This window comes from Netta rufina (genome assembly GCF_964035555.1).
Source record: "Netta rufina genome assembly, chromosome: 1".
Lineage (NCBI taxonomy): Eukaryota > Metazoa > Chordata > Aves > Anseriformes > Anatidae > Netta > Netta rufina.
In genome coordinates this window covers 29,785,449-30,073,806 of record NC_140123.1, presented here as the reverse complement: position 1 = coordinate 30,073,806, position 288,358 = coordinate 29,785,449, and the positions used below count along the sequence as shown (strand labels likewise).

The 288,358-nt window shown below is 40.0% G+C and overlaps 3 protein-coding genes across 4 annotated transcripts; 1 reads left to right on the top strand and 2 right to left on the bottom strand.

Annotated features, from left to right (window-relative positions):
* Positions 1-48,053: 48,053 nt before the first annotated feature.
* Positions 48,054-164,104, top strand: LRCH1 (leucine rich repeats and calponin homology domain containing 1; the record flags this gene model as incomplete). Its single annotated transcript, XM_084296715.1, has 20 exons — positions 48,054-48,339; positions 104,281-104,425; positions 108,526-108,652; positions 113,972-114,077; positions 114,651-114,787; positions 116,573-116,700; positions 117,475-117,559; positions 120,923-121,028; positions 122,496-122,608; positions 124,346-124,413; positions 125,437-125,523; positions 128,187-128,276; positions 128,390-128,426; positions 128,966-129,079; positions 130,371-130,418; positions 131,634-131,706; positions 142,285-142,394; positions 143,409-143,546; positions 144,256-144,333; positions 161,508-164,104. 20 exons carry the CDS (start codon positions 48,054-48,056, stop codon positions 161,619-161,621), a joined length of 2,190 nt encoding a protein of 729 aa, XP_084152841.1. The 3' UTR covers positions 161,622-164,104.
* Positions 164,105-166,311: 2,207 nt separating this feature from the next.
* ESD (esterase D) lies at positions 166,312-176,151 on the bottom strand. Of its 2 annotated transcripts, none has more exons than XM_084305986.1 (9): positions 176,020-176,151; positions 174,814-174,884; positions 173,790-173,878; positions 173,508-173,606; positions 171,238-171,362; positions 169,985-170,104; positions 168,925-169,023; positions 167,505-167,672; positions 166,312-166,534 (listed from the first exon to the last, which is right to left on the bottom strand). In XM_084305986.1, the coding sequence occupies exons 1-9, from the start codon at positions 176,116-176,118 to the stop codon at positions 166,454-166,456; spliced, it is 951 nt and encodes a 316-aa protein (XP_084162112.1). In that variant the 5' UTR covers positions 176,119-176,151; the 3' UTR covers positions 166,312-166,453. The 2 variants fall into 2 exon arrangements, with proteins under 2 accessions (XP_084162112.1, XP_084162113.1); XM_084305987.1 differs by lacking the exon at positions 176,020-176,151 and adding an exon at positions 175,652-175,671.
* A 12,385-nt stretch (positions 176,152-188,536) lies between these two features.
* Positions 188,537-211,378, bottom strand: HTR2A (5-hydroxytryptamine receptor 2A; the record flags this gene model as incomplete). The annotated part of the gene is made up of 3 exons (XM_084291708.1): positions 188,537-189,336; positions 206,902-207,102; positions 210,964-211,378. 3 exons carry the CDS (start codon positions 211,376-211,378, stop codon positions 188,537-188,539), a joined length of 1,416 nt encoding a protein of 471 aa, XP_084147834.1.
* Between the last annotated feature and the right edge of the window lie 76,980 nt (positions 211,379-288,358).

Genomic DNA, 288,358 nt, shown 5'->3' with positions numbered 1-288,358 from the left:
TACATCCTCAGCTCCTCAGCTGGGCGGGACAGATGTCCCTTTTGAAGCCAGTGATGCCACCTTCTGGGAAGGGAGGGAAGAAAGAGAGGGAGATGACCATGTTAGCCGCAGATGTGATGGGTTTAAGGCATCACAGAGTGGTTGGTTCTTATTTCATGCTCTGGTTGCTTTGGTGGGCACATGGGTGGCAATGCACGGTTGTGGGATCTGGCCCCACGCCATGTCTGTGCACCGACTTCCCAAAATTGGAGTTTCGAGTTAGAGAAAGGGGAAACATCTATGGAGAAATCCTCATACAGGCATCTTTGTTGACTGATAGGTTACTAAATAATGGCAAGTGCTCTTAATACCAGCAACTCCTTCAGAGCAGAGCCTTCAAATATTGGTCTCTGTCTGGTACTCAACTGAACAGTATTTTATTTGCTGTACTACTTTTCATACCTAATGTTTTACAAGGACAACTTCTATTTTGATCAAAAATGCTGGCTTCTGTCTTTTCAAAAAGTGTACATTGTATACTAATTTCCCCTGGAGTGATTACTGGAATTCAGATCCTGATCGTGCTTTTGTTATTGTTATATAGCCACCCGTGCCTGGTGAGCAGATGGACGAAGCTGTGCTGGGATGCTGGAAATTGCAGAGTAGACTCATATTGTGTTTTCCATGTTAAAATGCTGAAATACATACAACCGGAGTATAAACCCATCTTCCTCACATCGGATGGCAGAAGGAAAATCCTAAAGGCTTTGGCAAGTTCACGAAGGCAGCACACTATCAGCAGGGACTCCAGTGAAAGCTCTTTGGGTTATTCTCATGCCACAGGACAACAAACAGCCAGAGACAGCAGCAGCTTCCCCGTCAAAGAGGTTTTGCAGAGCTGGGGTTTGCTTTAGGAGTGCCCAGCAGAGGGAGGCAGAGCCCAACGCTACCGCACTGGTCCTTAACAGACGAGTGGAGCATCCCTGATGCGTGAACGAACAACTTCAGCTCCTCAAAGCCCGGCCAAAACCAAAGCCGTCTCCATCAGCTCCAGCATTTTGAGGTGAGTCCTTCTCCCTCAGAAGTAATCCATGTAAAGAAAGAGTGTGATAGAGCCGGGGCTGGTGATGCTCCGGCATGTCCCACAAAGCAGCCTGTCCTCCAAATACAGAGCAAGCCAAGTGGGCCAGGACCCTTGGGTCTGTTTATTTTTCCAAATCCAATAAGTGAAAAAGAGAGAGATGTTTGTGTAACCAGTGTTGACAGTCAGGATCATATCTAGACCATGTTGTCTCGTGCCAGCTTATTTCCTTACACAGAAAGATCTCTACGAAACCACTTCAGGACAATTGCATTCAAGCAGTGCAAGATAGGAGTAGGCAGACACAATACCTACACTTTCCAAAGCCTATTTCCACTTCAGAGAAGAGGAGGAGTTGTGAAGATGGACATTCAGTACTAACTTTGTCACATACTGCAAGGGTGAAAATACAAATCCCACAAGTAAGCAAAGGAATAATGAAGCATTGTGCTGATGTTGCTGGCAGGTATGAAATGACTGAGGTAAGCTGTTTCTCCTGCCTCCACCTGGCCTGGCACAGCTTGCTGGCGTCAGTGCTAGCTCTCAGTGAAAGCTGCCATTCACATTTACAGTTGGGATATTTGCAGAAAATGTGAATCCCTCCGCGTTCAGGCTGTGTAACTTACCAAAATGCATAGAAAATTGTGTTTCAGTCACAAAAAGCCTTATCAATACTGCATTTCAGGGGAAAATAGTTCAGGAAGAACTGAAATGGAATAAAGGAGAAATTGCAGAGGTAAATGCTTTTCTGAGCCAACAATAGCATAATCAAAAATCCTGTGAGATAAGGAGAGTATTTCCCTGCCTCATGGGGAGTTACAAGGACAAACTCAATATGTAATATTCATGTCTCCCATATCTGGTTCCTGCATTAAGCTCAAGGCTCAACAATGCACCTGGCTTCAGCAGAGAGATCTAGAATTCCTTATTTAGACTTATTTGCTCCATTTTACTATTAATGAAGAATAACAAGTACCTTGGAAGTGATAGCTAGGAGACATACGTGCAGGTGAGACACAAAGGCAAAGAAGAATCAATAGGAAACACTCATTGCACCCCCTTTCTCTCATGTAAGAATCCAGCTCAGGGTTACACAGCAAGTGCATCTGACAAAGTTGTTTCCAAAGGACCTTGTCTGAGTCACAGTGTCTCTCTGAGGAAGGTTGACTCACGGGAAAAGAAAAATAAAGCAAAAAAAAAAAGAAAAAAAAAAAAAGAAAAAAAGAAAAGAGCCAGATAAATAGATCCAGGTGGTGACTGAGGATGTTGTCTGACTAGCTGAAGAGTAAATATCCATTTTAACAAGTTAAATACAGCACCAAGGAAAGTCTGCTAATGTTTGTGTTAATGTTGCAGTCCCACTCAACAGGGCAAAGCAACCAAGCTCTGGGCCCTTGGCTGAAAAAAGGCTGAGGAAGTTTGGCTTCAGGTCAGTAATAATGTAAGGGCTGCTTACACACAACATCTCAGCCCCTCGCTTGGATTGGATGGGGATTTAGTAAAAATAGCCAACCCTCCTTATGGGAGCTGCAAGTAGAAATGCAATCTAAGTATCTGCACCAGGGCAGTGTCACTTAAATTCCTTGGGGTCAAAATAGTTAAAATCAGTATAAAAACCATGTGTGGAGCAGGCTGTGCTGTAGATCCAGCTTAGAAATTTGCCTTGGCTCAGACTCAGATGCAAAGGCAGTGGCTGCAATGACATTTTCAGGCAAATCAAAAAGTGCTCATCCTTTTTTTTTTTCCTTCTTTTTTTTCTTTTTTTGACAGAATCTGTGGAAATAAATCCATTAATCATTCTCAGAATCATGGAAAGTAGACAGGGAAGAAGACCGGTGCATTTATCTCTGTGTCTGTCTCATCTTCTATGACAAATTATACCCCAATGCTGCACTCTGAATATTTAATCCGATCTTTGTTGAATATAAGAAATCCAGGCTGTTCCTCATGGAAGGCACTGCATAATCCAGCACTATTTTACTGCTCGTATTTAATGTAAATTTTTCATTCTCTAATGTCACTTTATTGCCTCAAGTTATGCCTGTTTCCACTGCTGAGAAATAAAAAAAAAAACATCCTGAGCTTTCGTGGAATGGCATATATGTACACTTCCCATCTAGTGGCTAACATTTGGATGTTTCAGATGACATTTGTGAAAATGCTGATTTGTGTGAGGTACATACATTGGGATATGTTTGGCCTAGTTTCCGCAGGCTTTGCATTGCTGTAGGTCTCATTCATTCCAGCTGAAGCTGAGCAGTGAGAAGTCTTTGATCGCAGGGGAGCTGGGGAGGGCACGAGCAGTGGTGCCTTGGTGCACTGGGGTTTATGAGCCTGATTGAACCCAACCTATGTAATGTTGCACCAAGACACCCAAGCTCATTTCTCACAGAACTAGGCCTGGGTGCAATATGGTTAATCCTTGATCTGGATAAATCACCTAGGGATGCACAAGAGCTGAGCAATTCCAGTGATGGCTCCCAGCTAGATACATCCCTCTGTAGTTCGAGCTTGCTTTCAAACAAAAGCGTTCATCCTCACCAGTGCCTTCTGCACGACACACTATTCAGGCAAAACCTTCAGTGAGCCCCATGATCTTTCAGTTGTGACCTAAATGAACTGGGCTCTCCCTTCACTGGTCTGTCAAGCAGCTCCTGCCTCACCCTGCTCTTCCAGTCTACATCCCAACATCTGATATCAATCTTGGTTGAATACTTCTGAGCACGGTGTTATGTAGATGAGGTTTGGGAGAGAGCTGCTTCTCCTTCTTTGCCATTTCCATAGGCTGCCTTGCATATGGCAAAAGGTCTCATTAGCACCTCTGGGCACTGAAGCCTAAGATTGGCATAGTCAAAAGTGGGGTTCCCTTCCTTATGGATGCCATGACATAGAAGCCACCAGTGCTGAATAGCCATGGGTCTTCTTGTAGGGTCTCCTTCCAAAACACTAGCAGTCGTTATCCAATTATGGGCTCAATTTAGGTGCTTATTTCCCCTTACTGAACTTAATTTCACACTTGTGGGAATATTGATGAGGTAACTTTGTCCCTGCAGTCTTTATTTACCTGGGGAAAGCATAAAGAAATAACAGTCCGTAGTGCGTTATCTCACAGATTCAGCAGATGTCCAATGATGTCTCCATGCCTGGGCATAAATTCATACAGCTGCCTAATCAGGTGGTGTCCTGATTAGTTTTAATGACTCGTGGACATGAGAACAGCCAGGTTGTGTTGAACCTGATGGGACAGCGGGTCTGTACTTCAGTGAAACAGCTCCCCCTTCACTGAGCAATGCAACAGCCTGGGTGGCTGGGCTGTAAAGTGGATTATTGGAATAATTTAAGCAAAGGAATAAAGAAAAGGGTTATTTTTAAACCCAGATCAGTTAGCTGATCGTGTTTACAGTGCAGTCCCCAAACCAGCTGCCTCGGCACAGCCGGGGGGAGTGCAGCCTGCAGCACGTGGGGGGAATGGAGGGGTGGAAACAGAGAAGAGCAGTGTTTTTTGACCAGATTTATCACTGGCAGGGATGTCTGCTCTGCGCTGACACCTCTAATCTCTCTCCCCCTTACTGTGAATTTGGGGAGATTTCCCAAACAGCGCAGCACTACCAGCACCAGCCGTGGCTTTCCTTTGTGGATGAGGAGCATTTGGGAGGGCAGGGAGAGAAAGGTGACCTGAGCCACTGCATTCCTGTTATTCTCAGCTGTTGCAAAGCCCTTGAGGGGGCTGCAGAGGGGGAGGGAGGCAGCAGCTCGCAGCAGCTGAACACAAACTGTAGGAGAACCAGGTTTTTTGCGCCGATGATACTGAAGGAAGCCCAAGGGAGCTTGAACAAGACCTTAAAAGCCCTATCTGTTCTCTGCATCCCGTTCTGTGCTTGACACAATCTGATTTTAAATAAATAAATAAATTAAATAGGGATGAACAGGCCCAGAAAATCCTATGTTCACGTTCCTCAACTCCAGGAAAAGCAGCTCTGCTATAATTGCACCAAATGTTATTGCTCAGCCTGGCCTGGTCAGAGCAGGATGCTCTTGCAGCGCAGAAGTGAAACGACTGAACAGGGAATTACAAATGACAAGAGGATCAAGCTCTGTGCACTAAATCCTGAATGCCGACGCTAAACACATTTCTCCTTAAATGGCTCTCATCTGACTTTGCTGCCTGCAGGCACAGCTTTAAGTGGGAAATGAAGATATTAGGCAAAGTCGAGGATGCAACAACGAGCTTCTCTTTCATGTGAGTGAGAATCATGTGGTTAAGCCACTCTCCTAAGTCACCCTCTCAGTAATTAAGAAACATACTTAGCCCATAATGGAGACTTAATGGATTAAAGTGATGCCTTATTACACAGTCATTTGGCTGTATGCGGCAGCTTTCATCCCAAATGCTTCCAAATCTCTGGGCTCCGTCTTGTTGCTGTTGCAATCAGTGCTGGAATTGTGCCTGACTCTCCCTCAGCCCTGCAGAGTCCTCAGGCTGCCCAGCATCACTGAGAGGACATCCTTTTGGAGGCATCCTTGCTACTCCTGGCCCCATCAGGGCTCACTCCTCAATGAAGAGCGGTACTATCATGCCAGTCCTTTCCACAGGCAGCTTACCTGTTTTGCATTCATCTGCATAAACAGCTCTTGAAGTAGGGATTAAGCTAGTTTTCTGACCTCCTGGGTGGGTCCCTTAACCCTCGGGCTACAGCTATGCTCATTCTCCTATGCCCTCTGCTGCTGTCCCCTTCAAGATTTTAGTCTTTGCTGCAAAGCAGGACGGCTTCACAGGGCTAAGCAGAGTCTTCCCCCAGGCATGATGGGGAAAATACAGGTTTGAACACTGCTTCTGCTCCTGTTGAAAGGAGGTTGGGCTTCAAACTCCTTCCAAACTCTCTGCTTTCTTCTCCAAGGCCCATCATCCTATAGACGTTGCAGCAATGAGCATCACGGTGTCCAAAAGTCATTGTGGATCTCACTACCAGCTTGTGGGGGTTTTGGCATCCTCATCTTCCTCTCTGAGTTAATCCCCAAAGCACACAGTGACACAGGAGTCCATTTCAGCTGTTAGAGAATTGAACTGATTTCCACAGGACTTGAAAAAAATAGTTTAAAAATTCTGCACCATAATTTAGCTTCTTTATGAAGAAAAAGGAAGAAAAAGAACAAAGCAATTGAAATTTTTTTTAGGCAAAGAGATCTAGACGTTCCTACCTTGTCTGAAGCTGAGCAAGTCTGTACGAAAAAGATTTATTGTGTCATTGTCTTAAAAGAGACAGACATTATTGTTCTATATTTATAATTCTGTCTATATTTCAAATTCGTGTATAAATGATCTTTTTAAAGCTGTGGGTTAAGAAGTTTGGAATTCTGCAGTGTTCACAGAAGCCCTTCTGGAAATGAGAGTAAATTAATATTAATGGCTCATTTATCCTCTGTATTATCTACCCATTTGGAATGAGACTGAGCACAGAGACAAAGGAACTATGCACTAGGCAGTTACTCAGGACGTGCCGTGATCTTTCTTTCATTTTTCAAGTTAGCTCCAAGGGCCATGTGGTCCCATCAACATTTCTGAAGCAGAACAGAAGTGCTCTGACCATGGACCAAGGTCTTGTCCTGTTGAGAAGGATGTAGCACCCATAAGAATAAATCCATAATTTATTCATGGTCAAGCACAGATTTCAAATGCAATTTACTACCTGATCTGAAAGACTTACATGCAGCAGTTTGTCGTCATCAATTAAACTCTAAAGGCTTGTTGGGTCAGCAAGCCCCTATGCAGTGTAATAACCCTGTAAGAGCCAGAATATATTAATAACGGAGTTTAGTAAAGCAGAAACAGAGTAGGCAGGTGTCATTCTCGTATACTAATCTTCCAGCAAAGTTTTTAATCAGTTAATTTATGCATTATCAATTGAATCATTCAAAGTCTCAATAGACACACACATAGGGGCATACATTATGTCCTTGTCTGCCAGTTTAATGAATTGCCATCCCAAAAGCCTAGCTTTAAAATGTCTCATACTGCCTTAATAGAAGAAATATGATTTTTATAAAGGATTTGAAAGCAGCCCTATTAATTTTCTTTTTCTGTTATTTCTTCTTCAGCTTGTTTTTCCTAATGAATTCAAGAAATATCACACATCCAGGGAACAGGGTAATTCTAAACTTAACCAGATTGCTTTGGCTTGTTTGCTGCTGCTGTCATTCATGAAAAAAAAATGTTCTTTGATGCATGGACAGTGCCACTGAATTCAATGGAGCTAGTGATTTTGAGCAACATGATACTCCAGGGGAGTGTGGCAGACTTTACCAAGAAATTGTCTCCACTTGAGGACAGAGACAATGTCTAGCGAGACAGCACATACAGTCTCCATCTCAACTGGCAACTCCGGGCACCGCCGTAATACATATTAATAACAATTTCGTTGAAAGGTCTTATTGTAGTCTTTGATTTGCTTTGGCCCAGCCACATGAAAGGACATCCAAGTAAGAACAAAGACTCCAGGCCGTGGCCAGGGACGGAGTCAGCTAGTTAGGAGCATCCGGGGCCAAGAGTTGAGGGCCCCAGCAAAGCAGTCTGGCATCTGCAGGGCTTATGTAAAAAAAAAAGACTGTTGAAAATTGCAGAGAGAAGAGCCATGGAAATATTCAAGAACTTGAAAAAATACCTGAAAGAAGGCAAACAGGAGAGTCCTTTTTTTAACATCTCAAAAATAAAATTAAGAGACGACAGCATCATACTGCATAAGCACCTTGACTGAGAGAAAATGCAGGCCTCTTTTGGAGGGCAAGCCCTAACGGAAATAAATGGCTGTAATTTAGCTCATTTAAACCAACAATAAAGTTTAAAAATGAGGCAGGAATTTTTATGTGAGGGTCTTTTACCATTGCAGCAAGATGTGAAGGAAAGAGCTGGATGCCTCATCCCTGGGGTCTGGAAGTAAAGTCTAAAGTGTGATTGTTTTTTATTTTTATTTTTATTTTTTTGTCATTTGTGACTCCTAAACCATTCCAGGATTCCAAACATAAAGTTTTAAATAAACTCAAACAGGCGGGTCTCTTGTGTTTTAGTTACGTGCACTAAACCATAGATCTGTGAGTTATCTTGTGGTGCACACAAAGACCTTCCTAGAAACAAGAGCCTTCCTGACTAAAATTTCACTGACACTATGTTTTCATGAAAAAGTTAGACAAAATGGCATATAATGATTAAAAAATAAATAAAAAATAAAAGCTACTTAATTGAAAATTTCTCAGCAAGCTTTAATGAAAGAATCCTATCTCAACATCTTGTATTTTCAGTTGAGAAGCACAATGAAGCAGATTTTATCATAATTTATGTTTTGTGTGTGTTTTTTTTTTCTGCCACCATGAATGATTATTTATGGCCTAAATAACAACTTGATGTATCACAGTGCGTTTCTAAGCTATATTCAACAGCTTGCCTTTCCTAAGTTGGTTGAGTTGTTGATTTAAGTTTGAAGTTCCTGCTAATTCTCCAGTGACTGATTGTGGAATGTCAGCTGAAGTCCTCTGCTTTCCTTCTTGCAGAATTTAGATCAGGAAGAATAAGCAGTATTTTTATTACCTTTATGAGATATAAAATATATATATATATATATATATATATATATATAAATAATCACGCTCTTCAGAAAGAGAGGATAAAAGGCGTTTTCTAAGGGGCAGGAAGGTGATGAAGTTTATTGGAAGAGGTTTTCCTGGGTGACAAGCAGTGGAGGAACGTTGTTTCTCAGCAGCTGCAAGGGCAAGGCTGTGCAGTCCATACAGCTGGCAGGCGACTCAAATTGCAGTCATCCATCAGCTCGTTGTGGTTTCACAGACAGGCCTTTTCCCACATGACCCAACTGATCAGCCCTACTCTATAGCTTGTCTGAAGAGATAGAAAAGGGTTCCCACCAGCCCCTGACCTCTCAAGTCATGCAGGGGCCAAGCGCCAGTGACCATAGAACAGGGAGCCTAGAAAAAAATGTCCAACTGAAAATACTCAAGGAACCATAGGGAATAATCAGCTGGAGTGTGATGCTGTGAATAAAAAAGCTGATATGTGTATGGAGTACATACACTTAGGGCAATGTTGTGCAGGAGCAGGAGGCTGTTCTCCCTTGAGCTGTAGTCTTTTCCATACTTACCTTGGTCTATCAAGTAGAGGGTAAACTGGCTCTCATCTCCTAGAAAAAGTTCCAGTTTTGAGGAGCAACATGTCCCTAGTCGATTTTTTGATGCAGTGTTTGCATTTTAAGTGCTTGCACAGTGCATTTTAATCCAAGTCTCTTTGGAACAGGGCAGCTCCAGATACACCATCACAGGTCTTTGGATATGAAACAAGAACGGGTCCAGGGAACACCATGTCAGCCAGAAGAAGAGGTCAGAATGGCCCTAAATGCCATCATTGCTGGGTGTTGATAAACTATGGCCATAATGTCTCCTCCTGGACGTTTCTGGTATTTCTTTGGGGAAACAGCACAACCCCACCTTGTGCAGGCATCTTCCAAAACTCTCACCTCTGTGGTGGAGCCACCTCAGTCTGCATGGCTAGGAAAAGGCCACATATTCCTTTGTATGTTCCTGTGCACGTAGTGCCTTAGCATTATGTTATGATTCCAAAAGCATAACAAAAGGTTACAAATTATGCAGGCTAAAGAAAAAAAAAAAAAAAAAGAAGCAGAAGGAAATTTAAAATCATACTAGTTCTGCATAAATCACTTCAAATGATTTCAGTAGCTGGATAAACAAGATGAGGATGATGCCAGAAGCATAGTGTTGTTGTCCTCCCTGACTAAAGGGAGGCAACACATACATAATATGTGGTTTGATGGCTATAAATCATCAGACATAAATCACTTCTGGTGGGCTGCTCAGTGCAGAGCAGTCTTTCTGACAACGACGTTGATAAAGTTTATCTCCACATCAGGAAAACTCCCCAGGCAACCCCTCCACAGGTCTCTCTTTCATTCTGACAACAATTGAAAGAAAACAGTTCTCTTATTTTGCTCACTAAAGGAAGAGAGTCTGGGCTAAATCTTCTGTTCTGAGAATATTCATCGTATCTTCACAATTTAATGAACTAAAAATCTCTGGTTACCCTCAGTCCAGAGGATGATGCTGCAGGTTGGAGCCAGATGAAAAAGGTGAAGCTCCCAGCACCTCCAGCCATGTGTTGGGGCATCAACATATCTGGGTTATATCACCATATTCTTGGCAGTGCTCTCAAAAAGGCCATCACTGAACCAGAACCTGACAAAGGTGCTGCATGAGATAGCTGCACACCTAGATTATACCCATGTAAACATACCTCAAAAGAGCCCTAGGTTCCTGGGATGAGAAAAGTCCAGAAAAAACACTGGTTCCAAAACATTTCCTGCTTTCTGCAGGACAGGGACGTGTAGTGCATGTTTGTGGTGTGTGCTATGTGCAGGTACACTTGTGTGCAGGCAAATGGGGAGGGAGCAGGACCGGCCCTACTGGTGCTGGGGAGCTCAACTAGCTGGTGGGGACTCTTCCCTTTCTTCTAAGGACGGTGCCTCCACCAGAGCAAGCAGAGCATCTCCCACCTCCCGCTTCGGACTGCTTTGAGAGACTGGTCTGAGTGCAGGACAATGCTGCAGCCATATCGGTATCCAGGTTTTATACAACAATTTAGTGTATAGCCAAAGACCAGGTTCTCTTAACTAAGCAAGGTCACCTCATCAGCTCATATTTCTCCCCTGTTTTACAGTAGCTCCTGGAGCAATGATCAATTTAGTGCATGAAATTCCCGTATTTCTCACATTTATAGCTGTGTAATCAGTATCTATTCAAATAGCTCTCCTCAGGGCTTCTCCAGCCCTTTCACTGGATGAAATTTAAAACTGGATGACATGACTGATTGTAAAACCATTTCAGCTAGGGATGTTTATAATTTATGAGAGGTGCATATCTACAGACTTGTGTACATTTTGTGTCAGGCCTATAAGCAATGCGAATTATAACAGCATTAATGCATGGTCACAAGCAAGATGGTTGATGTACCAGGTTCACTTCCACAGAAAAGGCTGTGCAACTTGTCAGCAGTATCCTGATTAATTTAAGATTCTCATAGGACCTGAATTTCCTCTGCATTTTATTTCTCATTTTTTCTTAGGTATTTTACTGGTAGCTTGTGCTATTAGAGCTGGCATACCAGCGTTAGACTCATTTATATTTCCTTTGGTTTTCATAGCACCCTGGTTGGGTATATATTATACCATATGAGCAAAACTGAGACAAAACAGGGAGAAAACCACTTCCTAATGTAATAGAGTTACAGCAAGAAATATCACAGTTATAAATAGAATGAGAGGTGCCGGGGGGTGGGGTGGGTTATTGTATTTTTGAGATGTGGGCTTTTATTAGGTTTGCCCTCCGATAATTTAACCTGCCCAAGGCAAAGGTCATTAATAAACACACAGGCAGGCATTACCTATGAGGTGGGGGAATATTTTTCTGGCGCAGAACCAACATTGACACCAGGATGACAGATCTGTTTAATACCGTGCCCAAAGGGAGAACCAGTTTCTTTTGCTTTGACTCACTTCTGATGGGCTGATTTCAGCCTTCAGTTTGCATAGTCACAACTCTGCTGAAGGGAATGCAAATGCTTAAGTGTACCTTGAGGGACAGACCACAGATCATCAGCTCATCATGAAATGACCTGCTTAGATCACCTTGTCTGCCGAGCCATTCAGGACAGCCGAAAGAAGACACAGAGTCCTCTTCTCAAAGCCTTTCAGGGAGAACTGTCACTGTAATGAGAAATTGCTTTCCATTCTCCTTTATTTTCCCTCCAGCATCAATGGTTTGTGGCGTCTCCCCTACGGTCAGGTTACGTGTAATCCAACATTTCCTTGCTACTGCTGCTTTGGCTCTGAGCACAACTGATCTAGCTCAAAGCCAAGGGAGGTCTGAGCTCCTCCATGGTCCTGGGCAGCCTCCATGTGGCTAATCCCTTGCCCACAGTCCCAGGAAGGTAAAACACCTCTTGGTCAGCAAATCCTTTGCATGTAATCCTCTGGTGCTGATGAGCCAGAAATATCCCTGTTGATTTTCTTTTTTTTTTTTTTTCTTTTTGATGGGGGGAGCAATCCGTGATGTTGGCAGGTACTGAATCATGTTTCATCTCCATTTTTTTGCCCATCCCAGCCAAGCACCTGGTTTGCTCACAGAATGGACCCAGTTCTCCTTCTCCTTTCATTCATATCCCCCTCAGCTGCCACAGGTCTCACACCTCAAACCCTGGGGGTCCACCAAGCTCCCTCTCCAAGGGCAGCACACATTTAGCTGGAGGCACACATCTTCCCAGAGCCCACACGTCTGGCCAGTGGCACTTCCTTGTGGTGGTGTTTGCAGCCAGCAGAGCACACCCTGGCACCTCTGTGGGCAGCTGGGCGGCTGTGGACACCCCAGGAGAGCATCCAGCCAAGGAGAAAGCTCATTGCATCCACTGGACCTTGGCAGACGTTAACACTGGGTTACATCTTTTATAAAGACACAAATACAAAATGTATTATTATATATCTCAGTGTCTTTGTTGTTGGAGCCATATCACAAGGTGGGATTTGCCCCAGTTAAAGCCAGTCATACAAAAATAACCATGAAAGTTCCTTCTGTCATGTTATCCGGAGTACAGGATGAACATGAAACAGAAACTTATCATTTTTAATGTGGTGATGAAACAGCACAAGGAATGTGCTGAAAATGTAAAAAGTGAATACATTCAAATGATTTGAATTCTGACAAGGTGTCATCAGTAGCTTCTGATAACGCAAACGCTAACTTTTGAAGATGTCTCTCTGATTACAGACTAGCAGAAAAGAAAATGGTATTTTTTTTCTATCTGTTCCAGCCTCTCATATAGCATTATGCAGTGAAGTATATTACATTGACCAATTGATTTTAAAAGCTTTTTAACAAAATTTACAAAGACCTTTTCTTGGTTTCCAAGAGTTTTAGAAATGCAAGAGAGGTTCCATTTTGGCTAAATTTAGATATTTGACATATCAAAGTATGTTTCCACATGATGGTTATCTCCATATGGTTGTATTATAAAAAATATAAAATATTTTCTAGAGTAATAGAAATAGAACAAATAAACAAATAAAGAGATCCTTTATCTCATTGAACATTAGATAAAGATTTCTCATTTGCACTTTTAAATTCTTAAACAACCACAGATGTGGTTGACAGAAGGGTATTATCAGAAGTTTAGTGTTGTATTTCTTTCACAATGGGCCACAAGATTATGTTCTATGAAAACCTCAAAATTAAGAGCTTTATGACATATGTGCCGAAGTTAATTATGTCATGCATTTATTGAGAAGTAAGTCACGAGATATAAATGGCTCCTCTGTCATAAATATAGCTCTTATCTAAAACACTTACTAAAGAAAAAAAAGTGACTTTATTCACATAGCCAAGTACTCATCTTCACATTTTAATTTCAGCAAAGAGAAGTCCTTAGCCTAAGATGCTTTCTCTGAAAAAACATTGACTTTCAAGGCTTTGTAAATTCTCCTGTGTGGCTTCAGCCTGACGGAAAGCTGGATACAGCATATTTGCATAAGACTAATTGTACATCAGGAGACTCAGCACAGATGTTTGAACATGTTTCGGGAGTCTTGCAGTAGGAAATAGGCTGAATCCTGCCCCTATTGTGATCTCAGATGCTCATCAGATATTCTGATGCTCATTGTATTTTAGTTGGATATGGCCTCTTGCCATGGCCTTCCATACCCAAAAACGTCCTTCCTCCTGCAAGGCCCTAACCCTGCTCTTCTTGCATTTCTTTTGGCAAGGTGGAGAGGCTCAGGTTAGCTCAGCTCTGCTCTGTCCCATTCCTCCTTGTGAGAGGCCTAGATGTGGGTTTGCCCTGTTGCAAGCAGTGGGGTTAGTACAGTTTTGTGAGCCTGCAGCACCTCTCCTGCGAGCAGAGGCCGGGAGAGCTGGGACTGCTCAGCCTGGAGAAGAGGAGGCTCAGGGGGATCTCCCCCAGGGCTGGGAATCCCCGCAGGGAGGGGGCAAAGAGGCCGCAGCCAGGCTCTGTTCAGGGGTGCCCAGTGCCAGGCCAGGGGCAGTGGGCACCAAGGGGCAGGCAGGAGGCTCCCTCTGAGCACCAGGCAGCACTTCTGTGCTGGGCGGGCGGCTGAGCACTGGCCCAGGCTGCCCAGAGAGGCTGTGGGGGCTCCTCCTGGGAGTCCTGGGCACCCTGTGCTGGGGGGCACTGCTGGAGCAGGGCATGTGGACGGGGGCCTCCAGAGCTCCCTGCCAGCCTCAGCCATGCTGTCTCTCTGTGAAATATCACCACAGTCTCCCTCAGCCCCTGTACTTCCCAGCCACTGCCCCTTCTCCTTCTCCAGGAGCACTGCTTCAGCCGTAACTCCCTGCCCAGCCATGATGTTCACCCATCTCTTGCCTCTCCACCAGCACCTTTGCCAAATGGCACATTTCATCCTTAGCCCTTTGCTCAAAATCTCATTTCTATGAGATTGGTAGTTTCTCATCAGAAGGGTTTAAAGGAGAAGAAGAGTTGGGTGAATTTCTCTGGCAGGATGCAAGTGGCCCAAAGCCAGCAGATGCTGATGTGGGACCTCAGCCACCCCAAAGGCAGCTGGCCAAAAAGCAGCTCGCTTCCTATGCAGTGCTGCGTGCTGAGCTGCAGGAATTCAACTGCTTGCCACTGCCTGAACAAATCCCAAAATAAAAAGAGAAGCTGGGCTTTTTTAGTGTGCTTTTGCAAGTATAGGATGGCACTTGGTATGCAGTTGAGCTCTTTGCTATGTGTAGTTGGCTTCCTTGTGTGCGGGAAAATTTTTTCTCACAGAAAAAAAATAAAATAAAAGATATCAGTAAAATGCTATTTCTAAACAAAGCTTGGCAGGGGATTCAGGATAAGGTACAGTAGTGCTCTTAATCTTTTTTCCAAAAGAATGGATTTCAAATTAATGACCCCTGAAACACATTTATTGGCTCCACTGGAACAATAAAAGCCTTCCTTTGATTTCCATTAGCTGTGGGCAAGGGGCGGGTTGTGCAGCACAGGTTACTTCTGCCTTGCCACTTGAAAGACAATTCTGTGATTCACAGGGGAGTATTTACATGATTTTCCCGACTTAGAAAATACACTGTGGGCTGCAGGGACAGGAAGCAAGTATTGCAAATCTTTTAGCAGAGGCTGTGGCTTGTTGGCATTGCTACAGGCATAGGTCTGTCTACAGGCGAGGGCTGTGCTGCTTTCAGGATGACTTTGCCTTGCTGCTGACATGTGACTTGTCCAACCAAGCCAAAGCGTGATAAGACTTGCACCGTGATTTAGCAGCGCAGGAAGAGGGAAAACAATGACTGTTTTTTAGAGTGTCAGGAAAAGAAATCCTTTTTTTTTTTTTTTTTTAATTGTTTACCCAAGTAGCTCAAGCTTGGAAAAAAAAAAAAAAAGCTTGTTCTCAGTGTGAATTTTTCCTGTGGGTAATTAACTGGACATACATAAAACTGGGTCAGTGGTTCCCACCCTTTCCAACTCGTGTTTGCAGCTACTGGATGGCTGCCAAACTTTTCACCACCCCTCGTTACCTTGGAGCGGAAGAGCTGTGGCAAATCGGGCCCGTGCAGCCCTGTCACCTCCAGCAGCAGCCGCACAACAAACGCAGCCATCCCAGTGACCCTTTGGATGGTTTTGACTGATCTGAAGCTGCTGAGACGTGACTGAAAGCTTGGCCTCCAGTGTCTGTCAGAGTGATTTAAAAAATTAGATATTCAAAGCTATGAATGTTGAATGATGGGTGCTTACAGAACACAGCGAGGGGTTAGGACAAAACTTTGACGTCTCCTTTTGCTGACAGATTTTGTCTCTCAGTGACCTTGGCATGCACTGTTGAAGCACTGTGAGAATACTTCATGTCTCTGCAGTCCAGGGACATCTTGCTAATATTTCTCTGAACACAAAGAATAGGTTTTCTACCAATCACTGGCCATATGTGTTGCCAGCTGATGTTGTGATCATTCCTCTTAAAACTCTTTGGACTCATTGCACCCCGGGAAAGACAGGCACCATTCACAAAGAAATGAAGTTGGCCCAGCAACAGTGCACTTGCAAAAATAAGTCATTAGAGTATATGTCAACGCAAATATGTATGTATCTGTCTAATGAAGAGAAGTATCTATAGCTGGTAACAGCACTGAAGGATGTTAGTAGATATATCACAGCCTATACATCTGAACTTTGTAAAGATTCTCCCTGATAATAAATAAATAAATAAATAAATAAATAAATAAATAAATATTTCAGGGCAAAAAAGAATGCAATTTGGGAAACATAGTCCCACTCCACACCATTCTCCTGTGTGCTTTCTGTTCTGGCTCATCCAGTGAGGTCACCCAGCTAAGACCATCCACCCATACTGTATCTTCCACAACATGAAACAACCCTGTTAAGACAAAGAAAATTTTCCTTTTTACAACCTCCCTCATGCCTTTTTCCCAGCTCTGGCAGCCCACATAAGTTCACCTATAGAGGACCAGTCCCTTATCTTGTATGTGCCATTGGTTTCATCTACAGGGCAAAGTTGGATTCCTGTTGCTACCCAAATCAATGCATCACTCCCCAACCAGTATTGGGTTCATGGCTCTTCAGACAAATGCAGAGCTTCCTATTAACCTTTGAAGTGATGATCTGAAACATAATACTGGCAGCAAAAGACAGGATGTGGGAAACAACACCAAGGGCCACAGGCACCCTGCTCTTCTGTTCAACCAGTAGGTCACTTCCTATTAACAGCAGTTACCTCCTACATGCAAAGCCATAAATTGTACAACTCAGCAGCTGCCAAGTTGAGAAAGCCACCTCTGAATTTGGAATTTCAGTCTCCTGATAAGCCACCTATTGCTCTATGCCCCCCCCCCTTTTTTTTTTTCTTTCTTTCTCCCTAGCCCAGCTCATAAAAATAACGTCCTGGATGATCAAAGCTCTCCTCTGATCTGCAAGCCTTTTCCTTTGTCTTGAGGCATCAACCTCAAACACCTCCAGGACATCCACTAATGAGTCTGAAATTAGCCTGTCCTGTGCTGTGCTGAGCAGAGCTAGATGGACAAGAACAAGCAACCCTCCAGCCAGTCTGAACAGTAGCACGCTGGCCAGTTTTGCATTTGCCTTAACCACAGCAAAGACTCCCAGGTGTTGCAAGACATCTTGTCTCTGACCTGGCCTACCTGAAAGAGAACCGTTTGTCCCAGGATTTTATCAGCTGCCTTCACTTCAGTCCTGATGAAAATGGATTTCATCACATTTAATGGATTTAATCCAGAAATTGATTAAATTAATGGAAATTAGCAGCTCTTTGTCCAGCAAATCTTGGAGAACCCTAATTCATTAGGGCCAAAATCACCTCAGACTGTCTTGTCCAAGAGCAACCTTGATAGTAGTCATGCACAGATTTCTGCTAACCCTCAACTCATTCTGATGGAGAAAGCCTGGACTTACCTTAATTTTCTTTCCAACCTTAAATGTGGAGCTGTGCATGCCCCTGCAGACAGTACAGATGCTCTGGGAACGCTGTGTCTGCCTTAGCTACTCCTTTTGCTGTCCGGTCAGCATGGCACATGGATATATTAAAGATCTCTTTCTAGGAACCTGCCTGTCGTTGCCTGCTCAGGATAACTAAGATTTGTAGCTACCTGAATCTGAGCTCTCTTTTGCATATGGGTGCCTGCTGCTGAGCACACCGTGAGTGTGCATGCATGAGGTGTGAGGAAGCACACCAGGTTTTTCTGGCCTGCCCCCCTCGATGTGTTTTCTGGTTTGCCAAAAACTATGGGGCTGTGCTTGCAACCTGTCACCACCCCAGTGTCTCCCTGTGATAGCCTGAAGAAGCCACGGTGCTTACAGAGAACAGAACTGGGGAGATATCAAAGGTAAGAGAGCTGTTCTATAGAAATGGCTGGGTCAAGGGATGAAACTAAACAAAATGAGATTTTCACACTATTTAATGCCATATTTAATGCAGACTTTTAGCTGTGTAGAAGAAGGGATGCAGAGCTGTATGACTGATAAGTTCCCGAACTTGTAACCTTAAGGAGTTTGAGAATTTGAATATTAGGAAACAAAACTGAATCTCAGAGGTAAATAAGGACTAGGATTCTCTGTCTATTTATTTATTTATTTACTTACTTACTTACTTATTTTTGGTGCACAGACTAAAAAAAATGCCACCAGGGATCTTAGAGACTCGGAAACATCCCGAACTTTCATAAAGAAGTGAATAGCAGACAGATCCCATGCTACCTGTAGTTTCCAACAGATCAAGGTCAAGATGGTAAATGGGAAAGAGATGATCTAGGTCAGAGTGTATGTCAAAAGCTAAAGTCAAAGTCAAATACCACATCTTTTTGGTGCAGACACATACATACTGCAATGCACTGCAGAGAAGCAGCTGGACATTCAGAGTTAATATTAATTCACCAAATCTAGTGGGTCTCCAGCTCTCCATGTCTCCCTGTGTCCATGGTTTGCTCAGTACCAGTGAGTCGTGTTTCAAACACAATGATCTGTAGCATTCAGGCACAAAGATCTGTGGCATATCATCAGGCCTCTGCAACAAAATATTCTGTTTACTGATCAATTACTGACCCAGTGGGTATAGGTACAATTCTTCTAACAGCTCCCATTTAATGCTTAGAGAGGAAATTAACTTAAAATTGGAGATTCCTGAATCTGATGGATAAAAAAACATATGTCATGTAACACATACATATACACACATATATAAGCAGGTCCTATTTTGTTGGGTCATATATATAAGCACATATGTATATACATATATTTGTGTATATGTGTATGTGTGCATGGAGGAGTGTATACACATTTTTTCTGCTGATGCTGCTGGGTAGCAGCTGGTGAGTGAGCACGGGGTGGGATGCTGGAGAAGCAGAGCTGTGGGTTTGGTGGAGAGCCCTGCTAATGAATCCAGACCTCTCCTGGTTGGGCTCCAGCTATAAACACGAGTGATGGGTGAAAGCCCCATCTGTTTGATTTATCCTCCGAGGCGTGCCATGAGTTACAACATCTGAGTACACACACAGATGTCGCCATCGGAGCTGGGCTTCCCAGACATCCTTCCCAGCCTGTGGAGAGAAATGGGCACTGCGATGGCACAACTCCTGACCCGTCGTGGGATGGGATGACGCACTCCCTGAGAGCGTGTGGTTCTCTCCACTGAATAAAGAGGAAGCGAGGGTGACTAGCTCAAGCGGTGACTAGTTGCGTGTGCTTTGGATTTGTCTGCCTTTAATCAGATGGTGGAGAAGTCTGTGGTGGTGTCTGAACAGCCACGGGATTTCTGCAGAGACCTATCCTGAGAGAACAGCTGGAGCAGAGCATTATCCTTTGGGGGTGCACAACAGATGATTATGTCATGTTTGCGTGCACAGAGCCATCTCATTTTCACCAGAAAACAAGTGTTTGATATTTAATTCTATATTTAATTTTATTCTTCATTCGTATGCATAATCCACTGGTAGACAGGCTCTTCTAATCCTCTTGTCAGTCGGGATTTGTGGGGTTTATGTTCTCGGAGATGACATATCCTAGCAACACCAGAATTACACGGGCTGCAGCAAAACGGGAAAGCTGCAGGAATGTCTAAGATACACAGCTGCTCTCAGCAAAGTTTTAAAACAGCTCGGTGGTCCTGAGATGCATCCCAGCAGCAGCGGCATGAATCAAAGATGCTGTAGACCATTTCTCACAGTCACATTTTCCTATCAAAAAAAATCCCCTTTGATGTTATACAGGTTGGCAGAGGTGCCGTAAAACAGGTACGCAGGCAGCTCTCAAAGTCAGAGGGAGGGCATGTGAGGAGCTGACAGGGAGAGATGGCACCGTTTCTGTTTTTCTTAAGGCAAATAAATGCTTCACTCTCCCGTGCTGATACCCGGGGATCTCTTGGTATATGAGCTCACAGGGAAAGTTTGAATTCCAATAACAACATTTTTCTCCATTTTTTTACTTTGTCGGTTTTATATTGAAGCAGAATTATCTAAAAAGGGAAAACCAAGCTGAGCCCTGCTGCAAAAGCTGTATTTGATATGATGCAGCAGCAGGGGCAGCACTTTGATCTACAATATCCTTGGATTAGATTTTGCATATGTTCTGGTGTGATACTGAACAACATCTGTGAAGAATAATGTCCATAAAAGTTTCCTTATTTATAAACAAACAACAACAAAAACAAACAGGAAAAACAAACAAACAAACAACAACAACGAAAAGAAAACAAACAGAAGAAAAAGCTTCTTTCAAGCAATGCTGAACAACTGCTGTTGGACAGCAGCTCAGAGGGATGGACACCTTTTTCAGAGCTTTCTGAAAAAGGGGCCCTGTTTTACCTTTATCTCGTGAGCTTCTAGGAAAGGACAAACTTCCACCCTACCACAATCAGCTTAAAATCTCCTTTTCCACTTCAGCCCAAGCTCCTTTATCTCACCCATTTTGCAAGCAGACCACATACCTCAGCTACACCCTTTACTGCCAGCCCATTTTTAAAGAAAGGCAGGCAGAACTGCACACTTCCAGATGTGACTTTTGGGTCACTGCTCCTCTCCAGGAATCCCTCAAAGTATGTGCACCCCAGTCACAGTCCCCTGGTGCCTCTCTTCTTTTGCATATCACCAGCCCTCCTCATCCCCAGGGCTGTTTGAAGTTCATCAAATCACTATAGCCATTCTTCAGCATGCCATTAACTCCCAACCTTCAGTATTAATATAAATATATTAATACCATCATTTTTCTTGATATATATCATACTTGCAGTATTAAAAGACCACACTTACAGCACATATTCAGCACTTACAATATCATCCTGGTCAACAGTGTGTAAAAATAATTGATGTAATCCCTCTTAATTACTTGTTCCTTATCAGAAATCTTTATCGGTACTAAATTTAAGTTTCTTCAGCTTGCTTGTTGATCACCATCATCACACTATTTGGCATTTTGCCACTACTGGGAAGAGTCGATTCTTTTTTTAATTTTTAAAAGGGCTTTGAGCAATCTGGTGTAGGAAAGGATATCCCTGCCCATGGCAAGAGGGTGGACTGGATGATCTGTAAGGGTCCTTTCCAGCCCAAACAATTCTATGGTACTATGATTTTAAAGGCTGTTATATAATAAGTCTTGAAAATGCAAATCTATTCAGCCCTAGAGGCTCAGCAATCAGAAGGCAAACCGAAAGAACCTTCAATTTATTTAAAAACAAAACCAAAAAGCAAACAAAGGAAAATATTCCCTGGCTTTAAATCCAGCTTCCTGCTTCTCAAGGATCTGATATATATGGTTTGAAATCCTGAGCTTGATGATGTTGCTAAACTCAAAACGCTTCTCAAGAGTAGAAACCTTCTCATGCAGTCCTTCATTGAGACCCTGCCTGCTCCATGCTGTTTTCTTTTTTTTTCAGAATTGTCACAACTCCCTGCAAAAGCATCATGCTTTTCTCTTTTTGCTCATGCTTGCATTGCTTCTAACCTCCCATTTATTTTTATTTTTGCTTTTTCTTTCTTTCTTTCTTTCTTTCTTTCTTGCTTGCTTGCTTTTTTCAGATGTTTGCTTGGACTTTCCCCTTGTCCCTAGGATGTAGCTGCAAAGAAACGTCTGGTTGCAGAATTACGCTAAGGCAGCCCAAAAGGGAAGGGATGCTGCCAGCCTAGAGATCCCCAGGGAGATTTGTGGGACTGTGGGCAATCCCCAGCACCTTTACCAGCTTCTCCTTCCCCTACAGCCTGCTGCTGCTGCATCTGCTGCCTCCTTGTCTTCTTCAGCTGTTTGCGCTGTCACCTGCTCCATTGGCCCTTAGGGACGAGGTGGACAACCCCTCTTGGCCCCGTCAAGGTGCTGGAGGGGTGAGGTGCTGGGGAGAAGGGCATCGATGTCCTCCTGAAAGGCAGTGCTGGGGCAGATGCCCCTCTTTTGGTTATCAGGAGCATCCCATCTCCTGCACAACCTTGGTGGCCTTCCTGCTCCCCACCTCCTCTGTGTCACCTCTCCTCTTTTTAGCTGCCAACCTTTCATTTCCTACCCTTGCTTGATGACAGAGCTAAAAGCAAAGGCTTAGATGGACAGGAGCATAGACATAAGCAACCAACTCAACAGATCTCCTGTAAATATTTTCCTTAGCAAAGGGAGTGGCTTTGGCCATATCAAGGTCCTTTTCTGTAACCAGTCAAACAGCACGGGCAAAAAAAAATGTTCAGGGAGGTGGGAAGAGGCATGACAAGTTCTCCTGCCCTCAGTGCTCTGAGAATTATAATTTGATAGACTCTGAAAATAAGTGCTATGGCACTGCACTGGCTTTGGAAAGCTTTGGTTGCAAGTTTTACAGCAGTGTTCCTGCCGGCATAGGCTGATCACCAAAATGCTGCCTTCCTCGGATTTTCTGCTTTTCAAAGGAGGGTGAGAATGAGATTTGAGGACAAAGCCAGACCTGACTACTGATAACAGGGAAGTTGGCTTCTTAGCATGAGGTGTCCAGAGCTAAACACTTAAGAAAGCCAAGGCAAAAGTAGTGTTATGATAACAGTGTTTAAAAGCACATCCCTACCACTCCGAAGTCTAGTTCTAATAAATTTGAGCAGCAGTCAGCAGTAAGGGAGGCTGAGAATGCACATTCATCTTTTGTGTGAATGAGCCCACTGCTATTTCCACTTCAGTGCTTGAAAAACATCTGAATTACTCCCTGCTATATTCAGTGTGGTACCCTGGAGGTATTAAAAAGACATCTGATAAATGCCTCCATTGCCCATAATGGCAATGAAAAACATTTGAGCATCTCTACAATCATCCATCTGAGATGAACTGCTGTCCTCTTCAAAAGAGGGAGATTCAAAAGTAGCTGGTCATCCTCGTGGGTCTTACAGCCAGCTGGTAGGAAGACCAAGAGATCATTTTGATGCTGATTCTTCCCTATGTAAGAAGAGCTCCACCAGAGAAATCTGGGGAGAGGTGTCTGCTTTGTAGCCTGGAGATTTGATACTCATCAGACCAGGCTGATAAATCTCTTCCAAATTAGAAGCCCTCTTTCGGATGGGTACAAATTCCTCCCAATGATTTGGTTTGAATGGTGAATTTTCAGGGCTGTAAGTAAGTTGGCCCCTGGTCTTGGTAGCTGATAAAAAGACTCTTGCAGGCACTGAGGATAAGTTGGACTGTGGTCCATGGCACTGCTCGTGTGCCTTCAGCTGAGCCCCTCAGCTCTGCCTTGGGGTGCCAGCTCTGAACAGACCTACCTGTTTCATCCAGATATGGCAGATCTTGTATATTTGGGTAAGATTCTACCTCATTTGTATTGTGCTAGTTTTTCTTTCCAATGACTTTTCCTGAAAGGCAGGTTGTCATTTAGCTTCTGATGCCACACCAGGAGGAGCCTCAATTCACTGGCAGGAATTCTTCTGCCTGGGTATCAAGCAGAGTACTTTGAAATCTCTGGAATTCAGGTACCAGTCAACTAGATGGTTATTTTCTAACTAAAATGTTTAAAAGGAGCTAAAATATCATCTCTCTCTGCACTGCAGATCTATTTAATATTCCTCCCTTATCTGCAAGCAGAACTTCTACTGACATTAATTAGGACTTTACATGCAAAACCCAGTAAATAGCGGAGTTGTCAACACAAGCCAAAGAGGGATACAAAGAAATATCAAGCACAGGAGAAAAACCTTGCATGGTAGGTGCCCAAGATTGAGGGTCACCACTGAAAACATTTGGTGTGATCTTTCTGTGTTTCGCTTTCTTCCTGTGACTATGTTTAGAGCATTGTATGGATACATTCATTTAAATTCAATAGAAAGCCTGGTTCGTTCAGATATGATAGAGCACCATATAATAGCTGGTGAACATGTACAGAAAGCTTATCTTAATAGAAGGTCCCAACAGATGGCAGTTTTGAATGCATGCCTGGCACTCAAAGGAGCATCCCACGTGGTTTTGCTCGCGTCTTGACTCACGGTCTCGTCAAGCATGCACAGAGATGGGGAAAGATGTCAGGTCATGATAGCGTGCATCACGCACCCTACTGCACAACGGGGATGACTCTGTGTGTATAAATAGCAGGAAAACATGAATCCACTTGTGAGCGAATGAATCAGGAGCTCTGTGCAAGGCTGGGGGGGGGGGGGGAAGCATCCATGCTGTGTGCACCGTGGGGACTGCCTCTGGGATCCCTGAGCTGCACAGAAGAGCTTTTGAGGCACCGGTGGGTTCAGGGAGGCAGCTCTGAAATCACTGGCTGGGGAATGCTTCATCAGAAGCTGATAAATGCTAGGTGCATTAGCGGGGAGCACCAAAACTCCTCCTTTAAGTCAGTCCTGGCCTCCTCTCTAGTCCTGATCTGGACTAGTATTCCAGCCTGGCTATTCCAGCACTTCTTTTTGAAACACCATGTCCTTCCCTGAGACAGAGGAGTCGTGGTAATGCAGCTACGACTATTTGCAATGCACGCATCTCTCTGGGTGATTGAACAGGTCATTTTGTCCTCGTCCCTTTTGGTGGGGGATGACACCTGCAGAGCTGATCCTTTCAGACAAATGAGCAGTACTGTAGTCACAGCAGCCTGTCTCCGAGAAGAGACAATTGCCTGGAAGCCTTCCAGCTTCTTCTCCATCCCAGCAGCCTGCACAGCCCAAATCTGGTCAGGGAAGCAGGTTTTGCAACTATGGAGTTCTGGTGTTTTTGTGCAGGAAACCCCACGATTGCTAACAAGTTCATCCTGCTTTATTTGTGGTGAAAAAGAAAAAAAAATGAAAAAGAAGAAGAAGAAGAGAAAGCCAACAAATTTTTGTCTCCTTTGGTTTCATAAGACTGGTCCCATGCCCCCAGGGGTGAAGGAAGCACCTTTTTTTCTGGGATGGGAGGGCAGGTGGGAATGTTCTTCAGAGGGATGAACAGACTCAGGATTTCCCTAACCAGACCAGTCTGGTTCATCCCGGGCCAGATAGAGGTTTGCTTTGAAATGGGTTGGAAAGCTATGGAAAATTCCCATTTTCTAGAGGGAAAACACCCATTGGCTTCAGACAGAGTTTTGCTTAAACGTAGCCACGAGGATATGGTCCAAAGTAAACGAAAGCTGTATGCAAAAGGACTGCGTAGCAGCCAGAATGGCTTTCTCCTACCCTGCTGTAGACACAGCAGCTGCCCAGACCCATGGTTTGCCTGCTTATGTGACAGATCACGCTGGAGGATCTGCTGTGATCGTAGATAGTCGCGCTTCTGGTGGGAATGCAGCAAAACTGGAAGAGCCAGACCAAAACCAGCCAGTGCCTCCGGGGGGAGCATTGGGCAGGGGAGAGGTGGCTTGGGATAGGAGCAGGGAAGTGCCCTGATTTCGTTGCCTGCCCCAAGGGCAAACCTGGCCTCTGTGTTGCTGATATCTCAGCACTGAGCTGTGCAGGTGTTCGCTGTGATGAGGGACGGATGGGGTGCTCCAGCCCCTGGTGTCACCCCGCTGGACCCAGTGCCCTACCCAAATGGGATGGAGCACAGCCATGGGGCTGGGTCTCTTCGGTCACATCTCCCACCCTTCTCCATGGGATATCCATGGTGTCCAGCTGTGTACAGGCCCCACACCATCGCCTCGGTGAAGGATGTACCTCATGTTCTTACCATGATGAGCACTTGCCCCATATGCAAGTGGGGAAACCTTGAATCTCTGTCTACCTTGCTTGACAAGCTTAGAAAGACAGTGAAAGCTAGAGAGAGAGAAAAAAAATCTGGGACAAGACAGATGGCAGCGTATAAAATAAGATGATATGTGCCTTAGAAGTGTCTTATTTTCTCCTTTTCTTATAGAGGTGCCAATTCAGGTATAGACAGCTCTCTATGAGGGTCTCAAATTATGCAACAAGGATTTGTCCCAGGCCATTCCCATGCTCCCTGTCACAGAAGTGGATGTGGCCCTGGTCATGCACCAAAGACCCACCAAAAGCTTCTGCCTTGCCTTCAGAGGGGTCGTAGGCTTCTGGCTGCTGCTGTGTCCCTGCCATTGCTGGACAGATAGTTTGGTTGCTTGTACATTCACCCCCAATCCCTTTTCAGGTGAAGTGTGCTGGGCTTCAACAGGAAAGACGTATTTATTGTATTTTTTTTAAGTAAATGCAGCTTGTTTGGGCTGAATCATGTTAGGGAACAATGTCATGGGCAGCTCATCCATGTGCAGGGTGCCCCAGGCAGAGAAAGCAGGGGGAAAGTGCCATGGAGAGGGTGGTCACCAGTCTAATAAGGGACAATAAATCCACTTGGCCAGGTTTTAAGGAAAGTGGCATCTCTGTTATGTGTGGAGTGTAAGGTTGCCCCTCAATCTGCCACCAACGGCACTAGGAAGACTTAGAGGGACCTTCCTGCTCCAGGATGTCTTCAGCATGACCCAAATGCCCTGCTGCTGCTCAGGCACAGATACACATCTTCAGCCAGCCAAGGCAGCTTTGAAATTGCTGACATCCCCCTCCAGCACACATGGGGTCTGGCCAGTTTTTTCCAGCATTGCTGCTGTGGATTTGGATGACAAATTCTGCCAAAGGCCACCTTCAGACATCTGTGTCTCCTCTGGATCTGTCACTTAGGAGACAAATAATAGTAGGGAGTCTAGCATTTGGGTGCTGCTCTTATTGTCCAGTATTGGCCCAGTTTTCACTTCTCGTGTGCTTTCCAAGAAGCTGAAAATAAGTTTCTACAATGGCTTGCAAAGTCTAGGGACTTTCACCAAGCAAATCTTAATTTGTACTGGGCTAAGATTAGATAAGATTAGATCTGTGCTGTTTTGTCATTTATCAAATGTAAATAAAGCCCCAAATTCTCAAGCATTCTTAGCCCATATGCAGCTAACTGTAGGAAAAAAAAAAAAAAAAGGAAAGAAAAAAAAAAGGATTAGTGAAATTCAGGAATATTTTATGACAAAATAAGCCTGTCCCTAAGTAAAGCAGCCAAACACACAGGCGTTTTAAAGAATGGGTTGGACAATAGTGAGTTTTATCCTTTATGATCTAGCAATTCTTTGTACCTATTTGACAGTATCTCATTCTCATGTATCCCAGTGTGTTGCCAGTGGCCTCTAAATGTGCACACTTCAGTGATGGAGATTTTATGGATGCAGAAATCATCGCCAGCAATGCAGGCTGTCAGGAAGCCATTTCAGTGGGTGACCTGGGGTGTGACCTGGTGTAACCAGTTGACCCCTCTGTTAAAATCCAATTTATTTTAAATCGACAGTAATGTAAATTCATGGAGTCCAGTTAGTGAAATGAAGGAGAGAACTGAGCCCCTTAAGTATCGTACATCTAGGTAGTCCTTTCATCTGACAATAATATCATGGAGCAATCTCACTTTTTATATGTTTGTCAAGCAGATGAGAATATGTTCCCATAGCAGCCTGCAAAATTTAGGAATGCACTCTTGTATTTTCCAGATTATTTCTGATCTAGGTTCAGCTGCAGCTGAAGATGTTTTAACATGAACATATAATGATTTAATCAGCAAGTTAATGCACTTCAGCTTGTTGAATTAACTTGTGGTTGGCTGTAGGGGGGCAGGGCAAAGGGCAAGGAAAAGGAAAAATTACCTGCTGTACCACATCATTTTTCACCGAACCACAGCTTTAAACCAATATCTAGATACATTTTTTTAGCCATGCTTTCAATTCTGCTTCAAAAATGACTTTGAAAGAATGGATCAGGTTCACATGCAGCTTGAGAAAAGTTCAAGCTGTTTTTTGATAAATTAGCAGTTAAAGTTTCTCAGTTATGAGAATTTATTACTATGGAAAATATATAAGCTAATTTTTTATTTTTATGTATGCCAAGCGTACAGTGTAAGAAGGATCCTCTCTTTGGTAGCACCAGCACCTTACAAGGAACCACATTTGATTTCCCAGCTAATCAAAGAATTATAGAATCATAGAATGGTTTGATTAATGGTTAAAGATCTTCTAATTCCAGCCATGGGCAGAGACACCTCCCACCAGCCCAGGTTGCCCAAAGCCCCATCCAGCCTGGCCTTGAGCACCTCCAGGGATGGGGCATCCACAGCTCCTCTGGGCATGCATTGCCTGTGAGGGACATCTTACTGCTGGAAGTGGTCTCGGTGCTTGGAGATGGAAAAATCTTGAAGCCTGGTGAGAAATCTCCTAGCTGGAGATAGCCTGGCCTCCATGCATCACTACTAATCCTATCCAGCCCTGCTGGGCTTGCCACACGCATGAGGCAGAGACGGTAGAACCTTCTACCTAGAGCCTTCTGCCTAGAGAAGGTAGAGTAGGCAGCTGGTGGTAGCTCCATGTGTAACTGTAACCTCCTAAAGTTCAGATTGTTTCAACAAAGCAAAGCAACTTCTTTTCTTGTGTTATTTTCTGCATTATTTTGTTTGTTTGTTTTAAAACAACAGTGAACAAGACTCAAAAAGGCTTCATGACTTGTCTGGTCATCCTTACTGCAGGGGAGGTGATGCTTTCTCTGGCTGTTAGTGGGTGTTTACAGGGCAGTGGTCAGCTGGAAGCAAGTCCTTAGCCAAAATTCAGCAAGCTGAAACTTTCCTGACCAGTCATTCTTATCACAACAACAAAATGAAAAATGGTTGGAAAACAAACCAAACAAAAATCTAAGGAATAGGCACATTTGAGGCAATGGTTAGGAATACAAATCAGTTACAAAGGGTGAGAATGAAACACAGAAATAATTTCCGTATGGTACAAATGTGCACAGCAAACCTAGAATATTCAGAGGAAAGAATCAATGTTCCAGAAAACAACCTAAAGAAAACACAGTGCCATATGGAAATTTACAGCCAAGGCACCTAATCAATCTTACCTTTGTCCTTGTTGTGGGACTTGGCACTCCCCGTGCTTATGAATTATAAATGCAGCAATGTTTACTACGGAGCAATGCCTTTGGTCCAAGAAACATTAAACCAGTTGTTAATCAAAACAGACTGCTCCCCTCATTCTCTTCTGGAAATACAACGCTAAGTTAGGGCAGCTTTAACTGTGTATTTGGAGATGTTAATGCATTACAAAAATCATGATTAAAAACAAAACAAAACAAAAAACCATATTCTGCTGATAAAATAAATATGTTAGGGGGGCTACAAGGTTTTACACAGCAGTGTTCTGCATGGCATTGGCAGAGGAGGAGATGTTAAGCAAGTGTCAGCCTGCTAGCTCTTTGTTCTTCCCTGAACTCTTTTACTGTCTTTCTCCCCGCAGTCCAAACAAGCAGCCTGACTTCTACACCTTCAACAGAAACAAAACCAAGCAAAACAAACAAACCAAAGCAAAATTGCTTTAAAGTTCAGTCCATTTCCCTGCTTGGCTTACTGCACAGATAACTCTGGGGGCAGGCGGAACAAATAGGACTGCATGAGCTGTCACTGACACTGAGAGGAACTGCTCCTCAAGTGACTGCCAGAGTGATGGCTCCCTTCAGCACTGCAGCTAAAAGCAAACATCACAGGCTTTTATGGCTGCAAAATAATTGGAATTCCCCTGTCCCTTGGTGTTGCTTGTTGTGCCTTGCATTAAGTACAGAAGCAGATTGCAAGCAGATTGCAACCTGAGGGTTGAACAGCCTACCTTGCTGCTCTTCCTTCTAATGAGCTACGAAATGAGCATTGAGAGGAATAGTAGGCGAGGAATACCTGGGGAAAAACCTCATTTAAACTCCAGCCACCCTTAGTATTGCTAGAGCTTTGTAATAGTTGCTGTAAAGCTGAAGGCAGGCAGCACTCCTTCTCATGAGAAAATTTTCATAGAATCATGGAATAGTTTGGGTTGGGATAGACCTTAAAGCCCACCCAGTCCCACCCCCCTGCCATGGGCAGGGACACCTCCCACCAGCCCAGGTTGCCCAAAGCCCCATCCAGCCTGGCCTTAAGCACCTCCAGGGATGGGGCAGCCACAGCTTCTCTGGGCAGCCTGTGCCAGGGCCTCACCACCCTCTGAGGGAAGAACTTCCTCCTAACATCTAATCTAAATCTCTCTTCTGTCAGTTTAAAGCTATTCCTCCCTCTCCTGTCATTATAAGCCCAAGGAAAAAGTCGTTCTCTATCTTTTTTACAAGCCCCCTTTAAGTACTGAAAAGCTGCAATGAGGTCTCTCTGGAGCCTTCCCGGTAGATGACATCGGTCGGTCTTCCCTTGTCAGCTGGTGCAGTCACTGCGTTTTATTTGCTTCCCAGTCCCTTTAGTTCCTGTCTCCGGAGCTGCCCTGAGCACCCTAATCCCCAGAGGCTCAGAGGGCAAAGCATCCTGTTTTCCTCACAACACTCCAAAGGTGCTAAAACATCCATCTGTTGCCACGTGTTGGAGACCAGTGAGGTTGGTAAAAAGTGTGTAAGAAAGATAAAGATTTAGAAACCTACATACATTGCTGAAATCTAAGGAGGCAGAAGGATGTGAAATTGCCCCGTTCCTTTCTGGCAGTAGTGTGTGGCAAATTTTCCACCGATGCATTGTATTGTAGTGGAACCTTACCAACATTTCTACTTCATGACTAAGCCCTCAAGTTCCCCTTAAATTTATAATTTCCTTCCTTAAAGCTCTTTATTACTTTAACCTGATCCTGGTAGGGAGGTATTTTAATACTTTTATGTGCCTTGCATGTTTGCTAAGCTTAAGGTTTTGAAGGTCCATGAACTACTGAAACAATTTCTTCTGGGATTCTTTTAGCTTAATCTTTTTTTGTGCAAAATGGACATCATCACCAAAATAAAAGCAAGTTTATTGCTGTTTGGGGCCTTGAAAAATGTGCTGAGGAGTAATAAAAGCGATCCCTTTTCTGGCCTTTCCCCATCCTACAGGCTGCTATACAATAATAATAATAATAATAATAATAATAATAATAATAATAATAATAATAATAATAATAATAATAATAATAATAAAATTACATTCTTCATTACTAAGAGTTCTTGAACCACTGTTGTCTTCTGAATAGACAGGAGGATGGAAATGATGTTCTAGGTCTCAGAGCTGGAAGCAATACTGTTGATTCTGGCCAACAGCAGCACTGACATTATTTTTGCTATCTTTTTCTCGCTTGTGTCTTACCCACATTTCCACTTAGGGGAAAACAAAAACTGGGGTATTCTTCTCACAGCACCTCACAGTTCGTACTCAAAGGAAAATTTCATCAATAGTGATGTTTAAAGAATAGCCTAATCTGTCATATCTTATAACTTTGTAATTACACATTAAAAATATATAGATCCAAGCACTCAAAGGATGATAGGAGATGACTGCGTTTAAATTGCCAGTTTTCTGCCATTGTTTGCAAATTCAAGTGCATTCAGCTCTAACCCAGCATGTACATAACACAGCTTTTGCAAGATGCTGAACCTTGGAACATCTATTCCTGTTAGATCTTTCAAACTGCCTCACTGGAAACAAATGGGTTGTGAGTCATTTTCATTGAGAAATTAAATGCTGTGTTGCTGTCTCTGTTAAAAATTAACAAGAGATTATCAGTGCCCAGGCTCACGCCTCTATTGTTCCGAATCTATCTGTATTCATTATCTACATTGCTGATAAAAGGCCCAGACGGTGAAATCAAATATTATGGGAATGCAAATGTTGAACATTGTTTCCATGTGTTTTGGCAGTAATGACTCAGAGCTGAAATGCTATCTGTAGACGTCTGCCTGCTCGTATGTTATAAACTGTGCCCTGCCTGTGTTAAGTGCCCTGCTCAGCATTCAGCGTTCAGCCCATGGAGATCAGTGCTGCTCGGAAGCCTCTGGAGCTGCAGCAAGAAGGCAGCAAAAATGCAGTGGGGTTGCTATTGCAGGGAGGGATGCTATGGACTGCTGCATCCCTGTGTCGCTGGGCTGTCAGGTAGGGAGGGCACTGCCTGACACCAGGAGGTGTCTTGCAATCCTGATGAGCACTGGCCCTGCAAGAGCAAGGGTCTCTTTAGAGACTCAGTGAAACAAGCCACTGCTGAAGACTTGCTGCTGGTTTTTATTTTTCAAGCTGGAAACTTGCCATCAAAGTATACTTAACAATGACTTCACTAATAGCATGGTTGAATGGCTTCCTAAAAATAGTTTCTGTGGGACCTCTGAGGGTCTGGTCCATCCACCCTGCTCGGGCAGGGACACCTGGACAAATCTTTTTGAATTAGTCTTTGCTATTATACTTGAATGCCTCCCATTCAAGCTTAAATAGTCTAATTTTAAGTGTCAAAGTGCACTGAGATTAGTTGAACAGATTAGATCCTGAGCATAATTGCAGTACGATTTAGCTTTCAGCATCTCGCTACGACCTGCTTTTGGAGCACACGCCTGCACTGCGTTCGTTCAGAGCCATGCACGTAATGCAGATGCACTGGCCTGGCCCTGAATAGAAGTGTTGAACTGCTAAGAATAGCACAGATGCCTGCAGCCACCTGGCAATGGTAGCAGTTGGCCCAAGCCAAATGACTTCGGTCTGTAAGCAGGATCTGCAGCACCTACTGAGTGCCATAGTGGAGTCAGGCAGGGAAGAGTTTTCTCTCTTCTTGAAGGAGAGAAGTTACTTTCTAAAGTACCTCTATCAATAGAAGATGCTCATCAACCGAGGGCCTCCTCTCACCTGTGATGTGGGAGGAAGGGCTCAATTTCTTGCTTATGACTCGAGCACAGCAGAGTCATTGACTGTTGTTCCAAGCTGAGTCTTCACCCACTTTGGTCCAGCTGCTTGGAAGCACTTCAAACTGTAAATTTTCTTCTTGCCACACTCCTTTTTTTTTGCTTTCCCAAGGAAAAGTTTTTGGCTTTGACAAATCAACAGTCTTTCACAAGAAATTTCTCCTCAGACATTGCTGATGCTGACCACGCTCAGGCACTGTCAATGTGGAAATGCAGTGTCAGGGTGTCACCGGTCAGCACCAGGGTGGGACATCACAGAGCTGGGTTCTGCCACTTCAGGCAAGTCATTCCAGGACAAACTAAAGAAAACAGAGAAATGGTTGCCTAATCCCTGTTTAAGGCCTCTGATTGCAGTATCCTGGTCTAGTTCTTTCACGTTCCAGTCTGTAAAATCAGATTTCTCATCTTCGCTGGGTTGGTGTCAAGAGCTCAGATGTTACACTGTAAGGTAAAGGCAAAAAGATAGCTGTTAGGTAGGTAGGTATACGTACTTATATGTAGGGTATGTAAATATAGTAAGTAAAATCAGGACAAGAGGTACCTGATAGGTATTTTTCAGATTGTGGCTGCCTGAGAAGATGCTTCAGCTCTAACCCTGGGTTTGTATTTCATCTAGGAAGTAATTTTACAAGGAAGACACATCAACATGTACAGAATCTGATACTTTTGAATCTATAGTCTAGATCTATGTTTGCTGATGGCTCAGACCATGGAAGGAAACAGAGAGCCCTGACTGATACAGTGTTTGAAAACTACAACAAGCAGCAGAATCAACCTTTACTCCAGTCCAGAGTAAGACATAGTGGAAATATGACTGTGCACATGGACAAATATCCCTGAAACCTTTACAACTCCTTGCTTAGGAGACCAAGGTGCTTTGGACACCCAAGTAAGCTCATTGCTTACTGCTGGTATCTGATGTGTGGAGGAGACCCTTGCTGCAAGGCTGCTGCTTAGCAAGAGATTCTTGTTTTCCAGCTCTGATCAGAACAGCATATTGGCCATAACTAGGTGAGATCTCAGGTCTGTCTGGGTCACTGTCACATCTCCACCAATGTCTATCAGCACATGCCTAGGAGAGAGTGTATTCTCCCCGATAGTCTTCTGGCTATTTCCCATCAGAGACTTCCTGAGAGGGAAGGTCCTATACATTACATGCATAATAACCTTTTAAAAAAATAAATATATATTTCCTAGCCACGGATGGACTTTTTTTTCCAAGAGTTTATCCAGCCATTTTCAGAAAAACAACAACAAAAACACAGCAGGGCTTGATCAGTAACCCACTTTCATATTTTCATACTGAAAGAATCTGCTAAAAGTACCTGAAGAGTAACTGAGCTTCTAAGAGGAGAAAAGGTATAATGTGAATTTTCTTATTACTGTTGTTTAGGAGGGAAAGAAGGGGTCTGCAAATGGATAAAAAAAACATATAATAATAAAAGCAACAACAACAAAAAAGCTACTTGTGCTCAGCTTGCACAAAACAAGGCCAGAGCTGCAATTGACTGGTGCAATTCTCAACAGGCTGAAGGAGCCCAGCTCCTTCAGCACTTAAGAGAGCTGTATTGGTGCACATCTGTTGCGACTTAATGCTCTATTATTTAGTGATTACTGGAACATAGAAAGTGAGCTTCCCATCCTGTCTCTTCTCACTGCTGGATTTCTGTCCATCTGTGTAATTACTTTAATACAAGCCTTAGGGTACAATGCCTTGCCCGAGGTTGGTAATTTCTACAGGTTTCTCTTATAATTCCTTATTCCCTGTTTGCTCTTTTGGTTCATATCTTTATATTATTCTCATTGTTATTCATTTTCTTCTGTGCATTAAAATAGATTCTCAGTTACCATGGTGGGGAGTGATATATAGACCCAACTGAAAGGTAATGAGGTTTTACTTCCCTTAGCTTTTGGGTGCCTATTATCTTTTCTCAAAACATTTTTTTTAAAGAGTAAGTCTAATTTCATAACATCCTCTTTGTTATTAAAAAGCTGCTTCCAAAAACTCCTCAGCTTGTATTCATCCCAGCAGTTGTTTTGCATTTTATTGGTGCTGTTAGCTCTCATCAATTCCCCAGAGCTTTCAGTCAAAGGCCCCATGTAAAAGCAGTGGAAATTAGAAGTAAAACAAATCCTTTGCATACTTAAAAAAGATTTTATAGGAAATCTAAAAATAAAAAGATTTGTATTAATAGAAGCACTGTCTATTGTTGTTTGTCCAATGCTTTCCATGATGAGCTCCCGTTCTCCATTGCTTATAACTTTGCCAAAGTTATAACAAAAATTGTAACAATTGGGAATGAGAATTTCCCTGCTGGGCATCTGCTCATTTAGCTGAAATTTAAGTGCATAAATAAAACAGTTCAGGCACTTCCAAGAATGTGGCTAGGAAAAATGTATTGTTTTGATGGTGTTAATTTCTGTCTTTCATTTGGGAACTCTGGTTGGCCCCTGTGCTTTATAGGAGGACCATGAAACTTAACAATAGATGACTTTTGTGTATTTTGAATCTCCAGAAAAATGAACCCAAATATGGCCAAGTTGTAGACCTTTCAGGGGAAAAGAATGCAGTATGTACATGCTCTGTAGATCTCTGCTGCAGCTGTGAGCTAAATACCACAGGGAGCCTATCTGTGTGGACTGTGCAATTGCAACTCCAGGCCACCGTGGCCTCGAATCCCATCTTTCCTGGCCTCTCCATGCCCCTCTTTTTCTGGCCAGTGGTAGTGAGAAGGGAGAAGTTGCTTGGTTTAAGTATGGAAAAGTTAGGAGATCGTGCTTGTAGACACATGTGAGCCATCTGGGACAAGAATAAGGGAAGGGGAGAATGAGGGAAATGAGGGTTTGGGGGTGGGTGAGAAAATGCAAGAGGCTGGGGCTGGACAAAGGGACAGGAGTGGGAAAATATGAGGTTGGATAAGGGCTGAGAGCAGAAGAACTCAAATCTGAGGGCTGGGGAGGAAAATGTGTGCCTGCTCACATGGACCAAGAGAAATCCAAGAAAACTGTTCCCAGACTTAGTATAGTTCACAAATAGTTTTGACTCTTGGTCCTGAAAGGTTCCTGTCCTCTCCAGGACCACAGGGCCACTGAGAAGACAGCCATCTGCCAAACACTGCTGACGTCCTACAGACCTCTGTCATGTGGTGAGTCCATCACTTCCAAGTTGGTCCCAACCTTTGCCTGGGAAAGCAAAATTGGGGTCAGGGAAGCAGGATGCCCAAGGTTTTTAGAAAGAAAAAGTAGAGAAATAATTTCTCTACCCTCCTACCTCACCCCCCATAGCATTATTTTAGAAGAACACTGTTTTGTGCTGCAAAATCCAAAGGTAGGAACTTCTGGAGTTAATGTCCTCTGTGTGACTTTAATTTAGCCATTGGCTCAGGCACGATGCTATAGTCTCTGTTTATAAAAAAGGAATTAATGGCTACCCTGGAAAGCTTCGGCTGCCTGAGGGCTGAGGATCATGATCTGATTATGTTCAGTACAGGCAAGCACTACACACTGGACACCAATAGTACATGTATTGGTTGTCCTGAAAATTAATTTATTGAAACAGGCATAAATTACAAGAAAAGTGAGCAGGATGTAAAATGTAGGTAGAAAAGTGAAAATAAGTCTGTGAGTGTATTTCAGAGAATTTTATTTAGATGGAAAAAAAATCCAATTTCCTTCTTACTCAGGGAGGGACTGTTTGGCTAAACATTGACTCTGATTCAGTGGCAGAAGAAAATCAGTTGTTAGAAAGACAACATTTCCATATGATCAATAAAGATGAAAGAACCATTCATATAAGCAGGAAATTATTAAGTGTTGAAAATGGGTCAGTAAAGATTTCAGGGGAAAAAAAAAGCCTATAAATGATAGCTATGGATAATATGAAAACATTCAATTATTAGGAGCAATGACAATGTTTCAGCCTGATCACTGGAAACAGCAGGCAGAACTGGCATCGGTGATGCAAAACAGGCAGAAATATTTAAATATATACATAGATTTATTGAGAATGGAGCAGGATTTGCATTTGCCTCATAGGAGAAGAGTATAGAAATTTCAACACATCCACAATTAAAGGTGTTAAGAAAACACCTTGGTATTGGCAATAAATTCCATGAGACTGGAAGAATACCGAAAATGTGACAGAATCGGGATGCAACAATCCACTAATTATAGGCTTGTTAACCTGTCATCAGTTGTAGTCAAAATGACAGAAAAATGTCAGGGAGCTTCAAAGGAACTGACATCTACAAATATAATTATTACCCCTCAGTAGAGATTAATGAAAATGAATTCTTGTAAAGCAGGCCTGATTCCACTCTTGAGGAATTTGTATATCTAGCTTGTAAAAATGCTGCAATATATTTAGATTCGTTAAGACTTTTGACTTAATGGCGTTCTCTTAAAAACATGAGCACCAGCCAATTTGCAGAGTTTTTATTGCTGTGGAGTTTCAAATGTGAGGCACACCTGGTAATTAGCCCTTAAATATGCACTTGTCTTGCAATCAATCTTACTCACATATCTGGTTAGGTTTCTGTGCCTGACCAAAGTCTGTGTGTGTTTGTGAGGCATGGGTAATTTGGAGGTACTGTGAAGGAAACATGCAGTGTTGCTGACAATAAGCACCTAACATACATGCATATAAATAAAGAAATCCAACAGAGCTCAGGAAGGACGTTTTGTAAGTTATCTGTGCATTTTTCCCCCTTCCTGAATCCTGTTTTTAACAAACTGCAGTGCCTGAAAGCAGGCGTACTCTTGATGTCACCATCCACATACATCCCAAGGATGTTGTATGGGGGTGTAGAATTTTGCCTCATGCTAGTCAAACCTACCCAGGGGCTGGACCAAAGGCAGTGTGTGCTGACAGAGGTCTGGAACCATGTAATGTCACATAAGATGACGCCTGGACCATCTCAGGTGGACGATGTTCTTCTGGTGTCCACTGCCCATCCACCCCAGGCAGGTGCACTCCCAGAGATGTGGTCCTCTGGCTCAAGGGCAGAATGAAAGCTTGGAAAGCAAACAGCAGCCAGCGACTTTCTAAAGTGCTGGGAAGGGTTGAGAAGACCCCAAGTGGAAGCGAGCATTTCCTCACCTCCTCATTGCTGGCACAAAGGCAGGAAAACCCTGGAGATGTGTGGTCACGCACGTGAGCCACGTGCTCCCCACTCGGATGCCTGGAGACATCCTAAAGCCATCAGGAAGTAACCCAGAACCTCACCAGCCTGCACGTGTCATCTGCACACATTCCAGGACTGAAGAGGTAAAACATTGTGTAATGGCTTTTAAAAATAAGAACAAGAACACAGCTACAGAGGCTGTTATAGAAAGGAGCAGTAGGCACAACTCTGGTATCCTCTGCGTGCTAGGAAAACCTGGCTCCAGTGCAGAAGGACTTACCAGCCTGAAGGACAAATAAGTGGCCATAGATGAAAGGTGGGAGCAGCTTGCTGTTGGTCTTTATTGTATATAAACACAGAAAGGTGATTTATGACTTCAAAACAAAAACTTCTGAAATGGTTGGTGAAACCATGCCTCATTAATATCGACTTTAATTAAAGAGCGGGGAATCTCTTCTGAGCAGAAGGTATTTGCATTACAGTTGCAATCACTGTAACAATTTCCCAGCTTAATGTGTTGGAAAAATCAATTGTTTCTTTGCAAGCATGGAGAATGCAGGATGTTTGAAAAAAAAAAATCAGTAAAGCACTGATTATAATCTCTAATTTCTGCTGCCATTTTTTCCATTAAAATAATCCCCATCCCCTCCTGTCTGTCATGCAAGACCTTGAATGACTTCCCTGAGCAGCGTGTTGCTTCTTACTCCTTATCTTCTTCAGAGTACTAAGAACATTTGTTTCATTTTGTCTGCTGGCTGTCTTCATCCTCTCTAAACAGCTCTTTGGGCTCCTGTGAAACAGATATATGATATGCTCTTCCCATCTATGTACACAGATGAATTCAGGGAATGGTAGCAAGATCCCTAAAATTCCCCTTTTCTGAGGGATTTCTGCTTTTTCTCTTCCATTTATTAGAACAACTGAGGAGCAGCAACGTGCATTACTGCTTGGGTGTTTTAGTGATAATAGTGTTTTGGGGCTATGGGCAACACATGGTAAAAACATTTCTATTCTATCTGCTGCATGTCATGCAGGCAGTACAGGCTCTGTGTTTTACATATTAACAGAGAGGGATGGATCACAGGCTGGGGGATGGGTGGAAAATTGCTTTTCCTTCCCCTTCTCTCCACGTACGCTTCGCTAAGCCATGCTGTTTCAGTGTTCATCCCCTATTGTTAAAAATAGAGTGTGAGACATTAATTCGAAGGCACAAGGCGAGGTGGATGGCTCAAACAGAACTGGGTTGCAACAGGGAAGGACGTTTGGGTGGAGGTGTCCTTAAACAGATGGACCCTGAGAATATAATGCCCTTGGACGTGGATTCTGTGTAGAGGTGAGCACCCTCCAGCCCCACCAGCTTCTGCAGCAAGGCTGGGCTCATGGCACCTCCCGGGAGCCAAGCTATGGAGAGGAATTGGTCAGAGCACCACCCTCCATGGGTGCCTTATGGCCTCCATCACAAGCAGGTTGTGAAGCTCTGCAGCTTGCTGGATCATCTTTCTTTTTTCTTTTATTTTTATTTTTTTTTTTTTTCCATGCCAAAGAGCAGGCTGTATCTCCATCTGCCAGCAAGGGGAAGCTCTCCTGCTGGGTATGTGTTGCCCAGTCCCACGGTGTTTATCTGGAGAAAGAGGAGAAGATAAAGGAAGAAGTGCTGCCTGCCCAGCAAGAGCCTGAATTTACCCCACAAGAACAAATTTAGAGCTGCCTTTTGCAGTCAGTCTTACTAGAAGCACTGCATACTGTTTCCTCCCAAGACCAATCTAGTATTTCAGTTATGATCCTTGATATTATGCCTCTTCACTGTATGCACTGTAGTCAGCAATCGTGTAAGCCTGTGTGTATGAGAAATGATTCAGTACTTATAATGCAAGAGATTCTGCCCAGTAGATGCTGTTTTTTTGCACAGCGTAGTGCAACGAGGTCTTCATTTGATGGGGATTTCCAGCATTTTTATTGCTTCAATAAATATATGAGCAACTTCCCCTAGACAACAATCAGTCACCTTGGTTGCAACAAGCATCTCCTCTGGCAAAGGCTGAGACGGTGTCATGTTAGCAGGGTTTATCTGAGCATTTATCTGAGCATTTATCTGAGCACTGGCCCTGTGTGTGGCTCCCACCCAGCTCCACACGTGCCCAATCAGTCGTACCCAACACATGAGGTTTTGGAGCAGTGGAAACTTCCCAGCCCCATAGTGTGACTGCAAGACCCAGACGTCCCTGGATGCCTTGCAGGGATCCTGCTCACCACCTGGATGCTGCAAGCTGGTGACGTGCTGCCTGAAAGTACCTTCTGCTGCACGTGGAACAGCAAAGCAGGCCTCACCTCCTCTCCTCAGGTCCCCCCTCAGGGTATCCTCAGCACCCCAGCCCACCCCATGGTGGTCTCCAGAGATCTGCTTCACAAGCTGAGGATACAGACAGTGGGAGGCAAATTGCTGAGCAGCCAGTGGAGGTGGCATGGGGGCAGTATTTGGGATGAGAGGATGGGGTAGAGATGTGCAGCACATTTGTGGCAAGGTGCTGTGCTGGGGGGACGTCACACAAAGCAGGCACGGAGGGACTGAATGGCTGTTGGGCTGGGCAATAACCTTTCGATATTGTCCTGAGATCCTGGCCTCCTCTGGCAGATAAACACCGTGTCAACACAGAATGTGTTTGTGTTTCTGCCTTCACCTCCACTGGGCATGTCTAAAGTTAAGCAACTATTGACAGGATGGAGGTTTTGTTATGTGCTGAAAGAAAAGAAGACTGCTCTAAGCAAAGTGTATTCTCTAGCTAGCTGGGATAAAAATGCCTCTGAAATATTGCTTATATGCTTAATTGGTATAGGGTTATTATAGTTATTTTAGATGTGTTAGTGGCTTACGCCGAAACAAGCTGAGTCTTTGTTTTTCTCTCAAATAAACAAGCAGGTGTTATGTTTCTCTGTAGTTATGTGAAAATTATTGTTGTTGGGATGGTTGGTCTGAATTGCTCAATGTCTTGATCTTTATGGATGGGGTGAGGACATAAATTGCAGTTAAATTGGAAGCTTTGATCTTGATTCTTTCCTGCTTTTCCAAGAGCTGTCCCACAATACTTGCAAGATAGCAAACAGCAAACGTGGATTTAAGTTACTTTTGAGCACCCCAGGATGGGCAAGACACTATCAGCTCCTTTTATATCACATGTGAAGTAGAGAAGACTTGGAGGCTGGTCTTAGACATGCATTTTTTTTTAACACGTCATGAAGCTCATACTGCCATAAGCTCATACTTCTTGAAATGCATAATATAGTCAGGATCCTGTCCCTAGTCCAGCATTTTCCTTGGCTGTGTACCAAAGCAGCATTCCTTCATGGGCAAAAATCTGCTTCTCTGTAATACCTCACTTCCACGAAAAGTGATTGAAGCAGAGTGACTAAAACTGAGGGCCCATATGACTTGCCCTTCCACTAAAAGCTGCATGTTGGCATCCTTGCTGATATTTGGGGGTGTCAGGACATCCATGGAGGAGGTTATTCTTTGCTCTTTACTCTTTAGTAAAGGTCTTATTCTGCTGGTGCTGTTATTTTGCCTAACCTTTGCTGCACTGGCAATAGTGGCAGCTATGAGGGGGCAGCTAGCCCAATGGTTTTGGAAGTATGTTGGAAAGCAAGGATGTCCCTTAGGGGTGAAATACCTTCTGGATAAAGAGATGCTGGTGGTTGCAGAGATCTGTACTTGCGTGTGTAATCAAAGCATTAATGGCGATTAATGTGTTCTTGGGTACAACTCCCCATTCAGGAATTGCATGCACGCTTTTTTCCCCCCGCAGTGGCAGATATCTGAACACCCTCTTTGTAATTTTACCTTCCAACTTATTGTTGCCACTTGACTGGGTATCAGCAACATGGTTGGACTGAATGGGGGAAACACACAGACGCAGTGCTGGTAAACTAAAATTAGTTATTTGACTCAAGTCAGGTGAGTGGTTTGCAACCGCTGGGCTGATGCTGGTTCATGGCTCATACTGAGTTCCCAGGTGTCTTGAGAACATGTTTATACCAGTGAGGTGGTTTGTGTGGTTTGCAGGGAAAAGACTTGGGCTGATATTCTGGTAGAGTTGTTCTTTCATTTCTACTGCTGCTTTTGGCTTTTAAGGCTTCACTTCCCCCATATATATCACAACTGCTTTCCAGGCAGTCTTTGGTCTCAGTGTTTCTGCTGTTCTTAACAGGGACACGAAGCATTTTACCTGCTGCCTTTCCGACAACCATGAAGACGTCTCTTATAAAATCTCTGGCTTGTGTGCCCCAACACTTCCTAAGCTCTGCTGAGAAACTGGAGTTCATCTGCTTGATTGGCATCTTCCATCTCCTTGCATTTTCTGGATTTTACAAAAGACTGAGGACTCTGTATTTCTGTTTCAATTCCATGTCTCTGTGTTAATAGTCTGCTGTGGGTAGGAAATCAGGTTTGCATAGTTTTCTTGCAATAGACGTATAAACTGTGGTATTTCAACAGCATACACTGGAGGCATTGTGGGACTGCCAACAGTATCTTTCTGTGAATGCTGTCTCATTGTCTAGTGACAATAACTAATTGTCTCCTCTATTTTTATTAGAAGACACGTTATTCCTTACTCAGATGGTTTCTTCTCCTACCAGAAGCCCTTTCATGTTTTTGTGAAGGTGAACTCCTGCAAGCTGCTCCTTTCCCAGCTTAGGCATGTCTTTCTTTTATTGATTGTGGTACAACAAGCTACTGTCTCTGCCCATTTTGAGAGCAAGGTTCCCACCCTGCTTACAGTCCCATGAATCTCCACCGAATCTCTGCTGAAGTTGTGTTTCAGCAGTGGATTCAAGGTAAGCATGGACACGGTTACCTCTATCATACTGCATGTTTCAAGGTCATCTGGGATACTTGGAAGAAACTCTGCAAGTTTACAACTGCTAATAGTCTTTGAACTAAATTAATATTTCAGGTGTGGGCATGTTATTGTGTTGTCTTTAAACGTTTAGTCAGGACAAGTGTTTCAGGGATACCAAGACAGATTCATTCTGGTTTTATTTTACCCTTAGGTCTGTTTTCATGGCCTCTTAGCTGAGAGCTGAGCATTTGATCATGATCTCTCCCAGTTTCTGTCCTGGTGCATCCATGTCTGTATAGCAGCATCGCTACCACTGCCCTTATCTCCTGCCTCTTATTGATTTATTGTTCTCTCCCCCTGTTTTCTGAGCACTTTGACGCAGGTGCTATAGAGAGGGATTTATATGAAACGTCTCCTTATACTACCCCTTTGCTGCAAGGCAATAACAATCCATTGTCTGCTCTGGGTTGGCTGTTCACCTTGCTGGTGTGTCTGCTATGAACCATTTGCCTTAGGCATGCTGTAAGCAGGACCAGGAGTTTGTGCTTCAGTTGAAAGGAGTGATTTTTATCTGCACCACTTGAAGCTTCAGCCTGCATGCTTCTACTCTTGGGATCCAGCTCATCATTTTCTTTGTCCCGGTGCCATTACAATCATGCCATCAAGGACGTATAATGGGGCTTTTCTTAGCTGTGACTTCTTCGTCGCATATGAAACCGATGTAACCTTGCAAGTGGAGTGATGCCGGCTCTGCTTGTCTTGTGATGTTTGCGTGTCGCTTCTGCCTCTGCACACGACAGCCTGTCCACCCGGGAGGTTCACATGAAGAAGCCAATGTAGGAGCTACACCATGCTGAGGCCCCTACAGCTGTGTTAGAGCACATGGTGCGTGAGGTAGATGTCTGTACATGAAGTTACTGACACACACTACCTCATGAGACACCAGATCCCAGCATGTGAGCCTTTGCCCACCTCTCATCCTAACAAGCCATGTGGACCCTGTTGTTCCTTTCTGTCAATTTAGAGTCCTGGGCAGGAGAAGTTCACTCTGAGTTCCTACAGCTCATGGCCTTCCTCAGCTGTGGTACTTCCTGCTCATCTCTGACAGGATTTTTCCTGTCACAGCCACTATGTGTGACCTGAATAGCAGGTTGGTTACCTCCATAGTCATCTTCTTCTGCTACATGCATGAAGTCTTTCTTCTGCAGTCTTCCCTTCCTCTGTGACATTTGCTTGTGTTTGCTGAAAAGCACCCATTGATTTCTTTTTCTTCCAGAGGTAATTTTTAAGCTGCTCTCAGTCTCTTGGCTGGATCATGGAAGGCTCAGACAAGCACAAACACTGTCATATGGGTAACAGCAAGACCACATAGCTGGGGGCAAGGGATGGAGGGGCTGCCTACAGCGGCAGCTTGTACCCTGCAGCTTCACTGCTGCGTCAGGCTGTGCCCACGTTGTGATCCAACCGAAGTCAATGTGCAGAGTGTGACCTTGTACATAGACATCTGCATGAGAACAGGAAATCGGTGCTGCTGCAACTGATCTTTTCTTTTTCTGAAGCATTTCCAATTTCTGATCCTTTGTATCTATAGGAACAGACTGAGATCTGGCACAGCGCTCAGGCACAGAGAGTGAAGATGATACAGCTTCGGTGCTATATTATTTTCCCTGATAATCACAGAATTACAGAATGGCTTGGGTTGGAAGGTACCTCAAAGATCACGCAGTTCCAACGCCCCTGCCATAGGTAGGGATGCCACCCACTACATCAGGCTGGCCAAGGCCCCATCCAGCCTGGCCTTGAACACCTCCAGGGATGGGGCAGCCACAGCTTCTCTGAGCAACCTGTGTCAGGGCCTCACCACCCTCTAAGAGAAGAATTTCTTCCAAATATCTAATCTAAATCTTACCCTCTTTTAGTTTAAAGCCATTCCCCCTTGTCCTATCCCTACACCCCCTGACAAAGAGTCCTTCCCCAGCTTTCCTGTAGGCCTGCCTTTAGGCACTGGAAGGCTGCTGTAAGGTCTCCCCAGAGCCTTCACTTCTCCAGGCTGAGCAACCTCAACTCCCTCAGCTTGTCTTTGTAGGAGAGGTGCCTCAGTCCCCTGATCACCTTTTTGACCTTCTTTAATCCTGTCAGCCTGCAAACTGTTACTTCCAAGCTCTGACAGCACAGGTCATATCTGCACCGCTTCTCAGCAACTCAGGTAAAAAGGATTTTAAAACAAACTTGCTGCCCCATCACAGCTGTGTCCCCTTACATTGCTACAAGGGAGAACCTGGATCTTAAACCCTGCCAGACCGTGCAGCAGGGCAGCCCTATGTGCCACTATATCCTGCCTGTCCCCATGTCAGGTGTTTTAAGGGAGAACCCAGAATTAACAGGACAGCATGAAGACAATGCAGAGCAAAAAAACATGTTGTTTATAGCAAAATTGGCACCAGAATTCACTTTGTCATATCAGGAGTGGGGGAGGAAGGAGTGTGGTATCCCACCAGTGACTGAGCTTACCAAACCTCGCAGAAAGACAGGCCTGTTATCTGACTGTAAAGAGCTGATGCTGAAAGATGATTTCTGCAGATACACTGTCTGCCTGCTTAGCTCCATAGTACTAGTCACAATATTAAGTTTCATGTTGTTGGGGGATTTAATACATAGGAAATCTTGTGCAAGGCCATTTGCTGTGTCATAAAACCTACGACACTTCAGCCTTCTCTATGTGTAAAAGAATATAGTACTTATTCTATTAAAATATTACATTAAGAAAATCTATTACAGGGGAAGCCTAGCAGTTGCTCTTATTCACAGCTTACTCAACTCACACTATTTTTCATCAACACTTTTCTGTAAATCGCTGAGAAGATGTAGCTATTCGTCTGTTTCCTTATGCTTTCCAACAGGAACACAAATGAAGCTTTTTAAATCCTGAACATGCTGTGACTAGTGGAAATTTGTGGGGAACATTATCTTAATCAGCCACCACCAAGCTTTGCCAGAAGTAACATGATATCTGGACATACCTGTGACAGTGGTGGCTGTTGTGTTCCTTGGGGAAGATCTCTTCAGCTTGGGGCTGTTCTAAGGAACAGTGTCATGAATTTTTCTCTGGTGCACCCACGATTTTCTTGAACTGGTAGGAGACCGAATTTGTCATGCAGAAACCCAGCATCTCTGCATCACACCTGAAGAACCAGCAATCACAGATGTAAGGACAGTTTGGATTTGAGTTTAGCTTGGGGCCTATATTTTGTGTGCAGTTCAAAAGCACTTCCAGTAAAATAATCCCCTTCCTACCCATCTAACCTTACAGACCTTTCCTTAATGTGAGGCAACCCTCCTTAAAAATGCCGCTGCCTGCAACACTTCTGCTATGTATATAAAATTAAAACAAAAATATGCTGATACGAAGAGTTATATCTGAGCACTTCTCAGCTATAAAGAAGAAGCTTTTTATGGATATTTTGATGCTATTCAATCTACCTCTAGTACCCTTCTCTCTTTTAAGTTTCTTGTTGTGGCAGCTAAACTTGCAGAGCTCTTTTTTTATTATTATTATTTGTTTGTTTGTTTTTGTTTTGTTTTTCTAAAGGTGTTTCCCTGTGGCAATTCTGCCTTCCTTTGCCCTGTAGCACTTGGTGTTAAACTTCCTGGAGCCTGGGAAGCTTTAATTTAACATCAGCCATCGATCACAGCACAGGGGGACGGAGCAAAGCGTAATGGCCTGTAAAGTACAGGTCACACGTGGTGATATATGGGTCCCTTTTTAGCTTTGAGCTCTCTGAGTGGCGGGGAAGCATGAGGCCTCACGCTTTGGTTTGTCACTCCAAATCACCCCTCGAAGGGTCTCTCTGGGGCAAGCTGGGCTCCAGAGCCATGCACAGGTGTGAAGCAGTGCCTGCAGCAGCAGCAGGCTTCAGAAACTCCTTCTGCAGGGCAGGTGCTCCCCAGGGCCTGTGGAGTCCGGCGGCAAGAGTCACTGCAGCTTGTAATTTTCAAATGAAACGTGCTCCGCCTCAGCATATGCATGCTCGCCTCAGTGCCTGCACCATAGTTTCACCCCACTCCACTACAAGCTGCTGGTGCAGTTAGAGAGGGGATGCTGTTAGCTGCGATGGATGCCAGCAGAAGGGGACGAGCAGGTGGGGGGCTTCCTTTTAAAAGGGTGTTGTGGTTTAACCCGGCCGGCAGCTAAGCACCGCACAGCTGTTAGCTCACTATCCTGCCTCTCTCAGTGGGATGGGGGTGAGAACTGGGGAAAAAAAAGTGAAAGCTTGTGGGTTGAGATAAAGACAGTTTATTAGGTCGCAGAATAAAGGAAAATAATGATAGTAGTACTGCTACGAAGAATGTGTACAAAACAAGTGATGCACAATGCAATTGCTCACCACCCACTGACCAATGTCCAGCCTGTCCCTGAGTAGTAGTTGCCCACCCCAGCCAGCCACCCTATATTAACTGTTCAGCTCGATGCCACATGGCATGGGACATCCCTTTGGTCATTTTGGGTCAGTTGCCCTAGTTCTGTCCCCTCCCAGCTCCTGCTGCACCCCCAGCCTGCCCTCTGTGAGGACAGAGCGAGAAGCTGGAAAGTCCTTGGCTTGGTGTGAGCACTGCTCTGCAACAATTAAAACATCGGTATGTTATTGATATTATTCTCACCCTAAATCCCAAACACAGTGCTTTTAGGAGGAAAATTAACTCTATGCTAGCTGGAACCAAAGGGGGAAGGGGTGCTGTGTGAAAAAGCAAGGGAGGGCTCACCCGTACTTTTCCCCTGGTATGTTGCGTGTATGTGCAGCACGCTTGCACATGCATGTGCGGTGTATATGAACATGTCAGCACACTTGCATATGCAGATGGAGAACCATTAGGGTTGGACAAGCCCTTCAAGATCACCAGGTCCAACCATCCCCTACCACCAGTGTCACCACTAAACCACGTCCCCAAGCACCACGTCCAGCCTCTCCTTGAACACCCCCAGGGACGGTGACTCCACCACCTCCCTGGGCAACCTGTCCCAGTGCCTGACTGCTCTTTTTGAGAAAAAAGTCTCCTCTTTTTTTCCTCTTTTCCACCCCCCAACCACTTGCACCCCCCCGCGCACGCCCCTTGCCGCCCGCTGCAGGGCGGGGGTCCCGCCGCCAGGAGGCGCCGCCGCGCCCCGCCCCGCTCCCTGAGGGGAGCCGGAGCATGCGCACTGCGCCAAGCCCGCGCCCCTGCTCTTCCCCCCCCCCCCCCCCCGCGCTGCCGGGAGCGCTGCGAGCGGGCGGAGGAGGAGGAGGAGGAGGAGGAAGGGCCGTGAGGGAGGGACCCGCACGGAGCTCGGCGGCCCCTCGGCTACCCCCAGCGGCCGGGGGGAAGATGGCGACGCTGGGAGGCGAGCCGCAGCCTTTCCCCGCCGCCGCCTTGGCGGTTGGGGGCGGCATCGGTGGCGGTTGTGGCGGTTGCGGAGGTGGCGGCGGCGGTGGCGGGGCCGGGGCCGGGGGGGTGTCGCTGGCCCTGCAGGCGCCGCTGAGCCGCGGCCTGGAGCGGGCGCTGGAGGAGGCTGCGCACCGCGGGGGGCTGAGCCTGAGCGGCAGGAAGCTGAAGGAGTTCCCCCGCAGCGCCGCCGCGCTCAGCCACGACCTCAGCGACACGGTGCGGGCAGGTGAGGCCGGGCTGGGGGGGGCTGGGGGCGAGGGGGGGCACTGGGTGAGGTGGGGGGCGGCTCCGAGGTGAGGGGACCCTGTATGAGGTGGGGGAGACCCCTCTGAGGTGGGGGGACCCCTCTGACATGGGGGGACCCTATATGAGGTGAGGGGACCCTATATGAGGTGGGGAGACCTCTCCGAAGTGAGGGGACCCTGTATGAGGTGAGGGGACCCCTCTGAGATGGGAGGGCCCTATACGAGGTGGGGGGACCTTTCCGATGGGAGGGGACCCCTCTGAGATGGGGGGACCGTATATTAAGTGAGGGGACCCCTCTGCCGTGGGGGGACCCTATAGGAGCTAAGGGGACCCCTCTGCCATGGGGGGACCCCATATGAGGTGAGGGGATGCTATGTGAGGTGAGGGGACCCCTCTGACACAGGGGGAGCCTATATGAGGTGTGGGGGGCCCTGTATGAGGTGAAGGGACCCCTCTGACATGGGGGGACCCTATATGAAGCGGGGGGACCCCTCTGACATGGGGAGGCTGTGTATAAGGTGAGGGGACCACTCTGATGAGAGGTGACGCTGTAGGAGGTGAGGGGATCCCTCCAAGATGGGGGACCCTATATGAAGTGAGGGGACCCTGTATGAGGTGGGGGGACCCCTCTGAGGTGGAGGACCCTATAAGGTGAGGGGGAGTAATTAAAATCGTTGAGGATCCCCCCCTCCTGGCTGCCCCCCTGGGGAAGCTGAGGCGGGTCCCCGCTGTCCCACTCTGTCTGTTTGTCTGGTTTTTTATTAGTGTGCTCTGTCTGTTTGTTTTTTTATTATTATTATTATTTAGCTTTCTCCCAGCTCGGTGCTTGAGGTAGGTGTTTGCTCTCCCATCTGGCTGGAGGGCTGCAGCCGCCCCCCCCACACGCCCACCCCGCCTTTGTAAGGCAGAGCTGGTGGCTCCTCCATGCCTCTTCTGCCTCCCACCTCTCCTCAGCCTCCTCTCTGGGGCGAGGGCACCTCCTCCGTGCCTGTGCTGAGGCCACCACTGGATATGTTGCACAAGGAATGCGTGTGCAGGTTACATGAGATACAGGCTTGCTCCTTCGCCCTGCGTGTAGGTGGACCTGCCTGCCATGGAGGGGATTAAGCCCGTGTGTAACCACATTAGGACATGCTCATGTCGCTGGTTTTACGTGCTGCAGGTGGAGGGGTGTCTGCAGGAAATCTTTTGCTCTGCAGCTACCCTCAGGGAGCACGGTGCCTTTCATAAAGCCACAGGTCGATCCCGGTGTCTGTATCCTAATGTTCCTGCAGCCATATTTCCACCTCTGTATGCAGTGCTGTCTCAAGGATGGTGAGAAGTCCTTTTCTTCACGTGTGCTGGACATCTGCAGGCAGAGAAAACCATCGCTCCAGAGGTCTGCAGAGGGGACAGACCTCACAGCCCTGCGGGTGGGAGTGGTGAGGGGAAGCAAATCCACTTTGCATTCACCTTGCCCTCACTGCCTCCTTCCAGCATGGAAAAAGGCACGTTTGTTTCTCACCTGAAGGCTCATTCCCCTCAAAGAAGTGTCCCATCTGTTCTTCCACCCTGTCTGTGCAGGGGAGTGGAACCCAATTCCTTCTTTACATAGTGTCACTAGGAAGACTGGTGTATTTTTAAGGTCTTTACTGCCTCCACGTGCACTTTTGTGTCCCCAGTTGCCTGCTGCAGACGGTTGCGTTGTAGCAGCAGAGGAGCAGGCAAGTAGTTGCTTGTTCTTCTTGTCCCGCAGAGCAGCAGGTGCTGCACCTGTGTGCAGGCATGTGATAACATGCACCTACTTCTGCACGAGGATATTTCTGCTTTTCTGTCCGCAGAGACGCAGGTGCTTACTGCATACTTGCATCCAGCCCAGCTGTCGGGAGCAGAGTAACCTCCCTGGTGTGTAGTGGACTTCATATTGTTTGCTGGCTCCGTCGCTTGTTCTTGCCAAATGGATTTCACAGTGCTCTGTGAGAACAGCCTTATCAACAAAAGAGAAATAGGAAACCTGATAAATGAAACTCGCTAATCGGTAGCAGGATTTGCCACGCTAACGATTAACTCCGTGACAGATGTGCAGTGAAAGGGATAAGATGTGGTAATAGCGCTGTATGCAGCTAAAAGAATGACTTGCAGCTTGTCTCCCGAAGCAAGATGTCTTATCTCTGTTCTTTTTAAAACGGAGGTCTAATGAAGACATGCCATGATATGGGAAACCCAGACATTTAGGCATGTTTGATTTGAGCTAATACTGATCCAGGCCGTTGGTAAGCAAAGTTATGCACAGAAAATGAATCCTTTGGCAATGAATATGTTTGTATGTTGTGTAAGTACGTTCTGCAGGAGCTGTGTGGTGTTTGTATAGGTGGCACGTGCCTGTTACATATTTAGTATTAAGTTTCACGTTCTGGAGAAAAAAAACAGCCTTTGTCAGAGTTTTCACAAAGGCTGCCCAGTACAAAATACACGTAGAGTGGATTTTTCTTCCTCTCTTTGGTAGAAATGGCAGCGTGGAGCAGCCCATGCCTCGGTTCTCTGACAAGTGTCCTTTATTCATTCTCCCCACTTAGGAAAACCGTGTGCTAATCTATAGCTACTTGATAATTGTGTTTGTAAGATCATGTTGCAGCTGATTAATGGGAATTGCTTGCCTTGTGAGTGAAGCCCTACCTTGATATGTTTCTGAAAAAAAAATGGTGCTCCTTTTCACTTGTTACGTTGCGTAAGTAGAATATATAAACAGAAGAGGCGCTTGGCCTGAGCCCAGCTTTTCGAAACTCTCAGGACAAACTCTTGATGGGAATTTTCCCTCTGGCTTCCTCTCCATAAATGTGCATGATATAAAAACAGTGCTTTTGTGTGCTACTTGGCATGTGTCCTGGCAGCGAGTGACTTTTACTCTTGGATTTGATGTGCTGATATGTCTCTGAAACCTTGAAACTTTTTGATGTTTGGTTCAGGAGTAGCCTTTTTCTGTTAAAGCTTTTTTTTTTTTTTTCTTTTTTTTTTTTTTTTTTTTTTTTTGCTAAAGAGGGCTAATCTCACAGAAAAATACAGGCAATCCTTGATTCGGGGAAGACCAGCGTGGGGGATTGAGTTGAGAGATTTGTGGAGCAGGGGATTTCCAAGAAAATGAGACCATATCTGAATCTTGACAATGTTTTATAGAGCCTTAGATAAAGAATTAGATTGAGAAAAGGGTGGGATGCAGACTTCTGAAGTAAAATGTTATATATCTTGTTTTCTGCAAAAGTTCTGAGTTCTTTAAACAGGTCTGAGGAAGATAGAAGAGTTAAACTTGAAATTCTCTATTCATGCACTTTTTTCCCTGAAGTTGGAAGTCAGATTTCATAGAGCAATCGATAAATTTGCAGGAGGGATGTAACTTTCATAGTTGGGAGTGAATTACTTGACTTGTCTAGTTATCGTTTCAGTTATGCTCTATAGCAACAGCGGAGGCATAGCTGTACTTGTCACTTCTATTTATGCAATTCCTTGGAATGGCTTTTCTTTTGTGACTTTTCTTTGCAATGACTACATCTCGCTTATAAAGACACGATCCTACGAGCCTCCATGCAGCTTTCCAGCTCTTAAACATTTCTTCCTTGTTGTCTTTGAAAGGTTTGCTCCAGAGCCGAGTGACCCAGTCTGCTGAACTTTGAGGCAGTATCTTGCACACAGAAGGGAGTTTGTGTGGTGCGCAGTACTGTTAGAAGAGAATAAATCCTCTATGCAAAGTATCGGGAGTTTAGTCAGATGTTTTCAACCACATCAGCGTGGATGCGTTGCGAGAACCATTTCAAAAATAATAAATGCTATTCTTATCACTTTTATTACAGGCTGGGTTACGCAGAAGACAGTGGCACGGTAATCACATAGTTCTTAAGTAATAGCATGCAATTATATTCCTCAGAACCACAGGGAATGCTAGAAGCATGTTAGCTTATAAAAGAGGAAGAAAAAGCCCCAAAGCTGCTACTTAAATGTGCAGTCAGGGCTGCCTGTATCGCTTCAACCTCTCTTTGGAGGCTTTGGTTGTTGTTTTTTTTTTGTTTGTTTTGAAGGCAGATCCTCTGAACTTTTTCTCCTGAATACCTATTTTCATCTGTTTCGATTGCGTGGGTTAGGCCCATGGGGAAGCAGCATCCCTTGCTGCTGCTTGTGGTGAGATGGGAGAGAAGGTAGAGTTGTGGTGTTAGTTTGTGGGGCATTTTAGCTTGAATTTTGACATCTAAGCACTTCCTGTGGGATTTTTGGTGATATCTTCTGGTTCAGGTGAAACACACTTCTTATAGTTAGTTCTCCTTGCTAATGATAATAATAATAAAACAGGTTTTTTTTAGTTAGTTTAAAATAAACAGCTATGTATATTGCCCTAATTTATTCTTGCTGGTTTTCTTTGGCTCCTTTATTAAAGCGGTTCTTCCTCCACTTCTGGGGATTCTCCTGCATATAGCTGTAAATGCGCAGTTGCTTACTTGATTCCTTCCCATGCAAACAGCATTTATGTCACAGACACTGAGTAGTTTGTTGGTATTACTGCACAATTTCATAAAGCAATGCCAGATTATTCAGAATTTGGTTAGTATCTGGTCCCTGGGGGAGATTCGATAGGTCTCTTTCAAACTTTTAAGAGCTCTCTTTGATAGTTACTGCTCCCCCTCTGGAATTTATATTTGCATTATATTGCTTTTTGGTTTTGAATGGGGCTTCTTGAGAACCTTTCGTTTTGCTTATTTTATCCAAGCAATTTTATCTTGTCAATAACATCTTAAAATTAACCAGAGGGCTGGAAAAAAAGGCCTGTTTCTTCTTATATTCAACAGTCAGTCGTTTTCTACAAACTTCCTGTGTTTATTTGAAGATTTCTAACCTTATTCTCTTCTACACAAGTCATGTCTTAAGCGTATCATGACAAGGAAAAAGGAGGAAGTATGTTTGTTTATCCTCACAAGTGAATTGAATATTACCCCGCAGCCAAAATTTATGGGATGTAACTGTTTCTTGAGGTTACTGTATAACTTTTGTGTTATTGAGTCAAAAAAATGAATGAATGGACAGAACTTGGTGCTACTCTGAGGCCATTTGGTGCTTTTCTTCCCTCCCCAGGTCAGGGTAGGCCCTCGTGCTTTGGGGATCGTGCAAACATCAACGTGATTGACTCAGAGTCTATTAGTTCTTTTGCTGTATAGAGGCTAATGAATTGTGCTTTTGAAAGTACCTCTTTTGTCGGGAGATTTATACCCTCCTGGCTGAAATGCAGTCACTCTGCAGGTGCTGCTGGCGTTGGGCAGCACAAACTAAAGCCTCAGAGCAGCTTTTGTTGCTTGAAAACAAATTGGGAGTACTCAGCAGCCTGGTTACTCTTTCACAGTGTGGCTTGAGCAGATTAATGGCTTTCTACCATCAGCTTTGTGTGTGTGCTCATCTTCCACAGTGTGGTGATTTTTATTTTATTTTTGGCTGGCTCCCTTTGTGATCTGTGAAGCTCCAAGAGTTCAACAGCGAAGAGGAAGAGGTAGGAGAGATGACAGCTTAGAAATCATACAACAGGAGGGAGGGTGAAAGCTCTCTGACAACATTAAACTCAGCTGTTTATTGAACCTTTCTTTACTTTTAATGTTAACTTCCAATTTAAGGTGGTTGTTTGTTCAGACAGCCCTACCTAGAGCTGTCAAAGCCTGTTTGGCCTTGCCATGCTTGTAGATGGGTGAAAACTCATTGCTCTTGTGGAAATCCTGTCACTTCGTGTGTCCTTGGCCTGTCTGCCTTGGGAACGACTGACTCGGAGCTCCAGAAGTGCTGTTGTGGCAGTAAAGGTGCTGTAGGTTGCTTTTCACATGCTTTTAGCTGAAATAGCGTGTTGTTTAAGAGCCACTTGCGATCACAAGTCTTGTGGGAAGCAGAAGCCAAATATTCCTCTGTGGTTTGTGTCTCCTCTTCTTCCTTCCCTTGGTTTGTTTCTTTTGTGTTGTTGACACAAAAGACCTCTTGGTTTAGACATCTGTAAAACGGCAATGTCAGAGTGAATCCAAATACAATTACTACACCTAGGGTGTTGAAAATACTCAGGGCTTTAGTGAGGGGAAGAGACCAGGGGCAGGATGAGCTGCGACAAAGCAGAATGAATACCTGCTCCGCAGCGCTGTGGCTTGGAAGAGGAGTGCCAATGCAGTACAGGTTTGAACAAGAAAACGTGTAAAGAAGTTGTTATTCGAAGACAGAAGGTAAGGAATGGTGGAAAACGGGGGAAGGTTTATGGAGTACTGAGTGAAAATATATAAAGTGTTGGGAGTGAAATAATGGGCAGGATGGTAAGCAAGCAGGTCAGCTGTATGTTCTTAGTAAAATTGAAGAAAAACAAGTTTCTTGAGCAGTTACATTAATGATAACCCTAATTTTGTGAACAGAGAATTAGAAAAATGTGGAGGAAATGATTTGACTACCATATATGATGTTTGCAAGTCTTATGCTAGAAATAATAGTTTGATACCTTAAAGATTATCTGTTGAATTTTAAATTTGAGAAGCTTAGCATTCATTTACCTGCGGTACCACAGAATCATTAATGGTGGAAAAGCCCTCCAAGGTCATCTGGGCCAACCATCCCCCTACCACCAATGTTACCCACTAAACCGTGTCCCTAAGCACCACGTCCAGCCTTTCCTTGAACACCCCCAGAAGGGAAAGCTGGTGGCTTTTTTGCTGCTTACAGAGTTGTGAGAGCCACCAAGAATGCACCAAACTCGTGTTTTGTGCATCAGATTGACCGCTCTTGGCAGGGTGAGATGAGTGGGAATGAGGTGAGTGGCTGCCCCAGGCTACCAGCTATTTGCTCTGCCTGCCTTCTTCTTGCCTGCTCTGCTAGTAAATATCCTCTAGATTGTGAAAATTCCCAAATTGGTTAGAATACCTAATTCACAATTGAAATCAATATGTTTTAAATAGCTTAGGGCACTTCTGAAACCAGAGAGGTATCCTTATGTTCTAGTGAGATCAGAGTTATGAAAATTTTGTGCCCTCTATTGTTTTCCCACATGTAAAATGGAAAGAGCCAGAAATGTTATCACCACGCTCAGGGTGCAGATCAGTGGCAAAGCAGTGATGAGCGTTGTATGAGTTAAGCTTCTGGAGGAATAATTACATTCTGCTGAATTTGTGGGTAGATGCATCCCTGTGGAAAGAGTTCAGTTCTAAAATGCTAGCATTTCTCCCCACCCTTTTTCCCCCGGGGGTGTCTCGCTGGCCAGCTTGCTGGTTTATCCCTTTTTTTCCTTGTATGGTGCAGAACACCATAATATCTGTAAACCTCCTAACTATTTAAAAATAGAAATAACAATGACAGTCTCTCTTTCTTCTTTCCCAGTCCGTATGAGAAATACTTAAAAAATAAAAAAAAATAATAAAAAAGCAATGTATGAGTGAAGTGACAGTGGTGGCAGAGCCGAATGAGGGTTGGTTCTGCGTTTAATTTGGAGCCTGAGGTTTGCGCTCACTTTTGAAGCCGCATGAGATGTTTCATGTTCTGCTGAACTTGTGGGAATTCTGGCTCCCTTGGTTACAAGCTCGCTGCAAATTTTATGATGCGACTGTAAGGTGGCTCTTCGGGGTATGGTTAGGGAAGTAGCTGGAGGTTTTGGAGCTTTATCAGGAGCAGAATGACAGCAGAACAGCTGAGCATCCAGTCAAAGGACCTGTGCTGCTGAATGGATGAGGTGTTTTTGTTGGTTTTCTGTGGGTGATTTCAGTCTTTAGTGCAAGCTGCAGTAATTATAGTGTTGAGTTTGGAGTATGCAAACGTACACAGTTGGTTTTCCTTTTTTTATTTATTTAGAAATGCACTCTGTAGAGTGGACAGAATTATTTTTACTGACCAAACAGGAAGATGTCAGAAAATGCTTGTTGTCTGTCACCCTGTTTATCTTATTTTTCAACAGATTAATTTATTGAAATAGGCAAACTGGTTGCATATATCAATTAGGAATGTAGAGATAAATGTTTTGTCTCACTACAATTGTTTCTGTGCTTTTCTTGATAACCCTTTCCTTTTGAAATGGATATTGCCAACAACAAGGTAGATTTGAGACACCTGCTTTAAAAACAGAAGTTTGATTTTTTTTCTTCCTAAACTGCAGTGCTGTAAAATGCAAGACTGGTAATTGGTTTAAAATCCAGTTTTTGGATTAAACTATACAGACCAGAATTAGGGGTTTTCTACTAATACAGCCTCGTAAATCCTTTTTGGTAGGAGATGCTACTGGGTGGGACATTCATATGTGGTGGAAGATTCAAGGTAGATAACTTTCTGAACCAAAGAAACAAAATTTAGCCAAAAAAAAAATCTTAGAATTAAGTATTTAAATATGTCATACTCTGTTACAAGTAGCCACATCACTGCAAATGACAAAATTTCACTTTATCATTACGGCTATAGAGGCAGTTATTTAAAGTCTGCATCACTGGTTGTATTATTTGCAGCAGCAGCACTTCTTTGTAGCACTGCATTAGAGAAGGAAGAAGTAAAAAAAATAAAAAATCAGATGAGAAAAACCATTTCAACGTGAGGAGAAAAGCACGAGTGACAAGTTGGATCTGTTGGTGAACGGAAAGAAACAGGTTTGTAAGATGTGCGCAGAGATAGACTGGTAAGCACTGAAACTGATGGAGAAGTTGTGGAAAATGGGCAAGAAATTGGGTAGGAGAAGAAAATTGAATTGGAGATCAGTCCGATAAGGAAAGAAGTGGAGCACTTGGGTGCTTGGATGAGGCTTACTGGAAGTAAGGCAAGATACCAGAAGTATAAATATGGTGGTTTATTTATAGCCAGAACCTTGTCTCAGCATTTAAAGATAGGGAGATTGTTGCCATGGTAAGTAAAATTATTATTCAAGTGACTTTTTTTTTTTACTTTTGAACTTTTAACTATTTATAAATATCGTGATGGAAGGAATAGGGGGGTAAAATTATTTATACTTGCCGTGTAGTGCCCTTGCCATATATATATTTTTGAGAATGGTGAGGCCTAGCTGCTTTTTTCAGTTCACCCTTTTTAAGATGCAGCAAGTGTGGTAACAACAGTTCCGTGGGGAAGGAGGAAGAACCTAGCGTCATTTGTATGGTTGATAATTACAGAATATCGACTGGGATGGAGACTTTTGGGATGGGCTTCCTGGTCAAAGATGAAAGGAGCCTTCCGGGGCACGAGGGTTGCCCTGGGTGTTGAACAGAAACTTAAACCCAGGTTTCCCATGTTTGCTGGATATTGTGTTTATGGGGTTTATTTCTTTCTTTATTGAGTTCATCCCGGTTCAAGTAGTCTTTTTGCCTTCCACAGTGTACGGTGGTGTTTCCCTGCTCAGTAAGCGTCGCCTGCGATCCCCGTTCCAAGATTTCAGTTTGAGCCTGGCTGCGTGCCTGCTCTTCGCCTGTGTTCCATTTACCGGCTGGTTCAGATGGCCTGATACTAGGGGCTTGTGCTTGCTTCTCGCTCACACACGTTGTGTCACTTGGGTGTTTTACCAGAGGTGGTATTTTCCCCTCCTAAGTGTTTTTGCAGAAAGATAAATGACCAAGAATTTGTTTGCGGGGTCCATCTAAAATGTAGTTTCCATACTTTATCTTACTTTAAGACCTGTCAGAACCACCACTTTGTTTCTATACAACATCAACATACTTTATTATTGCTTGTAGTTCTTGATTATTATTTTTTAAATCCCTCATGAGCTAATTATGTAGTTTCCTAGTCAAAATACGCAGAAGCAAACAGAGCGCTTTACCCAATTGCGGCTGTGCTATAATGGACCTTTTCATTCATCACCTGAACATTCAAATTAGATGGAAAGCTGCAGTGTTCATTTGACAATGCTTTGTTTCAGCCATTATTTTTGGAGATGAGTCTGAGTCTGAAAAGGCTTAGTTTCTTTTGTACCTGTTCTTTTTTTTTCTCTTCTAGAAAAGACATATTTCTTCCACAACTTTGGAACCGTTCTCTTTTTTTTTTTCTTCTTTATATGCTTATTCAAATGCAACATGAAAAGCAAAGAAGATCTTGTGCTAGCTCTTCAGAGAAAATCCTTTGATGCGAGTGGTGTAGAGTAATGTTTCCAACCTTGACTTCATTTTGTTAAAATTTTAATGATGGAATTTAGAGACAAGACAGCTGCCCTTTTGGTATATTCCTTCATATCATGTATTGCAACTATTACTGGCACATTAAAGCGTGCTGAATGCAACTTTTTAACCAAGCAGGAACTTCTTAAGGGCGGACAAAGTATTTTGAATTTCTTGTATATTTATTAATTTAAAAGCCTTTTATGTGTTTCTATTGAGTGCTAATATAATGACTTGTAAGAGCTGATTGGTTTTCAGTTGGTCCTAGAGTAGACCTTGTTCTGTGTTTCTGTTAAAAATTACCTTGCAAACGTTGTTCTTCTCAATGAGGTATTTCCTTGTTCTATAAAGATACAGGTCAGCCCTGATTTTACAGATGGGAGAAAATGAGGAGCAGAAATGAGAAAGTTTAATCCAGAACTCAGAACAGATCGAGGACAAAACTGTAAAAAGAATCCAGCTTTGGTTCTCTGGCTCCTATTTTTACAACTCCATCAAGGCAGTGTAAAAACATCTGTAAGAATGGAAATGGAGGCATTTTAATTGAAGTTTTTGTCTGGAAGATGTTGGGGTAGTAGTAAAGATACAAACTTTTGAAGCTTTCGTTATGATCCTATGTCCTGGAGCAATTTTAAATTTATTAATGCCATGTAAAAATGAAGAGATCACTTTATAGTAGAGATCATTTTATACCTGTCACACAAGCATGACAGTATGGTTCGCGAATATTCAGTCTCTAAAAAGAAAAGTCATTATAGATTTGCTGTTAATTAAGAACCAGGTAATATGAAAGGGCATGAAGTTAAAATCAAATCACTCCTTTGGCAAGAAGCGCTGTAATCCCTCTGCCAGTTTTCATATCTTTGTATGTTTAGCTTCCTAGAGAACTGAAAAGGTTATTTTTGGCCTAGGGCCTGAGGCTAAAAATGGCTTCTGGAATCTTATAGCTCAGTTTGGCGTTGAGCAGTTTTGTGCGGTAGTGAAATAACTGCAGTAATTGGTAGCCTCGCTGAAGCATTTCAGTTATGCACTTAAATGTTAAGCTGTGGGAGAGGTGGCCACGTGATACTTCCAACATCTAGTTTATCAGGAAAATGGAAGTCGTGTTTGTCTCTGAAGCAATGGTAGTCTGAAAAAAAAAAAAAGAGAGGCTTTTCTACAAGTGGGTTTTAAAGAGGAGAAAGAATGAATATATGGTCTGGCCTCAGTGGGGAAAGGCTCTGAAATAAAGAAATAGATCAATTTCTGTGCAATTCTGGTGAGGATGGTGAAGCACGAGGGTTGCGTTTGAGACTGTATGTGTGGGGAGCAGGACAAGTCTTTGAAGTTGCCTCATGCTTCTATCCAGCACAGTAGGATTTAATTGGGAAAAAAAAAAAAACCACACCACCAAACAAACCAACCCTACCAATTTCTATATATGTACACGTGCATGCGTTACATGCACTATTCTGAATGTTTTCTGAAGGGTTTGGGTGATTACGTAGCTGGGATTTTTGAATAGTCAGGAGAACGCTGAGAGGCTAACTATTTAAATCTGAAAAACCTTACGTCAGTAAAAGCTCTGGAAGAGACTTCTGAAAAAGACTGGATATCGCTTCCCTCTGTTTCTCTCCCAAATCTGTTAGCTTTTTTTCCCCGAATTGTTTGTCTTGGAACAAGTGGAAGTAACGCGTGGTGCCGCATGAAATCAAAGCTGTTTTTATATAAGCAGAGCTCGGATAAAAATCCAGGCAGATTTATGTTTTGGGTGAAATCAGCGTGGAAAAAATTCTGCATGAGAAGCTGTGCTGCTCTAGACATAGCTTATAAACTTCATGCAGTTCCAGCATGTTACTGTGTGTGTGTATTAAATTAGATTTGAAAAATCTGTTTCATGCTCTACTTTATGCATGATAGTTTTATTTTATCATGTATGTCTAAATACATCATTGATGAATTTGATGAATGTACATTGATATGTACAGCACGAGGACAGGCAGATCAATGTATTTCTCCTTGTGTCACAACTTTTCACGCATCCTATTTGGCAGTTATTATGATTAAATTATTACATGAAGGATATATGAGTATAACCACTCCATCTTTACTGGGAAATAGTACAAGTAAGTCCACAGGAAACAGTTTTACAGAAAAAAAATGATCAGGAGCAATAAGCTATTAAGTTTTTTTGCCTTATCAATAGAGGATGCTTTCTTTTAAAGGAATTTCTCTAATGCTTCAATAACATTTAGCCTTTCCTGTCATTCTTTACCAGATGCATCTCACCTTATTTCATGCTGCTGTTTTTATTCTGGGAGTGTATTTGTTGAAGCATGGAGTAATTGATGCGTCTTAATACCAAAAGAGACTTTTATGTTGACCCAGTTTGACCCTCTGCCCAGTACTGACCATAAATTACCCTGAGTCTTCGTATCTAGACCAAAAATTCATTGCTCGTTTGCACTGTATCGATTTTCAAGTGTGCCAGTGATACTAACATGATTAATTGTGTTTCCTCTGGAAGTAAATAAAAGGAATGGCACATGCTAGTTTGTGTTGTAGCTTCAACTTCTGATCGTTTGATCTTTATGTTCTTTGTCTACTGGATGAGTTCACGTACTCTATCAGATAGAGATTCAGTCTTCCACAGTTGTTTAGAAATTAATTTTTAAGCATTTGTCTTCAATAAACTAGGAGCCTTCATTAATAAGGGGTTATGTAAACGAAGATGCTGCTGCAGCAGTCCACCTGGCTGCCTAGTTAAAGGTCACCCTTCTACCTAGGGCGAGGAAATGGTGATGACGATGGCTTTAAATTAACAGGACAGGCTATGACTTGGGGTGTTGAGGAGCTGGCACGTGCTTCTGCCTGCTGCCCCTGTTCTGTGGCAGGTAACCACCAGCCCAGGGGCAGAGGACACAGCTGAGGCTGTGTCACCACATTGCTGTGGTGAATGCTGCTGTGGCCTGCTGCTCCTAAACACGCAGACCTCTGGAGTGTGATTTCAGACCTCATGTTTTTGGGTTCTTTAACCTCTGTATTGTTTTTCAGTTAATTAACTCACCAGCTGGACGCAGCGATTAGCGAGGTATCAGCGGAGGTAATATATATTCAGCTTCTTTTCCAACATTTGCTGCTAAAGCATCCAAATTTCACAGTGGTCATTTGTACCGTAGAGTCAGTCAAGCTTGTGATAATCAGCGCTCCTAGCTTATGCTGACGCTTCCCAAGACTATGACTGCAGGCTTCGTTGTGCTTGAGGGTTTTCATCTGACAGGGTTACAGCGGAGCTTGTCCCTAACCCGCCCTGGGCTCCAGGTCCTAGGATGTCTTGAGCTTGGCCTTGTTTTCACTTACTGCACCATTAACATCTGTCACTGCAAATTTTGTCAACAATGATTTTGAGTTCTAGGGGGTAAAAGTTCAGGAAATCTTGAATGATATTGGTTTTAGGAAAAGATCTGAAAAAAAACAACAGATGATGCTATATCCTTAATGGCTTTCTTGAGGAAATCACTCAGTTTCTCTGAGTAGACATCAGATGAACGCTCCACAACCAGATCAAAATGACTGGTGTTCTGGTGTGAACAACTCAAAAAGGCTCTTGTGGTAGACAATATATTCTTATAAGACTATAGAACATGATTTGTTTCAGCGGTATACAAGCTTTAACTTCTGACAGTGATTTCTTAAATACATCCAAGTTTTTTTTTCTTTTAGCAATACTTTTATATCCTTACTTGAAATTAATGTGACATGACTGCAGACAGCACCATTAACTGGTTGCCACTGTAATTTGACTTGAACTCAGAATGATTTGTCATTTTTAAATCGTCGGGTAAGATAAATGAGACCATGACTGGTGTTAAGAAGACCTTAAAAAAATTAGTTTTTTGCTTAGAATTTGATGGAGCACCAGAGAACCGTTTAGAAGAACGCTTTAAATGAAATGCAAGAAAAGTTGCATTTTAATTAAATTAAGAATTCCTCCTTGAGTATCTCTTCTAGAACGCTGTTGCTTGACAATTTTGTTTATAGAAACAGGATGTTTTGGTTTTATGAAATGTGGATTTCTTGAGAACTCATTTTAAGAAAGTGTTTGTTTGCCTCCACCCTTGGAGGAATGCAGATGACATCAGATTTTTTTATGTACTGGTGCTACAGCCAGTAGTCCATAAAGACCAGGTTTAGAAGTGTCAGGGGCATAAAAGGAATTGAATGCGAAGCAGCCTTACTATTTAGGGTGAATTGGTGGTATTGGTGTTCGGGTGGTCATATTTAAGGCGGCGGAACCTTAGATAAAGGTCCAAAAAAGGTCTTAGAAAAAGCTCTAAAAATAAAGCCGGAGGATTAGGTCAGAAAGGGTTGAGGCCAAACAGAAAAGGATCCAGACATCAGTGTCAGAAAGGTGTCTTGGTGATGAAAGGTGCCTTGACTTCTTACAGCATGAACTTTGCATGAAATTGAGATGCCAGCGTTCAGTGGAGTGTGATAGCTGCGCTTAAATATTTTTCAGGTGTTTGAATCTTTATTTTTATGGAAGAAAAGGATGTTTGGGTGAACTGGAGGAAAGGAAAACGGAGATGGAAAGGGAGAAGGGGCTCATTTACTCCTTCCACACTTTAATGTAATTGTTCCAAATTTTAACTCTTGCAGTGCCTCAGCAGCTGTACTCCAAAGATTCCTACAAGGCCATGATCTACCCAGTGCTGCATAGAGAAACCACAATAAAATTTTGCCCGTGCCATACTAAGAGCATTCTCTTTCCTACTTTCCCCCCTATTCTCTCCCTTCTCATGCCTTGTGACCTTTATATGGGACTCTGCTGGCTTGGACCCCTCTAGGATTTCCTTTGAAATAAGTCCTAAGCACTGTATGCACTGCAGCGTGTTCGCTCCTTTGTTTTTCCAGTGGCCTAAAACATATCCCTTTGATTGCCCTTCTTGGATGGCAGTGCTGTGTTATTCACTTCTTTTGGTCTGTAGCTCTCATCCGGAGTTCTCTGGCACTTGGGATAGTTTTGGTTCGACTGGCATTTGATGCTAGTGGTAACTTTTCCCCGTGGAAACTTTTGGTTAAGATCTTATTGCGCTTCTTGAAACAGAAAGTTTGTAGATCAAAAGGCAAGTATCAGTTGAACTATACTCTGCTTACTAAAACCCTACAGGCTTATTCTAATGTTGTCTGAATTTCATGGGATTACAGGATAACTCGGATTAGAAGGGCCCCCTGGAGGTCATCTGGTCCAACCGCCTGTGCAACGCAGGGTCAAGTATGAACCTGTTCAACTTGGTTTTGCCAGCTGAAGCATATTTCATTTAGTTCAGGAATTCCCACGTATCATGAACTCCTTTTGCAAGTGCTTTTGGCACCTGCTGTTTCAGCCTCTTCTTCTCAAATCAAAGATTTTCTAATTATGCATCCTCAAATCCCTTTTTCTGCAGCTTCAAGATGAGGTTTTGAGCAGGGTAGCTGACCGCCGTACGTGTGGAACGTATTCCTCCTGCAGGGAATTCCTAACGTTTTTGTGGTGAAAGAGTACCTGAGGTGATTAAACTCTGTTTACAACCACTTGCTTTATATTTATGCAAAACTTTCGCTGACACCCTGTGTCCACTGACATATTTACCCGTAAACCTGCTTGCAGAGTCTTGCTCAAATTGTGTGTTGATGTAAATTCTGAGAGAGTTTGCATCCCCGTACCAAACGGGGAGACTCGTGATGCTGGGAAGGGCATGCTGGAGAAAGGGCTTAGTTTAAACATCTTGCAAGTGCTTTTGCAATGCTTTATAAACAGACTGCGGTGGTCTTAGTTATTTTAAGCCCTACTCCGTGTAGATTAGTGGTTCTGTATCTAAAAGATGTTTGTGAGGAACACGTAGTGCTCAAGACTCAAATGTTCAATGAGAATATTAGAACACGGGTTTGTTGTTTGGGTTGAGATAGCGTGGTTTTTGGTTCTTGTTCTGATAAAATAATATCTGTGTTTAAAATTACTAAACTATTGAAGTGTTATAGCTGTAAATGTTACATGTTATAACGCGTAATTTAAAATTAGAACATCCCAAAGACAATTAAATAATCCTTACTCACTTTGTGCCGGTAACAATTCTTTTGTCCTCTTCTTAGGAGAAGGTAATAGTACTTTTTATTTCTCTTAATTTCTTTTGGTAAGTGTTTTGGGGCTTTTTGTTGTTTAGGAAAAAGTGTGGGTAATAATAACCATAATAATTATTTGGATCAAATATGAGTGTAAGTTGGTCCTGACAGTGGAAGCAGGTGGTGATTAATTGTGTTTTAATGGAGTTTTTGTTTCTAGTGCTGGTTAATGCGTACCTTCAGAACTGAGTTTATAGGAGTCTTCCTTCACATCAACCTCTTTATTTTGAATATTACAAATTTGAGACCTAAGTCATTTAGTATGCTTGTACTCCATATTACTGTGCATCTTATGTAATAGGGGGTTGTGCAAAACCATATAATGGAACAATAATTTCACTGTTACAGATGCAAAACCTGTTTTTTTTTGGTAAGATTAAACATTGCTATTAAGGGAATTACTGCAGAGTTTCCCTGTGGAACATAAGGATAATGCATGAAGTGTGGTTAAAACTTTTCCCAGCGTTTTTACAAATTGAACAGATGTGCCTGGACTTCAACAGATTATTTTGCATGTGTAAACTAAGGACAGAAAAAAATCCATATAGCAGAGAGCACTCAGGCTGTCTCTTGCTTTTTACATCTGTCTGTCTTGCATCAGATGATGCGAGGTGATTGCACTTGAGATAATCAGTTTCCGCAGCAACTTTGTACTATTGTGTTTGGTGACAGTGTAATACTTGGGTGTTCTCTGTGCAGTTGTGGAAGTAATTGGGGCAGTAATTTAATAGTTTGAAACAATAGGATTAAGACTCCACTGAGATCTTAATTGCAAGGTATGAAAGTGCAGTATAGTTTCGTTGCATGTCTTACATTTACATCATCACTTCTGGCATCGCTGTGCATATGGAGTTGTCTTTATTTCTTCTTGTTTGGACAATTTGATGCCCAGCTGCAGGTCGGGTGAAAGCTAGGCATGACCAAAATCAGTGGCAAAATCCCAACTGACTGATGTATGTAGGATTTGCCCTCTTCTGAATTTCGAAAACAAATGATACCTCGTGGGACTTAACTTTTGATGACTTAGAAAACAAAAAAATGTTTCTCCTCGTGCATGAAGAAGCAGCTCTGTTAAGCATGTGGGGATTTGTTTCTTTTTTATAAGGCAGTGTTAACTTGAAGAACAGTACCAGATTTATTCAAGTCATGTCTTAGAAAGTAATTCTCACAAAGCTCACTTCTATTAATTGAGTTTTCTATTCTTAAATGTGGTTATCAAAATGCTTGTATGCCAAAATATTAGTGCAATGCATTACGTCAGGGAGAAGATGTGGAAAAGAAAACAGGCAGCAGCTGTGTTGGGAGGTAACAGGTACCCAAATAATGCATCCTATTAGCCCTCAGAGCTAGAAGTGGATGGGTACATGGGCAGAGGCTGTGTTGTGTGCTTTCTCTTGGCCTTTATGGCTAACAGGTTGGAAACAAGGAGCAACTGTAGCATGTGAAGTAACTGGCTAGAGTGTTGAACTGTTAGATTTTCGCTGTCTTAGCTGCACTGAAGGGTTTTGAATATGGATGTGATCAAATCTCCTTTATCTGTCCCTTGCAGTCTCCTCATAAATAGAGCAAGCCATCAGTTTTATCAAAAAAGCACAGCGAGGGTAGGTGTTTAGCTTATACCCTACTACAGTGTATTTCTACACTTCAGTAGCATGCTAGGTATTTTCCTTGGGGATTGCTCCATGCTCCTTAGTTTCTATTTAAAACATTTTTCAGTCAGTGTACCTGGCAGCAAATTAACTGGAGGAAGTCAGTGCTTAACTAACATCAACTGAAACAGTTTTAGGGACTTTCCAATGGACTTTCACTGAGGTAATCTGTTGTTTATAAAGGAAAAAAAAATACAACAAAACCAAGGCTTTGTCATCTTGGTCTCTCATGAAACTGCTGTGTAAACATTGAACTGCAGGTGCACCCTTAGCCAGTTTAATTGCAGTTTACTAATCTGGAGCATGATTTGTACTTGGTACAACATGAATCTGGTCTGCACGCTGTTTTAGGGGTTAACTCCGAATGGCACAGTGAATATATATGGCCTATGTAGTAGTTTTCAACTCCTCACAGAAGGACATTGCATCGCACACTTAAGTGCCTTCGTGTCTGTAACAGTTTAGTAATTTATGACCGTGTGGAAAAATCCTTTGCTACTTTGGTGTGCCTCATTTATAGGGAGAGAGCCAAACCACGTGTAATTGCCTCTCTGGTATCATTCAAGTGAATGGGGTAGATACGAATGGCTGGCTCACCAAAGACTTTGAGGAAAATTTAAGTTAAAGATCACTAATTTTTTATCCTTTATTGGATTTGTGTGTGTGTATATATATTTTATTTGAGTTTATACCTCTCTAAACCTTTGTAGGGGAGGTAGTTATTGTACATACATACTAGATAAAGCCACAGCTAAGCTATGAGAACTCATTTTCTTAACAGGCTGTTCCCTGGGGTAACTACTCATATAAAAACACATTTGTTTTTAGCTTCATCATTATATGCGGGCAAAATATTGCAAACTATACTGCCTATTGAAATTACTGCTTACCAGAGCTTTGTGCAAAGGAGTTGCTCAAACAAGGATGCTCTTGAATGAGGAACTGCCTCAGTCATTGTGCATTGTATTCTCTCGTTTGCAGGGGTGTGCAAGCACGTGTGCGTAGGCCTGTGAGAGGCTGGGGGCACATATGCACATTTCAGTCCTATGGGCTTAAAATTTGGATCCTTGTTTTCTTGGAGGTGGAAGGAAAAAAGGACTTTTTACATCTGTAATTAGAAGACTGGAGATCTGCCTCCTATGGGAGGTTTTCAGGATCAGTTTTAAGACCAAAATTATGATTTAGGCACAGTTTATTCAAAGCAGTTGTGTTTATATTTCATTCTGAACTCAGTTTTTTGCTAGTTGGAGTACATACTTACAGGAGCAGGTTATTTTTACAGTGATTTCCATGGCCACATTTTCACATAGCTACGTAACGATGTAGTATTACATATTTCGTTATGTATGTAAGTTATGTAGTAATCTTATTTGAAGTAGGTATCTGACTACTGATTTCAAATCCCTGATCTTTGTATTTACTGAAAAATACCAGGAGAGTAGGAGAGCCTCAAAAGTCTAACCTAATCTTTTAAATTGTTTGCATCCTTGTGCAATTATTCTTCTAAGTATATTTAGCTAAAATTCAGTTAAATATACGTAACCATAAATGTAGAAAAAAAGCAATACATAATTTAATGATATCTGTGGGTAGTCCCACGTATCTTTCAACGTTATGTGTATTCTTCCAAGATTGCTTGGAGTCAGAGCAGGAACCTGTCTCAAACCAAGAGCCGAGGTGTTTATGGCTGTCTTACTAGCAGTTTGCTGATTCCTCTGTGGTAATTATCGTAACATTTTGCCTTCCTTAAGCAAAGGAAGTGTCTTTGTATTTCAGCTATTTGATTGCGTTCTGTTCCTGTGTGTGATAGGGAATACTAAAGGAGATGTGTTTTCAGTAGATTTAATACTAGCTGAGTGTTTTTTAATGCACATATAAATACTACAATGAAAAATGCTGCATCTCCTTTGGGCTGTTGCTGTATCAATTGCATTCGTAAAAAATGAGTCCCCAGCCTCTGTCTCTTTTCTGTGTAGAAACCAAATGTTTTGCTCTTGAATTTCAGAGAATTAGTGTCACTTCATTACTTCATTCATGCAAGATTAATCCCTTATTCAAGATTTAAATCTACGAATCCTGTAGGCAAATTGCTTAGAAACTGAAGCAATTTGGTGATCCGATATATTTCTGTTTTTACAGAGGCAGTTCTCCCTCTTCTCCCAGCATTAGACTTTCAGGTAAATGTAGTGGATGAAATCACCACCGAAAGTTGAGTTATTATTGATCATCTTCGTTTGGATGGAATTGTTCCAGTTAAAGAAATTGTGTGCATCTATATTAGCACAATTGGTAAGAGGGAATCTCAAAAGCAAAAAATTGGTTCTGGAGATCAAGCTATAAAATCAAAGGGGTTTTATTTTGGACTCATTCTGAATCCAAAGAAGTGCCTGCCCTTTTTAGGAGCATATTTTCAAGTGTAGTTGCTTCTGAAAGCAACCCAGTTCATGTGCTCCCTGCTGTGCATTCGAGTATGGTAAGTTGGGATGGTAAGAAGACTTAATCTTTTGGATTCCTGAGCTGAACTAAAAATGCTGCTCTAGACACATTCAGTGGATTTTAAATGATCTGAATTTTTTTCTGGCAGTCTGTCAAGTAACATGAGGATGCCTATAAAACATGCTGTGTTCAAAATATCATGTCAAGCATGCAAAAAAATCACTTCCTATTCTGCTGAGCCAGGAAATGAGTATCTTTGTCACTGCTTGGAGGAAAGGAATGCCTAGCCTAATTCTGATTGTATATCGCACTTTGGTACCGAATCCTATGTTTTTAAAGCTGTGCTTAAGTGCCTGAGGTTTGGCCATTGTCCAAAATCAGTTTTAATAAATGGTAATTTGGGGTGGCTTCCTCACTTTGTACATGAATTCCTAAAGAGGTAATAAAAATGGGTTTGTCCAGTTCAAATAAAACTGACCTTTTCAAAGTTAACTTGGTAGGATAAGATAAATTAACGTTTGATTATTTAATAATATTCTAAAAATATTGTACTAGCTAGAACAGAGACTTTTTTAATTGGATGTAGGTAAAAAAAACCTGATGTCTTTATCAACTTCTTTAATGAAACAGTCATGCAAAATTAAACAACATTGTAATCACCTTTAGAAAAGGTAGAATTTGGAGCATAGCAATTGCTTTAAAAAGCTGGATAAGGGAGGGCTTTAGTTGTTTTGAGAAGTAACAAGTATGGGAAAATGGCAGTATTGGGGGACAAATTTTCTGCAAAAATTGAGTGAAAAGAGTATCTTGCATAAAAAATACCAAGCATACTTTTGATACAACAGTTCGGGAATAGGTGAATGTCTTAAATTTGGAAATTGTGTGGGGAGGCTTTGATTTTGCTAAGTTGTTACCCATTCATTTTGAAGTGATAGTTTATTTAAAAAAAAAAAAAAAAGTGACATTGAGGCTGCAGTAGTACAGCACTGTTTTCATATTAGTAAGCAGGAAGCGTCAGTGTGAATTCACTGCTGTTTTGTGAAGCAGGAAAAAAAAATAGCTTCAATTGAGTATGGGACATCTTTCCACCCTCACCACAATGCTTTAAAAACTGGATTGTTTATTTCCAAAAGAATATATAGGCGAAAAAAACTGCCTTTTAGGGGCTGTCCCTGTTTTTTTTTCAGTCTCTGTTTTTTAAATATTTAATTATAGGGCTAACGAAAATTAGGGTAGTGTAATGCTCACACAGGTATAACCCTAGCTTGAAGTCTCTTTATTCAGCTCTTATGTTTTGGAGCTGTAGGGGTGGAGACTTGCAATAGGCAGGTTATCTCTGGGGCTTGGTAGAACCAGGATATATGTAGACTGTACATATTGTTGTCCCACTCAAACTGCTTGCAAAATGTTGATTTTTCTGGAAGAATATTCTTTTTCCTTTATGACTGCTAAAAATCCAAGCAATAGCCAGAAACAACACCAAGCTCAGAGTGTTAAGCAGCTTTCCAAAGGAGAGCCAGACTGACTGATAGAGACTCTAGAACCAAAGCTGTTTAGTTAAGAACAGGACTTGGCCTATTTTCAGCCTTACTCATTTCAGATCATCTTCACAGATGCACGTAAAGGCAGAATGCAAACCTTGTGTAGGGGAGGTTTAAGTTCATCCAGGTAGAATTAAAAAGGTGTAGAAGAATGATGTTTTTATCAAAGTCACATGAGCAAATAGTAAAGATGTCAACTCTTTAGTTCTTTAAGAAAAGTTATATTTAATAGGAGCTCTACAGACTGCTGCCTAAATATGTATGCTGTGTTCAGAAAACTTGTGCTCTTTCTGGAGCGGCTGAAAAATGTCACACCTTGACCCTATGCAGGTTTATCACTGCTTGCATCACATCTGGCTTAAACAGCTAAGTAGGGATGCTTCTCTGTACAAGTCTAGAATTTCAGTTTTCCTTTATTGCAGTACAAAGCTGATGATTGTTGCAGGGCTTTGCAAGGCTTGCTTCTTTCAGCATTGCAACCGAACGTCCATCACAATAAGGCAGTGGAAAGCATGTTCAAGAGAAAGGTAGTAAGTAAGCAAATAATTTATTTAGAAGTGAAAGGCAGCTATCGATTTAAAGGTGAGAGGTGGTCCTGTGGGCCCACTGTGTTCCACAGACAAGGAACGTGGCACGAAACTGCGTATTTGTCAAAACTGTTGAGAGGTGTGCCTCTCTCAAAAAGAAAAGCCCTGTGAAGAATTGGTTCCAAAGACGATTCTCTCTACAGTGGTGGTTGATGAACATCCCTGAAAATGTTTCAAGACTCTGGCGTCAACTTCAAAAAAATCTGGAGCATGTTTTGCTGCAGTGGCTGGCTGTGGTCTGCTGTTGTCCCAGTGAGTGAACGTGCTTTGTGTAGTGATAAATGATAGCTGGGAGAGTTTTGTCTGGAATTCTAGGGATAATGTTTGTCCCTATTAGAATGTTCTTTTCCTCTTGGTCCCTAATTAATCACTAAGAATTAGTAAATACAGCTGAAAGTATGAAGACTACGGTTGTGCCTTAGCTGGAGCTAAGAGTTGAGGGAACCTTTCATTAATCACAGGAGTCATGTGTGGCCTGTTTATTTTTTTTCCCAGTAACAGAAGAGGATAACTTCAGCATTAATTTTTCAGAATTGTTTGCATAGGAGTAGGCAAGCGTGAGGGAACAGAGAAAACCGAGGAAGGCACATGGCTTGTGTGAGAGAAGCAGGAGGAAATGGAGAGGCCTAACAAAACCAGCGTGGCTTAAGCAAATGTGGCTTTTCAGCAGGGGAAAATGCATCGCCCTTTGGAAGTGGAGATAAGCAAACGAAACGGGTTGGTCTGGTATTGGGAATTTAAGAAACTCGCTGTCTGGGACTGCGAGATGGAGCACTGAGCTGTGATTAGTTTTTGAAATGTGTAAGTGATCGTATGTCACCAGAGTTTGTTAGTAAGCTTATGCAAGTTGAGTAATAACCATTTTTTTTTTAGTGTATTTATTTTTGAGGAGGCAAAGCTAGGTAAGTATGCAACACTTGAACTATATAAGATGTAGAAATTATATTTGGCTGATGATACTAATTAAGCATATAAAGCTGAGCAGATGATTCACCTAGGAGGTTTTGTTAGTGTGTGTTATGAGAGGTCTTTGCGTTTCTTGTGAAAGTGATTTCATTTCACTGTACGAAGAGAGGAATGTCTTGGTATCGCAACAATAGTTCTGTCTGTCTGGGCAAATTTTCTTTTTTACTCTTTATCTGAATGTTCTAGATGCCCAAAAATATACTTTGTTTGGATACCTGGTTTATGGTCAAGTTCTAAATTACCACACATAGGGTAGTTTTGCAATGCAGTGTATTTTTAAAATACATTTGGAAACACTTCTGATAGATTTTAGGGAATGGAAAGTGAGTTAAAAATCCCTTTTTTCTTGCTTTTTGATTGTGACTTCTGAGGAATTCTTCTGTGTCTTGGTAGCTGCTCAGTTTGCAAGGCTTTGAACAAAAGGAAGGTAGGAAAACAGTTTTGTAAGGGTTATGCTGAGGTTACGGCTGTGGCAGAGCTTGCGGTTTCCTTGTGGAATTGTTTGTGAAATGAATGTGAACGAAGATAGGACACTGGGAAAAGAGGAAAAAGCAAATAAAGGTCTACATTAAAAAAGGCAACAAAACCTTCAAACAACATAGCAAATGAGTATCCTGTGGCTGGCCATAATGAACAGAGTAACCACAGTACAGAGGCAGTTTCTGGACGATGTTGATAGCCAAGGCTAAAATAAACGCAGTTTTTCTGGCACGATTGTTGTGTGATATCTAAATTCTCAGTAGAACTGAGCCTTTTTTGTTATTGAATATAGTTGCTAGCATGCCAGCAAAGCAGAGATAAAAAACAAAACAAAACAAAAAAACCCAACATTTTGACTGATTAAATGATTGCCTACCCTTTGCTTGTAAAGAAAGCAATACAAACCATTTTTTAATTTTGAAATAAATGGTGAGTAAAATGTAATTACCTCAAAACATTTGGGGCTTATTTAAAAATAAGATTAAAATCATCTGTTCAAACTAATAGTGGAAAGTAAGTAAATGTTGTTTACTCCCTAACTTTGCATATAAGTATGGTCCACACTGTCACTGTGAATGTACCTGCAATAAAGTCTATGAATCCAAACTTTGCCAGTGTAGGCATATTTTCTGAATTTTAACTTTTCCTCCTAGGTTTTTTTAAGCACTGGGGCAATGTAATTCTTCAGTCTGCAGCAAAAAAAAAAACAAAAATAAACCAAGTGTCTTGGATTCCTCAGGCAGAAGCTGGTTTCCTGTCCTGTTGTTTGCAATAGTCTGCATCTATGGTAAAGACAGGGAGATTCTCTCTCTCTTTTTTTTCTCTCTCTTTTTCACCCCTTCCCTGCCACATTCAATAGTAATGCCGAGCAGTTGTTTCCTCCCCTGCCTCCTTTTATAGCCTTCCATTGAAGAAAATGTCATCTTAGAACAGACATCTGGGGCAAAACAGACAAATCGGTTTTCCCCTTGTTAATCTGGATTTGCTGGCTTGTTTATGTACTCGCTATGCATAATAGAACTGCACTTGAAGCAAATAATTAAATGGTTAGCATCTTTGAAAAACTAATTTGAAGTACTTTTGGCTGAAAAAAACAACTTTTGACCTCAGGAGCAGTCTTTTGTGTGCTGCAGGATGCCATGAAAAATACCTATCCTGAACTCCAAAAGTACAGAAGGATTTTATGAAAGGTAAATAATGCTGGTTGAATCTTGGCCTGAAAAAGCTTTTATTTTCTTCGCACAGCAGCTGTTGTATTAATTGTTCTAGAGAATGATAGCACCTGCCAGAAGCCACACAGAAATACCCTAATAATCAGTGCAGACAAAAACGTTAAAGAATTTAACTTTGTTTTAGATGATGTAATTTAACAATATATATAACTTGGGACTTCATCTTGATAGCAGGTATTTTTTTCTTTAAAACAGGGATGTTCAAGAGCTGTTTACTAGCTCTTGGTCTCGTACTTGTGGCATTAGCTTGAGTCATTAAAGATGTCATCTTAGTTCTTTATTCTGTCCCAGGCTCACCTTGTGGGCTTTGGTCAGTCACAGCTGCTGTGCTGTCCCTGGCTGTGAAATACGGAGTAGTAATTTTCACCAGGTAGAAGTATGACGAGATCAAGTGTGATAAAGGAGCATACAGCGATATCTCAAGACCCAGGAAAATGTCAGCAAGATGCAAGAACAAGTGCTGGAAGCAATAGGGAAGAATGGAAGAAAGGTTGGAACGAGAAGCTGAGGAAGGAAGGGCTGTGCTATATTGTGCGTAGCTTTGCCCCTCACCCCCAGCTGCTTTTATAGTTCATACTGAACTGATTTGCAGCTACGTTAATCTGTCATAAAATTTTTCTTCTTGCCTCTTATTTTTGATTGGTTGAGTGCAATATACTGAAATCTTATTTAATCATCTTTAAAGGCTTTTTATTAAAAAATAAAACTAAGTAATGTAATAGAAATGCTAAAGCATCTGTGAAATGGTAACTAAGCTGTCTCAAACCCTGTTGCTGTTTGAGACCATACCCATGAGGCTGCCTGACTAATGGCTGTTCAGATGGCAGATAGTGACCAGAGGAGCAGCAACAAGGTGAAGATCTGAACCCACGTAACCTGTCTGGATCAGCTGCTCCTAAAACCAGCAAAGGGGTTCGGTTAAGCCATTATCCCTGTTGCAGAACTTGCTGGGGTGATTCACTGGAAAAAACTCTCTGGAATCCAGGGTAAGCTGGGGAAGGGGAGCTAGAGTAAAGGCTCTTAGGGTGTATTATGGGGACAAAGCAGCAGAGCTGCTTGTGTGAGTGTTTGTAGCACTGCTGTCACCCTTGTACATTTATCTCTGGTGAGCTGCATGTCCTGCAGTGGGTGTCTCCATCCCTTTGGAGTTACCAATGCACCTTGCTGCTGGTGGGACTTGGAAGAGTTTTAGGGGGCAGCAGCTCATGCTGACCAGACCGGGAAAGGAGGGAATCCTTGGGTCCCCCATCAGCATGCCAGTTCAGGCTGTCCCTAAGAAATAACCTTTTTGCTTCCTCCTTATTGCTTCTTCTCCTGTGAGAGGCTGACTTCTTTTCGGTGCTAGATGTTACCCTCAGGTTTTTTTTCTGTATTGGGGTTGCACCCAACAACACAGAACAAATTTTTTCTGTTAGAGGCCCCGTAGGCAAAAACTGGTTGACACCCTCTACCCTGTTAGAAGTTGATAGGGGCTTTGGGTGACTGTCACCTCTGCTAGTTAGGCTGCTTTCACTTTGGGATTTCAATGCTTGCAGAATCCTAACAGCTTTCCCTCTATAACAGAGAATACACGCTTACTGATTGAAATGTATGTTACATCTTCTAGCACAAAAAGTATTAATTTTTTGCAGTCCTGTTTTTTTTTTTTTTTTTTTTTCCTTAAAATTACTCAGTAACAAAGCAAAAGTGGAAAGAAATGGGGAGAGGCTGTGTGATTTCTGGGTGCAAGCATGAGTAACTGTTGCAGAAATGATTTACATGTTGACAAGGGTTTGTATTAAACACAGCTAGATAAGTTGTAAGTTTTCTTCCATTCCTAGCCCTTATTGCCCAGCTGTTTCCAGAAGTGCTGTTAATATAAAAACATTTTTTAATGCAAGCTGCAGGAGATGAGCTTCCTTGCAATCCCTGTGCAGTTCTCCCCTTGCCATAAAGAGGCCAGCTTGTGAACTCAGCCATTCAAAGAAAGTGAGCTGCTATACGCTTGATTTATGAAACACCATATATGTCGGGAAAGAAAATCTACAGGATGCAATTGGATATGTTTTTTTTTTTTAAGGTTTTATAATTATTTTCAGCATTGTCCCTGAAGAATCCAGTTTCCTCTGAGGAGGAAATAGCAGTCATTGTTTCATATTCTTACGTTTATTTCATTGTAAACTCTTGTGAAAATATGAGAAATTCCTTGTGTGAGAGAAGCTGCCTCCAGAATACAGGCTGTGATTAGAGGTGATCTGAATTTCAGAAGGCGCTGGTGCTTATTATTTCTGATTTTATTTTGATAAAGCTTTTGTGGTTGATTAAGGTTGCGATTCGTTTTATTTAATGAAGACAGGCTGGAGTAGAGAGTGTCTGTAATGTGATTCTTATCTCGGAAGCCCAGGTGGTTTGTTTTTTTTCCTATTTATGTAAACTGGTATTCATGGAAAGCTGGTTCTCAGTTCCTCGATTACTTAGATCTTAGTCATCTATACCTTCGCTAGCTTCAAATACGATGCCCTCTTGTTTTCTGTTTACTTTGTTGACTGAGTGTTGGGTCAGCGTGCTCTAATGCAGGGAGATTAACTCGTAGTTCTCACTTCAAGATTCATTAAGTAACATTTTTTTGTGTAGGGTGATTGGGTAGTACGTGCGGAATCGGGTTGCTTCCTCTGGTTTTAGAGGCTGCCTTCCTAAACCAAGTGTTACAGAACATGGCCAAGCAATATTGCAAGGAACGTGAGTTTTACAAGCTCCAGTTATGACATAAAACATGGTTTGTTATGGCTTTGACATAGGCCATAAACATGGTCTATAAACGTTGCAGAAGTAGCTGACTGCCAAGATATATAACCTCTTCCTCGTACCTTGCTGATTTAAGGCAACTTCTTGTAACAGGGATGGCAAGCTTTACAGTAAAGCACAGATTTTCAAAGATCTTGTTTGGAAGCACTCGTGATTGATGGCCATGCTCTGTTTTGCATCTCAGGGAGGATCCTTTTGTAATCTTGAAGCAATTTTATTTATTTTTTAATAATAATGTCTTGTTGGTAGGATCAAGGAGGTTGAATTTTCCAGTGTTCCTGCAGTTCTGTGTGAGATGTAGCTTCACTGTTCAGGTATGTTGTTCCAGCAATAAGCATTTACAATCGGTTTGCCTTCCGTGCCTCCTCATTCCTGCACGAAGCAAAGGATGCTTTATCCAGTGCTAGAAATGAATTTGAAAGACTGAGACTGCAGGTTTTAAAAAAACAAGCACCAACAGGAAAAAAAAAAAAAAAACTTTCTTATGTAGCCTACTTTTTCTACAGTTTTAATATTTCTGTAGCATGACGGCTAACTGAAGTTGAGTAGTTCAATCACTTCAATCACTTTCTCTTAACTTGTTTTATAAAGAATGTGAACACTTACTAGCAGTTGAAGTCCTTATCTTCTAAGAAGACTAAATACATAAGCCATAGGATCAGCGATAAAGCAATAGATGCAGTGATTTTTACAGGCACTTGGAAAACAAACTTAATTCCAACCTGAGACTGAAGTCGGCCTTCTTGTAGTTACACGCTGAGCACGTAGTTCAGGAGTTTCACTCTTGGCTTATGGTTTTTGCTCTGGAGTTTCTCTTCTTATAGCAGGAACCTGAGCCCAAAGCTTGATCTCGTTTCTGACTGGTACTGACCACCCTTTTTGTAGCATTTCTTAGGTATAAAGCAGCCTGTACACTTCATTCCCCAATGGTAAGGTAGTGGGTTTTTACTCCAAAGACAGTGTTAAGTGTTCAGTTCAGGTAGGTGAGGGGATTCCATGTCAGCCCAAAGAATAGTTTCTGGCACTCTTCTCTTTGTTATAATAAGTTTAAAATAGATTTTTTTTTAAGGAAAGTTACAAAAAAAACCCTAAATTTTAGTTTTTAATGCATGCATGTTTGCTCTATGAACAAATACATGTATGTTGTGACTTATGGGTCTTGCATTTAGCAAAGAAGAGTAAAGGTCATGTAGTATTCAGGTCTATGGCAGTTACAGACTCTTTTAGTGTCAAAGGACAAGCTTTCAGAAGGGTGACTAGTTAGTTTTATGTAAACTGCTGTGCTAGAAAGAAAGATTTGTAGAAAGAAAACTCTATGGGAACATAAATCCAGCCCTTGGCTGATGGTAATTGCGTCAACCTAAACCATCGTGAATGTTTTGAATGAAGAGGCTGCTAGCAAAGTATTAAAGTATTTTAATAAATAAACAACCTTTTTCTTTACCATGCCAGCAAGTATTATTAAAAAACAAAAAAAAACAAACAGCAGTGCAAGGTTTCACAACACGAAGGGCATTACAGAAGCCTTCTACTTGATTGTTTGCTTTGAGTCATTGTGTGCTGCAGAGCTGCTGGATGTCTAATAGCATTTCTTGTCACTGAAACCTACACGGAGCTTTTGAATGGATGCCTGGAGCAGATAGTTCTGGGAGAAAGCACATCAGAGATCGCTAAATCTGCAGTCAGGGAGAAAACCTGGCAATTAGCCATTTTAATTGGGTTTTGTTTGTTTGTTTTTGAACCTGTGGTTTTTAAAGGGCAAGGTTTTACTTTCCAGGCTGATCCACGAATTCTCTCTCAACACCACACTCCTGTGCAAGGGCTCTGGAAGGGTCTTTTCTGGATCCACTTCAAAGCCAGTCATTACTTCTATTCTGAATGAAGTGCTGCATGTGTGTTTGCTCATAGCTTTTGCTTAACGGTATTCCAGGTTATTTTCTCAGGCTGCATTTGTGGATTTAGGCAAAATATGGTTTCTCATGTTGCCATTTCACTTCCAGAGATGACTTAGCCAGTTCTTTCTTTGTTACTCAAAGCTAGAGGTCTTTCCCCCCCCCCTTCTCTGTCTTCCTCTTAGCTTCAAAATGAGTTGAGATTGCAACTAAATTAATTTGCTTGAAGGGAATCAGTTACAGCATTTCATAACAAAATTACTTTTTCCTGATCCCTCTACATTCATTCAACTGCATGTTCTCTTGTGATTTCGGGGGGTAGATGGTTAACACTGAGGTGTTATATTTAGTCACCCAGATACTAGGTAATATTTTTTTTTTGCGGTTTGTTGGAATTGCAGCCAACAAACAAAATAATGTAGGCACATCAAAAGCACCATGTGTGCTGCTGCTTCAAAGGAAGATGTTGTTTGTTTTTATTCATGATGTTGTTGTGCCGCTTGAGGTGAAGACTGGAAGTTTTCCAGGCTCTTTTTTCCCATTAATGCTCCGTTTTGAGCTGGCGAAAGGAATTCTAGTCATACGGTACCACAGGTAAGTGGGGAGACTCAAATTATGCTTGTGCCTTCGTGAGCAAACATGTTTGAAAATAATTGGCTATTTTTAATGTGTTATTGCTTTTTATTTGGATTGTTTTCGAAGTCTACAATGCTGCAGTACCAGCAGTGCTTGAAGGTCCTATGTCAGATCTTCCAACATTTTTTTCATGATTGTAAAACAGACAAAAAAAAAAAAAAAAAAAATTTTGAAGAATGTACATTGTGGTGTTTTATCAGGAAAAACATAAGGATTCCCTAGAAAATGAACATGGCATGTAGTTTGTGTATCCTTAGTTAAGTATGCTGCTTGTATGATGAAATTCCTGAATAGTTTCATACAGCCGAACTGTGGCTGTAGTGATTACAAACCAGTACAAAGAAGCAAAAGCAAAGTCTGCTACAACTAAGGGAGTGTGGCTGTTAGTTTTATCTGTCTTTATCTCTCTTTTAGTGACCTATTGAGTTTGCCCAGATATTTGCAAAACACCACCAACGAGGCAGTTTGCTTTATGTTGGCATTTTGTGGCATACGATGTGTATATTGCATTTTTATTATCTCCAATATACTTTTAATGTCTTCAACATGTTTTCTTTATTGATTAGTTTGCAAAGACAATCAGTAATAGAAAGAGCAACCCTGCTGACCTCTGAAATGTCCGTTGTGGGTGTAAGTGTATCTGTTTAGTTGTACTCTGGTATTTTGATGAACGAGTAGCTCCGCTTTTCCTGCCAGAGCTATCCCTGTGTTATATTCCCCATGGCTTTGGAGTAGTCATATTGTTAACAAGTTATCTTTTTTTACTTCACAAAAACCAGAAACAACAGAAATCTGTTGACATAGTTGGAATTTCAGAGTCAGAACTTACTGGCACGAAAATATAAATTGTATTTAGCTAGAATATAAATTTTACTTTTGCATGTCCCAGAACTTTAAGGATTTGTTATAACTTGATCAAAACAAAGTTATAACCACTTTTTTTGTTAGAAATAAAAAAGAGATCATCTCCAGTTCATAAAGCATCTTAGAAACCACTGGCTTGCTTTTTTATGCTATGTAAATAGTACATTTCTACAGCTTACTACAGATTCTTTGTGTCTTTCCTCTCTCGTGGGGAGATTAAAAAGGGAATTTCTAAGGAACTGAAAAAAAAATAATCTGAAAGGATCTGAAAATCATCTCAGACTTCACAAAACTTATTTTAAAGACGTTTATTCCTTAGGGTAAGTAAACTCAGTCTGCAGGACTGTATTGCAGCGCATGATGGTTGTGAAGAGCCCCTTGTACAGTAAATCTTCGGGTTTTTGTTTCTGCTCTTCGGTGTTTATTCCTTCTCTATGGAGACTCCAGCATACTGTATCTTCTGGAGCTGGCAAATGCAATTCGTCTCCAACTTCAAAGCTGCAAACGGAAATCACTAATGAATTTGATACCTGTTTAATATTTGAGACGGTTATTTTTAACACTTTAAAACATGTTTGTGAATCTCTGCAGTACTATATAGATTATTTTTTTGGTCATTTACTCAGTTTTGTTTGTAGCTGTTAACTGAAGTTACTCTGCTGCAGTACAAGAATTCCACAACTTAATTACATTCCTCAGGAAATGAGATCTTATACTTGCAGTGAGGTCAAGTGCAAAAGAACTGGATCATGACTTTCATTAACTTCTTCTTTTACCTTGTACAAATCCTAGAATTCCATCACATTAAATGCTTCTTGTACAGTTACACTTGAACACAAAGGAATGCTTTTTTTTTGTTTTTTTGTTTTTTGTTCAGCGTGTGGGGGTTTTTGGTTTTTAAATAGTCCTGGGGTTGTTTGGTTTATGCCCTGACCAAGTTTGCAGTAAGCCAGTGGTACTAGCTGGAGGGCAAAGACAAGATTTTCAAAATTCAAGTTGTACTCCGACCTTAAAACATAAAATTCTGCATACGTGTTATAATGGATCATGCACCTAGATTTGATACCCTTCTTACAGATTTGCAAAATGCGATGATATGTTACAAAAAGCACGGTATATAATTTGGTGTAGTTTGTATTTCGTTTCTCTTAACTAATCACTTCAGGAATTACTTCACAATCTGAGTTTGTAAATTTAACAGCTCACTGTAGCTACTTAATTTTATCATTTCTTTCGTTTAATCAATCTAATGTAAAACTTGAAAGTACATCCTTCTGCCTTGAATGATTTAATTCCCACCATTCGGTCTTTGTGGTTGAAATTAAGGTATTGCATTTTCTTTTTCTGAAGGGATTGTGAAACAGCTGAGCTTGTAGGATTGTCATGTTCGAAGTACCAAGAGGGAACCCTGAGAATAACTCAGAAGGAGGTTGCGATGATAAAAGAGTCTCATACATTTAATTTTTCTCTATCAGAGAAATAATTAGCTTCTTGTTATCAGAGCATGGCCTTTGACTCTTACTTCTGTTTGTGGTATGGATCACATCATGCAAAGTGCAGAGTATTGATGCAGTAACAACAGGGTAACCTCCTATTTTTGTTCTTTGTGATTTAGATTTGTTTCTGTACAAGTAGTTATTTTTCCTCTCATGTTAATTATGGTGTAATTCTGAACTCTGGCTGTGCCTGCCAGACACTTCTGAGATGGGTGACTGGAGGAAGCTAAGCCTTGGGTGATGATCATGCACCATTTTTCTACATAATTGAACGTTTTTCATGGTTAATTTTCTTCTGCTGTTATGTCTGTAGAGAAGCTCTTCAGTGGAGAAGAGATTATGATTCAGGAGACCTCGAGTCATCTGGCTAGACTGAGGCTTTGTTTTCACAATTAAAGAAAAAAAATAGTAGCAGGAGTGGATTGGTTTGGATTTTTTTTTAACCATGGTAACTGCGTGTGGGCATCGCTGGCAAAACGGATCCAAATGAGGTATTTTGGCTGTGCTGAGGGAAACTTGCAGCTTGCTCAGGCAAGGCCTGTACGTCTCTCTGACACTGACCTCGTGTTCAGTTTCCCTAGAGGTAAAAATTCTTTTACCTTACTCAGCATGCAGAACAAACGGGAGAATTTGCAGCTGTAAAAGGAGATTGGAACTGACTTGTTAAAATGCAGTTTTTCACCGTGCCTGTTCCTTCACGTGTACCCACAAGCTGTTACTCCGCAGTGTTGAGCAAAGTCACACAGCTGTTGTCTAGTTAACAGCCATTTATTCTTTTTCGATCTGTTTTTAATTACAGTGCATGTGTGTGGGGCTTGTGATGATGCTGGATGTAGTGTCAGATCCTGTGAAAGCAGGCCTGTGTAAAATTTTAAGACTTAAATGATGGAGAGGCTCGTTTTCAGGGTGATTAACGAGGAAGGAATTTGGAGTTTGTGAAGGTGCTGAATGCCTCTTTAGGGTAATGCTCTTTGGTCTAAATCTCATTATAAGGTGTGTGTCTTGGATTAATTGGATGCAGCTGAATACGGGATCTTCTTGCAGGAAATTTGTGTTCAAAGAAGGGCTACGAAGCTGGTGAGGGGTCTGGAGAACAAGTTTTAAGAGGAACAGCTGAGGGAGCTGGGGTTGTTTAGCATGGAGAAGAGGAGGCTCCATGGAGACCTTATTGTGCTTACAGTTACCTTAAAGGAGGTTGTAGGGAAGTAGGGATTGGGCTCTTCTCCCAAGCACCAAGTAATAAGAAGACAAGGAGAATAGGCCTCAAGTTGCAACGAGGGAGCTTTAGGTTGGGTATTAGGAGAATTTCCTTACCAAAACGGGTATGTGGCATTGGAACAGGCTGCCCAGGGAAGTGGTGGAGTCCCCATCCCTGGAGGTCTTTAAAAGACGTTTAGATGTAGAGCTTAGGGATATGGTTTAGTGGGGACTGTTAGCGTTAGGTCAGAGGTTGGACTCGGTGATCTTGAGGTCTCTTCCAACCTAGACAATTCTGTGATTCTGTGATATTCAAAAACTCATGCTGTTGACTGTTGGCATGGAAAAACAGTTCACGCAGCTTAAACCAAAAAGAGCAACATATTGATTTATTAATGTGAAGTAATTGAGTGGCAAACAGAGAACCGTATGCTCGGGAGCAGTAGCAGTGACACAACAGGTAAACCAGAGTGCATTCATAAACACCTGCAGACATCTCAAAACTTTCAGTGACTAATCATGGACATTTCTAGTCCTCTTTCTACCTGCAGGTAAACCTACCCACTGGCACGCAAGCTCCGCAGGCAGTGTGGGTTACAAGGGGACTGAGCTCCCCTAATTGTGCACCCCACCTCTTGGAGATGTGCATGCTCCAGCTTTATACCAGGGCCCTGGTGATAAAGTAATAAAGCCCCCCTGCCCCAAGTCACAGACCTCGGTGGCCGAGCCCCAAATCCCCACGTGGCACGCTCAAACCACTGCTGCACTGCCTGGAGCGTGGCTTATCCCTCATCTGATGGGAGGCTGCAGGAATGTGACCATTTCTGCATCACGGTCAGGCTTCGACAGCTGCTCTGTTACCACGAGGAGGTTCCTCTTCTCTGTCACAAATATTCATGCTTCATTTATCCTTTTTTTCAATCTGACTCCTGCGTTTCAAAAGCCTTTTTGTAGCTACCCGCTTTGTTTGGTCCTTTTCAGGGCTGTCTTTGGGTTGGTAAAAGAAATTTGTATTTGGCACGTGGGAGGCTGCTTCTTGACTTGTTCAGTTTTGTTCAGTATAAAAGCAGCACATGTATCAATATAAAAGAAAGGAACGTGCTAAAATGAGCGAGTCTTGAGGGCTACCAGGATGTCTGGGAGGCTCGAGTCCATGACGGATGAGGGGAAACTGAGAGAAGGGCGTTTCAGCAGACTTAACGAGAGGGTGGGAGGGTTTTATTGTTGTCTACATCTACTTGATGGATACCAAGAGGACAGAGCCATGTTCTTTTTAGAGGTGAGCAGCAAGGGGGAAAGAAGATTGCAGCGGCTGAGAGCAGTTGGTTGTTGGACCAGGCAGCCCAGCGGTACTGCACATCTCCATCCTTGGCTGTGGCTCAGAGCTCTGGGCAACGTGACACGTAAGGTCACTCCAGAAGACCTTCCCAATCAAAATTAGTCAATTTTATGTAACACATGGATATGATAGATGCCCAATCCTGTCTTTGTATAAAATTATGCCACATTTAAGTGAGTCTGAAGAGGTCGTATTTTACCTAAGCCTGAAATTTACTTATTCATATACAAAATTTTATTCTAACTGTCTTCATTTGTGATGTATTGTCTTCCTACATCGCTTAGTGAACACTGCATGTTTTGTGAGTTAAAAAGCAACTCACATCTGGCTTAGAGATTTTTTTACCAGATTGATCAAGTTGCGTGCCAGGTATCCTTAATTTTATTCTATTAAACGATGTCTTCTGTCAATCTGCAATTAACTCCTTATATATGAAACTAAACATTATAGATACATAATGGGCACCGTTTTACCTAAAAAGGGATTTGGCAACAACTGAATTTAAATTTTCAGACCTTGTCACTAGGTGATGTTGCTGAAAACTGCTTCTGATTTTAATGCTTCAAGTTTTCACCAATCCATTTCCCTTGAAGAGCTGTTCAAAAATTCATCAGCCTTCACAGGGTTTGTTAGGTTGAGGTAAGGTTTTGCTTTTGTTACTTTTTGGTGAAAAAAATTGCTGATCAAGGAATCCTTTGTCAAGCCAATTTCATCTCTCCAGGTCATCGATTTCCTCAGACAGCAGAGCACTGTGTGACTAAATTATCATAACGTTTGAGCCAAAGGAGGAAGCAAGTAGCAATGACTTCTTTCGCTACAGTCTTCACAGGCAAGAGCTCCAGCCGCGTAGCCCAAGCCCTAGAAGGCAAAGGCAGGGACTGAGAGAATGAACTGCCCGCTGTAGGAGAAGATCAGGTTTGAGACCATCTAAGGAACCTGAAGGTGCTCAAGTCCGTGGGACCTGATGAGATACATCTGTGGGTCCTGAGGGAACTGGTGGATGTGGTTGCTAAGCCACCATCCATCATATTTGAGAAACCATGGCAGTCTGGGGAAGTTCCCACTGACTGGAAGAGGGAAAACATCACCCCCGTTTTTAAAAAGGGGAGCAAGGAGGACCCAGGGAACTACAGGCCAGTCAGTCTCACCTCTGTGCCTGGCAAGATCATGGAGCAGATCCTCCTAGAAACCCTGTTAAGGCACATGGAAAATAAGGAGGTGATTGGTGACAGCCAACATGGCTTCACTAGGGGCAAATTGTGTCTGACAAATCTGGTGGCCTCCTGCAATAGGGTTACAGCATTGAAGGATAGGGAAAGAGCAACTGATATCATCTATCTGGACTTGTGCAAGGCATTTAACAGTGTCCTGCACAATATCCTTGTGTCCAAATCAGAGAGAGATGGATTTAACAGACGGACCACTTGGTGGGTGAGGACTTGGCTGGATGGTCACGCTCAAAGAGTTGCAGTCAATGGCTCAATGCCCAGGTGGAGAATTGGTGACGAGTGGTGTTCCTCAGGGGCCAGTATTGGGACCAGCACTGTTTAACATCTTTGGTGACAGGGACAGTGGGATCGAGTGCACCCTCAGCATTTCCTGATGGCACCAAGCTGAGTGGTGTGGTCAACATGCTGGAGGGGAGGTGTCCCTGCCCATGGCAGGGGGCTTGGAAATACGTGATATTTGAGGTCCCTTCCAACCCAAACCATTCTATGAATAGTTACAGTTGAGCTCTTGTCACTTCTGCAGAACAGTGAATATGTGCAGTTAAATTGTTACAGTGAAATGTAGTTGTTGAGCATCAAATCCCAGATGTAATGAAATCAGCGTACTTTTCCATCTTTATAGGAGCTCAGACTTTCTTCTGTGAAATTTGTCAACGTTGTGCTTGAACACCAGTGTCCCTTGAAGCGTTAGATGCACGTTCGTCGTCTTTGTAGGTACAGTTGCTGGATTAATTGAATGAGGAAGTGTTAGTTTTTGCACAGAAGATAAAAGGAGAACCTTGGAGAAGGCACCTCAGCTGCTCACGCAGAGTTTCAGGCAGTGTAAATGCTTTTTTGGCTCAGCTTCCGTCCTATACTGGAATCCCATAAAGCTGGTATTTTTAGCATATATCTTCACCCACGGTCAGATGTTTTGAATAGAGGTCCTGTCAGAAAGTTGTTTTATTAGCACTTTTTATTATCTGTACTTCTTTATCAGGTGGAAAATAGGGTTCTGACTGGGATCTGCCTGCCGTGTGAGGTGGGGTAGGTGGGCCAGATTCCCTTCTTTTGGTATGGTTCTAGTTGTCTGCCTGTAAATAGAGACCTGTGTAACTTCTGGCATCCTGAACAGAGCACTGGGTGGTGGTTGTTATAGAAAGTGTTGTTCATGCACAACTCTGTGAGGTCTGCTGGAGAGCAGTGCCTCTGAACTTTTGTACGTTTCACATCTGCTATGTCAACCTCTAGATTTAAGGGTTTTTCAAAGAAGAGGTGGTTTTTTTCTTTGCAAAACACAGGTCTACGAGTTATTCATATAAACCTAACAGTTCTTGTATACGCAGATGCAACTTTTTTTATACTGTTGTGCCCCCAATGTTTTATTATATAATTAAATGAGCATATTGCTGGGATACGGAGAAGCTTTTTCCCAGTCTCTTTTTAGGAGACTGCATATATGCTCCATTCAAACTAAAAGCTATGATTACATTGACTGGCTCTAACCATTTGCCATTACAAGTCCTATTTCTTCTAATTTATCCATCATCTTAAAGTATCAAGCTGTCATGCACATAAAACTTACTATGTTAAGTCTTAAAGAACAATGTCATGGCATATTAAATGTCTGCTTTAATCTTAAATCATTATTTGAATTCAGAAGTGCTGTATACCAGGTTTGATGTGCAAATGCATAGCGAAATGGCAAAAATATGACTTGTGCACTGAAGGGGCAAGTAGTAGTTTTGCTTTCCACTGCTGTGCAGCTAAAGGACTATGGTAAGTAAACAAACTTTGGTCAGTAATCATAAGCTGCTTCTGTCACTTGGCAGTTTTAAGAAAGCCATTGCTCTGACTTCTTTTTTGTAGGTTTTGACTCAAAGCCTTTGTGTGAGCTTTTTATATCCTGATGAAAGAGAAGAGGTTGTACCAGTAACTGTTGCGTAGTCCAGTAGCCTGTTTCAGTAGCCCATAGCGTGTGCCTGGGAAAGAGGAGAGGCACAATTGTTTCCTATTCAGTTTGCTCACGCTCCCTTCCTTGCTTTCTGCTCTGGATCTTTAATTTACTTTTATGACTGTTGGGATCTTTCATTTGCTTTTATTACTGTTGAGCACTGTGCTGCTCTTTTATAGAGCTATTATAACCTCAAAATCCATATCCTCCAAAGTAATACACAGTTCAGAAGGGGTGTGGAGTGTTTTCCAACTTTGTTTACTGAATTCTTCTTTTCAGGTTACACTACAACCTTAAGAATACTGCAAGCCCTGTACTGCTCCCCATTTCTCTGGGAACTTCATATTCCACTCTTGCATACTGCATTGTTAGATGATTTTTCATCGCCATGCTTTAGAACCCCTCATTCAATCTGCTAAGTTAGATTCCCACCCACCTTGTGCATTTTCTTGTACTTGATTTGTCTTCCATTGTAGCAGGGGTTGCTCGGTGTCACAAGGTTGTTTGACAGCACTTAAATTGGCCTTTGCTTCTGCTTGTGAAGACAAAACATTATCAACTGTGTAGTTGTAATGCTTAATTAGGTCTTCATCTAGCAGATCACTATTTGTCTTAAAGAATGCAAATAGCATAACAACTTACCGAGACTGTATGTATATATAGGTGCAGTTGAACAGCTGCTTTTAAGTTCTCCTTTTGATCAGGGTGTAATTACTTTATGGCTTGTAAAAGAAATGTTAAAGCAGAGCTCATTTTGAATGATAAAAGCCTCTAAAGACTTTTCAATATGACGATGATAACTTTATTATACCTTCTCATTTAACTAATGTCTACTTTGTGTTTTTTCACTTTAGAGGAATAAAGCAGAAAGCCTGGTGACCTGCTCTTTACTGACTTACATACATCGCCTGCATACGTGTATGCACAAAATCCTCTTAACACTGTGAGCAGTTTCAAATAAGTGAATGTTGAGGCATTGCTAACTTTCCACTGTTGTGGAACTAAATTCACAGTGGATAAACAATTTTTTTCTTATTGAGTGGTAAAAGCCATTGCTGTGAATGATGTAGCTTGGAATTTCTCAGTTCTATTTTAGAATGAGCTAGAACAATAAGACAAAGCCATGTTACGTTCAGTTTCTTCTCATGTTTTGTAAACTTAAAATCTTAAACCTCTGCAGGATTTGTTAGATTTGTGATGCTTTTATTTCAGTACTGTATAGTATACTGATATAAGTTTCTACATTCCTGTATGGTCTCTGTAAAACTAACATTCATTTTAGGACTCTCAGTTCAAGCAGGTTAGATGGGTGGACACCTTTGATGCCAGTAGATCGAATTCATTCTCCGAGGATCAGTTGTAATAGGTACTGTGTCTGAACAACTTCACTCCTGCCAGCAAACATAAAGACACTGAAGTTTCTTTTCCATAGGGAATAAACAGTAGATAAGTTGTATTTATGAAGTTGCAAGTTTAGTGTAAAAAGTGTTGTATTTTGGATATACACAGTACACTTTATGAAGTGAACTTGTAGTGCTGTGGAAGCAATGGTATGAAAGTAGGGTGAAACTTTTGTTGCACCTAACATCCTCCTGAGTTCCAGATATCTTTTTGGTTAATAATTCACCCACATTGAATTGAAGCAGTGTCAGGAATTTCTGTCCTCTTGAGTAGTTGATTTGCCCTAAGTGTTTGCTTCAGATTATGTGCTTAAACAGCTGAGATAGCTCAGTTGTCTGTAAATACATGCATGTACAATATTACTAAGAATAGCATAGTTAACATTTTTCTTCCCTCACAAACTGACCCCTTTGAGCAGATTGCACAAGAAGTTCAGAAATGTTATAGCTGAAAGCTATGTATCACGACAGCCTTGTTTTCCTTCTCGTATATCAGCTACCGATTCCAATCTAGAGTGACCGAGGCACGTAGACTCCTCCAGATCTTGGTATGCTGCCTTCGTATGGGCGGTCCTTTCCATCAGGGTAGGGGCTAAGCTGTTTCTGGGGGCATGAAATCACATATTTGTGAAGTTTTACTGAAAACAAAATCTGAAGAAAAAATGAGGCTGAAATAATGTGTTTGAATTTTAGGCAACTTGCTTGGTCTTCAGGCGTAGATTAGTTTGCTAAGTCTAGGAACATGGTGACAAACTCTGTCACTCTACTGAAAATATTAAAAGTTCATTAAAGCAGTATTTTTAACATCCATCTTATCAGTAATAAAAATAATGCTCTCTCAGTAGAAGATAGGCCAGAAACTGTGTGTGAATTCAGTTAGATTTCATTCATGGTATTAATAACAGCTAGTGTGGTGGCTGGTAGAAAACAACAAGGGAACGAAGGGCTCTGGTTTAGCATATTTGGGAAGCTGCTGTGGCTGGGATAGCGCCGGGGTCACACAACCTCAGTCGAGAGGGTGCAGCCAAGGAACCCAGCCAAAGCAAACTGGAGAGAATTTGTGTGGAAATCTGGGTGAGCGGATGTCTGTGGACAGCGCAGCCAAATTTGAGAAGCCTTTTTTAATTCTCAAAGCGCCAAATCCTGGCGCTTTCTTTGCAACTTGTGCAAATGTGCTGGATTCTTAATTAGAATATTTCCTTACCTTTATCCTGCGAAAAGGCTAATCAAGATTACTGTCTAAAAATTTCAATAAGGGAGTATTTTTTCTCCTCCCTCGCGCTTAATGGGCTGTTGATCAAACCATTCATCTCAATACTGCGTGGGCTACCCCAACCTGTGGGATCCTTTTTGTGTTCATATTACTCAGCTAGTGATTTGGCTAACTCCTTAAGGAACTTCCTAGTTCACTGAGCTTGCCTGGGGGGTTAGTGAACTTTATAGTTCGTTAAACTTAGGACACCGGAAAAGTATTTTTATGATTTATAAGAAGTATACAAGTTCACAACACTTTCACAATTCAGGGCAAGATTAGTCATGGAAAAGTGAATGTTGGAGACCCGTGTCAAAGCAAATGTTATGTACAGTTCTTGGTTCAGCTGGATTTTCTTGGAAGTATTTAACACCTGAAAGCTTCCAGAAATACCTACGAGTTTATATTAAAGTGTGAAAATAAATATTGAAGGGATCTGCCAACCTTTCACCAGCAGCCTTTGCAAAACAGACCTTTATGTCTAGGAACTGTGGGCATTAGAGTTCACTTATCAGTTATGATTTTTTGCCTTTTTTTTTTAAATCAGGGTATGGTTTGATTAAAATATGTGAAAGATTGATAGAATTTGTAAAAGACACATGGTAGAACAGCTCCAATAGTGGTAATTCGTAGCTTTACTATTATCTATAATAACATACTATTATTGTTATAGTAATTTCTATTACTGTTATCCATAGTAATTCTTAAAAGGCACCTGGTAGTACTGCACAAGTCCACTTAAAGGTTTAAAATGAACTGCTGCTGTGCGATGAATGGAAGCTACGCGGTTTGTTGGCTGTCAAAAGAAGGCTCTCCTCATTTCTTACACCTTTTAACAACGGGGAGAAGGGAGGTTGCGTGGTGTGGTTTTGGGAGATGCTGCTCGGTGGCCAAGTTTCTGTAGGCTGCACTGAAAGTTGTTATGAATCGGTGCAAAACAGTCAGGACCAAAGAACAGCTGGAAATGACATGAGCACACCACATGCAAATAATTTGTCGATCTGTATACAGAGAATGCAGAAACAATTTTAAAAATGTAGACTGCTCCTGCTGGCAATAAATTCCCTTGTCTACAAGTAGAAGCGGCTTGAGGCAGCTCAGTGATAAGCGTTTTATCAGCTGCTTTATATTCCAGTGCCAGAAGAAAAGAAAAGAAATATATCTTAACAGACTTGAAATAGTTTTTTTCTGTTTAAGCAGTTTATTCATGCAATCATTCAAATGTATTTAATATTCCATGTGAAATAAGATTTAGTAAGCCTAAAATGTTAGTATGTTAGTGAGACTGATGCTTTGGAGAGGGTTTTTTTGACCCTATTTATTTATAAGCATAGTATATAAGCAAGGATTGAGATTCCCCCCCTTTATTTTCTCATTGTAGTCAGTGTAAAAGTATTGTAACAGTCATGTAATACTACAATTGAAGGTTATTTTTTATTAGAGAAAACCAAAGGACTTTGGGTGCATTTAGACCTACAGAAATGGCAAAATATAACGAAGTGATTTTAAAAAGATGAGCCTTTAATAACTGATTTTGTCTTAAACCATCAAGTATCTATTGCATCGGATGCATAAATTCTGAAATATGTTCGGTGATTTTTATTGCTGTTTATAGTAGAACCCCTTCTACAAATAAGGTATTGTTTTTACCAAAACGTACTTTGTTGTAAACTTTAATTGCTCAACAATTAACTCTAAAACAACCATAGTTGATGCTGTGATCCGAAGCTACCCTATTACTAACCCATAAGAAGAAAATACCACTTTCAGTTTTAAGGAGTTGTCTTCCTGCATTCAGAAGCTGAACGATAGAAGGTGATAGTGATTCTTATTTTCCTCTTCACTTTCTGTAGTGTGAAATTGTACAGGAGGATAAATTACTACGTACTCAAGTGGAAGAAAGCAGTTTGTATGCATTGCACACCTGAGGACGTTTGAAGTAGACCTGGACTTAATGGAGAAAGTGCTCCAGGTCTGCTGTCTTATCAGAAGATTATTTTTTTTCAGTGGCAAATGAAAAATGAAGCTATGCTTTTACAATGCTTTTATGCCCTTGGAAAAATCAAGACAAGTGAGTAAGTACTGGCTCCAGTGAGCATCCTGCTGTGAAGAAAAAGCAGCGTCAGGAGCCCAACTCCACATTCTCTTTGTTTCTATCAAAGGCAGTGATATCACAGATCTGCTGATGACTCCATAGGGTCATTCCTTGACTCCATAGGGTCTGCCTTGATCCATGGCCATGAAATTTTCTTTTTAATTGTTACATGCTGCTGGAGATCACTTGTTTGGTGCTTAGCTTCAATGAACAAGTTTTCCACTGCTTAGTGAGTGCTGTTATTCCCTTTTCCTACTTTGGTCATGGTCAAATGTGAATTGTTTGGCCCAGGCTGGCCTAGTTCTTCTGCTGCAGTCTCCATAGAGGCACACTCATCACATCAGAAGCCAAGGACTCCTTCCTCTGCAGTGCCTCCTGGCAGCTGTTTAGTTTATTTTTCCACCTCAGGAAAAATTGAATCGTGGGATGATAAATGAGCCTTCTCTGATGGAAGTTGTTGAGGTTATTTGCATGGTTTCTGTGGCATTGAGAAAGATGCAGGGTGAAATGGAAATCATGCCACATACCTGTGTGAGATGCTGACATTCCTAGCACTTGTCGTTTCATGTCAGAGGGTTGTCCCACAAGCACAGTGCCCACATACTTTAACAAAGTAAGCTTATTGTGTCCATACTTAATTCAAGAGTTTTTATGGTGTAAAAGAGGCTTAAGTAAACCTTGCAATTGAGCTAATAGAGTGACTTTGCTAGTGGAAAACGTAAAGAACTTTTCTCTGTTCGTGATTTAGAGATGTCTGATGTATCAGCAGGAGGGGCATGGGCAAGAGTGTCTTCAGACACTTCACAAAAAAAAGACCGAGGAAAACTCAGTAACAAACGGCAAGCAGCATGTGTTTCCAAGTAATCCACTGGTGAAATGGTCTGGCTGTTGGCTTCATTTACTAATTCATCATAATTCATTCCTTTCTCCTTGGAGTTATGGTTGAGGGCTGCAATGTTAGATACGCTAGCTATTGCTGTTGCTTGTTTCATGCACTAGCAAAAGCTTTGAATTTGCTGTTTCTCTTCTTTCCTTTTTCATTTTAACTTATTTCTGAGACAGAAGGCTACAGAAACAAAGTGTTTTCTAGCCAGTGTTGTGTTTCTGAAGCACTCTTCTTTGCCCTGCGAACTCAGGCTGAGAACACCAGTCTGGTATTCAGTGTCGGAAACATTCACTGCTCTGTGAAGAACGGTCCAGAAAAAAAAGGCAGATGAAGATTCAAAGCCATCGACTCTTAAGGCAGTAAGCAAAGTCTTTGAAAGTAATGACTTCATCAGTTTTAAACTTTAAAGCCTGTTATAGGAGTCTTTTAAAGATGGTCACAAGCCACCAGTATGACAAATCTTAAAAGTCTAATTTTATCCTGAGGCTGCATCAGAAGATGTATTTCAGCAGGGACTAGGAATTCTTAATAATGTTACACATGGCACTGGTGTAACACAATCCTCATGTAAAGGATTACGTCCTGTTCCTGTTCAAAGCAGATGAGCTTAGGCTGAAACAGGTGCAGAAGAGGTCTGCTTGGATGGTCAGGAGAACTGTAACGAGAGGAAACTGGAAGAATCTGGCTTGTTTAGTCTTGGGGAAGAATGACTGGGAGAAGGTATTATTCTCACAAATATACCAAGGGAGAAAAGACTGTGGGAGGATATTAAGAGGACAAGCTTGGTGTAAGAATTAGTGGGTATCAACTGATAACAAATACATTTTTACTGAGAGTTAAAGGATCGTGTGAACATGGGTTCTGAGCCAACTTTCCATCAAGGTAGCAAGGATAATAAAGCTGCTTTTGAGATGAATTGATTCTTTATTCAGGTGCTGCTGTTAATTATTGCAGAAAGTTGGTGTGATTTCAGCAGAAAACCCAGTGTTTTCCCTTTGAAAGATGGCAGGCATTCTGCATAATTGGTGAATTCAAGGTTGTTGGCAAGATCAGGTAGTATCTATTTGCTTAATTTACTTTGTAAGGGAGTCCTGTGGTATATCCTTAGTCTTGCATATTCATGTGGACAGTTACACAGAAAGAAAAACCTTGTATGCAAGGCACTGGAGAGAGCTACATGAGGATTTGGTATCTGCAGATGATTCTGGCAGAAGACTTCAGGTGTAATGTGTAGCACACTTTGATAGAATATACCTAAGTTTACTTAAATATATCTAATTCTGGCATTTTAAAAATTGTAAGATGCTTGCTTTGCAAACCTCAACTGACCTTTTAAAAAAGTTTTGCCAATCTTTTAACATCCATTTGTTAAAAAGGCATGGTGTATTGTAGGTATTTCTGTTCTCAGCCAGCAGTTAAAATTAGCTTTCTGTGAAATCCAATACTGTTGTATACAGATCCTAGATGGACTGCAGGTAATTTATAGCTCAGCAGTTGTGCAGGGTCTTGCACAGCGTATGGATCTGTTGTGATAACGTAGCCCCTTTTTGAGTAGCACCTCCAGTAGATCTGCAGGTGATGCTGCCAGAGGGCTCAGCACAAGCCACATGAGAAGCTTTTCATGTTAAAGCTGATTTTCTGCTATCTGGATCAATCTTGAATAAACAAATTTCAAAGGTGAGGCTTTTCATTAAGAAAGCATATGGAACACTGGGGGGTGTGTGGTAATGCCATCTCTTCAGGGAAACAATTGCTAGTTGAACACTTACCCTGTCTAGATAATCAGAGCCTTTTTTTCTTTTCAGAAACAAAATGTATTTAGAATTGCATATTTGCTGGTGTATCTCTTTAGGGTTCTTCCCAAAGGAACAAATTTCCTACCCAAATCATGGAAGAGGCAGGGGAAGAGAGCAAGCGAGCCAGAGCTGCCAAGTCTGTGCGTTCGTCAGTCACAAAGAGTTACATTATTGAGTTGAAAATACCCCATTTTGCAAGAAGTCCTAATTAAAATTCTAGCAGTTCTTGTGAACTCTTTAAACATTTATTTATTCATCTGTAGAGTGTAAAAAAAAAAAAAAGCTGAATTGGGAGTAAGTTAGGAATATTTTTGTTCTGCAGAAAAGAAATTGTAATCTGAGCAGAAGGCCGTGCAATTCTTGAATTAAAACCACAGTTGTCTCACTCGGTGCATCCTCTTCTTACTGGGCATGATGAGGTGACTTGACACTTAAATCCTGAAGCAGGAAAATGCATTTCCTAGCAGTGAGTGCCCTGATAGTAGTTATAATGTTGTCTGAAAGCTGACAAAATCTACTAAACCACCAGTGGATCGCTCTTACCTACCTTTATACTAACAAACTTATGGACTTATTGTTCAGTTAAAAAAAAAAAATACAGTTGCTAAATCAGCTATTTTGGGGCTTGCAGTTAAAAGTATTAGCTATTGAATCAGTTCTGGAGTGCATTAATGATGTGGAAATGGAGTTGACTCAAAATTGCAGACTTAGAGGTCAAGTCATCAATGGAAATTAGCCACTGTGGAATAGCAGTGCTAATATCATTAGGTCCAGCATCCCCGCTGGTGGGAAAAGTGCTGAAAATGAACATTTCAGCTCACAGTAATGATTTTAAAATGTATATGCTGGATAAAGAAACCAAACCCACAAGTCCTTAAAATATCTTTCACTTCCTACTGAAAAGGTTGAAAGTGAAGTCCCCAGACCTCCAAGTTGTGGTCATGAAGCTTTCAGTCAGATTCCTCTTTTCACAGAAGCTGACCTGGTTGTTTGACCAGGTTCGGAGTTTTTTGCAGGAAAGTTTTTATTTTATTTTATTTTTTATTTTTATTCTTGACCCCAGTTGTTTCACTGAAACATTATTGTTTTATTAGCATGAAGAAAGGAGAGGGAATAAAATGTTTTCTTGTGTAACAGCAGTGTGCACTGCAGTTCCTGGACTTTTTAAAGCTAGGGTGCACAGGCTCTACTTCTGTGATAACAAAGGGGAATAATGCTGTCCATCTGTGCTTCATGGGACTTATCCACCCACCTATAGGTTCTCCTTTTGGGCCTGAATAAACTATCTTTTGTAGCTTCTTCAGGGTTGAACCTCAAGTAGGTAGTTCCTTCTTTCTTGTTTTAATTGTTGATTGTGCGTGGGGGGAGAACTAACACTTTCCTGTCCCCTGCTTTATATACAGCCTGTTCGGTGCCAACCTTAACCTGTTGTAACCACGTTGAGAACGTTTCTTGTAGAAGCAAACAAGAAGATGCAAGGTGACACATCCATAAAAGCGAAGTGGAATAGTTGCCTCGTGTGTTTTAGAAGATGGTCTGTGATCCAACCCCCACAATTGAGATAAACCGGAAGGAAACGTGTTTTGTCCCTTCAAAATACCCATTGCCATGCAGTTGTTTCATACCAAGAGCACTGAGGTTTACCTGTGGCTGGAGACTGACCCATACACTGCTATTAATTCCTGCTGGTGTATTCCCACCTGTGTCCCCCAGCAAGTGTTGTGGCAAGTATGGGATTGGTTTTGCTTGCCTTTTACAGGCACTAAACTGTTTATAAGTAGTGTGTGTACCCATGCAGACTTCTTGCAGTCTGTGTATCTCATGTTAGATTACAGTTCCAGTGTAAACCATGACTTGTTAAAACAAGCAGAAGAAAGTTATCTGTCAAGCCCAACCCATACCCTGGCTGACAGACAGCACTGCTGCATGAGATGGGAGATAGGATTTTTGTTTTCTCCTAAATAGGCAAGGTTCTTCAGATTTTTATTTTATTTTTTTTTTTAAATTTAAGGAAAAATAGAAGGTTGCAAAACATCTTAAAAAGAATCATACAAACACTTCTATGGGATAGGTGTCTTGATACAAAACTTAGAGGTTTACAGTACTGGTGATTCCAGGTAGGTTATTTTTAGCTTGTTCTTTTTTTTTTTTTTTTTTTTTAAAGAGAGAGTGCTGATTTTGCTTTCAGTGCAAGAAGTCCTTTCTTTTTTCTTTTTTCTTTTTTTTTTTTTAATCTAGGAGTAGCCACCTCGTGTTGGTTATTTACTAGAATCTAATTTGTAGTTTGCTCCAGGATTTTCTTTCTCAGAATCTCAGTCTCTGGCAGTGTCTTCATAAATTCCTGGTTTGATTAGGTAGCTGAAGTATTTCTTAGCCGTTTCTTCCAGTTTTTCAAGTGTTGTACCTCCTGTCTAATAGCTGCTTAATTAGCTGATTGTTTAAGGATGTGCTAATAGTACAAATAAGCATTTATGGTACCAAACAGCTTTCTGTTGATAAATTGCTACAAAAATGATGATGTGCTGATTCAAACACCATTGCGGGGTGTATGTGAGTAATGTAGGTAAGGCAGATTAACCCTGGCATCTGTGGGAGATGTGCAGACAGAAGAGGAAGTGATTAGATGAGTAATGCTCTGCTTTCCCCGTTACTGTAAATTAACATCAGGTAGCTCTTCCATATCTTTGTCTACAAGCCTTTGATATACCCAAAGATCAAAGAACTTTTGTTCACTTGCCTGTTCGCAGCAAATTCTCTAACAGAATGTGACACGGTTCAAGTATAAAAATGAATTAAAAATAAACATATCTGTATTTTAGTCTGTCAGGTGTGGAAAATAATGGCCTTCATAGTGCAGGCAAGCGAATGGCTTCACAGAAATTGGGTATGGGCTCGCTTCTAGCAGGTGGGAAATGTGAGGAAAGCCCTCTTTGAATAGTCACAGGGGCAGATAATGTGTAGCATAAGTGGGACCCTCTTTTGCAGCATCAGGAAAAATAATGATAATAGCCATTAAAACTGAGAACGAAGTGAAATCCTGTTACATTTCATTCAGCTTGTTCTTTCTAGTAGTGTTATATGTGGGCTGGAGAAAGTTGTAGACTTCTAGGACAGATTTTTGCTGGTTTTGAGTGCATCATTGGGAATTTCCCAGTGGAAGGTGTTGGCTTACAAAGGAAGCAGATTTAAGAAAGGAGATCTCTGTGACTGAGATGACAGGTTTGTAATAGAAGGCACTAGAGTAAGTCCTTGCAGGGATCTGCTACCATTTTAGGGATGTGGTATTATAATATTTAATTAAATTCACATTTCTGTTTCAGATTTTTCTTCTCCAGTAGGTGGGATTAGTGGCTTGTCTGAAAGGAGTTGTGTGATTGCGTACACACACAATTTGCAGCTCTTTGAAGTTGATGGAAGCTGTGGTCATTGTTCTTCTTCCAGAAAAGAGCTTCAGAATCCAAGTTTTACACCTCTGTGAAGTCTAATGTTATCTGGAAGTCCCCGTACAACTGAAATATTTGGTAGATTACAGATGTTCAGATGGCTAGTGCATGATGCAAACACTTGAGTTTTGTTCTTCCAGTGCTCTCCATTCACCAACCTCCTTTAAAACAAATGAAGAAAGAGCAGGTTCTTCAAGCTTTTAAACTGAGCAAACATTCCTTGTTACTGCTACTGTGTCTGAGAAAACAGCTGAAATATTTAAGTCCAGCTGAGGCTAATTAGTACAATCATGGAATGATAAATCCATTGATGCTTCTCAGGGCTGGCTGTTTATTAAGGAGTGTGAAAATTAATGGCTTGCATCCTCTCCGGTGCGGAAGGCGTGGGAGAAGGAGGAATGCTTCATGGCCCAGGAACTGAGTTTCATACCATGTTATTAAAGGTCATTCTGTTGACGGAAGGTGTTTGCTGGCTGGCATTTTTTCTCTCTTGAGGTACGGGTGTTTGGGTCCCAAATGTGTTAACACCTTCACAGGGATCCGCAGGAAGGACCCAGTGGTTATGGAACACAGGAACCATATTTTTTTTGCCAATCTTAACCCTAAACTGTTGTCCTAATGATGAAGAAATACCAGATAAAGCAGAAACGTAAATGCTTTATGTTGCTGCCTAAAGCCAGGTGTGCTGGGCAGTACGGTAAGTACGATAATGAGGCAGACTGCTGTAACCTCCTCTTTCTTCGTCCTGGCTTGTGATGCTCTACTGAGGGCATCTCTTACAGAAAATTTTCCTTTGCCTCCTTTGAATTGGAGCGTGCCACAGCACTAACAATGAGAATATGCTTCAACACACCTGTCAGCAAGTTATTGCTACCCTTTTTCTCTCCCCTTCCCTCACCCCTGAAGTTTTTGCTCAGGTTTAGCTTCTGGGAGAGCTGTTGGATTGTTTCAGGGCAGTCAGCGTGCTACCTGAAAAGAATTGTAGGATTGCACTTGGCTTACATTTGCTCTACTGGGTGGTTACAGGGCACAGTGGTAAAGCAAGCCCTATATTCCCTAATGGTGTGGCGGATGAAATACAGTGGAGTGGCAGGTGAGGGTCTCTGAGGAGGAATGATTGAGTTTGTAAGCATCGTCTTTGTTGAGTCTATCATCTGACGTTAATTGAGAGACATTTTAAGGCTGCTCTTGCCTTAAATAGGCCAAGTGCAGCTACTGCTGTAACTACAGAGAGCTCGCAGATACCTCAGGTTGTTGCATCGACTGAAGGAAGCTTGAAGGAAACGCTTCAACGTGACTATTTCAGAAGGGTTGGTTTTGTTGTGTGTGTTTTTTCTCAACCTCCTTAGTATTTGTGTTTGTTTCTTCGACCTCCATTGTATTTGTTTCCTGCAGTTGTGACAAACTCATTTGTTACACTCTGAAAACCCTTGCGAGAAATAATAGGTCCACAGAAACGTCAGGGGCTTGTAAGGCTTTGCATAGGTGTCTTCCTATTTCTGCCCTTTTCATTCCTTATCGATGGTCTCGAGAAACCCTGCTACAGGGTGTTTGCCAAGTCTGAGATCAGGACTCCCTCTTGTGGTACCAGCTCTGCCAGGCTCACAATGTGGTTCTTTCTCAGTGTTGGTTTCCTTCGCTCCTGTTCCTACTGCCTCTAAAAGCCTTGATTTAGGGCCTCGTTGGTGACTGGCGGATGTATGATTATATTACAATTGCTACATTTAGTACGTACTAAATTGAGTTCATTGTGATCAAAGATAACACTGATAAAGTAGAGCTGCGTGTTTTGTATCCCTACAGTTAGCTCTTGAATTTGCCCATGTATTTTAATGTTATGTCAAGATGTGGAATAGGGAATAATTGCAGAACTCATCCACACAGCTGCCAAGAAGAAACACTTGATATATTAAATCTTAGCAATAGTAAGGAAAGTTGATACAAAAGCACATCAATGTTCACTTTGGTTTTGCTTTAAGGGGCATTCTCTGTCTTCTCTTATTTCTTCTTCTGTCTGCTAAATAACTTGAGCAAACACGTCTCTTAGTTAAGAAATGCCATGCGCTCATTGTGCTGTAATTATCACGAACAAACCAGAATGCATTAGGCAGCAGAGGTCTCCGCTCCCACTTTGTTGTGAGTGTGGCATCACTGGCAGTGGGAGTTGCTGGCTGCACGTCCAGGACATTATTCATCAATGCTCTCTGCCAGATAGAGTCAAGTAAGTGGGACAAGGTGTGCTGCTCTGCTGAGTAACAGCAAGTTGTAGGGCATCTGTTAGAGGTATACTGCATTTTGTTAGTTGTGAAAACACTAACATAAATATATATGACTTTGGGACAACCATTTAGGTGGAGGAAAAAAGGAGTAAAAACTAGAAGGAAGCAATTGCTTGCTACAAAGCATTGGCTATTTGATTCTGAGGGGCAGAGAAGACCACTTGCCTTCTCTGCTAAGGCAAGTATACTTGGGATGCAGAGCTGCTGAAGGTCTGAAGTGCTTTTAAATACTTATTTCAGAAGTCGGTTGAGGTACAGTACCATCAGTTTGTGGCTTCAATTATCAGCTAGCTAATGTGGAAACACAGGCCTCCTAAAAGCCAGATAAAAATATGGGTGACAGCATAATTCCATACAGCTGTGTCATATGTCATGAAATGAGAGTTGAACTTACTGGTTTTCTAGGCTCTCACAGAGAATTGCCTGAATTCTTTGTCAGGTCCAATTCAGACCTCTCATGTGAATACCTTGAATGGTAATTTAGTACAAATGCAAATACCTTCTTCAAAGTAATTATTGGTTTTTCTTCTGCAAATGCTAAAGATTACAAAAATAGGAACTTGGTGGGCCACAGTAAGTTTGTTTCGGTGACTTTTTACCATGCAATTTCTTGATTTGCAAACTTGTTTCTAATAGAGAGATTTCTTCTGTTTCACATGTGTGCATATATATATTTTCCTGTTCAATTGATATACTCTTAAGTCCAACTTCTGCCTTTTGTAGGCTTATTTTTATAAATGTAGATTTATGAGTTTCTCTATAACCCGATTTTTTAAAATAAACTGCATTTATTAAAATTCTTAGCAAAGATTTGTGCATGTGTAGTGCATATGCATATTCATTTAATGAACTACAGGTCTTAAATTTTTAATTTGGTTAGCTTGTCTGTGAATAGTCTAAAAATTTTACTTAATAACTGGAAGGTAGGAAGGAAAGTGGGAGGGTTTTTGAAACCTTACTGAAAGAAATGTAATGGTACAACTTCTGGTGTTAGCCTGGCTACTTGGTGAATGCAGTTTGGTTTCTGCAGTGGCAGTGTGGTTTATGCTCGGTATGTATGCTCTGTATGTATGGTTGGTTTAAATGCTGTTTGGGGTGTTGGTAATCAGCTTGTAGACTGCCATCACAACAGTGGTAGGCAGCAGTGGGATTTCATTGTGGCAGGCGTTTTTGGAGCTGCAGGAATTGGAAAGGTTTGTCCTGAGGATGGATCAGTCATCGCTGCCCAGCAGTATGCCATGCCAGGTACCCAAACACTGCTCAGAGCCTGCTGCTGGTAGGAAATTTCTGCTTTTGTTGTTCACTCCCTGCTAAGGAAGCTCTTGTTTTGGGTAGCTCCTGTCCAGCTTCCAACATAGTAATGCTCTTGTACAAAAACAGTGCCATTGCTCCAGAATTGTGCTGATTCTTCAAAAGATCGGGCTTCCATCTCATATTTTTCTAAGCTGGCTTGCTTACTTTGCATTCCGTTCTTTATTTTGGAGTTTTAACGAACTTGTTCTTGGCAGTATAAAATGGGATTAAGCCAGATTCAGTCTGAAATGCCTTTGTGGCATAAATAATGAATGAATAGTGTATTCCATTTAAAACACAGAAAGCTTGCTCTGGTGCCCTCCCCGCCACCGGGATGTTTGCTTGTGTTCGTGCTGCCTGCTTCACAACAGAATTACAGGAAACAGTTACCTCAGGTTAAGCTCATATATAGTTCCTTAGTAACCCTAAAATGGTGTTTCTGCCGTAATGGATTTGTTTCTTTGTTAGATCTCCTATGTATTAAAGGCGATAATCAATCAGTTAAAAGGCTAAACTCTATCAAACCCTACCTCTCTATTCCTTTCTATTTCTGTAACAAAGTTAGTCTCTGCAGTAACTTCATTATTTTTAATTGCCCTGAGGCACTATTTTTCAAATTAATGATTTAACAAATGTTTTATTCTAGAACTTAAATATCAGAATATGCACAAAGTGTATGTACAGGTTGTCAGGTGCAGTAATGAAACAAGGTACAAAAGTACTTTGGTATAAGTAATATCAAAATAATTATGTAACTTTCAGAGGTTTCTGTATGTGTTTGCATATATGAGGTACAGTATGAAGCTGATATGCAGACTGTTCTCCTTACTGTTGAGTTTTTAAGGCATGCACTTTTCATTACAGATTTTTTAGAGGCATCTGAAAGCTGCTAGGCTTTCTTTACAGCTGCATCATGTTTGGAGGTTTACATTCATTCTGTGATTGAATAAAAGCCATCCTTTCTTTTGTCCTCTTTTTTTTTTTTTTTTTTTTTTTTTTTTTTTTTTTTTTTTTGCCCTTCATCCATTTGATCAGGAAAGTCTGTTTTTTGGCCAAAAAAAAAAAATCATTTAAAAAATAATGGTATCATACTCATTCCATTCCTGTACCCTATTTCTCAGAGATGGTCAGATTTGGTATTTGATACATCTTAAATAAAAATAAAATTAATTATGTTAGCAAACCTCTGCTTTTTAAGTTACACTGTATAAAATAAAACACACAGTTTTGATTCTTCTGCTTTATGTGGATAGAACTTCTTAACATTATTTAGGAAGCAGCAGTAGATATAACTGTTGAAATGATCGTAATCTTTGATAACTAGACAATAATAAATAATTGACTTCCATTGTTGGAAGTTAATTGAATTCCTTTGTTGTATACATGTTGTGTCCAATAACCCTCTGTCCTGAGGGTAACAGGGAGGATTTTCTGTTATCATCCGTGGCTTCTTTGTTTTGTCCTTCTTCAGATTACCATAACTAAAGCCCTTGAGAACTGGGGATAACAATAAAAACAATTAAAGAAAGAAAAGATAGTATTAAAATAGCAAGAAATGATTTTAGATCATTGAGCTTGTGATGCCTCTTAGAGACACGGGCTGGATTTCGTTGCCGTTCCGCTCCTCTGAGGTACTGGAATTTTCCACAGCTAAGTGGCATGTGGTGGCATGGTCCCTTTTACTCCGTGTGAAGGTCAACGAGAGCAGGCCTAAAGCTGGGGTCCAAGTGATAGATAGCCTGCTGTCCTAACAGCGTGGGGAGTAGCAACATTTCTGTTTTAACCAAACTGTGTGTGTGTGTCACTGTGGAAGGAGCAGATCAAGGCCCAGGGGTCACTCTCCACCTGCCGCCCAGGCCCACGGAGAGGCCTAGGGCTGAGTTTCGGTTCCCTCTTCCCAACCTTCCTGCCCCTTCCCCACTGCGTGAGGAAATGAGAGAGGTGATGCTGGGATGTCACCGCAGAAGCTCCTTTTAAAAAAAAAAAGGGGAAGGTTTTTTTTCAAGTTGAATTGTGGAATCTCAAGGTGAATAATTTTGGCTAAGGTGCCCAGTTCAACCACGTTGCCATCTGAGTCAGCAGGGCTGCACTCCCTTAGTTCCCTCCTTGGCCATTGCTGTCATCCTGGTCAGGTTTGGAATAGAGACCAGCTTTGTGGTGGCAGCAATGAAATGGAGCAAGGTGGAGGCTGACAAGGGGAATTGAGAGTGCTGAAGTTCAGCTTGCATTGCAGGAGACAGGAACAAAACCAAAAATGATAAAAACCTTCCTACTGGTGATGCTTTTGAGCTCAAGCCATGCCTCTATGCAGCAAGCTGAGCCTGACATGGCAAAGAAAGTTAAGATCTTCAGGTTTTTGACAATTTTTTCACAAAAGCAAAACCACTTCATGATCCTATAGGGAGAGGTCAGATCATTGGCACTATGGAAATATATCCACTGAACTTTGGTTGGTTTTCCCATCTTGCAGTCTACGACAGTCAGCTTCAGATAAGTATTGTAGGATCAGGGAGGAGGCTTAACCAGCAGCAGCAAAGATGTGAAATCATCAAGTTGCATTTTCCTCATATCCTTTCTCTCAAACACCTGCCAAACTCCTTTAAAAAGAAACTAGAGATACAGTTGTTTTTTGCTTTTATCTAAATGCTATCATTTGCACATAACTATCTGTATTGGTCTTGAGATATATGAGCTTCACTTGGTTGTGGATTCAGGTATTTTCTCAGTGTATTGAGGCCTGCAAGTAATTATTTTTTATTAGACCGAATAACTTTTAATTGAATTTTTGCTTTTTATACAGTCTGTTCCATTTTCTTCATTTTAAAAGTTAAGATTAGTTTTATTTTGTATAATAAAGCACTGGCTTAACTTGCTGTCTGACTGTAGGATTACATTTATTCACTTTTTTTAATAATTACAGTTTGTTCAAAGTAGTATTTCTGATGGTTCAAAAAAAGTATCTTCTCTTTCTCTCTTTATAGATCTATCCAAGAACAGATTAACGGAGGTTCCTACGGAGTTGTGCCATTTTGTGTCACTGGAAACACTAAATCTATACCACAATTGTATTAAAGTTATACCAGATGCAATAGTGAACTTACAAATGCTAACTTACTTAAATTTGAGGTAAGTTTAAATTTACCATATTTTTTTTTTTTTATTTGCAAATGCGTAAAGACTTGTTTGTCGGCACTTTGTGTTCCTGGAACAATTGACTACATTTTTCATTTTATTGCAAGCAGTAATGCAAAAATTCATTGCCTGTAGATATAGTTCCATATGAAGGCAATGTAAAATCTAAAACTAATTATTTAAGGAATGACAGAGTAACATTAATCCCTTTCTTTCCCTTATTCTAGCAAATTGAGAATGCTAATCGTATCAGCATGGTCAGATTCTTTTCATTCCCTTCTGATGATAAATTTTTTAAAGTTTGGTATGTGTTTTTTTTGTAGTTAGAGAGATGGAGGGACAGAGGATCAATATTTTCCTCATGGGGAATAGAGAGGAAAATCATGATTTTATTACTTATGTCCTCTTATTATGGAAGATACATAATTACTGCCTTTTTTTTAGGAAGAAGGGACAAAGAATTAAGCACCTTTGTTTCTTTTCTGGGAAAGCTGTGTGTGGATGCTAATCCATATTGAGGATTTCTATTGCTTTAAATGCAGTTGAATGCATTATTTTATTTTGAGAGAGGACATGTCAGCACTTTCTCAGCTGGGACAAGGTGTGGAGGTTTGCTTGTAGTTGGATATGTGAAAATTGTAATAGTAAAGATATTACTGTCTTTGAGAATGAGGTTGAACAAGGGGGCAAAGTGGTTCGTGTGCTTTTAAATCCAAGGTATGAAGGCTTGGTCTTCAGTCTTGTAAACACTGAGCATATTTCTCAAGCCCTCCTGTGTTACTGCTGTACTGCAGTTTTGGCTACCATGGAACACTAATTTTGATTTAAAAAACTGAAATAGAATAATGTGTCCTGAGTATTTGCACACATGTAAACAATATGGCACATGTAATTTTGAAGTGGTATTACAGTTGGATACAAAAAAAAAAAAATTAAGACTGGATGAAATCAAGTTTGCTTAAGTCATCTTGGTAAACATGGGAATTAGAGTGAATTTACTCAGTGTATTAATGGAATTTATGTAAAGTGCCACAAATCCAGAATACTTGGAATTGCTATTGTGTATCGCAGTAAATTAGACAACCTAAACAAATGGAAAGTTTTCAAGTTTTACTAGGTAGTTTCTCTCTGCTTAAAATCTCCTTAAATAGTTTTCTTTTGGACACGGCCTTCCCATATATTAGGAAGGCTGACAGTAAGCAGTCTGTAGAAGAGAGAACAATATCCTTGACTTTCTAACCATGTTGCTTCTTGGCAAGAAAACATGATGAATTTAAAATGGATATTTTTATGTGGCACCAGGAGAATATGTATGTTAAATAGAATTAGGAAGTGATGCCAAGAGATGTGTATAGGTTTGGGACCTTGGTGGATACAATTTATGTTTTATTTAAGGGAATTCCTTTTAAACAAATATGACAATTTATTACACACATACACTGGTTATGTGCTTTTCCTTATCTCTCAGTGGATTGCTTCTGAGCTGTGTAAAACTTAAAAAGTAAAAAAAATTGTTATTTTTGTGTGTTTTACCTACTGGGTAGATACATTTGCAGATTCTGGATGTTCTCAATTTGACTTCAGTAGACCTTAAAAATAACTTCTACTCACATTTTGTTATTTTCTTGTGGTGCCAAATCTGCTGTTCAGTGTAACCTTTTCAGATTTTAAGCTTCCTAAAATAAGTAAAAGTAAGTAGTAAAATAAATGTTAGAACAATACCTTCTGGCTAAGGCATTCAGACTTCTGCAGAAAAGACAGAATAAGGCAATGCATATATTATTTTCTTGAGTTACAGGTTTCACAGATCTGATAGTCTGCTTAGGATTCTGGGGAACTCAAAGATTTTGGACAGGGGAAAGGCTTGTGCATTAATATACATTAATTCCATTCCTTGTACAGCCTTCATGGATGAAACAAGGCTTCAATCCGTGTTTAGTTCCACATTTCTGAAATAATGATGTTGTCTTCCTTTTTATATTAACATAACTTTAAGAGAGGCTGGAGGATGTAATCTCTACTGTCTCTTGTCCCATCACCTTGTATGGTACGTTGTGCAGCAGTAACACTTGTAATCTATTTTCACAGATCAGTGATGCGTATTTGTTCTTCGGAGTCTTAGCAGTCATGCAGAAGCTAACTAAAATCGTTGTGAACAGGACACTGCTTTACTGTTCATTGTTTTCTAATGGGTTGATACCCGTAAAAAAAGAAGTTACATTCTATTAAAACTATCAAATTTTCTAGGAGAGGTGGTAGTTAATATGTTATTCTGTTGAGCATAATCAAGTTTCTTCTATCAGTTGACTCACAAATCACAAGTTAATGTTTATAATCATGCAGCATTTGTCATTTTAAGTTCAAGCTTCTTGAGTAATTGTTATTAGAATGAGAGCCTAAATCTCTGGAAAGTTTTTTACCAAAATTTACTTTCCCTTGTGATTCCTCTTCATGAAAATACTATTTATTTATTTATTTATTTTTCAGAAATAAAGTCTGAAATGGCTCATGTTGGAGAGTCATTTATAAATGTTGTATCAATTTTAGAAAAAAGTAAGATTCAGAGATAAAATGGTTCAATGCAAGTCTTGAAAGGAAGTCAACCATTGATGGTTCTAATTTTTTTTGTTGAATTTACCTTATTTTTGCTGAATTTACCTGGGATAATATGATAATATATCTTACGTTGTATTTCCAACAAGAATCATCTTATTCTCTTCTTAACAAATAAATAAATAAACCCTCTGGAAACCTTGGAGGAAGGGAAGTCTTCAAAGGGTCTTGAAGCATATGTTCAAACCTCATATTACAGTAGAAGTGTTAGTAACAAGAATGAATGGGTTAGCCCACTGAGAAGTTTGAGTGTTTAGAAAACATAGAAAACTAAGAAATTATCTGACATTTGTCTAGTCATTTGAAGGATCTGCTGCCTTGCAATCTTATAGTCTAAATGTTGAAATATTTTTGAAACTGATTCCATGTTTATGCTGGTGGTCTTGAGAAATGGTATAAAAGCTTAAATCAAGATAGATTTTTGGATTGTGTCCAAAAAAAGGGTAGCAGCAGACTATAATTGCCACGTAGGCAATTGCTTTAAGAAAAAGGAGGGAAAGAAAGACTGTCTGGATGTGCTGGAAGACAGCTCTTGTTTGTTCAGGAAAGCCTCTGACTGAAAGGTTTGGGCTGATCCTCTTTTGTTGGCCCTACTTCAAGGTGAGAAGTGTATGACATGGTAACTAATACCTTCTCATAGAGATTAGATCCTATGCTCTCCTACAAAAGTCTTATTTTTGCTTGTGACTTAATCGTCTTTAGGATGTAATCATTTGAAACGTTGGCCTCTGAGGTTAGCAGATACCATTTTTAGTTCTATAGGATTGATGCAATATACCATTTGTTTCTTTTTTTCAAATGATAAAGGAAAATATTTTTCAAGGATGTGACTTACAGGTTGAGTCAAAGGACTTTTTGCTTACACTTTTAACACTTAAATGGACTTTCTTTGAGATACAGAAGACATTTATTGTTCTTTGATATACACACCAGCAAAACTAGAAATAAATTTGTCCCTGATATACTGAAAAGCTTAAGATGAGTAAGGTAATCAGAGTATAGTGATATGTAACAGCATATTTTATAAATAGAATTAAATTGAATTGGTGCCTCTCTGCCTTCCCTCACTCAGGAGGGGGATGGGGATAATGTTATGGCTTATATTCATTAACCAATGCACAGGAAATGGACGAGGAGCAAAAAGGGTGCACATTTTTTTCCTCCAGGTTTTGGTTCCTGAGTAAGATAAATTTTCATTGCTAAGTTTGGGATGTCTGGGATGGGGGAGTAGCAACATTTTACGATGTTATTAAACTGTTATAAGATGTTTTTTCCAGAGTGATACTATTCTGCAATACTGTTCTAGTCAGTAATTCAAATATTTTTTGTGTTTTCATAATGATTGCAATTCTAAAATTTGCATTTTATCTGCATTAAATATGACCCATCAAAATGAAGGGGTTTTACAACTCTGTCTTCATGTGAGTAAGAATATTACTGGTGTTCTTAATGGTTGTTTTTCTTTCTTTGTTTTGTTGCAGTCGAAATCAGCTTTCTTCTTTGCCAGCTTGCCTGTGTGGTCTTCCTCTAAAAGTCTTAATTGCAAGTAACAATAAGCTAGGTTCCCTTCCAGAAGAGATAGGTCAGCTAAAACAGTTAATGGAACTGGTATGTTACTGATTTTGTTGATTTTTATTTGTATTTAACTAGAAAGAGTAAAATTCTATTTGGAAAGATATTTGAACAGATACATTATACTATAATGCCAGTTAAATTCTGAATTTCTCAAGTCTATTGAGTAGTAACACAATAAAAGTTTCCTTTATGGTCTTCAGGACCCTTCAGAGCAACACCACTGCCCTTGTTCATTTAAAACTCAGCTTCTAAGTTTTTCTTTGCCAGTTGTACTCACCACGTGCACTGGCTCCTTGTTTTGCTGTCTCAAGTTTCTCTTTTTGGCATCAGTCTCTGCAAAGCTCTCTGCTCCTCTTATACCACCCCGCCTCCTGCTTCCTTTCTCTCTTGCAGTGCTATCTGCTTACCACATTGCATTCCGCTAATGATACTGATCTTATCGGTCTGTTTTCATTTTATTTCACTATTTTTGTCATGCAACCTTGTTTTCCTGGAAAACCTGTCTAAACAAAATGATTATATTCCTCTTGTTTTTCAAAGCTGTCCAACAACTACGGTCTCTGAGTGCAGTATTTAATCCCTAATATATGTTGTCCAATAACTAAGAATCAGAAAATGCAGAAATTATTTGGTACCTTAACTTAAATTTTATGTAACTGCATATTGTTTCTAAAAGTTTGTATGTGGAAATTGTGAAAGCTTCCCTTTCTCCCCTTTCTCTTCCTCTTTTGTATATTGTTAGCCTTCCTGAGGCTCTGAACTCCCTATGGCATGTGTTGTGCCTTCTGGTTGTTTCTGTTCACCTTGACCTTTTAAGATAAAAATTGGCAAACTACTGTTTGATACTGCCAATTTATGCAGAGTAAAACAGTGGTGTGTGAACTTTTTCTTAACTGCTATCATCTCCATTGGTTGCATTTATTTTGCACGTCTTCTAGGTATCTGAAAGTGCTTGTATATCATATTGACATCTTTATAAGAATAATTTCTAAATTCTGTTACAGAAGTTGAGTTGGCCTTGCTTGGGGCCCCAGTGCCACTATGGGTTCCCCGTATATGAAGTGACAACTTTAGGGCTTGTTTTTTTCTTGTATTTGTCTTGTACAGTGCCTTGTGTTTCAGGCTTATACTATTAATTGTAAGTAAACTTAGAGTAAATTGGTTTAGTGGAGGGAAGCAATTACATTTTATTTTCTGGGTTGTACCTGAGCTAAACACTGCCAGGTTTGTGGTGGTGGTGTTTTTTAATAACTTATCAAGTAGTTTAAAATATCTTTTTGTTATGGGTTTAATTATATGACTGAGATGGTTTTGATTGAATTACCTTCCAAAACGTGTTAGGTTGTAGCTTAAAACTGGTTCAGTAAGAGATTATAGCTTCACTTTTATGTGTAATTAAAGCTGAATAGCACTAACGTGCATCCTAATTTTGGGGATTCGGTGGCTGAATAGAATTGTTAGAACTTGAAGAAAGTCTGAATCTAGCTCTCTGTGATTAGAAGAAATAAAATACATGAATAACTATTTTTTTTAAGTAGGCATGCATCTATTCTGATGACCTGGTTACTGAGGTTGATGCTACCATGAGTACTTCATGTATTTCTAGTGAAATAAGTTGTGTTACTTAGCTGGAAATGACTAAACTGCCATGCAGCAAATAGTGGTAGGATTGAGAGCCTGTATCTGTATTGGCATATGTAAGATGATGCAATTTATACAATAAGGTGATCATTGTTCAAGAGCTAATAAGGAAAAAGATGACAAAAATAAAAAGGATTAAGTCATGCTGCAGTTGTTGCACGAAACATTCAGCTGTGTGAGAGCAATGCCAGCCTGAACAGCATGTGGCTTCCAAGCGACACAGCCAGCCAGCCCTTTGGCAGGGCATGCTCTTGTTTGTTTTGGGACGTACACAGCACTGGTGCAAACCTGGCCCAAGGGATCAATCCTGAGTGGTGGCAGACACCAACTGGTTGCATTCAGTTCTTGTGTTACTAGGACTTTGGCAAGCACCCTCAGATTTTCAGTGTTTTCCAGCTTTTCACAGGCTACTTGCAGTAAAATCTGAGTGTATGTAGCAAATGGATGTTTTTATTGCTGTTATTTAACTTTTTGAAACGGATTTTACCTCTGTGGCCTCTCTAGAATGACAAAAACATAGTTCGCTGCAGATTAGGTGAGATATTTCCAGCTAATTCTGCTTCCTTTCTTCTCTTCTTTTTTATTGCATGTTTATACATAGATAAATGTCACAATCATAACATAGAATGACTTACATATTACATGCAGTAAATTTTTATGTATTCTTTTAAATTTTAGTCTTAGGTTCTGCTATGTAGTCAGAGAGTTGTCTTAGAAGCATTAAAATAATGTATGAATTATTCCCCCTCCAGGATATAGTCAAAGTATTTAGAAAATTTGGTTGGGAAACTCATTTACAGCTGCATAACTTGATCATACTTCTACTGTCAGTCAGGAGGATGACTTCAAAATCGGTGTGAAGATACTCTGATACTTACTTTCCATCAAAGAAAGTACTTGGGTAGGGATAGCTCTACGATCGCACCTGAAGCTGTAAGATGTGCAGTAAAGCTCTGCTCTCCTTCCTGTTGGGCAGCATTGCCCTTCTGCACTCTCAGGGGAAGAGCTTTCTCCATCTCTGGAATGCTCCTTTCTGATGTTGGAAGCTTTCAAATCCATCTGCTGGGATTTAGGTCCTTTACCCTGTTCATCAAATCTGGGCCAGCAGCCTGGCCAAGTGGGACGTGCTGCCTTCTGTTTTCTAAAAGGATCCATGTAACATTTTTAACATTCAGTGTGACGTTGTATTTCACAAACTCTGGCGGAATCCACATACTTATTAGAAATAACAGGAGCCTCAAATTTTAAAATGGGTGCAAGGAGGAAGTTTACTCTGATTCAGAAAGTTTGGATAAAATCCCCTATGTCAATAATGTTACAGTGGAGTTAGGTTACTGTATGTGTTTTTCCACTTATATTAGTCTGAATTTTATGATTGTTTAAACTTCACTACAAACAAAGGAAAAATGAAGATCTGGATTTGTTTTCACACCATTGAGCTACATGCCACAGAAACTAATGTTAAATTTCCCTAAGCCTTACATTTTTTTTAATTGTGAGAAATTGTCCGTGTTGTTATGGCAGGAAATAACCAATGAGGACAACACAGCATTCATGCAAGAAGTCTGGCCTTAGCTAATGCTAGCCCCTAGGACCTGAGTAGGTGTTTGAACTTCATTTCAACTGCCTGCAGATGTCCGTGAAGTGAAGTTTCAATTTGCTGGATGTCATGTTGCTCTAAAGGGTTATTAGCCTGAAAATCATAGGCATTTGACTTTGATAGCGTGGCTTCCATTACTGCCAAAGTAATTGGAAAGTTTAAGATAAACACTGTCTCTGTCACATACACACTCACAAAGTCTACTAAGCATAACTGGAAATAATGTTATAGGTCTTTGTTTTCCACAGCTATTCAAAGTAGTACAAAAAAAAGTTGGATTGAAGTGTTATTAGGATCAAGGCTACAACTGTCTCTAGAGCCCTTGTGACTACTGACATGCTGTCATAAGAGATCAGTCACATTGTGGATGTTTTGAGAGATTATAAAAGGACTAGGGTACACTTCCAGACATTTCTTTTGAACTTCGTTTAAAACTGTCTCTTTCCTTGACTTGTTCTGATGTACGTGCAGAAGTGTACTTGATCTAGAGTTTCTCTGCCACAAGGTGACTTCAAATTTAAGTTCTTTGCTCTAAAAAGTACGTATCTAATTATAAACTCATTTAAAGCCTGTAAATTGAAAACAGGACAGTAAAGCTTTAAAAATAAATGATCTGGGAACAGTGCAATTAACAGTGCCGTACTTTGTGACAATTTGGGCAAAAGAAGCACTCATTAAGTGGTATTTTTAAATTCCTTGTCTAAAAGCTAAAATAATTTCCTGACTCTGTTTTGACAAGGGAGGGAAGTTTTGGCAGCACTGAGATTCTGTTACGAGAAGAAACATGTCTGATAAAAAGAGCAGCATTGCCAGATCAGATTTTGCTACTACTGTTGTTTTTTTAACTAGTTTTTAGGATTGCAGGTAGAGAGTTAATGTCATGCTTATGACTAGCGTTAAAGCAGCTGTCTTCAAAGAGATGGCTCAATTCTGACTGACTGAAAAATTGTGTAGCTGAAGAGCTCCCAGGTACTGTATAAATCCCATCATCTGAAACAGTCAAGAGTAGGAGCAAAGAGTCTAGCCTGTTCAGGAAAATTTGGCATTGCCTCACTTAGCTGTCCTCCTAGGAAGCTCTGCTTCCCTTTTTAATGCAGAAATGGAAGCAGAACTGGGACATGGCTCGCATTTACAGGTTACAGGCACATAAGGAGAGGTTTCAATGTCATTTTGATTTCACATTGAATGTAGACAGTTTGGCAGTAGAAGCAGTAGCTAATATGTGAAATCTCTCTTGTTTTAGACTGACTTAATCCAAGAAGTTGTGGGTTTTTAGTACACATTTGTAGCATTTTCAGGTTTTCAGTAGCGTTAAAGTATAATATTATGAGTAGTGTTAATGTGTAGAAACTGTTCCCTTGAAATAATGTTCAGTTGTTTAGCAATACTCACTACTTTGGGCTCAACTCAACTTTACAGCAGTTATTCCTTTAGAAAAGCTGAAATAACTGTCGGTTGCCACCTCATCCAGATTGTTAAACCCCCTTAATTTAGCTGTGACCTGTTTAGAGTCTGTCTAGGTTCTTAAGGGAGTAGCTTTTACAAGAAAATGTTGAATATCTGTATAATACCAAGTAAGACCTGTCCTATTTCATTATGTCCTCCTATTCGATGTGGTAATTGAGTATATGTCTTTTCTGACCAGCATTACTGAAGGTCATTGCTGTTTTCTTTAATTTTGCTTTAATAGTCTATCTAGAAGAACAAGAACCTTAAAAAAAATAATAATTAATAAAATCAGAGCCATACAGTAGCAATTTTACACTTCATCCAAACACTTTTGGTTGTATAATCATGGTAGTAAGTTATCGATATAAGCAAAAGTTAGAAACAAAAAGGTAGGACATTTTAAGCTAATAATTTTTACAGAAGTTAAATTCACTTTAAAAATTAACTCCTCTAAACAGATATTTACTCTAGGCTTTGAATAAAGTGTAAAGATTTTTCTCATTCATCTAGTTTTGCACTGGAAAGGCAGGAGCATGGAAGGTTGCGAGTTTTCAGGTTAATAAAATGTTAAAATGGTAATAACACATTAGCTACAATTTCCTGTAAGTATTATTTAACACTTTGGGGCCGAAAGTTCATTATTTCTGTTACTGTTGCTGTAGGATGTCAGCTGTAATGAAATCACAGCTTTGCCACAGCAGATAGGCCAGCTGAAATCTTTAAAAGAACTGAATGTCAGAAGAAATTACCTCGAAGTTTTACCACCAGGTAAAAAAAAAATAAATAATAATCCCAACGCCTTTGCAGTAATTCTTTTTATTAGTATTTTGAAAGTATCTTTAATAAGTTAAGTAATAGTAGCAAATAGTAATTACCTTGTGTTTGAATTTATTCCATTTGAGTTTGCTGTGTCTCTGTAGCCTATAGCATTAAGTAGTACTTAGTGTGTGACTTTGTTAATGAATTATCTTCAAAATTTTAGCTACTGTAACTTGCACAAATTCTTACCTGTGAATGCAGTATGGTAATTGTCATCTGCGTTAAGATAAATAAATAAATAAAATCAAAATTTTTAAAAGTTATTGTCACCTGTATATCAATAACACCCTTTTCCATTCCCAGGATAGAATGGAGTAAATACTAGTCATGTTCCTGTCTGAGTTTGTATTTTTAAAAAAGGGAAAAGAGGATGCTATACACTGCCTTTTATTATGAGAGGCATATTCCTTTTTTTCTGAGATTGAAGAAAAAAAAAAAAAAGCTTTATTCAGAAATATTTTACTATTTTATGGCAAAAATAAGTACAGATATAACACCTTTTGTCTTCTTTGTTGCTTTTAGAACTAGTGCAGCTTCCCTTGGTAAAGTTCGACTTTTCTTGCAATAAAGTGCTTGTGATTCCCATCTGTTTTAGAAAGATGGTGCAGTTACAAGTATTACTGCTTGACAACAATCCTTTGCAGTCTCCACCAGCACAAGTAAGTAACATCATTTAAACTGTGCCTTAATATTGGGTGGATGATAACTTACAGCCTATAAAATGCAACTTTCTGTAATAGCGGACATCTGAACTTGTCAGCACAGACATTCGTTGTGGATATATAAACAAGACAAAGCATCATGAGCGTGTGCACCATTGAAACCAATGTCACTCTAGAATATTTCCATTCTACGTATGAATAAAGCTACATATTTATTTTTGTCATTCCTGTCTCCATATGAAACCTAATGTGTGTATAACTTTGGAAAAGAGAGTTGTTGGGAAACTTCCTGGCTTAATTATAAAGTAATAGAATGTTCCAAGTCGGAAAGGATCCACAAGGATCATCAGTCGAACTCCTGGCTCCACAAAGGACCACCTAAAAATTAAAGGACATCTGGGAGCATTGTCCTAATGGTTCTTAAACTCTGGCAAGCTCGGTGCCATGACCACTGTCCTGGGGAGCTTGACCACCCTCTGGGTGCAGACCCTTTCCCTAACCCCCAGCCTGACCCTCCCCTGTCCCAGCTCCATGCCGTTCCCTCGGGTCCTGTCGCTGTCCCCAGAGAGCAGAGCTCAGCGCCTGCCCCTCCGCTCCCCTCGTGAGGGAGCTGCAGGCCGCCATGAGGCCTCCCCTCAGCCTGCTCTGCTCGGGGCTGAGCAAACCCAGGGACCTCAGCCGCTCCTTTGGGCACTGGTAGCTTTATGCTATGACTGGGACCTCTCCAGATTCCAAAGACTGTTGAAAATTGAGAGAGGTCTCACAATGACATTAGTGGGTTCTTTGAGGGACCCTGTGATGAATCCCATTGGGCCCCATAGACTTACATACATCCAGCTGGAGTAGCAAATCCTGCACAAGTTCAGAGTTGACTGGGACTTTGTTTCCCCAGTCATGGTCGTCCAACTCAAGGCTCCAGTTCTTTCTGTTAATAAGAGGCTAGTTCTAGAAGTTCTGTTGCAATTTACTATACATTCAGGCAGCCTAGAACACAATCCACATGAAGTTTATTTTACTTTATATTATAACTGTACAGAACGTCATACACGGGGAGATTAGACTCCTGTTCTGAATATAGGCCATGCTGAGAAATAATAAATAAATGAAACATCTGCTTACTGCTTCAGGACAGCTTTGCTGTTGACTTGCTGAACCCTAGATTCATCATACTGTATCTACTACAAGATGATCAACAGCTGTGGAAATACTTGAGAGTTTTTACTACACTGGAGAAATGCTTTTCATTAACTACAAATGGCAGTGCAGTTAGTAAGCTCAAAACATACGAAGGAAATTCCGGCAAGCATGTGGGTTAAAGAGTACGGAAAGAGGGGGAAAAAAAAAAAAAAGCAAAAGCCAGTGAAATGCATCATAAACATTAATGAGCAATTGTAGAAGCAATGTGACAAAGTGTAAAGAACATGCTTGTTAATTAAATGTCACTATTGACTAATTTTGGAAAATAATTACTCACTTTGCAGTTAGTAATAGACTGAAATATATTTTATTAATCATAATCCTTTTGGAGCGGAAAGCAAATTTGGATCTTTTAAAGTAGAATAAATTTTTGTTGTTTTCTGTATTACTCCCAGAGTATTTATGCTAGTGATCTCAAATCATTATTTGTCTAATTGAAGTAGCTCTTAATTCTTAAAATAAATAATCTGTTTTCCTTTCCATTATGATTATATGAGTTAGTTTTCAGAGATTTTCACTACATGAAATTTGAAATACATTTTTCTTTTATTCTAGTTACAAACCTATTTTTTTCCTGTCCAACAGATTTGTACAAAGGGTAAGGTGCATATATTCAAATATCTGACTGTACAGGCCTGCCAGATTAAAACAGCAGACTCTCTGTATCTTAATGCCATGGAACAGCCACATTTGCCACAACCTGTGGAAGAGAGGTACGAATAAAAATCTTGCTTCATTTTTCATGTAATATTTATGATCTTGGAACAAAGTGAAAAATATTTTTCATCATATTCAACTGAATGCTGTTCTTTTTTTAAATTGCTGTGTCAATCTCAAATCAGTGTTACAATTTTCAGGATTGTAATTGAGTAGGAAATAGAGCGTATACAGATATATGCTTTTATTTATATATATAAAAATAATAGTTAGCTGATGAGTACTGTGTCTAATTGGGTACTTTAAAATGAGTAAAGGTCATATTAGGCAATTAAAAAAAAAAACAAGATAGCAATTGCAATTATTGTAGTCATTTTGTTCAAATATTAAATTTCAATGTCTATTTTAAAGACTCAAAAGGAGGTTTCTGTGTTAATAATTACTCCAAGCCCCAGGGAGTTAACAGCTCGTTTTAATGCATTAGTGGTTACCTTTAAATTAGTTGACTCTTGTTTGAGTTCAACTAGTTTAGTTTTTCAATCACATGGCTTAATGACTTCAGTCAAAATCCTATACTTAATAATTACGCATTTTTGTCTAGTAACCTATAGGACAGATTATTTCTGTTGTTTTCATTAATCCTTAAGCTAACCAAACAGTCTATCTGATCTACTTGGAGCATACTGCAGATGTGTAGTTAGCAATCATACCGAGTTATTTATTCACTGGCATTGATAGTGGAGGGAATTTTGCTTTAATTCAAAACAGGACAGAATTCTAACCATGCATGCTGTTACAGTCTTCTATTGATTTTTTTTGTTCACATCTAGCATTGATGACATCTACCCAAGTAAAAAGGACTCAGATTCAGGTGTTGGTAGTGATAATGGCGATAAACGTTTGTCAGCAACAGAGGTAAATTGCTTGAATTTTGTCTACCTCCCTTCCCCTAACCCCCTTATTTTTTTTATAGGGCAACCATGTGAATGCAACTTCAGGTATCAAAACTGTGCAACCACACTCTTGGCAGTCATTTATTAGTGAGAAATTCATAAAACAAAGATAAAAGGAGTCTGGGATTTTTTTTTTCTGGTTTAGTCTATGATGATGTTTAATCTAGAGATGCCAGTGAGATACTTGATAGTAAATGGCCAACAACCTACCAGTAGTGAAAATTTAGTATGGTTTTCAGACAGTTTAGATAATAACTTAAAGAACAAGGTCCAAAACAGAATACACATTTGTTTTTTCCAATAAACTAATTGTTATATTATACGTCTAGTTCCTTTTCACTTGTTTTTTTTGTTTGTTTGTTTGTTTTTTCTTTGATTTGTGAATCTTGTCTGTTTGGAATTAACAGGAGTTCAGTGTGCCTGGTCCCAATGTGTTCTGTGGTGTCATGGATATGGCAGTTCAATGGAGAGTAAGAACGTTAGGAACTTGCAGATTAGTGTGTTTACATGCTCTGGCAGACAGGCAGTGCTGGAAATATGCCTTCAGAATTTTTCTTGAGCTATGTTGTATGACTGGGCAAAGAAAAAGACAGCTTTCTGAGAGTAGTGTGCTACTAAGCAGTTACAGCTGCATTTCCTAGACTTTTTTTGAGGCTACGCTCAGTCAAACAGGGTGCTTAATCATAGAAAGGTCCCTTCTTGGGTACTCAAATAAGCAATTAAAGTTGAATTTTATTAATAATATTTTTTTTTCCCCAGGAGAGTGGCGGAGTTGCCATCCCTGGACATATGTAAGAGATATGTGGATATGGCACTAAGGGATAGAGTTAGCGGTGGTGTTATGTGGATGGTTGGACTTGCTGATCTTAAGGGTCTTTTCCAACTTAAACGATTCTATGAAATAACGATAAATAAGTAAATAACTTTAATATATTTCAGTGATGATATTTCTGAAATGTACAAATGAAAGGACCTAATGGGAAATACTCAGATATTCACACTAAAATATTAACAGAAAGAAAATGGACTTCCTACTTAAAATAATTTTGCATTGGTTCTTTGCTTGTTTCTGTCTTCCTTTGAGGAAAAGAGTCTGTTGCTTTTGAAACTAATGTATAAAGAATCGAGCTTAGATGCTGAATTTGTATTTACTACAAAAGCAAATCGAAAATTAATCCACTTACACTGTGGTCTTTTGAATACAGAATCACTTATAAACACAATGGTTGCCAATCATTTGGGCAGGCTTTTTACTTAATTGTAAGAGTGTGCAGCCCATTCAATGAGGCTTGCAAACTGTTTTGCCATTCTTACGCTTCCTGAAGTTGTTAGCTTGTTAATGAAACTTGTTCCAGAACTTCCTCTTCAGCTATAAATAACACCTTTACAAAATAGATTGTCTTTCTTGTAGTCAAAATGTAGCAATTGGCATGCTGCAGAAAAAAAAATATTTTAGAGATAACTGGACTAAACCAGTACATATTTATAGGACAAAGACTTTTTATATGGGATCTGTTTACTCATTCCATCTCTGCCTGTCAACTGCTCTGCTGTTAAGGAGAAGATTGATGCTAGTATCAGTAATCCCAAATATGCTTGGTAATAAATTCACTACTCACTTTTCCTTCTGAGACAAACTTTAATAAATCTGCTACATATGAGAATTGTGGAAGAAATATTAGTAATGACAGAAACATCCATACCAAACAATAGATAAACATTAAATAATCACGCTTTTATGAGTTGTTGAACACATTTTTAGAGGTTTTCTATAAATGCATCAAATATATCAAACCAAGCTCCGCTTTAGTCTGAAAGCTAATTGCTGTTGAGTTTCAGCTCTTTTACAGAATACTGCCAGGAGGTCATTTTGCATTTGTGCAATGTGAAAAGGGAAACTTAAATGAAGTGCTTGTTTGATTGAAAACCAATCTGTTGGTTTTTTTTTTTTTTCAGAAGCTCGCTAATTAGGTTTGGATACATACACGTGAGAGGGAATACTTGATGAAATTAAGTCAATTAGTCTGGCTTGTTGATAGGGTCAATTCTTCAGAGCTGTAGTCTTGGGCAGTTGGAGTGAAAGACATATTGCTGTAAAATTGATCGCATCAGCTTGAAGACAAATTCTGCTTGAAGAGAGCACACTCCCACGTACCTCATCTTTTAGGAACAGAGAGTAGCAGATTCACTTTCTACCTTCCTTTGATTTTATTTTTTCCTCAGTTAAAATTCATTAGAACAGGAACTTGGTCAAGATCCAGATGGTGTCCCTGCTGCATTACCCATAAGAGAGATGCTGTAGTACCAGCAAGACTCTGTAGGAAAACTCATTTCAGAATGCATCATCCAAATTGCGGTGGAAAAATATTAGGTTTTTGAAATGAAAGTTGGACTCTTCAGCCTGTGCTTTTGATTCTTTATATCCTTTGTCTCTTTCTTTTGCTAGCTGAATAAAGGTAAAACTGGATGTAGGAAGTGAGATACAGTATTTCCCTATGAAGGAGGAATGAGGACTTTTGTATGTTGCTTTGGATAGTTTCTGTTTGGTAGCATACTGACAGGAAGCACCTGGAACATGAATTGCAGAGTGCGGTAGGCTATGGACCCTGGAAGTCCTGTTTAGGTCGAGGGATTATGTTACGGGATTGATAATTTTTTTATTTGTAAATTGAATTTCCTGTGGCTTACTGCTTTTTATTTATTTATTTATTTTTGCACCAACATTCCAAAATTTTTTCTAAAAGTTGTTGCTGTTTACTCTGCCTAGCCAAAGCAAACAAACAAAAAAACTTGCCTGTTTTTAGTATTCAAAACTTTTAATAATACATGTATAATAATATTCTACTGTAATATTTTTGAAACAATCGTTGTGAAATTAACAAAACATAAAACTTTTGATCTAGAATAACTGAACTTACTACTTAAATGTCAAGTAAGATTAAGATAAAGGAGGCCTGGATGGAAAGACAAAAAAAACTGTGATATGAGGCTTAGCTTCTTTTTGGTGGCTACATGGAGCCCCTTTTTCAGCTGTCCAGGAAAGAAATGCAGAAAGGCAGCAACATTGTCACTGCTAAGAGAGGGCTGGTGAAGTTAGTAATGTAGTAAAAGAGACAGAAGAATTGTGCTGCTTGGCAAGCCTACTGTGAGGATGTGTTCTGCATGACAGCAGCTTCTTACATCAGGACTTGATCATGTTAGGTGCACTGGTATCCTCTCCAATACTAGCTTTTTTACTCTACAGTGTGTTCATTATTATATATCTAACTTTTTTTTCTAGTCTTTGATTTGAACTGAAACCAATGTTTCTTTTATTCCTTCTTAGCCATCTGATGAAGACACCATCAGCTTTAATGTTCCAATGTCTGACATTGTGGAAGAAGATCAGGTTATAAAGGAAGATCCGGGTCACCACGCGAACTCAAGAAAAGGTTGGAATGTGAAAAAAGTAGAAGTTAAAAATATACATTTTTTTCATAATTTTACATATAAGGCTGTAAATCAAGTTTGCAAAAAAACGTGGCCCAAGAGGTATCAGTCAGTCTTCAAGAAGGCTACAAATGTCACCTTTAAATTAGATACTTTGTCTTTGCTACTCTTTTTCCTTGGAACGTTCAGTGTTCTATTTTGCACTGGATAAATGCCTTAAATTGTTTTTCTTATACTGCTATCAAACAGCAAGTATTTTCGTTATTAATTTTTTTCGAATAAATGCCTACCTATCTCGAAGGCTTCAAGCATACCTATGAAGTCATTTAAAACAGAAGAAAGTGCTACTTTAATAGTTTTAACTACACTGAGTCAAGATCCTTATAGTAGCAGTTTTGTAGCAGTTTCCATGAACTTGTTTCACCTTTCTCAAGAGTTATTAAGTTGTAGTTCTGAGTGGGGGAAGAAGAATGAGAGACAGCTTAAACCACGGTTCTCAATCAGTAATACCAACAAATAGCTTTTGTCAAATGCTAGTTCAGATTCTGAATTAGCTACATGTAAAAGTAGAGTCCATTTCAGATGGCTGTACTTAATGCATGTACATATAAAGCTTTATTCATCAAAGCCGGCATTACATTCTGGAAAGAAATAAGCATCTCTTCAAGTGCTGACAGTGTAATTTTATCTAAATATTGTTAGTTACACCTTTATCAGCGTACAGGTATCATTAATAAACAGTGTTTCTCTAAGGTCCACACATACCAATAAAAAACTGCAAGGTAATGTCAAGGAGTTGTACATGGAAACCATGTAAGCAGGAGATGAGTCTTTCACACTAGTGTTAAGTACTAGATTAAATGTACTCCAGTTCAGATTCTCATCAGAATGTAGTAGAACAATGAGTGGGATAGTAAGGGTATCATATCCTATGGTGTTTATCAGTGCATCAGAGGGTAAATTATGGGATCAGACTGCCTCAATCAGAGGAGAAAATTATTATTGCCACGTACTTCAGGAAACAGTATATATAAGCAAGACATTCATGTTGTTTGGAAGGCTCTGATTTTTTTTTTTTGAGTTCTGCTGATAGTTTGTGTTACAGCACTCAAAGTTGCATAAAAAACCTGCTTGTCACTGGCTGAGATATGCGACTATTGTAAAATCTGTAGCTTTCCCACTGAGTTCTTGTACTGGCAAGGCATTTTGTGTAACTCAAAACTTAGACACCATCAGTGCCTGTTGTGAGCTGATCTATGACTGTATGAGCCAAGGATATTGATTTATTACAGCTTTGGAATGAATTGGCATTGATCCCTAGAATGCAAAAGTCATAACTAGTTTGAGGTTTTTAATATGGTTTGAATTTAAACTTTAATTGTTTCTGAACTCTATAATCTGTATTCTTATGAGTAACAAATTTCAGCTGAACCAGAAATCCTTCTATCTTCTGTTATTGTTGTTTTTAGTGGAATTCCATCAGGGATCTTCTCACTTGATTGTCAACGATAAGTCAAGAGAAACAGGAAACCAGTTTGATGAATCGGATGCTCTTACTACAGAATTTATGAGTTACATTAAGGCAAGTTTGTGATCAATTTTAGATGGGGGAAGTATTTTCATGGCTTTCATAACTATAGAACAAGCAGGAATAACAAACCATAGACATCTTAATAAATAATATACCACAATATTCATTGTCATAAAAGATGCAGAACGCAAAAGTAAATAGATAAATTTAAAATGATGATAATTAATCTAGTAAGTTATTATACCCATAACTCTTTTCTACTTTGCGACTTTCCTTTAGCTTGTGGCTAAGGCTTTAGGAAAACTGTGGTTCAGTAAAAGAGAGGTTACAATATTGAAAGGTGGTATGACAGTATTGCTAGAGTAAGCACTTTAATTTATTTGTGTTTTGTTATCTTCTTAACATTATGGCAGTTGAGATCAGCAGTTGGTGACAGGTAGCTCATCCGTTCTGTGCTGAGGATTTTGAACTGGGGGTATTTACCTTCTGCTGCAGATCTCCGACTCTGTTGTATTCTCTGGTTTATACTTTGTCATCTACTAACATGTATTTTGGGACATCTAAAATTGAAATTCTGGTTAACCAAACCATACATTGACTCAGTACCACTTGCCGTGCCAAAAGAGGGCTTAGGTTTGGAAGATTTTGTGGTTTTCAAATATTCAACCTAATTGGTATGGCTTTATCTTATCTGTATAATTATGCCCAGAAACTGAGGTTTGCCTTCTAGAACAAGTGCTGTTTTTTTTTAACCTCGTGATTTATGCCCTTATGGGAAAAATCAAATACTTCATTTCTGTAATAATTAAAAAGGATGAAAAGAATGTCTTCATTCTACTGGGGGTTGTTATTGTGAAATGTGCCATCCCTGGGGAATGTTAGAGAAGCTGCTACACTCCTCAGTGGCACATCTGGCAGAATTGGATAGTGTTTACTGGTGGTACAGGGTGATGCGACGTCTGTGCCAAACCCGTGACACGAAGAGGGTAGGCTTCTGTTTTATGCTGTTCATTCTCTACCAGTATAAATGCACGTCCACTCAGAGAGCTTCTGTTTGTAGCGGCAGCTAAATTACTTCAGTGTTCTGCCCATCCAAAACAAAGAAAAGAAATTCGCAAAATACCAAATGGAAGCATAAGTGAGGGATTCAAATATTCTAATAAGTAGCAGTTCATAATTACAGGTAGGACAGTGGGAGCTCTGATTTATACCTACACCGAACCCAAAATAACTGGCCAGCTGATATGAATTGTTGCATGCAGTTTTGTTTCTATTTTGTTTTCTGGTTTTGTTTTTTTTTTTTAAAATCAGAGCTGTTAAAAATGGTGAAATAGGGATCCTGTTAATAGTTATGAATGAAACACAGAATTGTTACTGTTTCCATATTTGGAATTTCCTTGGTCTGTAAACAAATCTGGCTGTTTGAAGAGAGCAAGTTAAGATTACAGTAAAGGTCATGCTTAACTGAAGCATTGTTTGCATACACCAGAAAGGCACAAATGAAATCTGGGACATAGAATAAAGAATTCTCGTGCTACTTGACTTTCTTTTTAAAGTTAAAGGAAGTTGAGGGATGTTGGCCTCAATAAAATCTGATTGTTGAATAGAAGATCAAGTAATTAGTGTCTGAAAAGGGGGTAGAGTGAGGAGTGGAGCAAAAGTGTTGGATTGCTTCAACAAGCCACCCTAAACTGTTAAATAAAATAGGTCAGTGCTGAGTCTGAAAGGAAAATTTATCTGCCTACTTAATTGCAAAGTTCAGATCTTAATCACTTTGTCTGCGTACAGAGCAGAGCAGCGGAGTGCGATGAATTATTGAGAATAGAAGAGGATGCACAATGGCAAACAGAGGAAATGTGAGTATTTTTGTGTGTGTCTATAAGTAATTAATTGTATTGTTTCATTAGATGACCAAAACTGGTCTTTCCTTCTCGGTTAATAATTTTGTGGAGTTGGAAGCGTGACAGAAGCACAGCCTTGCACTCTCTATAGGTGCTTGGTGTTTTATACATTATTGATAAACAAAGTGGATCTTATCTTGCAACTAATCTGTAGGCACTAATAAAGCTGTGTTGTGTTTTTAACCTATGTAGAGGCCAAGTTTTTTAATTAAGTATTTTGATATTTAGTCTGCTTACGGCATCGCTTTTGTTCTTGTTTTAGGAAAAAAAAAAAAAGATTTTATCAAAACTTATAAAATCTAAGATTAATGCAAATGAAAAAAAAATTTGAAAATCTATCAGTCTCTTTCCGCATTGTCATAATTTTAACCTTGAAGCAACCATTAATTCATAAGCATTAATTCAAGAGCAGTGAACATCAGTCAGTGACAAGAATGCATAAGAAAGGATGATTTAGCAGAACAGTGTGCTGCGAAGTTCTCACTAAGCAGAACAGTAGAGTCCTGTGTGATTAAAAACAAATATTCGAAGGAGGGAAAAATAAGCACTTTCTAAAATAGCCTTGTTGGCAGAACTAATGGGTGATTGATTGGTTTCTAAGCTCCAGAAAGCATCGCAGATCTTGAAAAGCAAAAGAAAGCATGCTGTCTATTAAAAGAATCACTGTTTTTAGTAACAATATATGTGATGAAAGTGATTACTAAGAGTCAAATATTAGTAAATAAATTTTCAGCTTTAGAAGTCAGTCTACTTAACTGAGATGCAAAAGTTTTAGTTTACCACATTTGTTTACCTATGTATGTATTGGATTGGGGAGTTTTGTTAAAGGCAGAGTGCTGGTGAATTTTTTTCTGAAGACACTCCATAAATTTAGCACTTTGTGTGCACAGAGGCTGTTCCCCCGTGCCCTTAGTACTTGCTGTATCCTTGATAACTGCTGTTTTACCTCGTTTTGGATGTTTTTGTTTTCTATTATAGAATAAATTTATCAGAAGAACAAACTATTGATATAGCAATGATAGAACAACTAAGAGAAGCAGTAGATTTATTACAAGATCCCAACAGGTATGCTTAAAATAGCTGGTGTCTTAATGTCATGTATTTAAAATAGCTTTTGGAGTTCTTTTTAAACTGATAATTTAAATTCTCCAGAGTTACCAACTGTTTTGTTAGCATACTAATAATTTTCTGGAGGCACATAGTTAAGGCAACTTGCATTCTCTCTTGTGTATGTACAGTATTTCTAGTATGTTAATAAGGATTTCAGGTATAAAAATAAAATAAATTTAGAGGTGGAGAGACAGCTATTAATCTCACTCTGTACACTACTGTGATTTTTCTGAAATTTCCTGTAGGATAGTCAAATTTCTTTTTGGGGCTGTAAACTATCCTCTACTCTTGCTTGATGTATTTATTATGTAGGGCTTGTAGAAGGTTTTGTGGCCCAGCTTTGCCCTGCATTAGTAGGACATATAAAAAGGGTGCCTGAACTAGTGATGGAGTTCCTTTAGTCTCCTTCTGAAGCTGAAATGAGAAAAAAGAAGAGGCAGCTAGAGAAGATTTAGGATTCCCCTTGACTGTAGAAGGCAAAGTTGTTTCTAATTCTTTATGCATGTTCTAGGTGCCTAAAGCCAGGTGAAATGACCCTGGGTCTGCGAATAAACAAAAAGAATAAGTATTTAAAAGAAACAAAAAAAAAATGCTTGTCTAGCTTAAAAGGACAGTTGAGGTTGTAGATAGCTCTGTCCGTATGCTTGCTATTGCTTTTCTGTGTGTAATCCCTTCCAAAAACTGATTGAACTCATTTTAAAAACCAAGAAACTAATTCTTATTCATTACCTATATAAGGTAGCTGTTTTAGAGCTTAGTTTCTCTGAAAATTAGACAACTCCTTATCTTTTCCAGTCTAAAATATCCTTGTTTTTCCTTCCTCCCTTGGCCAGTTTACTGTGTCCATTTGTTCTTACAACTACTCTGTTCTTTAGTTTAAAAGCTTACTTTGATGTTGCTTTTTTCACTTAACATAACGTTTCTGCTTTTTTAGGACAAAATTTCACTCCTGTTTAGTATTTCATGAGAAGGAATTACCTGGCATTATTTTGAATCATGCAGAGAATATTTGAATTCTTGAATTGTATGCTAAATACTTGATTTACGAGTATTTTCTTCTTAATTAAAAATAAAAAAATAAAAATTAGGAATTTTTTTTTAATTCCAGTGGTTTCAGTGAGAAAGTATTTCTTTGCTTCTGTACCTCATCTGAGGCTTATTACTTTGTGGGAGAAGAGCTGCTGTTAAAATGGAAGAAGTGACATTCAAAACTTCCAGTTCTTAGCCTTGTAAAACTTGTCACTTTGTTTATCAAATATTGCGTGATACTTCCTACATCTTTAGTTTCTCTTACCAAATTACAGAGAGCAATAAAATACAGAAAATTCATCCCTCAGTTTCTCCGTGCTTGTTCAGATGTGCTTTCAGGGGCACGATAGTATATATGAAATGTGGCATTTAAAGATGACTTTTAAAGATGTCATGTATGTATTTATTTTTCTGTGCCAGGTGCTAAGCAGGCCACTCACGTGTCTGTTTGTTGTGTGTTAACAAACAGACTTGTCCAGCATGACACACCTGGGTGCCTAGTATTTACCAAATAAAGCTGTTGACTTTCCATTCTTTGGGCCACAGGTTCCTCATCATTGCTTGCACAATTACTGGATGATATGGCAGTTTTATATAATAAATATGTTATATAAAGCTGTGTGATGAAAATTTTGTTTGTCATGCTGAGTAGTATTGTTATCTTCATCCAAATCCACAAAGGAGTATAAATGTTTGCATTGCTCTGTAACTTAAGATGCACAGAAGCTTTCACATGCTTTTAACTTAAGCCTACAGCATGGCAAAATTTTTAACTTTCCCCAGAGAAGTTTCCGTCGTGCATCAGTATAATCATCTAATCAGGATAAATTTAATTTAAATAAGTGACTTTAGCTGGAATTATCCTCGTCTGACACTGAAAGCCATTTAGGATTTACAAAGAAGAGTCTACAGGGGCTGAAGCAGCAGGTGATGCTGAAGCATACTTAGCATGCACTGACTAGAGCACCATATAGAACATATCTTCTAGAGCTATTTTCAATAACAAATATGACTATTTAACTTGTTAAATAAATAAATAAATGTCCATTTATTGTGCTGCTAATGGTCTGCAGAGTTTCATGTCTGCCTATCTTTTGTGTACATTAGCAGTAATTCAGGAAAGGAAAAGCATTTCAGACTCAGTCTTCAATATTTTTAGATGCTTCCTTCGCTCCCTTTTCTGTATTCACTTCTTTCTTCTGATTTGTTGGCTATTGGGAGTTTATTGTTGTGCTGCTTTATTTTCATGCTCTGTAAATTAAATGTGAATATCTTTAGTAGGGTTGTGGATTCTGTTCAGACACAGGGTGCTAGAGGTTGGGTGTAGACATCTTCGGTATTACGTGTAGTAGCATGGTTGTTGGTAGTAAACAGGTCCTTTTGTTTTGATACAAGCTATTGCTCAGGATATTCTGCAGATGTTAATGTTGCTTTGACCAAAGTGGTGATCTCTTTTAAGAAAGAAAATTGATTGGGTTAATACCATGACTAAAAATATTTAATATATTCATTTGTTTGAAATGAAATACATAACAGAGTGGTTACCAAAACTGTATCCCACTGCAATGTTTTTATTTCAAACCTTACAGATTAAACATGGATATTTCAGAGAGCAGTGATGTGAATCTGTATCCCATGGAACCAGCAACAGCTTTAGAATTTCAGGAGTCCACAGTAAAGTGTGTTTATCTACCTTTTTTTTGTAGAAAAAATATTGCATTTGTTAGATTCATCATATTTAAGTTTCTACAAAATAAATTACATATTTGCATTTGTTTATCTTTATACATAGCGGTCAAATGCAGATGGAGATGTCTTCCCTTGGTCAGGTACGTTAATGAGCATATTATTACAAAATACTTGGGGGTGAGGCAGGAAATGAGCCAGCGTCAACTATTAACCTACCAAGTAGGTAAAGGAAAACTGTACTAGGATAGAGGACGCAACTAATTTTTTAAGCTATTTTTGTGGAATTTTATGTATATGTAAACACTCTTTTTCTGTATTCATCATCTGCTTTTGCATACCATTTTTTCCTTTTTTACCTTCTGTGCAGCTTTTCTGTGTGCAGAATGAGTCATCTTTCATGGGCCATTTCTTTCATGTATTCTGTTGGCCATGAGAATAAATTACTATTGTACACAACTTAGTTAAGTGGACTCTTTCTATGTTTGAAGTGAATTAGTTTTAGATTTACAAAATTATCTACCTGTTAGCAGTGGACCTGCAAGTAGATTGTCTCTTTATAGTTCACTTTTCATCACAGTGTTTGTAAGAAATACTTCTGAGGTAATGTTATAGCAAAACAAAAAAATAATACACAATTCTGTTTCTAGTGATTCACAGTCTAAAGTAATTTATCTTGCAGAAAGAAAATGCTGAAGAGGAATTAGAATTTCAGAGGAGGAGGGAATTAATAATGGAGAAAGCCAAGAGTGAAGTGAGAACATGTGAACAGGGTGAAAAATGGCCATTGAGTCAGGTATGTAGGTGTCTAGATACAACAAATATGGAAACATTTGGAATGGAACGGGTCATTTCATTGGTGTATGGAATGTCAGACCCTTTAGTTTAGGCCCTTTGGGATTTGTTTTTGTTGTTGTTGTGTTTGTTTTTTTCCCTAGATTGAGTCTCAAGGTTTGACTGTACATGGGATGTTAAGTAAGACCTATGTCTCAGGAAAAAGGCTGATATAATGAAACGGATGTCTTCCAGTAAATATTACAGTAGTTGTATTTCCCCTGCCAAAAATAAGTCTCATCAAAGTTAGATCTTCAATAAAGTAAACCATCTGGTTCCTCTTCCCCTTCACCCCAAATACCCCAGTTCTTGTAGTACTTTAATAAACTGCTGAATTCTTGTTCCCAGCAGTATATTTAAGGCAAAACTGGCTGGGACCAGGTTGGTAAGATTTATTTCTGTTTATTCTAGCTAGTGCAGTGGCTGAGGTAATATTATGAAAAAAGTCAGTAGCTGGGGATTTTATTTTTCAAGTTAAAGAGGTGGCCAGGGAAGGTCATGTTGCAAAATGGGAGTGAAATCTTCTTTCCCATCTTGCTAACTTTTTGAAAATTCTGAGCATTGTGATCAAGTGTTTCAAGTTCTGTCTTTGATTTTGGTTTCCATTTTTATCTTGATTAAAAAAGTTTGCCTTAATGAAGGGGTTTTGAATTGATATAATTTTATTTTATTTATTTATTTTTTTACCTATGCCAGTGTTGTTTCCGCTGACCGAGTTACGACTAATACAGAATTAATTTAATTATTTTATTTCATAGTTATTTACATGATTTCCATGTTTCCAGTTTTAACTGTAGCAAAAGTGGTAACAAAAGGTATGTTACATTGCAATTATGAAATAAGTTGCTTGAAGAATGCTTCCCTCTTCAAATCTGTATTTAAAATATCTATTCACATATTAAACTTTGTGATGATTTAATTACAAAATCTGCAAAACAAAATTAGCTATTACCTTTGAACCAACAAAGATTCAAATCTTATAAATTTGCTTATGAATCAGTTAGATAAGAAAAAATTGTGCAAATAATTTCCACAAGAAAATTTTGAAGTAATATCTTCAGTGTTCCTCTAGTAGTAAAAATACATATTCACTAAAATTCTTTCAGTAGAGTGCTGAAAACCAAAAAATGTAAAGGTGAAAAGTATTAATATCAATGAGTATCTGACTGTCAAAAGTAAAGTACCCTGTGGTGGTATATGACTAATACAATTTCTGAAATGATCTTTTTCGTTCTTTCTTTCCAAACATGCAGAATGATCTAATTGTTTGGAATACAAGTGGCCAAACCTCTCACAATGAGGTAAGATGTTAGTGCCATTTGTTTGTCTTTTGTATATAGATGATCATTTAGCTCTTTTTAAAAAAAACTTTCTGCATGAATGATTCATAGACTAAATAAAACATGTAATTGAACTTCACAGAAAATATGAGCTTATGAGTAGTTGCTTTGGAAATTATTTAGCCTGTTTCATTTATTCTTGTCCTTATATGGGTTTACTAGAATATAAATAACATTTTCTGGTAAGTTTGTTTCTGAGTTACATAGCTTAGTACAAAACATTTAATCTTAGATCATTCTCCTTTTCTTTTAAAGTTGTCTTTGCTTCACAAGGATTTCCACTGATTACAAGGGATTTTTTTTGCACAGTTGTATGTCACATCCTTGATTAGTTTTTCAAGAAGCAGCTAATTTCATTGATCCTTTTGCCATCACAGTGCAAATTTCAGCAGAAGGTCCAAAAGGGAGACTGTAGGGAACTCTTTATGGAGATTATTTTTATTCATATTTTCTGTGCAGGTACGGGATTTCTTCCTGTATGTTGCACTAAGTATCAGCAGCTCACAAACTCATGAGTACCCAGCCTTGGTGATGGGACTCTTATAGTTCCTCCCAGAGGAATCATTTTGTAAATAGGATTCACACTCTGGAGTTTGGTTATAGGACTCTTCCTGTGTTTCTATTGATAGTATCATGGTTATACCTCACCATTCTCTCTATGCTCCAGTCTATTCTTCGTGCTGCGACTGTTAGCCTAGTTCAGTGTCAAGGGTGATCCTGCTCTGAGGTATATGATTAACTTCCTACTTTCTGCATTTTAGGCAGAATGCAGTGTCCAAGGGAAAGTAGTTTCATTGAATTTATTACCATTCTATGTAAGAAATATCTTAGGGGAAAAAAATGGCCTTTATTTTGTTCTCATAAATGTACTGTGCCACAAAAAGTATGATTGGGACCAAGTAATTTTGTGGGAGAAAACAAAAATAATCATACTTGTTTGTAGCTAGGGGCGGTATCTTGCTGTCTTTGGTCAGAAACTTAAGCTTCTCTTCCAGGAAAAAAAATAAAATTGAATAAATATGGGAGGTTGTTGCATGTTCAATGCTATTTTGGGATCTGATTGTGGTGAAGTAGTTGTAGTGTGCTGTATTTGTAACTTTTGTATTTTATTCAGTCAGTTGTGCTGTGATATTCTGGATTTATTCTTATTTGGATTTGTGTTCTTGAATTACACAGAACAAGGATAAAAGTCCAACAATGTCTCCCACTGCAAACAACGCAATCCCTTTTGGCCTGAAGCCACGATCAGGTAATGTAGGAAAGAAAATCAGCCATACAATTTGTGTGTTTTTTTTTTTTTTTGTGTTATGGATGTTTGTACTTTTTTTTAACCTTCAGAAGGCAATGATGAAACATTCTGTACAATAGTTTAAGGAGTAGAACATTTTAAGGTCATAGGTTTGACTTTAGATTAACATTATAACAGCTATACATTTGATATATTTTACATTCAGAAAACATGTATGTATTTCTTATCCAGAAAACAGTTACTGCTCTGAAAACTGCTTACTGCAGTGAGTTTCTCAGTAGTTATACTTGTGTAAGATTAAGGTTTACTGGAAGATTAGATGCTTACTTCAGTCAGGAGCTGAGTTTCATGAATTTGTAATGTATTAAATCTCCATAACCCTCAATCCTTTAAATATGCAGCAGTTCATTTAAAAAAAAAAAAAAAAAGAAAGAAAGAAAAGGTGGAGAGACAAACTGAACTGTTAACATATTTGAGGACTTGGGTAACCACTTCCTTTAAAAGCAGGATAAGCCACAGGTAAACTTATTTTTAGCTTCTGTGTGCTGAGGTAGTCAGTAGTGATTTTCAATATTGTTAAGTCATCTCACATAATCTCTAAAGAATAACCTTTTTTAATATGCTTTAGTATCTGAAAACTGTAATTCTGGTTTCTCACATTCACCACAAATGCTTTTATTCAAATGCTGGTAAACCACAACAAGCTTCTGGCTTCCATAACAAAATATCTTGGCAATAATGGCAGCAGTTTCATATTTGAATGTATTTTAAGAAATTGTACCCATAGATTTTCTGAAAAAAAAATTAAGAAGTGGTGTTATTTCACCAACCTTGTTCCATGAAGAAGACATTTTAAATTTCCTGTTTCATGACATACAAATGTGACATCTGTTTCCTTGAATTTCATAGTTGGTTGGACTTCTAAACTCTGCCTTTATTCTTTCATGGTCCTGATGCTTTAGGAATGTTTTCTCTTAACATGTAAAAAATGAGTTAAATGATGAACAAATATGTCCTTCTAGGACTTGGGGGAAAAAAAGAAAGAGTAATATCGTTCAGTCCAGCGACATCGTTAAGATAACACTACTGGGAGAAAGACATGCAAAGACAAATGGTCCCACACCGTGTTGCTGCTTTCATAGGAGGTAGCCTGTGTTCTGTTCAGTTAAATCCGCTTCTAGGAGATGGAAGCAACATTGTAGAAGAAAGTACAAGACTGTGACTTCGGATTCAAGTGTTAGTTTAACACATATGTCCTAATCTCGGTGTATCAGTATACAAAGGTGTCCTCTACTTGATGACTGTGATACATAATCGAAGAAAAAATGCTTTCTGAAATAGCCTAGTGAATCTTTTTAGACAACTTCTAGGACTGGACTTACAGGGGTTGCAGTCTCTTGCAACATTCCTACAAGTGTAGTGATGGAAGACCCAGATGATCACAACTCCTCCAGTTCTTCCCCCGTGTCTTTTGAAGCTATATGTAACTTCATTAAATACTAAAGCCAGTTGGTTTTATGCTCTGCACCAATACAAATTTGTATATTTGCATTGCTTTGAGTATGCCAATGCTATGAAGCTGTTTGGTCACAGCTATGAGTTACAGAAAACTTGGTCATCTAAATTGAATTTTCCTTGCCATATTATGCACTACAGAATCACCAAATGAGAGCCATTACTGGACAATTTTTCACTTCATTGCATGCAGTTTCTGTCATGTTACCGCAGATTTATACTGTGGTAAAACAGGTGAATTTGGCAATAGCAAAACTTTCCAACATCAGATAAAGCAGCAGTAAGTTAGCTCTGTAGCACAATGGGACAAAGCATTGCTGTAGAGTAGGGAGACCTCATGTTGTTTCCTCCCACCCTCCTGCTGTAGAATTGCTGTAAAAGTAGTATTTAAATTCGTTTCGCTAACACTTCTGGAAAAAATTACAGATAATAGCTCAAAATACTGGCATATTCATGAATCCTGAACATCTGTCCTCTTAAAGTTGGCTAGCCTGCCATGATTCTCTCGTTCCTTCCCTGTCTTTCAGTTTTGTGAGAGTTTCAACCACTTTATCACTGTCTGAATTTGTGCTCGTTAATTATATACTGCTGTACTGCCCTAAAGCTGAGCTGTACTAGAGCTCCAGCAGTTCTGTGATCCAGGAAAGTTTTTCAGCTCAGTCTGTAATTTATTTTGCTAGCTTTTTCATTTAAGTTCTTCATGGCCTTAGGGAAAACTTTAGAACTCATTGGAAATGATTTTTAGCTATTTACTTCATTAAGGCTTTTACTTGAATTACTTGCTCCTATAAATCTTTTAAACCTGAGGGCAAGATAGATTTTAAAAAATTCTGTGTACATCATGTTCTGTGGGGAAAAATGGCAAATGGTCAATGAAAATATATGCAAGCATACCTTTCTGAAATTGGAGAGTTTATTTTCACAACATTTATTTTCATCTATTTTAAATGGATGTTGTTTTCTGTTTGATATTTTTTTTTACCCTCACTGTTTCATAATGACATGTCTTTTGGAAAGGTGAAAGTAAACCATACCAGGCTCCTGGTTAATGAGCCTAGTTTTTTGAAGTGCATGCACAAATAGAAGTGCTTCCAAAGGATAAACCACAGTAGCTTAAACGTCTGTGTTAGTATTTTCTATATCAGTATATACTGGTATGTGTTCAGGACTGAAGGCCCTTTTATTCTTTCATTTTAAAATGAAGATAAAACATTGGAAAACTCATCTGATGGCTGTCTGGGTATCCAAAGAAAATGTTTTGAAAGGTAATGAATGTGTTTGACTTCTTGACAAATTCTTTTCAAGGATCAGTTGTTTACACAGAAGGTAAAAAGAGATTTTTTTTCCCAATTATTTCCTCTTTTAAAATATTTTATAGAGTATGGCTTCTCAAATAAATATTCAATTTAAAACCTTAAAATTACTGTTGAAAGGAACCAATAATTATAAGTTTACTTAGAACCACAGTTTTGCTCTTGGGATGTGCTTTGGCACTTGGAAAGGGAATCGCTCAAAACAGATAATATATGTAAATCTGTTACACTTGATTCATGAAGTAATTACAACTGGTATCATTCAACATTTTAGAAACAAAGCATTGCAAAGTTCTTGCCATAATCCTTAAAATGAGATAAGAACATCAACTAATACATCTTGCAGCATTCAAAAATATTTTATGCTTTTGTTCTGTGCTGCTTTGACTGCGTTATAGTTTCTGCTGAACAAAGTGGCAGCAACCCAGACAAAAAATAGTAATTGTACCTTTAGAGGATAAAAGAAGCACTGACATAACTTCAAACGACAATGCAGTTTGTAATGGGACGTGAAAAGTTGTTCCCTTGTTTACTTAGCATAATCTTACATGTGAATCCAAATTCTTCATTTTCATAATCTGTAGAGGATTTACAGCACGACGTTGGTGTATGTGGACATGCTTGCCTCGCTGTCCTTCAGTGTTGTTGGAGCACACAGTGATTATTAGAACTTGACAGCGTTTTTCCCTCTTTCAAGGGTTAGTTACTGCTTTTCTAATCTCCGAATATTTATTTGTTCTACTTGTTTTCTCCCCAAGAAGACCAACTGGATTATCTGTGTACTTTGGAAAATCATGCGGATCCTAATTGCCAGTGTAATTAAAGACTGCTTATTATTTTCCATAAATCAGTGTTCTGTTACCCCATGTTGAATTCTTCTCCGAGTTTAGGTTATGCTGACTCAGTTTTGGCTGACCCATTGTCCCAGTAGCGAGAAGCAGTAAACAGGCTTTGAAAAAAGGGATATCTAAGGAGAGAGAGCTCTTGAACCCTTGAATGTGAAAGAAAGTTTAAGGTGAAGTTTTACACAATGTTGTCTGAATTACCATATTTTTTTTAGTACAGATTCCAGAGTCATGGGGGAATGTGAAAGTCTATGCGATGAAGTTTCTTATTATTAGTTTGGAATGGTATAAAATGGGAATTTCCTTTACTTAAAGTAGTAGGTAGTATTCAGAGCAGAAGTAGTTCATTCTCCTAAAACTAAACTGGAGATTATAATGTTGTGTATGTGATTGTAGATAAAAATGTGGAAAACCAAGAAGCAAGGGAAGAGCTCGTTTTGATGGCAGAAATGGTAAAGAACTGAGATCAGGTACAGGAAAAACTCATTAAAGAGTGACATTATTGTTAAGACTAGGGAAGGAGGGATTTAAATTCTGTGATGAAAAGGAAGAAACCAGTGGAAAGCTTTGAAAAGATGGATGGCGTGCTAAAAATAAACAGAGGAGATGTTTTAAGGGTGTCAGTTTCCATTTCAGAGATGCTGAAGAATGGAGATTTGGAGAGAGACAAGTGTGGAGTAGATGTGATGGGGAAGGAATAGAAATGTCCAGTGAAGGATTTGAGGAACAAATAAGAGGGTGCAGAATGGATGGAAAATAGAGGCTATATTGCTGTGCAAGTTAGCTCCATAGTGAGTATCAACTCATTTTATCAACAAACACACCAGGGTGGCCATGACCATGGCATGCTTTTACAGTTGTCTGGTGAACAGGGTCTCCAGATTTACAGCATCTGTGGACATGCGATGTATTTTATTCTCTAGGGAGCCCAGCTGGATCATTACTGAATTTGTGCTTGTTGTAATGCTACAGAGCAGGTTTGTCAAGGCTTGTGGCAAAGACTCAAGATCATCTTTTGGCAGTGTCACATCTCTGTTCCTCGTCCTTAGAAAGTCTGCCAAGGTTGGTGAGGACCAGAACTTCCCTAGGATGGGGGTGGGCCCATTGTAGATTTGAACTTACTGTTGTGGGAGTTGGCAAGAAATGTAAGCAGTGCAGCATAAGCTATTAAGTGATTAAACCAAAAGGAAAACATGTCTAGTACATGTGCTTACAGGGCGTGTTTCAACAGAATAAGAATTATAGGGATAATAGATTTGTGACCTAGCAACATTAACTGGGAAGTTATTGTAATAATATTTTCATATGGATATACACATTATGTTTGGGGGGTGTAGTGTTCTTATGACAGTTGCAAAAATAACTCAATTCCTCTCCAAACTTTTTCCTGTAATTGCTGAAACTTCACAGCAGATGGATATATTTACCTTCTGATTCACAAAGTCAAGTTTTTCATCAGGCTCTAACATAAAATCTATGGGTACTTTTTCTTAAAACTTGGTTGTAAACAATTTGTTTAAAGTGCTATGGTTACAATGCTTCTGTTAAGCTTAACAGCTTTAACTGCACATGCAATGTATAGTTTGCAAGTACTAACATATAACTTTTCGCTCTTTTTATTCTGCACCATCTTTCATTCTTTTCTTCCAAAAAAAAAAAAAATGCATTTTATATTGATCACCTTTGAATTGCATCTTCATCATTGCCATAAAACCCTAATGCCATATATGAAATGCTGCTGCCCGCCCTTTTCCCCCACCCCGGTCCTTGCACCACTGTGTTTGGACTGGCTGTCACTCCCCTCCAGCAGACCCATCCCTCAGTCTTCCTCCTATCTCCTTCAACACACTGACACAGGCACAAACATGGGACAACTTTAGCTACAGTATACCATCTGAAGGAGACAGTGACAATGGTAGGTGTTCCATGCATAATTTACTTGATTTTATGTTTTCAAAAACCGCAATATGTGGAAAATGTCCCAAGTGGCTAAGGATGAAAGAAAGTACTCGTAAGGGAATGTTTATAAGACCAAATGCCTCAAAGGATGCATGTTAATTTTCTGCACAATATGTAGTATCAAAAGCAACTGAGTAGAGTGCCACTGTTTGCAAGTCTGGCAAAACACCTTTTCTCGTGATACCCACTCCCAGAGCTATTTCCAGCATAGCTTTATTTATTTCTTTTACTTTCAGGGGTTTATATAAAGTTGGACATAAACAAAAATTTTGCTGCTGTCTTTTCGGCATTTTTATTCACAAATTTTTTAGATAGCGACTCTTAAATTATCCAGCTCCAGTTATTGAAGGTGTGTAACTAACTTACTTAAAGAGGAATCCATGATGAAGCAAAGCTGGAAGAATCAGATAAGCAAAAATAGTGCTTTCTGTTCAAACTGTTAGCAAGCTGTCAAACTTCTCTGTTCATACTGAAGGCCATACATTAGTGGATGTTGGTTTTGCTTCTTTTGTTTTTCTCCAAAGTGTTACTGTACGTTGAGTCAGATGCAAAGTTGATCTTGTGTGGGCTAACAAGGTCTTACACTGCATTAATATTTCAACATCAGATTGCATCGGAGTGAAGAAACAGAACCTAAATGAAAAACCATTTACAAATCTTTGTTAAATAGAGGTATCGTTTAAAAGTAGGGTGATCTTCCAGCTGCCTTAAATTAGAAGAGTGCTTGTTGGAAGGCAAGGAAACTGTCAAAAGCATTAGACTGAAGCCAAGCCCACAAATCTTGAATGATAAATGCCAACATTTAGTTTAGAATACTTATGTTCTTATTTCAGTTCACTACTTGACAATACTTGCTATTGCCACTGTTTCCTTGACTGTAAAGTCCTAGCAGCATATATAAGGAACCTGCTTTTTAAAGTAATTTGCAATGAAACACAAGTAGGATGGAAAAATGAATCTTGTTGCCACGATGGTATGAAGTTATCTTGACATATCGCCAATGACAACTCTAACAGCTAAAGGCAAGCTACAAGTACTTCTGACAATGCAGGGTCTGTTTGTGTTTTAGGTCAAAATAAATAAATCATTGGGTAGGTTACTCTGCCTGCAATACTGGTATATTCCAGACAAAAAGCAATTAGTGTATTGTTTATTCTTTTTTGTTTGTTTTGGAAAGGCATATCTTTTCTGACAGCAGTAGTCTGTTGGCAGTTGAGAAAAATGGGACTCACATAGTTGATTTTATTGGACTTGATGTTGTGTATTTCTGATAGTGAGAATTTTATAAAGGCAGCTCAGTAAAACATAATTATTAGGAAGATAAGGCTTCTGCAGACCCTTTCCTGTTAAACAGGAAGAGAAGTGTAGCACTTCCTACATATATATAATGAATGTTCCAAGTAATAACATATCGAAATTGGGAGCATCTTATTTCAAGAATGTGGTAAAATCCAAGTTTTTTTTTTTTTTTTTTTGCCAGTTTTGAGAAGCTGGTTACAGTGTCCTGATAGTCTTTCAGATTTCTCACCAACATCTTCAAACTGTACTTGCTGCAAGAGAATATTTTTCATTATTTTATTCAACATTGTACATAATGAAACCATATTCAGGAATTTAGCATTTGTTCTTTGACTTCTATGCAGTACAGATACCAATAAGGATTGTAACTAAAAGAGTAGTTCATTAATGTTTGGTGACTAAAATAATTTTGGTGACCTCGGGTAGAACCCTAGGAGTCCAACTGGCTGTACACCATGGCCATCAGATGGACATTGGATGTGTTTGAATTTATCAGTTAAGTGTATATGATAGTAAATTGATTTTTTTAAGCAGTTTAACACTGTTGCAGCCAACTTTCTTGAAAATTACTACTACCTATAATTAACTTGCACTGATTTAAATGCAAAATAGATTCCGCTTTGCAGTCCTTTGAGACTTATGTAGAGTACAGTGGTGGTCATTCAGACTTGAGCCTGATTTAAGATATATAGCCAGAAGCTAATATTATCTTTCCCTTTATACAATGTTGTGTCCTGTTTCTTTAGCACTGTGCCTCTGCTTTCATCACTTCTGAAGTGGTGCAAGTCTTGGAGTTAAACTAAAACATTCCCACATTAACAAACAATTTCTTTCAGTGTATATAGGAAACAATTATAAAAGACTTTTATTATTTCATTGCTATTTTTTGCAACCTTTTAAATAAGTTTTCTTAGTAGAAATCTTGTCTCACTGAAAATTTTCACAAGGAAATTTGTCTGTTATGGTAATGTGTAGACTACATAGAATCACAGTGTCCTGAGTTGGAAGGGACCCACAAGGATCATCGAGTCCAACTCCTGTGTCCCCAAAGGACCACCCAAAAAATCAGTCTATGTGTCTGAGAGCATTGTCCAAAAGCTTCTTGAACCCCGGCAGGCTCAGTGCCGTGACCAACACATACTATGTGCTTATTAATAATTAACCGTTGAGCTTATTGAGTCTTGTAAAATACATAAATTTATTGGAACAACACTAATTTAATAACCTTGGTTGACCATGGATTCAGAAAGCAGAAATTCTACTACTATCTGACAGGGAAAAACAGACCTTCAGGCCTGTGTGTGTGAGATGCGGGCTCCCCTTGCTGGAAAATGTGTGTAATGCAGAGAAGCAAGCAATATTTCAGGCTGCCAAGATACCCTGGTTTAGAAAACTTTTCTTTAAACTTCAGTATGTAGCTGGAACTTGCAGTAACCAGTACTTCTGAGATTTGTGTGTGTTTATATACATTAGTTAACCTTACTTTATTTTTGTTTAACTTTTTAATTTTTGCAACTTTTAATTGCAGTTTCCTACTGCCTTGAGATTAGCCTTCCTGCTGCTGCTTAGTCGAATGTCTGTTTCATTTAGGAATAGGATCAAATAACTAATGTTGCCATTTACTTTTCATTAATAGAGTCTGAAACCTGAAGGAACTATATTTGGGACATTTATACTGACTTAGCAAAGGCCTAAACAAAGACAGCTAAGGCCAAGCTGAATGAAGGCCCTGATAATATTCCATGATACTTGCAAAATTGAACATAATTATGAAATAATGCTTTCAAAGAGAATTATCTTTGAAATGTTGCTGCTAAAGCTACGGTGGCATTTAAATACCATTTGAATAGGGTATTACTCTTTGAGGATTAAAACTATGTCTGTGTGAGTCAAGTAGTGAAAGGAATCAAGTTTGGTAACCCAGGCCATAATTTATGGTATTGTATTGTTTATTGTGCCTTGGGTGAGTAACCTAAAGGTATGTCAGGAGCTGAGCTCCATCTTTACTGTGTAAGTAAGCAATAATTGCTTCCTGCTCGCTGAGCTGCCTTAGGTAGTGTCTTTCTCCCTCCCTTTGACCAGAGAAGGAGCTTAGATTATTACTATTATTTATTATTTCTTCTATTGAAGCTTTGTTTTGTTTATGTTGAGTTGTGGATGCTAGAGAGTGCACTTTTGCCTGTTAGCCCTGTACTGATCTGGGAGCTTCATTAACATCTTAGTTTGTCAGAATGTAGATGAAATTTCCTTCTACCAAGACTTCAATTTCTTATTTTCCTATGTATTATAAGGACTGATTTTGACAATTCAGCCTATTAGCTGCATTGTGACCTAAACAAAAATGATTGGGATGCCACAATTTTTAATGGGACGTCAGAATTACTCTGATTACACCAGTCTGCACCTACCATACACTGAAAGTAATTCATCATTTACTTCTGTAGTTGGAGTAAAAGTTTGATTTGCCCTTTAGGAAATAAAAGGCTGTTCTTTTCCATTATGTTACCTATTGACACTAAGATTATCCTCTTTCCTTTGGCAATATTAGCAAGCAGTCATCTCAGCTGTGACTACTACTCAAAGATGTAGAGAAGCCAGCTGCTGAATTTGAGATAAGAGTCTGGATTGATACCTACTGTCTGCAACAAATTTAGGCAACCCCAAAAAAACCCAAGGCTGCTTCATAGCCTGTAACAAATTTCTGTAACCAGGCTGCTGTATTTAGTGGGCTGCTCCTTTCTAACGTTAGATGAGCAGGAGAGTAATACGAATATTTTGCTGCCTTAAATAAATAAAATTGAGATGGAGCTGGTTAAAACCAGAGGTTTCTACGCTTAATACTTCCCGCTCCCCTGGTTCATACTTAAGAGTGTCCTGTTGCATTCAGAAGGAGAGATGCAGGAAAATAATAACACAAAATCGTCTCTCTTAAGCACTGTCATTGGCCATAATAATCAGGTTGGCCCTTAATTTGTCTGAGTGGTGACAGTTTCATTTTGTGAAATAACAACCAAGCATACATCGTGCTCTTTAGAGCCATTCAAAACAGTCAATGATCACAAAATAAGAAAGTGTACGGGTGTGTATATATACAATGATCTCATGTAATTATTCCAAGGAATTGTACGTTAAAATGCACACATACTGAATGGCTGTAATGTTCAGTTTCTAGAAATCAAACCCATATTTTTGCTTGTCTGGTAGGGTTTTCTTGTTTGTTTGTTTTTGTTTGTTTTAATTTTTTTTTAGTGTAACCTTATCTAGTAAGCAGTTATCCTGCCTAAGAAGATGCTTGTCACGTGTTAGAGCATCTTGTAGGAGAGGGTTCTCCTTCAAAGAATAAGAGATGCTCCTTGCCATGTTAGGAAGTTTTCTATAGACCAGAATCTCCAAGACACGGTGCAGGTGCTTAATCATCTGACAGACGTTGCCTGTCACAATATGGATTTAGTCCAAAAAAACAAACAAAAAAAAAATCCACTCCATTGATGGTACATGGTGCTGTTCAGAGCTGTCCTCCTGACAAAAGAGAAATTTTCTAATGTTTTTTGCTGGAGATGGTGCCTCAAGATTTTTCTTAATTTGAAAATGAATACGTCAAGCTGTTTATTTTTTAAAACTAAAACCTGTCTTTTTAAAAATCACAGTGTTCTTAAGACCTCAAAGAAATTTGGAATCAATAGACCCGCAATTTACAATTCGAAGGAAAATGGAGCAGATGAGAGAAGAGAGGGAGCTTGTGGAACAGCTGCGTGAGGTATGTGTGTGTTGGTAGAATTGTGCTAATAGAACATATATTTTATGTGTTCGTTGGGAAAGTTGCAGAAATAAGATATTTTAAAATGTTAAATGAGACAGCATTACTTCTCTGAATTGTGTTGGTGAAACTTACCCTGAAGTGCCTTAACCCAGTCAGGTGTTTGTACTTCAGAAAAGGTCTTTTGAATGGGAAATAACAATGAGAGTTTCTGGCGTGACATATGGTTAAATGGCATGCCCTGCACTGGTGGAATTAATAGTTCATGTAATTTCAGCAGAAAGGATGAAGTGATTATCTCTGAGTGTTAGAATTTAAGAGTTGTCTGTAAGTGTACTGTTGGAGTGTTTTTAAAATGGAAGCACAATTTAAGGAATTCATCATATGTAACAATCTTACTATAGTTTTTTGTTTTTAAAATTCTTAAATATTTTCAAAGTATTTGTAATATCAAATTCTTTTCAATGAGACTTCTGGTTTATTTAAGAGATTTTTTGGGTATGTGTTATAGCAGAATGTTTTGCTTTGTTGCCTGTCTTTTTTAATCACTCTAGTGCTTCATAAGGAGTTTTTAGACTCCTAGGGAATGATTGCCTTTTACTCGTTGTCATTGATGGAAACCATATAATTCTGTTTGAAAGTACTGCTGATAAAATTTGGATAAGTAGAAAACTTGGGGGAATAGTGAAAGAAAGGAGCCACATGTAGTGCAATCACATGATTATATGCACATATGTTTTTATGTGCTTGTGCACAAAAATAAATGCATATTATGACAGCAGCATTTGAAGTGTTGCCTACCTTTAAAGGAATGTATGTAATTCTGTGACCAGCATGGGAGGAGGATGGATTGATTTGTAGTTTTTAAGGAATTAGTTATATGAGAAGTGGGTTTCTTGGTAAACCAAAACTGCATGCAGATCTAACACCATGGGAGGAGAAGATGAGGATATACATGCCTTTTTTCCTTCTTTTGTTTTTGTGTTGAAGCATGTATGTGTTCTTCATTTGCAGAACATTGAAACAAGACTAAAGATTTGTTTGCCTGAAGACTTGGGGTCTGCTCTGATGGATGGCGTAGTTCTCTGCCATTTAGTAAATCACGTTCGACCTCGTTCGGTAGCAAGTATTCATGTACCTTCACCAGCAGTAGTAAGTTGAATGTTTCTTCTTGTCTTCATTGCTTGTTTTTGTGGGAGCAGAATAGATGAGGACTTGGGGGTATTGAAAAAGGGGAAAAAAAAAAAAAAGAAAAACAACAAACAAACAAAAAAAAACCACCTAGTTTAATGCCGTATTGCCCTTCTTTCACATCTTGCATTGAGCAAGTAAAATAATGTTTTTCCAATATACTTTTTACTAACGTGTTTCCATAAGTATTGGGTGGATAGTCCTTAGTGAGACAAATTCTAAAAGTATTTGAAATTCTACTCTAACAAATTTATTCTTCAGACATGGAAAATTATGTATAGCTATTATATATTTGTGAGTACTTAAAACATGAAAAAATGTAAAAAGCTCTATCACAGTTAAATCTGTCCCCCTTGTTGTAGGTTGAAATGCATCATCAGTTTACTTGCTGTTCAGAGAAACGTCTTCTGTCACAGAACATGATGTTTTAGAACCTGACAAGCTGAATAAATGTGTGAATGATTAGACATCTAAATGTGTTGATGGCTTTAATAACTAAGTAAAAGCACAAGGCATCCACAATTTATGTACTCAGATTATATTTATATGCACTATGTTTTTAGAATGCTGGAAAAAACAAAACAAAACAAAAACACAATAGATTAACTTACTGACTGAATGAATTTCTTGACTTATTTTACCATGGTCTATTTTTTTCTTGTTTTTACAGCCTAAACTTAGCATGGCCAAATGCAGGAGAAATGTTGAAAACTTTCTGGATGCATGTAGAAAACTGGGGATACCAGAGGTAATTTAATTAAATTGCCATTTCCAGATGATCAAAAATGCAAAGCACGTGAATTAATTTAGAGTTTAAGGATAACCTTATGAAATAGCAGTTTTCAGCAATAAAGACATATTACTTACTTCCATTTTTGTTTAATTATATGATTTAATGCTACTTTAGTGCGTTTAAGTAGTTGATGTCATAGCACTTAAGAATTGCTTATTTTGTCTTAAATTAGTAATTCAGTGTTATCCCCAGTACCACCTTATGTTTGAACTGGAAAATGACTAAGGAACGTGGTAATTAGGTAATAATAATGTAGTTAGGCAGAAATTTGCTCATTTTTCCATATACACCTATAATTGCATTTTTACATATTGTTTTTAGAAGATGGACTTCATTCTTTTTAATTGATTTTCCTTTTTTACCATATTAAGTACTCAGTAGTATGTATTTAAAAAGGAGCTAACAGCTCACTCATATCATGTACTGAAACACTTCAGCAGTGATGTGAAGAAATCCCTTCTGTGTGTTAAGGATGGAATGTTTCTACGAGTAAGGTTGTTCAATAGATAGTGTTTTAGACATTGAAAGTAGGGAAATTTGCAGTGCATGGTGTTTTCTGCTTTTCACTTAAGTATGGTAGTATTCATTGTGTAACCTATTCTGAAATTGAGAAGGAAAATGTCTTAAGTAATGAATTCTGGGGTTTCCTTGGGAATATTTCAAAGATTCTCTTACGGTCTAGAGGTATGTGTTAAGAAAATGTTCATTTAAAATATCTGACCCTGAAAATAAGGGAAAAGTGTTATACAAGGTGATCTTAACCCGAAAACATGAAAATTGCATGATGTATTTTCTCTGATGTGTGCATATGACAGTAGGATTAAGACTGAATGCATTTTGGTCCGTATTTCAATAATGCCGCAACAAAAGGACATTTTGATGTTTTCCTTCCTCCCTTGTCACCCCTTCGGGAACAGATGGTAATGTAAAGATGTCATGTTGAGAAAGAATTACAGTTTTATTTGTTTTATCTATATTTTAGTACTTAATTTGGAGAACAGCAGAAGTAATGGTTCATTTTTGCTATTTGTAGGAATTTTGAGGGGGGACTTTATCTTACAACTCCAATGGATGGTTCATAATATATATAACCGAGAATTCAGTGTTATTTGCTGGGCCTCTAAGCTGTAACGGTTGATTTAGTTGCTGTAATTAAATAATTCCAATATAATAAATTACCTAATTTTGGTAGAATTTCACTTCAAGGAAGATCAAAAAGAAAATCAAACTCTCAGTGCTACAGGCTTAAAGACAAAGTAGTTACGGAGTGTTAAGCTGTCTAGTGATGCATTATAACTTATTCAGTGAGTTAGAATACAAATCGTTTTTTTTTCTGGATGTAGCCAGTTGGGAAAGAAAAAGGTGAGAGTTGTTGTTTTTAAGAGCTTTTTCAGAAACAGAATAAAACAGAAAAAATTTAGAAATCCTTGCAGTGCCATTTTACAGAAGGGTAAGCTAAGCCTTTACGCTATTTTATTATTATTATTTGATTTCTATAAAGAAACTTTCTGAAAAATGCCTCTGTTTTTTTGTCAATAGGGATTTTTATATATTTGTTGCTCCTAACACTTGCGTTAAAATTAATGTAGAATTTTTGATGATTTTTTTTGTGTGTTCTATTGAAGTGTTTTTGTTGCAGAGAGGGCACGGAGCCCTAAGGAAAGGGTCAAATCTTACCAATCTCTTTTGTAAACTAACCATGCTCATGAATCTGAAGAAGCACCAACTTCTCTTGAGGGGAAAGCTCCTTAAGTATCAAATGAACTGCTTGAAATTGTAAATTTATGATGGGTCTGTTGCGTAGCAAAGATCTGTTGTGTAGCAGAACTAGGTGGTAGATGGTGGAATGCTTCTGCATGTTGGAGGGAAGGGTATGAGGAATACAAAATTGCATGACAGCTAGCTGTCAGTTCCTTTATATATATATATATATATATATATATATATATATATATATATATATATATATATATATATAAAAGACCACTGCAGATGTGTTCTCTCTGCTTCAGGTTGTACAATACCCAATCTTTGGACAATCCCAGAAGATGAATCAGTGAATTGTTTCACTTTTTAAACAAGCATCTTACATATAGTGATAGGTCCCACTTATGGAACCAGAAATACTCCCCCTTTTTTTAATACTTGTGTTTTCTTTTAATTTACAAGAAATAACTTGAAAAAACAACTGGACGTTTTGTTTTTTTAAGGATTTAAAATTGTCACAGCTCTGTTTTGGTTTGTTCTCAGTTACTTATGGAATAGAGTACACACAGGTTTAGAACAATACACTGTCAAGGATAGGAACAGAAAATACAGAAGGAAAAGAAAACAGCAATAGTAATTACTGTGCTGTGCATGGTCTCTTGCTTCTGTGGTTTTCAGCATTCAATTTTTATGTCAAAATTGCTTTCCCCTGAATGATCCTGGCAAACTTTCTGCAAGTGTAGAAAAATGCAGTAGGCATCCATATCCAAGTGGGTCATGATGAGCCTCGGCATTTGGCATCTTGACCAAAATCACAAATGCAAAATGACCCCATGTGTAGATGATTGTGGGATGACTTGTGCCAACTGACATGAAAGGCATTACCTACCAGATGAGACTTTTGGTACAGTGGGTGGTGTGTTGAAATCACTTTGTTAGTGCCCATATAATCATTCTGGTCATACGTGGAAGGGATGATTTAAGGGTCTGGCTCTCACTCCTTAGTAAGAAACTAAGTAGGAAGGCTCATACCACACCAGTCAGCTATGAAAAGGGACAATAGCAATAGGACAAGCAGCAGGTGCCCAGTTTTGCCACTAACTTTGCCCGTAGGGCCTTTTTTATTCCAAGGTTATCAGATCTTTGTAAATAATCATTTTTGTAGACAGAACTTTCTTGCTTGATATGAGAAAGTAATGGTGGCAGATAAGCATCTGAAAGCCTGAAGATTCAAATGTATCATGCAGTACCCCTCAGAGACACCAAGGTACAACCTTTGTTACTTAAAGTACAAACTAAAACTTTAAAATAAAACTTTATAAATAAAGCACTGCAAACTAAAAATTGTCAAATTCCCAGATCTCCTCTGTAATAACTATAACAAACTCCTGAGTTTTGACTGATACAGATTACATAAACAAGTGACAGTAGATGTGTGGTAAGTAGGAGTGCCTGTCCCACTGCATTTTTCAAATTGACATGCAGTATGTGATGGTGCCATTCACAGGAATGGTTTGTTAATGTCACGTGAACCCAGTACTGACACTGACATTGCTTACCGAGACGATCTGTGTTGCACCTCCCCTCTCACACTTTCTGATTTAAGAAATAAAGCTATTTTGGGCTTCATTCATCTTTGCATGGTTGCAAGTGTGGTCTCTGAAATGTTAAATGCCCCAGTTCTAAGGTAGTTTTATTCTTCTTAATGGCACCTCATCTCAGAGTTATTGATAGTGATCAGAATAATCTGAATTACTATCACATGAGTATATATGTAAAATTATGAAAATATTTTGTCTCTATTTGAAAGAACACTGCTTTATGTCATTAAAGAAAAATATTCATACACATTTTTCATTATGAGAAGAAATTCTCACCTAATCGTTCATACATATTTTGAAAACACAGCTATTTTTGTCTGTCACACTGGAATCAATACTCATATTAGCAAAGAAGTAGACTTTTCCATTTTAACCTAAGCATCAATAATATAATTTAGCATTAGCTTTCCTTCCTTATAGCTGTTATTCTTGATAAACCATATTACAGGGAACTTTCAATAATGTTAACAAATGTTCATGTCAATGTTTGTCAGTCCAAAAGCAGATGTTACCTTTTAACAAAGGCACAAATCAATTTTTATGATCTGCAGTTCACATTAGTGTAGTATCTTAACAGCGTAGACATTTGAGATTCTTTTGGCCCTTTATGGTGCCACTTCGGGCCAACGAAATTAAATGGAAGAGTTGCTTTTAAGAAAGGGAAAGTTAGGCTTTCCTACATATACACACCTTATGAATCTTCATATGGCTCAGGACAAAAAATAGGCATAAGTTATCATGATTAATACTACAATGGTAATTTCTGGCAATAAAAGATAGCGATAAAAAAATCCTTCACAGCCAGGTGTCAGGGTAAGTTTACTGAGCTCTTGGGTTCAAGTATGTCAGTGGTGGTGCAGCAGGGTTTAGTGTGGCATGCAGCTGTTTCTCAGGTAGGAATGAGAGAATTCTGCCACGTTTTTCAAGTTTTCAGGCAGCTACCTGGACTGCACATACTGAACAGAAAGGAGTGATATAAGAAATGAGTTTTTTGATCTAAAATCATCATATGAAGACTCAAGTTGCGAAAGACTTAGCTGTGACCATTTGTGGGACTTCAGAATCTTGCAAACAGAGTTATTACTGCATATGACCTCCTCTGAAAACTAATTTCACTGTGTTGCTATTTCAGCAACACCTCAACATGAGTGGGATTTGTGTTAGTATAGGAGTTGCTAATTAAGTAAAACAAATGGGGAAAAAACAGGGTTTTTGTATGCTAAAAACGGCAGAAAAAAAGTAAAGGAATCACCCAAAGTGGAGTGTCAAGTGCTTTATTTTCTACCCACATATAAGTAGTTCAACTGGTAGTTGCGTTTCTCAGCTCACTGCAAGGTATGTTTTCATTGCCGCTTATGCTCATTTTCTGAATGATTCACATAATCAGTTACTTTTCCATAGTTTTCATCATGAGACATCCATGAAGGTACAGTAAGTTTTATCAGGTATGACTCCTTTCTCCACCTGTTCGTTCTGTGCTTGGTAATGTACACTGTTTGCCCCACAGTACAGATTTAAGTGGTTCCAGAATTTAAATCCTAATTCTGAGGTTCCTTTCGTTTGTGTTTTGAGTACAGTGCGTATGCACTACAGACTTCGTTCTTCCACCCAGTTCTGCAAACTTATCCTTGACCTTTTATTTTTTTTAGGGTCAAAATCATAGAGAGTTGGTTTCGAAATGTGCTTATCTGTTTTCACAGTCACTGCAGGGGCATGCTGAGCGAGGGTGGGATGTGCATACAAACAGCTGGTTATGCTTTTGTTGTTCCACATGGCTTTCTTACTGTTTTTATTCTACGTGCATGACTTTGGTAGCTGTATCATATCAGCATCTTGGGCTTGACAAGTCAGTCCTTAAATGTAATGATTAAGTAATATGGTTTTCTTTTTTGCTTCTTATAATTTTAGTCTCCTATAAATGAGAAAGGCTGTGCTTGAGGTGGGTGGGTGGTTGCTCATTTGTTTGTCTTTGGGGGTTGCACTGAAGTAAATGTCACGTACTATTTCACCACTTCATGATGTCATATTTTAGTTTGGTATTTTCATTTCACAGCATCTGTAAAAATTACGGTAACTTCTAGAGTTACGTCACAGAAGTTTAAAATGCATCAATATAAACGTTTTACTTAAGGTGAGAAAGTAACAGCAAATTATCAACTGGTGCAGAACATACAAAAGTAAGCAAAAATCATCAGAAATTTCTCAGGCTTCCTCAGATGTCATTGAATTTCACTGAAGCACAGCATGGCAATTCTCACAGGAAGTTTCTTCAGCATGTGTTGGCTGGTTTTGTATGCTTTCACATCTCCTGTATACTTGTTAGTGTGTTACTCTCTGGTTAGCAAGTTCTTTGGTCTTAAAAAAAAAAAAAAAAAAAAAAAAAAGTCGTGTTTGAGAGTTTCTGATTTTTTTTTTATTTTATTTTTTACAAAAATTTGAGTTTGGAGTTTCTTACATATTTCTTTTGGGATATAATGTGGCAAGTATGAAGTGAGTATTGTATGTCGTTTTAAAATGAATGCAGCATTTATGGGGTATATTAGTGTCTTAGCACTACTACTTATTAGTGTCTAAGCACTACAAGAGTAGTGCTTAGTGAGAAACTGTAGTCACCGGATAGTTTGTTAGCTCTGAAACTAGTTTCTTTGGTAAGCAACTTATGGATATAGATGTTCTTGAAGGCACTGCTAATCTTGTCCTACTTTTAAACAAGATCGGCATGTTTTGTTCTGCCTGTGAGTTTTCATCCTTTATTTAAAAAAAAAATAAAAAAGCCTACTACAGTTGCCTTGGCAATTAAATAGCACTAGAATTTGGGGTCGGAAAAATCCTACAAAATTACTGTAAACATGCCAGTCTTGTTACTGGGCAAGGTGTTTTTCCTATTCCACATATCCGCTGGTCTAAGAAACAAGATGAAAATTGTGCAGCTTTTAGCTCTTGGTTAAAGCTAGAACCAGGTATAGAAAACAACTACAACAAAAAGTCATTGTTATTGTAAATGACGGTTCTGATTTCCAGTTTCACTAGCCAATTCTCAGGATAGAAAAGCCTTTTCGATATTTTAAAGGTTAATTTATTTCAAACTGGACATGGAAACTTCACGGTAACAGAAAACAGGCATCTGAATTAGAATGTCTTCATTTATTGAGTGTGCTGTCAGTTCATTAAGCAAGTGAAACTGAAAAGCTATGTCAGAAACACAATATTCCTATGAAAGTCTCTTTCCTAATTTGTGTAATTTTATTTCATAAGTGTGGACCTTTGATAGTAAGGCCTCATTTGCAATGTGAAATGGTATAATCTTTCAGATTGCTGCATTTTGGAAGAACAAGTTGTTGCATGGGTCAAATATAACATTAAATATTGGGGGGGGGACATATTAGTGCTGTTACTGCATATATTAAGCTTCGTTTTGTATAGCCAGCATGACTTAGTACATGCAGTCATTGGTACTTTCCAAAAAGAGTATACAAATCTAACCTGTTAATATTTTCTTAAAATGCTAATTATGGAATTAAGTGTATAATTTAAGCTTAGAAACTGTACTTAAGTAAATGATAGTCAGCCACTGACGTTCTCAGTTTCTATCCCAGGGTATCATTTAAAGTGATATTTGAATAAAGGTTCTAGGTTATGTGTTGTGTTAGAGAATTTTACATACTTCTGTTAGCTCGTTTAAGTACTCTTTCCTGAGACTTCGTATTTTCTGCTGCTTGTACTTTTTAACAGCTTTCTAACCCACTGTTTGCTATTATATAAATTAGATTTTAGAGTTGGTTCAACTAAAGCACTTTAAGTCCAGAGGAATAAAGGTGTGCAGATCCCATTAGAATAAGTGGATCACGTGCATCTCCTCACCCTTGTGAATCTGGACATAATTTGGAAGGATTTGAAGGGCTGAGCTCTTCTAACTTAATATTCTGATGTTGTATGATAGCTTCGGTATTGAGGGGAAATCAAAGAAAGCTGGGGTGCCTACTGACAAAGGCAATACTAGGACAAAACTATTCCTACGTGTTTATGCTAGAATATTGTGATAATTTATCAATATCTTTCTATTTTTGTATTTTTAATTTTTTGCACTGTTTTTTTCTGTTCTAATGGCTGCCCTTCGGGATAGGCTGACCTCTGCTCTCCGTATGACATCCTGCAGTCGGATATTCGTCACATTCGAAAGACTGTTGACACTCTGCTCGCCCTCGGGGAGAAAACCCCACAATCAACTTCTACCTTTCGCTCCTGGGATCTAATAGGCTTTTGTCTTTTCCACATACTTTTTGTAGTCTTGATGTTTATAACTTATCACTGGAATGTGCTAACAGCATAACCTGTTCGCATGTGCACACACACTTTCTGCTTTGTCTCTGACAAATTACAGGTACTTAATTTCCTTCCTTTGTCTTACACTTCTCCCTTTCCCCTCGCTTCCCTTCACTGTAATATCTTTATTAATCTCTTGAAATAGGGGAGAGAGGGAGTAGCATCTTGAACTGCTCCGAAGGCAAATCCAGGCTCTTCTCCCCATCTCCAGCTCTAGTTTAAGAACTTACATACCTCTTTATTTATAGTTTGTTTTTGTGTATGTTGCCTGGACTACACATTGAACGTGTTAAAGCAGTGAAGCTACTCTTATCCCACTTTTGGGTGTAGCCCAGATGTATATCACAAGCTAAATAGAAAAGAACCTTTCTGTGAAAAGGCAACAATGCCTTTGTGAAAGGAATTCACAAGAATTTTTGAAAACCCACGAAGGCTACAGATACTGAAGTAGTAAGGTGGCAGCTCCACAGCAGATAGTATTTTCTGAGTTGCTGCCAGTTATCTCAACATGCGTTGTGTTGAGAGCACTCAGCAGCAATTTGAAAGATAGTTCTCTATTCCAACCCTTTAGTTTAACAAGAGTACTGTATTTTTAAAGATGGTTGATCATCTCTACTGTTCTGATTAAATTCCATACTGGAGTAGTTGTATTTTCCTACTTAAATTTTGTTTTCCTCCAGATTCCATGGAATAATCTTCTGTCTCACAAAGCAGTGTTTAACTGCCTTAAAACACTTGAAGGTGACTGTAAATTAGTACTGTGTATGAGGAACACCTAATATGCGAGGGACTTGAAAATATTTTGGGGTGAAGATCGTGAAAGACAGTGTGATACAATGAGATAGTTTGAGGATAAACTGTTAGATTCCTGTATCTGCCATTCTTGTGTGTGACATCAAGCAAGTCATGTCACTATCTTGTCTCTGTTTCATCACCTGTGACTATGCGGGTAATGTTTGTTTGTGTATCAAATGTAGTAAAGAAAATGTAGCAAGGAAAATTGATTGTCTAAGAAGACCTTCGTTTTTCTGTCTTAGGAAGTATTAAAAAAATAGGTTAGACAAACATTAGTCAGGAAGCCTTTTGGCATGTTTGAACAGTCCATGGTTAGAGCACTGGGCTGAATGACCTCCACTTCCCTTCCAGTTCTGCTTTCTGTTAATTTATTAGTAAAACCTGAAAAAGATGAAATTTGGTTTTACTCGGTATCAACATAAAACATACAAATGAAAAGCAATTATAGGCATGTTGAGACTTGAAAACTCTAAAACCTCAAGTATAGACCCATATTTCCTGTCGTTAGGTGCTATTGATGAGATTCGTAGTTCAGCATTAAGCTAGCTAACCAAAGCATCTCAGTCTTGTGGCTGTGAAATAAGTATCTTAATCTCTCACTGGCTGGTTTATCCAAAAGTTGCCAACTGACTTTTAGAAGAAAATTAGCATAAGAGCTTGTACGTTACTGATGATTCTGGTAATATGGTTATGATTTAGTGCTATACTATTAATATCCCCATTTCATATATACTTGTAAAAGAAATGTATTAAAAAGCTTCTAAATGCAGTTCTATTTCCAGATTCCATGACATAGATATATATTTGTGTGTGTATGCTTGAGTGTACATATATGTATAAAGGATGACATGTATAATTAGGTATTTTAAGATAGAAAAGTTACTTTCAGACAACAGGTTGAACTAATTTTCTGAAGGTTTTAGTCTTTAGCAGCTTCCAGTGCATATTTATAACAATTCTATTGTAAAGACTGACTTTTCTGACTTGGTGTGAGTTCAGGCAATGCTTCTAGGTTCCTAATCCATGAGGGAACTCTCCTAGTTATTTGGGTGCATAGCTATGGACCTGTGCTCTCATCCTGCACAGGTCTGTCTTCTGTGTGCCTAGCTGCAGTGATTCCAATAGCAGACACTTGCTTAGAGTCTGAGCTTAATGTTTAAGATCCCACTTTCAGAGGGTCCTGGTCTTGATTTTGGTTGTCTTGTTTTAAAAACCTTGCTTTTCAAACGAAACTGAAGGTGGCATAAAGTTTGAATCACTTCAGAGTCTATTAATCTATGACTATTTACAATCCAATGTATGTATTTGAGACAAAAGCGATGTCTTCTGCAGGGCTGGGATTTTATTGGTAGCCAGGTCTCCTGTTAATGCTTTGTGTTGTGTAAGTACCAATCCATGTGTCTAAATATTTCTTAACGTCTTTTGAACTTAGAAAATCAAGTGGCAAAAGTTATTGCTACCATCCTGTAGTTCCTATCTGTGTCATTGTCTGATATTGTGTGTGATTGTTCTCAGTATCCCATAGCTTTGGGAGGGAGGTAAGAAAAGTAATAGGTCAGACTTGCAGAGGTGTGCCAGTGAAGGCCAGCTGCACGTATCCCCACGACACTGATGTATGATTCTCACACTGTTGTGATGTTCTAACTTTACCTACGTTTACAATACAAACATCTTCTTTTATTACATAGAGTACATTTTCTCAATATTCTCAACCTTAACAACATACAGCAATTAAAGTGCAACTTTACAAGAACTTTTTCGGAGTCACGGACTTAAAGCCATCTTGAACCAGACAGGAAGGTGACCGTATTTGCTTCATGACACACGCAGCTTTACTGTACATGAAGCTCACCCATTTTCTGTATTTTTTGTATTTTTTCTGGTCATAACAGTTCCAAATATGCATAAATCTTACAGGGAAAGAGATATTAGAATACACACATTTCCGTAAGTGTAGTAATGTTTCTCAAAATATATTTTAAAACAGTACAGATGTGAAAACTACCTGGTTTCTCCTCCTAAAAGCCAGTAATTAATTCTCCTGCTAAATGGGGAGGTAGAAACTAAAACAGGTATGTAGCTAATTAATCTACTCATATGGGTTCTTTGATAAATTCAGAGTCCTATTTCTGTGCTATCATTCCTGTAGTATTAATACTCAAGAAACTACCAATTCTGTTGGCTGTTTTTTTCTTCACCTCTTAGATCCCAATATTGAGACCCTGTTATAGAGCTGGTACTTACCACTTACAATCAGTCACGTGATTAAATTGATGATTTAGGGTTTTAAAACCATCTGTATTGTTCCCTGCCACATTCATTTATTGATAACAGAAATTACATTTGCTCCCCCATGTGCTTCCCCATTCATTTTTTCCCCACTGCGGTGCCAGGATGGTCATCGGAAATTTTCAAACGGATTTCTTCATACATTGGTCTGCTCAGATGTACTTTATGTACTTCACCCTTTATATTGATTGCTTTTGGATCCTGTGGAGGTAATCACATCCATACTGCAATAAAGTAATAAATACAAACTGTAATGGATTAATTTAATATGCATTCAGGTAAAAAAAACTGCTTGCACTGGATTACAGCTAATATTTTGATATGAGGATTTGGCCTTAGTGCAGTGTAGTAGCTGTTCAAATGCCTTTTTCTTCAAGTACATACTAACAAGCTTTTACAGCTGCAAACCCTTTATGGATCCCATTGCATTCCTAATAAGCTTACTGAAAGGCTACAGTTACCATGAATGGGATCATATTAGACCTTAGCAAATACATATTCAGTCCAGTCTTGTACTCCATAGCCACAAATAAGTTTTCTAATTATTGCCACTCTGTTTTTCACAGAAAGAGCTGCTATTGGCATTTTACTTATATTACTACAAAAAAAAATAAAATAACAAAAGCACTCATGTATGTAGGTTTACAAACAGTTTAGAGTGGGTTTTCTGTTTTGTTTTAGTTTTTTATTGCCATTTCCTTCACGTCCAGCACACAAGCTGCATAAAGCAATAAGCAGAAAGCAATACGAAAATACTTTCAGGTAATGACCCATTCTATGTGGATGATGCCAAACATTATCATTCCTTCATTTAGTCTCAGAATTTAATGTATATGGTTATGGTAGAGCTGATATTTCCCTGTAAGTACGCATTTTCTCTTACTGTTTAATGTGTGTCTGTCTTTAGTAAGTTCATAGAGCTTTCCATTCCCTCCAGTTTCAGGTGGTTGTTTTCTTACCATGTTAGGATGAAACTGGCAAAATAAGTGGTCTGCCTTAAAGCTGTATGGCTCAAGGCCAGCATCTGTAAACTGGGTACAAAGCCATCATCTGCAAATGCAGTTTTGTAAATATTTGTAATTTATTGCATGTTCAGAAGATGCACATATTTAGATCTCTCTCTAGCTATAATTCAAAATACAGAATTGCAGCTGCAGTACTGAAGTTCTGGGTTGTTGGGATTTGTTCTGTTTTTTCCTTTTTCTAATCTGATCACAAGTGTATGCTTCAACGAAACATACGAATCTTTCCTTTGGAAATTAAAAGAAAAAATGGATTAAATATACCTATGGCCTGAATCACTTTTTGATCTGGTCTTTTCTGTTGTATTTCAAATGGTAATTTCAGGGTATTTGGGCATGTATGGATATCAGCAATGATAGTTGTTACAGAAAATGTATTTAAAAAGATACGATTTCACATTCCCTCAGATATGTGAAAAAGAAAATGTTTGCTCTATTTTTTCAGCTCTTTGGAAAGAAAGCTTTGCCTTGACCTTGCAAAAATTTAAGGCTTGTGTATTTAATATGTTTGCTTAAACATAGGACCCTGACATTTCTTTTACTGAGTGTCCATTTCAGAATATTTGGCCTCAAACTTTAAAAAATGAGCATAGCATGGACTTCTTTTCAATTTGTACTTAAACAAATTCATTTCTCTGTTTTGCTAACAGATGTAGTTGGGCACTGATGTTACTGTGATGTAGTCATTTCACCACTTGCCCATGTGATATAATGGCAACAATTTCTTTGGTAACGAACTGCTGTGTCTGAATTGTCAAGCTGTTTGCCTTGGCATAATCCAATTCAAACAGTTGCTTGACTCTGAAGGCATCTGATCTTAAAGAAAATGGATGTGTGTGTGTCAGGTGTCACATATCCTTGTGGGATTGGTGTCCTTGCGTATTCCTGTTCTTAATTTTACACCACCTAAATCAGAAGTTTTGTCCCAGGATTAGAAAACTGCTTTGGCGAGTGCACACACTTGTGTTATGTTTGCAGGTGTGCCTGTTGTGCCGTCTTTTTGTGTTGCTTTGTGACTCAGCCTCCTGGCTGCTGCCTCCCTTTTCTGCTTGGGTGATCTGATGTGGTTGTGTGTCTGTCCTGTGGTGTCCCCCCGTCCATCCACCCCCCCCCATAAAGCCAAAGAGGCTCGTTCTTTTGCTTCGTGGGAGTTTGCAAATGTCTTTGTCTATTCAAAATGGATGTATGCCTGTAGAAAGTGGTTTGCCTGCAACAAATAATTGTTTCTCTGCGTTTCTAGGAAAAATTGCACTAAGCATTTAGGTCTTGGTTTTACAGTAGACAGAGAAGAGAATGGTCTGACAACCTTTTCCTCTGCGATGGTTTCTAGACTGGGGGTTAGCAGCCGATTCTCCTGTCTTTCTGGGCTTTGTTCAGTGATGGTTTCAACAGGGGTGCGTTTAGAGAGGTGATTCATATTCGGTATTGAAGAGTTATGGGTTTGATGCTACTGTGGAATGGACAGAAATCTTTACAAAGGTAGGGAGAAGTGGGTGAAGAGACATCTAAAAACCTTGGAGACATGGGTGAGTTCTTCTCTTGGTCACATGAATTTTCTTAAAATTTGGCATTTTGAAATAAGTTCTGAAGTCTTGGTGGTTTTCACCTTCACAGCTCTAATGGCAGTGGTTTCCACTGGGTTGAAGGCAGCTGTTGTGGTGGGGAAGAACAGAGCAAAGCACAGAAAATGAATGGACTGCCCTGCTGGGACAGGGGCTGAGCACAAGGTCTGAGACAACTGGGATCATGACCCAGCATAACTGCTATGCAGAAGGCTGAGTTTGGTTATCAAGTTGATTTTTCTTATTTTGAGTTAAATGTATTACTCTAAACCTGGGATTTGAAAAATACATGAGGCAGAGTTGGTGCGAGCTGTTTGCAGAGCTTTTGAAGGTAGTGGGTAGGGCTTGGACAAGAGGATCAATGCATGACACTTCTAAGATGTACATCTTAGTAGTAGCTGGTAAAGGTCTCCTTGGCAGGTTTGGAAAGTTCATCGTAGCCACACATTTAAGGGCAGAATGATAAAATAGTAACCAAACTTCTCCTCAATAAGAAAAGGCTGTCAGTTGTACGTCTTTCAAGAACTAATGACGAATGATGCACAAGATAAAAAGTAATGGGAAACTTCTGACTCCTAGAGCACTGCTGTTTGCAGACCTCTTCAAATAGCCTCCCTGTTTGAGGATGTCTTGTAAATATGGCAGGGAGAGGGAGGTTGTCTTAGAGAAATGGGATTTCTGTAGGGTATTTAGAAGAGTTAGGTAATGCATTCTCTGTAAAAGCTGAAAAGTTTATGCTGGGTAGTTTTGTTGTTTTGTTTTTAATATGAATTCCTTTTCATGCTTTTAGTTAAAATGTGCTTATAAATAATTGCAAGACAAGAAGTCTGTTCTGGCAAGAAAGAGTTGACAGATAAAAGAATAGTTCTTTGAATGCGGGAAGGTGCCACAAAAATGGCAAGTTTAGAATTTTATTTTTTAAGGAAACATCCTGAACTGTGTTTTTGCAGAAAATAATAGAAAAAAAAATAGAATATTTTCAAACATAAATACCTTGCAAGGTAGGTTGCTTTGGAGATTGAATCCAAAAACCTATCCCTGTCCTTCAGCCTTGTGACATTAGCAGTTTGGGTATTGGATTCAGCAGGCATAAATATTTGATGCCTTTTGTCTGAAGTGGAAAACTAATGAAATACTGGTGTGTGTGCCACCAAATCTGACATTCAGAGCCTAGTTTGTTTGCAAGGGTGCTTAAAAAGAGTAAAAGAGTGGAGAGCATTTCACTTGAAATGTCATTCGTATTCTCAACAAATATTTTTTGAAAATTATCAGAATCAGAGTATCTTAAATTTTTATAAGAACTTTTTTTTTTTGATGGGCAAAATACTTTTAGTACAATCATACGGTTGAACTAGAAATATTTTTTGCCTTTTATTTGATTTTCACCATCTCTGCCTTCTTCTGTGGTTACACTTTTAGTTAGGTATCACTTTAGGAGCTTGCATCAGAGAAACGTTATCTTATAAGGAACTATATAAAGATTTTTTGTAGTTTATACAGTTTTATAAGATACCTTTTATTCCCCTGGAAGAAGGTAAGGAGAACTTCCTCTGAGAGTTTTCAGGTCTGCAGTCTCTCAGTCACAGAACAGTGAGTAAGAGTCAGTGCAGAATCAGTGTCTTAAATTAAATGACTAATTTGGGGTAGATTTGAACAGGAATCTGGGTGTCACTATATGAAATATAACTATTTGAAGGTTATCTGTCTGTAATGGTTTCTTGGGTGTGCATGTGCAGAAGGAACCCACAGTATTTGTTTGGTATTTGGGGCTAATACCCATAAAGTCACAGAATGGTTGGAGTTGGAAGGGACCTCAAAGCCCACCCGGTCCCAGCCCCCTGCCATGGGCAGGGACACCTCCCACCAGCCCAGGTTGCCCAAAGCCCCATCCAGCCTGGCCTTGAGCACCTCCAGGGATGGGGCAGCCACAGCTTCTCCGGACAGCCTGTGCCAGGGCCTCACCACCCTGAGGGAAGAATTTCCTCCTAACAGCTGATCTAAATCTCCCCTCTTTTAGTTTAAATCCATTCCCCCTTGTCCTCTCACTCCACTCTCTGACACAGTCCCTCCCCAGCTCTCCTGTAGGCCCCCTTCAGGCACCAGAAGGCTGCTATGAGGTCTCCCCAGAGCCTTCTCTAGGCTGAACAACCCCAACTCCCTCAGCCTGTCTTCATAGGAGAGGTGCTCCAGCCCCCCAGTCATCTTTATGGCCTTCCTCTGGACTTGCTCTGACAGCCCCACGTCCTTTTTGGGCCCCAGAGCTGAAGGCAGCACTCCAGGTGGGGTCTCACAAGAGCAGAGCAGAGGGAGAGAATCACCTCCCTCACCCTGCTGGCCACACTGCTTTTGGTGTAGCCCAGGATACAATGAACCCATGAACATTAGTATATATACACATACATATACAGAAACATTTTAAATAGTGATTATAATATTCATATCTTATGCTTATCTTTTATAATTTAGCAGTACCAGATGCCATAGTTGTGGAAAAAAGGTTTGCTCTCACTTTTCAGGTTCTGTAGTTAACAGAAATTGTACAATTTCTCTTAAGTAGGCTAACTTCAGGTGTTTAACAGTCTTGGGCTGCAATAAATCTCCCTCAAACTAAACATGAAACCTTCTTGATGATGGTTTTATTAGCAATTTCCATAGACTTTGGAATTTGTCCTGTTAGAGACTATTTAATGCTGTTGTTGATGGATCTCCCTTTGGGATTTTGATGTGTTCAAAGTCCAGAACCAACCAGTACCACTTCACCATTAAAGGGAGGGAGCAGCCTGAGTGAGAGATGATGAACTGCTGTGGGCTGGGGCCATGGCAGCAGGTGATCAGTTTTCATCACCCCAGAGAGGCATCAGTTGGATGCCTCACACGTTGCTTTTAGGCCAACAACAACAACAAAATCATTACCTGACTCTGCTGATGGTCATATAGAGAGGCTTAGGGAAAGAACAGGAGGTTAGATCACTTACATGGTGCTTTTTCAAACTTAAAGCAACTTGACATAGAGTTTAGGGACTTTATGAGCCAGATGTTGTATCTACATGTTTGTGTTTAATGGCATTTGATTTTTTTCATCCATCCATGTATTTGTCATCCCATTTACACTTCTGGCTTCCATGTTGTGCCAGTGAGTCTCCCAGTTGCAATTATGGTTTGTGATGTAGACATTTACTTATTCTAAGCCTGGTGCCTGACTTCATAATCTCACCTATTTGGTTAAGATGAATCCAGCTGTGTTAACTTTCTTAAAGACGGAGCTAATTGTGACACAAGGCTACGTCTCTAAGGAAGGCTTTCTGTAATGATTCACTGTGGGATTCTGTGTTGCCTGTTGGAGAAGCAGTATTTGTTATCTGACTGCCTTCTGATAAACAGCTAGTAGCTTTCATCCTGGCCTTGAGTGCTGTGTCCTAATGGTAAATAAAGTCAATTCCTGGATATTTCAGACTAAGCATACTCAGAACCAACTGCTTCATCCAGTGAACGCGCACCATTACGCACACTTCTCTGTAAATGCTAAGGGGTGACTTCCACGGTGCGTATCCTGGGACCAAGACCTCCCCTTCTCGAGCTCAGTGGTAGAACTTTTTCTGGCTGATTAAAGAACAGCCTTCTGCCATGTGAGGCCTAGAACATGACCAGATCTCGTGCTAATTCGTAGATAAAATGAGAGCAAAACGAGATATTTCCTGTCAAAATCACGGGAAAAGCTTTCAAACTGCAAACAGCAAATGGTTCCTACTTGTTGGGTGTTTGCGTGAAGTGACACTTTGCAATCAGTACTCAATAACCTAATCTCTGCTCCTTTGTTTGTCTTTTTCTAGGAGAAGCTCTGCCTACCACATCACATCCTAGAAGAAAAGGGCTTGGTAAAAGTGAGCATAACAGTTCAAGCCTTGCTAGATGTAACCACAGTGAAACAAGCTTTATTCACATGAAACTGTCCCTGCTGTTACCAGCTCCACTGTGCCATCAAAGAACGAAATCACTGCCCATCTTTTCAAACTGCATTGACAAAACAGTGCTCCGAGAGTATTCTTAGACTTCTGATTTTGAAATAATCCTTGAGACTGTACACGTGCGTCGAACTTCAAACCTGAAACTAAACAGAAACATTTTATAGAGCAAATTGGCGCTTCACTGCTTTTATAGTTCACTTTGTACAGTACTTAAACAGCCACCTCTCTGCCACTTATCAATGTGTGGAGTACACAGCTGTCTTGCAGCAAGATACCTTCGTATTATTAAACTAAGAATCAGTGTAATCATTTCTGGGGGGAGGGAGAGTAAATCCGACTTCTACCATGTTAGGTTTTTCTGCAGTTGCTTCAGGCTATTGCCTTTTAAAAATATCCAGACATAAAATATTTATATAAATATTATTTATTAGTGAGTTGTTATTCATCCTTTGGATGCAAAATGTAAATTAGGAAACTGTATTTTATTACTGCTTTTTTGTGGTTAAACACTTTATTTTAATATAAATATTTAGTTATTTTTTATTCAACTTGGTGTGCAGTAGCTCTAGATCTCCATAAATTGTATTTTCTAATATGTAAGATAAAAGAAAAAAAACAATCAAAATAGGTGCTTTTATTAAAAGAACAGCTAGCTGGAATGGCATTCTTTATTTTTCAATTAGTGGAACATTGGTAAAAAGTTTGTCTGCATTCCGTTCCGTTTCCTACATTCCAGTAGCACTTCTCCCCCAGTAGGCTCAATTGGCTGAAACCGAGAGCACACCCATTTTACTTGTATATAGATGTTTAGAGGGAAAAAAAAAAAAAAAAGGAAAGACATAAACTTGAAAAAGAAATGTGAACAAATATTTTTGATCGCTTATTTTACTATGCACAAGACATTTAGGATCATGTGTCTTGAAATATGATTTTTGCACTGTAACTTCTTGTAAAGACTACAGCACTACAGAACGAGTAACGAGAAATAGCACAAGGACGTTAACAAGGTTTACCAGGTAGCCAAAAAAAAAAACAACCAACCTTCAATAAATCTGTCGATAGGAGATAAAATTGCCAAAGGCAGTCTGAAAGACGTGATCTTCCAGATGCAAGCTGCTGGGTACAGTGCTTCTCCGTGTGGTCATCGGCACGGCCAAGTCCTGTAGCTTCCCAGTGAGTTAAGCACAATGTTCTGTAGGATCTGACCTCTAATCCCACATCAGCAATAGGAAATAAGGTTCTTTTTCTTACTACTAAAAATTTTGGAAGAGTTTTCTTAAAAGCATAACTTATCGTTGAAACATCGCATGTTGTAGATCTAAAAGTTCCAGCGCGGTGATTGTCACGGCACCTGGAGCATCCATTTTTCTTTGGTCTGAAAAGCTAAAAGATGTAATTTGAGCAAGCAGGACAGGGAAGCTGCACGTGATGAAAAGGCTAGCTGGTAGGGGGTCACTGTTGCATATAAGCAAGTAGTTTGAAAGGCATTAATGGCAAAAATGAGGCAATGTGGTGGGAGAATTAAACAGCAAGAGGATGTGGAGCAAACCAGTGTATAAAGACTTTTTGGAAGAAAGAGCGATGCGGACTTGTCACTACTGCGTGTGTAGGCAAAGTTACACGCATGTTCACACACTGCATTTAAAAACACCACTATTTCCATAGCAGATTTGTAGTCTTTAATACAGTATTTGGATGCAGACTATGCATTTTAACACCACAAATTGCCAATTTCCTCATCTGTAGTGAGAGTAACACGTTGGGAGGAGAAAAGTGGGCTTGCAGACAGTGAGATGTGGAAGAGCCAGTCACTTCAACCAAAGCAAAGCGTTTCTTTTTTTGGAGGGAACATTGACTTAAATTATAATTTTGATTGGCAGCTAGCATATTGTTTCCTATAAAAATGTACTGTGCACTTTAACACTAAATTAAAAATGTATTTTAATATTTTACAGAGCTGCACAAATATCTGTTTTGTCAAAAAGCACGCGCAATGTAAAGAAAGTAAGTTTTCAAGTTAGAGTTTATCAAATTTTAAAAAGCATTCAAAGATGGAGTATAAAAATAGGATTATTAATTTCTGCATCTTGAGGGATAAAATGCAGGTTTCCTGAGTATTTTTTTACAATGTATATATTGCAACATGAAGCTTTGTAATTATTATTTTGACAAATCTTGGTTTTTCATAATTAAAATTTTGTTTTTCTCCTGATAGTGTCTTTCGGTATTTGCTTAAAGTTGGCTGTAAATAGCTCTGAATATTTTGTAATACAGCTTTTTTTTTTTTTTTTTAAATGCAGTCTTAACCTGTACGGCTAAAGAGAGAGAATCTTCATGGCTCTTTGTACACTATTTACATGTGCAATAAAACATGCATGGCAAATCTATAATACCATAAGCAGTGAACATAATGTATATAGGAAATCTTTACTGTAGTTACAATTAAACTCTATTATTTGTAGAAACTATTTAATGACTTCCCCGTCATTGACAGTTTATTGTACAAGAGATGGTCCTTGGAGAGCTTAACCTTGTGAGTGGTGGATGAGGCGTTGGGGATGGAGAAGATGATTGTATGACCCAAACACAGCAATTTTACAGCTGAACTAAGAATTAGGATCCGCTGAGTAACTGTCAGGTTGTCTGTTCAGTGTTTTTGTCAGCTAGGAAAGCTGCTGGGGTTCTTCTTTAATCCAGGCCCCTGGTTTTATGTACTCAAAGATGAACGGGGGGGCCCAGCAGGGCTGTTTTCTCCAGTCCCTATGCTTACAAAGGGGCTTGCTGCATGCGTTTCCTTCACAGATTCAAATCCCTGCTTCAGGCTCTGGAGAGAGGAATTAAAATTCCTGCAGGTGAGCTTCCTCTGAGGCTTTGCTGTCTGTGTTGCCTAAAATCTCCTGTCATTTAGTGAACAGCAGCAGGGGGCTGAAGTGCCCTGGGTTCCACAGCTCAGCTGGGGGCGAAGGAAGACTTCTATTCTAGTGAAGCCAAGAAATAACACAGTAACCCTTTCTGACCTGAAGCTAGATGAGTGTGACAGGAGGAGCCAAAGCACTTTGCCTGTCTGTAGAAATGGGCAGTGGAGACTGCTGCTCGAAGGCTAAAGTGTATGGCCATTTCTTTCCCATGCAGGTTTCTGAAGTCACATAAATACAGATTTTGCTGGCTTCTTATCTTCTAAGGAAATGTATTTGCCTTAGCAAGATGATTTTATGGCTGTAGTTGTTGGTCAGGACAGCCCAACTGCTGCATCAGACTCAGCATAATTGAGGTGGGCAGGGGCTTCCAGAGCTCCTCTGAGGCTCTGCTCACCTGTAGGGAGCTGCACATCTGACAGCATGCAGCTGCTGGTAGTGCCCAGTTGAGGTCCGAGCCTTGCCAACGCTGCATTTTGCAGTCTCATACAACTTCTCATCAAGTTGGGGGTGAGACCAGGTGCCTATAATCACCCACACAGATGATTCAAGTACCCGAAGTCTTCTCAGGGGTTTGCTCTGTCCTGGACTTGCAGTCTGTGGACAAGGGTGGATTTGATGTCCCTTCCTTGTCAGCCTGCTACTGTCCCCAAAGTCAGGACAGCTTCTATAAAACCTTGAGGTTGTTGACATCTGCAGCAAGTGCCTGGGGACCTGCACGAGAGCCCTGCTGACACTCACCTGAATCTCCTCCCATTCACAAGCCCGGCAACTGAGGGCCACTTGCAAAGAGGAAAGCAGCAGAGCATGGAAATGCAAAGTTTTATCACAAAAACAGTGCTGAGTAGTGGCGTTGAAAAGTATTTTCAGCTCCAAAATTGTAGCTGTCCTGTTGTTTGGAGAAGCCAACATTGCAGTTGATCTCCTGGAGGACTGTAGTCTAAGAGCAGAGGTAAAAAACCTCCCCCCACCTATCCACAGAAAAATGGGAGACTTAGAATGACACCATAAAAACGTATCAGGTACAAAAGAGGGCCTTTTTTCCTCTCATGCAGGGCAACCTGTTTCCTACCATTAACCCAGCAGCTCTAAAACAACAGTTTAAAGCACTTAAATTACAGGGTTAAACCTGCTTTTTAATCGCCTCTAATGTAAGATGCAGGTGCCTGTACTCCTTAGGGAATGAGAAAATGGCACAACCCTTTCCCTTAAACACAATAAAAGTCTCAGAGGACTGAGGACTGCACGTTACAAGTGGGCTCAGCTTGACCATTGGAAGAGCACAGCTGACGAGTGGAGAAAAAACACCTCCTTTAATACAGGCTGCTTCCTTCACTTGCTTTTTAGAAGTCTTTTCTTTATGAAATACTCTACAGATTATTAGTCGGATATGAATAATGCACAGAACAGTAAACCACAGTGCACAGCAACCTCCTCTATCCTCCACCAGATCTTGTCCTTGGAATATACTGAAAGAGGCCAAGGAAAAACACACCAAATGCTTCAGATTAAGTAACTTGACTGGTTGTGGTGCTTCCTTTAGCACTCTGACAAACTGAACGCTGAGGAGGCACACTTTTATTCATAGCCTTTGGATATTTGTGCAACAAACAGCCATGAGGGCCCAAGTACATACCCGCATTCCTATTCTGAAACTCACCTGCTGATTTTCACATTGACCTAGAACACATGGTACTGAGCGAGTTTTCAAAGCTTGCAAGAAAATTCAAAATACTTCCTCTAAAACACACACATCAAATCAAGTGAGGCTTTATTGCATTATCAGTACAATCAGAAGAGCTCCGTTTTACAGATGCTGCTTCAGCAAATGATTTCTGTTGTGTTCACCTGTACCTCAGGATTCACATCAGCAGATGACACTTCCATCCACGTAGTTCAGGCATTAAGGTATTTTGCGTGGTGCTTGATGTGGTCGTTGATAAACGTAGAAATGAAAAAATAGCTGTGATCGTAACCCTAGAATAGAACAGCAGAAAAGAGATCAGCAAACATACATAGTTGATGATAAAGCAATCGTGCTACACTCTCTTCTAGGGAAATTAGTATCTTAGGTTTTAATAAATCAAAACCACCTGCCTTATATATAAAAACTGTAAAGCATTCCTAACAGGCTGAGCATGGGAAGGTGAACAATAAATGTACCTTCACCTGCCCTAATTGGGGTATGTGAGTTAGAGTTGGGTAACAGCAAGGGTCAGCTGCAGGGCAGGATACAATCAGAGTAGTTCCCCTCACTGGCATTGCCCTACTGGTAAAATATAAGGTATAAGAACACAGCCCAAGTCTGAGTTAATGCTCCAGCACTATGTTAAAATGATAAAGAAACCTCTGAACTGTTCCAGTTTGTCAGCACTCACTGTATCTTGTGGCACAGGGCTGTATAAAAGCCCTTGGGATAGATCAGTGAAGACATAACCGGGCCCCTCACTGGGTCTGGCCTGACGTTGCCACTTGCTTACAAAGACCCCGGTGCCCTCAGTGTGGCACTATTCTGTGTCACTGCACTGCAGGAAATGCTATCCTTCCATCCAGGTCTTAAAGTGAATCTAAGATTTCAAGCAATTCCACAACTTTCCTGATTTCCACAGACACAGGCAAGCTAAACCACAAAGCTCCGCACTGAACATGATGAGGATACAGCACAGATAAGGAATCCTGCAAAAACACAACTTTTGTATTGCTTTACAGTGTCTGTGATACTGGTTAAAAATCTCAAGTGCTGCTGCTTCAGCCTACCACTGGCTGAAGATGATCAGATCGGTTCGTTGAAAGTAGAATCCTGACCCCACCTAGCGGTAAAACGCAGCTGGGCCTCACGGATATCCCACTCCTTGACAGCCGAGGTACAGCAAAACCTAACTTCTTTGACCACGTGCTACATACAGCCAAAAATCACCAAGCACCAAGCCTGCCGGTGCAGACTTGCCTGCTGCAGCCTGAAGACCACTGGGATTTTCCTCTCGGTGCAGGCGGCAATGAAGTTGTCCGGCAGGAGCTGGCCCGCTGACAGGAACTGGTCGTCTTTGCCTTGGTCGATCAGGATGTCCAGGCGAGAATCTGGATAGGACTTCACAAGTTGTGTAGCATCGTATGCCTGCAGAAATAAAAGAGAGACAACGTTCAATTCTGTGTGTTAGACTGGGTCAAGTTTGCTGACTGCAAGAAAAGAATCAGGACATCACGCTGAACTTTGGAAGAACGATCAGGCTCTCATGCACTTCTCTATAACTAGAGGTTGGAGGAAGAAAAAAAAAAAAGAACAATTCTGCTTAATGACAAAAGAGGAATTTGGGTATAAATCAAAAGTTAGGAAACTAGCAAATACAGTATGCAAAAAATAAGGAGAAAACATCTGTTTTGTTTCAATCAACCACTCTAGTCCAGAACAAGTGTTTTTTACATCAGTAACAATGCTGAAAAAAATATATGTAAATATCTCTGTTCCACACTTGAAAAGCAGCCAGCTGGTGGATTCATACATCACGAATTTTCCCCGTAGACACAGACTCACCTGAGCGCTGTGGCTATGGCATAGAACAACCCTTGCACATACTACACGGTGATTTTAGGCAGAAATACAGAGATGAGTGGTTGCATATCTGTGTCAAAGGCATGCCTGAGTCTATTCCTGATGCCTGCTGTTCATATACCGGACTGGGTTTGCAGAGGAGCTTCAAAGTGAATTAAGGAGCCAGAAAACACACTTCTAGCAAAATAAATCCATTCTGCTAAATTTAAGGAAGTTTAATTGTCAATTTTAAAATATATAAACTATTTAATTAACAGCCAGTGCTCTTTATTCCTGTAGTATTTATTTCAGGCCTGAATATCTTCCCTAGAGATACTTTAATCCAATTTACAAGGGATTTATCTGCAGCTTGGGTTTATATATAAGGAAACTGGAATACCGGGTCAGAGTGATCCTTCTAACTTAAATCTAGGAATACAGCACAAAGTTTCTGCTGCAACTAAAAATACTGAAGGTATTTCAGTAATACCTTTTTTTCTTTTAAATCTTTTAAAATTCTCACTGCTTCCATGCATTACAGAAAGTCTCAAACTGCCCATACTTCTTCTAAGCCCACATTTTAAGATCTTCATAAAACAAGGAAGAATTTAGTCAATTTGATGAGAGCCTCCTATTTCATTACATTTGTTATAAGCACCATCAGGTAATAAATAGCAAGACAGACCCGCCAGACGTGTGCAATGCTTATCCATGCTTTGGAGAGCAGTAAAAGAGAAATACCAGCTCAGGAGCACCCCAGAGTTTTGTTCCATCCTCCTGCTGCCTTTACAGCTCACTCACTGATGCATTTTAAAGGCCTGTGAGTTCCAACACCTACCTCCCATTTGCTTGCATCTGATCCCAGATATCCGCCAAGGGCTTTCTTCCCCCACTGACACTGAATAGGGTTGCAGATAGGAGCAAAAGCCGACACAGACTGTTGAGAAAGAAAGTGCAAAATAAAACAACACGTGAGTTAAGAAAAGTGATTTCTGATAACCAAGAAGCAAACCAAAAACCTTTTCAAAAGCTGTTTGAAGCTACTGCCAGAAACCAGGACTGCCACCAATCCTCTGAGCTAGGTGTCCTAACCACTGTACTACTTCCCTTGTTTCTTTTTTTTGTTCTCCTTGGCCTGCTTTCCTTTTTGCACAAGCCAAGCTTCAAAAGGGCGGGCTAGATGTCCCATTGCTATATTTGCTGGGAGATGTTGGTTTGATCCATCCATTCCAGCATGCTTATGTTCAAGTGGAATGAAAATGAATGCCCCTTTAGACACCTTGAACACTCCAAACCCCAACCTCTAAGAAAGCTGACATGCAAACATCAGATAGAAAGAAAAAGGGGAAAGGGGTCCAGATTGTATTTTGTGGGGAATCCCAGTGCTTGTAGTTAAAGTTGCTGTCAGCTGGAGTTCATAGACTCTGCAGTAAGTTTCAAGCAAACACACAAATAGTGGCAGCAAATAGGTTTGCTGGTAATAAAAGCTCCAAAACAAACAAGACAAGATTTTAGAAGGTATAGCAAATGACACAATCCGATTTCTAGACAATATTACCAGTGTGTATTAACCCCAGACCTAAAAGGAGCCCACTTATATTTAACAGTTAAATTGGAAGAACTTCATCTTCAAGAAGAAATTGAACTTAGCTTTTAAAATTTGCATTTTTTTTAATTTTTTTTTTTTTTAATTTCACTAATGTCAAATACTCACACATTCCAGAGTAGTGTTTCTGGCAATCTTCCTTATTCTAATAATAAGTTATCAATGAACTACAACTAAAACTATGCATGTATTTAACACTGTAACAGAACTTGCTATCAGGTTTTCTTTCTTCACGTGTATAGAAGTCTGTATAAGCCTTAGTATACTGCATATAAGCTGGACTATATCTTACTTTGTACTTTCCAGGGTTCTTCAGAGCAAGAATAAGAGCTCCATGGCCTCCCATAGAATGCCCAAAAATAGACATCCGTTCAGGATCAGTAGGGAAATTGGCATTGATTAGTTTAGGCAACTGTAAAGGAAGAGTGGAATAAAAACATTAAAGCAACTTTAGTGCGTTTAGACAAAGTAGTATACAAATAATTAACACTTTTTTACTCAGGCAAGGGGGAATTTTTTTAACCTACAAGAGGGGAGATTTAGATTAGCTGTTAGGAGGAAATTCTTCCCTCAGAGGGTGGTGAGGCCCTGGCACAGGCTGCCCAGAGAAGCTGTGGCTGCCCCATCCCTGGAGGTGCTCAAGGCCAGGCTGGATGGGGCTTTGGGCAACCTGGGCTGGTGGGAGGTGTCCCTGCCCATGGCAGGGGGGTGGGACTGGGTGGGCTTTAAGGTCCCTTCCAATCCGAGCTGTTCTATGAAACCAAAGGCACATCTTTGGTTCTAGCCTGACATTTGTGATCATGACCAGAAGGCAATTTGAACAGGACTGCAAAAAACAAAGAAAACATCTCATCTAACAGTAAGCAATTCAAAATATCTCTGCAGAAATTTATCATAGCCCAGTAACACAGATTTATCATAGCCCAGTAACACCGTCTTCTTTTAGTAGATCCATACATATGTACGTGCTCCCATAAATGACCAGAAAGGCAAGTTGGTCTTAAAAAAAAAAAAAATTAAAAAAAAAAAAAATTTGCACCATTATTGGCATCCCCCCAAGACAGACAGTGGAAGAAGTCCAAGTGAGCAACACAACTGAAGCACTGGTGCAGTGAAATGCAGGGGGTTGCTTCAGAATCAGCAGCGCAGAGATTTTATAAGAACTGAGATTGCACAACTAACAAATCAGGATTAGAAGCGCATGCCAATCCTGTGACATCTCCGGCAGGAAAGCAGACTCAAGGAGTTTCTGCTTACTCCCAGTTAGGTGTTACCACCTCTGTGCTGTTCTCTCCCTCTTCACTTTTACCACAGTAACTGTTTGGGAAGGAAGGGCCTGAAAACTTGGTAAATTCAGTCACTGAAATAATCAAGAATTGAAAAGAAATAATAAATCCATTAAAAGAAAAAAAAAAAAGACTAAAAAAGAAAAAGAGGAAAGCAGGAAACAACAGTCACTTATAGGCTATCAAGATCACCTTAAACAAGCTTAAGTGCTTGGAACGAAGAGCATTCCTTCTTCAGCTTACCCAGCAACAAAGTTACCTCATCCTTGACGTAGGAGTACATCCTATAGTTTGTTTTCCAAGGTTCTTCGGTGGCATCCACATAAAAACCAGCACCGGTGCCAAAATCCCAGCTTTCTTCTTCTCCTTCAATATTGCAGCCGCCTGCCATGAAAATTGGTTCTGTAGTTACCACATCGTCTCTACTAGATGCTCAGAACCGGAGAAACTATTGTTCAAGTTAGACACTCTGGGCATTAGTTGCTCAATCCCATGTCTCTAACCCTCCAACCTGCAGCACAGCTCAGATTTCCTTTCATTAATACCAAGTTTTCAAGTGTTATTTCAGTAAGGCTTTCAAAACACCACTTAGACGTTACCAACAGATGTAGCAAAGCTCTAACTTGTTTCGGTATCCCCTCATAAATAAGCACAGCACACAAAGCTCTCTTACACTAAGCCTGTAAAGCTTCCTCCAATTTACCCAGGGACTTCTTAAAAATTTTTAATCTTTGCTTGGTGTGATCAGTTTATCTCAGCTATTAGACTTCATCCTGTCACGTACAGGAAACTGTGAAAAACAGAAACAGTGGAAAATTTTGTTTCCCTTAGAAAAACAGAACTACCTGTCACCAGAGCAGCTTATGTGCTTCAAACAGCATCTGGTACAGCTCCACTTCTTCAGATTCCACAGCACTGACTGTCCCTGCCTTTTTTTAAGTATGTAACTGTACTTTTTCCACAGTTCATTTCATTGCTCCCACCTGTAACTCGCCATAAAACTTCTGTAATTTCTCCTCTGAATAACTGCAGGGTTGTATCCTCTTTTCCAAGGCTACACTTCCAAAGTAAATTTGCAAATCTCTTCTGTGAAAGTCGATGCAACCCATCCCTTACTCTCCCTTTGATTAGCCTGTGATTTACAAGCTTCTTTTTCAGAAGAGAATGTAATTTTTCAAGCTCTGATAGGAAATAATGGCCTTCCTTTTTCTAAAATGTTCCTAGTTTTAGCAACCCGAAATTAAATTGGTTTTCTAACCCACACGTAAATTGACCATCCCCGTCAATTTGTGCAGAACTACCTGCCACTTTGTCACAATATGAAATCGGATTTTTGCAAGGATCAAAGTTGAGTTTGCTCCAGTGACGTGCCCTTGAGCACTCACTGGTTTTGTAACCTAAAGAGTCCAGCAGTCAGAGGGAGTTGGGAGTGCTCACACAACATGTTGGATACAAAATTCTCTTATGTTCAGACCCTCAGAGATGAACAAAGAGTCAGAAAGTCCTACTGGGCAATGAAGGCAACACTGATTTTTCTTAGAAAGAAACTTACGGGAAATTCTGGAAAAAAACTCGAAAAGGAAAACAAACACACAAAACACACAACTGTTCAGTAAACCTGGAAAACAAATCTCTACAAAGGAGGAAAGGTAAATTCTGCCAGAGCCTGACAGAGAAGCTGTAACTACAGGTGTGTCAAGTTTTCATACTAGAAGATTTTTTTTTTGACCTGACACAACTTCAAAGCCTAGGTATGAGAACCGTCCTCTGGAAAGAACATTACTTCATTCCCCTATTACCTGCATTCACATCTGATGTGCTAAAGCTTAGGAAATGTACAAAGGTGGCACTGTCCTCACACAGCAGCACTGATGAGACTTCAGCAGAACCCAGCAAATACTGAACGTTGTACACTGAATCCGCCAAAATTACTGTATTTCTCGTAGATCCACCATTTTCAGGCTTCTCCTATCACACAGAAGCTCAGCCTTGCAAAATAACAAGGCATCATCTTAAAACAGTATTAAAGAAACTCTATTGCACTTGCAAGGGGAAAGCGTTGTGGTTTGCTTTAAACTTTAAGTACCACAACACTCCGGAGACATGGATTTAATAGGCTTCAGGAGACTGTATAGAATCAAAAGTAAACATTATAGCTTTCTGACAACAGAGTTCTCAAGAGCTTTTTCTAAGCCTCAACAAGCCATAAAGTGCAAGCATTTCTGGTAACACGCTTCTTGTTTTCCCTTTTTTCCCTCTCCTCATTCACACTGAATTCAATGGCCCCTTTGTTCTAGCTGTAGTAACCGAAACAATAAAAGAGTTTCAAATGCCAGACCTTTACTAGCCTGTTATTAAGAATACAGATGATATAATCCAGCAAACGATATAGAGGCAAGGTCAAATTCTGACTCGGGTGGGCAATACACTTTGTAGCGAACTGCAGCACTCCATTCTTGGAGAATAAAGACAGTGTACTTCACTATAACAACTGAAGTATCTTCAGTCATATTTTCTGTTAAAACTTACGTGGGCTGGTGTCTGGTGCAACTACAATAAGGCCATGTTCAGCTGCAGCTTGCTGAAAACCAGCTTTTGTTATAAAGTTCTGTTCTGTACAAGTTAACCCTAGAAGAAAGAAAAATATGGTCCATTACATACTGTCCACAGCGTTCCTGTTTCCAAAACCTTTCTGACAGAAAAGGTTTTGAAAAATAATTTATCTATTCTATTTCAATGAACATGCAGGCCACAGTAGCCTTAACATGCTTAAGACTCTCTTTTTAAATTCCTAAAATTCATGTTACTTACCTGAGAGCCAATACAGCACAGGACACTTCCCAGTTTCTGCTTTTGGAGGCAAGTAGATTCCGAATTTCATTTTGCATTTTAGCTCTGTACTGTATCAATAAAACACTCCTTGTTATCAGCGCTACTTAATTAACAAGTTCCATAGCATTAAAAAAAAGAAAGCAGAATCAATGCATTTCATTCAAAAACAGGTTTACTCAGTGAATTATAACAACTAACGTTAAATTAAGTGAAATTCAGTTTAAAAGTCAGCCTTAGCCACTTGAATTGGCAACAGTTAACCTTCCCACCTTGTTTGGAAGGCATCAAAACCACAGGCTTACAAATAAGCCATATTTTGCAGTGTTGCTAACACAGAACAGCTTGATAATAGAATTCTGAACCCCAGAAATATTTAACTTGAGCCTTGCATATTACACTGGAAAGTAACTTTTACTGAAGAACATACCACGAGTTACAGAACATGCTACAGAGCATGCTCCACCAAGAGAGAAGTGTTTTCAGTGTGCTACATCTACAGACTGAATGCCCAATTTATGCTAAAGCCTCAGATTGTCATTAAAAGCTCATCTAAAAATAATGGCTTTTCCTTTTGATTATAAATTTAAAAATGAATTCCTATCTGTTCACCTTCATCAGACAACTGGAGCACATCTATTGTCTCTCTCTAATCATGACATTTTGTCAGAGTACATAAAATCAAAATATACAGTAGAGTGAACCGAACTTTGTACAGACTGACTTTGTATTACAAGCAGGAAAACCCAAAGCAATGGGGCCCTCGTCTTTAAAGGTGAAAATGCTGGCTTCCCATCTCAGGTCTGCAGCACTAAGCATACTGAACATGTTAAACATTAACACAGAAATATAAGAACACAGCCAAAACAGTAGAAAGCAACATTCCTCATTGAAATATGGATAACAGTGAGAAAACATTTTCCTGCAGGCTAAGAATACTGACATAAATGATACCAAGGATTCACTGCCCCAAAATAAACATTCAGATTGTTTTTGTAGTGTTTACCTGTCATGTTCAAACACCTTCTGGAAACCCTCGAAGCATTTATTGCTAGAAACCTGTTTCAGAGCCATGGTCTGTTAAAAACAGAAGAGCAAGTTAAATTCGAAAAAAAAAACACTCCACGAGTAAGTTACAGGAACAGAAAAGATGAAACCAACTTTAATCATTTTTAATACCACAGGCTGTCAGAACACTCTTGCAAACACTTTCTGATCTTCCATTAACTTTCTGCTGCCCTACATTAGCATCAGTTTTATTGCTGTCTTGCAGGAGAGCTCTATAGTAGCTAAGGATGAAGTCAGAACACAGAATAAAACTTAAATTCAGGGCTTGGAAATACAGAAGACGGGGAAGAGTGGAGAGGGAGAGTCGAACTCTTGAGCACAGCACTCTCCAAACTTCCCTGCTTTCTTACAGACCTGCATCCTCAATTCCTTTACCTCTGCAGTAATTTCAGCTTTCTCTTTGCATACCAACGCTACTATGAAACAAGAAATAGAAACCGCGGCGTGTTGTGGTTAGCCTGGAGCCACACACGCTGAGTGGCCTGCTACCCGCCTGATGAACATGCAGGAGAAAACCTGCCCTGCCTTTGCTTTGCTGGGTGTCAGTACCCAGCCGCTAATTGTAATTATCACAGCACTGAGGGCTGCGATCATCTTTAATTAAACTGCGCTGCTCCAAAAGCCTGGGGGAGAACAGAAGTGGCCACAAAAGTAGACACTGTGAGTTTCATTGCCAGGCAGCTGGTTGCTAAAGGGGTAAAGGGTCGGCAGTGCCACAAACCAACCCCAATGTCAAACCAGGTAATTGTCCAAAATAAAACCACCCTGTCCCTCACCCTGGTGCACTCCTGTGATGCGTGAGGGGCAGAAAGCCGTCCCTTAGGGCTTGTTTACGCTCCTTTACCACCCCGAGGGGCTGGTGTCGGGCAGGGACCCCACAGAGGAGGCCGCCCCAGCACCTTGGGCCGCTTAGGGGCTCGGATTTTAATTTCTGGGCGGAATTTCCCCACAGCCGCTGTATTTAAGCGCTCTCCTTCACCTTCCTTTCCACCCTCCCGCCCCTCAGCCCGGGCCTGAAGGCCCGCCCGTGCCCCACCACCACCCCGCGGGGGGAAGTGGGGAGCCCCCGGCCAAGCCGTGCTGCTCACCCCGAGCCTCCAGCCCCCAGCCCGGCTGCCTGCACCCCTCCACCCCTCTCCCTTACCTCGGAGGAGCGGTGGGGCCTGGCTGCGGAACGAGCGGGGGAAGAGGCGGCACCGGGCGGGCGCCACCTCCCCTCAGCCCCGCCTGCGGGGCCCGCCATGGCGGCCGACCGCCATGGTGCTCGCAAGGGGGTGTCCCCGTCATGGCCTCGGGGCGGTGTGCTCCGCAGGGAGGAATCTCCTCCACCCTTCGTCGCTGTTTAGTTTCGATTCTAAAGCTGAGGAGAAAACCTCTTAGGAACCTCCTCTGCTGCCCTGTTGAGGAGAAAACTTGTTACAAACCTCCCCAGCTTCCCTCTACTTTGAGGAGAAAGCCTCTTACAATTCTCCTCGGCTTCCCTGTATTTTGAGGAGAAAACCTTTTAGGAACCTCCCCAGCTTCCCTATACTTTGAATATAGGGAGAGCTCAAATGTGCTTGAGGCAGCAGCCAGCAGAGCCGCAGGGAGAAGGTGCTCCATGGTGGTGGCTGCCATTTTGCACCCCAGCAGGGGCTGCGGGGTTTGGGCACGGTGAAGCCCAAACTTTTGATGCCCTTGGTGTAGGCATCTTCTTCTGGAGGGACCTGCTGGAGGAGCAGGGCATCCCAACTGTCCTGTCTCTTCAGGCCCTTCTCCAGCTCGGCCAGGAGGGGAGCATCTACATGTGACTCTGGTGTGTTCGTGCCCCAGTGTTTCAGGGACCTACCCGCGTCTCTGCTGGACTTGAAGGTCTTGAACTCTAAAATGTCAATCCAGAGACTCTGATAATGCTGAAATACTCAAAACAAGTATTTCTGTTAGCACTACTTTCACTCATCCACCAAGACCTTTCTAGTTTAAGTAGTTTTTGTCGTGACACCTCTGTTGGGAGATCACAATATAAATAAATAAATAAAAAGTATTTGGAAGTACTTTTATCCTGTTCCTATCCCAAATTCTTCTCACTTCCTGCTGTTAATATTTTTTAACTTGCGATTAAGCATGCCCATCAGATGCCAAAAAATGTCCTCTGCAAAGCACTCTCCCTCTTTTTAGCTTTCTAGCATGTACTTTATTAGAAGCAACTATTTTTGCCCATAACATTTTGCAGTCTGATTATCTGTTACTTTGTTGATGTGACAATAATTCTTTTCTATTTATAATCCCTCGTTCTAGCGATGCACAATAACGCCAGCTTTGTCCTCCCATTACTTTTTACTCTTCTCCAGCAGAGCTGATAGATCCATTTGTAATGCAGCTGTTGGATCTTGGACCTTGGCTACCAATGCTGCATTCCAGACTGCCTTTCCTATCCTGTCCCCGTACATTGACATATCTCATACAAATAGTTTGTGTCTGAGCTATTTAAACCTTCTTCTCTCGGTTTTTCTTTCGCAAGCCAGGTTCAACAGCCCTTAAGCAAACTGATGTTTCTTCACTAGCATTTCTAAAACACTCCCCAGGTCATTTCTTCCATCTGTATCTGTGTGTATTTTGTTATTTTCTTAATGTCCTAGTCTCATTAGCAAGATATTGTCCAGTTAGTTTGTTATTTGATCCAAACTTTAGCCAGGCTATTTTCTCTCTCATATATATAGTCAGCTGTCCTTCAACACATCTCATTTTGCATGGTATCTGCAGTTGTTTTTAGCTATTTCTCTCTTGGCAGTATAAAACCTGCCTATCTCAGCACTGATGCTGAGATTTTTATTTCCTATCCAAATCTCTTAGATAACCCCTGTTCAGTTTGTTCCCGTCTCACAGTGACGTTCAGAAGGATCCAGCTCACAGCCCACTCATGAGTTTCCTTGCCTTCCCCACATCTCCATGACATCAAGATATAATTATTATTTTGTATGTCTTTTCAGTCAAAAATGACAAAATAAGTGCCTAGGTCAATAACGTGAGGGTTCTGTTGCAGCCCCTCCAGAGAGATGTTTTCATGGCATACAGCTGAGTGTGTGTTGTGTATAAGAACATGGGAAGTGGAAAACACACCAGGATAGTGTTGTAAACAGTTGCCAAGCTGGTTCAATCTCTTCCTTGCTTTTTGTTTATATCTTTTCAGTATCTTAGATTATGCACATTTTTTAACCTCAATGCCATTTCTGAATCCTTTAAGACAGCATCTGCAGCTGTCACCCGTGAATTCATTTTGGTTTCATTCTGCCTTTCACTTCAGACTATCTATAAATAAAAGATATGAAATGGGCTTCCTGTCCCTCATCATTAAAAGGCATTTCTTTATATGTTGCAACATGGCAAACAGTAGAAACGAGGATATTAAAAAGAAAAGAATGACAGAAATTGACTTTGCAAATTCTCGTAGCTTATGTACTCTTGCTTTATTACTTTATAATTGTATTCCAAGCACAACACATACTTCTCCAACACACTTGCTGTATGTTCCCCCTACAGACAGTACTTTCAATCATGTTACTACTGATCTAATCCAGTAGGGAGATATGATTTCATGTAGTCTACCTAGCATTTATTTTGGCATGTTTAAGGATGGCTTTATCAGAAAGTTAGAAAGATTTTTGCTTTTTCACATTTTCAGTATCATTTTTGTACTTGGCAAAACCTGCCATTACCTTCATCCCAATCAAACAGATTTGCAGTAAAGACTCCAGCAAGAAACTTCCACATTGTAGGCAAGCAATCTGTACGTCTTAAGCTCATCGTACCAAATTCTTCCTGACTCATTGTCTTTTCAGTAAACACAGTCCTTCCCCCTGCCGTGCACTTGGGTGCATGCTTTTCCAGTGGTTTGGTAGTGGCAGATTGAATGAAGAATGTTAGTTGCTCACTCGTTTTCCCTAATAGCTATGAGTCCCATCTCCTGCTAGTGCTTCTCAATCCTATTTATTTATTTATTTATTTATGTTGGCATATGGTTTAATTTTCACTTTGGTTGTTCAGACCACTGCATTCACACTTCACTGCCTGCTTTGCCAGGAGATCATTTGTATGCAGTTCTTTACTGTAAACAACTTTTCCAATGTTATTTTCAATCAAAAATGACTGAAATATATGCATAGGAAAAGTAACGTGAGGGCTGTGTTTCATCCCTACATAGAGCTGTTTGCATGCCCTAAATAGGGCAATTTCTTATAGCAGTTGTCCATAATTTTGTAATTTGTTGTTGTAACGCCATACTTTTCTAAAACATATTAAACCATTATCTTATTGGCAATTTTGAAGCTGACATGGCTGTTAATATTCCTCAGTGTATTTCAAGCTGATTGTACTGACATGATCTGCTTCAAGACTTCAGCTTTTCAAGGGAGAAGCCATACACAGGGAGGAGGAAAATTTGCCTGCTGCTTCATTATTATTGATTTCTTTTTCAATTTGGCCTTGTTTATCACATCCATTTATCTTTTTTTTTTTTCTTTTCTTTTTTTTTTTTTCTTTTTTTAGATGGAAGTTAGATTTTTCAAAGTTTATTTCTTTTTATTTCCTTCCTTACTGTCAAGATTTCAGCTTGGTGTAACTTGTGATATCATTTAACTGCTATCCCTTCAAGGCAGTTCTTTATTTCCTCCATGACTTGCCTAAGGTGCTTCTCCACCAAAGCCCATGGCAGAGGCTGGGAACTAGACACCCTCACTTATTTTATCCACCTGCATTAAGTATTTTTCTTACTTGCTCCATTTCTTGCTTGCATGGTTTCCTTTTTGTTCATTAGAAACTTAGTGAATCATATGAGTCCATAGTTTTTTTGTATCACTGTAATGCAAGTTACAGTGCTGTCAATGCTGTCTCCTCTTTATGTTCTACACAAGATTTCTCATTCAATAGGAAAGACATAATCGGTCTTTACTAAGAACCTGATTTGATTAACCATATTGGCAAATGGAGAAGTTTCCCTGAACAGTTTTTCTTAATTTTTCATCAAGTTACACAATCCCTTCTGTGTCCGGAGATGATGTCTAAATCAGCAATTGTCTGTGTCACTGTGATATCTGTATAGCTCCCCTGGCTTCTCTTTTAGTTTGGCCGTGTTTTGTACTGGTGTTTCTGCAGTACTGCACTGGTGAGCTGCAATGCCCTCAAATAGCTCTGAAGCGCTATGAGGCTGGGCATGTTCACGAATACTTTTGGCTACAGGAAATACGTACACAGAAGACTTGCAGTTGCAGAAATAAACCGTTGGTGATAAAAAGCTAGAAAAAAATAGTGGTTTTATTTGTTGCTTGTTTAGTTTTTAAATCTTTGGGTGTGGAGTGAATAAAGCACTGAAAACTTCTCTAGAGAAAAAAAAAAAAGAACTAGCATGCTTGTTATATTACAGGAGTACAGTAAGAAATATTATTTTTTTTTTTCATTAATTTGGTAAAATGCAAAAGTAAGGATGTGTTTGTATTGGGTTTATGTGGCAAGGGCCTGGTAGCAGGGGGCTGCAGGGGTGGCCTCTGTGAGCAGAGCCCAGCAGCTGCCCCATGTCAGATCAGAGCCAGCTCCAGATGGCTCCAAAGGGACCTGCTGCTGGCCAGAGCTGAGCCAGGGAGCAACACTGGGTGGGCCTCTGGGAGAGCAGAGTGAAGGAAGAGAAACAGAAAACCTGCTGTGCAACAGCAGCTGGGAGAGAGGAGTGAGAAGCAGCCCTGCAGCCCCCAGGCAGTGCAGCAGGAGGGCAGGAGGTGCTCCAGGCAGGCAGCAGCAGTTCCCCTGCGGCCTGTGGAGAGGCCCCTGGTGGAGCAGGCTGTCCCCCTGCAGCCCATGGGTCCCACATGGAGCAGATCTCCACGCTGCAGCCTGAGGAGGAGCCCACGCAGGAGCAGGGGGCTGGGGGTGCCAGAACACCATGGGAGGGACCCCACGGGGAGCAGGGGCAGAGAGGGACCGTGAAGGAGCAGCAGAGATGAAGCATCAGGGACTGACCACAGCCCCCATTGCCCATTCCCCTGCACTGCTCAAGGGGAGGATGTGGAAGAGACTGGATGGAGGGAAGGTGTTTTTAGTTTGCTTTTAGCTTCTCACTGCTCTAGTCTGTTAGTAATAAGCATTAAATTACATTAATCTTTCTATGCTGCATTTGTTTTGAATGTGACAATAATTGGTTGGTGATCTCCCTGTCCTTATCCTTACCCTTGAGCCTTTTCCATCATATTTTCTCCCTCCTTTCCTGTGATGAGGGAGAGTGAGAGAGCAGTTGTGGTGGAGTTCAGCTGCTCAGCAGGGTAAAACCACCACAATATTACAAATGATACCAAATCCAGTGAGGTATATATATCTGATAATTCTGATAAAAAGTATTTTTTTTCTTAATGCTATACAATTAAGAAAATGAAGCAGACTTTTCTTACTTTTTTTTTTTTTCCTTTTTTTTTGGAGGGGGTTGGGGAATTGACTATATATTCATATTACATCTTTTGTTTCTGTTTCTTTCTAGTACTGATTAATTTCGAACTCATGAAGAGTGTGCTTGTGAATTTTTTCTGCTTACAGGTTTAAATTTGTTATCTTGGATTTACTGAGCCTTTAAAGCTGGTATTTTGGATTCAAGTATCCAAGTAAAAATTGATGTTTAATCTAAAGAAAGATACAGTCTCACACAAGACCTGACAGAGATTGTCAAAGCACAAATTTGAATTCCATTTTAGCCAATAAATAATTCAGTAGAACATTAGGGCTTTCCTCATTTTGGGTGCCCCAAGGAGAAGTGGAGACATAAATGGTATTTGTTTTGACTCATGGGAGTCTTTCCCCAGAAGATAAGCATTTCTTTAGGTTTAGGGAATGAGTTAAAATCAGCAACACCAGCTGGCTGTCCTAGGGTTTCTTGATCCCTATATAAGCCGTGAGGTACAGTTAGTACAATGAACTTTCTTTCTTGGTCTTGGGGTGCAGTTCAGGCCACAGACTTTAAATCATTTGACAAACTGAGGATCAAAATAGTAGAAAGAATCTTTGAGTTGAGTATCATAAATTCTTCTTGTGAGAAGTAATTCTGTTGCTTATAATGATGTAAGATGGAGAGTCGAGTAAATTATGGTGAATTGCTTCTGCTCTCTATTTTAAAGATTATTTTGAAGAGTGTGGCTTTTGAAAAATGCTGAGGAAAAAGCAATATTTCAACTTACTCAGCAGCAAAGACTTTACAAAATGAGCTGTTCGTAAAGTTGTTTTGGAACTCAACAGCCGTCATTTTAACTACTGTTTTCTTTGCCTCCATTTTGTGTGGCCCTTGTGTGGTTGTATGAACATAATTTTTATTACTGGGTTCCTGGGAGCACTGAAGAAGTGCATAAGGATTTTCAGACTGTAAATCTTTTTTGTCATTACAGAATACATTTCCTATTGCAGGAAAAATAAAAGCAAACTCAGGAAATACTAGTATTTGTGTTGTCAGTGAACCGTGACTTAAGAACTTGCAAATTGATTCCTTGAGGTCTTTTAGATCAATCACAAATGCACTTGCACAAATACTTGTGGAAGAGCAGGAACAGAAAGATGAGGAACTGTTTAATTAAATTCATACCCAGATCACTTTTTCAGTTTGAAATCTAACACAAGAGCAGCTGTAGTTGTATAGACCAAAAGTCCATTCAGCCCACCACCCCATGCATTTGGCAAGGAGGTCCAGGAGATGCTCGCATCTAGCACTCTGAGACCCCTGCAGTATTCTGGCTAGATATATCTTTAATCTCTACGTTAAGGAGCCCGTCTTGGATTTCTCTTTCATGAATTTCCACAATCCTTGAAGAGTCCTAATCAATTTGGGTATTTATCTGAATGGCAGCAATCTTGTAATTTTGATTGTCCTTGTTGCTCTTTGTACTCTTTAAAGTAATACAAAAATACTTTTTAACCACTGCTGATCATTTTTTGCATGGTTCCATAACACAAAAATCTCATTCCCATGTGGCAACGGTCAGTTTAGATAGTATATATCATAAACTCATATCATAAAATCATAAAACTGATTTTTCCCTATTAAGTTTTAATAAACTTAAGGTGATGCACCTTCGAATTTCATCTGCCATTTTCAGGGCCATCACAGAATGTCATGAGGTCTTTGCACGGTCTTTGCAATCAGTTCTCCACTGTGTATGCTGCCACTTTTGTATGTTTTTTCTAGATTTTTACAGTTGTGTAAGATACCACAGGCACCATACAGGCCCCTGTAGGACTCCCTGGTGTCTTACCTCAATGGTGAAGACTGACTATTTAAGACCTTTTGATGAGGGACCATGTTGATGCACATATGGGATGACTCCCTTCAGAGAATACATCCATAGGTTGGCTTATGCCCTTTACGTAGTCTCCATATGCTTTTCTCTTTTACTTCATTATCCTTTTGCTAACAGTTTTATTAGAGGCAAATCTGAAATGTGACTGTAAGGAAGTCTGCTAATATAGGATCATACCCAAGTATCCTCACTGTAAACACTGATTTTTATTTTTATTTTTAAAATTTTTCTGCTAAATTATTGAGTTCTTTTAGTGAAAGATCCCAGGTTTCCATTCACACCCAGGGTAGCAAAGTACTCATAATTAAAATATATTACCTTACCCATTTTAAATAAAACCTGAACAAGTCAAGCATTTGAAAAATCGTAATGCTTGGCTATAATGAACTTGAATTTTTCTCTGCAACCACCTAAAATTCTTTGTTTTAATTAGTATTTAATTTTCCATTCTGATAAATTTGCCCATTAAAATGTACAACTGTAACTATCACACATTTTGCCCAGCTTGGTACTGGTTACACAGCAAAATAATCGAAGCAATTTAGATGCAGTTACTCCCAATTCATATCCAGCAATGGCTAAGACAGGTAACTTTACACATATAAAATGACACACTGATTTTGAATAAGACTATTGACTTTGTCAGATTTTCTTTACCCTAAAAATTAGCTTCAAACCAACTGAAAAATTATAACTTACATGTGGTTAAACAGCTTTGAACATAATTTTGGTTTGCAGAACCATTGTTAGAACCATTTTCAGTGTAAGATAACATGGTATGTCTTTGATTAAAATACAGATAGCAAAATCGAACATCATATGATTTAATCAAGGAACTTCATTATATAAAATTTCCAAACATCCTTTTGCCGTATTTCAGCTAGCCTCAGAAGATGATGCTGTAAACCTGTAGACCAAATATCTTCTTTTCCAAATATCTCCTTTGCTTTTAGGGCTTGGAGTGCCAGATGGATAAGCAAGATTTGCTCTCTTTCAATGGTCAGTGAAAAGTATGCCAGAACAGGTGAATCTAGAAAGGAGTTTTCCTACTAACATGAGCAATTATGCTGTCCTGGAGCCTATGTCCAGTGATTTAGTACTGCAGAGGTTAAATTGAGTGGTAATGTGCCAGGGATTTCACTCTGTGTTGCCTCACAGGTTTGTAGCTAAAATAACATTTACCTTTACTAGGTAATTTCTGAAAAAGTTGCCTTTGAATACGCTCCTCTACACATTTTAAAGCTTGATGAAACTTTAAGACTACGTTTAGGTTTGTCAGGGCTTCTTATTAACAGCCCTACTACTCTAATACGTGTTGCAGCTGCAAAGAAGAGCATGTATGTTACAAGATCAGTTTGGAGGAATACATTTGTTTTGGGATTAGGATGGAAAAAAATCGAATTAGGAAGTAAAAAAATCCATTTTGAGTTCTTGTTAGAATACTCTCAATGAAAGGAAACAAATACCAATAGATGGCACTGTGGTTCTGTGACGCAGGTGTTACTTGTGTCTGTGTAAAATGTTTTGTTGCTATTTATTTATGATGCTTGTTAATTTTATTCTTATAGTGTGACTTTTTAGGAAAATTAATGTACTTGGCTTATACTATTGCAAGTACGTTGTTTCTGGGACTGAAATGTTTTAAGCTGTATGTATTAGTCCAAAGAGTATAAAACTTTCCATGAGAACTGCTGTCTTAGGAAAAAATGATTGCAACAGCTCCTTGTGGACCGCAGTCTTCTGAGATAAATGGTTAAATTCTGCAACACAGTCTTTCTCTTTGTTGGTTGAGCAAGATCTTTAACATGACTTTAGCTTTCAGCAGACATACTGTGGGTCTGTAACGGGGAAATTAAACCAAGCCAAAATTACTACTTAAGACAAACCTCCAGTTTATAAAACAACTGATAGTATTTGAGCATTTTAATCTGCTTTACTAGCAGTGGGATCTGACAAAACAATAAAGCGTTAGAACACCGTTTTACATTAACATTTACAAAATACAGCAAACATTTTTTTTTTTCTCTATGTATTTACATAAGCAAACATACAGGTATTCAAAATAGAATGCATCTCACCTTTTGGCAATAATTACATAAGTACAGTGCATGATAGGCTGAATGGGGTTGATATAGAGGATTTTTTTTTTTACCCTGAAGTTTATAAATATGCACACCAGCTTAGGAGATACATGGTGAGCTTTATGTCTTTGGACATTTTCAGATGCAGTCTTAACAGTAATAAAATGTAGATCTACTTGAAAAGTTGTCGATTAAAACATTTCTCAGACGAAGCGGTTCGTTCGGAGGCGGATAGGACAGACTGACTCATCATGCTTTTCCTGTAGGGCAGGAGAAGGCCCTAACCTCTGAGCTAGTCCGTGTGAATGTTTTCCTTTATTTGCCTGGAAGTTTTCAAAAGTTTTCATTCCAGTCTGATGCATAATGAAAACACTCACTTTTATTTTTTTGCAAGATGGAGTTGTTGCCTGAAGCTGGTCGTGTTAAACTGTAGTGTTCATCCCTACCATAGGTCCAGTGCTATAAATTCTGGTTGAAACCAGCTGAATTTTGTCATCTGTCAGCAGTGTAACAACTCTGTTAATTGCTATCTACTGATTAGACCTCCCGCAGACCTGGCACGGTGAGTATTACGTATTCAGACACTGACTCTGTCATCCTCACTAAGGCAAACCATACAAAAATCTATTAAAATTTTGGTGCAAGGTGGCAGAATCAGGCCTCGCAAAACTGTCAAAGGTGTTCATAAGGAGCTGGAGATATAAGTTTTCATTTGCTATGCATGCTTTGCTTATGTTTCTTGGGCAAGAGCTGCTGCTTACTCAGTAACACCACCTGAGTGACCACAGTACTAAAATCTCAGGCATCATCCCTGCTTCTAACCAAAGAAAATAAAAATAAATGTTAGGTTAGTTCCAGCTGTCGACTGAAGAAATGCTGCCCAGTCTCTTAGCCCCAAAATATAGGTTTTATTTTAATAAGCAGGAAGGATTTTAATGTTCAGAGTCATCTTCTAATGAAACATCAAGCGAGTAATTGAAACCCTTTCTGTTTGTAATGAAACATTCCCCGTCAGTATTTGCAACCTGAGCAATTTGACATTGTGGGAGAGGAACAGAAGGTGAAACGAGAGAGAAACGGGAGGCTGATTTGTTCTGCCACGTGGGTGAAATGCAGGCAGTAAGCAGAGAGCATAGGCAGTGGATGGTAAATGTTCGGTAACAGCTCAGTAAGTGCAGCCGAGTGAAGGAGATGGTGCTGCACAGCAACCAGACCCTCAGGAATTTCTGGAAAAACTGAGCTTTGGAAAAGTGCAGGGTGCCCATATGCGTCTGAAGGTGTGCAGGCCAGCTCTGCTGCCTGGCACAGATGGACAGTGGGACTGGGACTGTCTCTCCTTTCTGCTTGTTTCTTTTGCAAGGACAGGGATGCGTCAAGGTGGGAATGAATGGCATGAAAGGTGGCAACTCCTTCCACTTTTGGAAGCACCTGTGTTTCCTTTCCCCCGACTGCCCCCAAATACAGCAGATTTAGCAGTCTCAGTGGCAATTGGTAAAAGAACAATAAAAGGGGTTGCTTGGAAAACAGCCAAATAACCAGCCAAGTTCTAAGTCTTTTTCTACCACAAAATTAAGTATTTTAACCTAAAGGTCTTCCTCTTCCAGTCAAATACCCCAGCTGGTTGGCTAGAATCAGATTTATTTTTCTCTCTCCCTTTCTAGTAGATATTTAATTGTCCTGTGAAAACTGAGCAGCTTCAAGAGAAGGAGTTACTAAATGATGAAGGCATTGGAGTTTGGCTTCTGAACAGTTTTTTTTCTAAAGGGACAGGATCTGAAACTCAGATGCATCCTACTTCTCTTCATTATGGCTGAAAAATTAATGTAAGGAATAGAATGCTTGGATTTAAGTTTTGCAGATGGATGCAACATTTGTATCTCTGCTCTCCAGCACGGTCCCACTCGCTTCAGTTAAATTGTCTATGATGGCCGAAAGGAAAAGTTTCATGACTAGGCATTTGTTCAGATGATGTGTTTGATATTCTCTGTGTAATGTTTTTTCTGCCCTTGGAGCTATGCAGGTAAAATATGGTGCTGTTTATAAGTCCTGTTATTTTCAAGTGGGCCCAATTTGCCCAAACATATTTCATTAAGGCTGAGTCCTAATAGTGCAAGCTACCTACCGTTCCTGAGCAATCTACCATAACAGCAAAACACCAAAACAGGGAAAACAATTTTGAACAAGTAACAGTTCTTAAATAATCCTGACTCTACAAGCACTAAAACAAAACCAGAAGGACACCTTCATAACGGCCTTATTAACCAAAGAGAAATGGTGAGAGAGACTCTGCTGAAACCTTTTACTGAAGGATTTGTTCGTGTAAAACTTCCACTGATAAGTGGAAGTCAGGCTCTTCTGGAATCAAACAGAGGCATAGAATCATTCTTGAAATTATTTAGCAATGTAATGCCTCATTTTCCACTCTTTTCTCCCTTCACTTCGCTGTCAACACCAGTGGGACGGAGCAGAGAATCACGTCCAATAATTACTTTTGAAAAAATTACTTTCAAGTTTTAAATAGAACATATGAAACTTTTAGAATGGAAATAAAGTGCCAGACAAGAAATAAAGATTAAGAATGGTGGTAGAAACAAAGGATCATTCAAGTATAATTTACTTCTGAAGATTGCTAATTTGAACTATAGAGCAAATGGCAGGAAAGTCCAGTAACGTATCAGAATGGTCACTCGGAAGAAAAAATAGCCATAAAAACACCATTACCAAAATTTCCATATAATTCATCTATACAGGTTTTAATAGATTTTTCTTTAATGCTTTAAAATTTATCTTAAATATATATTAGTAAATTAACCATCATTTTATTTAAAATTCCGTAAAGTGCTCATTCAGTTAATGATAACAAAATTCCATTGCAGCAAGGCGAACTAGCTGGAACCTACTCTGCGAGGAAATCAAAGGACAGCTTAGCTTTCACTTGCAAAGAGAAAAGAAATGCGTACATTTCTTCACAGCCCATGTTAGAATACCAGAAATTGCATTTTTTTTCTTTAAGAAATATATCCTTTAGAATATTAAAAAAATAAGTTTAATAAAGCCTGTGCTTAAAACAGCCAAAGTACTGTATGAAAAAAAATTGCACATTGGGTACCATTTCAACCCTGCTTTTCGTCAACAGGATAATACGAGGTGTATGTGATGCTATTGGAGAGTCTCTCGAGCAGGGCTGATTTTCCTACGCTATCAGAGCTCCTCACGGCGTGGTGAAATTTTCAGCGTACTCTTGGTGGTTGCCATGGCATCTGCCGATGGGCTGGCAGAGTCACACGCCGCTAACCTTTTCGTTCCCTGGACTGATGCTTCCCTTTGAGGTACCGTCCACGTGATGTATTCCTATCGTGACCATTGAATAATCCTTAGTCACCATTTTGGCCTCTTTTTTCAGGCTCTTCATCTGCGCCAGCTGGAGCTGGCTGGAGTTGTACGCCAGCGCTGGGATAGTGTTCACTAAAATCAGCTGGAAAGGTTTCTTCTCCTCCTTGTAGCGACACTGAATGTAACGAGAGAAAGCTGAGCGGTAGGTCTTATTGAACAACGTATACACGAGTGGGTTGACAGCCGAAGAAAGGTAGCCAATCCAGACAAATACGTTCAGCAGTCCACCGACGACTTCTTCGTTGCATGACGCCTTGCAAATTACGGCCATCACATTGGTGATGAAAAAGGGGCACCACATCACAACGAACAGAAAGAAGACAATGCCAAGGACCTTGGAAGCCTTCTGCTCGTTGCTGATGGATTGCATGGTTCTCCTCCCAGAAGTCCCCACGTCCCTGTTCAAAGAGCGCTGAAAGAGTTTCTCTGAAGAAAGGGAACTCTGAGGGAGGAAACTAAATGAAGCAAACTTGGTCTTTGGGCCAATGTCATTCACACATAACATGGCTTCTTTCTGCAGTGACTTGATAGTTAAAAAGTAAGTGACCACCATGATAGTTAGAGGGATGAAGAATGCCACAAAAGAGCCTACTAGGACAAAATTTTCATCCGCCAGAAGGCAGCTGCCTTTCTTAAACACTTTGGAGTCATCTTGTAGTCCAAAGACAGGTACAGGCATGGAGATACCTGAAGGTGGATTAGAAAAAGAGAAGGTTAAACATGATAAGAAAAAATACTGCTTCCAGTCTCTAAGAAAAAATAAACAAAACACTCTGAACTGTACAGAGTTCATTTCTCAAAGAATTACCAGTTACAGGACATAAATGAACATTAACAGATAGAGCCACGATTGACAGGCATCCCAAAGCAAATTGAATTTACACAGGGGAGGGAAAAATACACTGTTTTATGTTTCAGCAGCAGTAGGATACTAATCCCCTTATGCCATTTTTACTGGGGCCACACTAAGAAACCATGTGGTGTGAAATGTTGGTCTTGCACATGTTGAGTTTGATGAAGTGAGCTGTGGTTTGTGCAACACAGTTGTTCTTTCCCAGCAAAGAAGGGCAAGGTGAAGAGCAGCACTGGCATTACACAGGATTCTGCTCTAATCTCAATTCCCTCTTTCCAAAAATCCTCAGCCACAGGTGAGATACAGTTGCTTCCATCAAAGGGTCACATAATACCTGGCAGCAACAAAAGGGTATCTTCTTCTGCTCTTGGATCTTGCAATGATCCCTACGCTTGGCCCTTGCTCCTGCCACCCTGGCAAAGGCTTTTATCAACTGTGATCAAGGTGTGTTATCTCATCTTTCTTTTCTGGGGTGGCTGTCAAGAGTGGTCCTGGGCTGTTTCTTGTAAGAGGATTAAAGGTGTTCTCAGTACTGGTTTCAGACTAGGCTGTGAAATACTGATTTTAGGAAAGAAGATAAATTATTTAGCAAGTCTGAGAGTAATCGTCCATTGGGTCTTTTTCTGCTCTTCCTGTAGTCTCCACACAGTCGACACAGTCTAAATGCTAAAAAAACTTCCCATGGCAACAGCTGGAGGAAAGAAGGGGACAAATTAAGCACTGAGAGACACTGATACGAGACAGCCTGAGATGCAGCTCACCATCCAGGACTGCAAAGGTCCCTTTTTGGTACTGCCAGCCCTACATGCTGCCCTCCCAAAGCACAGCTCAAAGGCAACGGCAGCAGTGCAAATCTTATCATCTCCTGGAGAATGTGCTATGTCCTTGCTCTGTCATGAACAGCAAAGCCAGGTGATAACGTCCATCCTTCTTGGACTGCTCCTCCTGATTCAAGCCCACTCAGCCATTTCCCTAGGGACTTCTGCAAATGCTGCTTAGTGCCTGTGTGAAGTCAAACAGCTGCTGATTTTTGCTCGTTTGCATTGTTTGTTGGTTTGTTTGTTGGTTTGCTTGTTTGGTTTAAATTTCTCTCCTCTCCTCCCCCCAGATGGATGCTGTCTCTGCAAGAGAGGCAGTATTCAGACAGCAAAAAGGACAATGTTCTGTGAAGACAGCAAAAGTGGAGTTGTGAAGCAGTAACACAGCCCTGCTTAGACAAAAGCTGCTGTGAATCTGACTCCTATGCAAAGTTAGCATCACCTGGGAGCCTCACTCCCCTTTGTATCTTCAAAGAGAATGGATGCTGTGTTTGGCTTCTGGGGAAGAAAATGAATCAGAGTAGAATTTCCTATGACGTGACTGACACGACAGAAGGATGCTGTGCCCTACCTTAACCCCTGTGTGTCCAAGGTTGTCCTTCCTGGTTTACAGATGAGTCCTGACACTCAGCCTCCTGCCACCAGCACTTTAATGGCACTCAGTCTCTACCTCCCTTTCATTCCCTTCCCTTCTTCTCACTGTGGTGCTTAGATGGGGAACCCTTTGAAAATGCAAGCTTTCACTTCATTTCATGCTTGTCCAGTGCCTAACAGAGCGCCAGTCCAAGAAGAAGGCCCTGAAGTCCAGGCACAGTGCAAAATAATAATTATAGTAGTAATATTAAGCTATTATTCTCTTCAAATTTTCTCTTCATTCTTTTGGTGCTCCTGGAGCTTCTACAAGGCTCTTTCTTTTTCTAACAACACTGTGGCTTATTTTATCTGCACAGCTTTGAACTGAGTCATGGCAGTGCCTTGGGCCAATTTACAACACCACCCTCCTTATCTGCCCAGGGCAGAGGGTGATGGAGAGCCTGTGGTATTGCCCTTTCTATTTCTGTTCCAAGACTGCACGAGCCTACAAACTGGAGCTTTGGCCATGAGAAGCCAGCGTGTGAGATGCAAACTCATACAGTGTGGGACAGCTCCTGGCTTGAGCTGTCAGAAACCTCCAGCAGCTCCAGGAAGGGTCCTGCCTGGAAAAGCCCAGCTCAGTCTGGTTGAAGGCACTGAGGAAGAGGTCACCTGCAGGAGCCTCATTGCCTGAATAATTCAAGGTGATGAACACTTCCGAGGGTCTGAGGAAAGTTTTGAATCTCTCTTTTTTTTCTTTTTTTTTTTTTTTTTTTGATGAGTTGAAGGGATACCGAAGGCACTAAGTGCCTGCCAGCACCTCATTTCAGCCTCATGGAAATGCAGTGCAAGTCAGAGCAACACCACAGGTTTTCCGTCCGCTTCTGCCCGGTATAGATAACAGCAGGGCTGTTTTTTCATTTCATTCAAGGACCTAATGTGAGCTGCAGAGATAAAGTAAACAATGGTATTGACAGACTAAAAAGATGCCTTTTGTTACTACCGACCGTACAGTTCAGCCGCATCAAGAGTCATGGGAGGAGAGTCAGCATCACCAGAAAGAGGAAAATTTTAGTGTAATTGCAAGCTTTTTCAAGGGAAAGGCCAAAGTCAGTTACAACTCCTCACCAGAAACACAAGGGCAGCAATTTTCCATCTGCTTTGTTTTGTTGTGAACATGTTCTGAAGAACTGGCATCTCACATCCACATTTCTGGCTTTGAAATGTGACTGAATGGAAATGAGCTTCAGCTTGTAAGCTGGAGTTTTCACATCTCCTTGTGATTCCTTCAAGTGCAAAAGTGCTGCTCACAGCAGAGCTGCAGCAGTCACTCCTAGTCCTGTATGTTTTTATTTTTTCTGAATGACCGTTCAAGGCTTCCTTCTCCTACAGCCACAGGGAGCTGGTCCCTATAAAATCTGAAAGTACCAGATTTGGAGTCACCATCCCTGGAAGACTTCAAAAGACGTTTAGATGTAGAGCTTAGGGATATGGTTTAGTGGGGACTGTTAGCGTTAGGTCAGAGGTTGGACTCGATGATCTTGAGGTCTCTTCCAACCTAGAAATTCTGTGATTCTGTGATTCTGTGATTCTGTATCACACAGTTTGGTAGCAGAGAACATTGACAGCTGTAACCTCCTTTTTGTGTACATCCCAGTTCAGCTGATGTAAGGGATCCCACAGTTCATACTGTGGCATGGAATAAGTTAACTTCCAGCCCAAATCTACCTTTTCACATCTCTACAGAGACTAAACTTATTGTTCCTCATCCCAAAGGAGCAGAATTTGTCTCTCTTCAATGGTTAGCTTCTGGCCTCTGTAGCATGAAAATGGCAAATGTGTCCCAACGAGGACACAGGGACAAAATTCGAAAGCAGTCAGGCTTAAAATGTAAATATAGAAATTTCCCTGTCCAAACCAGGCTTCTACTCTGATGGGATTTTTAGGAGGCATTGTGCAAGGCCATGAATGTCAGCCACATAACAATGACGTTTGGACAAGATCAAACTCATACTGTAGGCAGAATTATTAAAAGGTCCTGGTCTAAGCTGTATTCATGTGTTCATTGATATGTGAAAAATGCATGCTGATATACCAGTTAACCTCTTGATAAAATCACAGAGCTGATAAAGTTATGTTCAAATTACTGTACCCAGGTACCCCATCCTGGCATAGAACCATAGAATCATTAAGGTTGGAAAAGCCCTCCAAGACCATCTGGTCCAACCATCCCCTACCACCAGTGTCACCACTAAACCATGTCCCCAAGCACCACGTCCAGCCTCTCCTTGAACACCCCCAGGGACGGTGACTCCACCACCTCCCTGGGCAACCCGTCCCAGTGCTTGACTGCTCTTTCTGAGCAGAAATGTCTCCTCATTGCCAACCTGAACCTCCCCTGGCACAGCTTCAGGCCATTCCCTCTGGTCCTGTCACTGGTTACCTGTGAGAAGAGGCCGACACCCAGCTCCCCACCCCTTCCTTTCAGGTAGCTGCAGAGAGCAATGAGGTCTCCCCTGAGCCTCCTCTTCCCCAGCCCAAACCCCCCCAGCTCCCTCAGCCGCTCCTCACAGGCCTTGTGCTCCAGGCCCCTCACCAGCTTTGTAGCCCTGCTCTGGACATGCTCCAGGGCCTCAATGTCCTTCTTGTAGTGAGGGGCCCAAAGCTGAACACACAGTCTTCCAGAGAAAGAGCCTGAGTCAACAGACCAGCACTTCCTAAAGGGCCCCATGTTCAGGCTTCAAAGAGACAAGAGAAGGGGAGACAAAGCTAGGCTCCATAATTCCTGTCAGCCATGGCAGCAAGCATCATCTTGCTGATCCAGATGCAGGACCAAGGTGCTGGGTCTACAGGGAAGGCCCCAGAGCCCCACACACACCCAAGCAACCAGCCAAGGATTTGTATGGTTTCACTGGAAATCCCCATACTCCTTAAGAGTGTCAGCCCCAGCAGCCTGTGTCACTCAACAAACAGCTGGCATGGCCCAACAGTTAGCTTTTATTAGGCTTTATAGCAACTGACTGAATTAATTCTTTAAAGAGGATTGTTCTATTTCTCCTTGATTCAGATATGTACTTTGCTGCTGTTTATACAGTCCATGCTTTCTATCTCCCTGCTTTTGGTGACTGTGCCTGTTTAAGAAGACACAGACTGTGCAAGTGTATTCAAACTACTAGAGAGGACCAAGCAGGAAGAGTTATTGCAGCACAGCTCTTCCACACCCCACGTCCCTGGCTCCCACTACCTCAAGATTAGTCTGGAAAAAGTCTTGATATGCTCTGTGTGCTTTTTTATGCTTTGTCTTACTCTGTGTCCAAATCAAATTGAGCTGAGGCACAAGGAAGCTCTTGGCCCTGATTGGGAGCATCCACTGAAGCACTAGAAGTACATTAGCTACCTCATTTCCAGTTGGTATTCCCATTTATACCAGAACATTTTCCCTTGTGGACAAACCCTAAATATTATGTTCCTCCAGTATAAGGTGATTTATTCACATAGCTTGATTTATACACAGGTGGCTGTTTCAAACTCTATAGACTTTAATAAACCACAAAACAGAACCCAAACAATAAAGATGAGTAATAAATCCTGCGTTAAACCTCAACCATTTGGGCACAACTTCAGGGTGACAAAAGGCTCTTAAAAACACCAAAGGTTAAGAAGTAAAGCAATGGCATCCTTCATGCTGTTCTCTCAAAAATCCTGGTAAAACTGACAGAGGTTGATTTAGTGATACATGCTGCTGGCTTGCAAATCTTCAGATATACACAGCAGCCATAAAACCAATTTAACTGGACAGGTAAACTGGGTTTGTAGCTGCCTTGAGCTGCTGAGATTATCAATGATTCAAAGCCAGAATTTACAACATGCCCTGAAGACTGACAAACTGGGGATATTTCGGATGTAGAGAAGGAAGGGGAATGAACCTATAAAGTCAAGATTCCTTCCATCAACTCTCCTTCAACTGTCACATGTTTTCAGCCCATATACACCAATTTAAATTGATTTTAATATAAATGAGCATTACCATGCACCTAAATAAATGTGCATGGGTTAGGAAATCCCTTTTAGAAATGCCATTACAGTTTCTTGACAAAACTCAGCACCTTTGTTCACCTTTGCATGAAAAAGAAACAAAATCTTCCTGCCTCAAATTTTAGCAGTAGCATCGATTCTGACATAGTCAGGTTATGGGCCAAATCCTGGGCCACTGCACAGAGATGTGCTAATAATTTTATTACTGCCCAGATTTTGCCCGATAGCAAAGTTGTGCAGTTTGCTGATGGGTAGCAATGCAGAAGCAGAAATTTCCACCAGGGGAAAGCATATGTTGAAAAGCACTGGGTGGTTTGGGAATCACCATTGGAGGCTCCATCTAGTCAGCATGAATGTTAGGAAAAAACTCTGAGCTTTGCTGTCAGCAGCTCTGAAAATCTTTCAGAAAGCATATTATTTAGCCTAGTAGGTGATATATTCAATTCTTTTTACATGAGAAAATTATTGTAAATGATCATTTACAATAATATAATGATGGAGCTGGTCTATTTCACTTTTGAAAAATAGAATCAGAAAAGTCTCAGTGTCCCCCTGATATATTTGTCGTTGATATGAAGCCTGTTTCTTACAAGTGCAGAGATTTGCCTGTCCAAGTTAATTTGCAAGACTGTGGTAATAATTTAAAAAGAAACAAATCAGAATCAGTTGGGCATTGTAGAGAGGACAGAGCAAGAAATGAAGGACGTCTGCACCTTGTTTGACCCAACTGATTAGAAATCCAGGGCTCCTGGGTTGGCTTATTTATGAGAAGAAACTGCTGATGGAGTTGCTTATTGCTTTGGTATAATCCTGTTCACTTACAAAATGTGCATGCAGTCCTATTTCCTGGGTGCAACAGTTTCCTTGCTCTCATACCCAAGTGCCACTCTGTCTATATACACTTCAAATCCCCTTTCTTAGCTATGAAGCAGGACTTATTTATCACAATTCTGTGTCCTTCAGGTCCAGTCTTTCCTACTTCCTTGCCAAATTTTCTAATCCTTCTCAGTATCTGATGAAAAGATGCTAATTTTTACACTGCAATTTCCAGTAGAGTCTCTCCACCAGTACACTTGTTGCTTTTCATCTAGTGATGTTATCTTTGGTTTGGGAAGAGGCTTCTGCCAAGGTGCGTATTGGCTCCTGACAGCTATCCCAGATCAAGGGAAGTTGTTATCCTCCTGTGTAATACGATTACCCAGTCACCAAGGGCACTAACAGAGGCATCTAAAGTCTACACTTGTCAAACAGCTAGAAAGAAAGGAAGATTTATAAATGCCCTAAAGAAATTTAATTTGATAAAAGATTTAGGGATTGTGGATTTTGGATCATACCATGTATGCAGCGAGGAGCAATGGTGAATGGACCCCAGTGGTTTCAGCTGAATAAGCTGAAATAGTGAGCCTTGCTATTGCAACCAAACCCAGCTTAGTGCCAGCACAAGCTGGTCTGCAAGGGCTGCCTTCACCTTCTGCTCACTCAGATGGACAGAAAGGGGGTCTCAAAGGAGAAAGAAATTGCTGGAGAAACCTGTGCTGTTCTTAACTAAATAAGGAACTGCCTAGTAGATAAATTTTTGTACAGTATGGCTAAGGAACAAAACAATGTGGAGCACATGCAGGATTCTTCCTCGGATCTCCCAGAAATTTGACGGATCTTCCTGTTACCATGCTGGGCTAGACCTCAGAGTCTGGTTCTGAATATCTGAATTATGTTAAGCTTGGAGAAAGTTGTCAAAGACCCCAGCCCTAGACTCATTGAATGTGTCAACTTTTAGATAAAAAGTAAATGTCATTGCCTTCTGTAGATTACTGTGCACAGGGTGCCCAGGATGTTGTCCAGGCGCCTTGTGCCACTCTCCCAGGAGGAGACCCCACAGCCTCTCTAGAGTTTGTCAATACAATTTATATTTTCCTATGGGTCTTGTGAGGTCTCCTGGGAGCCCTTCGCCTGCCCCTTGCCCTGGTCCCCATCCCGGCTCTCCCTGCTGGGACAGTGGCATTGCATTTCAAGCGAGGTTGGCAGGACACGTGGCCCTATGTGCCAGCCTTTCTGCATGGACTCCAGCTTTCTCTGTACATCTGCCTGTGCTTTAATCCCTGCCTCCAACTAGGGGAGGCCTGCCAGGAAGGAGAGAGGACTCTGTGTCACATTACACGGTGCCTAGAGGAAATTGTAAAGGTTTCTAATGCAACAACAGCAAACTTTTAAGACCTCCCACCCTGCAATTTATCTGCAATATTATTTACTCTTAACAATTTATTGGTGAGATTGCAACTATCCCTGAATCTGGAAGGAGTGGAGAGTAAGGAGGTGCCTGGCTAAGCATGGACAGAGGACAGGGGAAGGCTCGCCTGGGGGTGGCTAGTCAAGCAGCCTCTGAGCCCAAGGTAGCCAGATGGCATCTGCAGTCCTGCTGTCAGCTGGGATCCGGGAGGGAGCTGGCCTTAATATTCTCCTCTGGGGGACTCAGGCTGTGTAACCACTTCATCTGTGATGATTAGAAATGATTGGAAGTGACTGACCTTATGATAAAGAGATGAATGTTTCGTCTGAAGAATTTCGAGATGTGCCATCGGTCTCCAGCCTAGCTCTCTGCAGAGGGGCAAAGTGCTCCACACTCTTACTTAAAGCTCGTTGATGGACAAACCTGTTGCTGCTGCTGCTCAGGAAAATGCATGAGAGCAGGTCAAACATTCTTTTCCCTTTCTGTGTACACAGCTGGTGTTTAAATCACATTAGTGTTTCTAAGTTCCCTGTAGCAATGGCTTAACTTCTACTTGAAAGAAGTAAGAAATTTATAGTTTTTGCTTGCTTGGTGAATGTTGCTGTCTGAAAAGCAAAAGAACCTGTAGGCGGGATCAATCCCCACCACCTGTGATACTCCTCTTGCTTAGCAAATCACCTTTTTGTTTTCCATGATAGGTGGCTTCCTGCAACATTCATTGTTCAGGCCCCCAGGAGAATAGGTCTGGGCATAATCGTGCTTCAACATTGAAAAAAACAAACCACCACAATACATTTTTATCAGGACCTCCTCAGATCACAAGTTATCAGTCTGCCTTTTTAGCTGTGAAGCTCCTGAGGGTTCCTCAGGGCTAACTTATTATACTACATGCTAAGTACACGGTAACGCTTCATAAAAAAGCAATAGTAGCAATAAGCGAGAAATTATGGACAGATCTTTGATATTCCACCATCATAAGCAACTAATGCGATGGCTCCTGGAGCAGTTTAAGTGACAAGATCCTCTGCTATCCCAGTTTTTACACTTCTGGGCTTTTAATTATTACTTTAGATGATTTGTTAGATGCTGGTAATTTACTTAACTCTGGCATAATCCTCCACTGGACTGAACAGAGATTTCTGCTGGTATCTCTCTGAGATTTCTCCAGCACTGCTGTTTGATCTTGTGTAGTTTAACACAGCATTGAAGGTAATCGTCAGATATGTTTTTTTAGCATTTTATTTTCTTTAGCTACACTTTTGCCCTGAGACAGACAACCATCCCTGTACCTCTTCTGGACTTTCTGGTCCAGAAAGTCAAGGCTTAGGCTGAGACACATTATTTTTGCTGCCTGCTGCCTCCTTAGGGCCATGGTCTGCACCTCATGACCCCAGTTCTAGCTGCATTTTTTAGTCTAGATCCCACTTGTACCCAGATCTTTATTTTTTGTAGTTGCTTGCAGAGGCTTCTCATCAAGCAAATAGTCAGCTTCTTATTAGATATACAAGGAAGTTGCACTAGTGGATGGTTATTGGGGTAGATGTCCCACCATGATGTATAATTTGCAAAAACAAAAGCAAACTAATAATAATAATAATAATAATAATAATAATAATAATAATAATAATAATAATAATAATAAAAACAGGATGTAAAGCAATTTACCAACAGGTACTGGTCTGAACATAATGATTCAGGATACTCTGCTGTATGCTTTGCTGCCCACCTGGTGGATAATGCCCTTCACACAGATTGAATTGGTCTTTTGTCAGATCAGGCAGTGCCCTTTTCACATCTGGAAGATGTCAGAGTTAAAGAGCAGAAGGAAAAGCAATAGATGGTATCTGCCCATATTTCCCATCTACGGGCTGCAGTGTAGGAGATACGCAAAGATTGCTAGGCTTATCTTTCTGCTAAACATCACAAATCATTGTAACCTTGACAATGTAAAAAAAAACAAGAATACATGAACTACCTTTGCAACTAAAAATAGTTACTCTGCTTGCTGGAGTAGCCTCCTCATGTCGTGCAGTAGTATGAAAACCAGGGCTTGTTTTACCATGGGAGCGCTCAACCCCAAACTTTGGGGCACACAGCTGTAAGGATGAAGTTATGCTGCTCACTCTGTGAACCTGAGACCTAAAAACACACAATATTTTTCTCAGGAGTCTCATGGTTCAGCTCAACCTGAGTCTGTGGGGTCTCCTCCTGGGATAGTGACACAAGGCACCTGGATGGGGTCCTGGGCACCCTGCTCTGGGGGACCCTGCTGGAGCGGGGCTTGGGGATAGGGACCTATAACAGGTTCCTTCCAGCCTCTGCCATGCTGTGGTTCTGTGATTTTGTCATCCTAGCAATAGCTGTCCACTTGATATTTCAAAGCTTGGGTCAAATACAAAATTGTAATGAGAGTATTGTTCTGCCCAAAGGAAAGAAGTCTTCCCAGTGGGTGAGATTTCCTTGCAAGAGAAATACAGGGCTGAACACTGTGACGTGCACAGCTCCAACTGTGATCAGCCAGAAAAGAGAGACTTTATTGCAGTGTCTCCACCTGCTTTCAGAAAGTCATAGGAGCTCGGCAGGCTGTTTTCCACTGGTGACTCTGGAGGACAGAGGAAAAATCAGCTGACAGGTACTACTAAATTTTGTTGCAGGTAATTAGCAATATGTTGTTTCAGCTCTGACAAACCCCGTGACTTTTATTAGCTGGGCTTCTGCTTAGGAATGGTGCCAACGACATGGGCAGGGAAACGCATGAGGGAAGTTAATTGCAGCCCAAGTGTGCCGTAGTTTGCAATGCTCATGCTAATTGGGGCAAATGTATGGGTTTCATTTTAAAGCAGAATCCTGTGATACATTTATCTTTCCTAACATTATAAAACGCAAAATCTGGCTTTAACGAATTCTAGTTCTTTAAAACACATAAACGAAGCTGTGAGATTGCTCTGTGCAATTTTAAAAGGGCTTCAAGTTTCTTTTTCACGATATTTTTTCTTTACGCAACACAGTACTACTTCAACAACACTATTTTTAATTTATAAGGTGATTAAATGCAATTACAGTGTACAAATGACAGAGCTTATAAATCCCAACATGACTCCTTGTGCACTTCTTTCCCGTTCATTTATACTGCATGTGGTTTCTGCTGTGCAGAAGTCCCTGTTCCTCTGATTAGAGATGCTCAACTAATTTCTTGGTCAATATAGGAACCCCTTTTGGCATTATGCTGTTGTAGAGATCCACTAGATCTACCAGATCTACCAGAGAGGTCTGTGTACAAATCCTTTCTACACTTTGCAACACCTTACATAGCACTTTTTGGAGAAATGTTGGCCTGGTGGTGGGACCAAGACTTCCCTCTCCAGTGGGGAAATACATCCTGGATTCTTGTGTGTGTTGCACATTGTCCTGGGTACACAACTGGCCAAAAATACAGCCTTTCAAAGACAGAGGAATAACTTATAATAGGCACTGTACTGTTACTGCCCTTTTTTTCTTAAAACATTCCAATTACTCTGAAATGTCCTGCAAAAGAGAGACTGGCTGATTATAGGGCTTATTCATTCAAAGGGACTTGATAATAGGACCAGCCTAGTCCAATTGAACTTAATGTTTCTTTTGCCAGTAGCTTCAGTGAGAAGAGCACAGTCCTTATGGTCTTCTAAGCAAAGACAAGTTAAAGAAATAAAGAAAAGGACAATGAACAAATTATGTCATCAGTACCTTGATCAACCTTCCACATAGCTATGATATTAAAAATACAGCTTGATTGTGTAAAAACTTGCCCTTAAAATAAAACCAAGCAGAAAGAAAAGACACACATTAATGGTGTGACCATTCATTCCTTTTTTTTTTTTTTGCCTGTGAAGCAGAATGTTTCTTGCAAAGGAGAAGCATATAAAATGAGTGCATATGACAATTTCATGGGAAAAGAAAGCCTTCATCTTGTCCTGACAATCAGGTAACTACACAAAGAAAATGGTAAATATGTATGTGATAATAATTACATATATTACATCTCTATTTGACAATACATATGTACTGGTAGAATATATTCTCTCCCATTTAGAAATCTGCCAGGTCACACATGTCTCTGCTTCAGAAATTTGGCCCTATGGATCTTTATGATGTTTCTTTATCTCTGTGTTTCCAGATTTGGAGAATATAGACATCAGCTCAATGAGATTCAATGGCATGGAGTTCAACAAGGAAAATGCTGGGTGTTGCAGCTGAGACGGGGTAGTGCTGGACACAGGCACAGCAGCTGGGGAGCGTTGCTCAGCCTGCAATGTCCTGAGGAGAGGAAGTGCAGGGGGAGGCACTGGGCTCTGCCCCAGGAACCCATGGTAGGACACATGGGAACTGCACAGAGCTGTGCCAGGGGAGGCTCAGACTGGACATTAGGAAACATTTCTTTATTGTGAGGGCAGTCAGACACTGGGATAGGCTTCCCGGAGAGGTGGCTGGTGCCCCATGCCCATCAGTGTTCAAAAAGCATTTGGTCAATGCATCAATAACATGCTTTAACTTTTGCTTAGCCCTGAAATGCTCAGGCAGCTAAGTTAGATGATCTTTGAAGCTCCTTTCCAATTGGACTATTCTATTCTATTCTATTCTATTCTATTCTATTCTATTCTATTCTATTCTATTCTATTCTATTCTATTCTATTCTATTCTATTCCCATTGATTTAAGCTTTTTTGTAAATTTTATTTTCAAAAAGGTGAAATATAGGGTTAGTAACACCTCCTCGTCAGCTACTGAAAAAAAAGATACAGAAGCTCAAAATGCAAGTTTTTTTTAACCTACACACTCATAAGAGGGAGATAACTGGTAAACTGTTGCTCTGATGGGTGAGATATGTTCGCTCTCTGGAAGGACCAAATCAAGCAAAGGATTCTGTTACACATGTACAGTAAAGACAGCAATAATTTATATCAATAAGGAAAGTAAATATGATATTTACGTGTCTTTTTCAGAAACATTATGTCTCATAACCAGAATGCATGTGCTAGTCAACTTGGAAGTGTGCATCACAGCACTTCGTATTAGCGTCTCTCAGACAACTTGCACATGAAATGTTCATTTATTTATTAGTTGTCATGGCTGGTCATTAGGATGGCAATGAACTCCCTACTGGCACAACTGTTGCTGACTGCTGAACTTCATATATCATGTGTCTATAAAGCAATACAATAAAGGTCCTGTATTTGTGAGATGGTGATGAAGCTCTAATGCTGTGTTTACAAGATTTTGTGCAATCACCCTTCACTATCATTAATTTAATTTTCTCCATGTGTTGTGTCACCGTTTTTGATGTTTATGGTAAAGACTGTAGTGTAGCAGATATTTTAAGGTTAGCTTCAGGGCTTCCGAATTTAGGTGCTCACCTTTGAATCTTTATTAGTGGAGTTTAATGTTGTGGTAATTATTTGTAATTTAGGCAAGTATATTCCATGTAATATCAAGTAGCCTTTTCCTATGCTAAACCACCCTTAAATGAGACATGAATGAACTGGCAAATTAAAAGAAAGCCATTAGGAAGAAATGGAGGATGTGGTGGAGCCAGAAGAGGGATTCCCAGCCTGCAACCCCTTGGCTATCTGTGCCTTCTGAAAACAGTAAAGGGACTTTCAAGTGAAGGCTGTCCTTGTCCTAAGTGCTCAGTGAGCTGAAGGAAGCCAAAGCTGTCGACAAACCACAATCCTGAGATGCTGGTAGCTATGCTCTGCAAATCCCAGCTGCTTCCCTGGCCCTTCGTACTCTCCAGGACAGCTAGAAGTCATGCAGACAAACTGCAGGCTGCCTGAGAAAGAAGTGTAAAGCCTCTGTGTCAGCTTAAAGCCAAAATATCAGAGGGCCGAGTTGCCCTGGACCTCTTTTATACACCTGGAGGTAACTTTTTGCACCCTGTGGTTTGGAGAATGTTGCTTCATATGCAGCACGATTTTGGTGGTTTTGCAACCTCAAAAGCAATGGCAAAGTTATGGAGAGTTTTGTTATGGGGAATATTTCACCAGCTTTGTCCAGCTCCAGTTTATACCTTTTTTTTTTTTTTTCCTGCCTGAAAAGTACTGAATAAATCCAAGTTGTTAGTGACTGGGGAGAGCAGAGACTGCCTGAAGGCAGCGAGCAGATGTGTAGGCTGAGTGAGAAATGATAAGCAAAGAGAAAACTCAGACTAAGAGGATTTGAGCTTCATCAAACTTCACCATTAGCAGAGGAACAGAGAGAAAGAAGGACTGAGGGATGATATATATATATAGGGGCTTAACATTCATGACTTTAACTCTTTTATGTGGCCCTTTCAAGGATTTTTAAAGGAGAGAATGCTGATTTTTGGCCTCTTGCAGAGCAGTACGTTTCCTAGGCCCACTTAGATGTGTGTTACCTGCATTTTTCAGCATAGGCTCTATTCGCAAATCTATAGATCCCAGCTAAACACTATTGAACACATTTTGGTCTAATTTTTTCAAGGAAGGGAAAATGCTGGGGCTTTTTACACCTGTTCTCACTAATGACCTCTGTGCTTTAAAACAAATGGAATAATTTTCAGGGTCTAATGGGCTTTTGCCTTCAACAGCTACAAATAATCTAATTATCTAGCCACTCTGGGTACTGGATGATTTAAGAATTAAAGACATGATTAGAATCTGTTACAGTAATTATAATCCATTTTAAGCCAATTGCCTGTGGCATTACATGGTCTAGTGAAAGAAAGGCTGCTGGCTAAATGCTCTTCTTCCACTAAATGCAAAAACAAATGTTAGTAAATTTTTTTTTTTTTTTTACAAAGAAAATCAAGATTGCAGAAGTCAAGTAAATCACATAACCTGTCATTTTTTATGCTTTTTTTTTTTTTTTTTGAATTAGTTCCCACATCACTGAAGCTAACAGAAGAAGACCACCGATTGACTGGTCCTGAAGACTAACAGCATGGTAGGACTTACTAAGTTGGGAACTGAGAACAAGGCAGAAACATTATGAAACAAGATGAATTATGGTTTGTCCATGTCTTCAATATTATGGTCTGGCCACCTGTGTCTCAAAGAGGATGCAGAAGTACTAGAAGAGATTCAGAGAGGTTCACAGGGCACCAGCTGCAAATTTCAGGAGCAAAGGGCAGCCAAAGGGTATCTGGACTGAGGCTGGAGAACAAAACCCCGAGAAGCTCCCATCTTTGTGAAATTGTCACTGAAATCACAGCCCCACTGTGCACTGGGGAAAGCATGCTGTGCCTGGCACTGGCTGTGCCTGTGCTAGCTGGACCCATGTGAAGGTGCAAAGAGTTAAGTAATTTATAGCACTGCCACTCCAAGTAGCCCTGAGAGCCTGCAGATCGGTAAATGATACCTAGAGCACCTCATTCTTCAGAAACCATTTCCTATTAGCAAATGATGTGTGAAGCACCTCATTCTTCAGAAACTATTTCCTATCCATTCTGAGTTGGACTAGGGTGGACCAGGACAGAGTCACGGACCGACTGACATTAGATTGCACAGGAGACCTGGCATCTAGCAAGTTTGCTCATAACACCAGCATTTTTCTTTACTTTATTTAGCAATGTGCCATGGTGCAATCTCAGTACAGATTTCCAATGGGCAGCTCAGGAGCTCCGTTATAACTTTTTTGCACACCTGCACACCTCAATCTCCTTTTTTTTTTTTTTGAGTTCTTTTGCATTTATTTAAGCCACATGCTGTGTTGATATGTGAATGAGATAGAGTTTTCTGTCAGTCCAACTATCTTTCTAACATCCCCCATTGCCTTACGCATGTCCTTATCCCATCACAGTAAAACTGACTCCGTCCTCCTCATTCATGCCACACTTGTGTGTTTTCCAGTAAAGCCAGGAGTTGCAATTTTCAGATTTATATAAATAGGGACTGTGTTGCTGTCACTTGCCACAGTGATAACAAATAAAATCTGTGTTTTAGCTGATCACTGTTAGAGGAAAATCCTCTAGAGAGCAGAAAAGTTGTTTTAAAGTGGTAAGTTTTTACCAGCTATTACTGCAAAAAATGTTCCTAACTTTTGAAATTAAATATCAATATATCAAAGAACGAAACCCGCCTACTAGAGTACATGAACCATATTCTAGACAACAGGGCCTAAATTATAGATTATTCTGAATTCGCTTTAATAGTGATCTAGTTCAGACACTCTGATAGCAAGTCACTGTCTGAAAAAAAGATGCTGAGGTACGTGGAGCACTAGTTTGCTCATTCTGATCCTTCTGTGAATTTATTAGTGTTTAAAAAGCACAGTAGTTTCACACACTAAGAACAAGCAGCACACACAAATACAAACACAGTACAGATACACTTAATGAATACTTTTCTTTTTTTATGTTATAGAGAGAATGCTTATGCTTAGCGGTGTCCAAGATTGGAAGAAAATGAATGTAGAAATTAATGTGTTTTCTAGTGGAATGGTAAAAAAGGGGCTGCAGGGATAGAAGGTATCATTCATCTTAGCTAAATGAAGACATCTACATCTGAGTGAGTAGCTCTAGGCTTGTGCTAGACACCTACATCTGATCGGCTGGACACACCACATCCAGAACCACGTGTGGTGCTGTTGGACCTTGCCAGGTCTGTGGTACTTTGGATGATGCAGAACTGCCCTCTCGTTGAGAGAGGGCTCTTGCTATCTCTTGCTGTGCTGCAGAAGATGCAGCTACTTTAGGCCATAAATATCCTGGAGTGTTTTTTTCTGACAGGGCTGAAGGGAGGCCAGGAGACAATTCAGAGCAGCAGGCAGGTGGCAGTGTTAGGCATTATCTCCTTTCCTGGTAATGGATTACAGTTACCACTTGCACTAATTTATATTAGTCAGGGAAGTGGCTAATTACGTTTGATTGCTGGCAACATTCCTCTATTCCAGAGCAAGGGAGTGAATTTTTCCTGCTTCTGAATAAGCGAGCTGCCAGTGCTCAGAGAGCTCTACAGAAATGGATGAGCCGAAAGGGAGTTGTGCTTTCAGCCTGCTTGAGAGCCTCTGTTCAACTTGCAGACAAAATGCCCCGACACCCTGATGGCAGCAGACACCAAACCCTTTCCATCTCCCACGCCTTGAAGCAGCTCTGGACCCGGGGCGCTGCTACCATGTAAAGGAGCAAGTGACACTGCCACGTCTGGTTTCAAGTCTCTGGGTTATAGCAGTGCAAAGAGAGATTCATCTGGTGAGTCATTCAGGGCACATATTTAAGGCTGCAACTCTGGACTTTCCTGTGGGAAACATCTCTGGTTTATGGGGTATGCAGAGCAGTAATGCCTCCTGATCGGGATGGTGTAAATATCCCACCCTGTGAACCAAGAAAACCAGAAAAGATCTGCCCATATGAAAAAACTCTGAGCAAATTACCCTAATGAGAAGCTGGGAACAATTGATTTACGTAAAACAGGGAAACCTTCTTGTAAGTCAAGATTGTATTTTTCTTTTCAGATGTTAGGATAGCGATGGATAATCAATATGGGAAATAAACACATCCTTAAAGCAAACCTGAACTCAGTAGACCTATTGCTGATGTGCATTCTTCCTGTGACAGTGCTGCTCAGCTTCTCCTCCTTTTCCCGTTGTCATTGTTGATTGTCTATTGCTTAATTACTACATTACAGCACTTCTTTCACTGTGGCAAGCAAAATATTTCAGGCAGAGAATACAGTTTTAGTCTGCAATATATATGTCAAATCCTCTCAAAAGCTTGAAATCTGCAATTGCATGCTGAGATATTTCCTCACTTACCAACTGATATGGTCCAAACAACGATTATTTTTGCAAAAGCTTTCGTTCTTGAGTTAAACCGGCTGTGGTGGATGGGGTTTCGAATAGCAATGTAGCGGTCCAGCGAGATGGCACAGAGGTGCATGATGGAGGCAGTGGAGAAAAGCACATCCAAGTAGATCCAAATGGCACAGAGCTTCGTAGGTAGAGGCCACATGTATCCTGCACAAAAGAAAGTTGACATCAGCTACGAACGTGACATATTCGTGGTTTTTGTTGTGATGCATTTGTCTTACTGCATATATACTTCTAAGAAGAGCTGGTAGTGAGTAATGCCTTCAGTAGAAGCTGCCTGACAAAATTTCTGTTTTAAGAAACCATTTTTTTTCCCCCAAGCTACATGCTGGGTATGTATTTTTCTTTTTAATTCTATATGGGTAATGCTTGGTGTTGTAATTAACCATTTCTGGCAGCAACTGTGTGGAAAGAGAAATAATTTTGTCACTCTAAGTGTGGAATTTCTGAATTTTCTTGTAAGATTTTTCTTTGGTGTTGTTAATGTATTATTAACACCTGCTGATCTGCAACGCCTAAATTCTGAAACTGAAACTTCAGGTTTAGTAGCAGCTAGCGAAGCATATGTGTTTAGTCGCATATCAGTGATATTCGTATCACCTATCTTTAGATACCTTCCACATATTTAATAAGGAGGGCATTCCCTATATCATCAATGAACATGATAGGCTCCCTCAGAGAGAGCAATCCCAAGTAAGTGCATTAGTGTTTACCAATATCCAGTCTAGATCTTCTCTGTTGCAAATTAAGCCTTTCTTTTAGCTTGTTCTTTCCAATGGCAATGAAGAATAATTGATTACTGTCCTTTCTGAAAGCTATTGGAAGATGGCTATCGTGTCTTGTCTAGCCTTTTCTTTTTCTCCTCCAGACAAAGCAAAGCCAATTCCTTTATCTTTTGCTTGCAGATGATGTTTTCAGAACTTTTGTGCTTCTTGTTTCTCTGCCCTGGAATCTATTTAATTTATCTTGCTTATACTGCAGTGACCAACACTGGACTCTGTGGTGTTGCAAAGACCTTCTGACTGCTAAGTGAAATGCAAGATTGCTTCACAGGTCTTGCAGGGAATGTCCTGACTTATGCAACCTGGAATGATGAGGGTGTTTTGTATTAAAAAAAGGATGCTATTGATGCACACTTAGCTTATGATTCATTTTGACAGCCAGATCTCGTTCAATATTCCTGAAGTCTGGACTAATTTCCCCAGCAGTAGTTGGTTTGTTATCTTTTTCCTAAGCGGATATCTTTGCATTTATCCTCAGTGAATTTCATTTGTTCATTTTAGACTTTCTCTTCAGGGGTCCAGATCATTGTTGATGATTCTGATCCCGTCCCTCTGAGTGCTTGTAACCTCTCCCAGCTTGGGACTTTTGGAAAACCATGCAAGCTCATACTCTGCTCAAATAGTTAAGAACAGTATTGAGCAGACCCAGGATAAGCAGAGCCCTGCAGGACTCTCATTCAAAGGTCCCTCTAATCCTGCAGGGAACCACTAATAACTCTTCTTGGGGCAAGTTCTGCAATTAACCTTGCCCATATCTTGTGGTGATTTAATTCTGAGCATATTACTCGAGCTGCCCATAACAGTTCTGCATGGGGCAATGCCAAAGCTGGTGTTGTGAGAATATGTTAGTGTTTCAGGGAGTGCCTGGCTCATTTGGAGATACATGTACAGCCTAAATTGCAATAGTAGGAACAAAGGCAAAGGAGCTAGGTCTGCCCCTAATTAAATGTAGTCTCTGTAAGCACTGAGACCTATTTCCTGATGCTCTTGGACTACTGTAATATGACTGGCACTGACAAGCTGCATGGTATTTATGGATATGTTTTATCTTTTTCTTGGTTTTTAAAAGGGGAATCCAGTCTCTGGACTGTCTCAAGTGAGGGGTGTCTTTCTGGATTATGTCTTCCAAGCAGCCTCTCTCTGCCAGGCAAGGCCAGTTTACACAGGGAAAAGGCATAAACTACTTCTGCACTTGACACCATGCATCTGTTCTCTGTGGGAACACATTTGCCATACCCTCCTAGACCTCTTGTCCTTACTCTACCTGAATGGGGAAGGGAAAAACACCACCCTTCAGATAAACCACCTTGGAGACTACAGGAGCACAAAATAGGAAGGTAGACGAGAGGAGCTAACAATAGATGTAAGGAAGGGTGTAGATAACATCCTCCAGGCTGGCCCAAGGACATGGTAATGGCGTGTGGGATGGGGCACCTTTTCCTTGTGCTGTGCTCCGGTCACTGTCTAATGCAACCCTCCACATATCCAGGGGAGAACAAGAACAAACAACAAAACCAACAGCGACAAAAACATGGCTCCAATTTAAAGTTTGGTTAGGGAGGAAAAGGTCCAAGGATTTGTGTGGTTCATGAGTCCCCTTGCAAAAGTCCTCTGTTCAGACTCGGGACTATCAGTATGGGTGGCATAGAGTTGTCTAGGTTGGAAAAGACCTTCAAGATCATCAACCTCACACCATGCACCCATCACTAAATCATGTCCCTAGGCACCATGTCCACACATTTCTCAAATACCTCCGGGGATGGGGACCCCACCACTTCCCTGGGCAGCCCCTTCCGATGCTTGACCTCCCTCTCCATGAAGAAATTCTTCCCGATGCGCTGTCTGAACCTCCTCATGCACAACTTAAGGCATTTCCTCGCATCCTATCGCTTGTCACCATGCGATGACACTGGGCTGATGCTGCCGGGGCGCTCCCCCCGCGCCACCTCCGGGGGGTGGCGGAGCTTTGTGCCCGAGAATCCGGCGGTTCCCCCTCGAAAACCCCCCTCAGCCCTTCGGGTTTCGCTCCTCTCCTTCCTCGGCAGCAGAGCCCGGCCAGCAGGAGTCCCTGTTGCTTGTCTCAGGGAAGCAGGCAGGGTTTTTGTTCAGCTCAGGCACCGGACGGTTTCTGCCCAGCTTTACACCGTCTCCTCCACCACTGAGGTAATTTCACCGTTAATACGATAAATCACAACACTGCACCCTCACCTATGCCCAACACCGTTTTGGGGTGCAATCTGTGTAAAAAACGCTGAAATCGGTTTTTTTGGATGAAACCTCTCATAAGTTACAGGCTCACACTCAAGAGCTATACTCCCGAAATTGTGCAGCAAGAGAAATCTTCGCAAACAGCCTCACTTTCCTCCTGACATTGTCTGGCTTCTCCTTCAGCTGCAGCCACTCAGTTGTGGCACTGGAAAATGCATTTCTCAAAGTTTAGGGGTGATAACAGCCTGGCAGTATTTGTACCGAATGCACAGGCTGCTGCTTTTTCCTACGTGAGCTGTGCTGCAAATAATTTTGGTGAAAAAGAGAAGAAAGGTCTGCTATTAATCACCTACACGGGTATGAACTGTGAGTCATAATCCACTTAATTCTTAAATAACTTCTCTTAAGAAATCATAGCCGATATTTAGCTTTGCTTCTGTAAATGTTACTAAAAAATAGGCAGAATTAACTCCCATCCATTTTTTTTAACTCCCACAATATTTATTGCAGCCTTTGCCAGCAAGTGGAGGTCTGAGCAGGATGTTGGTGTTAAGAGAATTATTAGAGTTTGAATTACTTCATTAAAAAAAAATTAAAGGGGTTGCCAACTTTTAATCTAAAGGTAGTCATTACTGCTTCTGTGCATATTTGCAGAGCAAAGTAACTGGCAGGACCATAAATACTCATCAGAAAAACTGGAAATTATAAGCCATGGGGAAAAATGAAAGAATAAGGAGAACAAAACATCTTCATACACATTTTGAGACAATTCCATTAGCAAATTAGTAGTAAATTAATGATCTGGGCTGAGTTTAAAATGTCTATAACTAGATATATAAAGTGGGGAAAGGCATTTCACCTATTCTTACATCCTTTAACCATTTACACATATTTCACCTTGCATGGAGTAACTGCAATTTCTTTGTGCTAAGAGACTGAAATAAGAACAACAACAACTTGTGCATGCAATGTTTAAAGCTTCTCTATACATGCAGCAGATTACATGGCTAATACTCACCGTACAGTATGGTTAACATTGACACAGGCATGACAAGAAAACCCAGCAGCATATCAGCTATTGCAAGTGACATTAGAAAATAGTTAGTGGCATTCTGCAGCTTTTTCTCCAGTGACACAGCCATGATGACAAGAATATTCCCAGCAATGGTTAAAACAATCACTATCACTGTCAGCAAAGCTGGCCAGTTTTTCTGTGAAAGCTGAAACAGGGAAGGGTAGCATGGTGGACTCATATTACTTTCACACGAAAGATTAGTTAGGTTTTCAGAGTCCGCAGTCAAGTTAAAGAGATGTGATATATTAATCTCTCCGGGTCCGTAAACGTTTCTGTAGAGTCTTCTCTCATGATTTATTTGTATTAAGGAGTTTGCAGTTGGGTTCACAGAGCTCTCCTCATCACAAAGAATATCCATTGCTAAGTCCAAAACCGGTGAGATAAATAGTGAAAAATAGGAAATTATCACCCTTTGTCACCATCAGGCTTTATATTCCTCAGATGTCCATGTCAGAAGTTGATGGAGCACAATCTTTTGTCGACTGCATTTTTGCCAGTAGCATGATGTAGAAAAACATACCAGAATTACTCCGAATGCTGAAATGTTTTGTTTTCTGTTCCATAGGAAGTCTAGCGTTGGCACACATCGAAAATCCAGCTGAACAGCAAAGCCAAACTGGAGGCTAGAGACTGTGGACTTGAGGCTTGAGAGAGCAAAAATGTTGTAGAAATAAAAGAGAAAAAAAACTTTTGCAACCACTAGGACTCCCCTCTGGAGCTACATCTTATTGCTATTGGTAACTGTAATCACACAATTTTAAACACAGCAGTATTAAAATAGCTTGCCATACAAAACAGCAGAGCTCTTGCTTCCCTATTAAGAAAGTTGATTAAAGATTCCATCCAGCATCTTTCTCTTGAAATAATTAGATATGCTCTTATTTATAGTACATCTTCCATAATATGGCTGATAGTCTCTGACTTCTGTTGTATTTCAGTATCATGTTCAGGCTGGTATCAGAGATCCCACATTCTGCTCCGCGTTGGTTTTTGTAGCTAATTGTACCTTTTGGCCCAGCCTGGCTTCAAAATGGAAATTAAACAACTGGATATTATGACTTAAAAAAAAAATAAAAATAAAAAAATAAGGAAGACTTACATTGCACTTCAGAGCCCATGCTCAAACTGCGTTTAGGTTCGCTTTGTACCCTGTTTGACCGTATCCTTCACTGTATTTAGCCAGTTTGGGGTCCTTTTTCTTCAGCGTCCTCCGAAATGGTGGTGTTTGGAATAGGGTCTTGTGTTTTGTTGTTGTTGTTGTTATTGTTGTTGGTTTTTTTTACTTCTAAACTGCACACTTGAGTGAAGCTAGTTCCCGTGCTGCGAGGCTTGCTCTTTTCTTCTGAGAGATAGGCTGCTTGCTGGCTCTTTCCTTGTGCATTTCCCCCGCCCCAGGGCAAGCTATATTTAAAATAATAATAATATCAGAGCCCTTCACAAAGTGACACAAAAGAAAGCACACACACACACACGAGCAAAAGCAGCCTGCACGGAGGAATTACTGATTTCCACAGGAACGGAATTTCTTGCTCACTGCCTTGTTCGGTTTGTCAGACCTCCCACTATCCGGATGTCATAAACTGCAAGGTAGCAACGGCAGGGGAGGGCAGACCAAACAGGGTCTTTTTCTGGTAAGCCAGCAGCATTTTCTTTGCGTGTTGTGGAGGTCCTAGGCTTGGGTCTTTTTCAGCGCACACTTCCCATTTGCGGAGGGTTGCAAACACAGCTGCACGCAATTACAGTGTTTTACAGGATGCAGGCTTAAAAGAGACGAAATCTAAGGCTCGCAGTGGTAGTTACTGGTGAAAAAATATAAGTGTGAAGCTTTTTCCATGTAGAGAGGAAATCATGCCATCCTTAAAAGGAAGAAATAATGATCAATCCCTGCAGTTTTAACTCCGAGTCTGTGTTGGCACATTAATCAAACTGGCAGCAGATATTTATAAAAATTTTGAAGTCACCCTGATGTCACTCCCATTTGTCAGGAGGTGGATGCTACAGTTAACCCCAGCAGCCTGTCCCAGAGAGGTGTCCCAAAGGAAGCAGTTCAGTAAGGCAAAACCGTAAACAGCAGAGAGGGAGACAAAACACACGCACATACACACCCAGCTTCCTCTGCTGCCAGAACATGAACGAAGAAGTAGGCAGCTCTTAAATTTTCCACACAATACAAAAGCTTCTCCCAAATTCACCGAGACTTACCATTGCCCAAAATTGAGCTGAGGGGTTCAGTGTGTGCTCCCATAGCCCAGCTCTACATGCAGCATCCCTAACCCCGCTGAGGATCACAGGAGGCTGCAAGCATATGGAGACTTACTGCAGCTCAGCTGGCATGTGCTGATCTTTTCAGGGGTCAAAACTTTATTAAAGGAAGTCTTTCCTTATCTATGAGGCATTTTTACAGTAAAGCCGTCCGTAGTGAAATTGTTCCATGGAAGGTTTTGCTACCAGCTATGCCCTGGCTAGCAGCTATCATAGCAGGACAGAGCAGCCAGGAGGCAGCTCCTACACAGTAATCAGAAATGAATCATCTCAGCACTGAAGTTTTCCAGCCCCATAGCTGAGCCCAGGAGACTTCCAGCTAAGAAAAGCTGATAAAAAAAGGCTGATAATGCTGAGTTTAGCAATAAATGTTTCAGCCCTGGCAGTGCCTTCTGAGAGCCTGAAGAAGCCCTTTACTTCCCTCCTTCAACATGATAACCAAATTGAGTTACCACATTCACCAAGTGAATTCAGCACCTCTGCTCGAGAGGGTTTGGCAGCTGTCCCCAAGAAGATGCCCTCAGTGTGAGAGTGCAGACCTGCTGTACGTGTTGTACTTGATTACTGTTGAAAATCACTACTGCAAAAATGGATGCAAGACCCCCAGGCTAGTGCTAGGTATAATCCTTTGTAAGGAGATCAGGAGTCCTGTTATTTTCTTAGATGGCTCCTTCCAAAGCTCAAATGACCTTTTAACATAACAGCCATGGGTGGGAGATACTTTCTGTCAGGTCAGTACTAAATTGTGGATCAGAGGCTGGTTATGCCAGCAAAGCCCAGGTAGATCTGTGCACCTTTCTCCCTCTCCAAGACTGGGAGGGAGATTTAGGACCTGGTCTTCCACTTTCTTGCATTAATACACTAAGAAATAGGCTGTGTGTAACAGGTTTGTGAACCCTGAATTCACATCTGCAGCTCCCTGTAGGCCTGAAGTGTAGAAAGAGGCAGAACTTTGTCACCCTCCCGTTCTATCCACACCGAAGTTCCATCCCTGGAAGTCTTTAAAAGACGTTTAGACGTAGAGCTTAGGGATATGGTTTAGTGGGGATTGTTAGCATTAGGTAGAGGTTGGACTCAATGATCTTGAGATCTCTTCCAACCTAGAAATTCTGTGATTCTGTGAGTAGTTTCATCTCCCCCTTTCCTGTGGTGAAGTGGCTCACTCAGATACTTCCTCCTTCCTTGGCTCTGCAGTCTTATTCAGGAATGTGGCGCTACTCTGGGCATTAGGAATATAGAAAGTAAGTGTGAACAAGCTGAATGTTGCTATGCCTAAGACCTGTGCAGATACAGTCATAAGCTCTTCAGGTAGGTGCTGCATCATCTCCTTTGGCTGTAGACAGACACATCACCATACCATCTGAGTGCCTTCTGAATGCTCTTCCATCCCACTTGTCAGATGCGAAACTGAGGCACAGTCAGATGAAATGCCCTTCCTTGCATGTGAAGTATGGATGAGCCAGAAAATGCTTTTGTATAGTCCAGTATGTTGAAAACAATGTCCTACATTGTCCTACAATGATCCTACAATGTCCCTAGCAAAGGATGTTGGAAGTGCTATTGAGCAGAAGTATATTGTATTATTTACCTCAGAACCTGTATTTACTACATCCCCCCCCAACCTGAAAGTGGCTTCTCTTCCATGTGGTATCATTATATGTGTCAAGCGATAAAAAAGCATCCAACCTTTTTGTGCTGAATCCAGTGAAAGGAGGGGACCTAGGCTTCCACTGTTGTGTGCTCTTGTCTCCTTGCAGAATTGAGCGTGTGCTCTGTATTGAAACAACAGTGAAACACAACGCTTGTATTATTTGCAATGTCTAACGCCATTGTTGATTGTTGTTTTTCCTAAAAGCGAATAGTTCTGGAAAACTGTGGGTCCTGTGACTTTCCATTTTTTAAACAAGCAAACTTGCACTCTGATAGCAACAGAGCCTCACACACTGTGACCTGCAGTCCCAGGCTGTGTGTCTGCGTCAAAAACAAAGACAGCTGCAGTCTGTCCAAATTAAGCAAAATCTTAGGTTAAAACGGTGATAATATGCCCTGAAGCTAGACATAGAGCATTATTCAGAAACAAAGCTGGCACTGGAACATACAGCTTTCTACTTTCTGGAAGACACCAGTGTATCAACGTATCCCTCCTCTGCAGCCTAGTACTGCTTGGAAATATTGTAGAACATTTATGTGTCCACTTGGGCAGGGTTTTTATGATTGGTGTGGTGCACATTACTGCTTTTCAATAACTTCATCTGATAGAGGAAAAGTAAAGCAAACAAGTTTTAAACAGCTGTAAAACAGCTCATTTACATAACTCAAACCTAGTGTTCTCGAGATAATTCCAGGCCTCTGAGTGTGTCCTTGCCTTCCTTGATGTTTTGAGTGTATTGTGTAATCAGTAAATGTATAAACTACTGAGGTTAATTGTTCACTCTGACATCTAAAAGTCAGGCAAGGGGAAAGTGAATAATTTTTGTTGTGGTTGAACCTGCTGTTATTTGGTACCTCTGTTTACATTTTCCAGGGTTTGCTGGAGCGGTTCATACTGTGGTGCCTGGAGATGTGAATCAGAGCCTAGTTATTACAAAGCAGAACAAATAACTAAACAGCGCTGCTCTCTTTTTGTCTTACACTCCGTAGCTGAACACATTCTGGATCTTTTGACCTTCTCGACCCATGTTGTTGCAGTGGGGTCAGAACAAGTTGTCATGACCTTTCCAAAAACTACACCCAATCAGCAACCCTCATCTTTTCTGTCCACAGGTGAAGATCCCAGGCAAATCGAGTGCTGTGGCACCAGCATCCCCTCTTTATGGGCTACAAGTTCTGAGGGCTGAAAACCTGTGGTGTGTAAGATGGTTGTTTGCTGTGGGGGTCTCTGTTGTAAAATTTTTTGTCCGTATTGACTTGGTCTGGAGTACTTGTGATGACCACACTTTTGAATAAGAACCAGATATCAGAAGTTATAATTACTATGCAATCTGTAGTTAACAAATATATATATAAAATATATACAAAAATAACAAACTTTCTAAACTTTCATGTCTATGCCCTCACACAATCATTATCAGTCACTATTCAGTCCTAAGTGGAGCTGTGGTTTATCTCTTACTTTTAAATCCTCACTGTCTCATGCATCCAAGGATTTTGGATGGATGTACAGTGTTCCTAGTGATTTGTAGCATGCCCTCTTTTCTCACTGCACGTTATTCTTTCAGGATCTCCAAGCTACTCTGCATATTTACAGATCCAACAGGGAGGTAAATGTGAGAGAGAAACTGCAACACTTCACAGCACATCTTTTATCTGTCCAAAGATTTGCACTGGGATCAGTATCATTGCACCTGATGCCACTTCTAGGCTGATGTGATTTCAGCGGAGCTTAATGAAGTTGCCGTGTTATAAAACTGATGTAATGATTTGGGGGCTGGAAATCACAGCTGAAAAAAAAAAACAATCTCTCTTGTGAAATATTGACTATTTAAATATTTTTTTCCCTATCAAATCTTTTTCACAGGAGGAAAAGTTCTGAAGAAGTTCACCTTGGAAGTATCCAAACATTTTTACTTCAGTATTTTTGAACTAAATGTAGCATTTTAATATTGTTGAATTAAAAATGTTTTCTTGTGAGCCAGCTAACTGGCTGTGATGCAAATTGTCTTATTCCCTTATTCTCCTGGACAATTTATATCCACCATAACAGCAAGCCCAAAGGCAGTTTCACGTTGAACTGAGTCGAAATCAAATATTCTTGTTCAGTTAAAAAATAAAGTGAAACATTTGATTTGGGTTAAGTCAATGTAGTGGAGGAAATATTTTGTTTTGATTTTCCCAAAGGAAACCTGAATGCTGTGGCCAAAATTAACTTTTTCTTGCATAAAATATTGATCCTGTGGAAACAATTTTCCACTAGAGACCACATATCTGGGAAGTGTCCATTAAGCTGTTGTGCTGAAGTAATGAATGGACCCCAATGCTTTAAGGATGAACTCTGCAGCCTTATTTAAGGAAACCCCTATAAAAATCTGTGGTTTGTTTTAGTAAGACCTGAAGGTTTGGGTCCTTCATGTCTTTCTCTCGGGAGTAAATATTAACTCTTTATACATCTGACAAGAACTTTGATATGATCAGAGGTGTCTGCAGACATTTGGTTTACTAAAACATGTTTGGCTTTGGAGATTCCCATTTCAGCATTGCTGGGAAGAAGCTGAAAGGTTGGTTTGTTCTGAGTCAATGTTATGCTGTGTTCTGAACACCTGATTTGTAAATTGGGCATTTCCTCTACAGGTAAAAATGTATTTCATCCAGACAAACATCACTGCAAATCCTTTGGCATACAGTTCTATACTTCAGTATTAGTACCAAAATATATTCCTATTTTTTCCCCTCAATTTAAACTGCCAAGCAATAGCAAGCATTTTCCATTGGATTTACTTCAGTCTACTTCTCAAAGATGCACTGTCTTCTCCTTCTGCCCCAAATTAACACTGGTCATCATCCAAAGCCTGAATCATCTCAGCTGTTATCCAGCGAAATAACATCTTTCTAATGGGGCGATCAAAAGCATACACCATATTGCAAAGGTGACATTGGGGAAACTTTGAGTCAAGCCAGTATCATATTTGGGGAGTCTTGCATGACTGTTAAAGGGCATCTTATCACTTTTGCAGGTGATAGGTGCCGCAAAAATTGGGTGCACTTCGCCCTTCCCCCTGTATTTAACTTCCAACACTTTGTTAAAGCTGACAAACTTGTGGTGTTTTTTGTTTGTTTGTTTGTGTTTTCTTCTATTCTTTATTCTTTGTTGATGCTTACTTGTAATTTTATATCCTACAATATTTGAATTAAACTGTTTTTCACCCTCAAGGTCAGTATGGTACTACAAAAGGAAAACAAAAACTCTTTCAATTTTTTCTATGTGTGTGTTCCAGGCACTGATTTGTCCATAATTCTTTGTGTTTGTTTTTGTGTTTTGTTTTCTATTTTTTTCCCTTTTGTCTTGTTTTTCGGGTAGAACATAATCAGAAAAGCAAGTCTAAACTGAAGCCATGAGGACCATGCTACATTTCTACTTGGACATTGATGGATGGAGAACTATTTAAAAGAAAGAAAATCAATCTGGAATCCAAAGAGGTGGGTCACCTCTGTGGGTTACCAGCGTTATGTGGCAGGTCCTAACCCAAATGTGTTTGTTCTTCCCATATCCCCAAAAGCTGGTGGATCAAAGGCTTCATCAGCATAAGGCAGAGATTTCCAGAGACCTGTGAAAGAGAAGGGGACCTGCTAGATCAGCATGAGATAAGACTACAAATATTCTTTCTTAGCATGACCTTCTTTCTCTTTAAGTGTGGCAGAACCAAACAGCTGCAGCTCTGAAGTAATATTCTTTAATATAATATATATACGTTATATATATATAGCTGCTATTTGTTACAGATGTCTATTAAAACTAGCAGGTGACTGCTGTTGTGTCTTCTCTCTCTTACGCCTGGGATTGCACATTTTCCAACTTGTTCAGTTACAAAATGTAATTTATAACCATCACGGTGGAAAACATTATGCAGCACACAAATTAGCATCAGTATGAATGTCTGTTATTGGATGACTGTTATATTTCTAGAAATATGCAGTTATACTCGTTCCTCCTTGGCAAACATAAGATTTTTGCTATCATGTTTTGTTTAATTATATTTGACTGATTGGAACAGCCTTAATTACACAATAGTTCTGTAATGCACAGTCCCCAGCAGGTCTTATTTTGTGAGGAACTAGTCAAAGGTGTTGACTTTTGGCAAACACAGTCCAGCATTAAATCAAGGTCATTTGGGCAATACTGACTGGCAAGAAGGTGCAGACTTGTAACAGAGAGAAACATTTGGCTGATTGACTCCTTAAATATCGGTCATGATATTGTGACCATGGCTTGTCAATGGCGTAAGAATTTTAGGCTGGAATCCAGTCAGTTTGTTTAAGATTGATATCCACCCAACTGTAGGTGCATAGAAAGCAGTTGTTTTAGTGCAAAGTCAATTAAGTCTCTCCACTGAGACAGTCAGTGAAAAATATATGCAAAATATATTTTAAAAATTGTGTTACCTCTAAGTTTATAAATATTTTTAACATGTAGATGCAGCAGGGTCTGAACTAGTCGACTCAGCTCAACTGACTGAGCCGAGTCTTTGCTGCTTACTCCCAATGTTTTAAATGTTGTACTTCTTGCAGACTGATTTTACTATCATTTAAGGTGTTCCAGAGAAAATGTATCATTCTTTTTTCTTAGTGGTGCAATCAGTTCCTAACTTCTTTTTGGGCAGTTTGTGAGCCAGTAAGTTCAGAGTCCATAAAATTCTGCTGTGAAAGTCCTGGGGAGATCACAAAAAATTTGCAATTTGATTTGTAAAAGAAGCTATTATTATTTACCCAGCTCAATAGTCACGGCATTATCTGTGCTCTAGTTCCTGAATTCCTCTGGAATTCAAATGCACTTCTTTAGAACACTTAAGGCAATCAAAACTATTTATTTAAAGCACCAAGTCACTTAGGAAATAAGTGGAATACTACTGAAAGCGAAAATATTTTCTAGTGGGGTTTGATATCTCTGTAAACATTTTGGCTTTCATTTTCTTCCCACTCATTTTTTCAGTCCACCAAGGACCCAAAAAATCACATTTTCTACCAATTTCCACCAAGTACTGTAAGTCAGAAGACAAGTGGAGAACCTGATCACTTTATGTAGTACAATTTATACCCTCTCACTCTCTAATATATGGGTGAACATCACTGTTTTGTGGAGTCCAATAAAAGCCTATTCTGTTATATTCTTTTAGGAAAATCCATGCTGTTGGCAAAGCAAGGGCCCATGCCTGTTCTCCAGACACGTGGGGCACCTCCACGTCTTACATACCAATACCATGTAAACATGGGCTACAGCTGAGCATCAGAGCTGTGCTGGGCAGGCTTGGGAATCCTTGAGGGCACTTCTGATCTGAATGTTAAATTAACTTTATTGCAATATCACTTTCAAATGAACCGAGCCTGATGTCTCTCTCTTACAGGAATATGCCTTCTTAATGATGCTTCCTTGAAAGCTGTTGATGAGAGGCAGGAATAAGGGAACAGTCATTACCATTAAGAGTATTAGATTGTTGAATAGTGAAAGTCATTGACTTTCTTCCAACTGCATGGTTTTATAAAGTCAATTAGTAGAATATAGGGCACAAAAGCTTTCTCTGGTACACACAATGAGTCACTGGACTAATGCATAGGTCATCCCCGTGCACACCACTAAATCCCAGTTAGCAGCTGGTCTGCTTTGGTCATCTATAGGAATGTCCTCAGAGGCATTTAGAGGTGACCCATTGTCATATGTATATGTCTAATGGAGTCCCAGGACTGGGACAGATCAGAGCACTCCCCACACCATACACAGCCCACATGGAGTGGCTGCTAGCATATCATGTGGCCTAAGCAACTATCCTGTATGTATACATGTAGGATACCATCAAGGAAAGACTTCATGAAGGTCTCCAGTGCTACTTCAGCAAGGGCAGGGAAGATGTGTGAGCACCCTTGGACTGCCCATGGGATGGGTGAGAGGCACCCAGAAGAGCCCTTGGGCTGAGAGTATTCCTTGGGACGTGTTGGCTATGACACAGTGAGTGGAGGTGAGGGTGGAAAGGAAGGCATTTTTAACGCAGATGTTAAAGCAGATGTTCAGGGTAATAGGCAGAAGATATACCAGGACGATGGGCTGCAGCAAAGTGTTAGGACCTATGTAACAGAAAGCCAAGCTTATATAGAAGGATAGGAAGGGATTTGGTATTTTATGGGTGAAGGGAAGAAAAGAGAGGGAGAGAAGATCTATGGGTTATGTTATGAAGATTCTTATGACCCAAGTATCAGGCAAGCAGATTCATAGTTTTTTAGACAAAAACTCTATTCCATCTCCTGCGGCCATCCAGAGTCCTTTGTAAGTCCAGGAATGACCTTTTCCTATATCCATGGTTTGAAGTTTGTTACTTCAAATGCAAAAACTCACAAAATAATAAAAAACCCCACAAGATTATATTTCTGTCTTTAGGGTCTTAGAAGGCTCTCTTTAAATTTTTGATCATTTCTTGGCTTTCATACACTGTCGAACCCTTATTTTAATGCCTTTTTAATCCTTCAGTATTCCTTGGGCTATTTTATCTTCATGCGCTTGTCAGGCATACTATAGAAGGAGAAACTTCTCCACGTAACTTAGAACCATATCCCTGTTTGGAATAAGAAAACGAGAGCTTGGCAGAGGAGTGCAGAAGCTTTTGAGCCACTGGTAAATCCAATGTACGTGGAAAATCTTACGTTTTCTCTTCAGTGTATTGCCAGTTGCAGTGCGGAAACCATTTGTCCAAGCAAGGTTCTGTAAAACCTGACCCATCAGGACCTTCTTGCTACCAGTTGCCCAAAGTGCTGTGTCAGTATGCTTTCCTGTCTAAGACTGACCCCTAATGCCTCTGACACTGGAAACCCAGTATCAGTTTGAGACAAAACAGCAGAGACCTGTCTTTGTGAAGTGGGCAGGAGATCTTTCAGTACAAATGATGTGTGTGCAAGAAATCATTATTTGTTGCACAGGTTATAATGGGGATTAAATTCAGAATAGGGATTTGTAAGATTTTTTGCAGAAGAAGGCTCCTGGTGCTACTGGGAGTCCCACCATGGTTGGCTTGGCAGAGATTGGAAGCTGCAGATTTATATGTGCCAGTTTATTAGTAGAAAGCTTATTAATTTCACAAGCCGAAGAAGAACAAACATCTCCTTTCATGGTTGCTTTGTGGGAAGAGTTATCATGAATACAACCCATTTGTCAGCCATATATTGCTTATTACCGTTAGGAGTTGTGCGCAGGGAAGTTTGGAAGTGAGGCAGACAAAAGTGCCGACAGCATGTTGACCTTGGAGAGCTGCATTTGCTGCAGATGCCACCTTACACCTTGCTCCTAAAAAATACACCGGCAGGGGATCAGAAATCAAACTCTTCCATGGTGCTGGAACATTTCAAAGCTATGAGGCCTAAGTGGCACATGTGGGTTGGAATCAATAAATCACACCAACTTGCTGCTCTGATGCCCTGTCCGTAGTGTTTAATGTAACGCCTGGCATTAAAATGCAAAATTCAAGCCAAAAGTTTGCCTCTGAACATAAATCAGGCACAGACCCAAAAGCCTGACAGGAGATGAGCTTTGTATTCTTTTCTGATGGCTGAAACCCACGGGGCGTGCCAACCTGGCAGAGTCCAAGTCCGGCTGCTGATTGAATGCCTTTTCCTGTAAATATGTGTTTAAATACCAGGCTGATGAACTACCATGTCCAGCTCGATTTATCCTGTGCTAGTGAAAGGGGAACAAAGAAATTAGCATGATCCAAGACAAATAAAGGAAGGCTTCAATAAAGGAAGAAGTTCTCTTTAACAGAATACCAGAGGCACTGAGGTTGGGAGGGACCTCTGTTCCCATCCAAGCAGGTCACTGTTTCCTAACACCAAATTCCCTGAAACCAACTGTGTTTCCACTAACGTAGAGTGATTGGCACCAACAAAATTTAAGCTGGAGTGTAGGACAGAAGGACCTGGATCAAAATACATGAATTATCTTCTAAATGGTAAAAAAAAAAAAAAGTGGCCCGGGACTATTTTACCTACTGCACTCTGCAAAGTGCTTTCTGATATGGGAACAAAAATACTTACAGGGACCTGTGTGTGGTTCTCCAAAATAAACAAATCAGTGCTATCCACCTCACTATCCAGAAGATGGAAAATTAATTGTTATAGAGAGTCACAGAAACTAGAAACCGCCTGGTGCTCAGTCCTTCACAGGCACAGGCTTTCAGGCTGACGAAATTACCCGAGATGTTTAGATCTGTTCTGCCAAGTTCCCGTAACATCCCCAGCTTCCATGTGTGCTGGTAAGTGAGAGCAGTTATTCCTGTAATGTCCAAACAAACCAGCAAATTACTGCCTAAACTCTGCCTTCTGTGTGTCCCCCATGGCTTCTGGGACGAACTGCTGGCCTTGGTTTGCATACACTGAGCTGCTTTTTGTGAGATAAACAGCAAAGAGCACTCACCTCACATCTCTCATACATGCACCTTCCCTGGTAAAGAGCAGGAACAAGCCACTAGATTAAGAATTTGAAAATCAGAAATGCTCTGGGGTGTGTCATCAGCTGGAGAAAAATCCCACCATTGCCACTAAGGCATCCACCTTGTTTGCTCCTCCAACTCAAATGCATTAAACTTAATTACACAGTATTACAACTCCAGGACAGATTTACCAGATTTGGGTAGGAAAAACTTTAAAAAAGCTCTCCTTCATTAATAATTGAAGCTGTGCTTGTGCTGCAAGCAGAGGAAAGCAAAGTGATGCCGGCCTGTGGGACACGGTGCAAAGAAGCAATCTTAAACTGTTTTAATAAATGCATATAAATCCTGTGTTCATGGTCATTTAACCCAGAACATGGAGGCTACAGATGGAAAAACCCAGTAGGTGATCTACTGCGTGTCCCTGGCAGTGCAGAACTGCTGCTAGCAGCATGTTTTCATTGAATAAATCTGGTCCTCTGCACTCCAAGCCCTTCCTGGTGTACCTTCCTATGATAAGACTTTTTGATTTTTCCCCTCCACAATGGATAGTTTATATTTGCCTTGTGATTTCATCCACCCCTCCTAATTGCATCCCTTCTGCTGAAGGAGGTAACTCCCCTTGGTGTTCAGACCCTTCAAATATTGATTTGAAAAAAAATTTCCATGCCCCTATTCTTTTGCAGAAGTGTTTAAGGCCTGCTTTGTGCATATTTAGCCTGTCAAATCTCTCTTCCTGCATTCCCCCGCATCCTTTTTGCTGCTCTGCTTTTATGATTTCTCACTGTGCCTAAGTCTCAACACTTCAGCTTTGGTGGTAATAGAGCAGTCAGGACAGGTTTGCCAAACCCTTGCATCCAAAATGCAAGATGATTAATCCTATTGTTCTTCCATTTTACAACTGGGGACAGACAATTTGTTTTTGCTTGGACTGTCTTCCCACTGCCTTCTGGGCTGGAACAGATTGTCCCCTCCAGTGCAATTTCAGCCACATTCAGTCCTTGAAATTGTGTTTGCAGCGTTTATCCTTAAAAATAGGAGGGGAAAAAGAAAATTAAAAAAAAAAAAAAAAAAAAGAGGAAGTGAATTGGGAGCTTTTGCCCTCCCCTTTCCTCAAGTCTTTTGTTCCATCGTTAACCCTGTCATTGCTTAAAAGGCTTGGGAAGAGTCAGGCAGGGGAGGAGGATACTGGGAAGGGGATAAAACAAGGCAGGTGTTTTGGAGAACTGGTGAGGATCAGAGGGAAAAAGGCACTTTTGAGCAGGATGGTTGTAGAGGGTGTAGAGGATTAGATTGGGAGGTTGAACTGGGGAGGCCAATGAGGCAAGAGATGGCAGGAGGAAGAGAGATGGCACTGGTGGCTGACGGGATGGATGGACAGTGGTGGAGGGGGTTGTGGTGCAGCCGGCTGGATTTATTGCCTGCTGGATGTGTAGGGTGAATAAGAACAGGCTTCATGGTGCATCAGAAGAAATGGGAAAGCTGGAATTGTAACCTCAAAAGAGAGCTAATGCTCTGGGAAAATATTCTGAACTGAGAGGAAGCCTTGATTTAAGATGACATGTTATGATAAAATGGAGGAGATGGGAGAGACATTAAGACAGAAAAGTCTTCCACCACCATGCACCTACATTTTTGATGTATCAGGACACTGTAACAAAGGAGATGTAAAAAGTGAGGTAAAATCTTTAATGATAAAACTCCCTTTAGGCTAACTGTGACCTCAAACTCTAAGGGTAAGTTTGAGGTAGGAAGTTTTGTGTTCACAGTCCAGGTGGTAATTTCCATGGTATATGGACAGGCAGGGTTAACTGCAGGTCTTCCTGAGCACATGAGCAAGGGTTTGGGCAGATCCTTTTTGTGAAGCAATTCAACAGCCAAAGCTGAGGGTCTGTGAGTGGTTGCTGTAAAATTTGCCCAGCAAATATTCCCCTTCCTGCTCCTGGCAGGAAAACATTTATAGGTGCTTACCCTGTCCTATACATACAAATGAGCAAAACAAAGCAACGCTGCCCCTGAATGTGATTGTGTCAGTTTGTTTGTATCGAGCACCTCAAGATATTGTGAATTGCTCTTCCCTTGTGGAAGAAAAAAAAGATGTATATTTGGGCAGACTTCCAGGGCAGGTTTCACCCAAGGGATGCCTGGCTAGTGGCATGTTTTTAACTATTTTTCATGTACCTGATAATCTCATCTCATTACGTTTTATAAGTTACTGAATGCATTTTCCTTGCATTTGACCGCCCTAACTTTGACTCTTTCACTCATTCACTTGTTTTTGCAGGTTTTCTGACTGCGAGCACTCCCTGCCACAGATGAAGCTTGAGAAATTGCTTCTGAGAACTGAGCTGAAATTGCAAGGAGTCCCATGTCTCTGCTTCACAGATTTCTTTACAAGATATTACATTGGATCTAGTACTACATTTTACAAGCCACACTGGAACAGCTCAATAGTTTAAGCTTTGTCTTAAATAAAATAAAAAAGCATCCCCTTTTGGTTTGAAAACAAACAAAACCCAACAATCTCATTTCTCACGTAAGACAAGGAATAATTCCTTTATCTGCAATGCCAACTGCTCAAGTTACAGAGCTCTGATAGCAACAGAGAACAATTTTGTGCCTAAAGTTTTACCTGGGAGGCAATCACTTTAATTAGTGTCTGCTTAAAGATTTAAAATCCCCTTGCAATAAATTCTAGAGCATAACTTGATTCAAGGGACAGCAGATGCTGGGTTGCTGCCACCACCAGAGACATAAGACAGGCTAGAAGGAGGCAAGACCTCCAGCTTTGATCAGTTTTGTCTGCAACACTGTTGGCAAAAGATGTGCCTCCCCATCCAGTGGTGTTAGCTGAGAAGTTGCCCATCCTGGAAGCCAGGTAGGGATGACAGGAGTGGATTTGAAGCACCAAGGAAGACAAAAGGTCTTCAGAAACAACAGTGATAAAGCACTGAACATGGCCTGAGGAAAGACAGGGAGGGTGGATGAGAAAGATTTACCAGAGAAGAGATGCTGACTGGATTAACTTTGCTGGATAGTCAATGCAAAGGCAATTGGAGACATTTTTTGTTAAGCCTCTCCAGAATAAAGATGTTGGAAATGCAGTGCCTGGGCAGGTCTGCTTTTATTTTCAGCTGTGCAAAAGGCAGGTTCTGCAAAGCCTCTTGCTGAAAGTGAAAGAAAGGTGGGAATCATATCAAGTTGTGGTCTGGTAGAGTTTTTTCACCCTGATTGGTTTAAATAGTAGTGGGTTGTGTTTAGCTTCTATTCCTACCTGGTGAAAAAATGCAAAGGGGACAAGTATTCTCTGCAGACATGTACTACTTTGGTACTACTGTGTAAAGAAAACAGAACATATCAGGGGTCCTAAAAACAACAAGTACATGCAGGGGCTTAACTCAATAGGGTAGATTCAATTTAGTTGATTATTGTTGTAGGTGTCCATACAGGCAGGAAGCATTTGTAATATTCTACAGAAAGGAACTGGAAGTATCAAAGTCTAAGCAAGGAAAAGGATGGAACAGAAAGAGGCTGAAGGAAAGAGGCAATTTTTCTTCCAATGCTTTACCTCCTTCCCTTTCTGGAATAAGCCACCGCAGGGAACCATGTAAGTGAGGATTTTAGAAAATATACAGATGACAGTAAATGTTTTGTGTTGAATTAGACTTGATGTCCAGAGAGTTTTTTCTCCTTTCTGTCATCTACTGTGACTGTCCAGAAAATGACAACAAAAGCCTAAATCCTGCTGAAACTTTTATTTGTACAGTCACAGTGAAAGTTGTCCAGAACAATATTGGACTGAGGAAGCACAAAGAATACCAACTTCTGACATTTCTTCTTCCTTCAAAATCAGATGCAATGCTGAATTCAAAATAAATGTACCAATAACAATATTAAGCTATGATTTATAAAAGCTACAGTAAGGTCAGTGTAATGTTATCCTGGTTTGGTAATGTACATGCCCAAACTGTCTGTATTTTGCATAACCCCATAACCTCATTTTCAAATGAAGTTCTTCACAGTTTGTAGTATTTCCAGCTAAAATGTCACCCCCTGGTTTAGAAGATTAAACTAATCTTCATCTCATCGTGACAGCCCTGGTTGGCATCCTAGCACTGCTGTTGATAAATGATTTTGTGATGTTACACATTCATGTTAAGCCAAATTAACAGTAGGAGTCATACAATGAAGTTACACTATGTATCATCATCACGTAGTGAGAAACTGCTTGATTGAAACAATTTCCTATCTAGACACAGTGGGCAGCTCCTAAGTGGTTTAGGGCTTTTCATTTAAAGGAATTTAGTATTTAAACAGGGCTACCTTGACAACTACATCCTCATCTGGTGTATAATGCCCTGATCTGAATGGTGGAAGGAAATGTATAAGACTCAGTGCATTAATTATTGCAGGACCACTTGCTGGCCTGGACAGAGAGTGGTGCAGTGCTGCAAAAATTCTCAATGTTTTGCAAAATTCACTGCATGACCATAACTCTTTGGACTTCAGAAGAACTAACCTGAATTATAAAAGATTGTATCTTGACCTGGATGGATATTTAATTGTTATTAAATAACTAGTCATTGACATATCTACTAGAACTGCTTGGAAAATGTCTTTAGAAAAATATTGTCAGAAAATAAAAGGAAAAAAAAAAGGAATATATATTTGATTAAGAAAAAAGTTTTTCCTCAAATCTTGAAGAATTGGAAAGAGAGCAAAACTGTCTGCAGAAAACCTTTGTTTAAAAAAAAACTCGAATTTTCTTTTTACTTCAAAGTACAAATGGAAAACAGTAGATGAGTCTTAGTGCTTGAGAGTGGATGACCTTAATGGACTGCTGTAGAATGCAGAAAAACAGAACCTTGGGCTCCCTTCCCTCCAGGGTCTTTGCTCAGGAACAGACAATGAGCAAATCACAGCTGAGGTCCTCAGATGGAACAGGGCACACATGTTCCCACTCACCAGAGAGGACAGCATTTACCCCATAGACGTACTTTTGGGCACGTGGCCTAAAACAGCATTTGCCTCTTTTTCCTTTCTATTTCCCTCCTCTGAAGCCATTTTAACAGTGCACATTCACATCTAGATTGCTTTTTTATTTTAGAGGGAATGCTCTATCATTGTAATCCACAGGGCTCAGGATCTCACAATAGGTACTAAAAACATTTTTTTGACCTTTTTAGTATTATACCAAATGCTGGTAAGCAATTAAGTGCAATAAATCTGTGTAAACTGAACGTATAATTTCTCTTAGGAATATAAATGTGAGAAAAGTAAATGTCAGCATCTACCTTGTTGTTTACAAGCGGTACAATAGAATGTAAATTCTTTGCCTTTCCTGAATTCCAATTTTATATATATTGCCATTAGAGTTTTTTTGTTTTGTTTTGTTTTTGTTTGTTGTTTTTTGTTTTGGTTTGTTGTTTTTTTTTTTTTGTTTTGTTTTGTTTTGTGATTTTTTTTCTTTTGTTTGTTTGTTTGTTTGTTTTGTTTTTCATTATTTGTTTTTTAATGAGTTCAGATACGTGGTCTCTTGGTAGCACTTGGTAGTCAGTGGTAGCACTGAGTATCCCACTTGTGAGGGACTTTCTCTTTACTACTGATCCCATAGATGCAGGTGCACCATGTCCAGTGAAAACCTGTGTCTGAAAAGGCAGTGGTGTAGAGACTGTGAACTGAGTTCAGTTCTACAGCTGCAAACCCAGTTAGGCAAAACCATCACCAGGAAAGGCCATCATTTGTACACCCTGTAAAATTGGGTTCCCTGTGCATGTGATTTTCTCTACTTTCTGATCTCTATACAAAGATCCTGCAAGAAGAAATGTGCCTAAGACAAAAATACAAAGTACTTCAGTTCCCTGGTCTCAAACTGGCAGGATTGAAGCTGTGGTTTGGACCCAGCTCTTTGATAAATACAGAGCAATCACTGCCAATATCTTCTGTGGTCATTTTTGAATTGCAATTTTGATACCCACAGGACTCCTTTGTTATAATCACGTTCCAAATGTCTCTTTCCTAATGACTTGCCAGGTTTCTGGTTGTTCTAGTAACATTGCTTGAATTTGTATTGGTCAAAATTCTCCAAGAACATTCCCAGCTTGATAGACAAATCTGAAGTTAAGGTGGTATCACATTTTCTTCACTCACAGAATGTATCTCCTTCCCCTTTGCACAGGCTCATGAAACTAGGGACATCCCAACTTTGGATCTCTCTTCACTAGCATATTTTGTTTCTCATCAAAGATGATTAAGAGTTTTAATTTTGCTGATGATAGTCCCTCCTCTCAAGTGTAAGGCATCCTGTGAATGTTACCAACAGGAAGATACTATATGATAAGAATTTCATATTGGAATAAATGAGATGCTTTCTTACACTTTTAATGTTTTTCTATTAGATACTATTAAAAAATTTATAAGCAGACTTCTGAAACTTCTCTCAAGGGATGATAATTAATTGAGACACTCCTGTGCACAGATATGTTATCCTCTGCTCAATGAACCATACTATAATTAGCTACACCCAACACAATTTAGAGTTTCAAGTATTGGGGAAAGCAAGAATAATTGTTACCTACTTTATGCTTCATATTTTGCATAATACTGGGCACTGGCAATGCCCCTTGAAGATAAGAGCACACTTACACTGCATCTAAGTCTTCTACACTTCTGGCAACATTAACTTTTAATGGTTGTTTACATACCCCTTGGGTGGAAAAGCAGCACTAGTGTTTGGCTCAGTGGGTGGCTGGTCCCCTCTGACCTTCTTGGCCTCAGACCCCAATTCCCTAATGCTGGCTGTAATCCTGTATTCCAGTGTCTGGAACCAGACTGTATTTATTGGGAAGAAGATACCCCTTTTGACAAAGGTCTAAGACAGGTTGTAGGAAAAATGCTTAAGAGACTAATAGAGTTGAAAAAAGAAAGCCTGTGAATCAAAAGCTAACTCTCTAGACATGCAGTCCCACCAGCTCTTGGGAACCACAGCCAAATTGGAGTATAGAGGCACTGGGATCAAATTTCTTTCTATTACCATGTCTTGAGTAGTGCTACCAGCAGCTCACAGGAGATGTAGGTGTTCATTCTTTTCTTTCCCTGCCTATTTCTGAGCATAGAAAGGAAGATTTTGGTGCCAGGAGAAAGACGGCTAAAACCATGTTGTATCTGGCACAGCAGAAGTTCTTAGAGTGCTGGTATCTTCTCTTGGGAGCAGTCATTGTCCTTTATTACATGGAAGCAGAAGCATGTACCTTATATTTTCACTGTAAATTTTTTAGTTTGAGAATGTCTGGTGCAATATTATGAAAAAACAAAATCCTCTCAGCTTTCAAAATATTTTTTTCTCAGTTGTTTTCTTTCTCAGCTAAAGAAATAGCATTAGTTTTATATTTTCCCCAAGAAAGAAGACAAATGAAAACTAAAATTTACTTCTTCAGAGAATTAAAACTGACTCATGATATATTTTAGGTTTAGCACTGTTTTCATTTACTGTGTTGAGGGCTGCTGCTTGTATAAAGAAAAACATAAGCCCATCACCACACAGTTTGCTGACACTGGCTAAGAGAACATATGCCTGTGCTTTGGCTGTGGGATGGCAGATGTCTTCCTGTGGAAAGCCTGGGGCAAAAACAAAGATGTGACCTCAGACTGTACTTCTGCCTTCAGCCTGGCAGCACAAGTGCTGTGTTCCCCTGTGCCCACCCCATTATATCTTGTGTCAAATACCTGCATTGCTCAACGCTGAAGATGCTGCGGTCAATGAGGAACGTATACAGATGGGGTTAGTTGGTTTTGCACTCCCAATGCTTGTCCACTACGATGAGCTCCTGATGAAGATGCAGGTTTCATAGGGAAAAGCATGAGCAACAGGGTTAAATTTCTGCACTTTGGGCAGAAATGGACTCTCTAGTGACCCTTGCTCTTCCAGGGTTTCAGATGCTTTCACTCTGCAACCACTGCAACTCAGTCTTAAACACAGATGTAGACATCTTCTCTGTCAGCACAGTATGTGCTGCTTCTGTGCTTGTACAGAAGCCAAATATCCTTTTAAAGTACAGAGGCCAGCTCCTGGGGAAGTTGTGTTGCGTTGCAAAGAGCTGAGGGCAAGCTAAAGTCAAGAATGGAAATGGGAAGAGGGTAAAAGCTACATGAACATGTAAGGTGGGGGGATTTATGCAGAAGTCTTCATTACTGCAGTCTCAGCTGTAAATAAACTGCCCACAACTGCTGTTTCTCTGCAACCTTTGGAAGTGGAAGGTGCTTTAACTAGCAGAAAATCCAAAGGAAAACCTTAGGTATACAACCGAAGATCACAATTCTCTCACTGCCTCCTAGGAGAAAACTACTTTACTTTACCTTGTTACTTTCCATACATCCACCAGCAGTATCAAATAAACTGTCTTACTTTGAAAAGACTTTGAAGCAAATTGTCTTGAAGAGGTGAAAAACCACCTTAATTTCATATATACGTCTTGGTGGCTTATTCCCCTTCACAGTGAGAAGGGAAAAGGAAGATCAAAAAGAAAAGTTTCAGGGCTATCAGAGTTTCATTTACTTTCTTGTTTTCTACTTAAATAGTGTGCTTGTAAGAGAGAAAGGGAGGGAAAGGAAGAAAATAAAGAATGAGACTCTTTTGAAGAAGAAAACTGAGGGAATTCTGTCATTCTTCCTATTTAAACTTTTTTTCCCTACCTCTTTCTAGCAGAAGGAAAGAGAGAGGAAGGGAGTGAAAACCACCAAGTGAGGAAGGTAAAGGCAAGGAATCCATCACCACAGTTTTTACTTTTAACAGTGTAACTAAAATAAATTAAATTTTTGGTCAATATTTTAAATGGGAAGAATACTTTCAAAACCAGCCCTGCTTATTACCAATAGTTATTTGTGTATATGGCACTCTACTTATCTGCAAGAAGACAAAATCCTTCTGAGATGTTTGCCTCAGTGCTGTCAGATATGTCAAGAAGTCTAGCTTTAAGACACCTGAGTAGGAATGGATGCTATTCTTGTTGGCAACAGATAGGTCTCTCCTCGAGGAAAGAAGATAGGCAGGGTGCTATAATGCTGCAGAAATTATTTGGGAATAGTCAGCTAAAGAATGGACTGAAGCTGAAGTTAACTCTGGGAAGCTTGAATTGAATTTCCAAGGTAGTATTTGAATAGCACGTCTGAAGAACAAAGTCTGCTTATAAGAAAAAAGGAAGAAGGATTGTGGATTTGCACACAGGAAATAAAAAGCAAATTGATACCCATGCTGTAAAGATTGGGATATAAAGAACAAGCTAGAACAGAAGGGAAGGCAGCACAGACTATAAGAGACTATTATCTTTGAAGGAAAGAATGGCAGTGTGGGAAGCAACTTTTTTTTTTTTTTTTTTTTTGGTCTTTTAAAGAAGCATTAGATATAGGAAGACAAAACAGTAGCCTGAGGGTAGGTGGGATCCCCAGGATACAGGCAATGTTTCCTACCAGCAACACAGTAAGCTCTTCAGCACTCTTCCAATTACAGACCAGTAAGGGTATAATTCAGATGCACACTTGCACACTCACAAATTTCCCTATAGGAATTGACACCAGTACAATATGCATTTTTGATATGATTATTTTTTAGAGTCAGTCACAAAAACTGCATTGCTAAATTGCCACTTTCCTCCTGTAAATGTTTCTTTTTTATGTGTCCTGTTTCTTCTTATGAATTTCCAGATGGGACAATTGACATTTTCTTAATTAAAGATACCAGATCCAAATGTGATGCTTTTAGGTTACTAACTTTATATCAGCCTGTTCTTCAAATGCTGTACTTTGCTTGTTGAGGGATCCTGCAGCAAAGTGAGATACTATGATCTCCTTAATCAGAGCCTCTAAGGCATCAGTCAAAGCTAATTAGGATTTATGAGGCTTTGGAAAGAATATGATTTATATTCAAACACTATAGGTGATAAGGGGTTGCAGATGATGACTTTGCATCTCAGCTGAGCTCTGGTACCACTGTTTGACAGGATAAATCATTAGGGGTACATTACACATTATTCTTCCACTTCATCTTATTTTCCCTCAGAGGGCTAAGACAGGGAAAATATACCGCACATGTGACAGAAATTTGTGGCTCACTTTTTGTTAAGATCCAGGCTGGGGCTGAAGCAGCAATCAACACCTCCTGCTTAATAAGCATTTCCGAGTAAAGTCTCAGCCACTGGAACAGGCTCTCTGTTAGGATGTCTATCCTGCTTTCCTTTTAACACCTGGATCATTTCACATCAGGATTAGGCTTGTGCTTGCTGAGCGTTCACTAGGGTCTTTGTCAGAGGGATATAGACCTGCTCCAGTGATTTCAGAGTAAGTGCCCTTGAGAGCTCTATGAGCAATCCCACCAAATCCAAGGCACCCGTTCCATTGTAAATGCCTGCTTAACATATGGTTTATAGACTTCATATGTTTATATTATATGCAATATAAAATAAATGAAAGGTGCTTGAATTATATGAAACCAGCAAATTGCTATAAACAGAAATGGAGAGAGAATAGTCATTATACACAATCCATACTAGACTAGCAGGAAACATTACCAGTAGAAGGACACCATGAAAGGGAGGACTTCAATACTAGGACACATGTCTCCTTGGTGGCTAATATTTGATAAATGAAATCCCTTCAGCAGGTTCTGGTGCTGACAGCAAAATTACATTGCATTTGTCATGCTGTTCCATGTTGGGGCAGTTTGGTGGGAATCGCTTTAAGTTGACTGTATAGGATTTCTGTTGTGCTCATGTATGAATTTATGAATTACAAAAATTATTAATTGAGACTTCAATTAATAATTCACGAGACTTCTTCGAGAGACTTGAAGAAGTCCTCTCCCTTCTCTGAGAAAGGACAAGTTTATGCCCTTGGCACTGTGTTGTAGCTTTGCTAAAAGTGTCAAATATTCCTAAGATCCATGTTTCCATGTTATCACTACCCTTAAAAGGGTTTTGTCATAAGTTTGGATTATTTATCTCTTGTGGCAAAGAACTTCTTGTTTCACACCTGGTGCAAGAAGAAGCCATTTATTACAATCCTCTTTATGAAAACTCTGTTTATCTCTATTGGAAGACACCCAGTGGATGTGGGAAATATATGACCTCTGTTTCTTTTTTAATAGATTTTCATTTATGAGAGGTCTACTGTCAGGTCCTTCCTCAGGTCTCTATTCTGGATGAAAGAAGCAAAATTCTTGACAACCATTTCTTACCAGTCTATTTTCTAAAGCTCTCACAAACTGTTGCCATTTTTTTGTGATTCCCCCTTTTTTTTTTATATCTTTGTACTGCAGAGAGGTTTTCAACAGAGCTGTGCAAGGCAGAAAAATTGTATTCTTTGCCACTTATGAAACTTCTGTTTGTACATCCCACAATTGCATTAAAGATTCTTGCAGCAGCAGCATGTTCTTGACTCACATCCAACTTCTAATCTTTTGTAATCTCCAGATATGTTTTTTTAATACTTCTTTCTTTGCCTTTTTTATAATCTTTCCTTTGTTACCAGAGGCAGTGATGGCTAACAGAGATACAGCTTAGAGGTCCGAGCAAGTGGTCTGCTCACAAGCTGCTTCGTAGTCTACATGGCTGTGCATCTTGGTGTAATCTCCAGTCAGGATCTTAACAGTAAAAACAGTAACTAAATCCTTAGACTGCAGGGAGAATTTGTTTCACAGGAAATTCTAAAAGCTGCAAAGCAACAAAGAGAAGGAAATAATTCTGGAGTCAAGCTTTAAATACAAGGCTCACCACGTCTTCTACTCATACTTCTCAGAGAATAAAACAATTTATATTTAGGACACATGGCCAAAAGTGGCAGCAATGACTTTGGGGACTCAATTTTGAGCTGTTAAAGACATTTCACTCATCTGTAAATTACCTGAGAAATCAAAGTCATCAGTTCAACAATAGTAGGTGCTGGCAGTGCTCTCAGCTTGTTTCTGCACTGTTTTGGGATAGGTGTGGAGAAGTGGGGATATCACACACAGAGGCAACACTAATGCTCTGTCTCCCCATATGCAGCTCTTTATTTCTCCCCAATGATTGTGCATGAACCTCAAATTGCCTCCAGAAAATTACAACTGTAACTCACCAATTTAACTCAGTTTCCTGCCATGACAAGGAACTGAGCAGTCATAACCAAAGGAAGAAAATTTTGAGCTATTTTGAGACAAGAACAAGGCAATGTGGCTTTTTTAATGAGAAAGGTATCTTCCAGTGAAGGAAACAGACTTTTGTGACAGAGCTGTGGAGCTGCTGTTTCTTCAGCACAGAGTTTCAGGCTGCATTTCTATTTAATTGGCATCAAGCCTAGCATCAAGCCCACCTTCAGAGTTACACTCTCCTCTGAGCTTTAATTTGCACTTAAAACTACACTCCACTGACTGAACTTGCTATTCTCTCACCTACTACTTTTTCTTTTAGAAAGAAACTCTGCACTCACTTAGGTGCCCTCACCAGGCAGTTTCTCACCTAGTTCCTCACCGTTTCTTCCCTGCTTCACTGCCAGCATTGTAGCAGACGGGATAAACCCAGGCAGCAAGCAATCAAACAAGTGGTAGTGGAGATATTCCAATGGAGAAGCTTACAGGGCACAAAAATAAATGTGCAAAACTCAGTGATATGCAGTTGCTTTTACTAGCATCTGTTCACTCTGTTGTCAAAGGAGCAATGGGTATCTGGAGTATTTGGGTACTGAGGGGTACACGGGACACCCAGCCACAGGGGTTACAGGCACTTTGTTCTGATAACTCTTTAATTTTTTCCCATTCTTATGTTGAGTTTAGTAATGCTTACATTAGAAGCTGTTTTTCCTCTAACAACATTTATACTCCTTTTCTTCTTCTGTCTTGTTTAGGGAGTGGTAAATCACACAGTTGCATGTACTTTTTATTTTCCTTTTGAAGGTCATTTTAAGTATAGTTATATATCTGGTTTTGGTGGATAACAACAAGGTGGTTTGCACAACCCAAGGGCTGTTGACCTATACCATTGCTCTCTTGACTATTTGCCATCCTTCTTCATCTTTCCTCTTTATTGCTCTTCAGCTGGGCAGCATTTCCTAATCATGAGGCCTCATTTCCTAGGCCTCATTTCCATGAGGCAAGTATAGGGATACAGCTACCTAGAACCTTTTCAAGTAAACATCTCTTTCTGTTCAAATGAGTCTCCATAAGTGTACACACAAAACAACATCATACATCCCAAGGCTTGGGAGGTATTGCATTTCCAAACCACAGCTCCATAAGAAAGCGTGTTAAACAGAACCCTAACTTGAAGTAAGGTCCCAGCCCTGATGACTGCCTCTCTGGGTACCAGGGTAAGCCCGGGTTATTGGACTGTTGTTACTGTCAGTTCAGGTACCTGAGCTCTCCATCACCAAGTTAAGCCTCTCTTATAAGGCGCTACTCTAATTTCTTGTCACTTTTGCTAGAATCCTGTGTCACTTACAACAGGGTGGGCAGAAAAGCTTTGTGTGCGCTCCCTGGGCCTGACACATGGCACCAATCTGTGCCAAGCCATTGCTGGTGGAGTATGGCTGTCAGATGGAAGGAGCCTGCTAATACCTCCAGAGGAAATAAAATTTGAAGTCCAAGGTCAGATCTTTACTTTTACCTATTTTGATTTCTGAGAAATACATGTACATACACATATCTTTATGCGTGTATGTGAAGAGTGTGCTAATGTGTGTGAAAGTAAGGGAGAGAAGTTGGAGATGGAGAAAATGATCTTATTTGTTGTTCTTATCTCGTTTCCTATAACAAAAGTTGCTGTTTTCTTCTCTCCTTGCTGCAGCTGCATGGCCAGTACACTGTCTACAGTAATAACGTGATAGTGTTACTAGCAAACGTAAAGCTCAGTTGCTGTAAACAGTGATTAAAAGATTGTTGCACAGAAAAAGGTGATTTTGTGCACAGCTAGTTCAAATATATGCACATTTTTCCTAGCCGTGTGCTAACAAAATAGGCACACATTTAGGAGCCATTTTCAATTAACATTAGCTTGCTTTTATGCCTGCACATTTCACGTTCCATTAACTGTCAGTACCTTGTACGAAAATTTGTCAACATAAAAGTTCCTCTTTTCCCCATATGAAATGAAAAGCTAATGAAGATACGCTACAGAAACAAATAAATAATTAAGTTCTTCTATAAAAATTTCTAAGTTTACTGACAATATTTGTAATTGAGAAACTGGCAGTTAAGTGAAAAAGTTACTGATAGTAATCACGAAAATCAGAGTAGGACAGATAGCTTTACAAAATGGGTGTCTAAAGAACCAAAGAAAAACTAGCTCACTGAAACAAACCCCTCAAAATTAGGAAAGGAAGTCTTACAGCTTAAGTGGCTTGTGGTCATGAGCGAGCAGCAGGTGGCCAGGAGGTGTGAGGTTTGTGGTTTCTCAAGAACAGGGTAAGTCAGAGTACAGCAGATATGACAGCATCTGTGGTAGCAATGATAAGCTTGGATGGACCTCATGGAGCAGCATGCAACTTGAAAATATAGGCACCTATATGTAGGTGCCTAACAAGATTCCTGTCCTGAGTACCTTTGTGTAGAATCCTGCTAGTGAATATGTGCTGGAAAGCTACTCATCTCTCCCTGATACAGACACCTAAATTTGGTCAGCTGAATCACCCTGAGGACTCTACTGACTATAGTGACCAGTGATTGAAGAAGTAGCTCTTGCACAGAAGGATGCCCTAGGATATTTTGGTTTATCTCCAGCTGCAGATCTGGTGTCATGCCTGCCAGTCCTATGTGGGTGCCTTGGATGTGCAGGAGTATTTTAAGTGACAATAAACATTTGCATTGTGGCAATTAAATTGAGGTGCTGGTGTCAAGAATAGCAGCTCTCAGTCAGTTCTTTCTGTCCATGAAATATTTTCATGCACTCTTCATTTTCTTAGTGCCTCGGAAACTTTAGAATAAATATTTTCATATCTACATCCAGAACATCTTTGGGATTATACTGACACCACATCATGATGCACACTTAGCAGACTTGCATCTACCTTGGTATCCAGCTCTGCTAATCATTGTTTTTGCTGTTTTTCTATCTTTCACCCTTGATTCACCTGTTTAATCCTAATTCATCTAAAGATGATCATGATAATAAAAACCTGGTCATCTAGAAAGAGGTACACTTGGACATTCACACTGATAGCTCATTCTCATGGAGGCAGTGGCTGAGATGTTCCACTCTTTGTCCTTTCAGTAACAATTATAAAGGGTACCAGAATATGCTAGCTACCATCTTTGAGGGGAATAAGGAGAAATGGCATGAAAAGCAAAGGCAGTTTATTATTTGAGGGAAACTTTGTGGAAATGCCATTATCTTCCGGCATGTTGTCTGTATTTTTCACTCTAGTGTATATTTCAAAAATTTTTAAATATCCAAATAAACTATTAAAAACTTCAATTTATTACTTAAATTATACCCATTAATAGGTTCCATATTTCAATATTTTTTGTTTTCTGAAATTAGTTCATTAAGTTCTTCATACAAACAATGGAAATTAACTTTAATTTGAAGCTCTGCCAGAGATTATTAATATTAAGCAGGATTCTGCAATCTGTCCAGTGTTTTTACATAAAGAAAATACCAGGGTTGCATGTGAGTTAAACTGGATGTAATATGATTTTAAATAATGTAGTTCTTCAGCCATATGGTTTAAGAAAATAAAATAAGCAAGATTAGAAGGTAGAATACTACCTATTTTCTAATACAAGATTCCTGAAATATGTATAAATAGCTCATAGAATTGCTCACTATGTAACATTTTTATACATCTATATATATTTATCATCTAGCATTTTTTCAAGTTTCAACCTTTCAGTAATGCTTACGAGTTCCTAAATACATCAATGCATCTCTTTTTCTTTCCCTCCCAAAAAAGAGGAATATATCAATTTAAGGTATTTTTGTTTCCTCAATTCAAACATAAGCTCATTGAATGTAACTTAATATATGTCCCTGTATAAAATCCCCTTCCACTTTTTTCTGCTTTGCAGTTTCAACAGGGAATTCTCAAACGACCTGTAGGAACTTCTCGTAACAGAAAACCATTTTCTTTCAGTTGCAAGATATAAAAAAGCTGTGGAGTAGGCCAGCCGACAGAATTTCCCTGCTTCAGACTGACAGAGTGTAAAACTTTCAGTAGTTTTGAGACCTGGAAGATAGAGAAAATTATCAAAATTGTAGCTATACAGCCCTCAAGATTATCTGTTGATTTATCTTTCGAATCCTTTGCTGTATTGTATTGACAAGGGCAATGACCAAGGAGCAGCTATTCATTCTCCTTTTTCATCTGTCTGTGGTCAGAATGGTGTATCCTAAAGTCAACATTAGCATTACAGTGCTCTGTTGTCACAAATGATGCATTGTCAAATTCCAGCTACTTGACTGCAGTACAGGTTTTGCATCTGTAAGCATTACTTACAGATTTAGTGGTGTCTTGAAAATAATGGATTATTCCTCTTTCAACCATGCAGTAACAAACACTTTATCAAAAGCATTCTTATATCTTCATGGTTTGATTCATCAGTGGCCACAGAAATGTGTGCAATTTTCTACACTGGCTTTAAAGTCTTCCCCAATTGAAAGGTAAGCTAATATTTTGTGAATGATGCCTGAAGCTATTGTCTAGGGAAGATAAAATATTTTAACTATTATAAATCTTGGAATAACACTATTCATTTTGCTGTCAAAGTAGAGTGATCTGCATAAAAAAAAAAATGTATAATATGTGGTAGGGTGCTGCAGAGGCCATTTTCTTTTCTGAGGAAGAAATATTTCAGAGGTTTTCTTTCTCTCATGATTGAATTATTATGATCATTTACATGTTTACAAGCTATTGAGAAAATGTGTCTGTGAAGTACAGTAAGTCTTATGAGAACTATTGCTTTCTCTGATGAACCATGAAAAGTCATTTCTGTACTCACTCCAGGAATACTCAGTTCTGTTTCATTTTTAGGACTGTGTCTTGATTTGTTGATAAAATACTATTATCATAATCTCTACTACATCATCAGCCACATAAAGGCTTATTGTGATCAACTACTTCTAGACCACTAATGCTCCAATTCCTGCTTGGATGTAATCAGTCACTGTAGCCTGAAGCCACAAAATGTTGGGATAATAGACAATTTTTGTGATACAACCAGTAGTTAGCTCTGCTCTTGGTAAACATTTTTGGATAAAATCCTCTTCAGATATGAAAATATTCTGTGTGCAGTATAACCCCAGCTGCAGTTACTCTCTTTTTCATTGCCATGGCAGGTGGAATAATTTCTGTAAACAAGTTAAAAGGAAGTTCTACATCCTTTGTTTTAAAATGTGCTCTGTAGATGTAAACAGATGCCTGAGATCCTGTCCACAGGCCCTTCCCTAAGACACCAGAGTGGATTGGGGAATGAGAGCTGTTTTCAGGAAAACACAGTTCCATTGCAGTTGTACAAAGTCCATATGGTACAATACTTCCCTCAGCTCTTCCCAACTTTTTGATGGCTTTCTTGCTTTGCCAGAAAGATTCTGAGGCACTTTCCAACTTTTTTCTTCTTCATAGCATCTTCTATCCCATTCTTTCTGTAAACTCCTTCCTTTAGGTTGAATGTGAAAGGAACATATTTAATTCTCTTCCTATCACCAGGTTCAGGAGCTGGAGTCTTTCTCTTCTCATAAACTGAAGAAGGTGGATGAAAATATCCAGAGATTTCTGGTAAGACACCAGCCAAGGAATTCTGGCTTCTATTTAAGTAAGAAGGCTTAATCCAGGATTCAAAGCCCTACCTTGCATACACTCTGTATGAAATCTTTGCAATAAAATTTGCTAGTACCTATGTAGGACAAGTGTTCTTCTTTATATAAGCATTCCTTCACTGTTCTAGAAGTTTCTCGCTTGTTCACAACCTACCCAAGTTGTAAGTGAAGGGCAGTTATATACATTAATGCCATACAACATGTAGAAATTCACAAAATTAATTCTCATCTATACATTTTTTTAGTTTCAAGAGTGAATTTCAGAGCAGGAGTAGAGCAACAAAGATTTTTATTTTGGAGTCTCTCAGGTTATTTTTCATTAGAAAGCTAGATTTTTTTTGAGCCTGAATTCTACGATGAAAACAACATTTAATCAGTAGCTACACGACTCTGTCAGTCTCGCTAGGTTTGATGATTGATTCAGTCTACTTTTCACTCATACAAGAAAGGAAAGCATCTCCTGAAATAAGGGCTCACTAGCCATCTCACTATTGCCTATAACAATCTTTTATCTGTCTTTACATTTTTAACAGCTGTAGCAGCTTGCAGTGGTACTCGGCTGTAAGAGAATTGAGGTTTTTGTATGCTCTGAAGCAAAACTCTGCAGCTCAGATTACTTGTTCATTAGCATTCAACAGTATGAGAGACCCTGCAAGATCACTGCCAGAATGCCTGATACAAGGGAGACAGTCATAGGGGACCTTAATGTTTTTAACTTGCATATTTATTGTCTAGCCGAAAACTTCACTACCTGCAAATACTTTAAAAGTATTTTAAGCAGTGACACTCATGAAGGTTTTTGGAAGACATACCTAGTAACAAAGGCAAGGAATTTAGAGCCAAAACTGGGATAGGTGAATATTAATAACACAAAGCCAAAGAAACTATTTGTGTCAAGCAAAAATTTGCAGCAGTAGAATCTGAGGGAGGAGAGTTATCTCACAATACACATTCTGTTAACTCGTCACTTAAGAAAACTGCAACAATTTTACAGTTGTTAGTGGAGAGAAAAATGCAGTAATAATAGCAGCACTGATTAAATGGTGATGCATTTTCTAGATGTAATGAAGTTTGTTTGTAAACAAAATTAAATTAAACAAAATAACTCTGTGGCACTATCAAAACAGAAAGTTACAAAAAGTTCAGAAAGTAAAGAATTGGCTATCAGATCCACATCCATTTACCGTAATTTCATCTATGTTGTATGTGGGGAAAAAATGATCATCATTACAAGGCCACAAAAAGAAAGAAAAAGTCATATTGTGGTTGATATGTAATCACTATTCTCTCCTCTCTGCAAGGAATATCATTACACTATGTGGGATGAATCAGATCACAACAGGAGAAAAAATAGCACGTAGGGTTAGAAGTAGACAGTATCATGATGGATACAGAGAATTAATCAGAAAACCAAGATAGTTCAGGTGGTTATAAATTTAACTTTTTTTTTTTTTTTTTTTTTTTTTTTTTAAGAAGAAGAAGAAGAAATAGCTTGAAAGTAATCTGTCTTCATGGATTTAAATAATCTCCTCTTCAGGAGCAGGTTAGCATGAGGAGCTTGCAGCGGTCCAGTCAGCCCAGCGATCTAGCACTTCTGGTGATGTATCAGCAGCTGGTCAGAGAAGACTGTACATATTCCATACTACATATTCCACAGGTAAGACCCAGTAGAAATATGTATAGTATGGCCAGATCACCAAGACCAGGTTCATTGTCCCATTTCTTTGAGTCTTCTAGAGATCACAAGAGTTGCTTGGCAGTGAAATAAAGCAATACTCCGATGTTTTTTTCCTATTTTTAACTTGTTTTGGCACTTTACCAATAGCATTTTTTTTCCTAAGGATTTCAAGCTTTAGTGGGGAGTTTGTGATTTTCAACAGTTTATAATTCAGCCAAAGTTAAATGGAATTTGATACAACAAAGTATTTCTTTAGCCTGAGGGCTTTCTCCCTGTCGAATTTCGAGAGTTATTCTGCAAAGTGCAGGAATGAATTAGATCAGCTTTAAAAAGCAACAAGAGTCTTGCTAGAATGGGATGTGTTAGCTTCTCTTATGGGGGTTGCTACCACTTCACTTGCAAAGAGACTGGTGGTCAATTTTTGCAAGGTCCTCTTTCGATCTGTGAGTATTGTGATATATCCCTATATATGGAATACCAAAGTAAAAAGAGCACTTCCCAGCAGAAGGAAAACGTGGTTTCCTGGCCTCTGTATTCACCTCCCAGAAGCTGTGTCCCATGCTAGAAACTGTACAGGCCACAAAGGAAACAAGGAAATGTTGTTCTGTAGCCTAGCTGGGGTTGGGCAGGGAGGTGGGGTGGGCTTTTTGCCTCATTTTGGAAAAAAAAAATACAAAAAATCATCCTCATTAAGTGTTTTTTAGTAGATTTGTCCAGTCTAGTTGTGTAGGATGATTCATTTCACATGTTTAGTATGCCTAATTACTCTAGGTTCTCTTTCCAGTCTACAGAAATAGGCACTTTTAGGGGACAGTACATCTTGCAATATGTCCATGCACAGTAAGATGAGATGAATTAGACCATGGCAATGCTATTCCTCTCTGTTAATTGTGAAGGGGAAGTTGCTCTGAGGTGGTCGTCTACAAAACAAACATCAACACTAGGCCAGAGGAATTCCTCTAGGGTGTAAATCAGCATAAATTAAGACGAAGTGTAAGGGTATGTCCTTCCACTTCAGTCAAGATGGTCCATAATGCCAGGGGCCTTGGGCAGTAAGTCTGTCAGACCCCATAGAGACAGGAAACCTAAAGGCTTCCACTTGCCCCAGGTCATCAACAGCATGAAAAACTGGGACCCTGCTGAAACTGCTTTAGTCTTGGGCTGTTCGAGCTGCTACCTGGAACATTAATTGGGGGCCTAGGATATGTTTTGACAAGAGAGAAAACATGGCAAAACTGAAATATTTCAGGGTGTCTGTTTCTGTGTTTCTTTAAAGTCCCAGGGGAATCTGCAGATCAAGATCCTAGCTGTTGGCCCCTTCTGTTAAGTGTGTCATTTTCATGGAGAAGAGAAGGCTTGATGGCTATCCTGACTGTTAGGCTTGGTCCTCAATAAAGTGACCCATTTCTTTGTCTTTCCTTGCTCTCTGGCAAAGGGCTCTTACACTTTTAAAGGGATGAAGCACAGGGTTTGTCAACAAAAGGCCACAAGACATGGTGGACAAATATCTCCTTCCGGTTGTGTCTACCAAAGTTTGTACCTTCCCCATCAACTTCTTACATCTTTTCATCACTACCTTATACGCAGCAGCAGAGTGGTTGTCATGGGTATGCTGAAAGAGTCTGATGGGCAAAGAATAAAATTGCTGTCCTTTGTTAAATCTGGTGACGTGAGCTAGGGAGTATCTTTGCTGGCAGATGTGAAACAGCAGAGGGAGGGTTATGAATAGCTGGAGGAAAGATCCTAAGCAGTCTTACATGCCACAGGCACAGCTATTTGCTGAATGCACATTTGACAAAGAAATACTGGTAAAATCATACCACTATTGCTCCAAGTCAGGTCATTTGGATTTCAAAGTATACACATTGGGATATACTTTAGTCTAAGAGTAATATGGACAAATCTCTTTTTCTTTTCATGCCTGGCTAATGAATAACTTAATATCTTATCTGGATCTGGCAGGTCAATTGGATGAACTGTTTTCTCTGACTTTACTCATATTCAATTGTTTTTCTTAGAATAGTTACTATTAGAGAAAGTTGCTGAATTTTCTGTTCCTCAGGGATGCAGGTGCTGCTGGAAAGTGCACCTTTGACACAGTGTGATGTGCTAGCAGAGGAAAGTATCTCTAGCTGGCTCCACAGCCAGATAAACTGGAAATGCATTCATAAATGATATCAGAGTAATACCGGTTTCAGAGCTCTGGAAGAGCTACATATATTATTTAGTGTGTTGGCTCAGCTGTGATTGTTGTGACTGACTGTGACAACATACAGAGATGTATTTAAATCAGTTGTTTACACAAGAATATCTAAAAAAAAAAAAAAAAAAAAAAAAAAAAAAGAAAAGAAACAAAGGTGTCGTAAGTCCCAGTCCATCTCCAGCAGAGTTTCTTTTTTCCACACTGTTCAGCTTTTCCTTTTAGAACATCACTAATTTCTAGTATTTGAGGATACATGACTTTTAGCTTTTTGTAACGCCTCTTTCTGGATACCTGTAGGTCATATTTTGGTCATAAGACTGCATTTACTATTATAAACAGCTAATAGTATTCCAGTCATGGTAGCTGAAAAAGAATCAGAAAGCAATTAAATATCTAATCTGTACTTATTTTGAAAAAAGATTTTCTTTCAGCTCATCTTATTTGTACAGAACTTTTAAAATTCTTATACCATGAATTAAATATTCCACACATAAACAGACACCACTAAAAAATAACTCAAAATGCATGTAGACATTTGTGCCCTATGCCTTTTTTTCTTTCCTTTGTTGGGAATTACAGTAGTAGTCTGTCCTTTTATGAAGCATCTGACTATCTCTTCTTTCTCATATATTACATATTACTATTTACTGAACCATCTGTAATTTCATAATGCTTCCTATTAAATCATTTTTCTTTATCCACTGTTTCTATTAACAGTTCAACAATTCATCTTGCATGGTATTTCTCCCACATAATTATAATATATCTGACAGGACTAAATTGAAGGCTTAATAACTTCTCATTTTGTTTACTTAGAAGATATTAATGACACTAGATCTCCAACAATGAGTAGCCCTCTCTATGATAGCCTTCATTTACCTTTGAATGTCCTTTTCTGAACAATTATATATGAAAGCATTTTCAGAATTAATAGTGTGCTACAACATGCTAATATATTTCAAAGATATGGTTAGTAGCTTCTTTATGGGACATCATAATAATGTAAATCAACACCATTATGCCTGTTCTGGTCATTTTATCTGGTTGCTCTTTTATCTTAGGATTAAAATGAATGGCCGGACTTTATACTTACAAGCCAAAGCCCTTGCCTAGAGAAATTCTAGGCTTTGCTCAGGTATCTCTCATTTCAGTGCTCAGTCCCTACCCATCTGTCTTCTCTTGTAAGCTCCACCATGACATATAATTTTGGAGGGATCACTTAACCTCTCCATAGCAGGAAGCTAACAAGGAATATGTCTGAACCTTCCTCAGCTCTGTCAGTAGACTTCATTGTTTGAAGATGTAAACTGCCTGCTACTATGCAGTTTCTCAGATAAACAGTGTTCATTGCTAATGTGGGTACTGTGGTTTACAATACTACAAAGTGTACCTCCTTTATCTGGTTAGTAATCTGAACTCTCTTCTCTTCTGACCTGGTGAAAATTGGTGAAATCTGATGTATCTTCTTGTCCTTTGATCAAAATCAAATACTAAGTATGACATTGATCTACTCCTGGTTAAAAAGAAACCCTACTGACATTAGCTCCCCTCACATCTTTCTGTAATTTGTGGTATTTCTTTCACTACATCATGGTCCTTTACTATAGACAAACACTTCCTGGAATTAGTTTGTTCCATAGTACAGAAGGTTCATGAACTTCTGTAGTAAATTTTTGCACTGTGGTAGCAGAGAAGATACCTAAGGATTTGGGAGCAACTATCTTTGTGTGTTAGATTTTTCAGAATAAGGAAGATGAAATGCTTCTGGAGATGCTGTTGGTAACAGGATGTAAATTGTCAGGGACCATCTGCTGTGAAATCGATTGACCATGATTCAGACAAATATCATTTAGAGATTTCCTAGCAACATTTAGGAAATTGTGTAGAAGCTTAGTTTCTTTTTTCTTTGCTTCCTCAGTGGTCACCTTTTTTACTAAATTTTGAGTGAACTTTTATTTAAACTCTTGTTTATACAAAAAGGAAGGCAATGCAATACTGACCCTTTAGTTTAATGATACTAATATTATTTTTTTCAGTATGAGGCATAAGTAAGCTCAAAATATCTATTCCAGACATAGCATTGCAAAAATAAGTTTAATCATATGGAATTATACATATATATATATATATATGTAAGTTTTTAGATGTTTATTAAAAGGTCTCCTGTTTTTGTGAACTGCAGAGATGTTTCGATGAACCTGATTTTTAAGACCAAGTTTGTGATTCTAGACTAGTTCCCATGTACTCAGTGCTGGTGAGACACACCTAGAGTGCCGTGTCCAGTCATGGGCTCCTCCATGCAAGAGGGACAGGGACATGTTGGAGAGAGCACAGTGATGGACTCACTGGAGCATCTGACACATGAGGAGAGGCTCAAAGAGCTGGGACTGTTAAGTCTGGAGAAAAGGAGGCTTAGGGGGATCTTAGGATCTTATCAATGTGGATAAACACCTGATGGGAAGGAATGAAGAAGAAAGAGTCAGACTCTTCTCAGTGGTACCCAGTGAATGGAAAACAGGCAATGGTCATGAACTGAAAGACAGATTTTATTTTATTTTATTTTATTTTATTTTATTTTATTTTATTTTATTTTATTTTATTTTATTTTATTTTATTTTATTTTATTTTATTTTATTTTATTTTATTTTTTTAATTTTTGACTGGGAGGCCAGTTAACACAGGAACAGGTTGTCCAGAGAGGCTGTAAACTCTCCGTCCTTGGAGATATTCAAAACATGGATGGATACTATCCTGAGCAACCTCCTCTAGGTTGCCCTGCTCTGAGCAGAGAGATGCAGCCAGCGATCTCCAGAGGTGTTTGCCAAGCTCAGGTGCTTTGTGATTCTGTAATGTTTAAACTTATCTTCTTCTTAGGTTTGATCCAAGATCTCTAATCGTGTTTATCATGCTTATCAAGAAATGAACTGAACAAAGGGTTTTGAAAAGTGTCCATTCATTTGTGTAAATATTTGAAGTATTTTTTGGCTAGTTATTTGGAGAGAATCTAGGAGAGCATTTGCCATGCGACTTCCAGCTTGGCGCTATGATAGTCTTCAGTAAACTCAGCCATGCTCAGTTGGTGGTTTCCCCTCCATATGTTGATGTGTATCTGCAATTTGCAGAGGTACCAAAAAGGTGCACAGAACCTGGTAACGCAGGGCTTGCAGCCAGTCATATCTGATGTCTGTGCAAAATTTCTAGGAGTATCCAGGGGATCTGGGAGGATTTCCCATACACACACCTGTAAATCCTATTCAAGGGCCAGATACATTCACTAGCTGTCCCAAAGGCAGCAAGTGGATCCAGGCTCCAAACTGTACCACTGGTCCAGCCCTGTGTCTGTGCTGGCTCCACAAGCTGCACCTTTAAAAAGTTAGGTCCTTGTTCCATTGGCATCCTCAGTAATTCCCCTTTGAAAGACCAAATCCCACTTGTCTGTCCCTTGGCTTCTCCACCTCAAGAGCAACACTATTGGTTAATTCCAACACTTGTTTGGAATTAAACAGTTAAAAAGACAATTCTAGAAAGATATTTTACCAAACTGTAGTTTACTTTCTATGATTGTGTCCAAAGCTGGTCTGATTCAGCATTACAGTACTTTATTTAAATCCTTACTTGCTTTTTCTTTTCTTTTTTTTTTTTTCTTTTCAAAATGCAAAAACAATCAGTTGAATTAAATCAAATCAAAACAAAACAAAACAAAAACATTTAATTAATTAATTTTGCTGTCATGTTACAAATGGTTTCAAATTTATTTTACCTAACCAGACAAGTATAAGGAATTTGGATCTAATATTAAGGTGAGTAACAATCACAGTGGCAGTGAATAAGTTTCCTATTTGTTTTTGTATTTGGTCACTAGACTGCAGCCCAAGTCCTAGTCAATTGGGCTGAGTGCTCAGTTTTAATCACATCCCATTTATGGAGCACAACACTACTGAGGTACATTGGGTTGAACATATACTTGTTTCTGTGTTAGCTTTGGTACTTTCCTCCTTCAAATATTCACTGATGGGAAATATATGAGAGTGTAATATAATCTGGCAAGTGTAGGTTGAAGCAAAATAATCGATTAATCTGTATGAAGTGGTAATCTTCTCAGAAAGATTCAGAAGTAGTAAATAGACTTAATAGTTCCTTGAGTTATTACAGCCAGAGCTGAGGGGTAAGCCTATTTTCACAACCCAATTTTAAGGACTAGCCATCTTAACGAATGCCAGTTCTTCAGCTTGTAGAAATCTTACTTATAGAGCAGAAATCCATGGGATTGGGTTTAACATACAGTCTAAGGCTCCATTGCTGAACAGTAATGATGCAAATCCTCCTCCAAAGAGCCACTACAGTGTGCAGTATATACTGAATGTCCCAGTCATAGGAACTGCCTGATCCATCCAGGGAAGGAAAAACAAGAGTGACTTCAAGGGTTGGATCTCCCTCTACTCTCCTCCCATCATTTGTTTTCCCCTGTTAGTGGGCATTCAGCCTCCACAAGAACTGAAAGGAAAACTTTTTGCCTGGACAAAAGCTCATGTATCTTTTGTGCCCACAAAATGGACCTACACATCTTCATCTGACCAACAATGCCATTCTGACCAGAGAAGGAGAGACCCTCTTCCTTCCTGGGGTTAGAATAATTTTATCTCAGAGACCTGTAGATGTGCTTAGTAATCATCCTTGAGTTCAATCCTCTGGCAGGTGTGTTGGACTTGTCTGCCTGTGGTAGGATTCAGTACAGGCAGACTGCCAGCTTCACCTTCCCAACCCCCTTTCGGTTCCTCTCCTGTCCATAAGGAGAGAAAACACATCTGCAGATAAAGCCCTATTAAAGCTCTACTTTGATAAGGAGTATTGTGTAGATAGCTGTACTCCGAGTAGAGGGTTTGATATATACCTGAGAGTCCTTGCAGATAACTTCAAAGCTGACTCTAATAATCAGTGTAGTTATATCTTTAATGATCACTCTGTGGGTTGTTGTTTTATTTTAAAAAAAATCAAGGAGTAAAAAGAGCCAGAAACAAAATTCATATCACACAATTTAAAGCTGCCTGTATTCCTGCCAGCAAAATTTATATCTGTTGAGATGTGAACAGGCAGCTAAGTCCAATTTGAGTGAAATTGGAAGCTGTAAGAATTGAAAACATCATTTATATTCCCTATCATGGAGGTATGGCTACCTCTAAATACAAATACATATGCAAATACTTTAAAGCAGGGCTTACGTATATGATTGAAATCTCTGTCTGAGCAAGAATTCAGATAGTTGCATAATTTGTCCACAAAATAAGTCAGGCACCTGAGCTTTTGCAAATATATGGGCTTCTAGCATTTCAATATGGGTTTATTTTATTTAATTATTATTTTTTATCTGCCCCAGCCAGCTTCCCTTGTGCACAGAGTAAAATTTGATCACATGATTTCATATTAAATGGTTTACACAAGAACATTTGCATTTGCCTTGAAGAAATAATGATTTTATGGCTGTATTGAGAACTGTGGTTATAGCAACGATGACAGGCATAGCTACCTGCTCCCAAACCTAAGCATAATATAGCAATTAAGCCATTTTTACCCAGTGCTGCAAAACTGTGGCCTCTGATATTGAAGGTGTGGCAAGAAATAGATGCTGCCTATGTTCAGATCTCTGTTTTGTGTACCTTGCTTTGGTGTCCCAACAACCATCTCTCACTGGCTGCATAGGGAGACTGGATTTTGGAGCGATAGAGGTCTGAAGCTTTTCCCTGAATTAACGTGCCAGAGCATGTGGTGTCATGTGGCCAAGTCCTGTGTCACTTAAAAGAGGATGAGGGGACAGGACTTTACAGACCTCAATGAAGAGTCACGACTGCTGTCTTGTGTCAGCTATATACATTCACTCTTTACCCTGCAAATACGACAGCACTGCAAACAAGTTTTTGATACTTGTACTTAATTAATTCTTAAACCAATTTCTGCCAATGATTTAGCACTATTTGGGGATGAATTGAAGTCAGCTGAAGCTATGGAAAATCAGATAACATTTTTATTTTTATTATGTTTTGTTCATGTAATTTGAACAAAGAACACCTGAAGGCTCTCAGTCAATGAGGGTTGGTGTATTCTTCATTATTATGACACATACCAGGTGAACTCCTTTAAAACATGGGGAAATCATTCTATCTAGTTTAGCCTGGACTGTGGGAGATACTTCGGTTCTGCATGAGAGCAGCAGGTAAGGTAGGAAGTAAGATGAACACTAGGTGAAAAGTAATTTTTCTGTTGTAAAATGCATTGCTAACTGTCTGATGGTAAGAAGAAAGGATTCCTGTGTGCTGAGATCATGACACTTCTGCTGGAAGTTCACACCAGGACTAGCCAAACTATGCTTAGAAAGAGGAAAACTCAAGATTTCTCCTGATGGACAGGCCTGTCGTGCAGTTGTGACCGATGTGCACAAATGAGTAAATGAACAATGCTGGGCCCATAATGAAGTATTGTGTGTACCTGGACTCCTCTCAGCTAGACCGAAAAACTGGGGATTCAAACCTGTTTTGACAATTTATTCTGTTTTTACTAGTCCTCACTTTGCAGCATTGGTGAGACTGATTTTAAACAAGCAGACACAGATACTCAATTTTAATAGACTATTTTAATAGACTGTTTTCCAGCTATATCAAAAACTTCACACATTTTAATGAACTACAGTGTGTTTGGATATATCTCTACAGTCAAGGAAAGAAGACAAGGTAGGCAGGAAGAAATGCTACTCTCTATTGATGGAACAACTAGTTTCAGTTTGTACTTAACTGTAAAGAAGTCATGCATTTGACATCAGCTCTAGAGATACACAAGTTTTCAGCATTATGACCTGCACTACTGATAAAAATATCCGCATGAGCTAAATGTGGTGATTGAGGACAGGTCTTTCCAATAATTAAACAGCATTGCTATGTGCAACAAAATGAGTCACTAGTCCAGTGGGTCAGACCTTCTCATGCTTTTCCACAGTGTCCCCATTCAAGGGTGAGAATGAAACTAGAAGATGACCGAAGGACGTTTTTCTAGTACCCCTCAGTGATGCTGCCGTTGTTTTTAGCCTGCAACAGCTCACCCTACATTCTGCTACTTCAGTCTGAAGCTCCTTGTTCTTACGAATCATGTGTCTTTAAACATCTGCTCCTTGATATTGACCTCCTCTTGCCTCTCATGAATGCCTCACTTTTCTCTCCTGTGCTGCTGCTCCGTTTTGAAGCTACCGTATTTGGCTGTTTTTTCCCAGAGCCTCTCACCTTTTCATACAAATTCCCACCTTCCCTCAACCTACATTTCTTCTACTTTTTGCCACTCAAATCCCACCAGTTCTTCTATAGTGGCTACAGAGCATTATATTATAAATGATCACACTCATCTGGAGAGTAGCAGCCACTGGGAAGTACAGTAGCCAAGCCATAATCCAAGATCTCATCATGTTTTTCTCCTTCTACTGCTGGCAATCGTAGTTTTCTGTTGTGCATTAGAAGATAAGCCAATAAAAGTGAAAATGATAAGATTGCTTTTAGTGGTAGTAAATGCTGCAGACCTGCATTGAGGCAAACCAAACTCTGTGATCTAGAAAGGCAATAGGGCTCAGCAGTTTTCTGAGGTGCCCACCCTGAAGAAGAAAAGGTAGAAAAGATGTCCTAAAGTTTACCTTTATCTCCCTTCACACACTGGACAAGATCAATGTCTAATGGACAATCCACAAGAGAAATGATCAAAATTAAAACTAGTTCTAGTCATGAAAGTGCCAATCTGCCAGGGAATCATTAAAGCTATGATGACTAACACTCACCTGAAGAAGCAGGAAATGCGTTTGCGTTTTACAGCTAAGAGCATTTCACCGGGAAACTTCAGTTTGTGTTGAGGAATATTGGCTTTGCAATAAGAAAATGGAATAAGAAAATAAACAGCTAGCACAAGGGTTCTGGAATTGGATGGTTGCCTTTGGGTACTAAAAATGTGTAGTCATATAATTTTTATTTTTTAAAGGAAAAAGCTTAGGAACAATTTTGGTTTCATTATCTGTTGTAGCTGTCACCACTCCCTAAGAATGTCCCATGTAATTTACAAAGTAGGTCAAGAAAGAAATTTACTTGAGGTCAGAATTACACAATGCAATGGAAGGAATATATATCACCCATGGGGACAGCAACTGGGGACAGCAATCTGAGGTGCTGCAATACCACAACAATTAAGACTGTGCAAGTATTCAGATTACACCTTTACTGTAAAGAGGTTTATTTCCAGGACTTTCCTTCTCTCTGTGCTACTTCAAAAATGATAACTCATTGCTGATGAACTAGAACAATAAAATGTGCATCTATACACTCTCAGAGTTGATGGAAGCCATGTTTCCAAGGCTTTTAAGTTTATTCAACAAAGCGTAAAACTTCTGACAGTAACATGCACTTTTTCTGAACCTGCTTTAGGATCTGCAAAAGAATTCAGCAAGAGGGATATTGGAGAGCTAGTGGTAAGTATGCGCTCTTTATGTGAGGGGAAGGGAGTTGGACAGCCTGAATTAAGCAGTTCTCAGAAATACATTATGTGTCCTGGGGCTGGTGCAGGATGTTGGTGCAAGGTGTCAAATGAAGAAGGGTTTAAATAGAGCCGGTAGAATTGATCTGAGAGGGGCTTTCTGGCAATATTTCTTTGCCCTCTGGCCCTTGGTTTTAATTGCTTCATTCACACTGCGCTCACACAATTACCCATAAAACTGATGAGAGGATTTCAGAGATAAGCAAGATAACCACTTAGAACATACTGTGGTCATATCTGATGCATCATGTGTTAGCAAGGTAGAAGAGGGACCTCTAAAGAGGTCATGCAGTCTGTCCATCTGCAATGGAGAGGAATCAGATCTTCTTAAATCTTCTCCAGTAGCAGTTTGGTGGAGACACAGCAAAAGTACAGTGAATCATCACCATCCCTACAGCAATCTTTTGCATAATCGAAGACTCCTACAACAAACCCAATTCTTTCTTCCTAAATTATGTTTTCTATGTCGCTTATCTCTCTTGTAAGCTCCAATAATTTTATTTTTTTCAGTGAACAAGGATCACAACTGGACTCACTATAGATTAATTACTTCCTGTGTCTACTGTGTAACTCCCCTGTTAATAAGGATCTAAAGTTGTCTGATTTTTTTTATCTGGCAGGGTATCATAATTGACTCTTATTTTCTTTCTGATCTATTACATCATGTAGTACTGCTAACTGCTACATCATTTCCTATTTTGCCCTAGCTCATTTAATTTCTTCCTTAATGGACCACTTCACTCTCCTCTTATCTGAATTCTACCTTGAAAATTTCAGACTATTTTATTTTAGTTTGCCAAGATTAATTTGAATTTTGAACCTGTTCTGCAGTGCTTGCACACTTTTCTGCTTCACTTCATCTGCAAATTGATATGCACTTTCAATTCATTAACAGTCCATTAAAAATATATAATCAGTGGGGTCAGGGCAGGTTTCTGCAGGACTCTGTGCTTGTCAGAGTGACAAAAAGACACTGATAGTTACTCTTTCAGCACAGCTGAAACATGTATTCTTCCAGCTTGCTGTTACAGCTACCTTCTTTTCACAGCCCTCACAGTTGTTTTATTTTTAATTCTTTTCACAGATTGCTCTGCTTCATGTGCAATCCCAAAGGATAGTGGGAAGGGACTGAATAAACAATGAAATTCAACAGACATTTTTTGTTAAACAAGCAGATCTTCAGCAAGGTGAAAGTAGTTGTACATCCTTACTGAAGTCACCACGGAATTAGGCACAAAGATCATCACTGAAATCTAAAAGGACACAACAGCCTCATGAAATCACTTTGGTTGAAAGCATTAGCCCAGCATTGTGAGGTCTTGATGGAGAATATGTGATGAGTACTTGAGTATCCCCTATTCCTTTAAAAAAAAAAAAAAAAAAAAGAAATAAAAAGGGTGGAAAAAAAATAAATTAAAAAAAAAAAAAGAATGAGAATGAGAAGGTGTTTTCTACTTATGCGATGCTAAATGTACATTTCACAGAATCATAGAAATGTTGGAAGGGACCTCTGGATGTCACATAGCCAATGCTTCCATTCAAAACACCACCTATAGGTTTATACAAACACAGAATAAGCGGTTTTGGCTTGATCCAGCTAAGTCTTGGAAACCTCCAAGGACAGGAATTTCACAACTGCTTCAGGAAGCTGTTCCAATACTATGATACCTTTCTAGTAATAGCATATTTCTTAATATCCTGTCCAAGCCTCTCATCTGCTTGGATCCTGCGATGTTGATCTCCTATTGCAGATAAGCAGCATGAGGACACCAAGATGGGGATGTCTCTTGGTCACTCTGAACAGAAACGCATACTCACAGATGGTAACAGCTCGTAAGGCCAAAGATGTAACAGCAGGCGTAGCAACAGAGGCAAATTAGTTCATAGGACTCCGTGATAAATGGTGATGGTTGAGCATTGTTCCATACTATCTATCTTCTCTACAGCCCCTGAGCCTGACTCATCTATACCCACTATCACACTCATCTTTGACTGCAGGAAGCTCCTGACACCGTGAAGATGAGATTTGGTAGTTATCTGATGGGTGGAAGCACACAGCAACATCTTATAGGTGATAGCTACAGTGAGTGTGGATGTAATGTGCTCAGGACAGTGATAACCCTGTTGCACTGCTGATTTGGGCATATCTAATTTCTAGAAGCAAAATCCACCTTAAAGGTAGAGGGTTTTAAGAACTGTGTTATATTCGTATGTGTGCCCTTGAGCAGTATTTGACATTTCTCTATCATATCTTATTGTGGTATCATTGATGCTTACAGTATGGACAGTGCTGTCAAGGCCTTTACTCTAAAATTCCTATAATCCTTTATTGCAAGTTCATCCCGAGATGAAACAATTAGCAATTGACCTGCCTCTTTTCATCAGCAAAATGCCCCCAGCTCCTTTCGTTTATCTTCTTCGGTTTTCTTCCCCAAGGCTGAGGAAAACAGCTGTGACAGTGGAAGTGGTAGAAATAATGCATTCCAAAGGTAGAATAATAATTGTAAAATATAAATATTACATTTTTAAAGTTTTATAAAGACAACCAAGCAATTCCTATGGCTTTCGTGTTTTATGCACACCATATGTAGCAGAAGAGAAGATATAACTTGATCATACAGAATCAAAAAAATTCATTTTCAAATCCAATATAGATACTACCCCAATATAGACACACCATTTTTTCATTTTCTCCAAGAGAAGGAAAAAGTTACAGTGAAAATGGGCGCAAATATTCAGAGGTACCTATTTTTCCTTGGAAGTGTTCAATGCCCTCAAATATTACTTCTGGCAGTAGGTATTCATGGGAGCTTTTTGTCTTACGTGAAATTTGCTCTCCTCTTCTCAGAATTTTCCTAATGTTTCCCATACAGAAAAGGATGTTGTTTCTAAGGAAGTTTGCAGAGGCTGGTTGAGGTTTGCTTTGTGGGGGTTGGAAACTATTATTCCCCAACGCCAGGAAAAAGGTAGGAATGAAATAAATAAATTAATTAATTAAAAAAAAAACAGCAACAAAAAAAAAAAACATTCACTGCAGTAAAAGGTTTACTTTTTACAACAACAAAAATCCTATTAAAACTGGTATTGTATCAGGATTGATAAATTTAATTCTCTTAAGTTTTGGGAAGCAGAAAGAATTGTAAATTGTGGTCTTTTTTTTTTTTTTTTTTTTTTTTTTTTTTTTTTTTCCCCTAACAAATAGGCTAACGTTAGGACCAAACTTGCTTTTCCTCTGCCAATTGCAGTGACAAGACTGGGGTAACTGTCAAAAATCCAGAAAATGACAGTCATACCATAGTGCAGGAGGACAAGAAGACAAGGGATCTATTCCTTGATTTTAATTTTAAAATGCTAATGTAGTGCGGATCTGTCTTCTGCCTGTTCTTCTCTGCTAGTTATGGGTGGAAATTCAGCCCTCACCCTGTTTCTCAGAATACTGTCATTGCAATTGGTGTAAGCGTGAAGAGTATTTAAACTCTGAAAAAATGCACTGGTTCTTCTTGTGTATGCTGTTCGTTAACATTTAGAAAACTGGGAAAGGTATTGCTGTGTGGTTGTTTTTTTTCCCATTAAATGCAAGGTAAAAAACATGTATTTGATTTCTCCCTTGCAGCACACACCACCCATCCTAGTATTTTGTGCTATAATTACACTTCAAATGAAAACGTGGAAGAGGTCACCATATTGAGAACACCTCCTCAAAAATCAATGAGTGTTTCCTATTCTGGATTGCATTACAGATAAGAATGCTGCAGCAATTCTTTTCATGAGGGAAAAATATAGAAACCTTTATATAGCACTATAAATGATGTCTCTCCAGAGCGAGCAGCAGCGTTTCTCAAATAGCTGCTAATAAGACTAAATATGGTTGAGCGTTGCAGTGAATCACAGTGTTGTATTGGGTTACGCAACCCTCGAAGGTCACTTATATAAAGAAGTGAACAAATGAAGTGCAAGCAAGCTCCTCTGTTAATTAACTTGTAAGGTGAGCAACTGGCATTTAAAGAGAATACTTCTTATGGCTGGCTGTTGGAATGCAATGCAAATCCCTATTGTAATTGTTCTGTAAGTTTCCTGAGCTCAGCTGAAAAGTAACAGGTGACTCCATAAATTGTCAGGAATAACGCTGGTAGAACCCACTCAAACCCTTCTTTGGATCCCTTTTGGCCTCAAGCAAGAGGGAGATTGCTGCAAATGCTCATTTTTTTTTGGCTCATTTTAAAATTTGTCTGTTGGGGGGATGCAATGAGTATGTCAAAACTCCAGGAAATAACATCCTGTGAAAGCTGAGAGCAAGAGGCTCTTCCAGTAAGTTCAGAAAGTCCCCCTTCCTCTCCCTGAATACTACTGACTTAGCTGTACCTCTAAAATTCATATTGGTACCTCATTTGTGCTGTTTAATACCAAGATCCAAATTCTGGGTGGTTCACAGTGACTGATTTGCCTTTCTGTGCTTTCAAATCCATTCAGCATTTTCCACTGGAATGGGGAAAGAGGACCCATAACATCCAGTAACAGATATAACTTGAAAAGTCAGCTTGCAGCAAAAGCACTTCAGAGCTTATGAAATGAGGGAATATCTGTGCTTGCAACGGTTCATTTTTGCCCTTTAAAGAATTTTTGCCATATACATATATGTGCAAAATCATTCAAATTCTGTGTGAGGAAGAAGTATATAAAAAAACAACTAATCACTGAAGAAGAACAAGTTTCATCTCACATCGATTACTTGCAGCTAAGCTTATAACAAATTAGCCAGTGAATTAATTACTGGCAATGTGGATGACAATGCGAATTGAATGTTTGCTTTGCAGACACTGTGGTACTTCCCCACATGATCAAAAGGGCAGAGAATGGCTCTGCAGAGTTTAGGCTCTGTGCTCACAATCCCTCTAGCTTCTAGAGCCCTAGAAGATTCTCAGAAGGACTGAAAGAAGGGTTTGTTTGTTTGGCAAAGATCAGCTAAAGGTCAGAACTCACTTGTTCTCTTAGAGGTGTTGAGGAGGACACAACATACTGGAGAGGAGCTAGATGAACTCAAGTCATAAACTTGAATCACTGAAGTGTTGTTTTACCAGTGGTATTTCCATGATGGACCAAGGAAGAGGATCCTTAGATCCCAGCTCTGCTCTTCAGAGGGAAATGGGTGACTATTACTATTGATGGAAGTCACAAGTGAAGGGATAACACAAAACGGCTCATGGGACATTATCTCAGAGACACCCTTAGAATAGAAGAGAAAGGCACAAGATGGACTTCTGCTTGCCCTTCTCAAATGGTCAGGATATACTTGCTGTCTACACAGCATGCTCTGCCACACTTTCCTTAGTTTCTGGATGTGCTGTCTTTCACTTGGTTTGTAGAAAGCTTCAAATGCTTGTGAGTGGAGGGACTGTACCTGCTGTGGGTGCCCAGAGATAAACCATTTTGTTCTGTCAGATACTGAGAGATGGGACAGCACCGGAGAAAAAGGACAGCCCTCTAAGGAGAGATCCTCAACACGCAGTTCTCAGTCCTTTTTGCTGCTGTCAGCCACAACAGAAGATTTCCATGTGATTTATTCAGTGACTGCAATTTAGATTGACCAAAATTACTGCAAGCACCCTCAGAGCACTTCTCTCTCTTGCAAAGCACTGCATTGCTTTCCTTTTACCTCAGGGGACTTTGGAGAGCTTGTGGCTTGTTCTCTTGACTGAGGGTCCCTCCAATTCTGTCAATCATTCAGGGATTTCCCTAAGAAAGTTTGGCAAGTTTTTCACTCATTATTTTCACCACTTCAGGAAGAGAAAAGCTAATCATTCAACGGTTCAAAGAAACAATAAGGACGCCAAGTTTTAAGATTTCTTTCTTGATGCCAAATCTATGCAATTTATAACAGTAAATTTGCATGAGAAAACCCAAAGAAATGAGAGCACAGAGTACAGGTTTCATCCCATTCAACAAGATCAGTAATTTGTTCATAAGAAGTTATGGCTTGACATATCTCTGTTTTGTTCAAAGAGTTTTATCATGAGTAAATTTGAGTACAGCTCTAGTGAAAACACAGCCGTACATCAGTGTGGTGGTTCACAGCGCTGGGGCAGAATTTAAAACTGAAATGTGTATCTTGCACTGTAAATTCAATACAGACTATAAACTCTTTCAGGTTAGAGCCTGGCACCACGTATCCCTGATCATGATACAGACCAGTACTGCACAGCAGACATTATAAAAAAAGATAAAATTACAAAAAGAAATTGTTTATAACAAAATGCCTCGGTAACACAAGGAAGACTAAAAATAGCCTGAAAATGTTGCAACATAGCAATGGACTATGACAAATTGCTTATGTCTGTGATCATTTATGACTGTACAATGATTCACACAATTTTATCATGGGGCAAGAGATGGTTGCTTTTTTCAGTATGTCCCCTTGCAAGAATTTTAAGAGGGAAGATCTTCTGTGCATGGGTCTCTGGGGAGGGAACACTGTAAGGAAATCATTTTAGGCAGGATGATGGAGATGCTGCGGGAGGTACCTTTTTCCAGATTTCTCTTCTGCTGGAGTTTACTTAGAAGGCAGGATCTAGCTGACTTCTTTCCTATAAACATCCTGCTGGCTCTTCACCAGGCCAATCGAAACATGGCTTGAATCGTTTATACTCTGAAAGGACTGAAAAAAAGTTTATTTTGGCAAAGTTATCCCTATGAGCAAGTGCAACAGTTTGAGTGATTTGTCTACTTACATTCTGAATATAAGGTAGTACAGATAGAAAGGGGAAATTCAAGAGAGGGAGCTGAAGAGAGGAGAAATAAATTGCACAAGCATTAAAAGGGCAAGAAGAAATGTAACTAGTTTATTCAGCTCCTTTTCATTTGAAAAAGAGCTTTTGTTTTGATTTTCTGTTATCTAAAAACTGTTGAAAGGTGGGAAACAGCATGAATCCATTTTTGCAATTTCGTGTTGCCTGAGAAGCATTACAGCAGCAGGTCTGAATGGATGGAAACAGGAAAGTAAGTGCAAACAGTAGAAAGCAATCAGGGGGTGACCTAAAGAGAAACAATTGCCAAGGTATGCAGCACCAAAGAAGGCAAGATGAAGAATGGGCAGGACAAAAGAAGGTATAGTCCCTTTCTTCTCCCAGGGAGCAAGTCTAAGGGGTAAGAAATCATGATTGATTGATTCAAACCACACATTATTAACCCTGAATCTTTGAAAAATACTTGTGATGAGGATCACCTGTAGGTATGTATCAACACTAGTAAGGAGTATTTCCTTCATTTTTTCACATCCTCAAAGAATGCTATGACGCAAATGAGGGGGAAAAAAAAATCAGTAATATTCTAAAGTTCTGCAGAAATACAGAGAAAAAGTCTGTTTTTACCCCTGGAAAGTAAAGTAAAAACTCTAAGGTCAGACTTCCCAGAGTCTTGCAAATAATGAATAAAAGATTAAAAAGTGCTTGGCAGAGAGTTCGTGTTAATCAGTGTCTTCTCATGTGGGCATGTTTCCTCCAGCAAACCTGTAAACTTTGATTTTGTGTAATTGGGAGGTTAAAAGTTCTTCTAATTAACATCCACTTCTATGGGGAATGTAGCACCTAGTTTGCAATCATAAAGGTGAGGGCTTTTTGAAGTGCTGCTAATTATGAAATAAATTTGCTATTTGAAGCAAAAATCAAGTATGGAGACAAATGAAGCCTGAGAATCCCCATTTTTGTCAATGTAGAAGGGAAGGCTATGCAGCTACATTTTATAACATCTTTTCTTATGGCTGTGGAGATTACGAAATGAAAGTTAAGAAAGAGTGGTCAAATGGTTATTTAAGAAACTGTTTCATGATTGTGACCAGATTTTTTCTTGGTGTGATGTTAGTTTCTTTAGTTGCCATACAAATTCATGAGAGAAATCTTTAAAATCAATCACTTTAAAATGTAAGGGAGTACGGCTGAAATCGCAGTCTCTTTTGGAGAGCCATCCACAAGGCTGTTAAAATATGTAGTTAAAGATGATTGCCCAAAACACATTCTGACTTGTACTTTCTGACTCTGGCTCCTATGGACAGAGAAACAGGGACTTCTCCATGAGACTTCAGAATTATTGTTGGATAAGTGGTAGGGTTATTGAGGTTCACTAGAAATAGCCAAATAGCCCTCAACAGAGATTTAACAGCTTTTATTTCATATATTCAGCACATCAGTGGAGAGCACTAGCTCTCCAGTACATAGAAATTTATCATACTAGGTTTTTTCTTTCCACATATTTCTCCTGTCTAGAGTACAGATGTAGGTGAAAGTGTTATACTTTAAATCAATGAGAGACATAACTATTTTCCCTTTTATACATTATATAGGCTTCTGTGCTCTTGACTCATACTTCATAGAGAAGAGCACTTTGTTACAGAGAGTAATATATAGCAGTACTGTGGTTTACCTACAGAGTCTCTTGATGGATCTGGCATGGAGTTAAAATATAATTTCAGAGCTGAAGAACTGAAATCTGAACACAAAATTATGGAGTAAACTCTGTCAATCACTAGTCTTATTGATTCTGACAGATGCAGGGTTAGACAATTCCAATAGCTTCTTTTTTTTTTTTCTTTTTCTACAAGAAAAAAAATAGAAGTTATATTGCCAAAGCCTGTTTTTCAAGGGTAGAGAGTTTGGAAGACAGAACTACAAAATGATGCCACCTTGCAGGTGGAATCTTACACTGGAATTTTACAGTGGAATTTATTTCATGTACGTATGACAATTGCAACTTAAATGACCAAGCAATCCACCTGTAAATGAAAAGTTAATGTTACATCTTGTTTCAAACCCACACCCCCTCCAAAAAAAAAAAAAAAAAAAAAAAAAAAGGGAAAAAAAAACAACAGGCAGATAACAGGCTCCACATTTCATCTGAGTGGTGAGTGGTGATAACATGCTTTTTATACATGGCTGTATTACCTGTGATCTGAGTATAGTAGCATGCTTTGGTTGATAACAAAACTTTCAGCTGTCAATAGCAAGAGTTATACTAAATGCAGAAACACTCCTTGCCTGCAGTTGAGGTTACCACATTCCCATAGGACCTATTTTCTGTCCCACTATATTCAAGGTCTCACATCCTGACCTTTCAGGAGCTCATTCCCTTCAGTCAGGATAGGCCAAACCACAGAATGCCCCAAAACAGGCACTGTTGGTGCGTCCATTCTCATGGCACATTGGAGGTGTCTAGAGTGAGATCTTCTTTATGCAGAAGACATAACTCTTGAGGGGGTGGGTAAAAGCAGTCTCAAGACAGATGAAAGTCTGCAGGAAATAAGACCCGGTGCACAGGACACCTCACTCAATTTCAAGTGCAAAGCTCAGTTCTTTGTTCTTGTCTTACCGACAGGAACAAACAGCAGAGAAAAAGGAGGGCTAGCAAAAGAAAAAGAGAGTGCACTGTCTAATGGGTTATTAGTAGATCATCACACCTGAGACTGATGCCTTATATAAGAAAGTGAAAGGATATTTGCAGCTTTGGGAAGATCAAATGAACTTAGATTTAGCCCTCCTTCAAGTCCATTTTGTTGTTACAGGAGATAATTTGAAAATCATGGTTTGACAACTGAAGAACTGTCAAAGGCTGCATTGGAGAAAGCTTCGTTAAATCAATGGCCTTATTGACTGAAGACCAAACTTTGGTTTTAATGAAATTGTCTTTTTGACCTACATCAGCTGCCACAGTACAAAGAGAGAATTGAATTTTTAAAGTCACGGGACTTTGCCTCAATCTCTTAAGTGCTACTGCATGATTGAATGGAGCTGTAGAATGGTAAAATCTTTAACACTGCTTTTATCTTGGGGGGAAATGTAAGTAGCTAAAATGTTTCAAAGCATATTGAGAAGTCTTAGTCAAAGGAAAATACATATTGTCACTGCGAGATGGAAAGGTTTCAAGGGACTAGAGAGATCTGTCAAACGAAGTTTCTAAATTCTGTCTATACAGTTAAAAAGCATAATTTCTGGCTCAGAGGACTAGCCCATCTTGGCAATTAGCTCAATACGAGAGGACAAGATTCTAAATTAAACATAAGAAAATAGAAAGCCTCAGTTCCAATCTGTCATGAAGAAACTAGAATGGTGAGATTCAGTGCAAAATCAAGACACTTTAATTTAGCTTCCATGACCAAAACACCTTAATTTATGTGTGTACCTGTAAGTCATATGCCTTTGCTCCTGCTATAGTGAGTGAAAGGATTTTACAGCTGGTGAAGCCTGAAAAGTGACTCACCAGAGTGACCAGATACCAGGGTGAATTCAATTGCCTGAAGAGAATTTGCCCAGAGAAGCGGTGGATATCCCGTCCCTGGAGGTATTCAAGGCCAGGCTGGATGGGGCTTTGGGCAACCTGGGCTGGTGGGAGGTGTCCTTGCCCATGGCAGGGGGTTGGGACTGGGTGATCTTTAAGGCCCCTTCCAACCCAAACCAAAGATTCTAGGATTCTGTGTATGCATATGAGGCTGACGGACCATCTTTCATAACCTTATTTAAAGTAAAGTTCCAGGCACAAAATTTGTGTGCCATTTGCAAACTATGCATTCTGTGGCAAGACCAGGAAACTGGTCGAAAGTGGTCAGCATTGGAGAAAACCTGTTTATGTCTGAATTAGAGGACAGTCAGATGAACTAATACTTTTGAAACAAAAGAAGCCCTGGCACTGGTATAGATTACATACTAGATGGGAATTTTAATAGTGATGCTGAAAATGCAAAGAAGCTAAAAAGTATTCTCCAGACTTTGCCCAGAAAGGGGCAGATTAAGGTGTGTGAATTATGAAGAGCATGGCAGAGGTATGTTGCATTCTGTTATTTAATGGATGACAGATGACCAGTATTTCTAAACTATCTGTCCTGTACTACTTGCAGTCAAGAGATGGCAACTGTATTTTATATTCATCAGCGGTGTAATTTCCTAAAAGATCTTGCAATATCAGTGAAATATGCAAGACCACAAAAGTGCTTCTTCTGTGCTAATATTTGAAAATGCAATGAACTGACTTGAAATTTGTATAGCCACTGAAGTACATCTGCTACAGGCAAAGTAACAGACCAGTAGACCTAGGAATAAGTACATACAGAATTAAGATATAGGAATCACAGAGTCACAGAATGGCTGAGGTTGGAAGGGACCTCTGAAGATCTCCCAGTCCAACCCCCATGCCAAGCAGGATCACCTGTTGCACAGGATGGCATCCAGGTGGGTTTTGAATATCTCCAGAGAAGGAAACTCCACAGCCTCTCTGGGCAACTTGTCCCAGTGCTCTGTCACCCTCATGGTAAAGAAGTGCCCCCTCTTATTGAGCCTGAACTTCCCGTGCTTCAGTTTGTGCCTGTTGCTTCTCTTCCTGTTGCTGGGCAAAACTGAATGTATACAGTAATGTAATTAATGACAGTCAATACATCTGAAGGAGCTAGCTGTTATCAGACAAACCTGATTTCATTTTTTGTTATGATTACAAGTTCTGCTGACAATGGTAATTACCAAGATGTGGTATAATTCAGATCTCTACAAAGTGGCTGGGTTATTATCACACAACATGGTGATTTACAAAGGAGCTCTATATCAATAAAGTATACATGGAGTAGCTTAATAGCTGGTTGTCTCAAAAAAAATTATTGTCATCAGGGATTTCTATCAGACAGTTACTTCTAGGAGTTTCTGTAGAGCTTGGCAAGAGATTTGATGATGTTCAACAGTCTCATGAGAATAAAAGGACTGCGAAAAAACAGAGGGAGGTTCATTGCATGGCATGGTAGGCTAAAACCTAGGCAAAAGCAAGGTTATTCATTTAAAAACTAGCAGCACAGACCATTCTTAGAGAAAGGAGCTTTGTACCCTGAAAACAGCACTGGCTTGTAGTGGGGAATGAACTAATATGAGCTCCTGCATGATACAGAGACTAAAAGTGCTAATTCAATTCTTGCCAGTACAAACAACAGAATAGTGAGTCGGAGGAGGAAAGTGACTTTTCTTTGCATGTGACATTATTGGGACTGATGCGGAATAAAGTATACAGTCCTGATGTCAACATTTTAAAAGGGATGTGGAAATACTACAGATGATATAGATATAAGACAGAGATATTTTGATGACTGGAAGGGAAAGAAAAAAAAAAAGAAGAAAAAAAAAAAGAGAGGGGGAACAGTGAGAGCTCAATCTGTTTATCTTATCAAACAGATCAAAAGACGGTTTGATTATAGCATGTAAGAACCTTCATGGGGAGTAAATACCAGTTACTGAATGGCTCTTTAATCTAGCAGAAAAAGGCACATCAAGAACTAGTGGCTGGAAGTGAAGCCAAATTCAAATGATAAATTAGACAAACTTCTAAGAGGGAGAGTGATTAGCAGCTGGGTATAAAGGAGCTGGTGAATTCTCTGTCACCTCATTTTTTTTGCAGTCAAGAGTACATGTCCTCCTCAAAGCCCATGTTTAATTAGATCCAGGGGATGTGGCTTAGCATGGAGCTAACAGTGTGAAAAATGCTAGCTCAGGATGCAGATCATGCTAGATGATCAGATAGCATCCTTCAACCCCCATAACTGCAGATATTAAGGGTACAACTTCCAGCAATGAGTCAAACCTTACTCTTAATTGTTCTATGATTTCATCTATAAGCCATGATGAGCTCCATTTTAGTATCCTTAGAAGATGTCTGGGTCTTACACATCCACCTCAGGAAAAGAGCAGAGAGGTGATGCAAGAGAAATGAAGCAGGAACAACTCACCTAAGTGTTCTTCCTAAGGAAAGGAAAGAACAAGGAGACAGGCTGCAACATATATCTGACCATTTAGCAGTGCTCACCGGTACAACAGACACACTACAGTTCCTAGTTAAATATTGAGGACAGTATAAAAGAGGAGAAGAAGCACCATCTCTGAGAGATGCTGCAGCACAGGAATATATAGAAATATTCTTCACCCAGTAAGGAGGATTTATTGCCTTTATATTAAAAGTCTTTTCATCACCCTATACCCCAGGACACATGCTTTGCAAGCCTGAAGTGAGAAATATAAACATGAAATATAACATGTAATTTTGAAAATTTGACATCGAACTTATTAATTGTGTTGTGACAGTTATCTAGTGCTTTAATACAAGAGAATTCCAGAGCTCTTTATATTAACTCATGATCAATAGCAGAGGAATTGATTCTAGGTCAGGTTCTGACATTTTTACCAGCATTCAGTGTACTTTTCTCTGTGCAAAGTTCAACTAAATGAAAGAGAGTATTTGCATGATATAATGGCTTCCATGCACTTATAGCAATACTAGGCTTTAAAACCCATTGCTTGGGATATCTTGGGATTTTTCTAACCCTGCAAGTGTTGAAAAAAAGATAAAAAACTGTCTAGAAAGCTACTTCTAGAGCAGTTTTCATAGCCTTGAAATCCCCTTCTGCTCAGCATGAGAGTTCTTCCTCTCCTCTTAATGTAATTCCTTGGGCTAAAGGAGAGGAAACACTGTCAAGTCATGGGCATGGTTTGGCTTCTTGAAATGGTTAAAGATATGCTTCCTCAGAGAAAAGAAAACCCTTCTGAACGTGGTGTGTGATACCCATCCAACATAAAATCTCAATCTGGAAAGTCTATCACTGAAAGAGCAAGCTGTTCTGATTTCATAAGGCAATTTGTTTATTCAGAAGAAAATCTCCCTAAATTAACATCTGACAGATGTTACTCTCAGAAATGTTTTATTAAATCCCAGCACCTTGAAGATATTCCCACTGAGTCTTCCTCACAACAACACAAGCTTTGACACCTTGGTGGATAAAGTGCCTACAGCGAGAGGAAAGCAGATGTGCCAAGTCAGCTAAAGCTCAATGTGCAAAGAGAAAAGGCAACAGTTGGCAAGTATGCAGATATGATGTCTGTTAAAAATACCCTCTTAGGATTGCTTGTATGCAAGGTGTTATATCCTCAGGACTGCCTTTATGATTAGAAAACCTCACCAGCATTGCTACAAACTACAAAATCTCTTTCTTATGCAACACTGAATCTTAATGTGGTGGCTTTGTGGCTCCATTTCATAGCAATTATTTAACAGCTTTGGATCTAACATGTAATGCAAAAGAAGATGACTTACCTCAGGGCACATTTAAAAGATTTCTTGCTAATATGGTCTGAATCAATACTGTAGCACAAATTAGCATGAATTGCAAAGTAGTAAACCAAACCAAAACAAAAGCATAATATTGAGAGGGTTTTTTAGTATTAGTCAACAGAAACAGGATGGATTGTGATGCTTTCTTGAGCTCAGTACTGAATACTCTTAGAATCAGATAGCAAAATATTCAACACAACTTTTAGTCATACATTTAATTTATAAGGATTTTGTTGGACAAGCATATCATAGGATTTAGGGATTAAAAGGATTTATTAGATTATCATGTTCACACATTTCCTTATTCTTTTGTAGTGTCAGGGTAAAGAACTCAGTTATTGTCTGCATTTTTTTCGGTGTTCTGTGTAGGTATTTTCTGTATTACTAAACTATAGAATTTATGCTACATTCTCTAGGACATTGTTACTCAGCCAAATGAACTTCACCATTAAAATATTTTTTCCCAGACTCATCCCAAACAGTATAATAACAAGTGCTAAATGTTAACCAAATAATTATGAATACCATCCAAAATTTAATAAGGAGTAAGTTGCAATACTTCTGCAATGGATGTGCTTCCATTTTAACTACCAGTTGTTAGCTACACCACTGGGAATAGCGAAGTTATATTTCTGCCCACTTAGTTATAATTTCCTCCATTGCTGTCTAAGCTGACATTTGGATTTATTGACAGGTGAAAGAGAATAATCCAGCTACTTCAGCTAGCAGACTCTAGTGGGAGAAGGTCAGCAGAACATCTGCTTTGCAATTTGCAGTTGTCTACTTATTCATGCATGGAACTCTGTTGTCCCAGGAATGGTTCACTCATATATAATATGCAAAGTTCTAACAAAAAAGAAAAAAAAGTCTGTTTTTATTGAGTTCTTCAAAAAAAAAGTTTTATTTCACTTAAACTGAGAATTTATAATTTTCCTCTATAACAGAGAAGTAATTTTATCACATCAGAGTTACTGAAAAGAGTCTTGTGACATAACAAGTATTATCTCCTGTTATTGTATAAGTACAGATTTTATTTCCCCCCCTGTGAATTACTTGTTGAAATCAATTGGATAACAGCTGCTACTCAAGCTGTGGCTAGAAATGGACTGAATCAAACTCTACATCAGAGCACCCTTAAATGGCAAGAAATCTCAGACGTGCATGTGAGCTTCACAAACTTTCTCTATATGTTAAGGTAATGCAGTAAACAATTGCTCATTTTCCTCCAGTCCCACAAGCCTCCAAATGCCTGAGCAAGCCCTGTCTGAACCTGCATTTTTTAGTTCATGACCCTTTGCAGCTCTAATAATAGGATTTAGACATCTATTGCAGCTGTAGCAATAGGGCTATACAACACAACATTTGTCATTTTGAATTAGTCAAATCATCTGTCTCATTCTGGATACTGTCTGTGGCACTGACACATATTATGTGCTTGAGAAAAAAGGGGGGGTAAACGAGCTGTCAGAGAAAATTAATCATAGAAAATTAATTCTTTGATAAATGCTTTTTATGCTTTGGAAACTGAGTGTTTATCTTCTGACTTCAGTTGTGTTTTTATAAAAATACATTCAAACTGAACTTAGAAAATTTATCTGCACAGAGCAGTGCACCAGTACCTGAGCTCCCAGGTGCAGTGGCAGGGACTGTGTGAGATTGACACCTATGTGAAAGTGCCTATGCATGTGGCCAGCTGTGTCTAAGCTCCCTTATAACCTGTGAAGAAGTGGGTTCCATTGTGCTGTTTGATTTTAGGTACATGAGTGTTATCTCAGATATCTGAGGTGTCCACAACCATTTGAGATGCCCTAGCAGGTATTTCAGATATTTGAGATATCTCCATGGGGTTGGTAGATATCACACAAGACCATCACACAAGACCTCTGGGAAACCTTTGGGACTGGCAAATAGATGGAGAGGCTTGTATTTTTTATTTTTTTTATATATATATGTAAGTTGTTGTAGGACATAGTGACAAAAAAAAAAAAAAAAAAAGGAGAAGACCGACGTAATGTCTTCCTTGCCTTTGTCCTTGCTGTGGAGGCTTGCCTTCAGAAATCCCAGGGGAAATTCTGGAGCAATGAAAACTTCTTGTCAGAGAATGAAAATAACTAGAGAACATTTGTCCTGGTTTCAGTTAGAACAGAATTAATTTTCTTCCTAGTAGCTGGTGGAATGCTGTGTTTTGGCTTAGGATGAGAAGAGTGCTGATAACACCCCGATGTTTTAATTGTTGCAGAGCAGTGCTTATACCAAGCCAAGGACACCTCAGACTTTTGCTCTGTCCTGCCAACAGGCAGGCTGGGGGTGCAGTAAGAGCTGGGAGGGGACAGACCCAGGACAGGTGACCCGAACTAGCCAAAGGGGTATTCCATACCATCTGACGTCATGCTAAACAATATATAGGGGTGGCTAGCCGGGGGGAGGGGGCCGGACTGCTCGGGGTTAAGCTGGGCATCGGTCAGCGGGTGGTGAGCAATTGCATTGTGCATCACTTGTTTGTACATATAATTATTAGTAGTACTATTATCATCATTGTATTATTATTATTATTATTATTATTATTATTATTATTATTATTATTATTATTATTATTATTATTATTATTATTATTTTCCTGTCTTATTAAACTGTCTTTATCTCAATTCACGGGCTTCACTTTCCATTTCTCTCCCCCGTCCCAGAGAGGGAGGGGGGAGGGTGAGCGAACGGCTGCGTGGTGTTTAGCTGCCAGCCGGGTTAAACCACGACAACATTTAAACAGATGGAAACACATAAGACACACATAAGTTCATATGAGCTGTTGGGATGCATCCACGATTGCCATGTTGCTGGCTGAAGTCATTGCAGACCACTGTCAATTATCTTTGAAAGATCGTGGTAATCAGGTAGGGTTTATGAGTACTGGAAGAAAGCAAATGCCACTCTATCTTCAGGAAGTGCAACAAAGAAGATTTGGAGAGCTACAGGCTGATTGGCCTCGCTTCTATCATTGGGAAATACCGTATACAGCTGCATTAATGACCCAGATGATGGGACAGAGTGCAACCTCAGCAAGCCTGTAGATGATACAAAACTGGGAGGAGCAGCTGGTGCACCATGTGTGTGCCACCATCCAGAGGATCTTGACAGGCTGGAGAAATTGTCTGACAAGAATGTCATGAAGTTCAACTAAGGGAATGCCGGGGAAGGAATAATGCCACGTGCCAGTGCATACTGGGGGCCAACAGACTGGAAAGCAGCTTCACAGAGAAAGACGTGGGAGTCCTGGTGGACAACAAGCTGAACGTAAGACAGTAATGTGTCCTTGCAGGAAGGAAAACCTAGAGCATCCAGAGTTGCATTAGGAAAAGTATTGCTAGTAAGACAAGAGAAGAGATCCTTCCCCTTGTTTTAGCCCTCGTGAGTCCACATCTGGAGTGCTGGGTCCAGTTCTGATGTCCACAATACACAAGAAATATGAACAGAGTGAAGAAGGTCAAGCAAAGGGCCACAAAGATAAGCAAGGGTTTGGAACATCTCTCATACAAGGAGAGAGTTAGGACTGTTTGACATGGAGAAGAGAGGGATTGGAGGAATATCATCTGTGTATATAAATACCTTGCGGGGTAGGAGGGAGTAAAGAAAACACACCCAGCCTCTTCTTAGTCATGCTCAGGGACAAGAGGCAAAGGGCACAAACTGAAACAGAAAATTCCACTTAAGCATAAGAAAAATCTTTTTTTACTGTGAGGGTGATTGAAAACTGGCACAGGCCAATCACCAACTGATAAGACAAGGGGAAATGGCCTAATGTTGCACCAGGGGAAGTTTACATCTTATATGAGGAGAATTTCTTTCTTGAAAGAGTTGTATGGCGTTTTAATAGGCTGTCCAGGGAAGTGGCTCTTGAATATCTGGCTATCCACTGTATCTTCAATATCTGCTTATCAAAACCATGTTTTGGTGTTTTAAACTTGAACTGAGTTCCAGTGAAGGAATGGCAAAGTAAAAACTGAGTCAAATGGGGAAGACAAAAAGCTGACTGTGTGTCCCATGGAATCCAGCAAGTTTTGTCCTGTGAAAGTCTGAGAAGAGCTTTCATACTCATGAACACTTTGTGCTTCTCTCCATGTAGTATTGACTTCCACAGATACTGAGCAGCTGATGGAAACTGTTGCAGCTCTATTGAGTATGAAGCACCAGCACCAGCATATACTAAGCTGGCCTGTTGGTTGCCTAGGCTCTCAGATAAAGACTTTAGGATCCCTCTTTCTCAGAGTTTTCTGTGTTTATTAGATGAGCTCAGGGCACAGGCAGGATTAGGGGATCAGATAACAGCACATCCTGCAGTAAAATGGACTCTGATAACTTGCCTAAAAACATTCAGATTTTCATTGCCTGGCTCTCTGTGTCATCCTGAACTTTAATTTAATTACATCTATTTCCTCTGGCTGTCTGCCCATGCATTATTATCCTTTATTTCATCCACTACTTGACATTTATTTGTTCAAAATGAAAATGACCTTTGCTCTTAAATGATAATAAATTATTTTTAGATTTATAGTAATTCCCTGTCACTTGAAATGATGCTCACCCAGAAGAACATGTTAACATCAAACATCAAAGGCAGGAGAAGTAAAAGCAAGAGCCTTAGACATTTGAGCAACTAAGATTGACAGATGATGTGTATTGGTGACTCTCCATTGTTTCTTTTACTGTACAATTGTATTTAATATTTACAATATTGTTTAGGGAACAGATTCATATTATTATAAATGAGAGCTCTCCTTGTGAATTTTCAGGACAAAAATAATGCAGGACTTACAGTTTTACCCTGGCAAAGATTATTTATTAACTTGAAAGGATTTCATCTTAGAGATACCTCAACCCTTCCTCTTCTTCCAGCAGCTCTGTAGCTCACTTTCTGCAAGTGTATGAGTAGGAGATATTTCCAAGGGTCCACATCAATCACAATGCATTTACTGAGGGTCTCTAACTCATTTCAATACTGGATACCAGAGACTGCCTACATTGAAATAGGAGCTTTACAGACTTGTCTCCTTCCCTGTTTTAGAAATGAAACTCTCCTAATGCCCTGTAAGCTTCTTTACTACTCAATTGCTATTGTTTTTGGAGCTGTATCTGTAACTGCTGCACAGACTACGGTCCATGACCTGTTGACCAGTCAGCCAGCTTGCCCACACTCAGGTTTGCCAAGAAGACTTGCTGAGGCACACAGTCAGGCGCCCTTAACCATTATGATTTTATTGCAAAGCAACACGTGTCAATGCAAGTGGGACATTCCATTGTAATGAATACTCCTCATACAAACCAAGACATGACTGAGGTGGCTAGAAACATGAAAATCAACCCAAATCAGAGGGGGATTATTAGAGACTCCCATTTCTTGTCCATCACTATGTATGGGCACACAGCCTTAAGACCAGCTTTCCTGTGTTCCTGGTTGGGAATTGGACTTTTCACAATGGTCTGTCTGAGCCATGACACAGACTTGCATCCCACCTGTTAAAATGGCATAATGCCTGCATGAAATGCATTTGTCATATTGAATGTGAGTTCTAGGTTCAAAGAACATCCAGATTTTCTTCTCTTGTCTAAGTGAGGAAATCAAGCTTCCAAAACGTTTGCTTTTCAGAGCATTGGAAAACTGCTAAGGGTGGATTGGTAATAAATCCTCTCTGTGCCTGCACTAAGGGGTCCCATGATAAACAGTAAATGCTGAAGCCAAGTGGCTCAGCTGTTTCTGAGTCTTTCTGGACCATTCTCAGAGGCAAATCAGGAAGAAGTAAAGAGGGAAAACCTGTGCACAGAACCTCTTTAAAAAATCAGGCTTAATATTTCATGCCATCAAAGGACTTCAAGCACAATTTCCCAAGCACTTACTGCAGGAGATAGATGGGGGAATATTTGGAAGCTGTTACTCATTATATCCTTGCTGTAACAAGGAAAGCCTTTTCTTGGTGGAGCAAAAATGAGTCAGAAGGGGCTGAGAAAAGTGAAATGAGGGAGGGAACACAGCAGTCCATAGGCTCAAGCAGAACACAGCTGATGCCAGCTTTCCACCTGTGCAAACCCTGGAGGGAAATAAAGTCCAGCAGCAGCAGCAGCAGTTTTAACTTTATGTTTCAGCTTTGGCACAAGGCAGATCATTTTGACACATGTACAAAACAGAACCTGTGCAGATGGAGAGATTATTTTTTCTAATGCCATGCAACAAACATGTCTTTTTTTGGTTTGTTTGTTTGTTTGTTTTCTCATCCAGAAGACATTTCTGACCATTCCCAAGGCACAAAGATTTTGTTCCACCAAAGTCCCACTTTAACATGCAAAATAGGATTTACATCATGCTCAAGAGCTATCTGCAATTAAAACTTTCTTCCTCTTCTCTGTTTCAGAACCAACTGGTGTATGCAAGTTCTCCTCTTTTCATTTGACAATAAAGACAATAGCTTTGGGTAGGAAATGAACACCATGGCTCCCATGGAAGCAAGAGCTAGCAATCCCACTGAGGTGTACCAGACTAAAATTTTAACTAATATCAGTCTCACAGTCCCCCTAAGGTTAGAGAGGGGCAGATCCAAGGGCTCCAAGATAGACACAGATCTGGGGAAGCATACAGAAAACATCTGGAGCCTGGACAAAACCCAGAAATGTGTTTTTCCTTAGTCCGGTCCCAGTTGCAACAGTCAAGGGCTGAGAGACATCTCTGTTTTCTCAGCCTGTCAGGCAAGTTGGGGTAAGACTACACCCTCTTTCAGAGCTGGGGAAGGCAGTTCTAGGAAGATGACTCTTTCCCAGGCTGAAGGGAATGAACTGGCATTGCTCCAATTTTGCCTCAAAACTCCCAAAGGGCACTGGCAAAAAAATGTCCCAGAACAGTTCCTGAGAAGAAAGGCTGCATTTCTTGTGTGGTTGTTTACTTCAAGTCTTATGGATTTGAAGCAACTCTGGTTGGGAGTAATTTAAAAGCCTAGATAAGACAAACCAGCTCTGGGTTTAAGCCTGCTGGTGAGTTCAGCCCAGCCACTTTTCATGGCACTGTGGCAAGCAATCACTTTCTGTGTGTATCCTTTACTCCATTTTTAGTGTTTTTTAACAGCTGTATTTTTTCTCCCACTACTACAAATATGAAATATTGGGGAAACTAAACTCATGATTAGATGACAGAATTATGTGGATCCATGTGAAGAAGTTTGGGAGACACAAACTTATTCAGGAAGAGTGATTGTATTGCAACTTCATATTTTAAAGGGCAGTATTTATTTAACAATTTTGTTTGACAGATTATAGTTAGTCTAAAATATTATTTCAGTATTACATTTTTACTTATGGTGCTTTTCCAGAAACTCTGTTCCTACTAAATCTTTCTAAAAGTCTTCACAATAATGCACAGCCCTTCTCGTTCAGAACCTTTTCTGGGAAGTTTTTTATTCCCTAAGTCAACAATACCTGAAAAATCTGACATGCATCTGTTTTTCAAAATGGCAAGGTAACCCCATCACTCAGAATACCTAAAAAGATTCTGATGTGTTACACTGGGAATACTTCATGCTTAGATAAATTGCTAGTTTTAAGGCAGAGAGCCTCCTTGGAGAATCTCACAGGCAGGGATTAGCCTGGCTGTAATTTTGCATTGTATTTCAACAATATACTCTCTCCTTTTGCTTGAAAATATTTGTCCTCTTGTGTCTTGGTATATTGGCAGGTGCTAGCAATAACAGATGATAAGTTACTGCTTTATTGACTTGCAAGCACACCATCCAAAGCAGCACTACAATACCAAGATTATGCAAAAGTTGACATTCTTGGACCAGCCATGGGAGCTAACCTCACACTCCCATAGTGGTTGGATCACAGCTTTAAAAAGGAAAGATAGTGCTTCAGAGAGACTGGTTCTTTGAAGATCCTCAGTTTCTGATCCACAAATCTTCAGACTTTGCCTGCTGAATAGGCAGAGTTGAGGGAAGAATCAGATTAGCATCCCAAATAAGGCTGGAATAAGGCTTACAGCCTCAGTTTAGAATCACAGAATCACAGAACCATAGAACTATTAAGGTTGGAAAAGACCTCATTCACTTTTATCATCAGGAAACTGGAGTGAAAGAGATGCAAAAGAACACATCTCTAAAAGCACTGCTATCCTTATAAAAAAGAAGAGGTGCACCCGTAGTGTGAAGGAATGGCCATCTGATAATCTAACTTCCAGAAGCAGTACCGGTCCCTACAGCAGTCACAAAAACGACAGTCATAAAATGGCTGTAAAATAAATCAGACAACTACAAAGTAAAAATTAACTTCTACAGAATAATTCAGGCTGTTATTAATGTAGAAGAACACCATCAGTATATATGTTTGTTTACTATCTTCTTGGTCCTTTAGGAAATCATTGTTTTCAATACAGATAAGGAATGTCTGGCATCTAATAGGAGCATCATCATTGACTTTGGTGGCTACATGTAAGCACATATAACTTTTAACTTTTTTGATCTATTCTTTTAATTCTTATGGTTATCTTCTGTGTACCAGAAAACAATTCTGTAAATGCAGAGCAACAGATTTGTTTTTAATTGTGCAAAGTCCCTGCTGAAAGGAAACTCTCTTCTTCACATGGCTTCTCTGCCTTAAAAACTGCATGGAAATGGAGGAAGTAATGTATTGCATTAGTTACATTATGAATACACTGACTACCATTAATCATCTTATATCACACATTCTCCATTAAATATAGAATTGCAGGAAGGCCTGAAAATACCCTCCTGAAATAATGCCCTGTTTTCACATGAATTAGCCTCAGGATGTGCCTACCAAAGCAATGGAGGTTCAAACATCAAACCAACAACTTTATTTCACATATAATGACACAGAAGCACAAGGAAAAGTACTTTGTAGGAAATTTGTGCTGGTCTTGAATGTCATCCTGGCTTTATTTTGGACAGGCTGCTTTGTGCCTGAGGGATGAGTCAGGCACCTAGCAGTGACATTCGTGGGAGCCCTATGTATGTGTTAAGATCAGAATATCAACTTGGAGGTTGGTTGTGCTGTGTAGAGGGAAACGTGCCCTTCAGGGATATGTTTCCTCCTAAGCACATGCATGTATTTTTCTGCTTTGTCATGAGAATTGCAAGAAACATTTGTAGATGCAGAAACCTTGGGAGAAAGCTAAGAAGACAGAGAGTAGGACAAGATATTAAGGGGGAAAAATGGCACAGAGGCACCGAAAAGCTATTCTGGTTTATACTACCTGAAGATTTGGCCTTGTTTGGAGATGAACAACACTTCTGTGTGACATAGAGAGAGAAAAATTCTAATATCAGCTATACTAAGGGCTGAAACTGCCCATGTTGCACAGACTTCAGAAAATCAATAAATAGTACAGTTAATAATACCCAAAACTACAGATTATAGTCTATCTGTAACTGTCAAATTATTGATGTTATTAAAATATTAAAATATGTGATAGGAAGATAGGAAAACTCCCTAACCACCTCCTCACCTCTCAATTTTTTTCACATCCAAAATGAAACATAGAAATACATAAAATAAACTGACTGCAAATACACAGTGTATTGAGGATAAATAGAAGAGGGCTCTTGGAGGGAACTATTATGTCCTTCTACTTCCTTTAAAATCCTGTATTGTCACAGATTCAGTTTTAAGGAAAACCACCTGCTGCTGCTAACTGTGACAATATCTGACTACCCCTTTCAGGCAGGTAGTAAGGAGCCAGGAGAGGCATTTGCTGGTTCTCCACTTCCCAGGGCAAGCAGCTCCTGAGGTAGTCTGTGCATTCTGCTCCGAGAATGTAAAAGTAACTTTGGGTGGCTTCCTAGGATGCTTCAAAGGGTGGTATTAGCCCCACTTACTTGTTACTATGGAGATCCATTCTGCCATCCTACTATAATCATTTTGTCAATGACATTTTGTTGTTTGCTGATGAGCCTGCTGTTAGGAGAAAGCATCTTTGTCAGAGATTAAGAGCTGTTTGAGGCTCCTGCTTGCACGTCACACAGAAGAGGGCTGAATCGTTGAGCACAGGAGAAATACGTCAACAGTGATCACCCTCTGCTAGAAGAACAGAGCAGGCCTACATGTGGCTGCCCTACAAAGGATCAGTTTCTGATCCATACAGAAATTGGGGGTGCAGCATTCACAGCATTCATTTACAAGTGACTACAGTAGAGGTCTGTGACAACCAAAATCAAATTATATGATCAGCTGTACCCACATCAAAATCAAATCAAGCAACATCAGGTGAGATTGAAACCAGGGGGTTCTTCTTTGTATTTTGCTCATGTTCTTTTTTTTTTTTTTAAAGTCTTGAAAAAAAAAGCCAAAAAACAAAAACAAAAACAAAAACAACAACAAAAAAAAAACACAGAGGCTTTCTGCCCCTTTCTCACCATATAAATTTAACATTCCTGGAAGGACCATGATGGGATATTAGTTCAAATTGCCAGAGTTTGGAAAGGCTCCACTGGCATTGCAGGAATTTATAATAAACATATGAAGATTGATATGAATAAAATAAAAACAGAAAAATACGTGACAAAACACCAGTGGAAGCAACAAAACAAGAGATAAAAGGAGATCTGTGTGTTAATTGCCAAAGGCCTCCCTATCGGGATTTCATTTCGATTGAAAGGAAGAACAAACTGAGATAAAGATGTCAAGAGGATGAAGAACAGGACTGGAGCTTATCAGGCAAGGAAAAGAAGAGTTGTGAAATTCAGGAATTTTGCCTAACATTTACAGGGGATGAGTCAAAATCATCAGGTTAAAGACCCAGAACAACATCCAAAAAGCAAGTCCAAAATCCAAGAGATATGATGAGGCCACAACTGCTGATGTCCACGTTGTACACAAGTGGGCCAAGACTGGCTGTTAGGGAAATGTTCTGCACCCAGAGGGTGGTCAGGCACTGGGACAGGCTCCCCAGGGCAGTAGTCACAGCACCAAGGCTGTCAGAATTCAAGCAGAATTGGATGACACTCTCAGACATATGGTTTGATTTTGCATGGTCCTGTATGGAGCCAGGAGTTGGACTCGATGATCCTTGTGTATTCCTTCCAGCCTGGGACATTGTATGAGTCTGTGCTTGAAGCCAGCTTGGGCATGGGTGGCTTGGTACCTGTAAGTGGCTGGGTCAGAGGAAAGGGTATGAATAAAACCTGTGATTTGGAGTGGATAAAAATGGCTTGTTTAAAGATTTATTTTTTTTTTTTTTATTGCAGAATCACCTTTCCTTCCATAAGATCCCTCACAGAACTCTGTTACAGTAATCTCTTACAAAGTGGGTAGAGTAATGTGAGTAGAAAGGTCTGAAACAAGATTAGAGATTTTCTAAAGACTAGGATTCCTGGGATATATTCACAACTCTGTCACTTTTCCACTGAGCAGGAGAATCTTTTTTTAGACTAAGCAGTATAATTGGGAAAAGAGATACCAGCTTTTCTGCATAGTATGTCTTTTCTTAGGATTAAAAAAAGGGGGGAAAGAAAGAAGTTAAGCTCTTTGCAGGTAGGGAACTACTGCTCTGAATTTATCTTAATTATGTTAATCACTTAGACAACTTCAAAGTACAGCTACATTAACATTTGCTCACTAGCAAATTTATTTGATGTAGGTTCAACCCCAACCCCTACACAGCATTAGTATGTGAGGGCTGTGCCATAAAACAGATCAACGGAATGAGATGGGGTTAAAATAGCAGCTGGCGGGGGGGGGAGGATTTTTCTTTTTAATGCTTTTATCTGCCAGAACATTTCCATGGTCTGATTTAGAGTATCCATACCCTCAGAGAATCAACATGTCCAGTGGAGGAGAAAGGGAAATACATCATGAAGAGGAACAAGGGGGCTTTGAAGGGCACCATGTGCTGTCCTGCTTTCCCTTACTCCCTCTGAAGCAGAGCCATCCTGCCCAGCAGACTGTACCTTTTCACTTGGGCTCATCTTCATATGGAGGTGCTAGAGAACAAAAAGAAGTCAGAGGGACAGAAACCAGGAATAGTTAATTTGGGGCATGATGCCAGTGAATTTCCTGACCAAGGTCTGCCAGGCACAGATAAGCTCTAAACACTGCCGGCAGGAATCAACCATAGCTGAACATCTTTGGAGACCAAATTGTCTCAATTGCTGGCCCAAGGGCATCCTTAGAACTGTCATAAGGACTTCCATGATGGAGCTGTGTTTGCCACTGTGGCAAACCTTAAACCTACTGGAGATACTGTCACCTAAGGTGGACCTTCTTCAAAAGGATATTAGCAGGGCTAATCAGTAATATAGAATTATTATTCAACTTTGATGACAAGGTAGCAAATATCATATTTCCACTGTGTTTTTGAAAAACACAGTATCTTTGAAAATCCTCGGAATGGCAGTGGAGAGCAGAGCAGCTGAGGAAACTGTACGCACAGATACAAGGCAAGAGCAAGGGGAAAACAGCATGGTGTGCTCCTCATTATGTATTTTTATGATAGACATAGTAATTGATTTTTAAATGATAGTTTAATACTGGATGACGTTAACAGTACTAGGATTATTTCTCTGTATAATCACTGACAACTACACAAGGACATCTTAACATCTGTAAAATGAATGCAGGCAGGCTGCGAAAAAGACTACATGGCATGACAAAGGCATGGTTTCTGCTCTGACCATTTTCTAAACGATGGTTAAGTCAAATATCTCTTTCCTGGTCACTAAAGATCCTCTAAGATTTATTGGTAGACTAGAAGGTATAGCCAGTCTCAGGTCTCTCTGTACATTTATGCATTCCTCTTCATCAAGGAAAACAGCCTTTGCATGAAGCTGAGCTACACACAAAATCTATAGCACTTTGTGGCAAGTAAGTTCACCATCTTCTAGGAAGGAGCCCACTGACCTAGGTACCTGATGTCAGCTATGGACCCCGATGCAAGATGTGCAAGATGCGTGTTGGGGACGTGTGGCTTTGACCAAAGTCAAAGTCCAGCCCACGTCCCATCTGTACTATATCTCATACAAAGCCTGCGTTTGTATTTGTATGGTGATATAGATGCTTTAATTGGAAAGTACTTTTAACACTGTCCCAAACCTAAGAGTCTTTAAGTGGACTATTTCCTGAATCTACTCTGCTTTTGTTGTCTCAAGCAGGGATGATCTGGTTATATATGATTCAAGAGAGGTGTCACTGTTGCCTTAAATCATGGAAGTGATATTTCCCTCTGTTTTCCTTGAGACATTTCACTTGATCCAGCTTAGCTTTGAAGTTGTCTTTGAAAAGCTGGGCACTGCACTCTGATCACTGTTATTTTTGACTGGTGCTTGAGGAGCTCCATCAGTAACCCCATCCAGGCAGAATCTCCTCTTAGGGTATCCCTCTCACTGTGTCCCATGTAGATTTTTCCTGTCAATGCTTGCAATAACTGCAACCTCTAATTTCACAATTTCACTACTGTATCCAGTGCTTTGCAGAAGTTCAGATGCATGAGATTTATTGCTTGTCCTTTTTGAATTGAAATAGAGATTAAGACAATATTGTGTAAGAAAAAAAAAAATTAATGTATGGTGCTTTTGCTATGTCATGGTGTTACCTATGTCACTGCCCAAATTTATAGCTAAAGAGTGGTTGCCAAAGGTTTACGTTGGAAAATTAGGTTTAGTGTAAGCAAATTTTAGAAAACCCAGATAATTACACTTAATGATTCTTGAAAGATTTTAATTTCCTACAATGTTTCCTTGCTCACACTTTGTACCAGGCTCATTAACTTTCAGCCCAAATATATAAATTACTTCCATCTGATCGTAGCCTCTGTTTTATCAAAAACATTTGTGTGTATGGGTATCAGCTCTATCATACAAATCACACAGTTTTCCATGATTAGTGCATGCTTTGCAATCAGGTGTGATTTTCAGGCCCATTAGCTGTGTGAGTGTGCATAAGTCAGGAAGAGACCGCACAATCAGCTACCACAACTGCTGGTGTATTTTGTATCTATTCCAAGTGTTATTCACTGCTGTACCTGTCTGGCTTTATGAACCTATGTTGCAGTGGAGTAACACCCTTATAACAGTAAAAACCTGCAAGAATTCAGTGTTAACATGTCTGTAGAGAAGGATCACTTACCTGTAACTCTAGTAAAGAGTCTCATGTCAATGTCAATGAAAGATTTGTCTCCTCTCAATGAAAGTTTTCAGAAGAGATCCTCTGAAGTTCTGAGATATGTGTTCACTGACAGACATGTGCAACACTTCAACTCAGGTGCTTTGCTGCTGGTTTGGATTAGGACCCTCTGCTCCCTCCCCAGGGCCTGGAGAGCTGAGCTGAGTTGTGACCACCAATAAGCAGGACCAGGAACAGCTTAAACCTGACAGCAACAGAAGCCCTGGAGCCCAGAACTGCACACAATACTCAAGGTGAGGCAACAGTCATCCAAAGGTGATGTTTGACAGTCATCCAAAGGTGATCTTTAAAGGTCCCTTCCAAGCCAAAACATTCTGTGATTCTAGCATCTTAAAGCTCCTGCAAGGGAGTGGGAAGCAGCACACTTCTTCCTACTGAGGTTACTCATGAAAGAAAATGTGGCTGAACCTTGTACCCTAGGGATGTGCAACACCAGTGGGGTTATTTTTCAAGAAGAATCCCATATACTTTGTTGTTTTGTGTAGTGGATTGCAGAGCTGACTCTTGTGGCAGCAGTTGGGTCCGGTAACCCCTTAGACAACAAAGGTTTGCACAGGAGTGGTAGCTCCATGTTATGTTTTTATTCTAATATGAAAAATGAAGGAAAGAGCAGGAGTCTGTTAAAAGAAAAAGTTGCTTTCTCAAAAAAAAAAAAAAAAAAAAAAAGTTGCTGCTCACACTCTATCTGTGGTTTTCTAAGAATAACGCTGTCTTTAAATTATGAATTTTTCATGCAGGGAAGACAGTCTTCATGCTTCGAAAGTCACCATGTAGAAGATATTCATGAGAGGTTGCCAAAAAAGTTTCAATAAAAAAGATTTTTTTAAGCTTAATATTTTTGCAAAGTGTTGTTTGCATGGTCAGCATTAGAGTCCTGCCAAAAAAAAAAAAAAAAAAAAAAAAAAAGATTAACTTTGTTTAGTGTTATTAATATTATTTACTTGCTAGAGATGGAGTTTTGATCACTTCAGTAACCCTTTTTATGAAATTTTGGATACCAAATCCATCAAAAATTGTGAAACTGTTTAAGAAAACACCTTCAGTTCTTCAAAAAGCAAAGAAAAAAAAAAACTTTCAGAAAAATACACACTTTTTTATGTTTTTGCTGACTCTTCACTGTAATATTTGTGAGGTTATGGCTGTCACCTCTTTTTATTGAAAGTCGCAGATTGTTTTCCAGTCAACTTTTTCCCATCAATAGTTTCACAGTTTATTAGGTTCCCATGTCTCAGCTATGCAGTAAATACTTTTTGCAGATGACTCTTATATAGATTTTGTAGATGGGTAAAATGAGTCTTAAGGAAACAATAACTTTCCCAAAGTCACAAAACAAGGTCAGAGTAAAGCAGCAAAAGTGTGATGGCTTGTCTCTGTGGAGAAAAGACTGTCACAGTAATTTTCTGGAGGATTAATCTTTGTCACAAATGATTGTCACACAAATGAATCTAGAGCAGAAAGAATTAATCAAAGATCTGCGCCTTGTGACAAGAATTGTCACTCATCAGCCACAAAACGTACGCCTTGCAATAGTAAAATTAGTAATAATGAGTCCGGGAAACCCAGCATAAAATTAATTATTGGCAATTTAATGGCAAATATTCTTGTCAAACTTTCTGCTGAGAACCTAAGAAAAGGGTCACGGCACCAATGGAAAAAGTCTGGGAGCACAAACCTTCCCTGAGCAGGGACAAGCTTCTCTGATAGCCCTAAACCCTTCCGTCCCCACCTCTGGCTGATGGAAAAGTATTTCTTTAGGTTGGACCAGATCACATAGAGGAGTGTTTATTTCTCAACTGGTGTGCACAACAGTGCTGTGCATGTTTTACATGGACACTCTGAATGATAGAGGGAAAGAGTTTATTGACCTCTTCTGGTATTTCCCATTTCCTTCCTGACACCTTCTGCTCACAAAGCGTAAGTAGAAAGGGAGATACTTGGCTTTGTTGGAGTGAGACACTCACTGAAAAATAAAAAACTCACTCATACGTGACAAAGCCTATTTGAGCTGTGATTCTTGATCCCATTATGTCTAGCTGAGATAAAGACTGAATGAATGGCTAGTGTTCCCTCCCTGAGGATGCTTACAGGAGAGTATCCGAGATCAGAATGAGAGCTTCAAACTCCAGATCCTCTCCACCTTCAAGCAAAGCACTACAAATCTTATTCTGACAAAAATTCCTTTTCAGTATCTGTGGGTTTAGCTGAGTCAAGGCCAATAACTTACTAGAAGAGACTAAAAGATCCTTGAGGTCTCCTGCTACTACAAATAGCCACATTACAACATCACTTGGCCATGCACATCATTAATCTTTGTAAAGGGGTTGCAATACCTGTGACTTTGCTACCTGGCACTGTGACCCCAAGAGTTTCCCTGACAGGGAGCACCTTGTAGTCCTTATTTATTTATTTATTTGGTCTTTTTTTTTTTTTTCTTTTTTTTTTTTTTCCCCAAGGCTTTTCAGCATCTTATCATCACTGAATCTTACTCATCTGCAGCCTGAATTTCTGTGTCGCATTTTTACCTCTTTCTTCTTTGATCAAGATGGTCTCTCTATCTTCTTTTCCCCATCAGTATTTATAGTGAGTGACCATACAGAATATAAGTGACTGGATTTGTGTCATACTCCAGGTATAATCCTCTTTGATGTATAATTCTCATCTGTCACCGTCTGCTGGAAATTTCATTCCTGATACATCCTACAATTGCATCAACCTTTGTGTGGCTGAATCATGTTGATGACTCATGGCCATACTGTGAATGATTATTTCCAGCCTGGGCTTTCTCCTTGCCTAACATTATCATGGTTCATCCCCCAGAGTACAGCAAATCTTTTTATTAGTCTCTGTGTGCTTGACCTGGCACTTCAGGCTATTAAATTTAATCTGATTTTTATTGCTTCATTGCTCAAGATTACCAGATTCTTCCTATATGGTATTCTAACCTTCCTCTCTATTAACAATATAATATTAATATTATAATGAGACAAACAAATTTGTCTCATTAGCCATTTTTATTAGTGGTTTGTTTTTGGTTTTTTTTTGGTTGGTTTTGTGGTTTTGTGTGTGTGTGCTTTTTTTCTTGTGTGTGTTTTTTGTTTGTTTGTTTGTTTTGGTTATTTTGTGTGTGTGTGTGTGTGCGCTTTGGTGCTATGAACAACTGACATAAAGGCTAGTCCTAGACACCTTCCACCACTCAGCACCTGCCCTTTTCTGGTTTCTTCCTCCATCAGTGTAAGCTATTTTGCCTTCCCTGGAGCCAGATCTTTCCCTGAAATTCTCCTCCTCCATGCCTTAGGCATTAATAATTTGCCCTTAGAATGTCTGTGACACTTAGAAGAAGGCCAACTTTGTGTTTATCACATTCTTTTGTCTAAATATAGACCAACATATCACCAAAAAGAAAAAAAAAGTATCTATCAGATGTTATTGCTATAACTTCAGGTTGCATTTTATCACATTTTCTGTTATCCACAGTGTTATCCACACTTCGTTAGGTAGTCTTTTTCTTGAATTTTGTTCCAGTATCTTGCATACACTGGACACAAGGAGAACGGTCATGTTACCACATTTTTTCTCTTTTCAAAATGTGAGTTTCCTTGTTAATTTCAAATGCTAATGCACTAGCCATGGATGAATAGGTTCATTTGGAAAAGCTTTGCTGCAGGATTTATCATTTCACATGCTAGTATTTCTTGGTTGAGGGTCAATCTGCTCCATAAAGTTCAGCATACTGGTTAGATTTTTTTTCCTATTTTTGTGACTTTCCTTCTGCATATTCATATTAAGCCTCCTGTCATGTTTCCTCTTTTTAAAGGCAAGGGTAAATAAGCTATATAAATAAGCCTAGTTATCTTGCATCTCAAACATATGTTTTCTATATGGATCCACCCAACTTCAGCCTTTTCCTTTTTCTGTAGGTTGATATAACAGTAGATTTTTTGCTACAAAATTAAGATTTATAGCTATTAAAATCTAGATATTTATCTGAGACTCTATCAAAATTTTCATGTAGCACTTTCTCCTCCATCTGTATGTCCTAGTCCACAAAACTTTAGCCAAATATTATAGTTTTGACAAGATGTATCACCTCATCATGGATCAGTAATACTTATTTCATGATTCACCTAGTATTTTTCCCAAGTCCTGTACATTCACGTGTTTATATTTTTGTTTTGATCAGATCCAAGTTTTTCATCTTTTCAACTTTTTAGATGGAAAGTCCATTATCTTCCCTTTAATGAAGTATGTTATCTTAAATTGTTCCTTAACCTTCATTTCAGCGTAATTTTTGTCTTATCCCTTAACAAATATAGAGCTAACTTTGCAATATTGGTTTGCATAACAGATGTCTTTACACAGTCAAATATATCTCTGCATCTGTCCACCTTCCCCCTAAGGTGAACTATACTTAGAGAATCTTCCATGCCAGATGTTGTGCCTAATTTGGTTAAAGTGGAGACTTCTTTTCTGTGCGGACTTGCTATTCCTTTAAAAGATCATTGAAAGGTTACTTAGAAGGATTTTCAATGGTCAGTTTTTGTTGGAAGATTCTGCACTGGTAAAAGCAATATTGTTTAGGAAAGAATGTTAATATCTATGCATTTCACCTTTTGAAAGAAGATTTTACATTGCGCCAATGTCAGATTTTGATACATAAACATAAAAAGGGAAAAAATTCGAAAGACTTATTTTTTTCAGAAGTTCAGCTAATTGCAATGGTATAAGTAATAATTATGAAGCCAAACATATCTGAAAATTAACATCATGAACTCTTTTTTTTTTTTGACTTTTTTTTTACATGTCAGTTTCTGACAGAAAGGAGAAAACATTTCCAAGCCTATCCCATTTCCTAAAACAAATAAATAAATAAAAATCTTAAAATCTTCATGTGCATGCAAAAGCCTCCTCGAATTCCCTCCTTTCAAGCATGTACAAGGAATCAGAAGCACTTGGAGCAAGCAACATGCAACACTTAATATGAATCCTGCGTTGCACAAGTGCTGCATTGGTGCTAATACAGATTGCTAATTGTGGATTGTCACAGAAAGTTGCCCTGATGTTATGAGCTACCATATCTGCTGAGCACATCCCAGGGCCATTTCACATCCAAAGCCATAAGAAATCTGCATTTTATGGTTCCTCTCTCCTAGAATTTCTCTTCCTAGAATTTACTCTGTTTCAGCTAGTAACAGTGAGGAGCTTCTCTCTGAGATGTTTTTCAGTAGCATTGGTTTATTCCTGTTCCCAAAGGGGCAAATTACAGTAGGCCTGTGATTGGATCAGACCAGAAAAGGTAAACAAGTAGGAATAGTAAACAAACTGAGAGATGGATGCAGGCACACATGAAATGCTTTAAGGCATAAAGGAATGACCTGCAGCTTTTTCTTTTTTTCCCTCTGTCATACATATGTAAAGGAAGACAAATTCTTTCAAGCTCAGTTCTCCCTCCCAGAGCTCACTGACTGTTGCTTATCCTTTTCTTTGCTCTTGTACAGCTCAGTGCTCAGCTCTCTAAGCAGATGGCATATTCCATATGACAGCTGTGAACTAGATGTTTCTGACAGGTACCATCATGGGGACATACCATGCAGCATTGTGGCATGCATTAGGGCACAGTGGATAGCTTGGCATGATCAATATATAAAGAAATAATGAAAACATAGTGGCTTTCAGCAGGATCTTTGCCCCAAAGGAGCCTTGATGATCTGTAGGCATACAGAGGCAAATGGAAGAACCTCATCTCCATTTCTGAATGAGTGCTAAAGGGATGAGTGGTGCACTAAAATACAAATAAGCCACTTAGGCTAGGAATGAATGCAATTACTACATCCCCTTCAAACTGCAGAGTGACTTGACACTGGGCAGAGTGTCAGTGCTGTGATGAAAATTCACCTAGAGCAGTGGAGTTGACATTGATAGACAGCCTCTGAGGAGCGAAGATGACACCAAACACTCAGGATGGGAACTTCCTGCTTCATCTGAACAAACCCACCTTCAGCAGCCAGTGTTCTCCTAATGTCCAGCACATCAACCAATACTATCCAGGTTTGGAGGGCAGCATGCATTTTATTTTTACTAAGGCTCCTTGCACCTTATATGTTCCCTTTTTCAGTTTGATTCTGATGGTGATATGGAAAATTTGAGTTGCTAGCATTTTTTCCATCAGGTCGGATACTGATCCCTCCATCCTCAACTCTCTACAAAATGCGTGGCCACAACAAAGGAGTAGTCTTGCGTTGTACAAAGCTGGGATCTCACTTCTGAATGGCACTCGTGTCTGCACTAATGCCCTTATTTTAAGAGTAAGGAGTGTGTACTGTGGGTATTAATTGACAGGTATTAAAAGATGGAAAATTCCCAAAGATGGTCCACAGATACCACAGAGAGGAGTTTTGGCTGGGCTGTGTCACGTAGGGCATTGGTTTGGCTTCTGGATTAGAGATGACGATTCTACTGCATCAGGTCAGCT

What these genes read in the sequence shown, in the direction of transcription:
- ESD (XM_084305986.1), bottom strand. Translation starts at nt 176,118, where the DNA reads ATGGCGGGCCCCGCAGGCGGGGCTGAGGGGAGGTGGCGCCCGCCCGGT. An exon ending in AAGGTGTTTGAACATGACAG is followed by an intron (nt 173,879 to 174,813) that starts GTAAACACTACA and finishes TTATTGATACAG; the next exon opens with TACAGAGCTAAAATGCAAAA. An exon ending in TGTGCTGTATTGGCTCTCAG is followed by an intron (nt 173,607 to 173,789) that starts GTAAGTAACATG and finishes TCTTTCTTCTAG; the next exon opens with GGTTAACTTGTACAGAACAG.